At 56.0% G+C, this 276308-nt stretch overlaps 7 protein-coding genes and 2 long non-coding RNA genes across 13 annotated transcripts; 6 read left to right on the forward strand and 3 right to left on the reverse strand.

Moving 5' to 3' along the window:
* The first annotated feature begins 29313 nt into the window (after window positions 1-29313).
* On the forward strand, window positions 29314-71733 carry SDK2 (sidekick cell adhesion molecule 2). The gene is made up of 45 exons (XM_061455220.1): window positions 29314-29891; window positions 46416-46575; window positions 53717-53823; window positions 54934-55081; window positions 55816-55949; window positions 56758-56869; window positions 57003-57193; window positions 57342-57425; window positions 57500-57694; window positions 57851-57967; window positions 58064-58231; window positions 58760-58862; window positions 59039-59215; window positions 59302-59438; window positions 59594-59741; window positions 59817-59957; window positions 60037-60218; window positions 60307-60422; window positions 61205-61400; window positions 61605-61703; window positions 61866-62057; window positions 62135-62256; window positions 62324-62433; window positions 62524-62674; window positions 62771-63008; window positions 63083-63198; window positions 63282-63471; window positions 63617-63715; window positions 63978-64172; window positions 64253-64454; window positions 64907-65010; window positions 65098-65168; window positions 65258-65393; window positions 65980-66036; window positions 66285-66386; window positions 66515-66630; window positions 67084-67270; window positions 67738-67875; window positions 67952-68113; window positions 68234-68359; window positions 68654-68818; window positions 68907-69047; window positions 69737-69875; window positions 70200-70326; window positions 71303-71733. Exons 1-45 carry the CDS (start codon window positions 29813-29815, stop codon window positions 71654-71656), a joined length of 6534 nt encoding a protein of 2177 aa, XP_061311204.1. The 5' UTR covers window positions 29314-29812; the 3' UTR covers window positions 71657-71733.
* Window positions 71734-76829: 5096 nt separating this feature from the next.
* CDC42EP4 (CDC42 effector protein 4) lies at window positions 76830-83453 on the forward strand. The gene is made up of 2 exons (XM_061455221.1): window positions 76830-76942; window positions 81606-83453. Exons 1-2 carry the CDS (start codon window positions 76855-76857, stop codon window positions 82628-82630), a joined length of 1113 nt encoding a protein of 370 aa, XP_061311205.1. The 5' UTR covers window positions 76830-76854; the 3' UTR covers window positions 82631-83453.
* Window positions 83454-86971: 3518 nt separating this feature from the next.
* Window positions 86972-88153, forward strand: LOC133270227 (uncharacterized). Its single transcript, XR_009743691.1, has 4 exons — window positions 86972-87011; window positions 87293-87335; window positions 87436-87622; window positions 87762-88153. It is a non-coding gene; the product is annotated as an uncharacterized LOC133270227 (long non-coding RNA).
* Window positions 88154-88270: 117 nt separating this feature from the next.
* Window positions 88271-90794, reverse strand: MTNAP1 (mitochondrial nucleoid associated protein 1). The gene is made up of 4 exons (XM_061455222.1): window positions 90212-90794; window positions 89807-89914; window positions 89493-89609; window positions 88271-89055 (listed from the first exon to the last, which is right to left on the reverse strand). The coding sequence occupies exons 1-4, from the start codon at window positions 90474-90476 to the stop codon at window positions 89027-89029; spliced, it is 519 nt and encodes a 172-aa protein (XP_061311206.1). The 5' UTR covers window positions 90477-90794; the 3' UTR covers window positions 88271-89026.
* A 772-nt stretch (window positions 90795-91566) lies between these two features.
* VCF1 (VCP nuclear cofactor family member 1) lies at window positions 91567-99267 on the forward strand. Of its 4 annotated transcripts, none has more exons than XM_061455223.1 (4): window positions 91567-91633; window positions 93064-93160; window positions 96974-97036; window positions 98613-99267. In XM_061455223.1, the coding sequence occupies exons 1-4, from the start codon at window positions 91593-91595 to the stop codon at window positions 98853-98855; spliced, it is 444 nt and encodes a 147-aa protein (XP_061311207.1). In that variant the 5' UTR covers window positions 91567-91592; the 3' UTR covers window positions 98856-99267. The 4 variants fall into 4 exon arrangements, with proteins under 4 accessions (XP_061311207.1, XP_061311208.1, XP_061311210.1 ...); XM_061455224.1 differs by lacking the exon at window positions 96974-97036 and adding an exon at window positions 96664-96705 and having other exon boundaries at window positions 91574-91633; XM_061455225.1 differs by lacking the exon at window positions 91567-91633 and adding an exon at window positions 92120-92618.
* Window positions 99268-99846: 579 nt separating this feature from the next.
* COG1 (component of oligomeric golgi complex 1) lies at window positions 99847-107286 on the reverse strand. The gene is made up of 14 exons (XM_061455228.1): window positions 107004-107286; window positions 106684-106928; window positions 106233-106414; window positions 105789-105959; window positions 105557-105710; window positions 104557-104767; window positions 103644-104429; window positions 103226-103372; window positions 102771-102932; window positions 102407-102534; window positions 101880-101988; window positions 101393-101502; window positions 101224-101299; window positions 99847-100008 (listed from the first exon to the last, which is right to left on the reverse strand). Exons 1-14 carry the CDS (start codon window positions 107262-107264, stop codon window positions 99868-99870), a joined length of 2883 nt encoding a protein of 960 aa, XP_061311212.1. The 5' UTR covers window positions 107265-107286; the 3' UTR covers window positions 99847-99867.
* LOC133270230 (uncharacterized) lies at window positions 99879-101132 on the forward strand. The gene is made up of 2 exons (XR_009743692.1): window positions 99879-99988; window positions 100083-101132. It is a non-coding gene; the product is annotated as an uncharacterized LOC133270230 (long non-coding RNA).
* Window positions 107287-112238: 4952 nt separating the features above from the next.
* On the reverse strand, window positions 112239-115229 carry SSTR2 (somatostatin receptor 2). 2 transcript variants are annotated; one of them, XM_061455229.1, is made up of 2 exons: window positions 115157-115229; window positions 112239-114766 (listed from the first exon to the last, which is right to left on the reverse strand). In XM_061455229.1, exon 2 carries the CDS (start codon window positions 114682-114684, stop codon window positions 113569-113571), a length of 1116 nt encoding a protein of 371 aa, XP_061311213.1. In that variant the 5' UTR covers window positions 114685-114766; window positions 115157-115229; the 3' UTR covers window positions 112239-113568. The 2 variants fall into 2 exon arrangements, with proteins under 2 accessions (XP_061311213.1, XP_061311214.1); XM_061455230.1 differs by having other exon boundaries at window positions 112239-114745; window positions 115157-115220.
* Window positions 115230-120313: 5084 nt separating this feature from the next.
* Window positions 120314-196531, forward strand: SLC39A11 (solute carrier family 39 member 11). Its single transcript, XM_061455231.1, has 10 exons — window positions 120314-120340; window positions 121371-121484; window positions 122374-122412; window positions 126871-127029; window positions 142370-142493; window positions 163863-164033; window positions 178939-179008; window positions 193289-193387; window positions 194445-194603; window positions 194907-196531. Exons 2-10 carry the CDS (start codon window positions 121377-121379, stop codon window positions 194983-194985), a joined length of 1008 nt encoding a protein of 335 aa, XP_061311215.1. The 5' UTR covers window positions 120314-120340; window positions 121371-121376; the 3' UTR covers window positions 194986-196531.
* The last annotated feature ends 79777 nt before the right edge of the window (window positions 196532-276308 follow it).

Below are 276308 nucleotides of genomic sequence, written 5' to 3' on the forward strand. Positions count from 1 at the left end.
TCAGGGAGCAGGGGGAGCCTGGGGTGTGTGGGGGTCTGTGTGTGCGCCCTGAGCATCCCCCATCTCCCACAGCCCCCCCAGGAATGCTTTGGTATCGCCTCCGCCATCAGTTAAACACACCTCAAAGGGAAGATGCGAGCGTGTCTCTGGAGGAGCAGAGCACAGCCAGGGAAGGGACGGAAGGAGAACAAGGAACCCTTTAATGTGGCTCTAGAAAGGGAGTTAAAACCTCCTCGTTTGTTCTGGGGAGGCAATTTACCCTGTCCTCCTCAACTCCAGTTTGCTTTAAATGCTTTGGCATCGCGGGGGCACCTTTGGAGAGAGGAGAGCTGGGACTCGCTGCTTGCTGCTGCCTCTGGCGTGTCCCTGCTTCTCCCAGCATCTTCTGGTACACCCCAGCTTCTCCCAGCATCTCCCAGCATGCGCTGGCATGGTCCCTGCTTCTCCAAGCATCTTCTACATTCCAGCATTTCCCAGCATCTCCAGGCACATCCCAGCATCTCCCAGGGGTACCAGCGTGATTCCAGCAGCTCAGTGATGCCCTAGCAGGGCTCTGGGCTCCCAGAGGTCCCGGTTCCAAGCTGAGGTGCCAGGTGACTTCTTTGCTGATGGCCGATGAGCCGTCGGTGCCATCCTCAGCCCCCTGCCCCGTGCATGCGGCCGATCCCAAACCAGCAGCTCCGGGATCTCTCCAGGGGTTGCCCTCAAAGCTGGGTGAATTTTCGGCTGTTTTGGAGCTGAGCCACGAGCGCCAGGTTCGAGGCACTCGAATGTGCGATTTTCCATGCGGATCCTTTCCCAATTAACCCTCATCCCAAAGGACTGCCGGGAGCACTCCCAGGGTGCAAACTGGCAGGGGCTCGTGCCGAGTGGCACAAGTGGGTGTCCCCATCAAGCGTGGAGCTGGTCCAGGCTCCACAATGGAAAACCAGGATCTGGCAGCAGCACTCCCGCGAGGAGCAGGCAGGGAATGGATGACACTGTCTGGCTCCAAGCCCTCCTGCAGCGGGAAGGTCCCATCCACCCGTTACTGCTGGTCCCTTCCTCCTGGAGCATCATTATGGGAGGAAAACTGGGAGCCACAGTGGAAACTAAAGCAGGACGTGAGCTCTGGGCCCACCTGTGTCCCTTGGGAGCTGCAGTGGGTTCAAAGGGGAGCTCACAGAGGATAGGGGTGTCGGTGGGGTGATGGGGTGCGAGGGGGGAGCCCCACACATCAGCTGGGGGCTCCCTGGAGCGTTCTCAGCAGGGATCCTGGCTGTGCCTCCTGGAGCTGCCAAGGCCGTGCTGTAACCAGCCACACAACATTAGCTTCCCATCACAGACTGATGTGCTGGAAAACAGCGTATTCCCTTGGCAGCGGCGCGTTCCAGACGATGGGATGGTAGCAAGGGACGGGCAGGGACGGGCTCATGCTCTGCATGGCTCTGATCCCTCCAGCCCTGCTCTTATCTGGGAGGTGATGCTGTGGTTGCAAGCTGCATCCCTGTCCCCTGCCCCACGTGTGGCCAACCCAAGGAGACGTGTGGGAACGCCCCACAGGTCTCCTCCCTATCTCTGCCCAAGGGACCCATGTCTGGGCCACATCCCTGTGTGGCCACCAGCCATGTCCCTCCATCAGGAGGGCACCGCATCCCCAGCTTGCAAGAGCATCGTGTGCAGGCACTGCCACCGAGACAGGCGCTCTGGAGGAAGGGTCTGCACGGGAGGAGTATTTTTAGCTTTCTCATTAACTGAGTGCTTTCAAATTAGCCTTCTATTAACCTCAAAGTAAAATGAAAGCGTTGGAAAGAAAGCGTGGGGGGATTTTATTCCCCTCTTCCCTTTCAGGTCTGAAGTCTCCTGCAGAATATCAAGGTTTTCGTGATTAACGTCACATTTGCCTTGAAGCTCTAATGAAGAGCAGTTGTGTAATGTTTAACTTCTGGGAATAGCAGGGAGGGTGTCAGCCACGACTGAGGCAGCTCGGCCTGTGCGGGACCCTGCCGGGCTCCTGCTGCTCTGCTGCTGCTGCCCGTGACGTGCGCTGGTGGGGTTTGGGGATGAAGGTGGCTGGTCTGGGGATGGAGAGTCCCGTCTGGCTGCTCACAGGCAGCACAGAGGTGGTCAGACCCCGTTCAGCTCTGTGCTATTATCCCATGGGTCCCTGGGTGGGATGGAGCTGGAGAGGGGATGGAAGTAGAAGGGGGATGCAGATGAAAAGGGGATGGAGATGCAGGAAGGAAAGAGACAGAGGAGGGATAGAGATGGAGGATGCATGGAGATGGAGGAAAAGAGGAACAAGACTGAGGAGGGATGGAGACAGAGGGAGAATGGAGATGGAGAAGGGATGAGGATGAAGGAAAGATGAGCAGAGCCTGGGGCAGAGCTAGCATCATGTGCATCCTCTGCTGGTCCTCTCTGTGTCCTGCCACATATGGGGCTGCTCCGAGCCCAAGGAACGGTCCCCAGCCCCAAGACCTGCTATGATCCACCCCAGCAGAGGCAGCATGGGAGGTGGGAGAGCAGAAACCCACAGCACTGGGGTGCTACAGCTCCCACCCAGCCCCATGGGATGACCCAAACCATCCCTGTCCCCGCTGACAGGAGACACGTATGTGTGTGCAGAGAGTCCCTAAACAAACCCCGCACGCACACACACACACAAACACCCACCCAGGGCTGATTTCCATTAAGTGGAAAGCAGAAATAACAGGAACATCAAAGGGAAATTGGAAAGACAGAGGGAAAAAAAAACTGGGGCGGAGGAGCGGGAGTGGGAGAGACGGAGGAGAAGAAAGGGAAAGGAGGCGCAGCCAAGCCGGCGTCTGTCCTGCAAATTGGAAGTGCTGCTCGGAGGTGTCCACAGGCGACCTGCCAAATCAATTGATTTCATCTGTGGGCAGAGATGCCTCTTCTTTATTTCACACCAATTTGCACGGCCAGCGTTAGATAAAAACGGCAGAGAGGCAGGAAAGGGAGCGCGGGGGGGAGCAGGCGGCGGAAAGAGATGGAGAGGAAGGGAGAGGGGGCAGCGCCGCTGCTGGGACCTGCCCCTGCCGGCCCCTGCCGCGTCCTCCCCCGTACCCCTGGGGACCCATTCCCATCCCGCTCCCCATCTGGGACACAGGAACGAGGGGGAGCCCCCAGATCGCGGCAGGTCTCTAGAGGTGCCACCCTTGTGCCATCCCCTCCTTCCCCGGATGCGGCTCCATCCCTGCGCTGGCGAGCTGGAGACTCAGAGAAAAATACCCGCTGACATCAAGGTTATGTAGTCCTGGGCTGACAAGATGGATTATCTCCCGCAATCCATCACTTCCATGGCTCCTAGCGCAGTTTTCCTTTGGCTCTTTTGCTTCCCCGCTCTTTTTCCTCTCCTTTTCTGCTTTGTTTTTAATTTATCAGCAGACGTTCGGAGCAGCTCTAACAGGCTCCGAGAGCTGCTGCAGAGCACGGGAATGGTCTTCCTTTGGCTGGGGCTGCAGTCCCTCACACAGGCTGTAAACCTGTGACCTTGAGAGTTAACAGTAATAACCCTAATGAAATCCCACCGAACTTCCCACTCAGAGCAGGTGGGAAAGAGCTGGGATTTCCCTGGCAATTGAAGCCATGAACGAGCTCCCATGGGGACGCTGTGGTTGATGGGCGTTTGGGGTGGGGGCCACCGTCTCCTGCCCTGCTCCTGCTCAATGGCAAATCACTGCCACAGCAGCGCCGGTGCTCGGGGTGCCGGTGCCAGCCTCGGCACGGGGATGGGGGGGATTTGCCGTCAGCCTTTCGCTGGTGCGGCGTTTCCCTCGGGAAGTGTTTCATTTTGACGTTTCCCAAAGAAAAATCCCCTTCTTGTCACACGATGGCAGTTTTCCTTTCAAGCCAATACATCACAGCTCTAACAAAAGCCCCGTGACTGGGAGTCAAAACATTTCCCTTGCGCTGGGTTTGTGCCGAGACGCCCCTCGCTGCTGCTGCTTCACCCACCACGTTCCCCTTCTCCTCCCGTTTTCCTCTCCCCCTCCCTATGCCAGCCGGATGCTGACAGCACTGGGCAGATGCACAATTGGGTTTGGAATTGATGATCCTTATGGATCCCTTCTAACTTGAGATATATCCCATTTGCAGCCTCATCCCACGCTCAGGGACACGGCAAGGCCAGGCAGAGTGAATAAGGGGAAAGTCAACCTATTGCTTTAATATGGGAATTAAAGACCAGGGAGACCTCAGAGCAGCTCCAGTGCCTAAAGGGGCTCCAGGAAACCTGGAAAGGGGCTTGGGAAAGGGCCTGTAGGGACAGGCCAAGGGGAACGGCTTTAACCTGCCAGAGGGGAGACTGAGATGAGCTCTTGGGCAGAAGCTCTTCCCTGTGAGGGCAGTGTCACAGCAGCCCCGTGTCCCCTTAGGGCTGGCCAGGACCCAGCTTCGCTCCCCGCTGCTCCTCCTGCCACTGGAGCTATTAAAGATCTAACAAATCACTAAATTAAATAGTGCTTTTGCACATATTGAATGAGCCTCCCAGAGCAGGCCGGGAGGCGGCTGCAGTGCCCGTGATGGATGTGCCCGAGCTGCAGCAACGGAGGCTTTCAGGGCATCTCTGCTGAGATACTGTGCTGGGCCTGAGCATCCCTCCTGCCCGGCTCCCAGTGCATAGCCTGGACCATGGGGACCCCAGGAATGCCCCTCTTCGAGTTCTTCTGCTTCCCAGTGCAAGGGGTTTGCACCCGTGAGGGCTTTGCCGCTGGTTTTGGGGTACTGGGACCCATTCCCTTGTGGACCTGTGTCTCTGTCCATCCTCAGAACCACCCACAGCCCATTGCTGGGTGCCCATTGGTACCCACTGCTGGTGCTCCCCGTTACTCATTCCCTGCTCGCGCTGTGTCGTCAGGCAGTCGGTGGGATGCGGTTGCCATTGACCCCTGGGGCTGAAGCCGTCGTCTCGCTGGGCTGGCCCCGGTGTCACCCCGGCTCACGGCGCAGGGACCGGAGCACACGTCCCACCTCTGCTGGGACCTGGGCTTAATTAATCTTGTGTCGAGCAGAGAAGTGGAAACGGTCCCGGAGGAAGCGGCGAGATGATTGTGCTGGAGTGAGACAAAAGAGAGCAGTTAGGCTGTGACAGCTGATATTAAAATGACAACAACTCACTTCGCCCCCCCGTCAATGCATTATATTCCTTATAAATAATGGGTTACTCCAGGTTAACTGTCTGTTGCTGCATTCCAATTGTTGATATTTAATTAGCTCTAAAATTAAAGGGTTCTTTTATTGCCCTGCTGTTAGAACTGCTTTATTTCTAATTGATGGAGATTAAAGTGTCTCCTCGCCATCCCCGCTCCTCCCGCACACGGATGGGGACAGGTTTGGTGGCAGCTGGTGGCACCAGGAGGAGCAGAGCCCCGGCTGTGGTGTGGTGCCAGCGAGGGGCTGTCCCCCCAGGGGTCTACACTGGGTCATGGGCACATCCCCTTCCACATCACCTCCGTGGAGACCTGGAGAGCATCCCGGTGCTGGATCCTTCCTATGCACTGAGCATCCCTTTTCCTGGCTGCCGGTACATGTGAGTCCTGATGGGCAGGCAGTGGGCAGGGCCTGGCACGAATCAGGTTATCTCCATGATAACCCACCCCATTGCCTGCATTGAAAATCACCCGAAAAAGCTCACCCTGGAGCTGCTTCTCATGTCTCAATAAAGGCGGAAATTAAGACCCATCTCATCAGCCTGAGATGAAATTTAACAGCCCGAGGTGGGCACCAGGCGCTGTTAAACCCCTTCACCATCTTGCTCCAGGCTTAAATGGCTCTTTAAAAACCTAATGCATAATTTAACCGGAGCAATTTAAAGCAGACACCACCAGGGATGCTGGGTAGGCACGGAGCGGCCTGGGGCTCAGGGGTGCCTGTGGGAAACCTTCACCCCATCGCTATGGGGAGATGCTTGCAGCTCCCTCAGCATCCCACCTCTCCCTCTGCCAAACCCTGCCTCCAAAGGGAACAGTTTGCTCCATGGCACATGGCGAGCGGGATGTGGTTGTGGGGTCAGCAGCCAGCCCCATAGCCACCAATGGGGCACGACTGGATCCGAGCTGGGGGTCACTGGTCCTGCAGCTGCCTCCGCCCTGGTACACAGGAGCAATTTCACGGTGCCTCTTTCATGTCAGAGCAACACCAAAGCACTTGGGAGAGTTAATAATAGAACAGCAGCGAACGAAACAATGAATAATGGAGAAGGGTAATAGAAATAATAAATAATATATTTACAAACTCCAGTCCTGCCCCAGCCCGCTCCCAGGGATGGGGCTCGCACACCCCATGGCTGTGGGCATGGCCAGCGCTGCTCTGTACCTCAGGGCCAACCTTTACCAGAGGGTGCCAAGCCGCACAGCATCCCCTCGGGAATGGCACGGGGGTGTGATCGGGCAGCAGCTCCCAAACACCAGGAATGCTGCTCTTGAATGGGGCTTGCACGATGGAAAGCCTCTTGCTGAGCCGTCTTTTCATGTTCCCTGGCTCCTAAACAACTCGCTCTCACTTGACTGTAATCCCAAAGCGCTTTAATGGTGGTTTATTTTCAAAGCAATCCATGGAATAACAAGGGCTGCTTCTCCTCACCCTGGAGAGCTGGCACGGGCTCAGCACATGGAGGATGCAGGGAGGCGGTGAGGTGATGGGGGGGTCCCCTCACCCATCCCATGGTAGTGGGCAGATGTGATTACCAGGACCCCATCTGCTCCCATGCTCCGGCTGCCAGCTGCTGCCAGACCGGTGCCGGGGCAGGAGCTCTGGTTTGCCAGGACACGGGTTATGGCTCTTGCATGGGGACCCTAATGAACACCCAGGGCTGCGCCGGGGTCCGGCGGTCACCATGGCAGAGCATCCCCGGGGGCTGACAGGGACCAGGGGCCGCTGTCCCCGTGCAGGGCACGCAGGTGGCAGGCGGCAGCGGGGTCAGCCCCTGCGCGGTGATGGATGGGGCTCGGTTGGTGGCATCCCCAGGCTGATTTATCACTGGCTGCCGTGGGTCTGTGGGATTGAAGTCAAGGTGAAAGCCAGAGGGGCTCAGTGGAAGTGTCTGGGAGCAGGTGCCTGGCTCTGACATAGACCCCACAGAATGACACACACTGTACCCCGAAATATAGGGGTTCATTTCAAGAAGGCTCCCAGCATTAGAACAGCCTGAGTCCTTGGGGTCTGGCCAAGGGCTTCGATCCCCGCACATATCCCCCTGGTCCCCGCTGGCGTGGGTTCTGCCTGCTCCAAGCGAGGCCCCTGCCTGTGCTGGTCCCCATATGCTGCGCTCTGCACTGTGTCATTAATACATCTGTCACAGGGCAACCTGCAGGCGAGATAATATTGATGTAGCCATTAGAGTGCAGGGAGAACAAGGCAAAACGCTGCTGCTGCATGTGGGATGTCAGTGACACCCGCACCAGGATCATGCCCACTCCGTGCTGCTCCACTGGGTACCACAGTCGTGTGCTTCCCTGCATCACCCCACGGGACCGATGCACGGTGCCACCATCACCATCTTCCACCCCAAAACCATCTCCCTGCTGGGGGGGCACCGCCTCTGCTGCCGGCTCCTGCGCTACCTGGGAGAGGAGGGAAAAACACTGGGAGCCCTTAAAATAACACACAACTGTTTAAGGATGTGAGATCCGTACTAAATCTCAGGGAAAAGGAGCAATTATCCTGTCAGAGCAGGTGATATAATTTTGGAGAGCGAGTTCCGCAGCTGTGATGGTTTTTTCCCCCCACCGTTTCTCCCCTGGAGGGATTTAGTGGCCAATTATCCATTGGGAAGCGGGAAGGTGCCCGCTGCCGCCTCTGCGCCGGGTGCCCCAGGGATGCAGGGAGCTGCTGCCCCACCACGGCTCTGCTTTTCCAGCCCTTTAGCACCAAACGGCAGCTTTGCTGCCTGCAAACCTCTGAGCGGGACCTGCAGCATCGCTGGGTGCTGTGGAGGGGACACGGAGCTGGTGTTCCTCGGGGGCACGTGCTCGGGATCAGCTTTTCCCTTGGGGCAGGAGTGGTTTGGCTGCCTCCTGTAAGCTCCCTATGGATGCTGGGTGCACAGTCCTGCTCCCAGTCCCCTTCTCCCCGGGGAGAACATGATGCTGTGCCAGGGAGGAGGCCCCTGGAAGGACCCAGGGCACCCAGCCACTGCCCGGTGAGCATTTGGGGTGATGCCGGGGCTCAGTGTCCCTCTGGGAGCACCCGAGGGGACCCCAAAAGTGACTTCTCACCCCAGGGGCTAGCTGGTGCTGGCACTGCTGTGGCTGCTGCTGTGGATGCTGGCATTGCTGTGGGTGCTGGCACTGGTGCTGGTGTGAGTGCTGCTATGGGTGCTGGCACTGCCGTGGGCGCTGCTGTGGATGCTGGCATTGCTGTGGGTGCTGGCACTGGTGCTGGTGTGAGTGCTGCTATGGGTGCTGGTACCGCTGTGGGTGCTGCTGTGGATGCTGGCACTGCTGTGGGTGCTGCTGTAGGGGCTGGTGCTGCTGGGGCTGCTGCTGCTGGTGTGGGTGCTGCTGTGGATGCTGATGCTGCTATGGGCGCTGGTGTTGCTGTGGCTGCTGATGCTGCTGTGGGTGCTGCTGTGGGTGCTGCTGTGGATGCTGCTGCTGCTGTGGCTGCTGCTGTGGATGCGGCTGTGGATGCTGCTGTGGATGCTGCTGCTGCTGTGGGTGCTGCTGTGGATGCTGATGCTGCTGTGGGTGCTGCTGTGGATGCGGCTGTGGATGCTGATGCTGCTGTGGCTGCTGTTGTGGCTGCTGCTGTGGCTGCTGTTATGGGTGCTGCTGTGGCTGCTGCTATGGGTGCTGGTGTGGGTGCTGGCTGGCAGCAGGGTGCTCAGGGTTAACGCTTCCCCTCTCGGGCTGCTGGGAACATAATTAAGTGCTAACTTGTCATTTTTTTTTAATGAAGTACCGGAGCTGGAGGTTTCTAATCGCTAATGAGCCAGAATAATGATTAGTTGTGTTTTAATGAGGGCGATGAGCACGGAGCGGGAGGGAGCGCCCGGCCCTGCTTTGGCCTCGTTTTTCTGCCATGGCTGCGTGGAGTGTCCAACAACCTGGATTGTCCCATCCCAGCGGTGGTGGTGGCTCTGCCACCTCTGTGCTCGTCCTTCGGAGCAGGGCTGTGATTCCATGCGAATCCATGCGAGTGCCACGGTCCCTGGCCAGGCACCAGCTTTCACCAGTGGGAATATGGGGTGCTGAGGACGTCTCTGCAACGGCCACCTCTTGCCGGCACATTGGCATCACTTGGGAGCCCTGTGCAACTGGGAATCCCAAGGATGAGCCCCTGCACTCCATGGTGTCCCTGTGATCCTTCTGGCATTCCCACCTGCCTCTGGCCAAGCTCTCCCCTGCCTGGGGACACCGGGATGCTGTGTGAGCTTGTCACCCCCTGCCACATCTTAGTGCTGGTGGGTGCTGTCTGCACACAGCCTCATCCCATCCCGTATGTATGGCATCAGAGGGCGAAAATCAGATGACTAATTAGGTAATTGCAGGTGATTATCTTTAATTAGAGAATGGAAAGTGTGAAGCAGGGGGATGGGGAAGGTGGAGGCTGCCAGGCTCCGGGAGATGCTGAGCTGGAGCCCTGGGATCATGCAGACTCATGGCAGCCTTGGCTCCCTCCAGAGCATCCCCAGCTCGAGGGCTGAGCGAAGCCGATGGCGTTGCTTCCTCTGGGCTCCATGTGCCATGTGCCTGGTGACGGAGCACACCCCATGGCAAGGCCGGTGATGCCATCAGCTCCATCTGAACATCACCCCGTCACCCACCTCACTGAGCAGAAGCCGCAGGAGAACCACCCCCCCCCCCCGGCCCCAGCTCCAGACAGGCCCATTAACCACCGTACTCTGTTATTTCTCAAAGGTGTCATTAAATCTAATTGTCAATTACTAAGTGGCAATGGGGAACAAGCACAAACGGCGGTGCCCACCCCCCGCTTTCCTTCACCCCCCCACTCCAGGGCCGGGACCCCTCAATCCCCCAGGAAACAGCGTTGGCGTCTCTTCACGCTGCTCTGGTTTCTGCTACTTCACAGGAGCTGAAATCTGACCTTTTTTAATATACAGGGCTGCGATTTCGGAGCCGGGAGCAGCTCTGGGAGGAAAAGGTGGGAGCGAGTGAGATGGTGGGGGGGGGGGAAGCATCGCAGCCTCCCGGCAGGAGGCTGGGGATGAGCTGGTGGCAGGGATGCTCGGGGAGGACCAGTGGGATGCAGGAGCCTGGCCTGGGTTGAAGGACAGGAGGCAGAGACGGGGAGCTGCCTGTTTAAAGCCAGATGCAAGCTGTCACCTGCTCGGGCCGAGCGGGGCTGCCTGGCAATTGCAGCCCAGGTCCTGATAATTGCACTTTCTTTTCTTCCTTTCTCTCCCTTTTCCCCCGCTGAGCTGCAATAATTGGGTGCTGTCGCCCGAGCTCATCCGCTGCTGGCTCCCTGAAAGGAGCTCTGCAATTAGCCAGCGGCACTGTAATAAAGCCTCTAATATCCACTTTCATGGCTCACACTGCAGTTGTTCAGCCCAGTTCCCATCTCCATCCCACCACATCCCCATCCCCATCCCCATTGCCACCCGCATCACCAGTCCCATCCCCATCCCTTCCCCATCCCCATTCTTACCTCCACCCCATCCTCATCTCCATCCTCCATCCCATCCTCATCCTATCCCATCCCTATCCCCATTCCATTTCCTTCCCCAGCCCCATTCTATCCCCATCCCTTTCCACATCCCTCCTCCCCTCCCCATCCCATCCCACCGCATCCCACCCATGGGATGCAGCAGCTCCAGCCCTTGCCCATCCTCACCGTTCCCTCATCTCAATCAGAGCCCAGCACTGGCCGTGCCCAAGCACCACGGTGCTGAGGCCCTGGGTCTGATCCTGACCCACTTTCCCGAGCAGCAAAGTCCCCGGCAGCGTTTGAAAGCGGCTCCCGCTGGGGAGCCCTGCCCGGGGCCGGCGTTCCCTGACAAACGCTCACAATAAGGTAATTATGGGCGAAATAATCCATGTGTCAGTGCTGGAGAGGGCTTTTCAGTGGGAGCAGGGGAGCCCCGCGCCCTGCGCTGCCCGTACGCGGTAATTAAAAGCGTGAGGAGCTCCCCAGCTCATGCCCCGTGCATTATTTATGAGCATCTCAGGGCTGGTGACTTACGGGCCCTCCTGCTCCCCCCCTGCCTTGCGTTTCCCTTGGTTCTCTCCCTCGGAGGTGCCGTGTGGCAGTGAACCCTGCTGGGGTCTGCTGCTGGCCGTGGCCAGGACTGTGCTGATGGGAGAGGGGTGGGTGAAGCGGACCCCATCGCTGCCGGCACCTCCTCAGCAGCATCATCTGGGGCGCCCCCATCCCGGGGTGCTGCAGGTCCCATCTGAAAGCCAGGGCTGCCCTAGGTGCTCCTGCATCCCTGGGAGATACAAGATAGATAGATGGGGTGGAAATGGGGATGGGGATAGTGATGGCATAGGGATGGAGGGAGATGGGGGTGCAGATGGGGATGGAGATGAGGATGGGGTTGGGGTTGGAGATTGGGATGGGCATGGCTAGAATGAGATGGGAATGGGGATGTTGTGGCGTGGGGATTGGACCTTTCCTCCTCTCCATCCCACAGGACCACTAATCGAGGGTGAGATCACAGCCTCTCACCCCAGTGAGCTCCAGCGCGAAGAGGTACTGGCCCTGGTTCTCCCTTTGCAGGCAGCTGATGACCGAGGAGCCCTAGGGCATGGAAGAGGAGTTGGACATCAGTGTATAAATCATCATCTCTCTTTATAGACAGTTTTAACCTTCCTGGCTTCTGCCTGGGGATTTATTAGCAGCTTCATTTCCTGCAGCAGTAACTCACCACGCTGCCAGGGCAGGCTGTGGGTCACCTCTGCACTCTTGAGCTGATCCTTGGCACCCCAACAGTGCTGGGGCAGCTCCTCACCCCCGTACCTGGGTGCCCCTGAGATCCCATCCTGCAGCATTGCCATGAACAGCCAGATCTCCTGCCTGCAGATTGGGATGGGGGCTGTGGACCCTGCCTGCATCACTGTTGGGACAGGGACAGAGACAGGGATGGGGACGAGGGTTGCTGGTGATGAAACTCCCATCCCCAAGGCCCTGTGTTCCCACACCCCGCTCAGACCTGACAGCCGAGGGATCTTCATTCCCCAAAGGATTTTCTTAATTAGGAGACTTCATCACTTGCTATCACACACACGCACCCACTCGGCAGCAGCTCTTCAGAGGCTCTGCCCACCCACCCTGCTGCAGTGCCAGCTGGCACAGGGGCATTGTGGTGGCACTGAGGAGGGAACAGGGACCCTGCTCCCCCACGCCTGAGCCCGGGTCAGGAAGGATGTGGCATGCTCCTGCCCCCCAAAATCCACTTCCCTGCTGGTGTCTGTGCTCAGACGATCAGGAGCTTTAGTGATGGGCTCTAGAACCCTGCCTGAGAGGGGAGTGTGCCTTCCCCTGCTTCCCCCTGCCCTGTCCCTCCTGTCCCTAGCAGGGACATTCCCACCTGGTGACCTTGTGCTGGGTCCTCCCTGTCACCTCCGGCTGGGTTTTACCCGTTCATCAGTTGGGTTTGATCCCGGTGCTGCCCATGGGGCCAGGGCTGGTTGGCTGGGGGTGAATGAGGCTGATGCTGGCAGCGTCTGGATGCGCTGCAGAGGCAAGACATGGTTCAGCCACTGCCCCTGCGTGCATCCTTCTCTGATGGGCTTCAAACCATGCAGGGCGCCAGGAGCTGGCTGTGGCGTGGTAGGGGCGATGCAGGGAAGGTCAGTGAGGATGCCCACTGGTACTGGATGAGCATTGTGTGTACCCACCATGACTGCGCCCTACCTTCCATAACTGTGCCATAACCACATATATCTGCGCCATATCCTCTGCACCATACCTGCCATACCTGTGCCATAACCACATATATCTGTGCCAAATCCTCTGCACCTTACCTGCCATACTTGCTGTTCACACCGTACCTGCTGTATCTGTACTGTACCTGCACTCTACCCACTGTTCCTGCACCATAACCACCATTCCTGCACCGTATCTGCCGTTCCTGCACTGTACCTGCACCATACCCACCATACCTGTGCCGCACGTGCCATATCCATGCTGTATCTACCATACCTGTTGTACCTGCACTGCACTTGCCGTACCTGTGCCACACGTGCCATATCCATGCTGTATCTACCATACCTGTTGTACCCGCACTGCACTTGCCATACCTGTGCCGCACGTGCCATATCCATGCTGTATCTACCATACCTGTTGTACCCTCACTGCACTTGCCGTACCTGTGCCACACGTGCCATATCCATGCTGTATCTACCATACCTGTTGTACCCTCACTGCACTTGCCATACCTGTGCCGCACGTGCCATATCCATACTGTATCTACCATACCTGTTGTACCCTCACTGCACTTGCCATACCCGTGCCGCACGTGCCGTACCCGCACTGCTGCAGTGGCAGCACCCAGGCCCAAGGCGCATCCCCGCCGCCTGTTGAGCGCATTGCGATGGAGGAATTGATGCTGCCCCTTCATTTGTTAGCTGGTGTAATACCACCGAAACCACTTCCACAATATCCCAAACTAAATCATTTATTCCTGACAAAAATCCAATAAAGAGCTCAGTCCTTCTCCATAGGCAGATAAAGCCCAGATTAACGGGGCTGCCGAGATCAAAAAAGGAGGAAGAAAAAGGAGGAAATGCTGGGAAAATGAGCGCGGGCTGTAGAGGAGACTCCTTCCACCTTCTTGCTTTCCCAAGGCTGCTGCGGCTCAGGGTTTTATTACAAAAAGCCACCTAAGTATTACAGGCTAATCCGTAAATCCCAGCCTAGTAAAATATGTGATGGATTTTGTAAATTGTGCCCTTTACAAATCTGATTGAACTTTTTTTTCCCTGCTGGGTTCCTTTTCTTCTCCTTCCCCCTCCTTTCCCGGGGGATTTCTTTTCTCCTTGGGGACCGTGATGTCTTTTGGTGTCCATGTCCTGCTCCTTCTCCACGCTGACCCCTAAGACCCTGTTTCCAGGCATCTGATGGTGGGACTGACATGGCAGCAGGAGCAGTGGAGACATGGATGGGGATGGGGATGGAGATAAGGATACAGAAAAGGATGGGGATAGGAATGGAGATGGGGCTTGGGATGGGGATGAGAATGGGGGGGAGGAAAGGAATAAGGATGGGGATGGACATGGGGGTGAATATGAGAATGGGGATGGGGTTGGGAAAGGGGCTGAGATGGGAATGTGGAGCACACCTATACCCCAGGTTGGCTGCCTGTGTTATGAATTGCTCCTTTCCCCTGATGTTTAGGGCTTTCTGCCTTCCCTGGGCTGTCTCAGGGTGTTCTGGGGCTGGCTGGGAACAGAGGGGCCGCATGGGGATGTGTGCCATCACTGTGATGGGGCCACCCTGAGCCAATGGGGCCGGGATCCAGGGTGTGTGGGAGGCTGCTGGGGGTCAGACAGGGACCGGGTTGTCTTTGCTCCTCGGAGGCTGTGGAGGGACTTGGCTGCCCGGCCGGGCTGTAAATCCCGGTGTCAGACGTGGCACGGATCGGTCTGGAACCCCTCCATGGCCAACTGAGGAGCATCACCACCCTGCCCAGCGCCTGCCCGGACACCTCGGGGTGCCGGGGTCACCCCTGGGTCCAGGCCGGGCTGTGAAGCCTGGAAATGGGATTTCAACAGCAGCGCAGCCCAGGGACACATCCATCCCGTGCGCAGAATGGGATCAACTCGGGCGCGTCTTTCCTTTCTCCAACATTGTTTCCTGTTCTTTATTAAAGCAAGATGTTGCTGGCGAATCTCACCCTCCCTCCCCTGTTTTTCCATTCAGTGGTTCTGCGGAGGAACATCTGGCAGCAGCAAACGAATGGGCGATTCCTGCCTGTCGTGGAGGAGATGCTGCTCTGCCTGCAGTGGCGAGGGGTGGCTGGCAAACGCACCGTGGTGCCTGTCACCCGGTGACACGGGGTGACGTGGCCAGCAGAGAGGATGGGGACCCACTGGCAATGGCGTCCCACGCAGCAAACGGGGAGCTGGGAAGAGGAGAAGCATCTGCCACGTCTCTCATTTGACTTCATCCTTTGGTTTAAGGGTAACGCTGAGGCTGACGGAGAACTGGGATCGGATCCCAGCCTGGAGCCAGGATCCAGCCCACAGCACGAGGAGCTGAGTCTGGATCTCTGCTGGGGGCTCAGATCCTCCCGGGATAGTGGAGCAGAAGTGGGGCTTGGGGGGTGATGGGCACTGAAGCTCCAAGCCCCTGTGTCCAGCCTGGCCTTGAACACTGCCAGGGATGGGGCAGCCACAGCTTCTCTGGGCACCCTGTGCCACAGGGAAGAGCTGCTGCCTAAGAGCTCAGCTCAGTCTCCCCTCTAGCAGGTTAAAGCCATTCCCCTTGGCCTGTCCCTGCATCCCTTTGTGCAATGAGGGGTGCCTGAGCTCCCGCCAGTGCAGACTGTGAGAACATCGGTGCAAAGCCGTGCCTCAGTTTCCCCAGCACTAACCAGTGCTGTGATTGAGGCCGGGAGCCATCCAGCCCTTCCTGTCCTCCTACAGCCCACCCCAGTGATTGAACACGGGCGTTAAACATGTTTGGAGCCAGCACTGGTGGATGCTAAGCGGTAACCATGGCAACTGCCAGGTTTCTGTTTCCTTGCCCTTGCCAATCACCTTGAGATGCCACCACGTCCCGGCCACCAGCCGGGCACCCCATGGCTCCTGCGGTCCCACCATCAATCCCAGCACTGCAGAGGGACGCAGCGGTGGCAGTGGCTGCAGAGCTGTGCTGGGGATCCCCTTCCCACCGGACACATCCCAGGCTGTGAAAGGGCTCCTGGGAGTCCCCTCACCCCAGGACCAGGAGCCAGCACCCCCTGACACCACATCCCTGGTGCTGGAGCATCCCTGCCCGGCACCACCGGCGGAAGGAGCACAAAGCAACATCTGCAAGTGTTTAACCATGCCGCTGGCCTGGCCCTTCCCAAAATAGCTCTCCGGGATGGGCTCCCATGCCAGCACTGATGTAATGTGCTTTTCTTTCCCTCCCGTCTGCTCCTTCCCCGCTGGAGCCACCATTCACTTGTCAGGCACGCTCCGCACCGGGGGCTTTGCTGCCACAAGCCCGGCCTGTGCCGGCACAACCGCGGTGATGCTGAGTGATGGCTCGTGGTGCAGAGGCACTGGGTGGGTCCTGGCAATGCAATGCCATCGGTGCCTCCTCATGGAGCTGGGCTGAGCCCTTAATTCTCCATTAAATAAGTGGGGAAACTGGGGACATCGGGGCTGGTTTCTGCTGGCTGCCCTGGTGGGGTTGGTGTAAGTGGGGAGGGAGCAGCTTCCAAGTGGGATCCATTATCCCCATACACCTCCGCTGTTCTGGTAGCCCTATGGAGAAGGGATGCCCTGGCTGTAATCCATGGCAGGGCAGGGCTTGCTGGCGCAGGCACCACCACGGGACGCCCCTCCATGTCCCCATGCATCTCGCAGGGGCTGCAGATGCCTTTGCAGCGCAGGCTGCAGCCAGCCCTGGCCCCTCTCCATGCACAGGGGGTTAACTTGGCCATGGCCGTGCAAGCAGAGACGGGCCGGCGCTGAGCCAGGCGCAGGCAGGAGCTGGGGCCAGCTGGCTGCGGCCCCTCTCCTGGCTCCCGCTCCAGCACATGCCTCCGGAGCAGCGCGTCCGGCTCCATCCCTCTGCCGCCTCCCCGCCAGCACCGCAGGATCCCACTGCAGTGGTCCAGGGGTTCCCTCGGGTCCGGGACCACGGGGATGCCGGCATCAAGAAGCTCATGGAGGAAAGCAGCCTATCCCCGCTCTGTGTGCGGGCACGGCCCAGGGACCCGGCCGGGTCCATCCCAAGGACATTGCATCCATCCCATCTCAGCAACTTTTCAGTGCTGTCAACCGCTGCTGCTGCTCGGATATCCGTTGTCAGAGTGTGAGTGACCCTGGTGCCACCGGGGCCGTGGCACGGCAGAGCAAAGGGCAGGGGGCTGTGCTTGCCGGGTGGCTCGCAGCCTGTGCGCCGTGCTGCCAGCCCCAGCTGCTCCCGCTCCTGCCCGGCAATGAGGCTTCATTCCGAGATTTACTGCTGTCTCATGGAAAAGCGGCTGGAGTGGGAGGACGCCTCCTCGTACAGGCAGGGAGGAGCTGGGGGGGGCTCTCTCCTTCTCCCCGCTTCCCACTTCTGTGCCCCACAGCGACACAAGGGCCCCCCACATCCCCTTGGTCCCCTCAGGGATGTCTGGGCTGCGGTGATGCCCCTTGTCCCCTCCATCAGCCCATGCTCCGTGCTGCTCGGAGACGTGCAAGTTGTGTCCCCCGTCCTCCTCCCGTGCAGGAACAAACAGCACCACGTGCTCCAATAATTACTTCATTATGGGCTAATTACTGCAATTAGCCGAGCAGTGCTCCTGCAAGTGCCTGCTGGCCTGGGCTCGCCTGTCACGTCCCCTCCATCCCTGCAGCCCATGGAGGTGGCACCAAGCATGGCCTGGATGGAGCTGGGGATCCTCTGCTTAGCTTGGGGGGTTCAAGCTTGGCACCCTGGGGTGCTCAGCGCCTTGGGGATCCTGGGAGGAGCACAGGGCCGCACATGTGGGTTTGCTGGTCCCCCCCCCCAGAGCTCCTTCTGTCATCCCCATCCCTATCCCAATCCTCTGAGAGAGGCAGCCAGCAGTTAGCCATGGGATGGGCACGCGCTGATGCCCTGCAGCACCACATGGCTCTTGTCCTGCAGTGGGACTGGTGACATTCACCACCAAATTGGTGCTGGTCCCTGATGACCTTTTCCCATCCCCAATGACTCCCAGCACCTCGGCAGGAGCCCCTGCTGACCCATGGCTGTGCTGAGCGGGAGGTGCTGGTGTCTCCTGCCATTAACTCGTGTTTTATCTTTAATTCCTCCCCTGGGCATCACGAGAGATGAGAAACAGACACTCCATCCCCAGGGGACCCCGGAGCCACGGTGATGGGCGCATTCACCTCCTGCCTTTGGGCTGCTCTGCTCAGAGGGGAGCCCGGTGCGGGCAGACACAGGATGTGTCCCGTGGGGCTGGCATGTTGCTGGAGGGGGGGCAGGCTGAAGAGTGGCTGCTTTGGAGTCCCTTCACCTGCTGACGTGCACTGTCATGACAGAGCATGTAATGGGTCCCACTGGTTCTGCTCTGCTTACCCGGTGCGTGCTGCTGTGCTGGGATGCTGTCCCATAATGAGCTTATTGCTTTGCTTTGTCACAGGCTGCTCCGGACAGGAACATTCCCTACAGAAATGGGGCTCCCGCACCCTGCCGGCCCCTGGAGATGGGGTGCAGCGGGTACAGAGCCGACACATCCCCATCTGCCCCCCAACACAGGGAAGCGTGCGGTGAGTGGGGTGATGGGGGTCGCACAGAGACCCCCATCCTCCATTGCCACCTCGGTGCCACCCTGAGAGCCGGGAGCACTGGGGACACCCGTGTGCTGTGCTCCGCTGCCTGAGCCCTGAGCACGCCTATGGATAACTGAAGCAGGAGCAGAGCCCTGCCTCCCGGCTCCATGGCAAACGCGTCCCGAAGCCGGGGGGAAAAGGCAGCGATTTGTGGGATTCAATTATTCAGCAGCAGCTTGTTCCTGCTGTGCACCGGGGAGGCGGTGCCAGCGTGGGGAGGTGTGGGGTGTCCCGGGCTGCCCCGATGGGTAGAGCCCCCCTCCCAGGGGACAGGGATGTGCAGGGGGTGTGTGGGTGTGCGGAAGCTGGCGCATGGCTGGGAAGCGCGTTGGGATAAAGGGAAGGATTCATTCACACCTCGCTGGGCTGGCAGCGCCCTGCCAGGGAAGTGCAAATGGAATCAGCGGGAGCTCAGGCCCTGCAAAACCCCCTTGTCCTTGGCTGAACGCGGCGTGGGGCCTCATCCCGCTCCGCCGTGAGCCCTGGTGATGATGGAGTTTAATGTCACCTGCGTCAGGAGCAGACCTCATGGAGGTGGATGTGCATTCCAAATTGATTTCAGTCGGTCCCATGCCTCCAGCTCCCAGGGGTCTGTGTCCTCATGGCGTGGCCACAGTCACATCTGCACGGCACAGGGGACAAGGGCATCGCTGCTTGTCTTCACAGCCTCTGCTGGGTTCCTTTCTATGGGCAGCAGCACACTGGGGGTCAGAGGGGTTCCTCGCCTTGGGGGTCACAGTGGCTATGGGCACCTCCAGCTCCATCCATCCTGCACTGTAAGCAGCGCTGCCTCCCTTGGGGCTGTGCCACATCCTTGTCCATGGATGCCAGGGACGAGCCCAGCACCACGGCTCAGTGCACATCACCCTGCATGGCAGTGATGGGACCCGGCAGGGGACCAGGGCGCGTCAGTGTGAGCAGGCGCTGGCAGGGCTAGGGGATGCAGCAGCCAGCTCTCGGTGCTGCTCGCAGCGCTGCCCAGGGACTGCTTGCTCTTCGCTTGCATATGCTGTGAGCCGAGAAGCTTCATCCCCTCCAGCCTCCCTTGGCTGCAGGCTGGGGAAGAGGCTTAGGGGGATGCTCGGGCCTGGCACAGCCCATGGACCATCAATCCATCCGTCCGTCCATCCATCCATCCATCCATCCATCCATCCATCCATCCATCCCTCCTTTCCCGTGCAGGAGCAGACCCCAGCTGAGCGCTGGTAGGATGTTGGCATCATCCCCTTAAACACTTCATCAGGAAAGCAACTATGAGTGTGGCACAGGCACACTGAGCAGCGTCCACCACCACAGCTGGGTACCGCAGAGCATCCCTCCCTGGCCAGCCCCACTGTGAGAGCCACTGCCTGTCCCAGCTCGCAGAGGACCTTGCTGTGAGCTGGTTTGGGTCCCTCGTCCTAGAGCATCCTGTACCTCTCACGCAGCTCCCAGCGCCGCAGCCCTGCCAGCAGCCTGCTGCTCCCAGCAATTCCCAGCCCTCGGCCCTGATGGCAGCCAGAAGGAAGCAGCTGTTTGCCAGGGAGGCAGAGCCTGGCAGCGGGCAGCCATGCTGCAGCCTGTGCCAAGCCGCGCTGAACAAGCTCCTGCTAATCCACGTCACGGTGCCCGCTCTCAACAAGCACGATTAGCACCGGGGGGAGGGGAGAGGTTTTGGGGGCTCCTTTGCGGGTCCAAAGTGCCCCATGGATTAGGTGCCACCTTCCCCGGGGTCCCTGCAGAGCTGCGGCCAGGCAGTGGCTGTTTGGAGGGGAGAAGAATGACAGCATCAATCTGAGCGGCAGCGGGAGCAGAGCGGGTGATTTAGGTGAGTGGTCACCGCTGTAACTGATGATGAGCTGCGAGCTGAGGAGGGAGAGGTAAGAAGAGGACGCAGGCTGGTGTCTGTGTGCACAAACTACCTTATCCACAGAGGGGATCCGGCACCCTGGGATGTGATAAATCCCTCTTGCCACGGCCGTGCGCTTGGATGTGATGGTTTCTGAAGGAAGGCAGTGGCTCGGATGTGAGTTACTTGTTGGGGAGCAGCATCCCCAGAGTCTGGCTTGCACAGGGCCTCGGGGATGCTGAGGCAGTGTGGGACCCCAGGGATGCTGGGTTTCTCTCATGGACCATGACGGAGAGTATATCTACAGCCAAGGTTTGCAGGGGGCCGTCAGCTGCACCATGCCCTCCCCAACCCTTCCATGTTCTCTGGCTCATCTACAAACAAGGCTGCAGCCCAAGATGGGGAAGGAGGAGGAAGAGGAGGCACTGGAGCCGTGTGTTTCATCCCTGCACACCTCTTCCTGCGTGCCAGAGGGGAAGAGGGAATCATCTGTAATGGTTGATCTATGATGTGATGCAGCAGTCACCTTCTCCCAATGGTCCCATCTCCATCCCCCTGCCCCAGAGCTGCAGCTATAGGTCAGCAATACTCCATCTCCACTCCCCTCTCTCCTGATGCTTCCGATGCTGCTCCTCATCCTCTTAACCGGCTCCATGGCCAAGGATGATGCACGACAACGTGATGGAGAGGCTGTGGTGCTTCAGGGACAATTAATCACCAGCACAATTAAAAGCAACACAAAGCCTGTGGGCAGGCTGGGGGCTGCGTGCTGCCTCAGGGCCAAGGCCAGGGCATCTCTTACCCCCATCGCTTGGGGTTTGCATTTCAGTGCTGTGGATTTCCCAGCGTGTTTGTTTCAGCACACAAACCACCCTCCATCCCCAGGCCCTGATGCTTACATCTCCGAGCCCAGCAAATGATTTATGTAGGGATGATGTACGACCTGCTTGCTCATCTAAGTTTGTGGCTAATCCTGTAGCTGAGATGCCTCTGCGGAACGCGATGCTGGCTGGGAAGAGGGATGCTCCTTGCATCTCACTCTTGGGTGCCGGAGGGGGGTCTCTGATTTTATCCATTTAAATGCTTTTTCCCCAAAACAGCCTCAGAAACCAGTCCCCCATCACCCACCCCTCGCTCCTTCCATGGGTGAAGGCAGGTAAATGGATCCCTGGATCCTGGGGGCTTTTCTATCTGCAACACGTGCGTCCGGAGCCCCTCTGTGCCTGCGTGCACGTGTGTCGAGCTCTGCTGTCCACGTGGCTGCGCCTCAATCTGCCTGAGCGCGTACACTCGCTCTCACTGTATATATGGGTGTGCACAGCTTTATGACAACTGAAATGGAAAAGACAATTGGATGTCAAAACCTATCCGAGGAGCCCATTTATACCCACCGGTCTTTATGGGATTCCCACTGATTGATTCAGGCCCCATAAAACTTCCTGCGGCAGCTCACTCCCCTCCCGGCCGGCTCTGCCTCTGCTCAATAGGGATGTGATTGACTCCTCTGCCTGCAGCAGGATTGAATCCGCATCCCTGGATGCGCAGCTCCTTCCCAGCTCCCTGCTGGAGCTGCTCCCGATAAGGGATGCAGCGCATGTGCTGCCGTGCCATCCATCAAGCTGTCAGGGCACCAGGCGGGCTGGGGGCTGTGGATGGATCCCGATGGAGCTTTCCCTTCCCAGTCACTTTCTTCTCTCCTTGTAGAGATGAACTTGGTGCCCCATCCCTGGCACTGTTCAAGGCCAGGTTGGACGGGGCTTGGAGCAACCTGCTTGAGTGGAAAGCAAGGGGTTGGAGCCCATTGCACCGCACAGGTCCATGTGTGTCTGTGTTTCCAAGGCGGGGTGTCTGTCCTGCAGGAAGGAGATGGGATGACCTTCCCCATCATCCCCACTGGCACTTGTTGAGCGACTCATCCAGCAGCTTCCCCCCAGCGCTCTGCTCTCCATGGCTGAGCACACTGACCTTTCCCAGCGCTTCCCAGCTCGGCTCCCAGCCACTGCTCCTGATGGCTGCTTCCCCCTGCTCCAGTCCCCTCCCAGGCCTCTCCTCACGCAGCACCTATGAATATTTATACCACTGGGTGTGTGGTGAGAGCTTGGACACAATCAGGACATTGAATTCATTGCACGGGGACGGGCAGCGGGGGGCTGGAGGAGCGTTTCCAGCGCTGCGGTACCCATGACACCAGGGAGTGATGGTGGCAGAGGGTGACGGGCAGAGCCTGGTCCTCCCAGTCCTCCTGGTCCCTGGAGAGGATCAAGGGCACTTCCAGGACTTCCAAGATCTGGGCTGAAAAGGCATGGTGCAGCCTTCCTGCTATGCTGCTGGCTGTCAAGAGCAAGGCATGGAGGTTACCCACTACCGTGCATGGGAGCACGGTTGTGTTGCTGTTGCATTGCTGTTGTGTTGCTGTTGCATTGCTGTTGTGTTGCTGTTGCATTGCTGTACCACCACTGGACCACTTGCATCACATTACCCCCTCACTGCCCTCCCATTGGCACTGAGCATCCCTGCATCCCGCACAGCCTCAGGAGCACCCTGCTTTGTTAGGATGTCTCCCCACCAGCCATCCTCTGAGGCTGAGGGCCGCAGACATCCCTTATCCTGGTGGCTTTTCCTTGCTGCAGCAAAGCCCGGTCAAGGAGAGGACTCAGTGCAGGGGCTTGGCTGCTCCACATCACTCTGTGAATTGAGTCGGAAAGCCAAGGACTGCCCAATATATTGCTCTGCTCCTGGTACACCGTGTCCTGGTGACGTGGGAAGGGCAGGCACACGCCGGCTCCATCACAGCAGCGCAGGGCAACGTGTTCCCACCCCCTTTTATAAAAGGCAATGCTCCTGTAATAATGTAATAACCCGCTGTGCCTGTGTGGCTGAAAACTCATTTGTTTAATAGGCAGCAGTTTGGCTTTGTCATGTTCATTTAGTTTTTAATGACGCACAGTTGTGCCAATATTGATTTTAGCTTATAGGGACTCAAAAAATTTACTATCTGGAATTATCTGAAATGTAGCTGCTCTATCCGGCCGTCAGGAATTCAGGCCTCTTCCTGCCTCACTCCACGCTGGTGGTGACGGCACAACCCAGTTGCGATGAGCTGGTGCCCATCTCACCCATGGCATCACTGAGATGCTCACCCTGAGCTCCCCCAGCCTCTGGGCATGGGGAAACTGAGGCACAAGGGATGGGTCTCCCAGGTCACCCTTTGTAGCGAGGCTGGGGCCAGGTCTCTCTGCCTGTGCTCCGTGAGGGGGTTTGGTGTGGGATGAGAGGTGCTGGTGAGCAGCGCCGCAGCACAGACCTGCCCCATCGCCGCGCTCTCAATGGGCTCCGCTGATTTCTCATGAGTCAGCAGCTCTCGTGCTCGGCACGGGGCGACAACCGACAGCAAATCCCATCGGCGGCCCCTGCTTCAGCGCCAGAACGCGGCAGGAACCAGCTGGAATCCATTTCCCGAGCGCCTCCGTGCTCCCCGGCTCTCGCTGGGATAGCACGGGGGGATGCTCGGGATGCAGTGCCCCCGGCGCTGTCCCCATCGCGCTGGAGCTCCGGTGGGGAATGGAGCAGATCCAGCTGGAGCAGTGAACACAGAGGGGCCTGGGCAGGGTCCCTCCCGCTGGGGTTCCCCACGATCCCATTCCTAACCTGTTTTGCCCTCAAGCACGAACTAATTCACTTTGAGGTTTTGCTGCTGTTGATGGGATTGATTGAGGAGCTGCAATCGCATCTCCCTGAAATGCCCCTGGGGCTCTGTGGGAGCACAAGCAAGGGAGTGAATGGCTGATGTTTGCGGGGGGACAAGCCCTGGCAGCCCCACCAAGCCGTGTATCCCCCTCCCTTGGTCACCATTGGCACCCACTGCCCTTTGCCAGTCCAGCAGCCCTGCAGCATCCAGCTCTGCCAGGCCGTGCTCGGTGTTATTCATTATACAAGTCAGAAAATACATTATTTACTATTTCCCCTATTATTGCACATTATTTATCACCTAATCCTGCAGTGATGAAAAGCAGAGCAGCACCTGAAGCACCCTGGGATGGACAGCCCCTGCTGCGTGCCAGGATGGAGCAGAGACTGGGGCTGAGCACAGAGGGCACGGTGAGGTTGGGGTGTGTGGGGCCCATGGGGTGAGGACATGGGGGGCTGCCTCTTGCCACCCTGCTGATGGTCCTGGGGAGCAGCCAGACATTTGGGGGGCTTCCTATTATAAGACATTGGGGCCAACGTGTGATGCAGCTCAGTGGGCACACAAGGATGGAGCCAGCAGCCCCCTGCCTCTGTTCCAGCCCCAGCATGGATCCAGGGATGGGGTTTCCCCCTTCCCTCAGTAACAATGAGGAAAACAAGGTCTGGGGGCTGCAGTTGCTCCCTGCATACACCTGGGGAGGGGGGGGGTAACCTGCAGGTGAATTAAATCTGGTGGCTGAATGCAGAGGAGTTAAATGAGCCTGAGCAGGCAGAGCTGGGGGAAGGCAGTGGTTGGGGGTTTTGTGCCGGTGCTTTGTGATGCTGATGAGCTTGGGGGTGCACAGCCCTGTGCTGGAGCCATCTGGGAAGTAGCAGGAGCGAGCTGGCCCTTTCCATGAGGGATGAGCCCCAGGCAGTGCCCATTGGCAACAGGTAAATGGACTTTGGGGCTTTTCTTTGTGATCTTCTGCTTGCTGGCGCCCTGAGTAATGGGGTGTGAGCAGTGCCTGGGGCTGCAGCGGGCACACATAGACCTGTCTGTGCTTCAGTGTGGTGATTGCAAAGGTTGGGGTGCATAAGTAGATGCGATGTGCTCTAAAAGAGTGAGCTGGTGTCTTCCAAAGTCCTTTCTGGTCTGCAGTGCTCAGCCCTTCTCTGAGCATCGGATGCTGGGGTACGTGGGGAGCTGGGTGTCAGGAATGTGCTTGTTGCAGTTGTTCCGGCCAAGGGAAGTGGAGCTGGGGGGCTCCTGGCACCCCCAGCCTGGCCCTGGCTGCTGTGTGGGGTTCAGCAGCGAGTTCCTTTACAGCCTCAGCTCCTGGAAGCGTGTGATGAAGTGAGAGTCTTGGATCAGCCCTTAGCAAAGCTGGCTGCTCCCCAGCTGCTGCGCTGAGAAATGCTGGGGAAGGTGGCCTTTAAATGTTAAGAAATCACATTAAAGTGAGCCAGAACCTGCGCCTGAATTTTTAATCTGATTTAAAAGTCAGCCTTGAGGTCCGGGCTGGTGCTGCCGAGCTGATGCTTCCGTGCCGGTGGTCTTGGGCTGCAGAGCCAATGCTGAGCTCGCTGCCATGAAGCCCGCGGTTGCATCTTTACCCTGTCACATCACAGCAAACCCAGCCACCCCCAAGCCCCTTCCTGGGGGCTCCTGTTGGCTGCTCTCTCCGGCAGGAGAACAAGCAAGACTTGGCTTTGCAGGGAGGTGGGAGAGCTGCTGCGGGGCTCCCAGTCCTGTGGATGCAGCTTCGGGTTTGGTTTACATTTAGAGATGCTCCTGCTCTGGAATGCTGCATCCAGAAGCTGCTCTGGAGGGGGGGTTGTGGCAACCCTGGGAAGTTTCCGACCCTTCTCGGCTTGTTCCTAAACCGCTGCTCTCCAAAAGGAGCCAGATCCCGCTCGGCAATGGGACTGCTGTGACCGTTACTGGGAGATGCCATTGCTCTGCTCTCTGCCAGCTCCGAGCCCCTCAGCTCTGCAGCCCCAGCACTGAGCATGATCTCGTTCTGGGCTTGGAGAAAGATCCTAATTGGGCAGAGAAGCCTCAAGCAGCTGATGCTGGGAGAGTGCTCGGGGCTGGGAAGAGGAGCAGGAGGAGAGGGCTCTCTCCTGTTGCTATTCCTTTTCTCGCTATTATTTTTGAAGACCTCAAATATTTAAGATGCTTCTGTTCTGCGCTGGTTCGGAGGCTCCTTGCGCAGCATCCAAGGGCAGCGTGGAGCTGTTTGATGCCCTTCAAGGGGAGGCACCTTCAGTCCTGCTGGAAATGGAGCATTTGCCTGCTTGTGCCTCTGCCTGGGGCTGCAGAAGTGGCCTCAGGGCCCAGGGGTGTGCGATGGCTGCACCTCATCCCGCACCATGGCTCTGCTGGGGAGAAGGGACCTGTCCTAAACCCAGGTTTAAAGAGAGGAGTTAACATCGCTCATGGCCTGCAGCATTACCCTGAATTAACTCTTCCAGGAGAGCAGATTCTTCTGGAGAGATTAAAAAGCCACTTCCAATCTTCATTACAAACAGAAGTCCTGGGGAGCTGGGCTGCAGCCAGTCAATTATCCTCACCATCAGACGTGTGCAGTTCATTGCAAATCTGGATAGGTCCGGCTTCAGCTTCTGCTTATGGGAGCTTGTTATACCCCTGTCTGAGGCTGCGGAGCCTCTATTATCCAGTTCCTCTTCCTTGTGCCGGTGCTGACAGCCTGTGGTTACCTCTGTCTCCCCTCCCCTTTGATAGCAGAGAAGGCCCGGGCTCCTGGAGTTTGTCTCTCACAGGCAATGCTTCCAACCTTGCTTCTCCTTGCACTTCCCAGATCAGGGAGCTCGGAGGTGGCAGGATGCTCCCCATGGGATGCTGCTCTCGTGCTTAAAGCACAGCGATGCTAAGAGTCAGTGCCTCGTCCAAAGAAGATGAGGGATGCTGAGGCTGGATGAAGGAAGCTCTTGGCTGTTGTCCTGCAGCCTTTGGATAAGGCTGACGGTCCCTGAAGCGCCTGACATCCCAGCAGAGACTTTTCCATTTCAAACAAAGCCTTGATCTTTTTTTGGAGCTGGCCTTGGTTTCAGACAAGAGTTTTTAATTCGAGCCCAGCGCCGCGTTTTGGGTTTGACTTTGATGCGCCCTCTTCAAGCGGGAGGTAAAATCACAGCTTTCAACTCCGCAAATAGCCCCGAGGCGGGTTCCTGCTGCCTGCGGGGCCTGCGGTGGCGGTGCCAGGCCAACCCCTCATTAGCTGAGGTCTCCAGCAGCAGCCAGTGGATGGGCTGCTGCTGGGATCAGGGGTTTCCAGAGGAGCTCAAAACCCCCATGAGCACTTGGAGACCTGCACATCTTCACCCCCTCCAGAAGAGTCTTGGAGAGGCAAGAGTCGCACGACGTGGCTCTAAGCTGGTCCACGTGTCGTGATTCCCAGTGTAATTACAAGTGATGCTGCCCCAAATTGTGGCTTAGAAGTTGGGATTCTCAATAAGGATCAGGCCAAAACTCTTGGGCGATGGAGAGATGCCCTGCATGGGGGTGACCCAGCAGCACAGCCTCCCACCCAGGCATTGCTGGCATGTCCTCAGTGTCACCAGAGCCCCCTGCCCTCTGTGTTCCCTGTGCCAGCTCTCTGCTTTTCCACCCACTCCTGGAAAGAGCTGGGCTGTTGCCTGCTGGAACTTGCTCCTGCTTGGATGGATTTGGGCACATGAGCTGGTATGGAGCAGGCAGGGCTGTGCTGTTGGGGCTGGGAGGGAGGATGTGCTCTGGTGGGAGCACGGCTGCGAGATCAAAACTCAACCAGTCTGCCCGGGTGACTGTGGGGAGCCAGGTACCTGTGCAAGTGGGTAATAAATGGCTTGCACCTTGGCAAGATTAATTGCAATAACCATAAATCAGTGCAGGCACCAGGGGCAGACACGATTTATGGCCCCAGAGACAGGAATTCCTGTTCTTTATGGAACAAAGCCCTGATCCCGCAGGGGCCCTGGAGCCTGCTGAGCATTATCGTGGCTGCAGCACGTGTTGGTGCCTGGGGAGCAGGGTCGGAGCCCACCACAGCGGGGTGAAGCAGCCCCTCTCCCTGCTTGTTCCAGCCCACACTGGGGAACACCTCCTGGAGAGGCGAGGCAGGATTGCAGCCTCCCACAGCACATCGATCCCCGTCAGCTCGGTTGCGATGCCAGCCACGGAGCTGAGTAATGCTGGGGTGGGCAAGCTCTGGGTTATTGTTCGGTCTCTCTTCAAGGGGTCCATGGGAAATTTGGCAGTAGCTCTCCAAATAAGCAACGTGCACATGAGCATTGTCCCCCACCAAGGACTGCGCACGGTTTACACACGGGTGCCTCTAATACAGTGGAAATGCACACCGGGGCTGGGGCACTAACATGCACAGTGGTATCGATGCTGGTGGGGAGTGCTCCCTCCTCTCTGCCCTGATTTGACCTGGCAGTGCTGGGCCTGGCTTCAGGCTAATCTGCTCATGCTTTTATTTCACCCTGATCCTTGTAGGTGCCTTGGCTCAGCAGTATGTGTGCTCAGAGGCTGATCCAGCACTCAGGATAGCTATTTCCTTCTGTGCAGATGGTGTAGGTCCTTGGGTGTTAATGCTCAGTAGCAGCCGTGACTGAGCCACTCTCCCCTACAGTACAGCAAGGTACTGTAATAGCGTAAAACACAGACATCTTCAAAAGATGTGCATTTAAGGCCTGATCCTGTTGGGAGATTTGGGCTTGAGGAATTGCAGGATTGGGCCTGTGGGGTGCTATGTTATCTGGGAGGTGTTGCTGGCTCCTCTCTAGGGGTAGAACTTATATTTTTCGAGACCCCGAAAATACTTGCTTTGATGATCTTGTGTCGAGTTTGCTCATCGCCTCGGGGCCAGGCTGTGTCCCCTTCCCAAGGACCCGGTGATGATGCTCTGGGTGCTGTCAGAGGGGCTGGGACGTTGGGAGAGGAGAAAGCTGCGGGGAGGGGGAGCTGCTGCTCACACTACCGGGGAGGGGGGGACGGGGGGACACGACCCGACCCTCCCGCTCCGCACGAACCGGGGGTGGGGAGACGCGCCCGCCGCTCCCGCTCCCCCCGCACCTCCGTGCGCGCCCGGCCGCTGCCGCTGGGTAGCGCTCGGAGCCGCGCCGTCTCCCCGCCTCCCCGGCTCGGGCTGCCCCCGGCTCCGCCGAGCCCCGCCGCCGTCGCTCACTCCGCCGCCGCACCGGAGCAGCAGCAGCAGCAGCCGGGGCCGGAGCGCCGAGAGGGGTCGGCGCGGCGCCGCCAGGCCGCCCTCCGAGCATCGCCGGCGGCTCCGAGCGGGTCCCCGCGCCGCTGCCCAGCGCAGCCGCACTTTCCCCGGGGGGATCCGCTGGTGCCGGGGCGCAACGAGGGGAGACCTCCCCCAGCCCCCTCATCCGTCGGCCGGAGCCGCCGAGGCGGGGATGTCCCCAGACAGGAGCTGAGCGCTGGGGAGGGGCCGCCCCCCCCCGGACCCCAAACTTTTCGGCCCCTGCGGTTTGCTCGGCTCCGGGAGCAGCCGCGGTGCCCGCAGGGGCCGGGGGCTCGGAGCCCTGCGCTTCCCGGCCCCTTCCCTGACGCGGGGCGTAGCGCTCAGGGAGGAGCTCGGCCGCCGGCCCCGCTCCAGATCTGGGGGTCCCGGCTGCGCGCGTCCCCCAGGGACGTTGCACACGGTGGGGAGCTGCCTGCGGAGCCCCGCTGCGCCCCGCCTGGAGCCTTTCACCCCGCCGTGCTGCCCCCCGCCCCGGGCAGCTCTGCTGCGGGGGTCCCTGCGCCGGAGCCCGGAGGACGCCCCAGTGCCCGGCCCGCAGCGGGGCTGGAGCCGCCGCCGCCGCCGACCCCCCGGATTATAAAGTCGGGGAAGTTCCCCCCCCGCCCCGGCTCGGTGGAGCCATGGCCCGGCTCGGGAGCTGGGAGCTGCTGTGCTTCGTGGTGCTCGCCCTGCCCGGACCCCCGGGAGCCGGCGCCCAAGGTAAGGGGATACTGGGGGAAAGCGGGGGGGGGGGAATCCTCCAGCCCCGGCTTTGGGCGCTGGAGATGGAACGCGGAGGATTGCGGGGGTCCCAGCGCCGCTCCCGCCCTGCCGGGTCTGGGAATCTTTGTGCCAGCCGGCGGACGTGTGCGTGGAGTGGGGCAGCCCCCGAGCTCCTGCTGTTGTGGGGGGGCAGCATCCGTGGTGTTGGAGAAGCGCCCCCGGTGCCAAGCGCAGCCCCATGTCCGGGAGGGCTCGGCGGGGATGAGCAGCGCGGTTCTGCCTCCTCATCTCCTCCCCTGCCCCAAAACTGCCCCCGGACTGGAGATGGGGGCTGAATGCTGCTCGGAGCATGGGGTAGGACCGCCCTGGACCGCTTTCGGGAGGCTGAGCATCCCCGGGGGATGGCGAGGGGTGAAGGCACGCATCTCACCCCCTCCGGGAGAACCCCCGTTACACCGCAAGACGTGGGGTGCAAGTCTGGGGAGCTCCCGAGGAGCAGCTCTTGTCCTGGTGTTGTTCCCATCGACCTTCAGCTGCCTGCTCAGACGGGGCTGGGGCTGCAGGGGTCTGAGCCCTGAGCCCCCGGGGTGCCTGGGGGTCCCTGAGCACCCAACTGCCCTTTAGTGAGGCGGTACCGCCGGGCAGGGTGAGCCCTCGCTGCTCCCCACTCCGGGGCTCTGCCGCGGTTCAGCCTGGTTTTAGCTGCTCCTCTACCCGAGGGGGATGCAGAAACACTTTGTGGCCCTTTGGGGTGTAGCCGGGGTTCCAAGGTGCTGGGAGGACCCTGGGGTCCCGTCCCCTCCCCAGCAGCGAGGCTCCCCTTGGGGCTGCAGCGCGGCTGCCTCCATCCCTGCCGCTCGGACCAGGCGGATCCAGGCTGTGAAATGTGGGGGGCAGCGCCGGGGGTCCTCACCCACGACATTTCTTGCCCTTGTTTGAGGCAGCGAGCGGAGCCAGGAGTCCCCGTGCGCTCCCGTCCTCCCGCTCCCCCTGAGCCTCCCCCAGCACTGCTATAATTTCTCAGTAATTAAGTTCAGAACATAACATCTAAAGCGGCAGTACATTATCCGGGCAGGCCCTGTGTGGGGAGCTCTGAAGGTCTCTTTGATTGATTCACTCCCTTGCTGAGTTTCTCTTCTCCCGGCTGGCGGGTCCTCTGTGGTCCGTTTGTTCCCTGCCGGCGGGACGGGCTCCTGCTGGGGACCAATCTCCTTGCCCTTCTCTATGGGGCGGATGCCGTGGGGCTGTGCGCGCTGCAGCCCTTTGGAGAGGTGGCGATGGGGTTTTGCTCCGCTCTCCTGGCGCAGGAGCCCGGCTTTGCCGCGTGTGTCACGTCCTCGCTGGCGGTGTGACATTGCTCGGTGCCCGTCACCGTGGCGGGTGGCAGCCACGGGCACAGGGAGCGTTGCCAAAGCCTGGCACGTGCCCGCCTTCCCTGCCCGCATTCAGGGTCACCTCCCTGAGGTGCTGCTGGAGCGCTGGGATGAGGCAGACGGAGCAGGCAGGATGCTCGGGTTCGGGCTCAGCCCCATTGCTGTGGGGCAGGCAGGGCAGCCCCGCATGGGCATCCCTGCAGGGCTGGCGGCGGGCGGACGCAGGCAGCGCTTTGTGCCGGTGGGATCGATTCAGGCAGCCAAAGAAAATGGGATCGATAGGGAAGGGGAGGAGGAGGAGATGGCGGGAGACCTCTGCGGCCTGGGCACAGGATGAGACACTTTAATACCTGCAGTTGGTAAAACAAAGGCCTCTGGTCGCCTGGGAATGAGGGGATGGAGGTTTAATTACAGCCCGTCTGCGCTGTGTAATTATTAATTACCCCCGGCAAAAAATAACTTATTGATTAGGGGCCTGGCGCTAATTGCTCGGAGCCAAACGCGGGGCTCATCAGTGAGCGGGAGCTGTGTCGCAGTGCGACCTATGCCAGTGCCACGGACCCCACCACTGGGGTCCCAGCCCCCTTTCTCCCCGCTTCTGGCAGGCTTTGTGCCCTCCGGGGATGTGGTTCTCACCCCCTCGGTGTTAGGGGCGCAGCCTGGGAGCCCCCTATGCTGTCACAGCACCTCTAATGGGATTGAGGAGCCTGTAGCCAGTCCCAGGAGGGATTTGGGAGGCTTAAGGTTCCAGGAGGGATTTGGGGCAGGGGCCTGAGATGGGCAGCTTCCACCAAAGAGGCTTATTAGAGGCTGGAGCGGGGGAGTGCCAGCATCTCCTGGTACCCACATTGTGTACGGAGGGAGCTGAGCCCCTGCCCGCTCCCAAGGATGGGATGCCGGTGTCAGGCTCATGCCAGGCTGTCATTGAAGGATGCTGGCAGTGCCCTCTGTGCCGGCGGCAGCAGGGAAGGGCAGAGCATGGGTTTCTCCTGGCTGGCCCCCCTCTTCCCCACAAGCGCAGCCATCACGTTAGGCCTGGTGCAAAGCTCCGGCTCAGGAAGCAAAGTGGCTTTTAGGGGAGAGGAAGGGAAGATTAAAATTTGATGCTGCTTTGGAAGCCATTAGTGACCAGGCTCAGCCGTGCGATGTTGATGACTTGATAACCACCAGGGGAGGGGGATCCAGTCCGTGTCCCCCTGCCCCATCGCTGTGCCGGTCCCCAAAGGTTTGGGGTGCCAGGGATCCAAGCCACGGCAGTGCTTGTGTATGGCACCGTGCCCATGGGCTGGGAGCTGGCTCCATGGGGCAGAGCAGACAGGATGAGGGGTGCCAGGAGGGGCTATGGGCTCCTACCCACCTCCGCTGCCCAGAGTGCTGGCCAGGGGGGCAATGTCAAATGATGCCCATCCTTTAGTGATGGGGAATGGGCTGCGGTGGCATTTCTGCTCATGGCAGCAAATGAAGGAGCTGAAGGAGAGGAAAAGGAGGAGGCAGGTTTGAGAACCTGGGGAAACACTGATAATTAAAGCTGGGAGGAGGAGGGGTGCATCGCTGCGTGATGAGGGGTGACCCTGCCTTTACCTTGGCAGGACATCATGGACCATGTCCTTGTTGCCAGCCGGTGCCTGGAGCTGATCCCCCGTGTGGCTGGTTCCTGCCTGGGGACGAGCTCCGGGCACAGCACACATTACTGTAGGCCCTACACAAAGTGGCTGGAGGTGCATTGTTAGTGGGTTGTGTGTCGCAGGGTGACAAATGGCCAGTGCCAGGCCAGTGATAAATCTGGTGCTGTCAGAGGTGATGTGATCGTGCTAATGAAGGAAGGGCGAGCGGAGTCCCTGGGCTGTGCCAGGGCGGGTAGCTGTGGGGCTGCGCTGGTGCCATGCATCCCTTGTTCCCTTGGGTCTTCCAAAGCTCCCGCAGGGATCCAGTGCCATATGGGGCTGGGATGGCTCAGGTGTAGGTGCTGGGAGCTAAGGGGTGTCCTGGGAGCTGCTTCAAATGCAGGGAGCCTTGCATGGAGCTGCTGGAGAGGATGCAGGACCGGGGTGAGAGATGTGGTGGTGACACTGGGACATACCCCATTCTCATTGCTTCTACTGTGCTTTGGGGTTCCCCCCCCTCTGCATCCCCATGGAGGTGGGTCTGGACTCGGGGTGTGTTCCTGCCATCCTGTTCCAGCAGGCAGGAATGTGCTGGCAGCAGCTCCCTGCCTTGCTGGTCCCCCTTGGCATCCCTCACACCCCGGGCACGCTGGCAATGCTGCCGGCATGGGCACTGCCCCAAGCACCCCTCTGTGGGGCTGGGCACCGGCTGTCGAGGTTGTGTCCCCTTGGCTCCCAGAGATGCTTTTTGGGGGATTCCATCCCCTTGGCTTCCAGGGATGCCTTAGGGGGATTCCATCCCCTTGTTCTCAGGGATGCTTTAGGGGGATTCCATCCCCTTGTTCTCAGGGATGCTTTAGGGGGATTCCATCCCCTTGGCTCCCAAAGATCTTTGAGGGGTCCATCCCCTGGTTCCCAGGGACGCTTTGGGGGTGCATCCCACACTCTGCTCCCCGTGATTCCTCATCTTCCCATCATCTCCTCTGCCTGACGCCGACCACCTGCCTGTGCTGGGGGGAGGCAGCGGCCCCCCCTTGCCCCAGCCCTGCAGGGTGCAGGAATGCCTGGCCTGGAAAGCCATACCGGGCTCGGGTTGCCTGGGAACTGGGAAACCTGATCCCTGGGAACGGGGCGGAGGGCAGGGGACATTCCTGGGCTGCAGCTGGTCCCCAGCCCCCTTTGTCTCCCCTCAGCCCTCGGCCCCCTCAGCAATGGGGTCTTGGGGTGCAGGGGGCTCTGGGCCTCATGCAAGGAGCATCCCTGGGGACGCTGTGACCGGCAGCTGCTGCCCGCTCTGCGCTGTCACCTCCCTGCATGGATCAGTGTCACCTCGTGGGCTGGAGAAGGCCTTGGGCACTGGGACCAGCTGCCACGGATGCCAGCAGCTGGGCATCCCGTCCGGCATTAGGGACCAGGGATGGCACGGTGGCAATTCCAGGAATGCTGGGTCCCCCCATGCCGAACCCACCCTCCCTCCTACCAACATCCCTTGTCCCCATCATCCACCTCAGTGGCAGCTCCTCAGCATTCCAAGAACTCTCCCTTTTATCCATAGGAAGCCAAGGGGGAAACTGAGGCACGGGCGGAGGTGGCAGTGGGTGCAGTGGGACGGGGACCATGGCACGGTTCTGGTTGCATCCTGCTGCCATAGGGCAGCTCTATCGGCTCCTATCCATCGCTGCCGGCCCCCCGGATGTGCCGAGGCCCCTGGTGAAGGGGAACCTTGATGGCTTTGACCATTAGCAGCAAGGAGCCGCGGAGCTAATTTTAGCTGCAATCATTAATTGCTTTTGCACCGCTGGGTGAGGCGACAGCCTCGAGTCCTCGCCGGTAACCTTGAGCCCTGCTGGCTGCCCGCAGCGGCAGCGCCGGGGCCAGGGTGGGTTTATCCATGGGAATGCTGGGCTCTGGAGGGCTTTACCCAGGATACCGGGGTCTGTGCGTGAGGCCGGCAGGGACTGGGGTGCCTGGAAGGGTTCTGCTACCCCTGGCTTGCAAGGAGGGGTGTCCCTTGTGCCCCCAAGGCCCGCGTCCGCAGGGCTGGGGTGCATTTGCCAGGATGCTGGAGGAGCTTGGCCCTCTGTCCCTATTCCATGGGGCCATCTCTTCCCAGCACTTCCCGGTTCACTGACTGTGAGCCGCAGCTGGGTGAGGACATGGAGCTGAATCTAGGGCATGGACTGGGCATTAACTGGGGTTTTATTGGGTCATTTCTGCTCCTTATCGCTGCCAGGAGCCTGTGTCTCCCCATGGGGAGCAATCGAGTGCGGGGCTGTGCAAGCAGCTGAACCCAGGGCTCAGCGTGGTGGGATGCGCAGTGCTTCCTCTCCTCCTCTTCCTCCTTCTGGGTTTGGAGCACAAAGTCAGGCTGAGAGCGTGGGGGAAGTTTGCATGGATCCAGCATCCCTATTTCCAAGCATCCCACGATGGTCCGGCTGGAGATGTGCCGGGGAGGGAGCTGGATGCGGACATGCTGCCGGATCCTGGCCCGACGTGGCGCCGGGATAGATGGATGGATGGAGGGGGCTGGGGCGCGGCGGACACAATAGCTCTGGTTTCAGCAACCCGCCTCCTGCATGCCTGAAAAACAGCTGATGGCCATGAAGGGGGATGAAATGGGATTAGCTGCTGTTTCCAATGGGAGCGTGTCCTGCTGAGCCGGACAATGCGCCCGCTGTGCCCCTGCTTCATGCCTTGGCCCTGGCTCCCTGGGTCTGTCAGGTCCCCGGTGCTTCAGGTTTGGGTGCACAGGCTCCTCAGGGTGCTTGCAGGAGGCTGGAGACCATGGGGCAGGATGGGGACTTCTCACCCCACAACAGCATCGAATGGGTCCCAGGGGACCTCGCACATCCCATACTGGGGTGGCAGCAGTTTGGGGCTGTGCTGGGTGCCCGGTTTGAAGCAACACATCTGAACCAGAGGTGTGAGGAGCTCTGTGGGGTGGGTGCCGGGGTTTGGGGCACGATGGAGCCCATCACCGTGCGTCAGGGCGGGCCCCACGTGCGGCCCCAGCTGCAGCGCTGCGGCTCCAGTGAGCTGGAGTGAGCGGATGTTGGTTTTGATAATGAGTTCTCGATGCATTCACAAACTAATAAAATCAGCTCATTAGGGTGGGATGGTTAATTCAGAGCTCTGCCCTTGGGAGAAGCCTCCGCGCCGGGAAGCGCCCTGCCTGTGCGCATGGGGTACGTGGGGAGGAAGGTGATGGGTGCCTTCATCTCGCCGCGTCCCTTGCTTGCAGGGTGGGATGCAGGGTTGGAAGGGCAGCGGCAGGGAGCTGAGCTGTGCAGTGGAGGGTGGAAACAAGGCATGTGCTGGGAGCAGGGCAATGAGCTGCGGAGCGCTTCACCTGCGGCGCTGGCGGAGTCGCGCTCGCTTGGCTTCTCCCCATCAGCTTCACATCAGGCTGGGCAGCAGCGCTGGCTTTCCCGCTGGAATCGCTGGCCCGGAGTCACGGCGGCGGCTGGAAAAGCCCCTCTGGCTGGGACAGCCACAAGTGTGGAAACAAGCAGTGATGAGTTCGCTTCCTTGCCCTGGAAAATCAGTGCATGGCTTGGGGGGGGGGGGGGGATTGGCAGGCTGTGAGTTATTCCTGTCCCCCATCTGCAAAACGGAGTGTCTGGGAAGGAAAAGCTTTGGAAAAGCCTATTTCCAAGGAAAACTCATGTTCGCCGTCATGCTGCAGCTATTTATGTTCCAAGTGAGCAATGCAATGACTAATTAATCCTTAGGAAAGAGGATGTCTGGGCTCCTCCCCAGTACATCAGTGGGTGCGCGGTGCCTACAGGCTCGGGAGGATGGGGGGAAACCAGCGCTGCCGTCCCGCTGGGCACGGGGCCGGGGGGACCTGGCAAAGGGTTTTCCATCCCGCGGGGCTGGAGCCTCCGTTGCGTCAGCGCCATGGGAAAGGCTCAGTGGGGTTTGTCTGTGGTTTCTGCCTCCTGTTTTTCTTTCCCCACTGCCTTGCTGAGATTCCTGCGGCGAGGATGGAAAGCGGCTGCTTGTGTGTGTGTGTGTGTGTGTCTGTATGTGCTGAGCATCCTGTGAGGGTGGAGGATGCAGAAGGGACGGATGCCCCTTGCAGAACTGACACCCCAGGCCCTGTTGAGGCTCCCTTAGAGCAGGTCTGGTTCTGGCTTTGCTTTCCCACCCCTCCTCAGCCTCAGTGGCCACAGTAGTCCAGGGCTGTGATTTCCTCCCAGGAACACCTGGAGGATACACTCAATGTGCTCCACGGGGCTAAATCCAGCCCAGAACCGTGTTGTGCCACATTGGGCTCATGTGGCATCCATCCCACCCAGCACTGTGGTGACACTGGATGGGGGTCCCGGGCTGTGGGGGACCCTCACTTTGCTTGGCTGCTGGCATGGAGCCTGTTGTTGCCAAATCCTCATGTAGAAGCTCCATTCCTGGCTGCAAAGCCTTTGGGAATGGGACTGGGAAAGGCCCTTCCACCCCTCCAAGGCTCTGGGGAAGGGGATGTGCGTTCCTCCTCTCTCCTGCCTGGAATGCTGGTGGCTGTGGTGGGTCTGGAGACGGTGTCTGTGCCTCCATCCCCTCCTCACTGTTTTGGAGTCTCCTGGGGAAGTCAGCAGCAGGATCTGGCCCCTCTAATGGTGTTGTGTCACTCGCTGGGTGCCCATGACTCACAGCAGTGACCCAGATAACGGCAGAGCTGTGGAATCGAGGGGTCAGGAGGATTTGTGGCATCATCACAAGGAGTTTGCTGGGGAAGGAGTTTTGCCTGGAGCCTGTTAAACATTCCCAGCTTGGGATAGGGCTGTGCCCTGCATGAGGACGTGCTCAGCATCACGGGGCTGGACTGGGAGGGCTCCTGTCCCCCCCCAGGGAGCATCCCTGCATGGCTCCTTTGCTGTGGGTCCCTTGCAGCTCCGTGCTGGGGTCTGTGCCTTCAGGACCAGCTTTGGGGATGCTTATGGGCCGCATGGTCCTTCAGAGCACAAAGCTCTGCCTGTTGCCCATGGGCTGGGAGCACAGAACGCTGCTCTGTGTGTGTGTGTGTGTCTGCGCCCGTGCCGGGCTTCCCGGGATGGGAATGTTGTTCTTTCCAGGCAGGATGTGCGCGGCGCTGGGTGTGCAGGGCAGGCAGGGACGCGCAGGCACACAGCCCTGCTCTGTTCACAGCCGCCCGGCTCAATGAGACGCTGTTCCCTGGCCAGGGCTGGGGCCTCTCCCTTGGCTCCGGGACCATCTCAAGCTGTACCTGGCCCATGGCAGCACCGTGGTGCACCCAGGATAGGTCCCCAGTGCTGCAAGGGCTGAGGGCTGAGGTCCTTGAGGTGTGGGTGATGCTGGCACTGCTCTGGCTTTGGTGCACTGGGGCATTCCCCAGGTTCGGGATGCTCTGATGGCTGGGGACATGAGTGATGTTTAGTGAAGGGATTCAGGATGTGACCATGATGGGAAGTGGGATCATCTCTGCTGGGAAAAGGGAGGTCCTGAGCATGCACCATGATGCTGAGCTCCATATCCCTGTTGCACCCCCCTTGTCCTGGGGGAGCCGTGCTCATCCTTACATGTGCCCCATCCCTGGGGGGGGGTTCAGCCGGGCCTGGCGAGGCCCCCGGCTCAGCCAACAGCCCACTGAGCCCTGGGAGAGCCCCCGCTGCTGAAGAGGAGCTTGTTATGGAGCCATCCTGCTTTTAATTAACAAATTAAAATCCTAGTTAACAATCCAGCCCCAGGGCTGTTGGAGGCTGGGAGAAGCCGGAGCGTTTGTTATGGAAACAGCAGTTAATTAACAAATAAATAACTGGGGGCCTGGAGACAGATGTGGGAGGAGGAAGGGGAGATGGCAGCGCGGTCCCACTGGCGGGAAGCAGTGCTGGAGAAAGGTGTCCATCCATCCCTCCCTCCATCCCTCCCTCCATCCCTCCCTCCCTCCCTCCCTCCCTCCCTCCCTCCCTCCCTCCCTCCCTCCCTCCCTCCATCCCTCCCTCCCTCCCTCCCTCCATCCCTCCCTCCCTCCCTCCCTCCATCCCTCCCTCCATCCATCCCTCCCTCCATCCATCCATCCCTCCATCCATCCATCCCTCCCTCCATCCATCCATCCCTCCATCCATCCCTCCCTCCCTCCATCCATCCCTCCATCTGCCTGTCCTGCGGGCTGCCATGGCCCTGGTGGGGTAGTGATAATCCTGATGGGTGCAGGGGGCTGTGCCATAGATCTGGCCATGTGTTGTGCTAGATGCACCTTGGTTTTGGGGCTCCTGGGCTCTGCCTATCACTGCTGGCTCCGGAAATCACACCCACTGCCTGTTCCTAGACCCCGAGGCTGGGAAGCACCGAGATGGATGAAGTGTGACACTGACAAAGCTGCTATGCAGTCTGCAGGTGACACCAATGCTGCGCTGGGGACCGGGTGGGGAAGGTGAGGGGCATCAACTGCTGGATCCCCTGCGTCCTGTGATTGCTGCTGTCCCCATTGGAGTCTCTTTTACCCTGGGCTGGGTCTGTGCAGGGGATTTAGGTGCTGTGACCATGGCTGTGGTCAGTTTGTATTAACCACAGGGCTGTCACAGAGAGCCCCGAGCTGGTGCTGCTGCGGTGGGGATTGCCTATGGTGGGGCCGTGCAGGGGTTTGGGGTCACCGTGCTGCTCCCCAGTGCAGTGTCCCCCCATCACTGCCAGCACTGAGGGCAGGGGTGGCTGCAGGGACAAACACAGGGACATGACCCCTGCAGGGGTCTGGAGGGGTGAGGAGGTGGCAGAGCCCCCGTCCCTCCCGCAGCTTCCCCTTCCCAAAGGCTCCCCTTGAGAAGCCAGCGCTGCCGGCATCACACGGGCAAGAGCCGGGCTCTGCTGAGCAGCTCCTCCAGCGCCGCATCCCGCTCAGCCTCCCCCCTACTCCGGTGAACGCACCCCTGCAATCCGATTAGGGCAAGTAGGGAACCCCACATCGCCTACGAGGGAGGCCGCTCCTCCTCCAGAGCCGTGCCGGGTCCAGCCTGGCTCCGGCTCCCCTCCTGTGCCAGATCCCTCCATCGCCCGCATTAGGATGTCCCCTCCAGGCACCCTAACGTGGGTGATGTGCTCCCTTGCTGGGAGCTGGCCCCATGTCCCAAGGGCTCCCCATCCACCACAATGACCTTTTTCCTGTGCAAGGGAATCGCTAAAGCAATGGCACAGAGATGCTGATGGAGATAAGGTGCCCGGTTCCACCTTGTGTCTGTAGCTGGGCAGGAGCTGTTGTCTGAGCTGAAGGACCGGGGTGCCCTTGTCTGGCTGCTCATGCCCCTTCTCCGTGGCAGAGCTGCAGCTCCTCATGCTGTGAGCAGTCTGTGGGCTCAGCGTGAGGCATCGGAGCAGAGAAGAATGCGTCTCAGCAGCAAGGTCGTGCAGGGTATGTGCTGGTGGCAGATGCTGGAGGGAGCCTCTCGCTGCTCCATCCTGCTCCTGCTTTCCCTCTCCAAGGGCTGCACTGGTGCCCAGTTCAAGAATGGACGGAGGGATGCAGCCTCTGTGAGATGCTCCTGCACCCTCCGAGTGCAGCCCTGCTCCAACCTGCTGATGGCTCGGGGCTGCGGCCCCTCTTCAGTGCAACAAAGCTGATTTTATTCCTGTGATCTCAGTGGGAGTGGGGCCGAGCGAGGGAGGCTCTTCAGGCTGCTCTGCCTCCCTTAAAACCCCTCTTAGCTCTGCTCTGCGATTGCTTTACGAGAAGCAGCTGCTTTTCGGCATCGCTTCTTGCTGCAGCTCCCATCATCTCCCCACTGCTCAGGGCTTGGGCTGTGGTGCTGCTGGAGGGATGGAGCTGAAGCCCCTCGTGCCTTTCTTGGACTATTTTGGAAGGCAAGAAAATCACAGCTAACACAGGGCTTTTCCAAGCAGCAAAGGAGAGGGCTTCAATTATCAGCCCCAGTGTGGAGAAGCAGCATCTCTGGGGCACTGTTTTTGGGCCCCCCTCTGTCCCAGCTCACGTTTGCTGCCTGGGAACACCATGGGAATGGGGAACTGCTGCAGTTAGGGCTGAAGGGGATGTTTTGGGTCGAGGTCTGCTGCAGCCCGGTCAGGCTCTTGGGGATTAAGCAAGGCTGTAACCAGACAAATGGGGATGTGCTTTGGGGTGGAATTGCCCTGGATATGTGGGTCCTCATCATCATCCTGGTGCGGCTCCTGCCCTTGGGAAAGGGCACTGCTCGGGGTGGGTGGGAAGGCACTGTGTGGATGGAAAGAAGGAAAACTTGGTGGGACAGGGATGGGGAGCCAGGCTGGGGCCCACGCTACAGGGACCAGAGGGAGGATGCTCTCCAGAGTGCACCATGAGCTTACCGGTCCAATAGCATCCCTTTCAGCTGCTCCCCCGCCCCGAGCTGTGCCATGGCCTGCTGCCTCCCCATGGCAAGAGCATTTCCCCCATTGCTCTCACATCCTTGTGCCACCGGCGAGCACCGAACCCCCCGGCTCAGGCTGTGCCCTCTGCATAATGCAGGAGGCGAGAGCCCTCCGTGGGGGCTGCAGATAAACGTGGTAAATGGCTGAGAAATGGAGCGTGCCTGTTAGGAGCCACCTCGGCCGTTGTCAGCGCCGGTTCCTCTGCTGCCCATAGCCCCGGCTGCTGCCGGCCCGGCACCCGCACCGGCACCCGTGTGGATGGGAGCAGGAGCCCATCGGAGCATTGGAAATTGCATTTCACGGCCGGGCGGGCTGGGATACCAACCCCAGCGCCGGGCGCTCCGAGAGGAGATAAGATTTGATTAAGGAGCCCGCTATTAATTTATGGCGAGTACACTCTGGATAGTGGAGAGGTTGCTTTTAATTAATAGCCAGGAGGAGAGTTTGAAAGCTCTCTTGGTCTCAGTGGGGGGAGAAGGGGAGGGAGGGGAAAGGCAGGGGAGGAAGGGAACAAAGTAAGTTGTGAGGATTAATGGACACAGCTGCAATTATAAGTCTTGTTCTTAGTGGAATGAAAAATAACTGCATCAGAAGATGCGCCATGGGGGGGGGGGGGGTGTGCAGGGAGGCCTGGCTGAGCCACAGGGCTGAGATGGGCAGGATGGTGCTGGGTGCCTTTGGAACTGCTCTGTGTGCCCGTGAGGGGGGCACCCCATAGCCACCAGGCCAGCTTTGGGGGGGGGGAGTGGGGGTACAAGGAATGGCTGGGATGTCCCTGTACTCCTGGGCCTGCCCTTTCCACTGGGATCAGGACCGAGGGCTGATGCTGGGATGGATATTGATGGGTTCAGTGATATGGATGGGCTGGGGAGGATGGAGCCATCCTGCCCCACTGCTGGTGCTGTGTGAGCCCCAGAGGCTGCAGTGTGTGGCTGGGGCTGGAGCTCCCCTGCCTGCCCCTTCCCCATAGCACTGCCTGCTCAGGTGTTAGGAGGGTGAATGGGGCTCGCTAAGGATGCTCGCCCCATCTCATCCCTGTGCCTTGTCACCCCCAGACACCCGGTCCCCACTCGGCAGCACGCTGTGCTCCGCAGCTCCCAGGGAGCATTCAGGGTTTCAATCCGGTGTTTGCTGTTTGTTAAGGGGATGAAGCCTCGTCTCAGGGATGCTGATGGCTCTGGCACTGAGCACTGCTAATCCCCAGCTCCGGCGGGGACCGTGGTGGGGACACCAGGAGCACCGGGAGCCGTGGCCTCGGTGCCCGCCCGGTGACTTTACCAACAGCCACTGAAATATTGATGCCTCCCAACCACACGCTTGCATCCGGCCAGCAGGAAACGTAACTTAGCCAAGGGATGGCTCCTGGGGCAGCAGCGCAGACCCTGCCCAGGTCCGTGGCCATGGGGGCCACCCAGCCAAGGTGGCCATGGAGGGGCCAGGGGTTGTCCCCAGGGCCAGGATCTCTCATTGCACCCCCCGTGGCTGTGACCCCACTGGGTTGCTCGGGGACATCTCGATCCCCCATAGGTGCTGTGGTGATTGTTAACCCCTGCCATGCCAGGACAGGTCCCCGGGATGGGCAGCGGGTGCCGGGGAACGGCGCCGCGAGCCTGTTACACAGATGGATAATAAAACCGGGGGAAAATTACCCTCTTATTGAAACGTGTTTTCGGAATCAAACAATTATTCTGGTAATTGAAAAAATGTGTCCTTAAATTAAATGCACTGGCTCCTATTAAAATTTTAGTGGATTTCTTCTCTTATTCTTCCCCCCCCCCCCCCCCCACCTCCCCTCCCTCCCTGCCTGCGCTGGCGGCTCCAGGCTGGTAATTATAGCGCGGGTTTCGCTTTCTCTTTATTGTTTTTTAATCTCCTCGTGCTGCGCGGCGCCCGCGATCGTCTGATGCAGCAGAGATTTCACTTCATCGCCCCACGCTGGGGGGGGCCAGGGCGCTCAGTGGGGAGGGGAGCGGTGGATGTCAGCCCCTGTCCATAAGGGGCATAGAACCATGGAATGGTTTGGGTTGGAAGAGAGCTTAAAGCTCCTCCAGCTCCAAGCCCTGCCACGGGCAGGGACCCCTTCCATAGAGCAGCTTGCTCCAAGCCCCTGTGTCCAACCTGGCCTTGAACACTGCCGGGGATGGGGCAGCCACAGCTTCTCTGGGCACCCTGTGCCAGCGCCTCAGCACCCTCACAGGGAAGAGCTTCTGCCTAAGAAGTCTCCCCTCTGGCAGGTTAAAGCCATTCCCCTTGGCCTGTCCCTGCAGGCCCTTGTCCAAAGCCCTTCTCCAGCCTTCCTGGAGCCCCTTCAGGTGCTGGAAGACTTTTATAAGAACCTGGGTGTCCCATGAGCTGCTGGTCCCTTGTGGGCGGCTGGGGGGACCCGTCTCATGCCCCATCCCCACCTTCTCTTTGCTCACTGGGGTTTGCTGAGCACAAGGAAGGGGGGTCTCACCCTCCTTCTCCCCACCAGCAGCTGCACGGAGCACCCTGCCCTGGGCAGGCATTCCAGGATTCCTCTGGGCTTAAACCGTCCCGTCCCTTCCCATCAAGAGGGATTTGAAGCCTGGAGAGGGGGGCTTAGCTCCTGGCTCGCCCATTACGCCCAGGCATTAGGATCCATTACTGCTCTTTAGGCACAGCCAGGGCCCCTGCTCTAAATCCACATCCCCTCCCCTCACTAATGCTCCGGGCTCAGACCCAGCTCTATGTAAATAAAGTGCAGGGACAAAGATTGTGATCCCATTAGGCAGGATTAGTGCCTTGTGAGGGCCTGGCATTAAAATGTCACCGGTGGTGGAGGGAGAGAGCCGGGGTCATCCCCGTTCCCGTCCCCCGTCCCTAGTGCCAGCTTTTGGCATCCTATGGCTCCCATCCATCCCTGCCTGCAGCTCAGCTCCGGGTGCCGGCAGGATGGGGAGGGAGTGGTTTGGTGGCACCTATTCCATGGAGGGGGCTGTGCCGGGCTGGCCTGGCCTGGCATGGCATGGCATGGCACAGCACCCGACCCATGGCCTCGGGAGCTCAGCACCATCCCGTGCCAGCGGCAGATGTGCGGATGTTCCCGGGGCCGCCCCTCGCTGCTGCCTTTGCGAAGTGATGAATTCCTGCACCAACTAATTAGCCTCTAATGAGCCAGTGGAGAGTAAACAGGCACAGCAGATGGGGGAGAGGAGGAATTAGCAGTAATGACCCTTGGGTTGTGTGGGGGGAAGCGGTGTCACACAAGGGGAGAGCTCCCACTGCCCCCAGGACCTGTGGGATCGTGGCCTCTGTCCGTGCTGGCTCTGCAGTGGGCAGTGAGGTGATGGGCGATGAGGTGATGGGCACCCCTGCGCACCCTGGATTCGCTGGAGCCATGCCCCATGTTGCTACCGGGATGATGGCACGGAAAAGTCCCCCTGGCATACTGGGAGCAGAGCTGAGATGCTGCATGGCATCAAATAGAGGGAAACTGAGGCACGGAAGGCTGGAGCTCGGTGCCACCTTCACCCTCGCAAGGGACACCCGGTGCACCCGAGACCCTCTGCCCTACCTGGGGTGGTTTTGGCTTTCCCAAGGGATTGGAGGAGCCGGTTGTGGGGGGACGGAGGAGGCTGCAATGCTCTTCACGATCAATGGTGGAATTAGGAGCTGCCTCTCCTGCTCGGTGCCGTTCTTCACCCCTTAATGCAGAACAGATGGCTCGGGTGCTTCAAAGCGAGATGAGCCTGAGCTGCTTACAGCCAAATTAGGATGCGTGCAAACGGCCTGCGGCCCGGGGGAAGGTGCTCCAGGAGCATCCTGCATCCCAAATCCATCCCAAACGCATCCCAAATGCATCCCTAAGCGCTCGGAGCTGGGATCAGTGGGGGGAAGCCACTGGAGCACTTGTCCCAGGATGCTGAGCCCTGTGGTTTGTGGTGGGGCTCACGCAGAGGTGACCATCACCAGAGCCTGGGCATCAGCCTGGTTTTGCTGCATGGATGCATTGCCTGCATCTCGCCCTGCCTGGTCCATGCCTCATCTACTGGTTTCATGCCTGTGTTCAGCCTTGGAGCTGACGTTCGGCTTTGCCATGGCCTCAACTGGGTGCTGCAATAATCCCACATCTCCAGGCTGGCGTGGGTGAAGCTCTGGCATTGCAGGTCAAGCTCCTGCCACGGCGTGGTAGGGACACGTGTCCACACGTGTAGAGGTTGACACACAGCATGCACGGGCACTGAGCCCCTTGACTGCATTGAGAGGTGCCTCAGTGCCCCAGGCCAGCCTAGATCCAGTGCAGGGGCAATGGGATCAGGGCTGCCTGCACCAGCCAGTGCTACTGAAGGTCAGAGAGGAGCATTCATTTAAGGAGCTCTCTGCTGCTCCTTCCCTGCCTCATGACTCGCCTGGCATTTACCATCCCCATGCCCACCCTGGGGACACGCAGCAGGGTGGATGTGAATCAAACGGGCATCTCCACATGGATGCAGCAATTGGCACCCCAGGGTGGGCAATAGGAGAGGACAGGGACCCGCAGGGCAGCTCTGGTGCTGTCTCTGAGCCCCTGTGGCAGTGGGACACCAGCACAGGCTGAGCCCATGGGCACTGCTTTGCTGGGAGCTCAGGGTGTGGAGAGCTGCGGCAGGAATTCAGCTCGCACACAAGAGAGCAAAGCCCTGCCCCAAAGAAAAAACCCAAAGCCGTGATTGAAAGCACACTTGAAAGCTGCTGGGGAATATGAATGTGTCTTTGAAGTAAAAGGGCTTCCATTTGTTAAGCAGAAAATGGAGCTGTGTGTTTCGATTTATAGTTTTACTTAGCAAATAAAACAGGAGAGGAGTAAGTGTTTATGTGCCGCTCCGCTCCCAGCCCCTCCACCCTCTTCACCCCCCAAGTTAAAAGCTCAGTGCTTCTGAAGCACTACAAAGGCAGTCGGGAATAAAGCAAAGCAAGCGGCTTAGATAAACCCTAGATGGGCTTAAGCCCTGGTCGACAGGCTTGGGAAATGGCTCAGGGCAGGCAAATGGCCAGTGGGGAGGCCTGGCAGGGACAGAGGGATGGGGATGGGGCCACCAGCATCCCCTGCCTGCGTGCCCGTGTGCTGCTGGGTTCTGGTTATGATGAAGTGAATGGGGCTGGCAGGTTGTGGGGTTGGCGGGTTGTGGGGCTGGCAGGTTGTGGGTCCTCACCCATGTCTCTCACCCCTCTCCCTCCTCTCTCTGCAGACGATGTCTCCCCATACTTTAAGACGGAGCCGGTGCGGAGCCAGGTCCATCTGGAGGGGAACCGCCTGGTCCTGACCTGCATGGCCGAGGGCAGTTGGCCCCTCGAGTTCAAGTGGCTGCACAACAGCCAGGAGCTGACCAAGTTCTCCTTGGAGTACCGGTGAGTCCCATCACAGCCTGAGCATCCGGGACCCATCCTGCCCGGTGCACCGCTCCCTGCTGGGGGACACTTTGGGCATCACCGGTCCCCCCTGCGAGGGGATGCTGTGCTGGGGATACAGCCGTTAGCATTGCCAGGAGCTGCCTCCTCTGTTTGGAGAGCAAACAAGTGGATTTAAGCAGGTCAACATCGGGGAGGAGGCGTTTGAACAAGGGGATTAACACCGGGCTGCAGCTCACTGCTGGCTCCTGGCTCCCCGAGCTCACTCCAGCCCAGGGATGGAGCAGGAAAGGGCAGCACAGGAGATCACCCTGGTCTGGGACATCCAGCCCCATGTGGTGACTGATCCTGATGGCCCCACATCACAGCCTGCTTGGAGCTTGCTTCTAAGTGAAGCCGGGTACCTCTGGTCATCTCCTGTGCCTGTGTGTGTCATCCTCTGTTTTAATCAATAATTCAGCCCGAGACAAGCAGTTCCCCATTTAAAGGCATTGAATCCAAAGGCTTCGTGTTGCTGTAGCAACGCTGGGCTGCTCCGGGATGCCGGGAATGCAGACAATGTGGCTGGTGATATTCCCTCCCCATCACCCTGCGCCGTGCTGGGTGCTGGGTGCCCTCCCCAGCGCGGTGCTGTGCTGGGTGCTGCAGCATCCTTGGGGACCATGGGGCTGTTCCTCACTCAGCCGTGGTGGCTGCAGCTCTGCAGGGTCTCCAGGCTTGGTGCTGGGTGCCCCATGGCACGGGTCCCTTGTCCCTAACCCCAACGTTGAAGATCAGAGACCTGTTGAGCCCCACAGTTCCCACAGCTCACGCCTGTCAGGAGCCGCGTTGGCTGCAGTGGGAACAATGCAATGTGTCAGCTCTTGAAGGGGGTTGTGGGGACAGTGGTGACATTGGGGGGACACAGAGCCCATGCAGGGCCTCCCACAGGCAGCTGCACAGTGCTGGGGCTGAGCCACACACTCCAAGCAGGATTAGGGTGTCAGGACCCTGACCCTGGGCTCTGCCCCACCTTGGAGCAGGTTGGGGTGCTTGGGGGGCCCCTCCAAACACAGAACTGGTTTGGACCCCCCAGAACTGGGGACTCCTGGGTCTGCTCCGTGCCTCGGTTTACCCTTCTGTAGGAAAGGTGCCTGCTCAGGGATGCACAGCAGCCCTGGAGCCCCGCATCCCCGCATCCCTGCATCCCCGCATCCCGGCGCCAAGGTGACTCCCTGCCCAACGAGCCCCCGGCCCCCGCCTCCCGCTCCCGCATCCAGCCAGAAAGGATTAAGGATGGAAACGAGCAAACAAACAAACACATGAGGAGAACCCAAACAAACCCAGGCGCAGCTAATGAAGCAAACAGCCTGGATGCAAATCGCTGCCTGCCTTCAACCCGTCCTCGCCGTACCGAGGACACAACCTGCCAGCAGCAGCTCCCCTCTGCCTGTCCCCGCGTCTCCGCAGGGATTTCGTGTGTCGAGATGAGGGTTGGGACGTCGGGCTCGGGATTGAGGGTGAAGCACCGAAGTGAGTGATGCTGGGCAGGAGTGGAATTTGAATAGAGCTGTCGGTGGCGCGGAGCCAGCCCGCTCACGCACGGGGAGGAGTAATTAAAACTTAACGGGTTTAGAAGCGGAGTAATCCTGGGAGAGGGGAGGGATGCTGCCGATGGACGGAGAGGCTCAGGGATGCGGCTGGCCGCGCAGGGGCCGGGGATGGCTGCGGCTGCGGCTGCATCAGTAGTGTGGGTGAGCCCATATCGGGGATGGATTGTACCCCCCGGCATCTCCCCATGCCAGGGGCAGGAGGGACCTCCCCTGTATCCTTGCTGCGCCCATGACAGGATGCATTGTCCTTTGCAGCAGGGCCCTGTGCTGCAGGGGGAACGTGTCCCAGCCTTAGAGTCACAGAATCACGGATAGAATCAACCAGGTTGGAAATGACCTTTAAGATCAAGTCCAACCCAGGGCTGCCGCGATCACTCTCATCTACATGTTCTGTGGCATCAAGCGTGCAAAGCATTTCCACCCTCAGCATCCTCACTGCTCCTCCCCACATCTCTCCCATAGCCGGGAATCCCCCCGGCACCACCAGCTGCTCTCACCCTTGTGCATTGCACCCCTTTTCTAGGGGCTGCGGCTCCCCATGAGCCACCCCGGTTCCTCCCGGTCCGATGGCCCTGGAGCTCGTGGTGTGTTTTAAGGGAAGGAGCCACTCTCCCAGTTTGGCAGCGCGTTTCCATGGTGACCAGCCTTCCCTTCCCTTCCCGCAGCCGCCAGCTTGCCACCGAGCGACTTGTTGGCGTGTGGTGACGGGCAGGTGGGGAACGGGAATGGGAATGGGAACGGGAATGAGCTCAGCAGGTCCCTGGCCCCCAGCCAGTGCAGAGCATCCCTGAGGACTGCAGAGGGAGGAATGCATGAGAGCCATTGGAGCATCCCTGGGGATCGAGTGTGATCAGGGACCGCAGAGGGATCAGGGACCAGACCGGCTCTGTGTGTGCTTTCCCCTGGGAGCATCCCTGGGGACCATGGGGGATTAGGGACCAGCCTTCACTCACTTGCTGCCTGCCGCTGGCATGGGGTGCATGGAGACAGCTCTCCCATGGGACCCCTGCTTCCTCCCACACTCGGGGACCCCACAGCTAAACCCCATCCCCTCCTCTGCCTGTTGTGACCTTTGTTAGGGTGATGGCAGGGTTTTGGGGGGTGGAAACGTGCTGCACGCTGCATTCCCATGCCCGGGCACTGCGTTCCCCAGGGCCTGCTCCAATTTTCCCTGTGCTCTCCAGGGCCTGCTCCGGTTTTCCCTGCATAATCTCTCGGGCGCGCTCTCCAGAGCCTGACTTCTCCTCGTACGAGGAGTCATAACATGCAAATCAGGCAGCTTGATGCCTTTAATGAAATCCTCGGAAGGAAAGTGCTTCTCTGGTGGATTGAGGATATTTATTTCTCATACAAGAAATTTAACATGCAGATTAGTTGGGTCTGGTAATTCATCACATGAGATTGTCCTATTAAGGGTTGCATCGAGTCCTGCTGCCTGGAGAAATTACCTTGCACATAGATTACCTCTGGACAGACACCCATCCGTAGAGATGCATCTCCCGTGCACTAAATCAGCCTCTTGCCTCTCCCCACGTCCCTCCACAGCTGGTGCAGGAGCTATTAAAGGGTCCCGCGCCTCTTCCAAGAGCCCAAATCCCCTTTTCCGGGAGCTCAGAGCCTGGGAAAGTGTAATTACATCCCTGACACTGGCTGCCTTTGCTGCTGCAGTGCTCCCTGTGTCCCCTCCCAGCTAAACAGGGTTTGCAGGATGGAGCTTCCTGGTGCTCCTTTGGGTTCCTCCGGTGCCATGCAGCCCCATGGCCAGATCTGGGGCTGTTTTGTCTTCCCCCTCCCTCCTTCATGGGATGTTTTGGGATGTGTGTACCCCAGGGATGCTGCACACACAGCATCCCACCAAGCCTTTACGGCCTTTGGAGGACCCCAGTTGTTTGATGCCTGTACTTTGCCCCCAAATTATGTCCAATAGAGCCATGACCCTCTCAAAAACACAGACCTGGGGGAAAAGGGGGGAGGCACATCCCTGCCCCAGCTGGACCAGCTCTTCACCAGCCCAGCTGCGGAGCACAGCCCTTCCCTGGGGAGCTGATTGCCATCCAATGGGATCCTTAATGGGAGCTGATAAAGCAGAGGGGCTGCAATGGGAGCTCAGTTGTGAGCTGCTGCTTGTGCCTTCAGGTTTGGCATTGCCAAAGCTCCCAGGAGTGCCAGTGAGGCAACACCAAACTGGTAATGGGCAGCATGGGGTGGGCTTTGGTGGTGATGGTTATGCTGTGGAGGTTCCTGCCTTGCTCTGTGCCTTGTCTGGCTTTGAGGGTGGCAGAAACAATAGTGCAGAGCAGCAGTGCCCATGAGCAACGTGGATTGGGGCTGGCAGGACAGGGGAAGGTGATGGAGGGGATCTCTGTGCTGGGACCTTGTGCAGGCTCAAGCAGCCATGGGAAGGGGACCAGCAGAAGGTTCTCAGACCCAGAGTTACCACCTGAGCTGGTGAGGGCCATGCTGGAGCCTTCCAGATGCTTCACGTGGCTTGAGGCTTGTGCCCCTGCTCTGCAGGCAGGTGGCAGATTAATCCATGGACGTTAATTATTAACTGGTTCCTTGTTCTGACCCGGCCAAGGGCGGCAGTGACCGAGCTCCCATTCCCTCTGGGAAGCAGCGGGGCTCCGGCTCTGGCCACGGCCACGTGTGTCACAATGGAGCCCTTTCCAATCGGGAGCTAATTGAGATCCAATAACGCAGTTAACGGGGGCTGATGGAATAGCAGGGCGGGTGTTTAAAAGCATATTGAGCGGCAGCCGGGCGGGTGGAGGTGCCGGGGCGCGCTGCTCGGATGCTGGGAGTCGTTAAACCTTTGCTAAATGTGTTTTAATGCTCACTTGGCATTTCATTATCACACGGCGACTATTCAGATGCATGTCCCCTCTGGAATTAATTAGTCGTTATACGGGATATTAATCAGAGGGGACCGTGGCAATGTGCTGCCATCCAAAATCCCATCCAGCTGTTGCTGTTACTGGGCGGCTTTGGAAGAGCCACGCGGATTCCTGCACTCGTCTGCCTTTCCCATCTGATGGATCAAATCCTTTGGCTGATGCTTTTCCCGGCCCCTCTCCACCCCCTCAATCTAATAATAATTCGGCACCGTCAGCCCCATGCTTCTCGGCAGCCCTGCAATAACAGAGCCAAAGGGGTTGGGGCCTCATGGCCCCAACCAGCCCCACCACCACGAGGCAGCGCATCCAGCCCGGTGATGCCAATACCTTGCCGGGGTTGTGTGGCAAAGGGGGGTTATGGTTGATGGCGGCGCTGTGCCCTGTCCTGCCCCACCGATGGGATGGATGGGAAGTCGTCGTTGCCAATGTGCGGCTCACCCATCTGTCACGATCCGATGCCAAAGCCTTCCAACTGCTTCTGCAAACCCACCGCTCCCCTGGCACAGGGCTTGTGGCTCCGGATCCCCCCCTCCTGACCCCGGGGCCGTGCTGGTCTCCATCAGTGCCGCCTCTTGCAGCAGGGGTCATTCCTCGCTTCCGAAGTGCTTTTCCCTGCAGACGGTGCCCTGTCAACCTCTGTCTTCACAAACCAGCCCCTGGAACAGCCGAGTCAGCAGCAAGGGCTGCACTGGGAGCACGGCCAGACCTCTGTCCTGGCTGGAGCACTGTGACTGCGGCCCCTGGGCTGGTGCTGGGTGAAGAGACCTGGCTGGGGCCGTGCTGAGGACTGGATGCAGGGAAGGAGCTGTTTGCTTGGCACAGTGGGGCCAGGGGAGCAGCGTGGCCGTGGCTTGCTCAGACGCGGGGGCTTCACCCCTCCTCCTGCCCGCAGCACAGGGGTGAAATCGGTTACCCCCCCCCAGCCCTTCCTGATGGGGGAAGGAAATCAAAGCAAAGTGGTCTCGGATAAAAGCCTCTGTGGAAGCCGAGAACAAAGTCCCTGCTCGTGCCTGGTTAATGACTGCGGGCCAGGCTGCGCCCGGTAATTGATTTCCTTTCTTCGGGCTATTTTCAGCCGCTTTAGGTGTGTGCAGGAGCTCGGCTCCTTAATAGCTCCTCCAGCTCCGGTGGAGCAGGCGCTGTGAGCTGGATCCGCGGGGGGGTGAAGGCTGCCGGTGCCCATGGAGGTGTCCTGGCTCCCGGGGCGCGGGGACAAGGTGGGGCTGTGCCTCGGTGGGTGCTCCATGCATGGGCCCTAAGGATGAGGGTGGTTTGGGTCCTATAGGGCAGCTTGTGGGCTGGGATGGGGGGGTTGGGACCAGCCCCCTCCCAGGATGAGGGTTTGGAGGGGATGCGGAGGGGGTCCCTGTGCTGCTGAGCCGGCATTGAGCACCAGCGTCCGTCTGTCCATCCGTGTGCGTGTGTGTGTTTAGGAGTCACGGTGTGTGATTTATTCACGAGGACACCACAAGGAGAGCGGGCCCATTATTCCTGGTGTCTGCATCCGTGCCTGACAGCTCCCTGGAATTGAAATCTCTTACTTAAAGCCTCTGGGGATCATTTTTAAATATCAGCCGTGACACTCAAGGGCTCGCTCCCAAATGGCATCCTCCCTTCTCCCACGGGGATGGGTGAACCCGGAATGCCGTGTACGTGGATGTGTGTTGGCAGTGGCTCTGATGCCAGCCCTGCTGTGATCACCCCAGCTCGGTGGTGCCTCTGGGTGAGGTGGGAGCCTCGAGTCTCCAGCACCATCTCCATGCAGGGAGGTGGGCACAAGGTCCCGTTGTGCTTCCCTTGCACAGGGGACACGCTCCTTGTGTCCTCCCAAAGTTTCATTTATGCTCAGTTATCGAAAGAACAAAGCTCTGTCGAAGCAGCCCGCGGCGTGTTTTAATGCAAGATTAGATTTGGGTGAGGGAGGGTTGAGCTTGCTTATTTATTGCCTTTCTGCTTTGTCTTTGAGCACTCCCCATCAGGGAAGGTGATGCCGCAGCACCCACCCATCCCCGTGAGAGGTTCACCCATCTGTGAGGCCAGCGGGGTCCAGCCTGGTTTAGGGGTGATGGAGCAGGCACCCCTGCATCCCTCCTGGGGTGGGGATGGTTCAGGGAGCTCTGGTGGCTCTGGGTCCAGTGTGGGGACCAGGGTGATGCTGGGGAATTGAGACATGGTTGTTCCCTTTATCTGCTTATCGGCTGCTGGCGCTTGGTGGCTGATAAGAGCCGGCGCTGGTGGTGATAAGGCAGCTCAGCCTCTGCTCACTGCGTGCGGGTCCCAGGCGGAGGGGCACCAGCACACCCTGGTGTGTCTCTGCCACTCAGCACCGAGGCTCAGTGCGAGTCCCGGGTCCTCGTGTCCCCAGCAGCCACCTCCGCTTCTGACAGCTCAAAGCCGCTTGTCCAGAGCCTCCCACTCGCAGCCATGAGTCACTGATGGCCACCAGCTCACGGTGTGTGTGTGATGCAGCAAAAGCACCTCCTACGTGCACGGCCACCAGTCACTGTGGGCCAGCAAGGGACGCGGTGCTGTTCCCCAGCATGGACGTGGTGTGTGTGTGTGTGTGTGCACATACGTGCATGGAAATGGGGCTTTGTGTAGGACCTGCAGCCTGGATGTCCCCAGCACCGCTGAGGTGGCTCCTGTCTCCCGCAGGTACGTGATCACATCACTGGACCGCACTCATGCCGGCTTCTACCGCTGCATCGTCCGCAACCGGATGGGAGCCCTGCTGCAGCGCCAGACCGAGGTGCAGGTGGCATGTAAGTGACAGTCCCATGCGGGGACACCCGGCTGCAGGGCAGCTCTGGTGTTAGTGCAGCCCATGGCCAGCGCATGGGATCAGGAGCATCCGGGGATGATGCCAGCAGGGATGGGGATGATGCTGCCTCTGCTGCTCCTGCTGCGTGGTCGCTGCAGTGGTTGGGGGGCACCCCGCCGGCAATGCGGGCTGGGAAACCCGCAGCACCACGTCTGAGCAAGCAGTTTTGGCTCCCTGGAGGGGAGAAGCACTTGATGGTGTGAAGCAGCCCCGCTCCTCCCGGCTGCTCTGTGAGCAAACACCGTTTATAATCGTTACTGAAGGCGAACAGGAGCGTGAGGCTGGCGGCTGCATCCGGCAGTGCAGGAGCAGGGGTGGGTGGCTCAGTCCTGGATGCTCCTTCCATGGCTCCACATGGATCCTGGGGACAAATGGACCTGAGCAGGTTGCGCCAGGCTTTGGGGTCTGCCCTGGGGGGTGATGCAAAGGCACCACGGGGAGGTTAAGCAGGATACTGAGATGATGAGGGCCGTGATGCTGGCTCTGTACCTTGGGGACTTGCCCCTTTCTGTCCCTCCTTCCGTCTGCTCTGGGATACCCCCAGTCCCAACCCCTTCAATACCTTCCTCAGGAGCAATGAGAAATCAGGAAGCTAATGAGAAATTAATAAGGCAGCTGTGCTAACAACTGATGATAATGGCAAAGTCGTTAAAAAAAAGATTCTTTACATGTTTTTAATTACAGCAATTAGGGAAGTCAATAAAAATCCCTTGCCCCCCCCCCCTCTCCATGCCCCCTGCTTCACTCTGCTTTCGGTGTGCTTCCAGCCTGCAGTGTCAGGGCAGGATGGAGGCGGCAGGTTCCCGATCCAAGGTCATGCCAGGATGATCCCGGTGCTGGGACATGGGTTGTGCAGGGGCAGCCCATGGGGTCTGAGCTACCCACCCCGTCCCATAGCATGTACCAGCCAAGGAGGGGAGCAGAGAGCAGACCCCAGCACAGCCCCTCTTCATCCCCTGGTGGAACCCATCCCCGTGGCCTCCAGCCGGACCCTGCTGAGTTCCTGGGTGCGCTTCCAGCCCCTGAGCCGTTTCTCCCACCCCTTCTGCAGACATGGGAAGCTTCGAGGACCGCGAGACGCAGCAGAGTGTGTCACACGGGGAGGCGGCCGTCATCCGCGCGCCCCACATCGCCAGCTTCCCCCAGCCCCAGGTCACCTGGTTCCGTGACGGCCGCAAGATCTCCCCCAGCAGCCGCATGTGAGTACCCCTGGTACCCCCCTGCATCCTTGCAGCATCCCCCCAGCATCCCCCTGCACCCCTCCAGCATCCCCCCTGCATCCTCCCCTGCATCCCAGGGGGCTACGTTTCCCTTGGCTGCCCTTGTCCTTGCAATAGGGCTGTTTAACAGATGCCTCGAGCGCATCGTGCTAACACCCACAGACATTCGGCGACTAATGGCTCCGTTTGTCACGGGGGAAACGAATTTAGTACAGAAATGAAAATAAGAGGGAGGAAGGTGGGTGAACGGTGGGCATTAGGGATGGAGCTGGGCACAGCACACATGTCCCTAAGGAGCTGCATCAGGCCCCGGTGCTGTCGGAGCTGCAAACCCGGTGCTGGCAGATGCAGCGTGCAGGAATTGAATTTGTAACCCGCATTATGCAGGAATTGAACTGGTCTCCTTTCTATTTGCAAGGCAGGATTGAAGAGATAAAACTCCTTTATCTCATATTTAATGGTAGAAAAAAATATATTCCCCAAACCATTTTATGTTTCCTGCAGATTAGATCGTTCCATTAAGAGAAGGTCCTATTAATCTGCATTGTCCGATGTGCTCTGCTGGGTGTGTGTGTGGGGGACGTGGGGCTCAGCGTGGTCCTGGGAAGCTGAACCCCTCTTGGTGCTGGTGGGAGGGAAGCTGAGGGTTGTGCCCATCCCATGTGGGTGCTGCGGGGTGCATTGGTATCCCCGTTTTGCCCCCATCCCCACAGAGCCATCACGCTGGAGAACACCCTCGTCATCCTCTCCACGGTGGCCCCGGACGCGGGACGTTACTACGTGCAGGCGGTGAACGACAAGAACGGGGACAACAAGACGAGCCAGCCCATCACGCTGAGCGTGGCCAGTGAGTGCTGGGGGCCGTGCCCCCCTCTGGCCCCGCTCTCCCCACTTTAATTTGCAGTAAATCTCATCGGAGGCCCCGGCTTTGCTGACTGCACACTTCAGCGGCATCACAATTTATTTAGGAGGTTCGGGCTCTGCTGCAGGCGCCGATTGTGTCTTGGGCAGAGCCTCCCGCTCCATCCCGGCTGCGGGATGGGATGGTGCAGTGCATCCCCATGGGACACGCTGCCCTGCTCCTGCTCATGTTCCCCTCGCAGCACACGGTGCTCCCATCAGCTCAACACCCTCATGGTCGAGCCCTCTGGCCCATTTGGGTGAGGGTCCCCAGCCCCTCTTCAGATGGTGACAGCCCAATGGGGAAGATGCCCCAGAGTGGCATCAATCCTGGTACTCCCATCCCGCTGCCCCATGGAGGGTTTTTTTCCCCTCTCCATAGAGGACTCTCCCCATTTCCCCTCCCCTTCTGCCCCATTAATCTGTTTTCCTGTACCTTGGCGCCCTGGGGGGCCATAAACAACCTGAGCCCATGTTTATGGATTCAGCCGTATCAGCAGCTTTCAAGCCCATCGCGTTTTTACAGCGCCTACATGAGGGTTTTTTATTGTTGCAATCATTTTGCTTTATATACTCCCCTTCTCCCTCCTCCCTGGCACACAGGCTGGGGCTGGGCTGGTGCTGTGGGAGGAGAGGGCGATGAAGGCACCCTGACGCCAAGGTGATGGGTGCCCCATTGGCCTCGCTGGGTGCTCGGGCACCCCAGGGGTGAGCAGAGGGTGCTGATGCTCTTTCCTCTCTCTTCCTTCTCCCAGATGTGGGTGGCCCAGCTGATCCCATCGCACCCACCATCATTGTCCCACCCAGGAACACCAGCGTGGTGGCTGGCACCTCGGAGGTGACCATGGAGTGCGTGGCCAACGCCAGGCGAGTAACAGGATGGGGATGGGGATCTCCCAGGGCTGGGTACCCCCAGCTCCCTTCCCACCACGGCTCCTGCAGGATGGAGTGATGTGGGGGGGCTCCATGGGGGTTATGGCTGGTTCTTGACCTGCTCCAGGCCGCTGATGAAGCTGCACATCATCTGGAAGAAGGATGGGGTGCCCCTCTCCAGCGGCATCAGCGACTACAGCCGCCGGCTCACCATCCTCAGCCCCGCGCTCAGCGACAGCGGCTACTACGAGTGCGAGGCCGTGCTGCGCAGCAGCAGCGTGCCCGCCGTGGCCGAGGGAGCCTTCCTCTCCGTCATGGGTAAGGACCCGGCCGTGGGCAGCCCAAGCCACGCGTGCAATGAGTTGAGGGCGGTCTCAGCCCTTGGGGCTGAGGCGGGAGTCACTGGGGGTGTTTTGAGCCCGGCTGCAGCACAAACCCTTCCCCGTTGCTGGGTTTCCCTTTGCAGAGCCGCCGCAGTTCATCAAGGAGCCCGAGAGGCACATCACAGCCGAGATGGAGAAGGTGGTGGCCATTCCCTGCCAAGCCAAAGGTGAGCTGCTCCCTCCCCAGCCGCTTGCCCCATGCCACCACGTCCCCGTGCCTGACGTGACCCTGTCCTTGCAGGCGTGCCCCCCCCGGAGATGGCCTGGTACAAGGATGCTGCCCTCATCCGCCTGGAGAAGCTGTCCCGTTTCCAGCTCCTGGCGGACGGCAGCCTGCAGATCAGCGGGCTGCTCCCCGACGACACCGGCATGTTCCAGTGCTTCGCCCGCAACGCGGCCGGCGAGGTGCAGACCACCACGTACCTGGCCGTGACCAGTAGGTGACAGCCCCCCCCCCTCTCCACCCGGACCCCCTGGCTGGGCTCGGGGACCCCAGGGAAACCAGGCTGAGATGCTCCAGGAGTGGGTCAGCTCCTGGATGAGCACCAGGAAAGGCTTCAGGATGGGTTGTGCATCTCTCTGCCCCCCTCAGGCATCGCCCCCAACATCACCAGGGGTCCCCAGGACAGCACAGTCATTGATGGCATGTCCGTGATCCTCAACTGCGAGACCTCTGGGGCTCCACGTCCGGCCATCACGTGGCAGAAAGGTAAAAGGGGATGGGGATGCAGGGAAGCCTGCATCCGAGCCCTGCCCCGTGCCTGCCCGGGGCCCTGCTGGAGCTGACGGGCTCCCTGTGCCGCAGGGGAGCGGGTCCTGGCCAGTGGCTCGGTGCAGCTCCCGCGCTTCACGCTGCTGGAGTCGGGCAGCCTGCTCGTGAGCCCCGCGCACCTCGCCGACGCCGGCACCTACGTGTGCCTGGCCACCAACTCCCGCGGCGTGGACGAGGCCTCCGCTGACCTGGTGGTGTGGGGTAAGGGACCCGCCATGGACCTGCCTCACCCCGCTCTGCGCGCACAGGGCGGGATGGACACAGCTCCATGGGCAACTGGGCAAGGTCCAAGGCAGGTTGGACACAGGGGCTTGGAGCAAGGTGCTCTATGGAAGGGGTCCCTGCCCGTGGCAGGGGTTGGAGCTGGAGGAGCTTTAAGGTCCCTTCAACCCAAACCAGGCTGAGGTTCTGTATATTGGGGAAAATTTCTTCAGGAAAAGCATAGTCAAGCATTAGAACAGGCTTCCCAGGGAAGTGATGGAGTCGCCATTCCTAGAAGCGTTCACAAACCATGTAGACAAAGCCCTTAGTGACATGGTTTGGTGGTGGATTTGGTAGTAATGATCTTAAAGGTGTTTTCCAATCTGGTCGATTCCATGCTGGATGGGGAGGTACAGAGGTCTGCAGGGATGGGCTCTAGCAGGTGGCTGGTTGATTGCCTGGATGCACACATCCTTACTGATGCCAAACCTCCGAGCAGTGCTGGTGGCTCATTCTATCCCCCCACAGCAAGGACTCGTATCACCGACCCGCCGCAGGACCAGAGTGTCATCAAGGGGACCAAGGCTGTCATGAGCTGTGGGGTCACCCACGACCCCAGCGTGGATGTGAGGTGCGTGTGATGGGGATGGGAGGGTTGGGGGGCCCAGGCACCCCTAGGCTGCAGGCGGGTGGTGGGTGCCATCTCCATCCCTGTGCTGGTGATCCTGCAGTGCCACCTGGTGCCCTGTGCATGGTGCTGGTCCCCCCCGGTCCCCAACACCCCTGGTGTCCCCCCTTCCGGCACAGGTACCTCTGGGAGAAGGACGGGGCACCGCTGAGCACGGAGAGCGGCCCCAGGGTGCGCCTGGACGAGATGGGCACCCTCCACATCTCCCAGACCTGGTCGGGCGACATCGGCACTTACACGTGCAAGGTGGTGTCAGCCGGGGGCAACGACTCACGCAGCGCCCACCTCCGTGTCCGGTGAGACCCCCCCCTCGTCCCCTCAGCATCCCACACCCCAGTCTATGCCCCCTCCATCACCACCCCATCCCTCACCCCCTGTCCAGGCAGCTCCCCCACGCCCCCGAGAGCCCTGTGGCCATGCTCAGCCCCCTGGAGAAACGAGCCATCAACCTCACCTGGGCCAAGCCCTTCGATGGCAACAGCCCCCTGCTCCGCTACATCGTGGAGGTCTCTGAGAACAGTAAGAGGCTGCTCCCACCTCCCTGGCTAGGCTGGCACCGGGCGAAGCCTGAGCTCCAGCATCACCTGGGGATGGCGGGCAAGGGATGCTGCGTGGAGCTTGGGGACCCCAGCATCCTGCATCCTTCACCCTGCTTCCCCTTTCCCACCCCACAGATGCCCCCTGGACCGTGCTGCTGGCCAGTGTGGACCCCGAGGTGACATCGGTGGCCGTGCGGGGCTTGGTCCCCGCTCGCTCCTATCAATTCCGCCTCTGTGCTGTGAATGATGTGGGCAGGGGCCAGTTCAGCAAGGACACAGAGAGGTGAGTGGTGCCTGGGGGTCTTGGGGGGTGGGGGGCTGGTGCAATGGGTGCTCACCCCTGGCTTGACCCCCATAGGGTGTCCCTGCCCGAGGAGCCCCCCTCTGCACCCCCCCAGAATGTCATTGCCAGCGGCCGCACCAACCAGTCCATCATGATCCAGTGGCAGCCACCCCCTGAGAGCCACCAGAACGGTGTCCTCAAGGGCTACATCATCCGGTGAGGGGTGGCATCCCATCCCTGGCATCCCAAGGTGCTGGTGGGGACACGGGCAGCTCTGACAGCCCCTGGTCCCCAGGTACTGCCTGGCCGGGCTGCCCGTGGGCTACCAGTTCAAGAACATCACCAACGCCGAGGTCAACAACCTGCTCCTGGAGGACCTCATCATCTGGACCAACTACGAGATCGAGGTGGCGGCGTACAACAGCGCCGGCCTGGGGGTCTACAGCATGAAGGTGACCGAGTGGACGCTGCAGGGAGGTAGGCAGGGCCTCGGCGTTCACCCCGTCGGCAGCGGGATGTGCCATGGGGGTGATGGACGCTGCGAACCCTGCCTCCATCCCGGCAGTGCCCACGGTGCCCCCGGGGAACGTGCAGACCGAGGCCACCAACTCCACCACCATCCGCTTCACCTGGAACCCCCCCAGCCCCCAGTTCATCAACGGCATCAACCAGGGGTACAAGGTGAGGGGTGATTCCTGAGGGTATCCCTAAAACCAGGGAGGGTTGGGAATTCCCCTTCCAGCCTTCACAAACTGGCTCAGCTCCTCCTTAACCCCCCTGACTTCAATTGGTTCCAGCCTGACAGTTAAAATAGTATTTACTGATGATATTTAACACTTGCTTGGGCTCAGAGGCTCCCCTGCTCTTTAATTAATTCCAAATTTGCAATTAATTCAAATTTACATTAATGAAATTGAATTAAAAACATTAAACTTGTTTCTTAATCCACTCAAAAGAAGTTCAGGAATTTAATTGCCGCTGGATGCGATAACCGGAGCAAGGCAGATATTTAACATTCTTATTAAATGCCACTTAGTATTTTTGATTAGTATTTTTTAGGGCCTAATTAGTATTTAATTAAGTAGCTATAGGCTATCTCGCACAATGGCAATTAAATGCCCAAACATCCCTCCTAAACACAGGCGATTACACTGTGTTATCAATGGGAGTTAATCACAGCACACGCTCCGCATCGGCTCGGAGGGGTAAACACGCACCATTAACAGCATCAAGTGTTCCCTGCACCCTTAATTGATATTTAATCAACTCTGAGTAAATAAGAGGAGGCCAGAGATGCGCAGAGGATGGTGTTTGTGGTGCTGATGTGTGTGGTGGGGATGCTGGTACCTGGCATCATCGTCCCAGCTGGCGGTACCCGGCATCATCGTCCCAGCTGGCGGTACCGGCATCATCGTCCCAACTGGTGGTACCTGCATCATCGTCCCAATTCCCTCTTCCTGCAGCTCATCGCCTGGGAGCCGGAGCACGAGGAGGAGGCGACGGTGGTGACGGTGCGGCCCAACTTCCAGGACAGCATCCATGTGGGATACGTGTCGGGGCTGCGGAAGTTTGCCGAGTACTTCACCTCGGTGCTGTGCTTCACCACGCCAGGGGATGGCCCGCGCAGCCCCCCCCAGCTGGTGCGCACCCACGAGGACGGTACGGGGAGGCTCCGTGTGCCCATGGGATGCATCTGGGGAGGGGGGGACGTAGCCTCACTGGGGATGCCCATGGGGGTGTGGAATGGGATGCTGTTGAGTCCCAGGAAGCCCTGTTCAAGGGGAGAAGGGGAGTCCCCTCCATGCGTGCTCCTTGTGGGTGTCCTGTGGGTGCTGTGTGCTGAGCCTGGGTGTCTTTGGGCAGTGCCTGGGCCCGTGGGACATCTCAGCTTCAGCGACATCCTGGACACATCCCTGAAGGTCAGCTGGCAGGAGCCACTGGAGAAGAACGGCATCCTGACAGGTAAGGGAGCATCAGCGGGAACCCAGCTCCTGCGTCGGTCCCCTTCCTCCTCCACAGCATCATCCCCTGGTCCCCTTCCCACCCTGTAGCATCTCGCCCTGGTCCCACTCAGCTCCGTGGGGTGGGCAGTGATGGGGGCTGACAGCACAAGGTGCATTCCAGGCTACCGGATCTCCTGGGAGGAATACAACCGCACCAACACGCGGGTGACCCATTACCTGCCCAACGTCACCCTGGAGTACCGCGTCACCGGCCTCACCGCCCTCACCACCTACACCATCGAGGTGGCTGCCATGACCTCCAAGGGCCAGGGCCAGCTCTCCTCCTCCACCATCTCCTCAGGGGTGCCTCCAGGTGAGTGTGGCACCGCAGGGATGCCAATGGGCCGGGGGCAAGTGGCCGGTGCCACCCACCCTGCCCTGTCCCTGCAGAGCTCCCCGGTGCCCCCACCAACCTGGGCATCTCCAACATCGGGCCCCGCTCCGTCACCCTCCAGTTTCGCCCAGGCTACGATGGCAAAACCTCCATCTCCCGCTGGCAGGTGGAGGCACAGGTATGGGGCAGCTCAAGGGGGGATAATGGGGCTTTGGGGGGCAGCTCACCCCATTCCCATCCCATAGGCAGGCCAGAGCGGTGAGGCTGAAGAGTGGGGGCTCGTCCACCAGCTGGCAAATGAGCCCGATGCCCGCTCCATGGAGGTGCCCAACCTGAAGCCCTACACCTACTACAGGCGAGTGGCCAGGGCGATGCTGCGGTGTCCTCCCAAGGGACCGGAGCCCCCTTTGTCCCCTTCCATGACCCCCCCTTTCTCCTTCCTCAGTTTCCGCATGCGGCAGGTGAACATTGTGGGCACCAGCCCCCCCAGCCTGCCCTCCCGGAGGATCCAGACCCTGCAGGCTCCCCCGGACATGGCACCCGCCAACGTCACCCTGAGGACAGCCAGCGAGACCAGCCTGTGGCTGCGCTGGATGGTGAGGGGGGACCATGGCTCATGTCCATGGGCGAGGGGCTCATAGGGGCTGTGGGACACCGTGACTGATGGGGCCATCTCTGCCGGATGGCTCCAGCCTCTCCTGGAGCAGGAGTACAACGGGAATCCCGACTCGGTGGGCTACAGGATCCGGTACACGCGCTTGGACGGGAGAGGGCAGCCAGCGTTGCACATCATCCATGACCGTGTGGAGCGGGAATACACCATTGAGGACCTGGAGGAGTGGACCGAGTACCGGGTACAGGTCCAAGCGTTCAATGCCATTGGATCGGGGCCATGGAGCCATGCGGTGGTTGGACGCACCCGGGAGTCAGGTACCACTGCCCACCCCGTGGCACCGGGCACCCACCCCAGTTAGATCTACCACTGACTTTTACCACCTCTGCAGTGCCCTCCTCTGGCCCCAGCAACGTGTCCGTGGTGGCCACCTCCTCCAGCAGCATGCTGGTCCGATGGAGCGACATCCCTGAGGCAGATTGCAATGGCCACATCCTCGGCTACAAGGTGAGCTGCTACCGTTGTGCCACCTCCAGGCAGTGATGCCAGCTCCATCCCGGCGCTGGCTGTGTCACACGGGTCTGTTGCAGGTGATGTACAAGGAGAAGGACTCGGATGCACGTGCCCGGTTCTGGCTGGCAGAGGGCAATGCCTCCCGCAGTGCCCAGCTGACCGGGCTGGGCAAGTACAGGCTGTATGAGATCCGTGTGCTGGCCTTCACCAGGATCGGTGATGGAGCCCCGAGCCGGCCCCCCGTCCTTGAGCGGACACTGGATGATGGTGGGTGGCAGCATCGTGGTGGGCAGAGACCCCCAAAGGGGGTGCTGGGGTGCCTAAGACCTTCCCATCCCATTCCTGGTGTGATCCCCCTATTCCTCTCTACTCACTTGTGCGCTCCCTGGTGAACCCCATCTCTCTCCTCCAGTGCCCGGGCCCCCCGTGGGGATCCTCTTCCCCGAAGTGAGGACCACCTTGGTGCGGCTCATCTGGCAGCCTCCTACGGAGCCCAACGGCATCATCCTGGGTAGGTGGGGAGCCATGCGGTTGCGCCGCGCTGGGATGGGGTGCCAGGGATCCGCGTGGGGAGGCAGAGCCCAGCTCCCTGTCATCCCCGGAGCATCGCAGACCCCAGGGCTGGTGTTTGCATGTGAGCTGCCCGGCGCAGGGAGCCGAACCCCTCACTGCTGGGCAGCGCATGGGCAGGGATGGAGGAGGGAGCCGTGCACGGGGGGACCCCAGGTCGGTGTCCCCTCCACCAGCCCCCCCGTGCCGCTCCCTCCCCGCAGCGTACCAGGTCTCCCATAGCCTCAACACCACCGCGGCCAGCGCTGCCGCCGTGGAGGTGCTGGAGCCCAGCGCCCGGCAGTACACGGCCACCGGCCTCCAGCCCGAGGCCACCTACTTGTTCCGCATCGCGGCGCAGACCCGCAAGGGCTGGGGTGAGGCGGCCGAAGCCCTCGTGGTGACCACGGAGAAGAGAGGTAAGGGGGCAGGGGGGTCCAGCCTATGGGGCTGTGCCCACAGGGTGCCCGCAGCGCCTCCAGCCCCTCGCCTCCCGCAGCCCGGCCGCAGCCCCCCGGGAAGCCGCTGGCGCAGCAGGAGGAGGTGCGTGCCCGCAGCGTGCTGCTGTCCTGGCAGCCGGGCAGCGACGGGCTCTCCCCTGTCCGGTTCTACACGGTGCAGAGCCGCGAGCTGCCCGACGGCGACTGGGCTCTGCACCCTGCCCCTGCCAGCCGCAACGCCACCGCCTTCGTCGTGGATAGGTGAGATGGGGGTGATGGAGGGTGATGGGGGGTGATGGGGAAATAGGGATGATGGGGAGGTGGGGGTGATGGGGAAATAGGGATGATAGAGGGTGATGGGGGATGATGGAGGGTGATGGGGAGGAGGAGTTGGGGGTGATGGAGGGTGATGAGGAGGTGGGGGTGATGAAGGGTGATGAGGAGGTGGGGGTGATGAAGGGTGATGGGGAGGTGGGGGAGATGGAGGGTGATGGGGAGGTGGGGGAGATGGAGGGTGATGGGGAGGTGGGGGAGATGGAGGGTGATGGGGAGGTGGGGGAGATGGAGGGTGATGGGGAGGTGGGGGAGATGGAGGGTGATGGGGAGGTGGTGTCTCTGGGTGATCTGAAGGCCCTTTCCAACCCAAACCCTTCTGTGATCCTATGAAGGGTGGTTTATGGGGGTCGCCCACTGGCTTCACTGTCCCCACACAGGCTGAAGCCCTTCACCTCCTACAAGTTCCGTGTGAAGGCAACAAATGACATCGGGGACAGCGAGTACAGCGAGGAGTCGGAGTCGCTCACCACTCTGCAGGCGGGTCAGCACCTCCTGGGACAGGGCGAGAGGGGGTTCCCCCCTTTCCCTGGGCATCCCTGGAGCCTCATCACCCACTTCTCCCGCACAGCCCCCGAGGAAGCCCCCACCATCCTCTCTGTCACCCCGCACACCACCACATCCGTGCTCATCCGCTGGCAGGTACTGCCCTGTCCCCTCTGCCCTGCGCGGGGCCACAGGACGGGCCACCGGCCCCATGGGAGCAGCCCCTCATTGTCCTCCCCACTCAGCCCCCGGCCGAGGACAAGATCAACGGGATCCTGCTGGGTTTCCGCCTGCGGTACCGCGAGCTGGTGCCCGACAGCCTGCGCGGAGGCTCCCTGCGTGGTATCGGCAGCCCCGGCGCCACATGGGCACAGCTCACCCGTGAGTGCTGCTGGCCCCAGAGGGCCTGGGGATGCGGGGCTGGGGGTGACCCAGTGGTGGCGGGTGCAGGATGGAGCATCCTGTGCTCCGTGGTCTCTCCTGGGTACCAGCCTGGAGATGTCGGGCTGGGTAGCACCTGCTCTATGCCCCCAGGTCTGTGGTCACCGATGTGCCTGTCTAATGTCAGCAGCTCAGTCCTGCTGTGCTCAGCTCCAAGTCCCTGTAGTGCAGGTGTCCATGTGTCCACCTAACATGGGTGTGATGTCCTGTTGTGTGTGTCGGGGTGCGCTGCTGTCCTCAGACCCCAACGGGAACAGGGTCTGCTCCACGGGCAGCAGGGACATGAGTGACAAGGGCACCATGTCCCCTCCATCGCTCTCCATTGCTCCCCATGGAGACCTTGATGCCCAGACCCAGCTTGTGCCGCTCAGGGGCTCCTTGGTGCTGTGACAGCCCTGTTGGCACCTGAGGGTGCCAGCGCGATGTCAGGGGTGGGCAGCCATGCAGGGGTGGGTGCTCGGAGGTGGGATCCCACCCGTGCCATGGCACTAATTGGTTGCTGCTCTCCCTGCCCCATGGCTCCCAGCCGTCTACGCCGTGCACAACCTCAGCGAGGTGTCCCTCACCCAGTACGAGCTGGACAGTAAGTCACTGCTCCCCCTGCCCCTCCGTGCCGTCCCCTGCATGCTCCCCACTGCCACCCTCTGTGTGTGCGTCCCCTCTGCCTGCCTGAGCTGCAGAGTGAGCCCAGGAACACCTCTGCCTTCCTCTCGTGCTGTTCCTTGGAGACACCCCCTTTCTACCCAGCAATGGGAGGAGCTGCTCGGTCTCCTGGGGGTCTCAGGACCTCCCCACAGCAGCGGGGACCCCGCTCACCCCTTTCCCCCACAGACCTGAGCAAGCACCGGCGCTACGAGATCCGCATGAGCGTGTACAACGCGGTGGGCGAGGGCCCCCCCAGTCCCCCCCAGGAGGTGTTTGTGGGTGAAGCGGGTGAGTACCCAGTGGGTGCCCCATGCTCCCGCGTGTGTGCCAGGCCAAGGGATGCCCCCAGCATCAAGGAGGGGCTTTCTCGTCCCCGGGCCTGCAGGGATGTGACTCTGTCCCCTCCCTCGGCACAGTGCCTACCGCTGCACCGCGGAACGTGGCGGTGCAGGCGGCCACGGCCACGCAGCTGGATGTGACCTGGGAGCCGCCACCCGTGGAGAGCCAGAACGGGGACATCCAAGGGTACAAGGTACCGCCGCTGAGCTGGGACCGGGGGGGGGGGGGGGGGTGGATCCTGGGGGATGCTGGGTGTCATCGGTGGGTGCTGAGCTCCCCTGAGTGATGCTGTGAGTGTGGGTGAATCTGGGCCGGTTTTGGGTGCTCGGGGAGATGCTGCGCGTCCTGTTGGCAGTGCGGGGAGACATCGGGAGCCCCATGCCGGTGCCAGGCGGTCGCAGGGCGGCAGGTGGCGCCCTCGGTCCTGGGATGCAGCCGGGATGCTCAGCTCCATCCTTTAGGAGCCTCCACTGGAGCAGCTTCTCCAAGCCCCTGTGTCCAACCTGGCCTTGAGCACTGCCAGGGATGGGGCAGCCACAGCTTCTCTGGGCACCCTGTGCCAGCGCCTCAGCACCCTCACGGTGCGGGGAGGGTGAGAGGGGGCTGGATCCCTGCATCCCCCCGCTCCCCTCCTCCCTCCTGGCAGATCCACTTCTGGGAGGCGCAGCGCCAGAACGGGAGCGAGCGGGTGAAGACGCTTTTCCTGCCGGAGCGCGGCGTGAAGCTGAAGAACCTGACGGGGTTCACCTCGTACTGGGTCAGCGTGGCCGCCTTCAACGCCGCGGGAGACGGGCCCCGCAGCGCCCCGGTGAAGGGGCGCACGCAGCAGGCAGGTGGGGCCCGCGGCACGGCTCCCCCCGGCCCCTCGCGGTCACACCAGCACCTTCCTACCCCTTATCTCCATGGGGAGGCGTCTCCGTGGGTCCAGCTTCTAGGGGTGCTCAGTTGATGCCTTCATCCCGGCTCCTGCTCCCAAGCAGACATCAGATACCCCAGAGGGTTTGTGCACTGGGGACACATGGAGAGGAAAGTCTCGGCTGAGATTTGAGAAGGATGAAGGTCTCAGAAGGACAGCCAAGCAGACTCATCCCCTGAGCCATGCATGGTAGCCTGGCAGGGTCTTTGACTCCATCCCCACCACAATGCAGGGGAGAGGCATTGGGGTGGGGTGAGATGGTTTATCACCATCACCAACAAATGTCCCAGCCCCATTAAGGTGGAGACAGGGAAAGGGGCTGGATTCATGCTGGGAATGTCCAGCGGAAGCACTGAGCTGGCCCCATCCACTCTCCTCCTATAGCCCCCAGCGCCCCAGGATCCATCCGGTTCAGTGAGCTGACCACCACATCGGTGAACGTGTCCTGGGAGCCACCGCCGCTGCCCAACGGCATCCTTGAGGGCTACCGGCTGGTCTATGAGCCCTGCATGCCCGTGGATGGTGAGGGCATGGCCGGGGTGCCAGGGGGAGCCGGGTGGGCTCTGGGAAGGACCCGGCTCAGCCTCCATCCCTGCAGGCATCAGTAAGATCGTGACGGTGGACGTGAAGGGGAACAGCCCTCTGTGGATGAAGGTGAAGGACCTGGCCGAGGGCGTCACGTACCAGTTCCGAATCCGGGCCAAAACCTTTGCCTATGGGCCAGATGTTGAAGCAAACATCACCACGGGGCCTGGGGAAGGTATGGGGGGGATGCTGTGTTGGGGTAAGGGAGGGGATGCAATGGGGACCAGCCCCACTGGGGCTGGCTTGGTGTGTGCAGTTTGTACCCGCGTGCCTCCAGCTCTGCTCTGGTCCCCAGGTGCCCCTGGTCCCCCTGGCGAGCCCTTCATCTCCCGTTATGGCTCAGCTATCACCATCCACTGGTCCAGCGGGGACCCCGGCCAAGGGCCCATCACCAGATACGTCATCGAAGCCCGTCCTTCAGGTACTGCAGCTCTGCTCTGCTTTCTGTCCCCACCTTGGATGGGTTCAGGGGAAAGGGAAACTGAGGTAGGGAGCGCTGAGCTCTCCCAGGCCACGCAACAGGATGGGTTGGAATTAGGACATGGACGTCTGGGGAGTCAGCTGTGTGCTGGTCCATGAGGACCATGCTGCTGGGGCTGATGGAAAGGAGCTGGTGAGCGGTGGAGCAGCACTCATTGATGCTGCTGCTCTTATGGGTACAGAGGTCCTGCTGCTCCCCCAGCCTCACCTCTCCTAAGCTCCCTCTCTCTTCCAGACGAGGGGCTCTGGGACATCCTCATCAAAGACATCCCCAAGGAGGTGACCTCCTACACCTTCAGCATGGACATCCTCAAGCAGGGGGTCAGCTACGACTTCCGTGTCATCGCTGTGAACGACTACGGCTACGGGATCCCCAGCACACCTTCCCCCTCCGTGTCAGGTAGCCAGTGGCCAGTATGGGGGTGACCCCATCCATTTCCCCCCCCCCAAGTGCTCATCCTCCTCTGATCCTCCCTGCTGTGCCCCAGCCCAGAAAACCAACCCGTTCTACGAGGAGTGGTGGTTCCTGGTGGTCATCGCCCTCGTGGGGCTCATCTTCATCCTCCTGCTTGTCTTCGTGCTCATCATCCGCGGGCAGAGCAAGAAGTACTCCAAGAAGTCAGACTCAGGTTGAGCACTGGAGGGTGGTGAATGGGACCCTCAAGGGGGGCAGAGCTCTGACCCAAGGCCAGGTTGGGCACAGGGGCTTGGAGCATCTTGCTTTAGTGGAAGGCGTCCCTGCCCGTGGCAGGGGTTGGAACTGGATGAGCTTTAAGGTCCCATCCAACACAAACCATACTGTGTTTCTGTGACCCCATCGAAGCCTCCCCGCCTGCCTTTGGGGTGAGTGGGACAGTGGGATCCTGCCTCAGGGCTCAGCTCCTCCTATGACATCCGATAAAGATGCTTTGGGCTTCCTGGAGGGAGCTGGGAGCTCCAGATGAAATAGTGGCTTGTCCTGCTGCGGCTCCGGAGGCAGGGCAGCCTCCAGTGCGGGCTCGCCAGAGGTCACTGGGATTACTCAAACACGGCTCTGTTTTCTTAGCTGTCAAGGCTCAAATTGTGGGGAAAATCCAGACCTCCCATTAAGCAAACAGAGCCGGGAGCTGGAGGCGATGGGGCCGGTCGGGCAAGAGCCAAAGCAGGCTCAGCACGGCCGCAGCGCTGGCACGAGGCTGATGCTTGGCTGTGGTCTGTCCCCACCGGAGCTGGCACAACCCTACCAGGGCCATTCCAGGTCCAGGTGTGTCCCCACACACACACACACACACACACTCTGGGGAGGGTTCTGGGGGAGCCTGAGCATCCTTTTCCTCAGGGAACAGCTCCAAGGCGACGGCCCTGAACCATGGTGAGATGGTGAGCCTGGATGAGGGCAGCTTCCCAGCCCTGGAGCTCAACAACCGGCGCCTCTCCATCAAGAATTCCTTCTGCCGCAAGAACGGCATCTACACCCGGTAGGAACCCGCTGGGCAGGGGGGACCTTTCATCCCTGCTCCATTGTGGGGTGGCAATGGGGCTGGGGAGGGCTGGCGTCCCACAGGATTGACCTCATTCTGCCCAATGCCATTTGCTGAAGCCCCTGCACCAGCCTGCTGTGCCAGGATGCGGAGCAGCCTGAAAAGCTGGGAATCCCTAAGAGCCCACGGACAGGCTCTTTGGAGGGCCTGGACGTGGCTTTAAGGATGCTCCCCGAGCCTGTCCCGTGGATTGGCTGGGCTCATCCCTGTGTGGCAGAGCCCCAAGCGGGGACCTGCACTGAGCATCCCTCTGCTCCCAAGGTCCCCACCACGGCCCAGCCCCGGCAGCCTCCACTACTCGGATGAGGATGTGACCAAGTACAATGACCTGATCCCTGCCGAGAGCAGCAGCCTGACCGAGAAACCCTCTGAGGTGTCCGACTCTCAGGTGCCCACCCAGGAGATGGGGATGTGGGACACAGGGACACAAGGAAAGGATGGACAGTGCTGGGAGCCCTCCCTGAGCACCAACCCCGCTCTCTGCCCACCACCACGCACATCCTGCTGTGCGCTTGGGAAAGGCAATGCTGGTCCTGCTCTCCTGCGTTTTTAGGGAGCAGCATCCCCTGCGGCTTCGTGACGCGGAGCCAAGGCAAAGCTGGCACAGCCCCTGGCTTGTGCGCTGGGGACGTGGCACCGTGGGGTGCACCCAGGGCTGCTGAGGACAGGGGATGGGAAGGCAGCGGGGTTGGGACCCGTCCTGCTGCCCGGTTACTGGTGGCAACCCTGGAAAATGGCATTTTGTCTCATCCTGGAGCCAGGGGCATCTGTGGCCATGGGCAGCTCCCACGGGGACCACGGGAGCATCACCCCGCATGGATGCTGGCTGCTGAGTCCCAAGACCAGGCTGAACCCAAGGGCCACTCCTTGGGGTGCTGTCCCCAAGCATGGGGGTGCCCAGCCCCAGCGGTTCCCCCCTCGCTGCCTGCCCTGGCCGTGGCTTTGCAGATGCCGGCCCCGCTCCCCGCTGCCGGCTCGGGGCTCGAGTGGCTCTTTGAGGAGCTGTGAAGAGCGGCGGGAGCTGGCGCTGGCCCGGGGCAGCTTCCCCACGGCCCTCAATGGGCCCTTTGTGCGCATGGAGGAGGCTGAATCCAATTACAGCCAGCGGGAAGGCAGCGCCTCCCCAAAACACCTCCCGCCTCCGGGAGGGGGGGGGGGAGCACGGCCCCAGGGACCCCCCGAGGGGCCCCATTGCCCTTTTGTGTGCGCTCTGTTTAGCTTTAGAAAGCAGCAGAAACAACCCCAGCGGTGCCGCAGCCCCGCAAGGCTTTTGGGATGCGCTCCCCAGCATCCCTCAAGGAGCCGGTTTGGGGGGGGGGGTGATGCCCCTCACTCTGCGCTCATTCTCTTATCCCCTTCTTTAGGGCAGTGACAGCGAGTACGAGGTGGACCCCGGCCACCAGAAAGCTCACTCCTTTGTGAACCACTACATCAGCGACCCCACGTACTACAACTCGTGGCGCCGGCAGCAGAAGGGCATCTCTCGGGCGCAGGCTTACAGCTACACCGAGAGCGACTCCGGCGAGCCCGACCCCGCCGCCCTGCCCAACAGCACCTCCACGCAGCAGGGCAGCCTCTTCCGGCCCAAAGCCAGCAGGACTCCCACCCCCCAGACCCCCGGTAACCCCCCCAGCCAGCCCGGGACCCTGTACCGCCCGCCCAGCAGCCTGGCCCCCGGCTCCAGAGCTCCCATCGCCGGGTTTTCTTCTTTCGTTTGATGTTGAAACAGAAGCGGAACACGGGAGAGAGGAAAATATATCTAAAAAAAAAAGGGAAAAAATAAAGGAAAAGCCCCCGAAATTAAGGAATAAAGCAGCGAGGAGGAGGAAGAGGCCGAAGGGCTTGGGGCCATGGGGGATGTTTGCTTCCCTGCGGAGCCGAACCCAGCTCTTCGTCTGTGTTATGGATTGCTCAGCCAAGGAGGGCTGGGAATGTTCGCAGGATCGCACCGGACTTCGCCCTCGGGACCTGCAGTGCTGGGGTCCCTATGGGGTGCTGGGGATCTCACCGTGCCAAACTCTGGCCCCTCCGTTTGTGGTCCCCCCAGGACGTGGGGACAAGCGGGGGTGACACAGAGACCCCAACTCAAAGCCTCTGGATATGGAACCCCAACCCAGGACCCCCCAGCCTTTGGTAAAAGGGGCACCCACATGCGAGGAACCCAGGGGACAACCGATTCCTCCTTCCCTTGGTGCCCAGGACTTGAACCCCAGGAGCCCCCTGCCGGGGTGCACATGGTGCTGATGCCCCCCCCTGATTTTGCACCCTGGATGAGGCTCAGATGGGGCGATGCAGCAGCCAGACCCCCCCCCTCCTCTGCATTGCTGGTGGTTTGGGGTCTCTTTCAATGGGGTTTTGTTCAAGGGAGCACAAGGGACATGCGATGGGTGGTGATGCCCAGGGGGGGTCTGGGGCTGTTTTGGTGCATAGCAAACCCTCTCAGTGCCTACTGCTGAGCCGAGGGAGATGCAAATAAACAGCCTGAGGATCAGCGGCTCTCACTTCTCTGTCACCCTGCTGGCATGTGTCTGTCCTGCTCTCCTACCTGGGCTTGTGTCAGCCCTACGGCACCATGGAAGGAGCCAGGCAGAGGTGCGGGGCCAGGATGTGGCTCAGAATGGCACGGGGAGCAGTGATGGATGTATCCCTGCAGGTTTCCATCCCACTGGGGTCTGTAGCTGGAGGGGAAAGGGTGACCCAATGGTGGGATGGGGAAGGAGGGAGGTGGATGGATGCACCGGGTGCTTTTGGCATCACCAGCACTGGAGGCTTCTCCTGGGGTGGTTTCCACCCTCGCTGCCTGCTCTGCCCTTCAGGTCTGGCAGGAAAATCCGGGTGATGGGGTTGGGTTCCATCACCCGTCACCCCTCCAGCAGCAAACAGTGTGGGGATGGAGGGGAGGGGGATGTGGAGCTAAGGGAGGGGGGCTCAGCCTCGTGCCAGCTCTGGCTTCCTTGCTTGGGGGCTAGAGGACCAGGGGCTTGAGCCCCTTGTAGGCACATGCCTGGACCCTCACCCTGGTGTGAGCAAGGGTCTGGGCAGAAATGAGGGATGCTGGTGTCATCACTGCCAACAAGCTACTGTCCCCATGGCACATGGTGGTGGCCATGGAGCCACATCCGGTGGGTGACTCATCTGACCTACTTGGAAGCTGGTGCTATAGGGTGCACAGCACCCAGGGGTGCCCGTCCACAATCTGGGCAGCAAAGGGAGCCCCAGCCACCCCACTTGGGTGGAGGTGTTTGCAAGGGAACAGAGCATAGGCAAACCCTGCCCTTTGTTTGCAGCCTGGCTCCAGCCCCAGGCATCCTGATCGGTGCAAGAGAGACCTTCCTGCCACGGGCTGGGACATGGGGCAGAGCAGGTCTGGGGAGTTGAGTGGCACAGGCGAGCTCCCCATGTGAGGGATGCTCCTTGTGCAAGAGATAATCCCCATGCAAGGGATGCTTGAGGTGCCCGTGTGGGGCCTGCATGTGCTCCCCAGCAGCCAGGGCAGAGCAGAACCCAAGCCCTGCTGCCTACCCCAGCCCAGTTCATCTCCAGCTATGAGGAGGAGAAGCCAGAGGGTGCAGCAGCATCCGCAGCAGGTTTGGAGCTGGCACTGGGCCGGGTGATGAAGCCACCAGTGTGGCTGTGGCCGGAGCACCGGGGCCCTGCGGCAGTGATGGTGGCAAACACAGAAGGAGCACTTTCTATTGTGGGTTCCCACAGCGCAAGGATGCAGCACCCGAGGAAGTGGCACATCCCACATCCCACATCCAACCGTGGCTCTGCTCCGCGAGGAGCCTCCCTGGCTTGGTCCAGGAGCCAGCCAGGGCACAAAGCCCAGTGTGGGCACAGCAGAGATGGGCTGAGTGCCACTGACACCACTGGGAGCTCTTGTTCACTTGCGCTGCCTCAGTTTCCCCACGGCACAGATACAACCGGCCTGGCTGGGCTTGCGGGGGAAGATGCTGTGCTCCCTGCCAAGCACAGCCACCTCTTTCCCCACTCTGCTGCCACAACCAGCTCTTCCCTAAAGTCCCTCCAGGCAGCACTGTGCTGCCTGCACCCTGCCTGCGCTGCCAGGTCTCTGTGCAGGGCGAGCTGTCGGCAGCAATCAGTCCCTGAGGACCGAATTGGCCTTGACACATCCCCTGACTGCTGCTCGGCGGAGCCCTGCGGTTCAGCCAAGGGCAGAGCTCCGCTTGCTTATCAGGACTGGGCGAGCCAAGCGGGACAGAGCGGAGAAGCTGCATCCCAGACCTTGCCCTGTGGATGGGCAGCCCTGGAGCGGTACCCGCTCGCTGCCCCTGCTGTGATGGGGAGATGTGTGCCGGGGATGAGGGTGGTGACCTCTGGGCTGAATCCCATGAGTTATCGTGATGTATCCCGGCTGCAGCCTGTTGGTGTTGGAGGAGCCAGGTACTAACAGTTTGTTTGCCAGGTTAGGATTGGATCAAGCGTGGAGTAAAGAGAATACACTCGGTGTGGGCAGTGGAGGAGCAGCAGCCCGGCAGCCTGGGCTCTCCTTTCCCTCCAATTCCCCCCGAGCACAGCCGAGTGTCCCCACCTTTCCCTTGCCATGGGGACAGGAACAGCCCCTCCTGCCGTGACTGGGACTCAGTGCATCCTCAGAGCCCCACATGCCCCAGGCCTTGCCACCTCCCATGCCGTGCCAAGGCTGCAGGGCTCCCGGAGGCAGGATGAATCCTTCTGGGACAGCAGGAAGAGGAGAGTGATGGAGAAGGTGGATCCAGGTCTCTACACCCTTTCCTGCACGTGTGGGTGCCCGCTATGACCAAAGGGGTCCCTGTGCCAAAGCTGTGCCAGGGCAGGTGCTTTCCATGGGCGCTGCTGATGCCCCAGCACAAGCCAGGGTGGCTGCAGCAGGGCCAGGTGATGGGTTCCCAGGCAGATAATGGGTTGTGTGAGCCTGTTCCCTGGCCAGGGGAGCGTCCCTGCTGGGAATTGCAGCCATCTGCACCACAAGCCTGCCCACAGCAGGCTCCAACCTGTGCACGGCTCGTCCTGGCACCCATGGGTGCTGAGCGGGTGATGCCCCTCAGTAAGCCGGGTAACCGCTCCTCCCTGGGAGAACAGCATGGAAAGGGGGCTCTGGGGAAGCATCAAGCTCTCTCTGCAGCATCTCCAAGGCGGTGTTGGCAGACAAAGCTGGCAGCGCTGAGGCAGGAGGAGGGGATGGGGCTGCCGGGAAACTCGGGCGCTTCTCCCTGCTCTGCCTCTCAAAGCGCTTTTCAAGGCCGTTCTTTCTTCTCTGCTTTCAAAAGCCGCTGAGAAGCAGTAAAAGGAACCGGTGACGGGTTCAGGGAGGGGGGCAGCGATGCAAGCACCCACTCCTGAGCCCCCCAGCACCCAAACCCTGCTGCTGGCTCCAGCCCTGGGGCTCTGCATGGCCTGAGGCTGCAGACGAGAGGAGAGGGAAGGGGCCCTGTCCCTCTGAGGCAGTTTCTCAAGCTGAGTGGGTGCTGCTCTTCCCAGCCGGAGTCAGGGCAGCCCATGGGAGCCTTCCCCCACCTCCCGCTGATGTTAATCCCTCCTGACCGGGCTGTCTCAGCCAGCTCCGTGCTCCCATGACAGCGTCAGGTGAGGCGAGCAGCGCTGTGATTAACGGGTGAGCAGAGCTGCTGCTGGGGGCTCAGGCAGACCCTCCTCCTCCTCACCTGCCAACAAACCCCTGTTGCACCCAGCGGTGGCTCCCAGGGGACCCTCCTCAGCTGTGAGCACGGGGCTCTGCCTCTTGCCTCGGTATGCCCATATGGAAAACAAGGAAGATCAAATTTGCCAAACAAACCGGCTATGGAAATGGAACTGCTGCGAGACAAGGAAGCAGCGCGGCCTGGAAAGGCGACGGCAGGCACTGGTGTGGTGGTGCTGGACACCGGGCTGCGGGCTGAGGTTGTGCCCTGGGTGGTTCGGCCACGGTGCCAACAACAGCTCCTCCACAGTGCCAGGAGCAGCAGCTCCATGGTTATGCCGTGAGCAGCCTCCTGCCCTTCCCATGGAGGGAAGCGTCTGCTCTGGGTGAGCCATCGAAGCATCCAGCTGCTGCTAAAACCAAGGCCCCTGAGCTGGTGCTGGGGAATGGAGCTCCTTGCACCACTGCCAGGAGACATCTTCGGGCCCTGCAGCACTGTGTCCCAGCCTCCGAACCCCCAGGGTGGCACGGCCGGGGGACCCCAGGGCCCCATTCGCCACCCCCCTGCCCCAGCCCGGCTCCCTCGAAGAGCTGGCAGACGCTCCAGAATACACGAGAAACGCCGCATTAGGCAGATTCGGGATAATCTTGTCTCTCCCGCCCCTTTTCTCCCACAAAGGTCTCCATTTAATCCCCGAGAGCAGCTCTGAAGCCCTGCACTCTCCCTTTCAGCGCATCGCAGGGCACGGGGGGAGCACAGGGAGCCCCAGCATCACCTCCTGGCCACACATCACCCAATGGAGCCTCGGCCTGGGGGAGCCCCTGGCCCCTCGACGGGGTTGGAGCAGCGGGGCTGGGTGGGGACAGAGCTGGGGGGCTGAGGAGTGTGGGGTCACGGTCACAGCTGCGACAGGGACATCAATGCTGCCCTGGGGCTGCGCCCGCCACCTCCCGCAGATCAGGTCGGCTCTTAATTCCCCTTAATTAAATAGAACCGGACACCCCCTGCTTCTGCCCATCCTCCCTTCTCCCTGGGGTGCTGCCAGCCCCTTGCTCTGCCCTCGGGGACCCCACTCAGGACCCCCCCAAAGGGAATGGACCCGGGACCCCCCCATCGCTGGCCCAGGAGGGGCTGCAGACCCCACTCGGGGTCTCCATTCATGACACGGGCTGGGACAAGAAACACCCCCCCACCGCCCCACTCGGGTTTGAATGGAGGGTATGGGACTGCCCAGTGACGTGGCGCCGCGCCATTGGCCCGGGCGGGGCGATGACATCATGCCCGCCGCCGCGGTTTGGGGGGGGCAGTTTCGTTCCGGCTCGGCTCGGCTCGGCCATGGACCGGCAGCGGGCCCCGGTCGCGCAGGTACGGGGGGGATGAGGTTCAGCCCGGTGCGGGTCGGTACGGTACCGTACGATGCGATACAATACAATACAATACGGTACGGCTCGGCTCGGTACGGGAGGAGGCAGCCGGGCCCCGGCTCGGCTATTGTCCAGCGGCGGGCGGGGTCCCCGGGGCTGCCCCAAACCCCACTCCGGTACCGTTCTGCGGGCGGCGGTGCTCCCGTTACCCCCTTCCCCGCCCGTCCGTGGGGCCGGTCCGTCGGGCGAAGGAGTTAACCGGATGCGGCTCCGTGTTTGCCCAGCGTGGGGCACCGGGCGGCTCACCCCGCCCCGGCGGCAGCGATCGCGCCTCGTTCCGTCCGGTCCCACCGGCGGGTTGCGGTGTCCGGAGCCGGCCGTGGCCGCGGCCGGGGCGGTGGCTGCCCGCGGCCCTTCTCGGAAAGGTTGATCCGCCCCGCGCTGGAGCGGGTCCAGGGGCACCCCGGGGCTGGGCACCGCGGGTGCTGAGTCAGGGCCGCCCGAAATCCCCTCCCCGGTTCATCATCCCGCTGCCCGGGAGCGGGGCTTCCAGCCGGGCTCCCCGCCCTGCGCTCCATCCCTGCTGTTCCCGTGGCTGCTCCCACAGCAGACGCTGGCTCCCAAACCCACCCCGGTGCTGCGGGAGCCGGTGGGGCGCGGGACTCGCCCTGGGTTGACCCCGGCGGTGGCTGCGTTCAGTATAGATGTTTCCGAGTGCCGAATCTATGGATTGGGAAGGGAGCTGGGATCGTTAATGGTCTGCGGGAGAAATTGAGGCATAGAGCGAAGGGAACACGAGTCTCTGCGCCTCGGGACAGGGCTTGCTGCCTAGCTGGGCACCCAGTAAACAAGTCTGTTTAGCACACAGCTCCCCCGGATACCATGGAGAGAATCCAGCTGAGACTTAACACCGGGGAGCTTCAGTGGGTTTGGCTCCAGGGGGCTGGAAGAGCAGCGCTGGCCTCAATCCCCATCCCCGGGACCGGCCACCCAACGCCATCCCATGGGCTAACCCAGCCGTGGGGCTCCATCCCCACCGGGCAGACCCGCGCTGCTGCCGGCCCCGTTGTGCTGACCGCGGCGGTCTCTCCCTTTGTTCCCTGGTTTTGTGGTGAGCGCAGCACAGACGCCGTGGTTGTGCCCCCCCCCTCCTCGCCCCGAGCTGGGCGCTGCGGGGTGCCGGGCCCTGCCCGCAGGTCGGGTGCGTGGCCGGGCTGTGGGACATGCGCCTGTTTACTTCCCGTCCATCGCAGCGAAAACCGCAGGAATCTGGAGGTCGGGAGGTTCTGTTTAGCCCCTGTATCCTGCCGGAGCCCGGCCAGCCCCTGTTGTTGTGAGAGATGGAGCCAGGGCCAGCGAGGAGATAACCTTTCCCCTCGGCAAGGGTCCCCTCCTCGTCCTGCAGAGCCGCCGGCTGGTTCGTGGCCCCGTCGCAGGAGGATTTATGGTCCTGTGCGTGTTCTGGCGTGTCCTGCCAAGAGTTCTGTGCTGAACTCTGGCTAGCTCCTCGTTGTTGGCAGCTCCTTGGGGAGCGCTGCTCTCCTTCTGGCACCGGTGCGCCGGTGCTGGGGTGCTGAGTTCCCAGCTTGGCGGCGAGCGGTGTGCCGGCAGCCCTGGCCAGAGCCGAGCTTCTCCTCCCACCCTGGTGAGCCGTCTGCTGGCCTTGGCTTTGAGGCTCGCCGCCGGCTCACTTTCCACTTCCAGAGGTGCTGCCGGGGCTGCTCCGTGCATCCCAGGGCTGAACTTCACCAGCGCCCCAATGCCAGGGACAGGACCAGACCTGTCACCGCGCCGGGAGGAGGCTGTCACCGGGGCGCCCGGGCTGCCCGCGCCAACAGCACCGCCTGCCCCCGGGTCCTGGGAAGAGTCGCTGGGGAGCTCCATGTGAGGGTGTGACAAGGGGCTGGTCCCCTCCCGGAGCCGGCGGTGGCAGGGTGTGATCCGTGCCCTGTCTGCCAGGCAGCAACATCAAAGGGCCACATGAGCCAGATCCGGATCCCCGACCGGTCCAGCGCAGCCCCTGCCCCAGCGCCCAGCAGGGTGGGGAGAGCATCCTCTGATCTCTGGGCTGGAGGGTGCTGCCTGGGGTGCTGTGCACGGCAGAGCTCGTTTGGAGCCGGCCGGGCTGGCTGGGATGCTTTCCCTCTCCCAGCCTGTGAGCGGGATGAGCCGGGGGCAGGATGTGTGGGAGCGCGGCTGGACCCACGTATCCCCCCTTGTGTGCACTCATTCACGGGGGTCCTTCTTTAAGCTGCTTGTGCCTCAGTGGGTGCCTGGTGCTGAGCAGGGTGAGAGGGGGAGGATGTAGGGGTCTTGTGGGAAGCCTGAACCATGAGGGCTCACAGCCCCAGGGCTGTCCCACCCTCCACACTGGCTGCAGGATCCGCTGTCCTGCAAGAAGGGTGAAATCATGCCCATGGGGACCTGAAGCTCTCGCTCCTTGGAGCCTGTGGTTCCAAAGGGCTGAAATGTGGGAAGAAGCGCATGTTCTGTCAATACACTTCATCCCTCTTGTCCTCAAGCCAGACTTGCAGGTCTCATTCCTCCCCTTTCCCGAAGTCCTGCAGGGACTTGGCTGTGCTCTGGGCTCCCTCCAGGATGGCAGCGCTGCCAGCCTGCCTGCCTGCGCAGTCTCTCGGGTTACAGAGCTGCTTTCCCTGGTAGGTAGCTTGAGAGGCAGCAGCAGCGAGGCTGCCCTGGCCTGGTTTCCTTTGTGAAAGCACCACAGTGGGAATGTCACAGGATCCGCTCTCCCTGAGGAAGAGGAGGAGAACAGAGCTCTGTGTCCAGCTCCCCTGGGCAGGACGGGGCTGGCAGCCAGGCAGCAGCATCCCATTGCTCCGCCATCACCTCTTGGGGTGAGTGGGGAGCAGAGAGTTGAGGGATGGGGGAGACTTTGCCCACTACAAAAAGGCTTCGTGGGCAGGAGCATCAAGGGGGGCCTTGGCGGCTGGTTTGGAGCTGTGAGGGTGATGGAGAGCTGCTGGCCGGGGAGGCTGCTGCAGCGCCCTGGGGATGCTCCAACCTCCCGCTGGCCCCCAAGCCAAGGCTTGCGAAGTATCTCGCAAATGCTGGAGTTGGCCTCGAAATCCAAATAGGAGGGCAGGACAGTCCCCAGATGGCCTAAATCAGCAGCACGGTTGCCTGGCCCAGCCGGGGAGCTCGCCGGGAGTGTTTGTTTTATGTAAAACCAAAGGCTGCAGGAATGCCGGCCTGGAAGCAGATCGGCAAGGGGAGAGCGGCTGTGCCGTGCACACGGGTGAGATCCTGGCTCTTGCTTTGAGGGTGTGGAGAAGGCAGAGTGGTTGTGTTTGTTCCCACAACTGCTAAGGATGAACTGGATGCTCCCCACGTTCCGCAGGCCAACCCTGGCTGGCTCTGTGCGGAAGTGCTGCATGGAAAGGCGAGGCACTGGGACTTTGCCCCCATGTATGGGGTCAGAGTCCCTCCTTCTGCAGCCTGCATGAGCTCCTGCTGCTTTAGGGGGGGGCAGACGGATGTCACAGGGCAGGTTTGGGGTGGGATGTGGGGCAGAAACCCTCCCCTAGCTGTGCCAGGAGCTCGGGGCGGATGCTGTGGTCCCCTGCAGTGTCCAGTGAGCAGGTACAGGAGCGGGTGGTGCTGTGATCGCTGCCCTGCAAAGCCACTCAGCTGCACCGTGGGGCTGGATGGGCAATGCTGGGGATGGGGTCCCCCCCCAAGGCTCACACCGAGCACTGACATCAGCCCCTTCCCCGTGCGTGCCACGGGGCCGCGGTGTCGCCGGCGGTGCCCGAAGGGAGGAAGCGTGTGGCTGAGCCCTTCCTCCCCATCAGCCTCCCCCGGCACCACCTGGGGCTGCCCGGCGCCAGGGATGCGGTGACGTAGTCCCTGTCCCCTTCTGTGCGGGCAGGACCACTGGTGACACTGAGGTGGCCGTGGGAAGGAGAAACAAGGCTCTTCCCACATCCTGCTCAGCCACCGTCATCTCTGCTGCCACCCCTGAGTCACAGCGGGGACAGTGAGGTGGCCGGGGTACGGCCACAGCATGGAGGGGTTTGGGGTGCTCAAAGGCTGTGTCCCCATATCCCCATCCTGCCCGGTGTGAATGGTACCCGTGGGGTGCCTGCCCGTCCCCATCCTGGCCCCCCCCAGCACGCTGCTTGCCTGGCGGTGCCTCCCAGGGGCTCTACGCCCTCCTCACACACTTCCTGCCGTCTGTTTCCAATTCCTCCTGGCGTTTGCTCCTCCCTGCTTGCTTCCAATTAAAAAAAGGGGGAAAAAATATCCCAGGCATCTTCTCAGCGCGCGGCTCCCGGAGGCTCCGGTGAGCTGGGGCTGTGCGGGAGGGGATGGTGGGTGCCTGCGGTGCCCCACATCCCTTTTGGTGCCTATTCATGTGGGGCAGAGGGTTGGGGATCATCCTGCAACATCCCTGCGCCCAGGTCTTTCTCTTGTGACCCTTCCTGTCTGCTCCACCGATCGGGTTTGGGACCCACTCGATCAGAGGGTGTGGGGAGCTGGGGGTGTCTGAGGACACGTCCCCGTGAATGATTCCACATATGGATGCTATTCCCAGGGGAGCAGAGCGGATGTCATGCACGGGGTCATGGGACTGGTGCCGGCAGGGCTGTACCCATTCATGTCCTCCAAGCCTGACCATGCCCCTCTCTGCTGTCCCTTAGGAGTGACCCCTTGTGAGGCCGGCGGGATCCCAAGCGCAGCGCATCCCTGTGAGCACCGCCCGGCTCCGTCTCGGCCGCCCCGGCGCAGCCCCCGTCCCACCGCGGCGATGCCGATCCTCAAGCAACTCGTGTCCAACTCTGCCCACTCCAAGCGGCGCTCCCGGGCGGACCTGACGGCCGAGATGATCAGCGCGCCGCTGGGCGACTTCCGCCACACCATGCACGTGGGGAGGGCAGGGGACGCCTTTGGGGACACCTCCTTCCTCACCAGCAAGGCTGGGGAGCCGGGGATGGAGCCGGGCGAGGAGCCGGGAGCCTCCAAGCCCAGCCTCCTGTCCCGCCGCTTCCGCAGCAGCAAGCGCTCGCAGTCGGTGACGCGAGGGGACCGCCGGGACATGCTGGGCTCGCTGCGGGACTCGGCGCTCTTCGTCAAGAACGCGGTGTCCCTGCCCCAGCTCAACGAGAAGGACGTGGACCGGAGCGCGGGGCAGCTCCCCAAGAGCCTCTCCTCCAGCCCCGTCAAGAAGCTGCCCGAGGAGGGGAGTCCCGAAGAGCAGCAGCGTCCAAACGGGGCGGCCGCGGGGCCGCTGAGCCCCGGCTTGGACGAGCGCGACTTCGGGGACATCACGGAGCTGCCCGTGGTGGTGGCCAAGAGCGGGGCGGGCATGAAGCACGCCGAGTCCATCATGTCCTTCCACATCGACCTGGGGCCCTCCATGCTCGGCGACGTCCTGAGCATCATGGATAAGGAGCAGTGGGAGCAGGATGAAGACCCTGAGGCGGAGGAGAGCCGCGAGGAGGAGGAGGATGAGGAGGATGCCGCCACCCTGCCTGGCTCCCCGGCAGCATTCCCAATGAGCCAGAGCCCGTCCCGCGGCGTTCGCTGCCCCCCCAGGGACAGCAGTTCAGGGCCAGAGGAGCGCAGCCCCGTCCCTGTGCCCCTGAGCCAGCGGGGGGGGCCCCCAAAACGCCCCGACAAGGAGTTCTCATTCGCTGATGAAGATGATGATGAGATCAGAGTATAAGAGGCGGGCGCTGAGGGCTTTGGTTCTCATCCGCGGTGGTTGGACACGGGGCTGAGTGTCCCCGGGTGGCACTGGGGGGACTTGACTCATGCCTCCTTCCCTCTCCCCATCCCAGCAGGACAGTGCTCAGCTCCTGGGAATGGGGACACCGACACCCCCGGGGAGCTGCGGCACGTCCTGGGAGGGGAAAGCAGACTCTGTTTCAGTTCTTTCTGTTGGACTTTGGATATTAGCTTTTCTTCTGCCCCCTCTTGCCCATGTAAAGCAATATAGGGCCGGCCAAGGCGAGGCTTCCGAGTTTTAGCCCCTTTAGTAATATATTTTTTTCCACCGTACCGTTTTTACTGCTCTCTGATTTGTACTTTTCCTTACTCTCGCTTTTGGTTTTAATGGAGGGGAGGTTTCCCATGAGGAAGGACTTGGCTCGGGAGCTCAGATGAGGCTCCGACTCCCTGGGCTTCCGGGGGACTTCCGACAGACCAAGAGCCTCCAGCCCTGTGCTGTGATGGGGGCTCGCTCCACATCCCTCCGATGGATGGATGGATGGATGGAAGGAAGGATGGATCCATCCCGGATGCTTGACACTACAAATGGGGGGATGCTCCTGGCCATCCCTGCCTCCGACTGCTCCCAGGGATGCTGATGGGAGTGTGGGTCTGTCCCCTGTGAGCCAGGCTGAGCCCTGAGGTGTCTGTGCTGGGCAGCCCCTGTTGTGGCATTGCTCTGCCCGGGCAGTGCTGACACGGGCCTGGTGCAGGTGCTTCAAGAGCAGGTTTTATACCATGTATGTACAAATGCAAAGAATAAAAGGAACCGGTAGTGACTGCAGTGCCCTGAGTTCCTGGGGGGTGGTGGTGGGGGGGATATGTTGGACCCTGCTGCATGCAGGGACCTGGCTTTGTGCTGTCACCGTCCCCAGCCCCTGTCCTGCTGCTCCCACCATCCCTGCCTGGATCCTGCCTGGCAGATTGCCCCTGGCCAGTGCTGTGGCCCCTACAGAGGCCATGCTTTATCTGCCCTGTGGTGGGAGGAAGCGGGTGAGCTCCCACTGACCGGATCTGGCTCTGGGCTGGGACCCTCCGGCCAGGCTGGATCCTGCCAAGGGATGGCTCTGCCAAGATGCTGCTCTGCTCCTGCAGCCCCATTCCCTGCCAGCCAGGGAGCGATGGCTGAGCAGGACCGGCTGTCCTGGCTACTCCCATCCCATGGCTCTGCCCCTGCGGCAAGCAGGATTCCCTCACTAGAGGCGGGTGGGGAGGATGGATCCTGCCCTGGATGCTCCAGTGCTCCCGGTGGGCTCTCCCCTGGTGAGGCCGGTGGGAGCGGGTGAGTGCTGTGCCGCAGTGGGGACACAATAGGGTCCTGTGCGTGTGCCAGGGCCGATGCAATGCCCCGTGGTGTGGGACATTGGGCTATTGTCTGGGATGGGAGAACAACAGCAGCTGCTCTGAGCTCACCGGGCTGCCTCTGCCCCGGTCACTGCAGCACAGCCCCAGTGTCCTGTGCCAGCATCCCCTGCCCTGAGCTGATGGTGCTGGTCCCTGCATCTGCGAGGCCACCAGGCTGCTGGGGAGGGGGGGACCTGGCTCTGGTCCCTTACTGATGCTCTCATGCAAAGCAATGGGGCAGGGTAGGTCACTGGGGTTTGAACCCCGTGCTCCCTGGTGGTGCAGGGAGGGGAGAGGCCCTCGGGTGACCCAGCACCGGCCGCCTGCGACTGTCACTTGGCAATGGTGATCTCTGTGACAACTGTCAGCTCCAGCCTCCCGCTCGGCAGCACCGCGCTGCCGCGAGCCGACGGGGCAGAAAGAGCCCTCTGTGGGATTGAGGTTACCCCAGGAATGGGCTCCTCCCTGCAAGGGTGCTGAGGCGCTGGCACAGGGTGCCCAGAGAAGCTGTGGCTGCCCCATCCCTGGCAGTGTTCAAGGCCAGGTTGGACACAGGGGTTTGGAGCAAGCTGCTCTATGGAAGGGGTCCCTGCCCGTGGCAGGGGTTGGAGCTGGAGGAGCTTTAAGGTCCCTTCCATCCCAAACCACTCTGATTCTATGCCACAGCCGCACTCAATGGGAACAATGCCATGGGTCCTGGGTCCTGGTTACAGTGCCAGCAGCACCCGCAGCCTCCCCAGCCCCTCCATCCGACAGCACAGGGTGGACACCTCAGCACGGGACCCGGGGCGTGCGTGAGCCGTGGCTGCTCGGTGCGGGTCGGTGCACAGGCCCCCCGGCAGCGCTGCTCCAGTGCATTTATAGCTACTGACAGAATGGGAGCAGGTCTCCATCCCCGATGTGTCAGGCCGTGGCACTCCGGGCGTGTGTCAGGATGCTCATGGCTGTGGGATGGAGAAGGGACGGAGCATTAGGTTAAACCTGGGGGCTGCGGGGTCCTTTCTGGCTGGCACCAAGAAGCGGTGCAGCACCATGGTCATGCCCAGCACGTGCTGCTGCAGCCTGGCAATGGGGACCGAAGGTGACCTGTTTGTCCCTAGGGTACAGATGGTGATGTGGGGCTGCCCTGCAGGCACTGGAGAGTGGCCCTGGGGACAGTGCTGCTGTGCACCCAGCGATGCTCAGACACAGGATCCATCTTTCACTGTGCATTCGGTTCCAGCACTGGGGCCGTGCCTGGCTCTGCTGGATGCCGAGCAGCATTCCCGGTGGGAGGGGGTTAACGCAGCCCCTGGTGCTCCTGGGGAGATGCGGAGCAGCTGCTCTGCCCCGGCGCTGGGGCTGGAGGAGAAGCAGATGTCGGTGCGGAGGCAATTACAGGGATGCGCTGGGGCCGGGGCTGAGCTCCCTGCACCACCAATCCCGGTGCAAATTGACATCAGATGTGGGCAGCTTCTCCCTCTAAAGCAGCGCCCGGGGCTGCGGCAGGGGTTGCGTTTGCTCTGGCTTGGGGAGGAGGAGGGGTTCTCAGTGCTGCTGGGGCCCCGGCTGGCTGCAGTGACTTGCAGAGTGTGGTGATAGCCCTGGGATATCGATCCTTTCTTTGGGTAGCCTCAGTACCAGCCCCTCTGCAGGCCTGGGGGTGCCCCTTGCCAGAGCAGGGGTGATGCAGGAGCTGGTGGCTGGTGTGGAGCAGCAGCGAGGAGCTCAGCCCCTGCCCTTCCCGGGTATGGACAGTAAGTCTGGGACAGGGCCCTGCAGCATCCTTGGGGGGTGTTGGGGTTCTCCTCCTTGCTGCTTGTCCTGCTGGGGCTCCTGCCGAGGCCAGGCTCGCTCTGGGCATTGCTTCCTTAGGGATGCATCCAGCACAGTGCTGAGGGGGCTGAGATGCTCCTGCCCTTGATGGCACTAGCACTGAGGCTGGTGGGTGAAGCTCTCCCTGCTCTGCTTTCCCTACAGAGCTGGGGGCAGCCATCTGCACCTTCTTCCACCAAGGGCTGTGCACCAAGGGTGAGTGCTGGGGAGGGATGGGACCAGCATCACCCTGCAAGACCCTGGGGACACCAGGATGGGCCCCTTTTCCCTCCAGCCCATGCCCATGGCAGGTTTCTCCATGGCCTTACAACCAGTGCGTTGGCAGGGTTTGCCCCAAATGCTAGCACTGCTCAGAGCCCATCATCCTCCCAGCCCTTGGGATGGGTGCTCCCACCCCTTTGGCACTGGGGAGGGCTTGAGCCCCTCCAGGGCAACCAGACCTTGTCAGTTCCTTGTGGACCAAGCCCTGTGCACCCAGTGGGTGCTGCACATCCCCTCCCCATGGGAAAGCTCCTCCTGGGATGCACCAAGCTGGGAGGCGCAGGATGGGGGATCCGGGGTGCAGGCAGGGCGGCCGCAATGGGTGCTGTGGGGCACAGGGAGGTGTGACAGTGGGTGCATGGGGTGGCCTGGTGTGTGCTGCCCCTTCCAGCCCGCCGGTGGGGTGAGGACCCTGGTGTGAGGGCTCTGCACCAAGGGCAGAGGCTGCGGCTTCCTGCCCGAGTGCGACCAGAGCAGGATGCCCGAGTGCTGTTTCTGCTCCACGTTCAGTAGGTGCAGGAGCCTCTCCCACCTCCAGCACCCGAGTCCCGCAGGCCTGGCCTCCAGCAAGCGCTTGATGCCACCTCCTGTCTGCTGGGAGAAATGCCCCAAAGCCTGGGTGCTCCTGGGGCATCCCGGTTCCTCCCCACCCCGCAGCCCATCCCGGAGTGATTTCCATTGCATTCGGTTGAGGGTTGTCCTGCTCTTTGCTCCTGCAGGTGAGTGCAGCAACAAGGACTGCCCCTTCCTGCATGCTGATTGCCCCTGATATGACCGTGGCTTCTGCAGGCAGGGTGAGCTCCTAGGATGGGTGCTGGGGGCTGCCTATGTCCCCTACTTACCTAAATAGGATCCTCTCCTTTGCATGGCAGGTCCCTGGGCTTCTGCCCAGAAGGACCCAACTGCACATTCATGCAGTAAGTACTGTGCAGGCTGGGGGGAAAAACCCACCCGTGTGGGGCTGCAGAGGTGGCCGTGGTCCCTGCAGTGTCTGGGTCAAGGACAATGGTGTTTTGGGTCTTTATCTGAACTAACGGAGCCGCTCTGGTCTCTCCCCGTGTCCATCCTGAGCTGGTGACTGCATGGTTTACAGCGGGTGGGCAGGGGATACTCCAGTCCCTATGGGAAGCCACAGAGGAATGTGGGGGTACCACTTACTATGTCCCAAGGAGTAACTGCCTGCTCTATCCCTCTGCAGCCTCAAGGCTGGGCTGATGATGAGCAGCACAGACCCATCCAAGGTGATGCAGAGATGTCCTTTTCTCCTGTACCTCTGCCCATCAGGGTGATGCAGAGCTGCCTCTGCCCCACAAGCTCCTACAACTGCCCCATTCCCTCCAGGGAGCTGGCTGTCCTTGGGGGCTGGTACAGCTGGACCTGACTCCCAGCAAGGAGACTGGACACAAGGATGAGCTGCCCATGGAACCCCCTCTACCAGGCACTGGAGCTACCCAGCACCCAGCCATGGGACACCAATAGCTGCTCCCCGGGCACACAGACCCTGCCTGAACAAGGCACTGGCTTAAAGGTGAGTGGTGTTGGGACTGGGAGCAATGGTTCACCTTGGAGGAAGGGTGAAGGGAAAGGATGTGAGAATGTACACGTGGTAACGGGGCACTGGACTGATCCAGCACAAACCTGGTGCCTGCCTCTCCCTGTCATCCCAGTGCAGGCAGAAAGGTCACAGCTCCAGTAACTGTGGGAAGACACAGCTGGAAATCCTGCTGGGGAAGTGACTCGAGTGCTTCAGCATGGACATGGAAGGATACAGCAGAGCAGGATGGAGCCAGCGAGGCAGCTGCTGGACTAGAAAAGCCAGTTTGGCTTGGTTTTGCCCAGCACCAGCTCCCACAAGCAGCAGAGAAATCACAGCTTCCTTAATGCAACTAAACCTGGGCCCTTCACAGCTGCCCCATGCCCTCCTGCACAGGCAGCCACAGGTTTGATGGGAGTGGGGCCCTGGCAGATGGGGGTGTGGGGATGCCAACCCCTGGGAAGGGGGCAAAAGCACCACGTTTGAGAACACACAGGAGCAAGCAGGCAAGGCAAAGCCACACAAGCTTTTATTGCTGCTGAGAGGGAGGGAGTTAGTGGTGAACCCCCCCGACACAGCTGACACAACTGCCCCACTCTGAATAAAGAGGTTGGATCTTTCTCACTTGGCTTTTGTTTTAAGCCCTTCATGCCTGTAGCATGAGCAACCCTTTCCCAGACATGTTTGGCAATGGCAGGCTACAACCAGCACTGTGCTAACTGTGCTCATCAGTCTGATGCAGGCACGGGTTTGCCCTTTGGGCACAACAGCTCATCCAATGGAATTTTTTCCTTCCCTTCCTCCAGAAATAGGGCGCTGTGGTCCGAGTGCTGCTGCTCTCATGGCTTCACCTCGGAGCCTGGCAGTTGCACCAGTGCTGTGCTGACAGTGAAGCAGGGCTGGGGGGTCGATGTGGAAGGAAAGAACCCCCTTTCTCCTGTTAAACCCCATCAAGGTAAGTAAAAGATGGGCTCTGACTTAAAGGGAACAGTTACTCTGGCCACAGCCCATCACAAACCTTACATCACCCTGACTACAACGTACAGGTCCATTAATCTATAGCAGCAGTGCAGGAATTGTCCTGTGCCTGGTGTCCCAAAGCAAGATTTAGGCTTCTGCAGACTACAGGAGCTCTGCTGCACCCTGACTGCCCAGGGTGGCTCTGCTGCTTTCTTCTTTCAGTACTAAAAGCTGCCTGAGCCTCAGAGCAGTGACTGCAGGCTGTCAGCGTCCTCCCTCTGCCTACAAGGAGGTAACTGAAAAGCAGCCCCTCTGCAATAGAAGAACCCAACTCTGACCTCTGCTGATTTGAGTCCCTGCTGGGACACTGGTTCTGAGCTCTTCTGCTGGCTGCCAGCAGAGATTCCTGATCATTCCTTGGGTGCTGTTCCAGCTGCTTCAGTGGTATTTACGCCAGCGATAACGCTCTGGAAACACAAGAAAGGGGGAACACGAGAGGACAGCGTCAGCACAGTGCTCTGGGACTGCAGGAGTGCAAGTCCTGTAGGGGAAACTACGAACACAGCCCAGTGAATCCCTCCTCAGTTATGAGTAAAACCAGGGAATGGGTGTTTAAGTGTTGGAGCACCCCTTCTGCTATGTGCAGGGTTTAAAAGTGCTCCTGATGGTTCCTGGAGCTGTCCAGGGAGAAGCTGTGAATCAGGAACTGGTTTCACCACCTTTATTAGCTAATTCCTCTGCCCACCTAAGCCAGGTCAGGATATTGCTCTCTGAGCTCTGATATTAATCTTAACTGTGAAGTAATTATTTCAGAGCCTGAATTAACATGAATGGCAAATACTTTTCTGCTGCTGCAAAAGTGAGAAGTCCTGAAACAAGACTGGTACCAAGAAAGGAATCTTACTGATGTGCTGATAGTTCCAGGCATAGCTGAGGAGGCAGTACCCAGCCAGCAGCATGGAGACTCCGGCTGGTCCACCCTTCTTCACGTTGATGTATTTGTTGTAGTAGCTGTTCCAGGCTGTTGGAACAGAAATGTGAGGGTCAGATCACGTGCAGGTCTTATGAGTTCACTGGTTTCCACATCACTTCCCAAAGCCAAATGGTTGGGTTTGGTTATTTACTTCTATAAAGATCCATCCAGGCTCTGCTCACTTGGACCAGGCTGTAGTGGCTAAATGGGATAGCTCTGCCCCAGGGGCAGGAATTCAGCCTCACCTCTCTGTGCTCCTCCAAGCAGCGCCCGAGGGGAGAAGTCTCTGGTGGTCACCCACAGGGGCAGCTCCCCCAGCCTCACGTCCATCAGCCGCCTTTCCAGGAGTGGACCTGTGCAAGGAGAGTGGTCAGAGGCAGGGAATGAGGGACTCGGGAAGGGAGAAGGAATCATCTCTCCCACAAAGGGAGCTGGCTTCACCAGCACAAGCATGCAAAAGCCTGACTCAAACTGAATACAAGTGGAACCCTTTGGGTTTGCAGGCTGCAGGGCTGGACACCTGAACCTCCACAGACCATTCCTGGATCCCTTTCCAGATAAGCCCAGTGTTTCCCACCCCTCCTCTCCCAGTCACATCAGCCAGTTGAGCCTGGCAGTGCAGGGAATCAGCAGCAGAGGCTTATTGTTACCTTGCTGCCCCTCGGAGAAACTGCCCATTGGTGTCTTCATTGTGATCCCCACATCCTCATGGAAAGGCTTCCCTGGAAAAATCCTCAGCCCATCATAATTAGGATGTAAGTCTGGAAACCACTCCAAGCCCAGGGCCCCTGCCTGCGTGCTCCTGCCAGGAGCCCGGGGCAAGCAGATGGGATGGCTTTGGGAAGCGCGGAGCACGGGCTGGTGCAGGGCCAGCTCAGCATCCCTCCTTGCGCTCAGGATGGGCTCAGACACCATCTGCTGTGCGCTCTCACTAAGCTCCTGTGTGCTGCTTAGGTAAGTTTTGGATGTCCCTTCGCTCTGACCTCCGGCAGCTTCCGTCACGGACAGATGGAGGTTCTTGCTGTGCAGAGCAGGACCAGGGGCTTTGTGCCCCACAGCAGCCTCCGGGTGCCCCCGCTTCTCTTCCACCCCGCTTTTGCCCGTTCCCGCCTGCAGCACAGGGTCACCGGCGCCGCTGCTGCCGCTGGCCCCGGGGGCAGCTCCAAGTACGGGCGGTTCCGTTGCCTTTAAGCTGCCCTTTCCCCGCTCTGAGCTCGCAGGCTCCTTCCCCGCAGCTCCAGGCCCCTCCGTCTGCGTCCTCCGAGCACCGGTCACTGCCTCCCGCGGGCCGCAGGGGGCTCCCCTACCGCCGGCCCCGCTCTTGCCCCGCACCAGGCGGGCGCGGTGCTTCTCGATCACGATTTCCGCGCCGTTCCTCAGCGCTCGGGGCACGTCCTTCACCTCCTCAGGGGGCAAATCCAGCGCCCTGGCCACCTCCCGCACCGCGCCGGGGACGGGCCCTCCGCAACGCTCTGCCGCCGCCTTCTTCTTCCCCTTGCCGGGCAGCCCCTTCCCTTCACCGGGGCTCGGCGGGCTCTTGCCGCTCTTAGCGGCTCGGTCCGTGCTGCCGGCGGGGCCGGGGACCCTGCTCGGCGCGGCCTTGCAGTGCGGGAGGTGTGAGCGGAGCCGCTTGAAGGGCTTGCGGCAGTGCGGGCAGCACTCCTGCCCCGGCGGGGCCTCGGACATGGCGGCGGTGCCCCCCCAGCCCCGTTACCGGGGGTCCCGGCCCCGTTCAGGCGCCGCCGCCGCCACCCCCGCGGGGTCCTGGTCCGCGCTCCGCGCGCAAGCTGTGACGCTACCGGGGGGGGGCGTGGCCGCGGCCCGGGGAGGGCACTGCGCATGCGCAGGAGGCGGCGAACGCCGGAAGCGGCGGTTGGAGCCGGGCGGGGGACGCCTCGCCTCAGCGGTGGGCGGCGGGCAGGGACCAGGCCGGGGCCAGGCCGCACCGAGCGGGGACCGAGCCGCCCCCCGACATTCCCGTCCCGTCCCGTTCCTCATCGCACAGCCCAGCACAGCCCGGCCCGGTCCGCCATGAGCTGCCGGCAGCCGAGCGAGCGGGGAGCGCGGCAGAGGTGAGGCGGGGAAGCGCGGCCTGCGGGGGGCTGTGGCCCGTGCTGCCCCTGCGGTGCATTGAGCAAGGGGGGAGCTGCGAAGGGGATGGGGGGAGAGGAGGGGAGCGGCCTCCTGCGCTGCAGCAGGGGCTGAACGGGAGCTGGGATGTGGTGGTGAATGCTGAAGGGGGAAGCCGCGGGTCGGGGTTGGCTGCGCCTGGGAGGTCAGAGAGAATGCGGAGGGTATGGGGGGGCCCTCGAGGTGTGTGTTGGTGGGGAAGGGGAGGAGGTAGGTCCTGTCTGGGTGGGGGAGAAGCAGGAGGGACTGTGGAGCACGTAGGAGCTGGGCCCCCTGTGGCAGTGCTGGCCGAGGGGGATGGAGGTGTGAAGAGAAGGAGGGATCTGGAGGCGATGCAAGGGGGGAAGGTCTCTTCCTAGGAGAGGGAGAGACCGATGGGTGGGCAGCGGCTGAGGGGGCTGTGGGCACCCAGGGCTGGGGAGTGAGGAGGCAGCTCCTGCTCTGTAGGCGTGGAGCAAACACTGACAGCTGAGTCTGCTGCGGGAGCTTGTCTGTAAGAGAAGATGTGGTTATAAATACCTCACTTGAGGCTGTTTTGATTCATTTGAGTGTGTATTCAATTTTGGGCACTGAAACTGCTCTATCTTATATTTTGGTTAGTGCCCAGCGTGCCGAGGTCCTGGTTGACGTGATGTTTGTAGAGTGGGAAGCATCATCTGATATTAGTACTGAAATACTGTGGGCAGTGAGGGACGTTGCTTTGCAGGATTCTGGGTCACTGTTTTGAATCAGCTGCCGTGAAGCAGCAATGATGTTATGGGAGGATGGCAAATCCATGGGCTGTGAGGAAGGATTTGTCTTCTCTGAGGTGCTTTCTGACAAAGCTTCCTTTCCACATGGAAAACTGTTGCAACTTGACTTCAGATGCTGTTAGAACAGAGAGACTTAACTCACCCCAGGCACTAACTGCAGGCTCATGCAAGCAAGGTGAATGTAATTGGGTGTTCATGGACAGCGTGGTCACTGCTGCTCTTCCAGGTGCTGTTCTCAGCCTGTCAGATGTCATTCAGAGTCTCAGGCTTATTTTTAGATGTGACTGAGTATTGAGAGCAGTTGCAAGGCTGAGGGTTGTCAAATGGGTTTATTTAGGAAGCTGCTCAGCACTGGGTTTAGTGGCAGGTGTGAGTCCTGATAGAAACATCAGCCTGGCTGCTTTGAGAGAAGCATGATCATTTCTTCTCTGTTCTGGAGACAGCAGCTAAGAAGAGACTGTGTCCACAGCACGTCAGAGGTTTAGATACAGCATCAATTTATCAGGTTTTACCCTTAGTTTTGAGTTGCCTTTAGAGAACAAAGCAGAAGGTTTATAAATAAGCTGCTAATGCCTTTTTTTTTTTTTTTTTTTTCTCCTTTCCCCCTGCACATTCTTCAGGAAGAGGAGGCGGAATGGCAGTGAAGATGATGGTCACATTCCCCAGACAAAGCGTAGTACCAGGAGTACTGTCCTTCAGGACTCTTGGGACACTGAGGTGAGAGCCTTCTCGGGCAAAGTCAGTTCCCTTTGATGATGAAGTTAAATAACAGGTGGAATAGTCTGTGAAATTGTATTCATGGAGAATGTGAGCTCATGAGGCTCAACTCTGTTACTGACTTCAGAGGCTGAAATCTGTGAAGCGTGGTTTGGAAATCAGCGTTTTCTAGGGAATCTGGTTACCTGGGGCCTGAATATCACTGTTACTGTGTTTCAGACACTGATTCATAGCACCCAAGTGAAGATACAAGAAAAGCATTTGCTGCCACTTCTGGTTTTGCTCTCTGAAATGAGGTGTGATGTCTCCAGCACCAAGGAGGTGGCTGGGGTGGATGACTGTGTGTGGTTACTTGGCCTGGCCATCTACTCTTACAGCTATGCAGTTACACACAGGAACGTGATTATTTGTGGTACAAGGTCAAAAAGCATCCAAGTCGTGCTGGTTGCAGTAATTCTTATCTGATGGTTAAAAAATGCTCTGCTGGAGCTCAGCAGTTCAAGCAGGACTTGATTGTTCACAGCTAAACCATTCAAACTGTTGGGTTTCTGCTTGTGTTTGCTGTGATCCTTTGCTGGAGGTGGGATAAATTGTCTCTTTTTCTCTCGCTGCTCTCATGTCAGGTGTTCTGGGATGGTGCATTTGCTATTTATGAGATTTCTTTTTATATAAAATGCTGATTTCCAAACTGCTGCCAGATTCCCTGAGTTGGTGTCTGTATTAATCATCCGAAACTTCACTGTGTGCATTTCTCATTAGCAACGTGGTTCTGTTGCAAAATGCTTATGAAGGAGAGTGTGAGGCAGAGGCTCCCTCCTGCTTTGTGTTAACACAATTGATTTCTTGCAAGGCTTTTGAAACATCCTTGTAGATTTTTGCACAGCCTTTTCACTGCAGATTGCCTGTAACGAGTCATCATGAACTGTTGCACTTACATTGAACTATTAACTATACTATGCACAAAATAGTGTATGTATAATGGAAATAGCTATATGCCTTTGAGCAACATATCTTTTATCATACACCTTTACAAGCAGTTCATGGGACAGTCACTGGCACTGTATGGAAAATGCTCCAAGAGCTGAGATATTCATCAGGAAGGAATTTGTTGTGCTGAAAACTGTTCCTGGTTCCTGTATTGTTGTTTAGACAGCGGTAGAACTTGCTGGGATGAGGTCGTTTTTGCTTCTCGGGTATAACGGGTAGAACCATCCATAGCTGCTTTGCCATCTGACACTGACTCACTTGTCCAACAGGTTAAACTCCCCTCCGTGTGTAGAGTAGTTAATGGCTTTGTGGCGGGAGGAGGAAGAATTTAGTGTGGAACAAGGGATTGGAGTAGGAGTAATGAAATTAAGACAATCAGGAAAAGCCTTTCATGGTGAGTGGCAGAAGCACCTTTGCTTGTCATGTAAACACTTGGCGTTTGACTGGGCAAAGCCATTGAAATGCAGAACTGTCAATAAATAGCCTTGTAGTAGCCCCGCAGGAATGGGTGACCTTAACTGTGTCCTGAACGGCTGCTTTGTTTGGGTGTCTGCAGCATACAGCATGGGCATGGCCCGTCTGCCCCACCACCCCAAGGTCAGTGCCCAGGCTAACACCAGGCTCCTGCTTCCTGCATGCACTTGCCTTGTGGAAGTCTGTTTTTAACACATTAAACCCCCATGTGCAGGCAAGGAGAAGCTCTATTGACATTGAACACAGGTTTCAGTGTGCCCTCTCTCCAGGGAGCAAAACTCACAGTGTTGCTGCTGATGAATAGAGCTTGTTTTATTTTGGCTTGTTTTCTTGCACCCTAGGATCAGCACATTGAGCATGCCCAGACATTCAAGGCAGGAGATTAAATCAGGTTTAGTTGAATGTCTCTTAAAGGACTTCCTGTGCCAAATAGAAGCATTCATGTGCTTACAGCGCACAAGTGCTTCCGATTGATGGCACTTTGGAATTCTAGGCCATTTGTAATACTTTTATTCAGTTGCCTGATACTTTGCCATTAGGAAAGACAGCTCTTTGTGATTAAAAATCATCACAGGCTTTGGGATATTGAGCTAGGAGGGAACGTGTGTGTAACTTCAAAGGGAAGAGCAGATAAGTGCTTTTCATCTGAGGGCATACCCACACCTGCTATTGCGAAACATGAGCTGAAGTACCGATTCCTTTTGCCTCCCTTGGGTTGGAAATTCACTGTTTTACAGTGTGGTTTACTGAGAACATAAAGCTCAGTATGAAAGGAGGCAATGTGATACTGGAACTGCACTTGGATTTTGTCAGGACCTCTTCCCATTTTATTTTTACTGACAGCAGTATGTATAGGATGAAGGGAGGTATTTTTCTTCATGGCAGTTCAAACGGGCTGTTGTGTGGTGTTATCCCTCAGTCCCTCCCTTTGAGCCCTGGGTCTCACATGAGCTGGGTTCAATGCAAAAGGACATGGCTGGTTTGTCCCACTAGACTCTCACCCAGGGGAGATGGGATCCTTCACTCTGCCTTTTACAGGAGGGAGATTGAGGTTCTCTTCCATCTCGATCAATACTGCTCTTGGCCCATTGCGGTAATGAAGTGCATCTCCTGCAACAAACCACCCCTGAGTGACAGCCACCCCGAGGATAATAGCAAACCTCCGCTCTGCAGCTGGCACATGATGAAACACTGCACTAGAACTCGAGCAGACGTTAAACATTAGCGAGGCAGAGCCTTTGCCACCGCATTTTGCTTCCTGCTCAGCCTGTCCCTTTTACCAGGAGGTCAGCTCTGCTGTGGTCCCTGCTGCTTGGGTATACATGCAACAAAAGCCCTTCTTCCTTGCTGGGTGGAAGTCAGGTCAGGCAGTTGTAGTGGATCCTCTGAGGGGCTGCCACGGGAGAACCCAGGGAATCACCACTGCAAAGCCCTTTGCTCTGATTTTCCCTGGGAAGGAAGGGAGTCTGCAGTGTTCTGGGTAACTCCCTTCCTGCATAACTGCTGTAAAACCTGATTTCTTGTGGTTCCTCTTTGTTGTGCTGACCCATGACAGGATTCCCCAGTGCTCAGCACCACCGCTGTGTTACGGGTGGAGGTTGCTGACGCACAGCAGCGCCACTGCTCCCACGTCACAGGATTTGTCTCCTCCGCCGCTCCACGGTGTGACACGGTTGAGGTCTTGAATTCAAACTGAAGCCAGATAACGCCTCTGTTAAACTCATCTTGAACGATCTGGAGGGCAGCAGGGTCTCAATGAGGGTTAAAGTTCCTGTCACAGTGAGATGCTTCGTCACAGATCACGTTAATAGATTTAACAGGACTTTTGTTTGGAAGTGATTTAAAACTCCCCTAGCTCCTCAGTGTGATGTTAAGAGGTGCTCACGAGTCAGGTAAACCTCAAAGATGCCCTTTTGATACTTGAAGTACTTATAAACATTCATTGGGCTCCTTTCCTTTGCCCTTTTGCTTTGTTTCATTGTGTAGATGCCTGTCATTGCTGACATGATGACTATAAGGATTCTTTTTTTGTCTAATTGTAGTCCAAATGCGTTACAGAATGTGCACCACAGCCTGGGGAAATGGTAGGTCCCTGACATGGTTTGGGCAATAAATGGGCTTCACTGTGCTAGTGAACTTTTGCATTAGAGAAATGGAAATAAAGAGGGTCTGACAAAGCAGATCTGTCAACAGCCTTAGGTGCAGGAAGCACGTCCCAGGACACAGTTTCGGCTTTAAAAAGATGATGCATAAAATAATCATCGCTAACTGCTCTAAAATGTTTGTTGAGATGTGAAACTTCAGCAGTCAGTAATACCAGGTTCTCATTTCGATTTTTACCTTGATTTGCAGAAGGTGGCTGTAACGAAAAACAGTAAGGAACAGAGACTAAAAGGCAACAAAGTGTCCTGTGCGGTGGGTTTCTCTCCAAGGCTGCTGTGGCTTGTCCAGCGTAACAGCATTGCATTCAGTACCTGTGCTTCTATGCAAAACGGGATGGTGTAGCAAGCACCATGTCCTGCCTCCTCTCTGTCCTTCTGGGGTTCTCTCCCTCTCTAGTGTTAGCAGGGTTAGGAAGAGGAGCTGCTGCTTCCTCAGGGATGACTTCACCCATGTGTTGCTGTCATCTCCTTGCTGAAGCAAGCCTGGGTGCCGTTGTCTTGCTTGCTGCGCTGCCACAGAACTGAAGCATTTTTGGTGCTTAACAAAACAAAGACATTTAGAAGGTTGGATTGTCATGTGGAATCAGTGCCCTGGGGTTTCCAGTGGCACTGAGGTGTGGTCCACCCCAAATCCTCATTCACTGCCTTCCTAGGCCGTTATCACTGCTCATTGAAGGACTGTTTGCACCGTCCTTCAGATACATTCACAGTGAGGCCTCCTGGATGTGGTGCTGACTCTTAAATGACTAGACTTCTTCAAATTGGTCTTCTGCTGTGGCCACCGAGCTTTGACTTCTGTGGTTTTAGTTTAATACTTAAAATATGGGGGGGGGTTATTTAGCTGCTGTCACTTCTGCTGGCTGCTTTTATGAATTTACTTCTCCTGGGATGGTGGTGTAGCCATTCTCTCCTTCTTAAGCACCTAAATATTTCCAGTGTTGTCTTGAACAGCCTATCGCACAGTAATGAAACATTTCAGCTGTAACTAATGGAACCTTTCATTAGCAGCCCTTAAAACAGTGTAAGCCAAAGAGTTTTATGTCTTTGAAACGCTGAAAATGATGGTTAGGGCTCTTCCAGTCATTACCATGAAGTCTAATGCTGGCAAATGAGCCCTGTCCTCTCTGTGAGCTAAATCATGACTTTTCTGCATGTGGAAGTTTTTGATGCTCTTCTGCTGTCCTATCAAGTAAATCATGGAAGACTACTGGGACTACACTGCTGTCCCAGTGCTCAACTGGGAAAAGCTGTGTGTATGTCAAGGTGTTCAAAGACTTAAAATGGGAATTGTGCTGCTTTTAACAACCTCTTGCTTTGGATGCTTCAGATCTCATTTTAGAAAGATTGACTTGTAGGAGACTGCTTTGCATGGTGCTTACCTAAAGTGTCTGCTAGAAGAGAAGAGCACAGCTCTCCCTTGCCCTGTCTGCCTTCACTGCCACCTGCAGCTCAGCAGGAATGTGCTTTATTTCCCAGTTCTCGGATGAACTCAGCAAACTTCACTAGTGCTAACATGGGTCGTGGGGGCAGAGCTGGTGGGTTTAACACTGAAAGATGAAATCCAATGCACCAGAGGTCAGCAAACCTCCAGGTGAAAGTTTGCTCATCCCTTCAGCTCTGCAGAGCTTTCCAGGGGTTGGCGGTATCGGAAGCGATGAATGCCAAGAAAGCACTTGGTGGATTTATGTCACTCCATCAGGCTGAATGTGAGCCTGAAATATGAAAGGGAGGGACTTACTGTAAAGATGATTTGCTTATCTAAGGTGTCTCCTGTTACAGACAGGAGAGAAAACAGTGTGATTTTGCCATTAACCTTCTCTTTGTCTCAGTCTTCCAGCAGTGATAGCGGCAGCAGCAGCAGCAGCTGTAGTAGCAGTAGCATCAACAGCCCTGACAGAGCGTGCAGTGCAGAAACCAGCCTAAACCCCGTCATTGCGGGATCCAGCCCTGTCTCCTCTCAGTCCTTCCATGAGCAGTCTGCACTAAGCCAAGGTCCTTACTTCCACATCAACCAGATCCTGAAGGAGGCACACTTTCACAGCCTACAGAGCCGGGGACGCCTTCCCACATGATGAACCAGCAGCTCCCTGCCTTCTGTGAAGGGACAGCACTGTGTAGATTTGATATTTCAACTCAAAAGTTTGTTTAACATGGAATTGCACAAAATGCCTGTTGCCTTTTCAGTCTATATTTGAAATAACAGGTTAACAGGGAATTGTTTACTTGTGGTTTGCTGCACTATTGCAATGCAAAAGGGGCTTTTAAGCAATTTTTATAGGATTCATTTTTGGGGTGGTTTTAAAGTACTTGTCAGGAGGAGACTTGAGGAATCCACATTTGTGTTATAGGATTGCAAAATGTCCAATTCCAATCGACTGCCTAATCTGTTTGTTAGCAGTTTATTGCTTTGTGTAAAGTTCTTTCCAGCGTTCATCTTCAGTTTTATAAGTCTTTTTTAATTTCAATAAACTAGTAAAAAATTTATTTGGCAACATAATTCCTTTGAGCATTGAGAGTCACCGAGACAGGGAGAATAGGTGCTACCACTGGAATCCCTTAGGACTGCTCCAGTGGCAAACTTCCCACCTAGCTCAGTGCAGGGTGAGCTTTATCTGGATGGAGCTTTACTGCTGCAGTACTGAAATGTGAAACTAGAAGCAGGGTTTAGAAGCAGGAAGGTTCAGGCAGCTGGAGCTGCAGTGCCAGGCGCCCGCTGGGTTCATACTGGAGCAGACTGGTGGTACCTGATGGCAAGAGGAGTCTGATGTTGCTCCAGTGCCAGTTTCTAGCTGTGAAATGTTTTGTTTTCTGTTAGTGTGTAGGTTGTTTTGGGTTTTTTTTTTCTTTAATTTGATTTTAAGGCTAGCAACTTCTAAGGAACAAGAGGGGAAAAAGTAGCTGCAGCCAGAGGGCACGGACATCCCTGACCCGCGCCTGGTTCACGTGGCGCACTGTGACCTGGCTAAGGACAGACAACACTCCTCTTCCGACCGCACCAGCAGAGGTGACCCCGGTCCCTGCCGAGGGGGGAGAACGACCTCAGTGAAGACAGACACACAGCCAGATGTTTCAGTTTTTACTGGGTCACTTGGTCATGCCAGAAAGCCAGCCCAGCTTGAAGAGAGAAGGTGCTGCTGTGTCTTCCTCCTCGGTTACAAGCTGCCTGAACAAAGAGCCAGGGCGCGACGCCTCGTCTTCTGCTCTTGTGAGTACAGGAGGTGGAACCTGTTAGTTCATATAACAAAACCATCTGTAACTATTAGAGCATACCTCTGAATTCTCCCTGCCCTCAACTACAGCCACTGCAAGGAGGCGTAGGCTACAGAACAGCTCTTCCCAGGCAACGGGAGCTTGAACCACAACCGAAGCAGCGCCACTCCAGGCGGTGAGTGACAGACTGTTCTGAGCAGCAGCAGCACAGCGTCTGGCTGTTGTTAGCAGCAGGTGACTCTTTTGATGTCATTCAAAGCAGACTTTAACCTCTCCAGAACCATTTGAGCATAAAAGAAGGAGCAAGCATCTGTCAGGTGTTGACAGAAGTGTGGCTAGCACTGAACACACATGTGCCACCACAGCAGGCGAGGGGAGTGGTAGGAGCGAGCCACACACCACTGCACACTTCTACTCCAGCTGAGGTGTAAGAGGTAAACAATACCCTTAGTGTGAAGCTTTGGGCTTTCAAACAGCCCTCATACTATGTCTGGTCTGGCCTCAGACCACGAGTAATGGAGAACAAGAGTTGCAGAGTAAACTGCATCAGCATCTCAGGTAACACTCAGACCTTTTCTGTCCCCATTGAAGGGACATAACCACAGATGGATTATTGTGTTAATAATAGCTAAAGGAAAGAGATTACTAATTACTGCTTCCTGTAGCAGTGAGGTATTCCTTGGCTCTCAAGCCTCAGCACAGAGAACTCCATCTAAGTGGATGTTTTAAATGTAGCAACATAAGTTGTCTACTTCTAAAACTCAGAAACAGGACAACACAAAGCCTTTGCAAGAGAAGCAAACCACTCTGCTCACACAGGCTTCAATACCCAAGCCAGGCTTCGTCAGGAGTTAGAGGTCCGCATCCTACTGGAAAGGAGTTCAGATAATTAGCTTGTATCCTTCAAGAGTTCTTGCAGCCATCTTTAAATGAATTGTCTTCTATGCAATGACCTCAGAATGCCTCATCCCTGCGTTTTTATGGTGGTTATTGCTTATGTTTTACCACAGAGCAGAGAGCCCCCAGAATCCAGGGGCCATCAGTTGGTTTGTTGAGGGTCAAGGGGAAACCCATCCTGTGCTGTGTTGCTGCAATGGTTCTCTGGTTTTACCGAAAATAAAGATGAGGTTAAACATGAACTGCTTGGCTGCTTTGTTCTTTCCCCACAAGCCCTAGTGTTGGCGGCAGAATGAGTACTGCCAGGAAGTTAGTACAGCCCCATTCACTGACCTGAACTCTGTCTGTGCTCCTAGAAGCAGACTTGGTCTTCCGCGAGCTCGACATACTCAGCGGCAGAAGTCCAAATCTTGCAAGAGATGGAAGACAAAAATGTGGCCAGTCAGAGGGAGGCAGCGATTCCAGGCATTCTGCTTCCCCAAAGAACACAGGAATGCCTCACCTGATCTGGCTGGATGCTAACGGCAAGATGTTGTGTTGCTCCTGGGAGCTGAGCGTGCCGCTCCTGCTCGTGTACTGGTTCTCCGTCCCGGTCAGCAAGCCGAAGAGAACCTAGGAGGCACGAAGGGGCTGTCTGCATTTGGGAGCAGCTGAGTACACTGGTGAGCACGCTGCTTGGATCGGGTTTAAGTTTGAACACAGTGTCTCCCTTCCCCCTCTAACTCTTGCTTTTAATTGGCACTGCTTTTTATCACGGTAGGTTAGTTTTAGGCCTGTTTCAGCACTACTTAACCCGATTAGAGCTGCACAGGCTCCAGTGAAGCCCATTAGGTAAAGTTCAGCCAACTCCTCTTATCTTCAGCTGGCATTAAATACTCTTCCCGTTTCTGCCTAAGTGCCTGCAGTTATCTTTAGGCATTAAGCAGTTTATGAAGCTGCCCTTCAGAACATGTTTTGCTTCCTGCTCCCTCCCTGTGCCTTGAACTCACGGAGGTTCGCTGAACCAGGCGATTCAGGTTGCTGTTCAAGTGTGGAGTGAAAACATCCAAGTCAAACGGATCTATGTGTCCCTCCAGGAAGTCTATCACCTTCTCCATCCTAGGAGCAGAGCAGAGGAGCCCTATCGGGGTTTACATCCCAGCACCGGTTGCCAAGGCCAACAGAGCGGTTTCACAATGAGGTGACAGCAAAAACGGGAATTACTCAGCAGAACAGCTGAAGTTTCCAGCTATTCCACAACCTACAACGTCTGCTGCTCAGAGGAACCTCCTCCCTGTGGTACATCCCAGAGAGAGATGCCTCAGTTCTCAAGACTGGAACATACACAGAGTTTTAACTCTATAGACACGCTGTGTATGGGAGGCCACCATCTCCGAGCACTCGGCTCCAGAATTCCCCCCCACCTCCTATATTTTGAGGATGAGCATCCTCCTGGGACTGATAAAGCTGCTGGTTTAAACCATTTTAGGACCTCAGAAGCTCCTGCTGGTATCTGAACCCCACAACTGCATCGCACCTGGAGTCGTGCTTGATCCTGCTGGGTTTTGTTTCCTCACTCTTCGCTGTCAAGATGATGCTCAGGTACCGCAGGTCATAGAGTAGCTGCAGAGCTCTGTTCTGGGTCATGGGGAAGGTGCCTGCTTTCTGCAAACAGGGAACAAGGTTCTTCACTCACCCAGAAGGTGTCAAAGGACTGCTTCAGGGAAATGCTTAGAAACACCAGCATCGAGCACCATCCAACCTAACAACCGTTCTGAGCAGTCTGGCGTCTGATCCCCTACTGCCTCATTTCTGGGGCAGGCAGGGGAAGACTGTTCTCACCCTTTCCAATGCTCACAGGCAGACACTTTCCATGCTGAGGGATCATCCTGCTCACGTACCTTCTCCTGCTTCTCCTCCATAAGCTTTTCATAGGCAGCAAGCACTTGTGCCATGCAGCCCCTCAGCAGCTCCTGCAAGGTGACTTTGGGAAGAGTGTGGCCACCGACCCGGTTCACCTCTTGGCACAGGCTGAAGAGGAGGCACTGCACGCACCAGGAAGGCTGTGGAGGAAAACCCTGTTAGTTTAATATGGTCTGTAAGCTACGTTAGCTTTAGCAGCTTCCTACTTCTGTGTATAAACCAGGCCTAAGTCCTTCAGTTCAGCTTTACAGCATCTGGGCCAATGTTCTTCATCCTTAGGAGGTACCTCAAAGAGCAAGTAAAAGCACTGGGGAGCATTTTGCTGTGCTCATAATACCAAGCAAACTCCACAGCAGGCCAAAGTGCTGGCTCTGGAGGCTTCTCCTCCCAGCAGGCTGTTTCTGTGTGTTTACCACGGGGATGCACCTCGTACCTGCATGGGCAGGCGGATCTTGGACGTTACGGTGGTTCCAGACTCGGTCTCCTCCTGAATTTCAGTTTCATCCCAGCTGGTGGCTGTGGCCAGGACAGAGCCAGCCGTGTCCAGCAGCAACGTGCGGGTAAAGCACTCGACCAGCCCCTAACAGCACAAAAAACAAAGCACACAGTCAGAGGACAGGCAGCCTGTTCCTGCCTGCAGAGAGGTTGATCTCCCACAGCCCCCCTTGCCTCCCAAAGTCAGTTGTACAGAGACCATCCCACTAGATGCCACCTCCTCTCCCCATGTGCAGCATGGAAGCAGCACAGTGAGCTCTCAGCAGCCAGCTAAGGAGCAGCAGCGCTGACCACAGGGAGCTGAGTGAGTACAACCCATGCAGGAAGCAGTGGTGAGGGGAGAAACAGCTCCTTACTTTGGTGACAGCCGAGCTCCAGATCCGGTAAGCAAAGAGGCTCTGCTGCAGGAGCTCTGCCTTCACCCCCTGCCACTTGGTCTGCACGGGGCTCACTTCCTGGGCTTTCCCCTTCCCCAGCTTCTTGGTGGAGCGGGTTTCCTTCAGCACCATCTCCGAGCTGCCCGACCGGCCCAGGACACACTGCTTCAGGTGAGGGCAGAGCTCGCTCAGGGACTGGCAGAGCCTGGCCATGAAGAGGACAGCATTGAGTCTGGCATCACTGGCAGCATCTGCCTGCCCCCCCAGCAGGCTCTGCGTGCTCTGGAGCTCTTCACGCACACAGCCCAGTACATGGTGGATGCAGGCGACGCAGCGGTCACGGAGCAGCCCCTCCACTGTGCCGGCATCAGCGTAGCGGTCAAAGGCAGAGCGCGGCTGCACGGCGGGAGCAGCCTCCTTGGCCGAGGGGTCCACGGGGAGGTAGGAGAGGAGATCATCCAGCCTGGCCTTCAGCTTGGAGTCCAGAGCCGAGCAGAAGCTCTGCACGCACGGCGTCAGCGCCTGCGCCTTCATGGCCAAGCCGCTCTTGGCGAAGGGGCCGCGGTTTGCCACGCTGACCCAGGCGGCGTCGCAGGGCAGGTCGCTGGAGCTCTCTGACCACAGGAACAGGGCCACGTTGTGTTCAAACTGGATGTGCTTGCTCGGGGCAGAGGTGCTGGGGTGGACTTCAAGTTCCTGCAAGGCGACGGTGAGAAGCTGTCCGGAGCTGCTAGAGATGGAGTCAAACGCTTCTTTGGTCAGTGCCTGGAACAGAAACCCAAAAGCACTTTTACAACGTGCCTCCTGCTGCTTATAGCACTTAAACCACACGCTAACACCAGCGGTGAACAAGGGGGAGCACACAGCAAGGCTCCCCTGAACTGCCACCCACCTCCAGCCTGTCCAGGAAGAGCTGCTGCAGCAGATCCTCCCAGAGGGAAGCAGGCTTGTCCAGGAGGCGATGGCAGAGCGCGTCCCAGTTGTGGCTCACGGGCTCGCTCGTGAGCAGCTCCCACACGGCATCGCGAATCCCTGCGAGGCCTTTCATGCTCTTCACGTACACCAGCAGGTTGCTGACCCCAGCCCTGATGTCCTCACTGCACCTGAAGGACACGTTTGGCTTCACTGACTTGCTCTGGCACCGCCCCAGGGAAGGCAGGAGGGAACATGGGCTCCTTAACCTGAAGAGGCTTTGCCTGTAGTATTACTTATGGGGCTCAGGGTGCCTCCGGGGGAGGCAGCTGCACCCCAGATCCCAGGAACACACAAACTGGGAGCATGGTGCCCCAGGAACCCTGGCAGCAGGGAGGGCTGGTGGGGCTCTGGGAAGCATTGCAGGGGACACATCCCATGGCCAGCAAACACATGGGGAGGGGGGCTGCAGCTGGGGCAGGGACCAGCTGGCTCCATCAGATAATGACACAGGACTAACGAGGCTGCTAATGAGGCTCTAAGGGGCAGGCAGGGCTGTAGGTGGAGGGCAAGGCATGCTGGGGTGGAGCTGGCAGCCCTATAAAGGGTGGCTGGTTCCCTCCTCCAGTCTAGGGAAAGGCAGTGAGGAGAAAGGAGGTGCTGGATCAAGAGCCAAGTGAGCCAGGTAAGAGATTTCCTTCTCATTTACTCTGTGCTTGCTTGCTGGTGGCTATAGCAGAAGTAAAGCAGCTCTAGACACATCTCTTTGTGCGGCCCAGGTGGTTTGTTATGTTGGTGCTACAGCACTGGCTGTTAGGATGGGGCTGTGCTGCCTCTGGCTGTTAAACTGCAGGGAAAAAGGCAGGCTGGGCAAGCAGCCTGCCTGGAATGAAGGAGGATGTAAATGAGCTTGGGTTTGCTTTGTGCTGTGCTGTGTGGTGCCTGGGAGAGCCCTGCAAGGTGGGTGTTGTTGCACTCACATGGTGATCCACTTCTGCAGCGTCTCTCTGAGGTGCTCCTGGCTGATGGGATGGGCCAGGGTCCGCAGGGCCGGCTGGAATTCCACCACGGACTCCGGGAGGTACCGGAACCAGCTGCTCAGCTTCAGCTCCTCCTCCAGAACCCCTCCTTTTCCTGCAAGCAGACAGGGAAGGCATCAGCCCAGCACGGGGGTAACCTCCTGCCTGCAAACAGAGCTGCCTGTGCCCTCACCTGCTGGTTGCTGGCCTGTGGCGCTCTCCAGGGTGGAGAAGAGCAAACCACAGGGCAGGGCTGGATCCGGCAGCATCCCTTCAGGCACGGTGTAGAAGAGAGCATGGGCCTGGTACAGGGTCGTGGTTAACAGCTCCATCAGCGAGCACACCTGAGCTTTTATACCTGCGCCTGCAGAGCAATGCCTTTCAGCTGAGGCAGCCCCTCCACAGAGCCCTGTGCTTACAGTGAGACCTTCAGGGAAGGGCTGGAGGGCAAAAGACTCATTCCTTTAGAGGTGAGCTTAGCCTGAGGCCCTCAGCACTGTTAATTTGCTTGGCATTTGGTGCTGGACCACTGTCAGCCCCACCACCACAGTGCCATGCCATGGCTACTGTAGTGAGCTTCCCAGGGCTAACCCACCTGCTACTGCTGGGGAAAGAGAGGAGGCGAAGGGGTACTCACCGTGGTGGGGCTGGTTGAGGAGCTGCTGGATGGCCAGCTTCCTGGCCAGGAGGAAGTCAGCGAGGGCCTGGCGTGGTGAGCTGTCCTCCAGCAGCATGATGGCACACAGGGCTTCGGCCACCGCCTGGTCCGACACCGTGCGGCTCTTCAGCAGGGCCTTGCTCTCCTGCAGGATGGTGGATCTGGAAGGGAAAGAGGTGCACAGTGAACGCTCAGGGGCTGGAGCGAGAGGTTCGAGTGCGGTTATGGGGCTGGGAGAGGTCTGAGAGCCCCATGTTCTGGGGTCATGGCATGGTTTGGGTTGGAAGGGAGCGCATCCAGCTCCAAGCCCTGCCACGGGCAGGGACCCCTTCCATAGAGCAGCTTGCTCCAAGTGTCCATCGTGGCCTTGAGCACTGCCAGGGACGGGGCACCCCTTGGGCGATCCCTCCAGCATCCCCCCGGAGCCCACCTGAGGTGGCTGGCGGCAGCCACCTGCCGCAGCAGGATGGGGAAGCGAGCAAGGACGGGGCTGCTGCGGGCCCGGGGCGCATCGAGCTGGAGCTGGCGGCGGAGGTGGGCTCCGAGCAGATGGAGCCGGGCCGCGGGCAGGTACCGGCCGCCCTCCACTGCCCCCCAGACCTTCTCGGGCACGTCCAGCAGCAGCTTCAGCTGCGCCGCCGCCCGGTAGAAGCTCTCCTGCGCCGGCGGCCGAGCCTGCAGGAGGAACGAGAGGTCAAAGGGGGAAGCTCCGAGCCCGCCCCACCGCGCCCCTCGCCGCCATCCCCTCACCGGAGCCGCGGGGCCGGGCCGGGCCTCGCCGCCGCCTCGCTGCAGGCCCCGCACGGCGCCCAGGAGGCGCTCGGCGCTGAGGCGCATCTCGGCGATGGTGTCGGCCGCCTCGATGAGGTCTCGGTACCGCTCGCCCACCATCTGCCGCAGCTCCTCCCGCTTCTGCTCGATGTCGGCGCGGAGCCGCCGCTCCACCGCCCGCAGCTCGGCCGCCGTGTGCGCCTCGAACAGCGCCTCGGCCTCCGCGCCCCGAGCCGCCATGGCCGCGCCGCCCGGAACCGGGCTGACGTGGGCGGCGCCATCTTGGGGACGGGAAAGGGGCGGGGCGCCGCCATCGTTGGGCAGGGCAGAGCCGCGCCGTTGCCGTGGCGACCCGGGGCCGGGGGAAGCGCGGATTCCATCGGGATTCATGGCGCGGATCCCGCCCTAGCGCCCGGTTACCGGGAACGGGCCGGTCCCGGAGCCTCCCGCCGGGGCCTCTGCGCCCGCAGCGGGCGGGCAGCGCTAGAGGGAGGCAGCGGGGCTGGACCGAGCATCGCGCCCCCGCCCGGCGGGACCTCGCCGGGGTCTGTGCCTGACAGAGCCGCGGCTTGGCTTGGAGGGAGCTCGGAGCGCCTCCAGCTCCAACCCTGCCACGGGCAGGGACCCCTTCCATAGAGCAGCTTGCTCCAAGCCCCTGTGTCCAACCTGGCCTTGAGCACTGCCAGGGATGGGGCAGCCACAGCTTCTCTGGGCACCCTGTGCCAGCGCCTCAGCGCCCTCCCAGGGAAGAGCTTCTGCCTAAGAGCTCATCTCAGTCTCCCCTTGGGCAGGTTAAAGCCATTCCCCTTGGCCTGGCCCCTTGTCCAAAGCCCCTCTCCAGGTTTCCTGCAGCCCCTTTATGCTCCGAGGTCTCTCGGAGCCCCCCCGCATCACCTGGCGTGTTTCAGGCTGTGGAGGCAGAGGGAAATCACAGCGCTCTGGGTTTTCTTTGCTGAATCTCCCCCGCGCTGTTGCTGCCTTCCTCCCATCAGCGTTGATGTTTCCTGGCAGAAACCAGAGCCCCTCCATGTGCGGGTCCTGCTGTGGTCCCATAGAGCGATACAGACCCAGCCAGGAGAGCTCCCCGCAGCGCAGGCACCGGCTCAGCACCTCGTGCTGCCTCAGCTGCAGCACAGCACAGCATCCAGTGCACTGTTTCCCTGCCTTGGTCCTGCAGGAAGCTCCTGCCCCGCTACCTCCGCTGCCCCAACGAGGCGGATGTGGGGGGCAGAGCTGCCGGGCAGCACCCCGCTCCCTGCGGGATGCGGTGGAACCAGGTTGGGAGGGGTTGTATTCACATCCCATAAACCCCTGTTGACTGCGTTGTAAATTTAGGGGGGGAACAGGAAGATGTTTTGGAATGAGGGGGTCGTGGCGTGGAAGCTGTTGATGGCAAAGCCTGTCGGAGCCAAGCTTCAGTTCTCCCCATCAGTGTTCCCCTCCTGCAAGCACCCCCGTGTGTGCGAGTCCCTCCCGCTGCTGATTTCACCACCACATTCAACCTGCAGCGCTTTACCTGCCCTTGATCTCATCACAACCAGCCCCAAGGGCAGGAGAAGCTTCCTTCTCCCACCCGGTTGTTCAGAGCTGCTGCAGCCCCTTGCCTCAGAGAGCTGCTTGTGGTCGTGCTTCAGCTGTGCCCATCCAGGATAGGGGTGATGCTGGCACAGATGTGCCTGTAGCTCGGTGCCCTGAGTTTATGCTGCCCAGGGAATGATCCTGTGGGGCTTTGGGGGTAATCACAGCTCTCTTGCTGCATGGACCCCACAAAGCAGAGACCACCCCGTGGGTGCTGCTCTCCATGGGGCGATGGATGTGGGGAAGAAGCGGTCCTCCCTTGTTGTCCTTTAGTGCAGCTCCAGGTTTGGTGCCTCTTCCTCCCCCAGGGCAGTGCCCAAGCCTGGGTTCTACCCCACTGCTCCCCCCGGCCCTCCCACACACACACACAGAGCCAGAAGCTGTAGGAAAACCGGTTTATTTCCCCCGCAGCCTGTCCCCAGCTCCCTCCCTGTGGCACAAACCGTGGCTCGGTTCCACACCGGGACGCAGCCGCTGCGGAGGGAAGCAAGACGGGAAGCAGAGACCCCCCGGTGTGTACAGCAGACCCACACACACAACACGGAGCACAGCGACAGGCACGGAGAGGGGGGGGCTATGTACAGGGGATGCAGCACGGGGCTGCGGCTGAGCTGGCTCGGCAGGGAAGGGCTCCTGTGCTTAGGACAGGGTAAACCTCACCTTCCCTTGCCTTGCACAAGCCGCCTGTTGAGGTGAAAGACCAGAGGAGCGGGGGCAGCCGAGTGTCTGTACAACGTCAGGGTAACAAAGCCGTGTGCTGGCACGGCCGGTATATACAGGTATGTACAAGAGCCCCCCCTCCGCTCCTCCTGGCCGGGTGGGGTGGGGTGGCTGCAGTGCCCACGCTTCGCATCCCTCCTTGTCCCCTGGTCAGGATGTGGCTTGAAGCAGGTTCCAAATCTCAGCCCTCTTGTCCTGGCTTTTTTTTTTTTGCATGGAGAGAGCAGGAGAGGGCTGAACTCCAGCAGGATACATGGGAGTGAGGCTGGGGGGAGGCAGAAGCTGGCAGGGGAAGGCAGAGGTATCCTTGCGTTGGGAAGCAGCAGCTCTGGTTTCAGACTGGGAAGCAGGAAGGTTGGTTTGTGGATCTGTGACCTTTGTTTGTGCCTTGGTGGTGACTGATTCCTGCTTTGAGCAGCCCTGGGCAAGGCGTGCAGCCCCAGCACAGGGGATGGAGGCTCCCTGAGCAGTTTGGGGTCAGCTTGTTCACAGCAAGGGCTGAAAGAACCCCCCCGAAATGGGAGAAGTCAGTCCCTGCTCTAAAGCAGCGTCACGGATCCAGAGCTCTCGTTGCAGGGGATGGAGCTGGCAGGGGCTGCACCGCTGCCTGTTCAGTGCAGTCAGTGCAGGTCTGGGAGGGAAGGAACCTCCCCATGGAGTCTCCATCAAAGAGAAGGCTCTTCCCGTCAGGATAAAGGCTTGGGAACCCCTCCAGAGAACGGCAGCGCGGTTCATTAGGAGGTCATTGGTGTAAAGAACTCCAGCGTGGCTTTAGTGCTGATGTGAGGAGCTGAGAGATGCAACAGGGAGGCTCCGAGTCCAAACCCTGCCCAGCAGAGCGGGGTTCGGTTATTGAGCAGCGGGGGGGCGGGCACGCTTGGAAGCTTTGCCTGGGGTGATGCTCAGCCCAGCCACAGCACCAGGCTTCACATCTCTGAGGGCTGAGGAAGAGGAGACAGCGAGGATGGCTCCATGCAGGGCAAGCCAGGGGGGCTTGTAGAGCCCCTTGGCTTTGCTCTTTGGGGCTCTTTGCCTGTCCCGTGTTGGGGCTAGGAAGGGGAATTGGCTCCTCATGAGCTATGGGGAGACCAGGCAGGTGCCGGCTCTGGCAGACCCATAGCAACCCCCGCCCGGTGACAGCCCCATCGCACCCGCAGCAAAGCGGCGGCCCCGGGTCCGTGCTCCCTGCGCGCTCCGAGCCGTGCTCCGGGCGCTGGAACGAGCCTGGGCTGCCCGGGGCCGGTGCGTGCGTGTGTGCGGGGCGGCAGCGGAGCCGCTCCAGCGCCCGCCGGCTCAGCGCGGTCACTGCGAGCGCCCCGAGGAGCGGAGCCAAGCTGAGGTCAAGTTCCCACTGAGATCAAGCGGCTGCGAAGGCAAACTCTGTCACTCGCCCGCAGCGGCAGCGGGGCTGCTCTTTATTAGTCAGCAAGGAGCCAGCAGCGGGGCTCGTTCGCCTGGGTTTGCTGCGAGCGCTGCGCTCCCGCTGCTCGCTCCTTCTCCTGCCCTTCCCCTGGGGTGAGCTGGGGCAAGGTGGCCGTGGGGGGGCTCTGGCAGCCCCCCCCCCCAAAGCCACCTCGTGCTCCTTCCCTGCAGCATCCCACCTCGGTGGCCTGTGGGATGTCGGTGGCAGCCCCTGTGCTCCTCGCTCCTTCACCTGCACCCCTTTATCCCCAGCACAAGAGATCCCCTGGGTGCGGTGGGGGAATGGGGTATTTCTGATCTCAGTCCCCTTGCAGAGCTCTGAGCTGCCAGAAATGTCATTGTCTGGGGGTTCTGCCAGGACAGAGCTGATCCAGGCACACGCTGTGCTGGGCAGGGTCCTTCCCAGGGCTGGGAAGCCAGGCTTTCCGTATTCTCCTCATTAAAGCAGCACAGAGAGGAGATGCTCCTGCTGGAGACTCCCTCTGCCATCAGTTGGGGCGGTGGTGACAGAGCTTGCATAGGGCAAAGCTGGCCATTGCAGGTGAGTGCTGGGGGTGTGAGCATCAGCTCCCATGAGGGGCAGGGGGCTCGGTGATCCCTTCCCATCACCTCCCTGTTTTCCACACAGATCCCTCCTTCCCCACCCACCAAACATGAAATACCCACAGCCCGGCTGACGCATTGCTGCAGCTCCAACACGGAAACCTCATCCTAGCAGAGGGCTCTGGCTGCACCAGGCCTGTCCATCACCATCCAGTACCTCACTGTAGTGCAATGTGCTGCTCGTGGTTTAATCCTGCAGCACCAGCAGGGCAGCTCCTGCTGCCTCAGAGCCCGGCTTTGGCTTTCCCTCCCTTAGCACAGGCAGCGAGCAACAGCAGGTGCCCGCTCAGGGCTGAGCCCAAGCAGTGCCTCTGGGTGCTCGGATGCAGACACCCTTCCTCAGAGGAGCACTAAAGAGTTAAAAGCAAATCAATGCTGACACCGCTCTGCTTTGCCCTGCAGAAAGTCCCTGAGCCATGTCCCTGGTGTCCCTTGTGCCGGGGAGCAGGCACTGGGCCTGGCACTGAGCTCTTCTGGGGGGCACAGCAGGATGAGTGATGCCCTGGGCTGGGACTTGCTGCAGGAGCCAGGTAGAGCCATGGAAAATCATCTCCCAGAGCTGATGCTCTCAGAGCATCACCTGGGGGTGGTGCAAGGTGGCACCCCAAAGTGGGCAGCACCTCGTGGGCAATGCTCATCCTTGTAGTGTGGGGTGAAGGCTCTGTGCCTGCTGGCCATGGGGCTGCTGTGGGGGCTCCAGGGAATGATGGGAAAGAGGGGGGGTGAGTGAGACCAGGCTGATTCCCTCACCTAAACCCTGTGTTCCCATGGCTCGGCTCTGGAGCAGGAGCCTGTGAACAGAGCCTGGCCTCTGGCACAGGATCCAGCTCTTGTCCTGCTCCCCTGGGCTTTCCCTCTGCTCCTGCTGCGCTGGACAAGGAGGGCGGCTTTGCACTGAGCTGGAGGGGAGGGCAGGGACAGAGCCGAGTGCTCCAGGATGGTCTCGAGAAGCTGAATGCAGTGGGAGCTCGGCCAGACCCCTTACCCCTCATGCTGTGTGCTGCACCCTGTGTCCCCCCCTTTTCCCACACTGTGATACAGGAGAGGGATGGGGGTCTGCACACGTGCTGCTCTGCTCATGTCATGCCTCAGTGCTGGAAGCTCTGTCCTCTTCCCTGCCCTGTCCCTTCTGCTCAGGCAAGGGTCAGGACCAAGTCCCCAGCATCCCCCCAACCTCCTGTCCCCATCCTCTCCATCTCCCCTTCCTCCAGCGTGACTTGCCTGGCAGGAGCAGGGCAGCCGCTCACCACATTCCGAGTGTCCGGCAGCCCCAGGGATCCTCAGAGCCGTGGCTGGGGCAGGACAAGCCCAGATCTCACCCAAAGCCCTTGCCAGGGTGCTCCAAACCCCTGGTGCGCCGCTTCCAAGGATTCCCCAGCAGGGACCGGTGCAGGTGATGGTGCCAGCGTGCTCATCCAGTGGGAAGAGCGGAGCTCGGCTGCCGGTGTGGGGCTGATGCTGCCGCGGAGGGAGAAGGGGGAATTCCTCCATCCGAAGAGAAAACCTGCGGGCAGGTGACGTCAGGGCAGGAGAGGGAAGGGATTCTCCTGCAGCAGGGATGGAGGATGCAGGGTAGGAGCGTGGTGGGACCAGGGGGGCTGCCGGGGTGGCAGAGCTGCTTCTCATAGGGCAGCCCCCTCTGTGCTGCTCTGTCACCGCCGGGCAGGGCGGCTGTTGCAGACGACGCAGTCAAACAGCAGCAGGGACCTGCAGGGGAGGCCATGGAGGAACTTAGAAGCCGGGTAAACCACAACCCCAAATATCCTTGTCTCCCGGAGGAGGGTGGCTCTCCGGGGAGCTCCCATCAGGTCTTTGCTATAAGACACTGTCGGCACGCACCCGTGGCCTCGGCTGCTCCTGAGGTCACCCCGCTGCGTGTGTGTGTGTCCACACGTGAGCACCCGTTCTGGGGCAGAGCACCCAGAGCCAACCGGCCCCGGGGGTACCACCGGGGGAGCCAGCGGAGCCCCATGGTGGCACTTTGGTGTTGAAACGCTGCAGCGCTACAAGGGGTCTTTGTTTCCCTGGTGAGGCAGCTCCTCTCGAACCGTTTCCTTCCCCAACCAGCAGCAGCTCAGGAGGAGCCCCAGTGGGGAGCCCCGATGGTCATCGGTGCGTGCTGCCATCCCTAAACTGGAGCTGCTGCCCTGACTCCGTACGTGCCGCCGCCCTGCTGCAGCGGGCGAGAGCAGAGCGAAGGAAGGACCACGCCGCTGCCCCCTCAGATGCTGGTCTGCAGGTCACCGTTGAGCAGGGTCCTCTGGGTTTCCGTGGTCTCGTTGAGCCTGGATTTGTCCTGCTTGCTGTCGCTGCGGTCCGCCTCGTCCATGCCGCTGACCTTCACCAGGCAGAGGACGTTCTGGAAGCTCTTCTTGAAGTTGTCGGACAAGAAGGCGTAAAGGATGGGGTTGGCGCAGCTGTTGGCGTAACTGAGGACCACCACGAAGTCAAACATGCCCTTGAGGACAGGCGTGGGCACGATCAGCACGGAGACGGAGGAGACGTTGAAGATGTAGAAGGGGAGCCAGCAGAAGATGAAGACGGCGACCACGATGGACACCATCCTGGTCACCTTCTTCTCGGACTTTTTCCTCTTGGACGAGCCCACTCTGATGCCCGAGGACTTGACTTTGATAATGATGAACAAGTAGCAAAGGCAGATAATGGTGAGAGGCACCAGGAAGCCCAGGATGAAGGCGTAGATGATGAAGCCTGTGTACCAGGCACCCGACTCTCCTGGCCAGATGATGGTGCAGCTACTCCTGCCGTGGTTATGCTGCACGCCAGCGTAAATCATGATGGGCATGATCACCAAGAGGGAGATGCCCCAAACGGCCATGTTGATCATTTTGGCTGTCCTGGGCCGCCTCCACTTGGCAGATTTAATGGGATGGACGACAGCCAGGTACCGGTCAATGCTCATAACCGTCAAGCAGAAGATACTGGTGAACTGGTTGATCCCATCCACTGTCATGACAATTCTGCAGAGGGCTTTGCCAAAGGGCCAGTGCACCAGGGCCACCTGCATGGCCAGGAAGGGCAGCCCGAGCATGAAGAGCTCGTCCGCGATGGCCAGGTTGAGGATGTAGATGTTGGTGATGGTCTTCATCTTGGCATAACGAAGGATGACGTATATCACCAGCGTGTTGCCGCACAGCCCGATGATGCAGACCACGAAGTAGATGAAGGTGAGGATGGCGTTGCTGGTCAGGTCGAAGTGGTGCCCTGTGGCGTTCTGCGACGTGTTGGTGGGCGCCTCCACCGAGAAGTTGTCAAAAGGGGAAGATGGGGAGAACCAGAAGGCGGTGGCATTGGGCAGCTCGTATTCCAGCTCCATGGCTCTGCTGGTCCCTGGGTGCTGCCTGTTCAGAGGAGCCGGGATGTCATCGTCCCTCGCTCTGGGGACAGATGAGAAGATTCTAGAAATGGGAGAATAAAGCGAAATGAAGGGATTCTGGGGGGGGGGGATTTGCCCGTCCTGCAGCGAGCCCGGTGGTGGCAGAGCTGCTCCCTGCAGGGGCTCCCCCCGCACCGCCTCTCCCGAGCTCGGGACCGCCGCGCTCTGCCCTGGACACGCCGCAGCTCCTCCTGGCTCCGGTGGCACCGGGACTCCCCGCATCCAACCCTGAGTCCCCGCCGGGTGCTACCGATGCCCGCAGCACCGGGTGCTGGAGGAAACCTCGCCCCGTGCCTCGCCCTTCAGCGGGGCGCCGGCCCCGACGGGGCTCCCCGGGCGGCTCCGCTCTTCCCCCCGCCCCATCCCGCTGCTCCCCGAGGGGCACCGGCGCGGTGCTGCCCCCGCCGCTCACCTGCGCCCGCCGCCGCGCCCCGGCGGGGACCGGCACCGGCAGCGCCCGCAGCTCCGCTCCGAACCGCTCCGTTCGGCTCCGCCGCTGGACCCAGCACCGGCTGCTGCGCTCCGCCCCGCACGGGGCGGCTCTGCGGGGCCGGGGCGGGGACAGCCCTGCCCGCACTGCCTGTACTGCCCGCACTGCCAGCCCTGCTTGCCCTGCCTCTGCTGCCCACCCTCCTCTGCCCTCCATGCACTGCCCGCCCTGCTCTGCCCTTTTCTGCCCACTCTGGGTGTAGGGATCCTGATCCCCCCAAAGCGTGGCAGGACCTGCCCGGTTCCATGGGGCTTCCGGCAGAAATCGCATCCCTCGGCTCTCTCCTCCTTCTCCCACGACCTTGGCTTTGTCACCTGGCTCCGGCTGCGGAAGCAACATCTTGGTCCCAGGGATGGTGCAAAGGGCTCAGCTTCTCCTGATGTCCCCAGGGCCACCACAAGGGAGGGACGGGGCAGGGTGATGGCAGCGTGATGGCCACGCTGTGACCATGGAGCCGGAGAGCCCCAAGAGGTGTCTGAGAGTCCCAATGTCTCCCAGGAAGCTGGGAGCTCCTTGGCCCGGGGATTTTGCACCTTGCCACCAAATCAAGGCAGAGCAGGTCCTTGCTGGCTTGGCACAGCCCTTGGAGAGGTGGGAAGGTGATGCTGTGATTGCTACAGCTTTGGGGTCTCTGGGGACTTGCACAATAAGGGTGGCTTCTGCCCCAGCCTCTGCAGTTAGCCAGTGACGACGACTGGAGGAGGAAGGCCAAACCCCAGAGGTGTGGGGGAGATAACCCCTGTTCTGGTTTGTTTGAGAGCTTGAAAGCAATTAAATAATAGCTGTTCCTCTCCTCCCCTTTCCATCACTTATCAAAGAGACAATAGAGAGCAGGAAATTAAGTGACTTGGAACAAAGAGCCCAGAGCGAGGGGACCGATTGTGGTAAGAGGGGCTGGGAGGTTCTCACTTGCACTTGGTCATCCACTTCCCAAGGTGGACCTGAAGGCACCGGCTCCTGGAGCATGCGGGAGGATCATTGTGAGCCCCATAAATAGCCAGGAGGCTGCAGAAAGCTGCTTCTGGTAGTTAATATCCCAGTAAAGGTGTGTGAGGAGGGAGAATGGGGAAGGAGGTGGTTTGGGAGGAGGGAGTGCAGCACGCTCGCAGCCCCTCTGAGCTTTTCCCTGTTGTTTTATCCTCTCCCTGTGCTTCCTGTGCCCAGCAGGGATGTCCTAACGGTGCCCTGCCCTCAAAGCCACATTGGCAGTGGGAAGGGGAGCGCAAATCCTCCTTGTGCTCATTTCCAGTGCTGCCTCCTTGAATTTCTCCCCTGAACAGATGATGCTGCCACATCCCCCCCTTGAGTCCCTGTGGGTCAGGATGCTGCGGTCCTCCTCACCCCGGCACCTTGAGCAGCCCCAGTCCATACTGGTTTCTCCCAGTGTGGTGCTGAGCATCACATCTTCAGCCACCCTCTGCCCTTCACCTCCATAGGAAGCCAGTGTTGGATGCAGGGGCTGGGAGCTGTGTGGGCTTTAGCTCCTTGGCTAAACACAGATCTAATCTTCATTATAAACCCGCACACCTGGCGAGCCGATGTGCTGAGGGCTGATCCTTGCTGATATCCACCTAGCGAGGAGCGCAGCCGTGCTGCGGAATGGGAGAGCCTGAGCCTTTGGAAGCTTTTCCTTTCATTCTGCTTCGATTTGGGGTTGAATTCAAGCCTGATCCCTACCTCTGGGTGGTCCCTGCTTCGCAGAGACATTGTACCCCAGCAGCTGGTTTGGTGCTGGCAGATAAACTCCTCTTTGTCCTTTAGCCTGGGAAGCATCCAGTGCTGAAAAGCCATTTACTGGCAGGGCTGGAGGAGAAGCGCACAGCCTCTTCCCACACGGCTTCGGGGGCCGACAGAGCCCATGGGAGAGGGGCATGGGGATTACGTGACCACAGAGCCCTTTTTGAAGCCCTTCCAAGTTTGCTGCCATCCATTCCCAGCTGTTCTGCAAGATTCCCTATGGAAAAGAGCGTTTTCGACCCCTGTCCTGGAAATGTGTTGTAAGGAGCCGGGGCTTTGGTTGCCAACAGAGGGGTAGGGTGAGCCGGCCTTTCTCCCTGATACGTGCATGGGAGGCAGCGAGAGCTCTGGAATAGTGCAGGAATAAGGCTCTGTTGGATTAGTGGGTCTGCTGAAGGGGAGCTGGGAAGCACTTACGGGTTCCAAGTGGATGCCAGTACAGGCAGAGATGACCACGGTGTTTCCCGGGTGTGTTTTAGGTGGCATTGCCCTTTCCCTGTCCTTTCCTTTGTCCTTTCCCTGTCCTTTCCTTTGTCCTTTCCCTGTCCTTTCCCTGTCCTTTCCCTTGTCCTTTCCTTTGTCCTTTCCCTGTCCTTTCCCTTGTCCTTTCCCTGTCCTTTCCCTGCCCATCTCCAGCCCAGCAGCCAGGAGCAGGGCTGGTGGCTCTGCTGACGCCCTGGCTCCGTGTCAGGGCTGCCTGGGATTCGGGAGGCTTTGCTTTGCTTTCTGCTGATTATCCAGACAAACAAGCTTGGACCAGCTCCTCGTGCCCCCAGGCAGGGCACAACCAAGCTGGTTGCTGCCAGATCTAATCTGGCAGCGTCTGCAGCAGTGATTGATGAGGAGGGAGAGGATGATGGATGGGGAGGGAGAGGTGAGGGTGACCGGCGGCATCCCGCATGCCCCGCAGCATCCAGCCCCCATGGGATGCAGCGCCAGTGGGTTGGAGGCATTCCCAGAGGAGCATCGCACCATCCACACACAGCCCCTTGCTGAGGGCTGCCTCCTGCTCCCACCAGACCTCCCAGCAGATGCTGCTTCCTCCTATTCCTGCCTCTCCCATCCATTCCCTGCCCTATTTCCCTCTGTAATCAGTCACTGATCTCTCTGAGGGCACCAGGACTGGGCTGTGATGGGAGCCGCGCATTCCCCATGGATCACATCACTGAAGCCCTGGTGCTAATGAGCCTTTGGCAACCATGGGCTGAAATCTCTGCTCCTGCCGGTCCTCTCCCCACTGTGTCCAGCTTGTTGGAGGGTCCCGAGCCTTCAATGGGGACTCAGCAGCACCCTGCTCTTGGCAGCCGGGCTCTGCACCAGCTTCTCCTGTCAGGATCAGTGCCAGCGCACACCAATCGCCTGTGATCGTGTCCCTGTGCCCTCCTGTTGGAAGCAGCTCGGTGCTGGCAGGACTCTGCTCTCCCCCAGAGCTGCACCGGCTCCATCCTGTCCCCCTTGGGGAGCCCGAAGCTGCCACTGGGCTGTGACTAAGAGGTGACATTAGCCTGGCATGGAGCTGCTCCCGCACCCTGTCTTCTGGCACGTCTCTGGATGCCCGCGTTCCCTGTGCACTGCAGCCGCCTTGGTGCACGTCCAGGCTGGCTCCGGCCTGGCACGGATGGGTTTGGGTTGGGAAAGAGCCTGGCCATGAGCCCAGCCTGGGCAAAGGGGATGCAGAGGTACCCCATTCGCAATGCCTGGTGAGAAGCACGTCTGGGGCATCTCCAAACGCATCTCAGCCTGAGGTGCCCTGGTGCTGGGTTGTGCCTCTCTGCCACGGCTTCCCCAGACATCACTAAGGAGTTTTTACTGCAAAAATCCAAAGGGATTTGCATCCTGGCTGCCTGTGGCGACGGTGCTGCCGCTTGCAGCGTCCCACATACATCAATGAGATTGCACAGGAACTTGTGCCCCTTTTGTGGTTTAAAATGCATTTTAGGACTCCAGGTAATGCATGGTTACTACTGTGGGACTCATCCTTCCTGGTGCTGCTCTGGGCAGGGGTCCTGCAGGAGCTGCCAGCCCTCCCTGGTACTGCCTTTGCCTGTGTGCACTGGGATGCAGAGGGATGGGAAACTGCACAGCGTGGGGATGGGGCTGGGGTGCAGAGGCCAGGCAGGACCTTGTGGGTCTGTTATCATTGGGGAGGTGACCCAGAGGTGTCCCTGCACACAGGGATGACACTGGGGAAGGGGAACGTGAGTTGATTCTGCTGCTGCTGCTGCACAGAGCCATGCGCTGCCACATTGGCCCCATTGCCTGGAGCTGCCCACACATCCCTAGGCAGGAACATCCCCATCAGCCTCCCCCGGACCATGGCAGGCTCCTGTTTCAGCAGTGTCCCCGTGCTCCATCACAGCTACCCAGGGAACCCCGGAGCTCTGTTTGCTCTGTCCCTGCATCCCTCCCAGCTGGTACCTCACGCTGCATCTGCTCCTTGTGGGAGCTAATGAAGGATGAGGCAATTACAGGGGGAGATTGATTAAATCCTAAATCACGGAGGTTTCAAATGGCCTTGACCTTTCCCAGCTGTGGCAGGGGAGGCTGATCAAAGGCTGTTAGAAGATAAACACTCTAATAAAGACGGGTTATGTTGCAAAAGAGCTGGATGTGTCCTTCTGCCACCCCCTGAGCCTTCTGCTGTGGCACAAGCTGGAGGCACCAGCGAGCCCGGCCTGGCTCCTGCTGCTCAGGCTCAGCTAATGGGGAGGAGTCAGTGCTGGAGCTTCTCCAGCTCCATGTGGTGCAGGGGCTTGGCCACCGTGTCCCTTGTGATGATGCTTTGGGGGACCTCAATGAGTGGGAGAGGACGGGGGCGCTGCATGCACCCTCCAAAGGCTGACGGGGCTGGCTGCCGGCACTGATGGATATGGGAGCTGTTTGCTCCTGCTGGGTGTTGCAGGCTGCTCATTAATGTGCAGCGGCCGGTCTCTAATGAGCGCTGCTAATTGCGCTGCACGGGCACAGCCCCCCGCGGGATAGCGCTAACAAACTGCACGGAGGTGCCAGCCTACCCCAGTCCAGAGACCGGGATTTGAGCAGCCCAGCCCTGGGGTCACCGTGCAGCGGGGGGAGCCGAGCCGTGACCGGCGGTGACAGTGACAACAGTGATGACAGCAGTGATAGCAGTGACAGCAGTGACAACAGTGATAGCAGTGACAACAGTGGTAGCAGTGACAACGACAGCTCCGTGCCGCGCCCGCCCGCGCCGCCCGCCCGCCTCACTTTCCCGCGGCCTCTCCCTCCAGAAACACAAGAACCGCGGGCGGCCCTCCTTCGCCGCGCTCCCATTGGCCGAGGCCGCGGTGGTGGGCGGGGCGGCGGCGGCGACACGTGTGCGGCACCAGGAAGCGGTGGCGGCGGCGGCCGGTGAGCGGGGCCGGGGGCTCCGGGGGCTCCGGGGGCTCCGGGGGCTCCGGGCGCTCCGGGCGCTCCGGGCGCTCCGGGCGCTCCGGGCCCGGCTTTGGCAGCCGGAGGGTCCTTGGGGTGCCGGCACTGGGAGCCCCGCGGCAGGGCCCGGTCGGGTGCTGGGGTCCCGGAGCCCGGGGGGGGGGGGGGCGCGGGCGCGGGCTGTGCGGGGCTTTGTGGGCTCGGGGTCTAGACCCGGGTTGCTGGGGGGGTCCTGACCCAGGCACCCACCCCAAAGGGTTTAGCAGCAGCCCTGGGGTAAGGCCGGGGCTGGGGAGGGCCTTAGGAGGAGGAGGAAGGAAGCACCGGTGTGTGTGTTCCTTATGTACCTCTATAGGTGTATGAATGCGGGGGTGTTTTGGTTCGCTGGCGCGTGAATCCGTGTGGGTTTAGGTATCTGTGCCTGTTCCTGCACACGCGTGTGGTTCCTCAGCAGCGCAGCTCCCGGCCTGTTCCCAGAGCACAATGTGCCCAATGACCCCCCCCCCCGAGCTGGGTTTTTGAGGGCTCGTTCCCACGTTTCCTTGGTCCTGGGGCTCAGCAGTGTTGGGAGCTGGGTCTCACAGGGGTATTTGCCTTCAGTGCCAGGAAACCTGGTTTTGGGCGCAAATAAGTGCCCTCCAGTAGCGGGGTGAATGGCCTGGGGATGCAGGATGCATCCTCCCCTTGCTCCGTGAGGTTTGAGCACTGTTTGTGCTTTTCTTTGCGCTCTGATGCTGCTCAGGGAGCTGAGCCCAAAATCAGCCTGGGGTTCTGCACCAGATGGGATGTGATGCATCCCAGCCATCCCTCCTTGGGCCCTCCTGCTCCTCTGAGCTCAGATTAAGCCTTAAGGGAAAAAGAGAAGCTTGGAGAGGCATTGGGATGGTTAAGCTCACTCTGCCCCCTTTGCTGAGGAGGGGTTTGGGGCTCCCACATTAACCAGGGTGGGTATGGGGATTATTCTCTCTTTACACACCAAGTGCTTCTCCTGACCGTGTTGTCCCCACAGGTCAGCATGATCCCGGGGCACGGGCCGGTGCTGCAGGCGGTGCTGGGCACGTTCCTCACGTGGGGGCTGACGGCGGCCGGCTCCGCGCTGGTGTTCGTGTTCTCCAGTGGGCAGGTGGGTGCTGGGCACATCCGTGGGGTCCAGGTGAGGGCTGCCCCGTGGCCATGGGTGGGTTTGGCTGCCCCGTCCCAAGTGTGAGCTGCTCAGCATTGGGCCTGGGGGGCAGCAGCAGAAGAATCCAGCTCGTTTCCATCCTGTTTATCCACACAGAAGAGAAGGCAATCAAATTCCTGACCCCAGGCAGTGGTATGTGCAGTACCACGGCTCCCAGCGCTGGGGAGACAGGGCAGAACCGCAGGCAGGGCTCCGTGTTTGGAGTAGCAGGTTTCCCTTCTGGAACCTGCTTTTTGCTGCCGCATCCCCAGCTCGGGATTCGGGTCAGAACAAGCAAAGCGCTGATCTTTAACTCGTGTTGTGTTCCAAAATTAGAGGCCCCTCTTGCTCCCGTCTTCAAAGTTGCCCGCATGGATTTATTATTTATGCCCTTCTCTTGTGATGATTTATTCAGGAGCCTGTGCGCAGTGAGGCTCCCTTTGCAGGCACACGTTGGTTTCCTTCCTAGGGGAGGGCATGGGCTTAAGAGGGAAGACTGCCCTGGGAGCGGAGCGGGCAGGATAGGTGCTGGGTTGCTGGGAGAGGAACGGCTTTGTTTATAGCAGCCTCTTCTTAGAGGCCTCAAAGTCTTCAAGGTGGGGAAATGCAATGGGGGAGTGCCTGGTTTAGCTTTAGAATGATTATGGGATGGGCCGAGGGAGCTGGGATGCGCTGTGGGCTCTTGGTGCTAGTGGGGTTCCGTCGCCCTAGCACAGTGGGCTCCTTTGCATGAGGAGCACGGTTTTTGCCCCAAAGCACAGGCATCACTTGGGTTGCAGGAATGGGGAGAAGGACGTTATCCCACTGCTTCTGCTGGGAGTCAATGGTGTGTTTTGTGCTTGGTTTCCAGAGGCGGATCCTGGATGGGAGCTTAGGCTTCGCCGCGGGGGTAAGTACAGCATCCTTCTGCTGCTTGTCTCTGTTCTCCTGAGGACACCTCCACAGCCCGGCCATGCTCCGTTTGGTTGCCTGCTCATGTTAGTGTCTCCTGGATAATGGCCTGAGGTGCAGGTGGGGCAGGAGGAGCGCGGTGCAGCTGTGGTTGCCTCATGTCTCAGTGCCCCCTTTGTGAGCAGGGGGGTGGCACGAGGAGGGCCGTGAGGATGCTGAGCTGCCCACCCTGGATTTGGGGCTCTGGACTTAAACTCTTCTCATTGTCTTGGTGGTCTGAAGTGCCACGGTGGGTGACAGGAAACACCACGAAGCTCAGTTTGCTCCCTGCCGAGCTTCCCTGCTATGTGCCTGCGCCTGCTGCTGGTGTGAATAATTGAACTCATCTGTTGTAACGCTGGGGCCATCATTTATAGATGAATCTCTGGCTCTGGAGCTTTCCTCTGTGGTCGTTTCCGGAGCTGTTTTGCTGTGGAAGGCACAACCTTGTCCCTGCCAAGCCAACTTGGAGCCACTTTGTGGTGCTGGGGACAGCGTGGGGCTGGCTCGGTGCTGGCAGGGCGCAGCGTGATGCTGGCCTTGCCGTGGCTGCTGTGTCACCCTGCCAGGAGCTGTCAGTGCTGCGTGGCAGAGGTGTGGCTCAGCCGGGGAAGCAGAACTCCTGCAAACATTCCCTTTTCCCTCAGCTCCTTCCGATGTGCTGGGCTGGGAGCGGGAGAGGGGAATTGTTGTCCAGGGATGCTGCGGGGTCTGGAGGGGGGCGTCAGCGCTGGCAGGTCCTGTTGAAGAAGGTGCTGCCACCCACGAGCTGCAGTTTGTGAAGGTTTCCAGGTCGTGGTTATGGGCCTGAGCTGCTGCAGCTGGTGCTGGATGGGGCGAGGTGTTTGTGCCACACAGGGTCACTGCAGCACAGCCAGGACCAGCTTTTCTGGAGGAAGATGTCAGAGATCCAGTGTTCAAGGCCAGGTTGGATACAGGGGCTTGGAGCAAGCTGCTCTATGGAAGGGGTCCCTGCCTGTGGTAGGGTTGGAGCTGGATGGGCTTTAAGGTCCCTTCCAACCCAAACCATTCCATGTGTACGTTTGGCAGTTGTACGGGGTCCATGGAGAAGCTGGAAGAGGAACCACGTCCTGACCCAGCCCTTTGGCAGGAAGGACTGTAGCTGACTCTTAGGTTTAGGTGGGATGTGATGCTGGAATGAAGCTGGTTGTGTGTCTGTGGCTGGCTGTGCCTGGAGAGGGAACCCAGGCAGGCTGTGGAGTCCTGCCTGGCTGGCATAAAGGGGCTGTTCCGGCCTCATCCAGGCTGGTGCTGCAGACACAGTGTTGGGGGCTCTCTGCTGGCTCCATGAAGGACAAAAAGCAGGATGTGGGGCAGCCAGGTTTGAATCCTGTTTGTGTGGTTTTCTTCCTCCTCTGTAAGAGCATCTCTTCAGGCAGCAGCGCTGCTCTGCTCATGGGCTGCTGCTCTTGCTGTAAGGGATTTGTGTTTGAGACACGGTGGCTTTGATGCAGATCTCTTGCAGATACAGATGGGCTGTTTCTCAGGGCACTGGGGCAGAGACAGGAAGCGCTGAGCTTCCTCTTTATCTCTGCTCTCCAGCCTGGGCTGCTGGGTTTAATTGAACTTCCCTTGCTCTCTGAGAGGCGGCAAACCCGCAGGGCTGTGCGTTCAGAGCAGGTATTGCTGCTGCCTTTGCTGTTTGGTGCTTAGCTCAGGATCCCTGATGCTCCTCTGGGCTCCAGGGGACATGGACATCCTCTCCAGGCCCAGGATCACTGATGAAACAGTCCTCTTTGCTGTTGTCTGATGTGTCATATGTGTCCTGTTGTGTCTGATGTGTCAAAGGGGACCAGTGTGGCTGGTCACTGTGTGATGGAGGAGCTCGGCTTCCTCCAGCCCAGTACCAGTGCTTGGGTCTCTGCGCATTTAGCTCCTCTCTGCCTCAGTTCCCCCTCTGGAAATCAGGGATAATAGAGGCCTTTGTATGTGAAAGCCTCCGAGGTGATGTGTTTCCATAGAGACAAGGCTTTGCTTGCTTGGGCATCTGATGTGAAATCCTGGCTTTTCTCTTAAATCTTGATATTCTTAACTAAGACCTTTATGTTGTAGATGCTCTCCGTTATCTCGGTGTTATCCCCGCGGTGCTGTGCTCTCAGACATCATAAACGCTTGCAGTGCTCCCTCCCTGCAGCCTCTCCTGCCTATTCCTGTCTCTTAGCTTGATTTCTCCTGTCCCACGTGAAGCAGCGAATGGTGAGGACGTGCTCTTTAAACCGCACCAGGCACGTCTCCTATTGAATATTCCCTTTCAGTGCTGCTTTAAACAGCATCAGTAATTTACACAGGTCTGCTGAGGCTGCTCCCTGTTCTCGGAGCCTTACAATCATTTAGGTTAGAGCAGACCTTTAAGGTCATTGAATCCAACTGTAATGAAGTCAGGCTAAAAAGCTTGGCAGGGAAAACGTCCTGCCGGGCTCTCACCTTCCCATTTTCCCTCCCCTCCTGCCCAGGGAAAGCCTTTCCCTTGTAAGCACCTGGGGTTGCCTGCCTGTTAATGTGGCTGCTTCCCTTGGAGCCACTGCTCTCATCTGGGTGGCCATGCAGGAGTGTGATGAGATGTGGCTGCCTGCAGCAGATGAGGGCTTTAACTCAGTGGTGTGATGCCAGGCTTGGATCAGTGCAGGCCCCCTGCCTTTGCCCTTGGGTCCAGCAGGACCAGCGGTTGCAGATGAGGATCATTGTCCTCTTTCTCCTGTGTTTGCAGGGAAAAAGCTCCTGTGCAGCTCTGAAGCTGTGGGGCTCGAGGCAGTTGGGGTTTGAGCCTCTGCTTGTGCTGATGTATCCCAGGGAAGGGTCTGGGCTCCGCACAGCCCGGGGATGCTGTAGATCCATGGCTGCCTTCTGCGTGCTTCCTCCTCCCCTCTCAGCCACAGCTTTGTCAGGGGCAGGTGGGTTTATGGCATTGTTGCATCTTGGCTGGGGAGCATGAAGTCTCCTTCTAGAAATGCCCAAATCCACACTGGCAGGAGCTGTGTGTCCCGGAGCTGGTGGGATGTGGGTCCCCTGCTCCCTGTTTTAGAGGGGCTGGTGTGAGGGGGAGGCTTTGTGCAGGAAGTGTTTCATTGATCTGAGCCATCCCAGGCAGGATTTTCCCCTTTTATTCCTGCCTTGGTGACCAGTTTGCTCAGGGAGGTCGGTGGCGTTTGGGTTCCTCTCTCCCTGGCTGGGGACTTTATACAGGTTTGAAATAGATGGCGATTTCTTTGTTACTTAAATCAGGCAGAAATCCTCACCCTGTTTAGTTCAGGAGCATCTCCTGATATAAGGGATGCTGCTGAGCCAGAGGGGGATCTCATGGACTCTCTAAAACTGCCAAACACACACATGGAATGGTTTGGGTTGGGAGGGATCTTAAAGCTCCTCCAGGTCCAGTGGTGGGCAGGAGCACCCTTGGGCAGGACTTTGGCTGCTCCCGGGCAAGCTCATGTCCCTAAACCCACACGGGGACATCATCACTTCTGCTTGCTTCCAGCTCCCCCACCGAGTGGGGACAAGGGCTTTCTCTGCAGGAAAGGCTGTAGGAATCAGTGTCTTCCCCCCCCTCCAAGCAATTGAAGGTGGTTGTGAAGCCCCACAGCTCCTTCCCTCAGCTGCTGAGGTTGGGGTGACTTCAGGCACTGTCATCACCTTCCCCCAGGGCCTGTGCACAGCAGAGCTGGTGGGAGCTCCGCTCCTGCCTTCGGGGGTGATGGGATCTGGAGGCTGAGCCGTGTCATGCCTCTGTGTTCCATAGGGAACTGATATCTTAAGGAAGATGACAACATAATTCTGCAAAGCCTTTCCCTGTTGCTTGTGTTTCCATGTTGGGGTGTGTGGTTGTTTTTTAAAGGAGGTGGCATTTGAAATCAAGTTTGACAGCCGTGGTTAGGGCTGACATGACAGCCTGCTTTCTTCTTACTCACAGAGAGCTGAGATCTGCACAGTCCCTCAGGGACTGGTGTCTCCAGCAATAGGCATCTAGCTCCTTCATTAGAAGCGAGTTAAAATGTAATGGTTTCTTACGTACTTCTGTGGGTGAGCACTCGTGCTGGGGGAGCAGGTGGAGCAGCATCTCTCCTGAGCATCCTGCAAGCGGGGCTTTGGGGTTGCTGCCTGCAGAGGTGGGGTCATGATGAAGGGCTGCTGTGGCTGTGCCAGTTCCATAGGAAGTCACCCTAAAGAGCTCATGTCAGTTGTTTGCTGCCTTGCACTTCCGAGCCAAGGGAAGCACTCATGGGGAAACGCTTCTCCATCCTGTGGTGGTTGTTCCATTGGGAAGCAGGTTCTGATGGCTCTGCAATGGGTGGGTGGGTGTGAAGCGCAGGGGTTTCCCTGGCTGGAGGGTGGGCATCTGGGGTCAGACCCTTGTGGCACTGGGGTCTCCATGGTTCTCAGTGGTCCCCTTGTCTCCCAGGTCATGCTGGCTGCTTCCTACTGGTCCCTCCTGGCCCCAGCTATCGACATGGCCGAGGAGTCCGGCAGCTTCGGAGCCTTCGCCTTCTTCCCGGTGGCCCTGGGCTTTGCTCTGGGAGCAGCTTTCGTGTACTTGGCCGACCTGCTCATCCCGGCTCTGGTAAGTGGGGTCACGGAACCCCAGCCTGGGTTGGGATGGAAGGGACCTTAAAGCTCCTCCAGCTCCAACCCCTGCCACGGGCAGGGACCCCTTCCATAGAGCAGCTTGCTCCAAGCCCCTGTGTCCTTGAACAGTGCCAGGGATGGGGCAGCCACAGCTTCTCTGGGCGCCCTGTGCCAGCGCCTCAGCATCCTCACAGCGAGGATGCTCCTGGGCTCCTCCTTCAGCTTTAATAAACCCGTGTGTGCTGGGCGGCTCTGCCGATGCTGCTGCAGCTTCAGGCTCTCTGCACTCTTGTTTTTTCTCCCCTTCATGCCACTGCTTTTGTTCTTTTCTCCGGCAGCGCTTTGCAAACAGCTCAGGTGTGACCTTCTGCTTCAGCCCAGGGGTTTAATTTGCAGAGCTGCCAACCCTTTAAGCACTTCCGAATGGAATGAGCCATCCTGGTGCTGAAGAGTGTTATTGCAAAACCAAATAAATCCGGAGCTGTTGGGCTTTTACAGCTGGAAACACAAGCGTGGCTTCGTCAGGGTGTTTCCAACAACTTCCAAAGAGCTTTTTAAACTCTATTTGTTTGAGTGGAAGGGGAGATTATTTGTGGCTCTGAGTAAGGAGCGTGAGGCTTCCCGCTTAGCCGGTATCCAGAAGAGCCTGTGGCATCAGCTTTCCCTGCTCCCTCGCTTTTTGAGCCTCTTGGAACAGGTCCTGAACCCTTTGCAGGATGCAGTGAGGGGCCAGGAGCTGCTCTCCGGCTGCCAGAGCCCTTGGAAGCTGATTGCCATCAAACCCTGCTTTTTCCTATTGCTCTCGGTTGCCTGTCTCTTGCCTGCATTGGCCGTTGCAGTGATTGCCCTTGTCAGAAGGAGCTGGATGGGGCTCAAGATGTATTTGATCAGCTGCCTGAAGCTGCTGTTTCCCAACAGGGTAAACAGTTGTACCACAAACCCCGCTTCTTCCTGGTGGCTGCTGTTCTTCTCTGCTATGCTTTAAAATGAGAGCTTGTGGAAGGGGAAGATTCTTGCACTGCCCAGAGCAGGATGGGCTGGTGGCAAGGGTGGAATGGAAAAGGGGGTGTCCCTGTGCGGGGCTATGGGCAGGACCCACCTTGTCAGAGCTTGTGCAAATGCAAAATGCCCCTCGGGTAACTCAGGCCTCCTGCACTGCCTGCCCAGAGGCAGCGGTGACAGCTCCTGGGCTGGTCAGATGCTCTGCAGCGGGCAGGGGATGGGACTTCGGGGATGCTTTAGGGTACCCAGAGACTTGGTGAAATTATGAGGGATGATGTGGAAGGAGCACAGGTAGAGGTTAAAGCTGAATGTGTTGAAATGAAGAATCAGTGTCTGGTCAGTCTGGAGCCATCCTTGGGGCTGTGCTGGCAGGGGAATTTGGCTCAGGATGCATCTCCCTTCACTTGGAGCCCAGACATCTCTCTCGGGAGCTGTTCAGACAAAGGTTAAACCATTGCACTTCACTTCCAACAAGTGTCACTTTCTAAACCAGTTAAAATCTGAGTTGGCTGGTGTGGGTGTTTTTTTCCCTGCACTTTAAGTCAGGCAGGGAAGGGATGCTGGTGAGAGCATGGGGCTCACTGTCCCTGCAGGGCAGGACGAGGGATCCCTTTTTAGCCTATTGCTCTTTATGCAGAGAGCTCTCGCTGTACCTGGCACTCCTCCAGAATCAGTTTGCTGGATAACAGCAGGTAGTAAAAGCTTTTAATGAGTCCTTATCACTCCAGCCCTGCTCCCTGGGGAGGAAGAAAGGTTTTGCTCCTGCTGCAGCCCCAACAGGAGCTCTGGTGGTACCCAAGTGTGGGCTCAATGGCAGAGCTGGGGCCAGCAGGAGGGTTAAACCTCTGAGAGAAACTGGTTTAATGATGCCCAACAGCTGTAGTCATGGAATTCCTTAGGAAAGTCAAATCCAATCTATTGCATCTTTGTCCTTTGCCATTTCCCTCTGTGAACCCTTGAATGTGTTATCCTTTAGCTGAGCTTATGGAGGAGGAGATGCTGGTGGTGGAGGACAACAAACTACAATGGGAGGGCTTGGAGGGTGAGACCGTTGCAGGAACAGACCTCAAGGGCTCTAAATAAGAGGCTCACCCTTATTTTGGCAACAGTCTATTTGTGTGTGTTGAGCCAAAGCGTGTGCTCACCAGCAGGACCGGGTTCAGTGCTGGGGACGTGGCAGCAGAGCTGGTTCTGCAGCAGGATGGTGGAGTTTCTGGCATATCTTAAACCACTGAGGAACAGCCCATTTGCCTCTTCCCAGCCTGGCCCTGGTGAGGCCCCAGCAGGTTTCTCTCTTCCTTTGCTCTCATTTAACCTTACTGCTGTGCTTTAAACAAGAGCTTGGCTTCCGACTGGTATTGAGGCAGTTGCTGCATGGAGAGGGGCAGGGGATGGGGAGGGTGAAGGAGATGCTATTGCCTTTACTAAAAAGGGTTGGGGCTGAGGGTCTCTGATGCCAAGGCCCAAAGCCTCGGAGGGAGGGTTTACTTGACAGTACTGCTCAGCACAGGAGGTCCCTGCTCACTGAGTAGCTATTTTGGGTCTACTGGAACGCATAAGAATGCTGAGATTAAGTATTATTATTCTCATCCTTCAAATCTGTCTTGCAGCTCTGCTGACTTGGCTGGGGTTTGCTCAGTCTCAGGTTTTATTGGGCTTCCAGGATGGGTTTCCTGCTCTGTTCTCCTTCTTCCCAGAGGAATCCCACAGGAGTCCAGAGGATGCATCCAGCCCTGACTCTGGCTTTCAGGCAGTCCCTGGCTGCTTTTCCTCCTCAGTTTCCCCATGGGTCTGTGTTGCTTTTGTCTTTAAGCTGTTGGATCCCAGCGGTGCTGCTGCTGGAGCTCCCATGGGTATTCCAGTGGAGCCTGGGGTGGGATGCTGGGTCTGGGCCCAGGGGGTTGCTTGTGTTGAAGCTGCCTTTTCCACATCAGTGCCCTTAAGTTCTCCTCTGGGCAAGTGGGAATTCACAGACGTGATGCGGGTGGATTGGAGATGAGGCATAGGCAAGGGAGAGGAGAAAACAAGCTGGCCGTGGTGCGAGGTGATAAACCCCTTGTGGGCTGCACATCAGCTCGGCTCTACCTGCCATAACATAGGCACTTATTAAGCGTGTTATTCCTTCCACTCCCAGCTGCATGACGTCCCCTCAGCTCTGATCATTACACTAAATAGGATAATGAGGTTTAATCAGCTCCATCTCCTCTACCTCCAGGCTTCATTTTGCTCGGAAACATCTGTCCGTGCACTGACAGCAGCTCTGTCACTCCCAGTGTGGTGGGTGCAGGTCTGCAGCCAGAGCCAAGCTCGATCCAGGACCTGGGTGGATGCTGTGGGGCTCGGGGTCTCCCTTGAAGAGCTGCTGGGTGGTCGAGGGGAAGGGAGAGGAGGGAGGATGCTGCAGGAGCACCGGGAGTTAATGTATAATCCGGGGAGAGAGCCGATGGGCCATTACTCAGCTCTAACGAGGAGCCTGCCAATACTTCTCGTGTAAAAGATGGTCAGGGATGTGGAAAAGGTGGTTGGGGATGGAAGGATGGGGAGGCAGGGCTGTAATTCCGCCCTGGAAATACCATCTCAATTGGATGTGGTTTTTCCCTTGTCACTTAGACACAGGGTCTGTTGTTTTTTCCCCCCTGAGTACAAGGTAAATCAATAAAGCTGCATGTGATGGGTGAGCCATACCTGAGATTAAAAACAAACAGCAACTAAAGTGCCCTTTAAAAGCCTTTTGCCTGGGTTGGTGTGTGCTCTGTGGGGCCCCTTGTGCTGCAGGCAGGACCAGCATGGCCAAAACCCCTGCCTGGGGGCTGGGGCTTGTGTTTCGTACCCGTTTTGAGACACTTTGGGGCTGTTTGTAGCTGTTTAATGGTTTTCGGGAGCAGGCTGCAGATCTTCCTGTGGGATGGAGGAGTGGGGTGGGTGTGGATGCTCATAGTAGGAGGCTGGATCCCATTAACCCCCTCTAAACGTGACTGTGTTGTGCTCCTTCCCTTTCCTATTTTTGCTATGTGAGGTTTTTGGAATATCCTCTGGGACAGGGCACTTGGTCCAGCAAATTTGAAGCTATTTTTGGCAGGTCCCCTCGGGAAGACTTTGGGAACTCGATAAACAGACATCCGAGGGTTCCTCTCAGTTCATAATGCTGGTGTTTGGTTCACCGTGTGCCTCCAGGATGCCTATTTTGCTTTCTAAATCCATGCAAGTCACTTACTGGGGGAAAGCTGAGGGGGATGCTGCACGAGGGGGAGCAGGGACCATCGCACCCGCTGCGGGCCTGGATGCAGATTTAAAGCTGCAGTTTCATTCTCAGGGCTCAACCACAGCTGGGTTAGACCATGGGAAGCATCCTTTTAGTGGGGGGTTCGTTAGGCAGTGGTTCCTGGCGTGTTCTGGGTGCACTGGTGTAATGAAGCAGGGCAGTCGCCAGTGCCGTGGGTGCAGTTTGAGGATGCTGGTGATGCTCCCGCTCTGTGCTTCCAGCTGGGGAAGATGGAGAGCTTTTAATACTTCCCTCCCTCCTGGTTTGCATGGAGCTGGATGTGACGGGTTAATTATTTCACGAGGCAGTAAAAATGTGCTGGGTCTTGTCGCTGGTGTTAATTTATAATCGGAATAAAGGTTCCTCTTATGCAATTTGCTAATCCCTCCGGGACGTGCCCGTCACAAGTTCCCATTCTTAATGTGCTTCTTCCTGTTCATCTGTGACTCCTAGGAAGTTAATTAGCTGCACATCCTCGTTGCCATCCTACATGGAGGCTTTGGGGGTTCCAGTGTTAACCAAGGGTTCTGCCCGTGTGTGGGGCTGGTGCAGTTCCTGGTGTAATGCGTTTGTGAGTGGGACTGAAGCAGTGTCCAAAGCAGCCCAGGGACCAGCTGGGTCTTGGGCTACATCATCTTGGTGAAATGACCAAGTAAAGGAGGTGGGTTTGGTGGTTTGGGGCATGTGAAATGACTCTGCCTGTTTCTGTGCCTTTGCCTCGTGGGGGGGGATGAGGCTGGATGGACCAGAGGGATTTGGTTGGTCCGGGCTTGCGTGAGCTGCAGCTCGACTCGTGCATGCCTGGTTTGCTCGGGTTTCCTTTCCTTAGGGGGAAAATAACCCTTCTGTTTGTTTTCTTTTGTGGCATTCTGGCCCTTTCCCACTGGCTCTGGAAGGAAGGAAGGATCCGGCTTGACTGGGGAAGGGAAGCGTTTGTGGGAGCCTCATAAGGGAACGTAGCAAAGCCTGCTATTGGGAAAGGTCCTTCCCTTCCAGCTCTACAGGAATAGGAGTACCTGGGCATGGGTTTGTTAATTCATCAGGTAGAGCCAACCCAGCTCTGCATCCATGCAGGACTGATGCCTGGGACCGGCTCCCCTCTGTCCTGTCCCAGGGCAGGTTTTCCAACACGATCCCTGGTGCTGGCCACAAAACCCACCCATGGGGTCCTCTGGAAGTCTCTTGTTAGAGTCCTACTTCTCCAGGTCAGCACCCAGGAGCCCCTAAAGGTTTCATGATGATCTGTTTGCCCAAACCCCTTCCCTTCCCTGCCCCATGCAGTGGTTCCAGTGACTGAAATCCAGTTGTTGCTACACAGGGTGAAATGATTTGCAAAAAGCAAGGCACAAAGTTGTAATTACACTAATTTGGAGAGCAGCATTTTGTTGTATTAATGGAGGTAAAGGATTATTTACTTCCAGAGTGTAATTTGTCAGCTGCTCTTCATTATCATTTGCTCTCATTATGCATTAAGCATTTCAAAAAGCATTTGAAGCCCCAAAGCCAGAGCTGAAGAGCAGAGATGCCCTGAATCCAGGTAGGGGTTGAACTCCCTTCCCACCCTTGTTAGGTGTATGGGGACAGTCACCAACAGCAAATGAGGCCTGGGGTGGTTTGTGGCTCTGCAGGGTTGCACTGGGAACAAGGAGGTGGAAAACTCCCTTTGTAAAGCAGCAGGGACAGATAAAACGTGGCTGAATTCCTCATTCAGGGAGCTCCTGCACTGGATAAGTGTTTCTCCACCGTTCCCTTCTCTGTTACATACCTGTGCCCACCATAAAGGACCTTGCTCCTTCCTGCTCACCTCGAGTGGGTATTACGGGCTGATGAGGCTGGTAATGTAACATGGGGCTGCTCTTACCTCCGTGGCTCAGCCTTTGCTGATGGAATTTCAATTACTCTGAGGCTTGGCTCAGAATTGTTAAAGATGAATTTCCCGAAAGGAAGAACCTGCTGGAATGCCAAAGCCCCCTGTACCTGCTGAAAGAGCCTGGCTGTCACCACGGGGAGGGATGCAGTGCGTTGAGGGGTTCTGCTGGGTCCTGGACAGTGTCTGAGCCTTTTGCTGAGCACCCTTTCTGTTAGGTTAAGCTTTAGGTCTGGAATAAGCAGGCCTAAAGAGCACGCTCCCAGGGGAGAGCAAGGTGTGGGTGCTGCTGACCCACTGCTCGTAGCTGTGCATCACTGAGTGCCAGGGCTGGTTCGGTGCGTGTGCTCCGATCTCAAAACCTGCCTTTGAATTCTCTCACAGCATAACCCCAAATTAATGCCTCCGCTGTGGAAGGTAAACCTGCCATTAAAGTGACAGAGAAGCAGCGAGTGAAGTGGCAGTTGGAAGAGGAAGGCTGCTTGCATGGAGATCATGGGAAGATACAAACGCAGAGCTGTATAACTGCAGCACAAAGCCAGCTTGCTCTCAGGGTAAACTCTGACTCACCCAGACTGACTTGACACTGCTGTCTGCTGAGAGGATGTGCTGTAAAGAGTCGGGTCTGTGCCTCTTGTGTGTGCCTGTCCCCAGAGAGGGCACCCGCAAGCCCCCTTGGCACCAGTGGTTGCAGGAGGATGGGTAGGTCGCTCCTTGTGATGCTCAGTGGTCGCCTTTCCATGCAGACAGCTCTCGGAGGTGCTGTGGATGGTGTCAAGCAGACCATTGATCTTAATCCAGTGGAACACTGCCTCTGGCAACCTACAGGAAAGGAGCATAGGACTGAGGGAAAACCAGGCTGGTTTGGTCCTTGCTGCTCAGCCTGGATGAGGCTCCTCTGCTGGGGTTTGGACCCAGTGGGTGTCTCTGTTGGCACCCGCTCGATGCTGTGGGGTGGTTTGTCTGTGTCCTCTGGCAGGGTAAAGCCATTCCCCTTGTCCCAAGCCCCTCTCCAGGTTTCCTGGAGCCCCTTTAGGCACTGGAGCTGCTCTGAGGTCCCCCCTTAAGGAGCCTTCTCTTCTCCAGGCTGACCCAGCCTGGCTCCAGAGCAGAGCTGCTCCAGCCCTCGCAGCATCCCCATGGCCTCCCCTGGCCTCGCTCCAAACCCGTGGTGTTTTCCTGTCTCCCCCCATCATGCTCCAGTTGTCAGTGAGGTGCTGGAAGTGATGTGACTGTAATCTGCTGTCTGCAGGCTTTGGAGCTAATGCGAACTGATCAAGTGGCTGGGTGAGTCTCTTCTCTGTGTTTCAGGGTGTTTGCAGGCTTGGGAAGGCAGCTTGCTCTTGGCTTACACCTTGCACGTGTTGGTTTTAGGCCTCTCAAGACCTTAAAACCAAGGTACACATAGAAATGAGTGCTATGAGGGTTGATTTTGGAGCTCGTTTCCTGGGTTTTAGCTTGTCTTGGTTGGAGTTCAGTGCCCAAAGGAGTTGCCTGTGACAGGCAAGGACGAGCCCTGCCTTAGGGCTGCTTGGGGGGGAACCAGCCCAAAATTCAGCAGTGCCCATGGGACAGTCCCGAGGTTCTTGTTAGTGGTGATGAGGAAGTGCCTTGTCCCCTATTGCTCCTCTCTTCAGTAAGGAATTAACAAATTGTTTGCAGTAGCTGAAGAGAATCAGTGGCTCCTCCTGTGCGTTTATTGGGCTGAGCTTCAGGAAGGTGGTTGATGCTCCCTTGCCTCTGCCACGGCTCCTGCAGACAAGCAGAGGAGTCAGTGCCTCTCTTGGTGCTGTTTTGGTCATTATGGGGTGTGCAAGATGTGGGGAAAAGGAGCAGAAAGCGAGGAAGTGTCCTTGGGAATGAGCTGGCTGTGGCTGGATACCTGGCTGTGATGCTAGGGGGATGCAGGGAGAAGGGGCTGCACCCCAGCACCGCTTCTCCATCCCTTTGCCTGGGGCTTGTGCACATCCACATTGCTAATTGTGGGTCTGAAGGAAGTTGTGTGTTACCATAATGTCATTAGGCAGCACTGGCGTGGCGTGGCTCTTCATTTGAGGGGTGATGGATCGCTAGCTGGGCCTTCTGCATCCCACCAGCCCTCCGGGGGCTCCCAACATCCCACCCTGCCGCAGCAGCCACCCGCTTTGCTCTCCCTTTTGCCATAAATTCAGTCTGCACTGATAGCAAATCATTACTGAGGGGTATATTGTGTAAAAATGAGCTGTTAATTGAAGTTTTGTTTGCTTTTTCTCTTACCCTTGCAAAAAGCCTTGCATAATAAAAGGGCTGTAAAAATACATGTTGCCACGCTACAAATATACAAGGTGAGAAGGGGGCAGGGAGAGAGAAAAGAGGCAAAGCTGGTCTCCATTAGACTTTAATAAGCATGTGGAGAAAAAGCTCTTGTTAATCCCATCCGAGGTTTAGAGGTTTATTGCTCACAATTAAACTCTCATATTGTAGTGCTGACTTGATGCCACAAACCTCTCTGCAGTGTCCTGCTGAGCAAGCTGCTGGCATCTGGGTGGTGGTGATGTGTGTCCTGAGGGAAATATCCCTGGGGGAAATAATGGAGTCAAGGAATGGTTTGGGTTGGAAGGGACCTTAAAGCTTATTGGGATCCAACCCCCTGCCATGGGCAGGGACACCTTCCACTAGAGCAGGGTGCTCCAAGCCCCATCCAGCCTGGCCTTGAACACTGCCAGGGATGGGACAGCCACAGCTTCTCTGGGCACCCTGTGCAGGCGCCTCAGCACCCTTAGGATATCCCTTATACACCCTATAGGATCTGGCTGTGGCTGTAACAGCCAAGTTTCCTCCCAGCAAAGAGCTGGAAGTGGATGCACATCCTGACTGCTTTTGGTGGTCCATTCACAAACAGATTTAGTGGCTGTGTTTCGAGCTTTGTCTGAGCTTCCCGACGACCGGCACCTGCAGGCAGGAGGCTGGTGCCACGAAGCCCGTGTCCTGCTGGTGCAGAGGTGGGTTCTGCTCGTCTAACAGCTTGGGTTTTTTGCTATGTCCTGTGGCAAAAGCAGCAAGCGCATTCCTGTGCCCTTGTTTGTGCCGTGGCAAAGGTTAGGACAGCAGCCTCCTCTGTGCCGTGGAAACCAGCGCGCTTGCGAAACATCCCCTTTGGTAACGAACCCTCTGATTCCCTGGGAATCACTCGTGCATTCCCTCCTCCCGGGCAGTGCTCCCCAGCCCCGTGCTATCGGAGCTGCCGCCTTCCCAGAGCCGATGCCAGCGACATTCCTGCTGTGTTTTCCCTCCCTCCTGGAAAGGCCGAAGCCCCAAGTGTGCCAAGGAGAGAAATCCGTATGTTTGTTTTTAATAGGAATGTTGCTTTGGCCAAAAAGCTGGATTGGCCGTTGCCCATCTCCCCCTGGAGCTCCTCTTGGTGGGGTATGTGGTAGTATGGGTCAGCTCCCTGGCAGTGATGCTCGTGGGGTCTTGGCCCTGCTGTGTTCCAGCTTTGAGCGGGTACCGCCACATCCCTGGATGAGAAGGGCTGCGGGATGCTTTCCTCTTGTTGCCATTGGGGGGCCAAATCTGGTTTATGTGGGGATTTGGGGTGGGGTTTGATAAATTTCCCTCCCTTGGGTGGTGGTTCTGGATGTGCTTTGGTGCTGCTGCTTGTGGCACTACCAAGTGTCTCCCATCCGCTGCTGTCAGATGAGGCAGCTCCCATGGGAGCCTCTGGTGCTGGGATTGCTCCAGGGTCACCCCATGGGACACCCATTCTGTCCCCATGCCCCTGGTGGTACGAAGGGGGGTGACTTGCTCCTCGTGCCCCCGCAGCCTGTCTGCAGAGGCTGGTGATTAAAGCTGCTGTTTGCAGTTGTCAGGAATTGTGAGTTATCAAAGTGGCTGGTAATTAGCAGTGAATAAAATGTACTCGCAGCAATATTACATTAGTTACAGATAAAGCGATACCAGCCTGCCTTAATACTCACTGAAGCTTCCCTGTGCAGTTATCAGGGCAGGCTCTGGTGCCACGGGATGAGAAGGGTCTCCCAGCCTGATGTGCTCTGCGCACAGGATGCTGCCGGAGCAGGTTTGCCATGAAAACGCTGCAGTTTGGGGTCTCTGCATGAACCTTTCCTTCCCCGTTCCCGCAGCAGCGCTGCCATAGCTATGAGCATCCTGCCTGCTGCAGGCAGGGCTGCGTGTGGGGCAGGAGGGAGGATGTGGGGCTGGAGCAGCCAGATGGAAGATGCTCAATGTGGGAAGCAGGAAGCCCTCGGGCTTCCCCCCTGTAGCTCTTGGAAGATGTTGGTGTTCCCAGTGCAGGCGGGGAGGGCTGTGGTGCTGGTGTGATGCAGGATCAAGCCTTTGGAGTGTGTTCCTCCTTGGGAAACTGAGTTCCATGAGGATGCTGTTGCATTAAGTGTCTGCTGCATCGATCATTTGCCTCTGCTTAGAGTTGTTCTGCTCCTGCCTGGGGCTGAGCAAGCTGGTGCTGCTGGAATTCCAGTCGAGGAGCAATTCCTATCCAGCCCCCTCACTTCAATCCCAACCCGACGCCTCTGGAGCTGTTGATGTCGTGGTGGGACAAGGATGTATTTGGGATCTGGCTGATGGGATGGGGGCTTGGTTTATGTTCACAGACCCCAGGAGCTGCTGATGTCCACCAGCAGTACCGTGCTCATCTTTTCCGTTTGTGGGGTTGGGGTTACTCTGGCAGCTGGAGCTGTTGTGGTCCAGGCAGTGCTGGGTGTCCCCAGCTTTATTCCCAATTTATAGGGATGCCTTTTGTTGGATCAAAGGGGTCTGGGTGCTGCTGGTGAGACCCAGTTGTGGACTGGGCTTGGGGCTAAAACAAGGGAGATTTGCTGTGTCCCAGAGCTGTGCATCAGATGCTACTCATCATAAATATGACTGTACCCACTTCAGTGGTGAGAAGAGCTCATTTTTATTGTGTGGAGTATTTAAGGTTGCACTTGAGCTGTTGATCTTAGTGTTTTGAGTGGGGAGATGTCTGTGATCATGGCTTTGAGAGGAGCTGCCATTCAAGTCCTGCTGAATCCTTCCCTTAACCCATCAATATGTGCCAGGTCAATATTGACCAAAATCGTGCTGGTTTTATCCCAGAAGAGCCTGGGAGATGCATTGGTTTAGAATCCCAACCTGGGTTGGGTTGGGTTGGAAGGGACCTTAAAGCTCCTCCAGCTCCAACCCCTGCCATGGGCAGGGACACCTTCCACTAGAGAGCTTGCTCCAAGCTGACACTGCCAGGGATGGGGCAGTTCTCAGGGATGCTGTGCTGGGAGCATGGTGGGATGCTCTGTGGCATCCTGGATTCTTGCAGCACCCCTCACTGTGGCCTTTAAACCCCATCCCGGTCACATCCTCACCTGCCCAGCTCTGTGCTCCAGGGACTTTGGGAGCTGAGGTCTAAAGAGATGACACCAAAGGGTACCGAGGGAGCATGGGGTGCCTCACCATCACTTGCTCCTTCCTCAGCTCTGAGGGGGTTACAAACAAGTGCTGCAGGCACGGGGATATAGAACCAGCACGGAGCTTCGCTTGGGAGCATCCAGCCTTTGATATATTGCTTCACATAACCAAATACCAGCCTGCTGCTTTACATGCAAGCGGGCTCTCTGATAACAGTGCTTTCTAAGGGAGCTCCCTTCCTATGTCACATTTGGAACATAAACCTGGTTTTCTGCTTCAGAAGAGCCGGGGACTCGCTGCTTTGTTGCTGCCCAGCCTTTGCCTCCATCCCCAGAGACCCTGGGCTCTGTAGATGTGCAGAAGCAGTGGAGCTGATGCACAGCTCCCCGGGGTATAGGGGGGCTGCAGAGACCCGCTGGGTCCATCCCTGTGGGCTGGGGACCTGTAGCATCTCCCCTTCCCCTCCCTGCCCTCCGCACCCTGCTCTTTGTCTCACTGCTTTCTGGTGTCTGATCTGTTATCACTGTGTCTCCTTCAGTAAGTGTGAAATGGGAGCCGCTGGGCACCATCCGAGCACAACTTGTTATTGCCTCTTATTGTCTCCGTGTTAGCTCCTGGACAAGTTAGGAACATTTGCCATTTCTTTTTTAATAAGGTAGTTGGATTTATTCCATTCCTCTTCCCTGTCGAGGTGCTTTCTGCCGTTAATTGATGCATTATGGTCTTTGTTTCCTTTGGCTATGTGGAGCCTGATTGCTGGGTTAGAGCCAGTATGATATTGCATGGGTAGAGCAGCATCACCAGCCATCCCAGACAAGCAGCACCTCCAGATTTGGTACCAAGTGATCTACCCAAAGCCAGACCAGCAGCTTTTGTCACCTCTATTAATTAACTTATTCCCCTTCCCTGGTCAGGTGGGGAAGAACAGATTGTTTCTCAAAGGCCTCACTCACTCTTCATTTCTTTCTTAGCAACTTGTGCGAGGGGCAGGATGCAACCCCAAAGCCTTGCTTCACCCGAAACCAAGCAGCTGTCTGACCCCTTTGCCCTGCAATACCGGGGTGCTACTGTCGATACCGGGGTGCTACTGTCGATACCAGGGTGCTACTGTCAATACCAGGGTGATGGCCACATTGCTTGGACAGGGACGTGTTTCCACACGGATTAGCTCGGGACTGCTGCAGCTTTTGGGTAGCAAAAGCAGGATCAGGCTCTCTGCAGAGATTTCCTCTGTTTCCTTGTCTGTTTTCACACACGGGGCTGTGACAATCTAATGACCTTTCCCTTGTAGCTCCGCGAGCGGAGGCGAGTGCAGTGGGGACTCCCGCATCCCAGAATAGGTTTCCTCCCAGATCTTCCCGTCCGAGCCTCTCATTGCAGCTCGCTTTTTGAAGCCCCTGTGGTTATTTCAGTTAATGCTAATTACTGGCATGAACTAATTAACGTGGGTTGACTTTCCTCTTCTCTTCCTAATGCTTCTTTAACCCACTGCCACATTCCAATTAGGGGCCTCATGCAGCGGCTGGGCTGGAATGAGTCAGAGCAATCACAGTTGGATTGAAGCGTGTGCTTTACTGAAGGTCACCAATATTTCCCCATATTCCTGGTGGTGTATATCCCTGCCTGCAACAGGAGGTGACCTGACCTTACATTAAGCATCTGAAATGTCTTCAAGTTTGCCTCTGTTTCACTGCAAGCAGATTTGTGGGTACTGCATCCATAGGTACTGGATGTGCTGGGAATGGTGGCACAAGCAAACAGCCACGGGAGGCTCCTCATCAGGGCTGCAGACCTCAAGGGAAGTGGCCTTGACCTCTTCAGGGACCTTGCTTGTTTGCATCTATGGAGATGGCAACGGAGAGTGGATGCTGAATGGAATGTTACCTGCCTGCTCCTGCTTGTACAAGGGATTTCTTTCCCCTTTGGTTGAGTTATTGTAACTTCCAGAGTCCTGCGGGCTCTGGCTGTGCTCTGGGCTTGCTTCCCTGCCTGACAAGACCCATTTGAGTCTTTGGGCTGGGGAAAAGCTGTAGGTCTGGTGGTGATAAAGCCTGCAAAGCTGCTGTTGCAGTGATTGTAGCTCCTTTAACAAGGGCCATGGGGAAGGAGCCTTCTGCTCCATGAAACCTGGTGTTTCCCATCTCTGAGGTGAGAGCGATGGCAAGCAGGAGGCAGCCAGCTGCGAGAGCAGGGCTGGAGAGCCCCATGCAATGCCTGCAAATCAGTTTCCATTCTCGGTCTCTTCCTGCTTTATTAAAGCCAGGTCGCGATGCTGAAGTTCCCCTCTTTGCTCTCTGTGTCATCCAGCTTTTGCTGGAAAACACTGGTATTTCTGCCTGCTCCTCCAGCTGCTGCTGGGGATGGAAGGTGCGGAGCTGCTGGTGTCTGCTATGAGCTGGCACAGTGGGGCCGTGTGGGTCTCCCCCCTCCCAGAGGGGTTTGAACCAAGCACCTCACCCGTGCACCTTGTAATTGCTGGGTGAAGGGAGGTGAAAGCACCTGATTAAACTGCAATAGAGAGCAGATAGCAAATATGTGATGAGTATTAATAGTACCGGTCAGCCTATATTATGCAAATGAGGGGAGAGTAGAAGATTTAGTTATTCATCTTTAACCTTTACTTTTGTTTAATGTGACCTTACCCATCAAGTCTCTCATTACTGTCTCTGCCTGTTCCATGTATGTTCATTTATTCTGCTGCCATCAGTCCACCAGCTAAGCCTGTGTTCCTGTGCAGCCTGGACATCCTTCCCTGGGGATGCTCACAAGGGATGGGTCCCAGTCCTATGAGGACACAGGGACTCGAGGACCTGCTCCCTATGTTTTGGCCAGGTTGTACAGCCACCTCCATGGACACACTTCCTTCTCTTAGCTGTGTGGTTATGTCTCTATTTCCTACCAGTTTTATAGCTCTCTCTGGGTGGGATGGAGCAGCCTTGGGGTGTCCGCAAGGACATTCGACCTTCCTCTGCGTGTCCAGCACCACGGGGAAAAGGCCATGGTATCTGCCAGGCTTTCTTTGGCTGATGCAGATAAAGTCTCTGGCACATCCTTGTGTTGTGACTGGTTTTCACGAGCCACATCCAGGTTGGCAGGAATCACTCATGGGTACAATGCGGTCTGTTTGCCACAGGGTGTCTGCTTGAATTCCCTGCAGACTTCATGCAGAGCAGGATGCTGTTGGTTTTGGCTGTCCTTCTTTGCTTTCTGGAGCCTATAAATGGTGTAGAAATAGGTTCCAAGCGAGCCTGAAGTTTCATCAGGCCGTCTGGATGAGTCCCACTGCACTCACACTGGGTGGTTATGAACGTGGTGTCTCAGCTGATGCTCAGATGGGTTCAGTTTTGAACAAACCTTTTCCCTGGAGACCTCCATCCAAGCTGAAGTAACAGGTACCCTGCTGCAAACTCAACTTTGGCAGAGGTCAGCCCAGCAGCTCAACCCTCCGAGCTGCTTGTGAATGTCTCTCCTTGCCCGCTGGTCTCCTTCGTGTTGACTTTGGAGTTGCGTTCATGGAATTGCATTTCTTGTTGTTAATGTACGTGAATTTTGGCTTTCTCTCTTTAGCCCTGTACTTCTTGGCTCCTCCTAACCCTGTTCTTGATGCTTCTGCTGGAGATGAACATTGAGCTAACAATTTGGATAGAAAGAGGGGACCCCAAAGCCCCCTCTCCGTGCAGCTGTGGCACGTGCCCTGATTGGCTTCCCAGTACACGGATGCCAGAGCAGTTCCTGAGGATGGTGCTGGGAGAAGGTTGATGGGGATACGTGGGGAAACCCTTGACCTTCTCTCTTGCCTTGCAGGGTTTCAGCGGGCCTCCACACGCAGCGTTTGCCATGAGCTTCGACCAGCGAGTGATGAAGGAAAAGTATGAGCATGAACCTGCCCATCAGCCGCCCTACGAGAGCGAGTTGTCCATCCGGATAGGTAGAGCTGGGCTCCATCCAGGCAAGCATCCTGTCATATACCAGCTGCAGAGTGTACGGGGGAAACACCCCGGTTACGCTGGCACCTAGGCTGTCACGTATGTGATTGAAATGAGATTGGGTCTGACATGTGCATGCAGAGCGCACCTTCTCTTCCCTCTCTGGATCTCTCTGCTGGCTCCGATTCCAAGAATCATTACTTCTGTTTCTCCTTCAGTTCTCAAAACCACTTGCACGTCTGTCTGTGCCCATGAATTATTGATAATTAGCTATCTCATCCACTGGGGAAATGAAATCATCAGCTTAGCTGGAGAGAAGTGGATTTCCAGCGTGGGTGCAGCTAGTGCTAGCCCCCTGCCCTCGCCAAATTACACCGCGTTGAAGGTGCCCCATGGCAGTGACCCTTGGTGGCCCTCCCTAATTACAGGCTGGGGCTGGCATTCGTGCTGTCACTCCTTGGTTTGGAGGTTAATGGAATTGCAGCTGCTGAAGTGTGGAAGAAATTGTCTCGTTGGCAGCCATTCCATCCTTTAAAGAAGGAACTTCTGAGTCAAAGTCATGGAACCTCATCTGGCTCCCCCGGCCCCTGGGCGTGTATGTGGGACGGTGGTGGCCATCCTGCCTGCGTGAGGATACATCCTCTGAGGCACCACAACCTTCTTTTCCTCTTGTTTAACAGCAGCTTTTCAGCTGACAGATGTAATTGAGTGAATTAATCCTATTGCTTTATCTTGGTTGGAAAGTGAAATAGTGGTTTATGGTATTTTGAGTGCAGCTGGGAGCAGATCAAGATGAAGAACTGATCCTTCTTTTTGCTGCCCTCTTAAATCAGGCTGTAATTTAACCACGTTGCTTAATTGCACGTCTCGTGAAGTGTTCCAAATTCCTGGGATTTTTCAGGATTTTAAATACCAGCTTGGATTTTTCCAATGGGATGGAAGAAAGTTTTGTGCTGGACTCAGTGGGCTTTGCATCCTTGGAGTCTTTGAGCTCCTGGGGCAAGTGCAAGCTCAAAGGCTGCTCCAGCCCTGCAGGCTCTAAGGCTGTTGTAAGGTTTGTGGTGGTTTTGTAAGGTGGAAACTTTCCGTCCCAGGTACAGTTCAATTTTGTTCTTCAAGATCAAGCTCAGAAGCAGGCAGCCCTGCACTTGTCAGGGACGTCAGCTGCTGGGCTTTCTGTTTTCATCTGCTCTTAGCTGCAGACAATAACAGTGCAAATGGTTTTGAGAATAGGGAATCTCCATCAGACTTGGTTGTTTTCCCTCTCTCTGGGGCAGTGCTATTAAGGATCCACAATACAGAGATTCTTTTATTGCCTCTTGCTATCGTTTTGTTGCTCACTGCAAATGAACTGGGTGCTTTCACAAAGCCACCTCAAAGCCTTCCAAGCGAGCAGCTTGCCCCAGCGCTGGGGCTGCTTGGCTGTGCTCTGGGGACCGCTCTGGGAGCAAAACGGGTGTTTGCAAAGTCTAACGGGTGGGAAGTGGAGTGTTGCAGACTTAATCACAGCTGAATCATTGACCCTTCCCTCGCATCTCGAGGTTTTAAAACCACTAAAGCTGGGAAAAGAAAGATCCCTCCCAGAGCGCGCCGCTGCCTCGGCTTGCATTGTCTGGGGATGGTGGCGAGGAGCTGGGATGGAGATGGCTGGGGGTGGGAAAGCGTGCAGCTCTCCAGGGCCCTGTGTGTCTGAGGTGCAAGCACTGGGTTAACGTGGCTATAGGAGAGGCTGGGAGCAGAAATGATGAGGTGTTCACGTGTGTGGTGGGATCCACGTAGCCGCGCTAAGCAAGGGAGGAGATTCCTTTTAGACCTGTGGCAAAGGAGATGGGGGGCATGCAGTAGTAGCTGGCTGCCTCGCGTAAGGCACGTGTATCCATGTGAAATGGAGCATGGGTGGATTTGGTATGAATTGCAGTGAAAAGGCTGTGTCTAGACTTGGTATTTGACAAGTGGGATAATCACTAGGCTTTAATTACTACAAACGAAAGAGAATCCAGCCTTGTCTCTAGTACGTCTGAGTAGGAAAGGGATGTAAGCTGTATTTCTCTGCCTCCCTTGGAGCAGGTTGGGATAAAGCTAAGGAGGGTTTGTTCATCCCTCTGGGTGCAGGTGAAGCCCTTTCTCATGCTATGGAGGGAGCTGGTGGGCTCTCCTGCTCCCTAAACCTCCCCACTGCAGCCCATGGCTCGGAGCAGCTCATCCTCCTGGAGCCTGAGGCACTAAACCCAGGGGAAACGGCTTTGTCAGGGTCACCGCAGGCTGCGGGACTGGGAGGCCAGGTTTGACCCCTTAGATCATAGCTACGTGCGTGGTGTTCTCGGGTAGTTCTCAGAAAGGATTTACATTCAACATCCCACCTTGAAACCTGAGCTGTGACTCACGCTCCCAGGAGCTGTGTATTGAACAGCGAGGCATGTTGATTCTTTATCGGGTCCTGGTGCCAAGTGATTCACGTCGCTCCAAATCAGATCATGGAGCGGAGTGGGAGGGCAGTGATATTCCCCAGCAGCCTCCTCCACTCTCTTTAACATCCTCACCCCTCTACTGCAGGTGGGAGATCTTGTGTTCAAGGAGATGCTTTCTAGGTGTGCCGGGGCAGAGGGGCTCACAGCAACGTGGCTGTAAAGTACCAAGTATCATTTTGGTACCCAGCTGGGAGCATCCTCGATGGTCAGCACAGTTCTGGTCTTGGGGAGTTAAAAGCAATAGAATCTGAGCTGGCTGCTGACCCAAAGAGCACATAAATGTCTATTGAAGTACCTGGTTAACCAGCAGCATCTCTGCTCGCTCGTTGTCCATGCCAGACACACGGATGTCTGTGCCGAGGGGATGCGATCAGCTTCTGACATCGTGCTGCCGATGCTCTTAACTCCCTAACTTTGTTAGAGGGAATCGGGGCTCGCTTTAATGACTTGATTGACTTTTGGTGGGCTGTGATTTAGGAAGTGGTACCCTGGCATTCCTGCGTGGATGTTCTGTCAGTAAATCCAGATGGATTTACTAATTGGAAAGAGGCGTTTGAAGTAGTGTCCTTTTAAGAAAGGAAATTTCATTTCTTTTGTTAAGCGAGCCCTGGGGTTTGGGGGCACTGTAGAGAAAGCTCGTTGTATTCAATTAGTACTTTTTCCCTTCAATTTGAGCTGCTTCATCAAATCGGTTGCGGAGGTTTTAGGCAGTGTTTTGGCTGGGTAAGCCCTGGAGCAGGAGGTGGTGGGCTGGGGACTCCTGCAGCACTCCCCAGGACCTGCTGGGCCCATCTCAGCAGCACCACCCAGGCTCTGCTCTATTTTTCTCCCTCCTTCCAGAGGCTGTCATAATATTTTCCCCCATTTTTGCTTTATGTTCCCCTTCCAAGGCAGTTACCGTGCACCAGGGCTGCTGGAGCAGACTGCACGCAGGGAGAAGCAGACCCTGCTCACGTAGCATCTCTTTCATCGGCGCCCAGGCAGTTCAAGTCCTGTAGTAAACCCCTGATGAAAGGGAGAAAGGGAGCTGGGGAGATAAGAAGAAGCCAAACCCCTTAGGGACTGGTACAAAGAGAGGCTGTGAGCTGGGCTGTAGGACTGGTACTGATGCTGCGTATGGTTTGCTTCCGTCTCTGGTTGTGTTCCTGCAGCCAGGAAATTCACTTTTTGCCCTGTTACTGCTGGTATATTGGCTGCTTCCAGAAAGTCCAGCTTTGTCCCAGCTTTTCAGGCTGCCCTGATCCGTGTCCGTCCCACTGTGCCAAAGAAAAAGCTCCGTAGGAATGGCCGGCTCCCATCATAAGAGCATGAGTGGTTTGCTGATGCTTGCCCTATGGATTTTCTCCTTGTTCCCTCCTTCCCTGGGCAGAAGCAGATGTTGTGAAGGAGGGATGATGCATAAAACCTCTCCAGCCATGAAACCCATCATGATTCATGAGGGTAGTTCATCTGGAGCCTTGCGTGTGCATCCAGAAGGTTCATTAAGTCATTGCACCTCCTGTAACAAGAGGCTGCTTCTGCAAAATGGGATGTTCATCAGGTTCAGATGGTTCCAGCTGTATTTGTTATAACATTGACACGTTCACAACATGCTTGGTCCAGAAAACTGCTGCTTTCAAAAGACACCAATTCATTTTGAGTTATAATAGCCAGCCTCAATGATGAACACCTCTGGCAATGTCTGTCTTGATTTAAAACATCCTAATGCCCCTTTCTGGAGTGTTTCAAATGGTTATTGACCATCTTGTCAGGCTGGGTTCTGTGCTTGGGTTTTATAGTCACAACTAAATGGGGATTTATATACACAGAGCTTCAGGAATAATAAAACTGGAGCACATAATCCCTCATCAGCTGATGAAATCCCTTGTTCATAGGTAGGGCTGTACCCCCCTTATTCTGATCACAGCTTTACTCCTTGGAGGAGCCATTTTGACTTTACAGGGCTCAATGGAGCCCGGTGGTTTGTTCTGCTTTGCTCTTGGTTGGGGTTGTCACTGGGAGTAGATGTTTCTTTCTTCTGCTTTCCAAGAGTTATCCTGGTTATCTTTGCAGGACTCTGCTGCACTCCTACACTTACTTACACGGCCTGCAGTAAATAACCCACCCAGTTCAGCAGGTTCCAATGGGTATAAGTCATGAAGATTTCATACTCTGACCAGCCTGATCCCTCAGGAAATGTCAGCCTGACCCACCAGGAGAGAGCCCTGCCTTAGTGTGACCCACGCCGTGTCAGTGCTGACCTTCTCCATCTCCCAAGGCTCTCGAGATGGGGATCTGTGTGTTGCGTGTCCCGTCTGTTTTCCATTGCTCATTTCCACCTTGCTGGGGGAGCAGAGCCTCTTTTCACACGTTGTGGTGCTTACATGATTGCTAATAGGGAGGAGGAGGAGGAGAACCGGGCTGCAGCAGCACCAGCAAAACAACTTCCGAGTGCCTTGGCTGGGTTTGATTTCAAGGTTCTCTTGAGTTAGCAGTGGGTCTACAAAGAGTTCAGCTGCCCTTTGAAGAGGAGGAGAGCTCCTGAGTTGGAGTTGGGAGTAACTTTCAAAGCAGGGTTGTCAGACCCTTCAAAGAGAAGCCTTGAGCTGGAAGGATGACAGTGGTGGAGGGCGCTTGGGGAATGGCCCCTTGGACTGAGCCTGCCACATTTGGTTCCTTTGTCCTTTGCTTTGTTCTCAGTTGAACAGTGCTATGACGAGTGTGAGAGCTGCTGCTTTATCTGCCTGCAGAGACAGGAGCTGCCTCCACACTTGCTGCTTTCACGACCACTTGGACAGGGAGACATGGTCCCCTCTGCAGATGACATCTCAAATGTGCTCTTGGCATCTCGGTCTGCTTCCTGCAAGTGTTCTCTTTCATGGCTTCTCATTAACGGGTCTGTCTTTCCTGGGCTTCATCCAGCGGGTCCTCCTGAATGAAACACCAGAAGGGCTTAGCCACAGGCTTCTCTCTTGAATTCTGTTGAGCTGTTAGAGCTCCAGAGGAGTCACAGCCTCATTCCCATCACTGTCGTTTCAAGATGTCCCTTCAGGGGGACCTGTGGGTGGCATTTCAGCTTTCCAAGGGAGCTGGTGTGGGTGGAAGAGGCCAGCAGCTTGCTGTGGGTTTGGTGTACACCAGTGGTGGTGGCGTTGTTGGAGGATCAAGTTGTGCCCTGCAGGCACTGCGGTGGAGGATGCGCTCTGCAGCAATGCCCCGTGCTGGAAGAGCTTTGGTCTTTGAGGTGGCTTTTCCTGTAAGCCTCTTAATCCTGCCTGAATCAACACAGGCACAGATTTAACAGCATGAGGATGTGGTTTTCCTGCTCTGCTGTTTGCTGTAGGGTCTGCTCGGGTCTCTTGCCTATAAAGATGAAGTTAGCAAGCAAAGAAGGCTGGGTGGGTGTAAGGTTCCTCATCTGAAGTGCTTGGTGGCAGATGAGCAGTGTCTTCATGCCTGCTGGTGCAGGAGGACCAGCTCTTGGGGGGACTTCTCAGCATCACCCATGGATGCTGGGGAGCAGGGATGCAGGTAGCATCATTGGTACATGCACCGGCTGCTCCGCTCTGTGCTCCTTTTATTTCAGGGTAATTTGTTAATCTATGATGAGGCTTATTAAAGCCTGTTGAGTGACGTGCTGGTTGGGACCCACGCTCTGAAATCAGGTCTATCAGTAAGCGGGGAAGCTGCCGGGAGGCTTTCGGTGCTGCCTGGGCCATTAATCAGGGGAGTCATTTCCCCAATTGAGCTTCGTTAACTCGGTGCAATATTATCAAGGAGCTTTAATTTCCTGGCTACACCTGACAAGCTGTTAAGTCTTTTTAATTCTGCAGCTGTATAAAACGGGCTCCTCAGGGGCTCATTTCCAGCCTCAGCCTGCGGATGCACTGCTGGGCTCGGTGCCATGGGGCAGGGGTCACGCCAGTGTGTGCACACGTGTGTGCAAGGGGAGTTAGTCCTCTAGAAGTAACTTTCCTGACACAGCGAGGTAATAGAGCATTAAAACATCTGCTTTAACAGAGCATCTCCGGGGACCTGCGTTGCATCAAACCCATGGCTTGGTGTGCTTGTCCTGTGGCTTGGGGACTGGCTGGAGGCTTGAAATCCTGTCTGAGCCCAGCTCCAGGCTGGAAGGGGGTTAGCACGAGTGAAACTTGGGAGAAACACCACCCTGATGCAGCTGCGTTCAGCAAAGCCTTAAATTCCAAGGTTTATTAAACTGAACTAACAATCAGTATCATTGCCTCTCGGGTGGAGGTTGTTCTGGCCTCATTCAATAAGCACAGTAATTCATTTATTTCCTAGCTGTGGTTCTTTAGTTGAATGGGGATGGGAATCAGTTTTAGTCACCCTGAGGATGTTTTGGAGGAGTGAAATGAAAATCTGGAGCTCTAGCAGTCACTCTGCATTACGACAGCAGTATTAGGTGAGGAGCAATGCCAGGGCACGTAGCATGAAGCGAAGGAAGGCCGTCACCATTGCTTTGAAGGAAAGGGAATAAACTCCATTAAAAGATAAAACCAGGGCTATTCCCCACATTCAAACTGAAACAAGTGTTTTAAGGATAATGAAGTGTGTAAAAAGCTGTAGCCCAGCTGTGTCTTTGGGCATCGACCGTGGCTTCAAGAGTGGAAAGGTGTTTGTGATGGATGGGCCAGGGCTTGGAGAGTCCCCAGATGGAGCTGGGGAGGGCAATGAAGTTATCCTCAGCTCCAGTGTGTCTGTTCAGAGCAGCTTGACCATGTTATGGAGACAGATTGGGATCTATTCAGGTAGCAGCCTGGCCGCTTTGGGGTTTTTAACTGGTGCCTGGTGGTGCTTGGGGCGTGCTGGGAGCATCCCAACTCTGCTTCTGCTTTGAGCCACCTCTGAGCAAGCACAAACCTCCTCAGCAAAGCTGCAGCTATTCTCTGGGTGCAGAGGGGGGCACGGGGGGAGCACCATAAACTGCATTTTATCCCCTAAACCATGAAGCTCTTGTGCAGAGTTTTCTGTCTTTGCACCAATGGTTCCGGAGCTGCTCAGAGGTGGCAGAAGTTCGGCAGCACCCGCTGTTCGGGTGCTCAAAGGCATTTGTGATGCTCAGCCTGTGCTCTGGAAAGCTGGGTGAATGAAGGCTTTGGTCATGTGTGTGATTCGGAGGTGGTGGGTTTGGGGCTGGAGCTCTTGGTGAGGTTTCCTGCACCGCTGCTGCTGGAGGAGGCTTTTTTTCCTTCTGAAGGCAGCAGGTTCTCTCCCTAAGCACTGCTCGGATGTGATTTGTGCTTTTGATTTCTTTCCCATCTGATTTCAATTGCAACACGTTTTTGTTCCAGTTTGCTGTGTTCTGAGACACGTTCATGTCCGGGCCTCTCTTTTATCCTTTTCCACATGGTATATGGCACAGGATGATGGAATATGCCTTTTCACTAAAAATCGATGTTTTACATTCTACCTCCCACCAGGAAGCTTTCCCAGATACTCGTATTGATTGTGCAGATAAAAGCCCTCTTTACACTCTAATTGCTCTTTAAATCGGTGGGGCGGGTGGGTTTACACTCTAGTTGCTTCTTAAACCAGTGTGGTGGTGGGTGCTGGGGGGATGCCATGGGATGGAGCTGGTCCCTGAGCAAAGATGATGAGAAACACACCAAGCAGTGGTCATCGGAAGGGCATGGGTAATGCTTTGAAAGAATCTCTGCTGTTGGCCGGGTTACCTGGAACCGGGAGGTGCTGTGGTGCAGCATCACCTCCTGGGTGGCGCCAGCACTAATGGTACTTTCCATGGTGTTTTCAGTGCATGCCAACAGGCTCCTGAGGGGACAGCTTGGCAGCAGGGATACAGTGCGATGGGAAATGGCAAACAGCTGGTGATGCTCCACAGCACCTTCCCGGGGTCCCTGTACCTGGAAGTGGCACTGGGCCGGTGGGTGCCTGCTCTGTCCCAATCCCTGGGGATACAGGAGGATGGATCCTGCCCACAGCCGTGTGGGATGGTGGTGTTGAGCCGTAGAGTGTCTGATGCAGGAAGGAATTAGGTCTTCCCATCCGTGACTCAGGGGCACCGGGATCTGCCCCATCGCTCCCAACACTGGTGACTGTGGGTTCAAGCTGCTGCCTGGGGAACAGTGCTGGGGCCCCCCAGGCCAGGCTGTCTGCAGAGGTGGTGCCCAGGGTTGGAGCAGGAGATGCTGTGTGGCAACAGAGGGATTTTACATACTGGAAGGAGAAAGCTCTGCGAGGGGCAGAGGTAATGAGGGCTGCGCTCCTGCAGCTCCTGCCTCACTCCGAGTCCCTGCTGCCTAATAAGACAGAAGCTGTGATTGAAGCTTTGTCAGTGCCTGGAGTTTTCCAATGGCTCTATTTAATATGAACTTTTCAGGATTTAAAGAGAGGGAGCTCCTGCTGGTGCTGTTCCCAAGAAGGGAACATGAACTGCAGAACACCCCCCCCTTCATCTGCCTGCCTCCTTGAACGGGAGAACAGCTTTGAAGCAGCTGCATCCCCTGCCTCCAATCTGCCTGCTGCTGCCTGCTGCATCCCAAATCCACCCAGCGATGCCCAGGGGACTTGGTTGAAATGTGCTTTGTGACTGGGATGCAGGGAGGGGGATGCGAGCATGGGAGATGTGGGAGACCCTCACACAGGCCCGGGCTTGTCCACACACCAGTGATCCCAGTCTGTGTGGCTGCCGGGAGAGCTGCTGGATAAATAACCCCAATTAGGGAATATCTTTCTGCCTTTCACACAGGCACCACTGAAGTGAAATGACTTTTGGTTTCAAGCTGTGCCCGTGTAATGGGTTAGCTGCTTAGACATCCTGTCCATCACATAACGTCCCTCTCGGTGGGCTGTTGTAAATGAGGCTTTATTTCATCCCAATCCAGAGGCGAACAGCGTTCAGCCTGGCTGGGTGGGTTATTGTTGGGCTCGTGGTTGTTTTTCCCTTGCCTTGCTACTCAGCACAGAAATAGGCTGCTCCTGGCTCTGGAGTCGGATCCAGGGAAGCAGTGAAGAGGTGCTGTCCTCCCATTTGGAGGCTGCATAGGGAGTTACTTCATCTGGCTTTGGATGCAGAATAACTGCAGCGTATGAGCAGAGAGCTCAGATTGTGCTTTTCCTCCCTTATTTTCCTCGTAGGCGGTGGAAGCAGGAGGGTTGGTGGGACTGGAACAGCCCCAGCACCCAGAGCAGGAGCCAAGCCTGGCAGCTGCCTGCGAGGGAGGTGTGATGGGAGCGTGCTCCCCCAGCATCCCCATTGCCTGGGATGGGCTGGGGTGGGGGGGGACCAAAGGCAGCGGGGCAGGACCCACTGCTGGGTGTGAACCATTGCAGCTGAGGCAGCAGCCGGGTTTGGTACTTGGCATCTTGGGTGCTCCACAAACAAGGCCTTTGTTTTTCCTTTCTAAAGACCTGGCGCTGCCTCATCTGTATTTGTTATAAGCTTAAACTAAGTCTCTATTTTCTAAACTGGGTTATCTGCGAGTCCTAAAGCTCAAGCATATTCACTGCCATCTGTGTGTCTCTACCTAGCAGCAGAGTGCTTGCCCCAGGCCCTACTTTTGCCCTCCCGGTGCGAGCTGAGCGGGTGATGCCCCCCGTGGTACATGCTGCTCAATGAGAACCCTGGCCTCAGGGGCATCTGGAGAGAGGAAGCAAAGCTGAGATTGATTCTCTTCAAAGCCCCGAGATGTATCTGTGGCAGCAGATGGTGCGAACCGCCTTAAAGTCAGTATGAAATAGCACTGAATTCCCAATTACATAGAATGAAAGCAGTGCTTGCTTATTTATTTGTTTTCCTACCGGTCGTGGCTGTCCTCTTTGTACAGGGGGCTCTGGCCATGGCGTGGTGCTTGCTTGCGAGCAGGTGATGGGATTTCACAGCATCCATAAGCAATGTTCAGCTTTAAAATAAGCAATAAAGTGTTTGTTAGGCTTTTTCCACCCAGGAGTCCTTCTCCAGTGCGCAGATGGGGCTGTGCCCTGGTATCGCATCCCAGGGAGTGCAGTTAGTAGAGTAACTCTGGGGGGTTTTTGAAGTTGTGTGTTGTTTTCCAAGGGGAGCTCGGCAGCATTCCCAAAGCCTGGAGAATGGCTGATTGAGATGAGCTCTTAGGCAGCAGCTCTTCCCTGGGAGGGTGCTGAGGCGCTGGCACAGGGTGCCCAGAGAAGCTGTGGCTGCCCCATCCCTGGCAGTGTTCAAGGCCAGGTTGGACACAGGGGCTTGGAGCATCCTCCTCTAGTGGAAGGGGTCCCTGCCTGTGGAAGGAGCCTCATTGCTGGGTGCGAGAGCCCTGTGAAGCATCCATCACTTCCTGCATTTGGTCAGGGTTTTGCTGGTTTGCTTCTGGGGTTGGTCCTTGGGGAAAGCAGGAGTGGCCCCAGGACAGTGCCTCTGTTTTAGACATCGGAGTCCCGCTGTGTGCGGGTCGGAAATGCCTTCAGCTGAAAGCAGGAGTTTGTGGGAGGCTCAGTGCTGCGGCTCTCCATTGAAAAGGCGGATAAGGGATGTGTAAAATAATCCTTTCTTGGAATACTAGCAGAAAAGGTAAGAAATGGGTGTTTTTTCCATGTATGTGTGTGCTGAATTCCCGCGGGAGGAGAGCTTAGCGCCGTTCTGCGGCTGAGTCATCCCACCCTGGGCTGAGAGAGATCGATTGGCTTCGGATTCAAGGGAGAAAAAAGGAGCCCAGCTCCTTGACATTGATTCTTGAGAGGTATTTGCTGCCTTCCCCCTGATCCAGGTCTTTGCCCAGCCAAGGGCAGCCTGCAGCACACAGGCTCCTGTGGATCTCCTAAATGTTGAGGGCCAGGAGCATCCTCTCTGCTGCATCCCCAGTGGCTGCAGTGAGGAGCAGCGTGTTTCTGCTCAAGACGTGAGTTTTCATTCCTGAGACAATCATCCCAGATCCATAAATTGGAATTTGTTGAAGGAAAAAAGCCCAGACCCTTGTTGCTGCTGAGGATGAACCCTCCCTTTCGCAAAGTAATGCTGCAGGTTGAGCCCTGGGTTTGCTTTTCTGGTTTTACCCCAAAGACTACCCAAAATAGGAGAATTGAAGTGTTTAGTAGTAGGCTACAAAGTGCTGTCAGACAGAAGGAAAAGCCTGGGATCCTTTCCTTAACGTGGGAAGGCATCTCCTGCTCTTCTGTCCGTTTCCTTCCCTTGCTGCAGCAGCCGCGTTTGAAACCTGCTTTGTTTGCACAGGCACTGCTGTAGGGGTGGAATTAGTTTCTGTGGATCGAGGGGGTAGTTTGTGTGTGCGATACCATCGGGATATCACGCGCCGGAACAGCGAGCGTGGGATGATGGATTGTGCTCCTGGAAGCAGCCTGATGGTGTGGCTTTGCCAGGAGAGCAGGCAGGAATCCAATCTGCTTGTCCCTTTGGGGGGGAGCTGGGATTGATTTTGTACATTGGAGGGTTGAGAACAAAAGAGCACTTTTATTTTCCTCTGAAAGCCATTATTTATTCATTTTACTTTTCAGACTGTGGAAATAGCCCCTTTTCCCTTGTGTTGGGTCTGCCCGTCCGTGGCAGTGACCGATCCAGTGGGATCGCTGCCTTTCCCTCCCTCCGGGCTGTGTCTCGTGGGCGATAAGGATGGGAATCCCAGATGAGTCCCTATTCCAGAGCACATGTGAGGCTGCTGAACAGCAGATTCAGCCTGGGACTGGGAAACTCTCTCTAGGAACTGGCTTGTGAGGAGCTGGTGTGTGCTGGGGAGGCATCGCCGGCTGCGGGTCACTGGTGGGAAGGGCAGGATCTGGTGCATGGCCCATTACAGAGGCTGCAGCTGGGCTCTGCACCCCCAGGTTTAGGTACTGCTTGGGAATTTCTCCTCACTATATCTGTGGAAGGGGATTAGAACTGGATGAGCTCTAAGGTCCCTTTCAACCCAAACCATCCCATGATCCTGTGATATGCAGGTGTGTGCCAAGTGAGGATGATGCCAGAGCACCCCTGGCCCGGAGGCAGGGTTGGTTGGTTGCAGATGTGGTCCTGATGCGCTGGGATGTTGGTGGGACCTTGCAGTGACAGCGCTGAGCCCGTGGTCACGACCTCTGCACTGGGCTGCCTTGGGGCTGTGGGCCCCATCCTTCCAGTGCAGGAGAGCTGCCTGGTCCCTTAATAGCTCCTCATCAAAATCCGTTTTCTTTCTGAGGTTGTAATGAGATTGTGGTCTGATCTTGTTCTTCCTTCCGAGATTCGCTGCCTCTCCTCTCACTCAGATCAGGAGCTGTCGCCTGCCAAGGATCCGAGAGCCGAACATAGCTCAACCCTCTGAAATGAAATGATTAAATTAACTCGGATGTGTAAGATTCCAGCAGAAAATGATTCAGCAACGCACTTCATCTACTGGGAGCTCTGTAAGGAGATCTTGGAAGTTGGTGTGAATTGGTGTGCTTAAGAGGACCTGGTGCATGTAATTACGCTGAGCATCGCACTGTCGCTCTCACCCAAGAAATTAATCTTTAAACATGGCAGACGTGAAGCAGGGAGGGTTCTGGCATTCCTGCTGCCAGGAAGCAGTCTGTGCCGCTCGAGGAGCAGCACCTTGGCCTTGTGGTTACTGCGGCTTCCCACCGTGTGCCTGGCTTGTGTCCTGTCACCTCTGTCGCGGTCGTCGTCCTCCTCATCCTCATGGAAGCGGCTGCCCTGGCATTGATGTTGCTGCCATCAGGGAGCTGGGTGTTTGAGGATGAATCCCTGTGGCTCTGGAGGAATAGGGTGCTGGGTTAATGGATCCAGATGAGATTTCCAGAGGGTTGGTTTGTCTGGGCCAACTCTGGCCAACACATGCTGTTCCTTCCCTTCATCTCATTCCTCCAGCGCTTTTCCCTTCACATGAAGAGCTGCGTTAAGGATTCGTTTTCCCATACAAAAGTGCCCCCAGATGCACGCTGGCAGCTCTTTGTAATGATGAGAGCTTTCCCAGGGAAATGTCCTGTTACATTCCTGGTGAATCCCAGGAATTACCTGGTTTCTTGGGCTGCTGGGGTTAGACGATGGCACGCGGAGGGCTGGAGCAGTGATTTCATGTGGTACTCGATGGATCACTGGAGCAGCAGGGGAGAAGTTCGTGAATTAGGATCAAGGTTTGGGGGGACAACGGTGATGCTTGAAAGTGGGGGAGGCTGAGAAGGGAGCCAAGTGATGCAGGATCAGCAAGGATGCTCTGGGGCAATTGCTGGGGGCGTCACAAGGAGGTACCTTGGGTCCCAAGGGAGCAGCGGGGGAGTGCTGAAGATGTGCTGGGTCTCTTTTCAGGCCAGGTTGTTACTGGTGTGCTGTTTGAGCTGGGCTTTGGGCATCAGGCTCCACTCGCTTGGTAGCTGATGCTCTCTTTGGGGACGCACGGGTCAGCCTGGCCCGCTCCAGCGTCCTCCTGGCTCCAAACTTGAGACAGATCCCAGCAATAATCGCGTGTCTGAGAGCAAGTGGTAGTCAGTCATGCTGAATTAAACAACCTTTTATGAAAGCTCCTGTGCACGCTCGGATAAATGAAGGCGCCTAATAGACAGTGAGTCATGACACTCTATTTATCTTCCTTGCTGAAAGCCTGAGCAGATGCAGGGACCTCTTGTATCTGCCAGAAACGTTGGAAACCGAATTTGTTACGTACGGGGGGCTGTGGGGTGAGCTCGTGCCCACAGGCTGGGGCTGCAGTCACCATAGCGTGCAAAGGGGTGGCACGGGTGTCCTGCTTCCCTCCCTGCCACCAGCACCCAGGGGTGGGATCAGTGGCACTGGGCTGTGTGGGGCACCCGGAGCCTCGCCAGTGCTCTTCGAGCAGTAAATAAATTGCTATTTTTAAAAGTAAATCCTTATTTTGACCATAGTTGGGCAAGTCCAAGGAGCTCTTTTTCGGCAGCTTTGTTCTGTGTGTGTGCAGACATTCCAGCAGCTGGATTCCCCCCACTTTGGGGACTCATTCCTTTAAAAAAAGAACCTTTTCCCTTGGTGGTTTTATTTCCAGCTCCGACGTGATCTGTGCTGTCAGAGCTGATCAGAGCTGACGAGTGCAACCCGGGATTCCTGCCTGCTTCCCTTTGCCCAGCTCGGAGCCTGCGGCACTCGCTGCCTCTCCCCGTACCTGTCTGTGGAGGGGATAACAGTTATCCCACCAGAGGTGCTGTGCTTAATTACCTACAGTAATTAAACCTCTTATGGAGGTGGTGGGTAAGAGCAGCGTGCCTGCATGGCAGCAGGGAGCAGATGCTCGCTAGCACCCATCTGCTTTTTAGCATCCCTCGATGCCCTTTTGTGCTCTCTGGAATTCCTGCCACAGTGGCAAAAGGAGGGATGTGGAGGAGTTTAGGACCAGGCCGGGTTGGATGGGGCTTGGAGCAAGCTGCTCTAGTGGAAGGTGGCCCTGCCCGTGGCAGGGGTTGGAGCTGGATGAGCTTTAAGCTCCCATCTCTATGTGTGCAAGGAATAACTTTGGTTGCTTGTCTGCACTATGGGTTGGGCACTCAGGGGATTAGTGGTTTCAGACTCCAATGGTGCCAGTAATCCTTGAAACGAGCCTTTCAAGAACGGAGAATATGAAGAGAGATAACGGTGGTGTCCTCAGAAGGCAGAGCTGTTGCTGTACTGCATTACAATGCATGGTTGCTGCCAGGAGTGTGCATGTATCTGGCTCCACTTCCTGAGGGCTGTTGATTTTGATGCAGTTTTACTTCTAGGGCTTCCTTATGGTCAAAAAATGATGGAAAATGAGAGGCTGGAGAGAAGGGAATGGCGTGTGAAGGGGTGAGCTGGGAAATGGTGCTGCCTGCCCTACTGCAGCCTTCACATGAAGGAGGGATGCTCATCACCGAGAGTGGTCCTCCCTCTGCCCAGGTCCCTGACTGATGGCACTGACTGAGCAGCGATGCCTGTGGTGTTCCAGCAAGAGGTGGGGTCCAGAATGGAATTTGCAGACCAGAAGTGCTGCTGGGACCTGTGTGCTGATAGGGATGAAGCCCAGCTGCCACGGAGCGGTTGTTACATCTGCTCAGAGCTAATGGAGCATTGAGGGTTTATGGAGGTGAGCGGAGCAGGGAATGGGCTTGGGTTTGTAGAGTGAAGATGTTCGTAGCATCACGCTTGCAGTGGAGGAGAGCCTTTCTGTCAGGGGCTGGGTTTGACAATTGAGCCTTGGGGAACCTTAGACGTATTTTGAGTAACTTTGATTTATCTCAGGCACGAGGGGGGACAATTTAACATGCAATTATGTTCTGTACCTCGGGACAGGATGGCAGTGACTTGAGTTATTGTTTTCTTTAGCAAATCCTTCCTTCATTCCCTACCCCATCCCCAGCTAAAGGCTCACACCCGGCTTGCTCAGCCTTTTCTTGAGCAGCTATAACGCATAAAGCACGTTTCCAGCTGCACGCAAGCAGGTGCTGGCAGTGAGGAGTGTGCTGAGTGGTGTGGGGCTCCGAGGAGCCCAAGGGAACTTGGCAGCAGCTCTGCTGGAGCCGGGCCGGCCGCTGGCTCTGTGTGTGGCTGCTGCTTCCCTGCTCCATCCCGATGCTCCGCTGTTCCCTGTGGGTGCAGTTATAATGGATATCATAGGAGCAGGTGAGAGATAGAGACATTGCTGAGTGGGGGCTTTAGAAATAAGAGTATTTGATGCTTTCCTTCCTTTGCCTTGTTCCCGTGTGCATCAACACCAAACAGTATTACAAATAGCCGGCGAGCAGCAGTTCATCATGGATTTTAACAAGTGTTTTGTGCATCCATCTCTGCCTCCCTTCTCCCACACTTTCGAGACGGGAGCTGACAAAGGTTTACAGATGAGGGTGCTAATTCATCCCTTGTCAGTTTAAGCTGAAGGAAAGAATGATGGAGCCCGTAGTAAGGGATTTGTGTTGCTCTGAGAGCCCGGAGGTCCCTCCCTCAGCTGCTTTCAGCTCCATGCCCCTCCTCAGTGAGGCAAAGTCTTGTTGCACGAATTTGATGGGGAAATCAGTGGGGAAAAGATGAAGGAGGGTTTTTGGAGCTTGATTTTTCAAGCATCTGAAGGGAGGATCCAAATTGCCATGAGTGTGTTTGCTCTGGAATGGGGAAAGAAGGAGATGCTGGGGTGCTGCTTGGGAGAAAGTGTGCTCACCACAGGGTACCAGCTCCTACAGTATGCTGAAACTCACCGGTGCCATGGGACTGGGCTGGAGGCGGAGGATTGGAGCCAAATCGAGCCTAAAGTGGCTCTTAGGCCACCTAAAAGGGGTTGCACGGGCTCCTCACACACTTCTCCAACAGGGATTTGAAGAGCCCCAGCCCTGATCAGCAGCCTGGTTGAGCACATTTAATTTCAAGCATTTGAGAGCTGTTGGAGGAGAGGCAGGGCTAAAGCCAGGCCTAAGTGGAGAGAAGGAGACGGGCTCTAAAGCAGATGTGAAAAGCTAGAGAGCTCCATAGGCTTTGGTTTGAATGTGGGAGCTGAAGCAGTGCAGTCATGAGGGTTTCTTTGAGCCCAGGGTAAATAGCATCTTCGTCTGTTTGTGTAGCGCTTGCGAGCGCAGTAAAGCTGAGCTCACGGCTAATGCAAACAGTTTTCATTAAGAAATAATCAGAAATAAAAAGCCATTTCACATGCTGATAAGGAGCCAGTTGGTTTTTATATTTCACCAGCAGTTTAAGCCATACTCAAAGCCATTTATCTTTTTCCAGGGCTGGCTGCAGAGGATATGAAAAATGCAGCAGGCTGCACATATGTAATTAAACTTTTGGCAGAATCTTTGCCCTGCAGCTTTGCTAAGAAATCCAATAATGATAAATGGAGTAGAATGTATGGAGCATGTTCTGTGAACAAGACTTAAAATAATGTATGTGGTGCAGATAATTATTTGCCACATAATTGTCTTGGCAGCCTTCTCGCGAGCACCCTCGTCTGATTGTGTCAGCTATTCTTTAAGAGCCCCCTCCCTTGTTCTCCTCTTATCACCACTCCAATTTGCTATTGAGGCTTTCCTGACTTCCAGCCAAATCCGTGTTTTGCTGTAATTATTGTTTTGTTCCCCTTAGCCTGGGTGAGAGGCAGCGTTTCAGGCTGGGAGCGCTCTGGGTGCTGTGCTTTGTGTGACAGCCGCACGCATCCCCTCCCGTGCCGTGTCCGGTGCTGTGCCGGGATCACCCCTCCACTGTAATTATCCCTCTTTTCCCTGGTTTTTTAATCGTTTCCAGCACCAATTGGCAGTAAACCCCATTGCTTGACCCGTGTGCGCTCTGTAGGCTCGCTGTTAGATGTGGCACTACTGGGAAAATGATGCTGGGGTTGTCTCCCTCCGTTTGGTCTTGCTGCCTTTATCCTCTGCTAATGCACTGATAATGTGTAGGAGAGGCAATTTGGTGTTCAGATTGCCCAGGCACACCACCCGCAGCACTTCCCTGGTAAAAGCTGCATCTATCCTCTTTATTTCCCACATTTGCAGAGGGCTGTGGCATCTCCCCATCCTTTGTCACCGCTGTCCTTGAAGGTGCTTCAGATCTGCTTGTAGAGTGTCGAATGTGCATCAACAGTTTTGTCAGGAGTAGGAAGCAGACTACTTGTAGGTAAAATATAGTAATAATTAACAAAAAAGGGATCTAATAGAAGTGGTAGGAGTGTGTTGGGGCTGGGTGATACCTTTGTGGGTGGCAGGCTCGTGTTAAGCAATGGAAGTGGTCTGAGCATTGCCTTTTGTTCATGAGAGCCGTGAGATGGATCTTTCCTGGTAATCTGATGATGGGGAGAGGGGGGTAATTTTCATCAGAATGGGGAAAGCTGAAGCTTCCCCTGTTACAGACGTGAGACGAGCGTTGGCCATTGAATCCCTTGCTGTGCTTCTTCACAGAGGATGCTTATGAGCATGGGGGGAGTGTGGATGCACCTGGCTGATGCTCTCAGATATCTGATATCTGCAGGCATGGGTGGCCCCAAAGTGCAGCTGGGCCCCTCTGTGGTGGTTGCAGCTCCTTTCTGGGGCTTTCTCCCATGCTGGTGGCTGTGCATTCAATAGAGCAGGCTTTTTCTCAGCCAAAATTCACCTGCAGGCAGGAGCTGGGGGAGCTGAGATCGAAACCTGGAGCAGGGAGCTGGGAAGGATTTGCTTTGATGGTTAAACACCAGCAAAAGCCTCGCTGTGCCTTGCTGCAGGAGTCCTGGGGTACGGTGCAGACCCAGAGCGAACCCCTCAAACCCAGGGACAAGGGAAATGAGAAGAAAGTACAGCTGGGATGAGGCATGAAAAGCCCAGTGAACCATCAGCTCAAAGCACTGGTGGTTAACGTGCAATGAGTGCATTGCGAGTGGTTTGGATGGCTGGGTTGAGCTGGAGCTGGAGCAGCTCTCCCCTTCCTGAAGGCTCCGTGTGTGTCCCGAGGGGACCGTGAGCATGGTGCCACCACATGGTCCCCTCCCTGCCACAATCCCTGTGATCCCCTGGGAATGGGGCCTGAGCAATAGCCTAAAGGGAGATAGATGGGAGCATCACGGGGGTGGCACAAGTGAACGTCTCTGCGAGCAGAGCAGATGTCGAGGCAGAGTTGTTTTGTTCAGAGCCAGAAAGTCAGGTTTTTGGAAAGGCTGCTGCCATTTGGTCGATCAGTTCTGTCAGTGCCAAGCGGAAAGCGGCTTGGGAGGGGTTGGGTTCTTGGGCTCATTCTGCCTAAACCGTGGGGATACAACTGAGACATCCGGGTTCCCTTTTTACAAGGGCACGTAGTGACAGGGCAAGGGGGAATGGCTTTAAATTGGCAGAGTGAATTCAGATTAGACAGGAGGAAGAAATTGTTCACTGTGGGGTTGGTGAGAATTAAACAGTGATGGAGCACCCTGCCTGGTGTCAGTGCCACTGTTCTCAGCTGGTGCTGCGAGTGATGAGAGCGCGGTGGAGGTGCTGCTGCACTGTCAGCAGCAGCTTTTCTGGCCTGATGGAAGAAAAACCAAATCCCTGATCTCACATCCTGCGTTCCCCCGAAGCCTGCAAAGTGCAGAGCTTCCCCAGACCCCCCAAACCCCCACTTCCAGCACCCATCCTGCATTTGTGCCTCGCATAAACCACTTCAAGAGTTTACGCTTGCGTTGCAATCACTCCTGCTTCTATGGAACACTTGTTGCTCTCTATAAAGGGAGAAGCGCTGGTGTTTTGTCACTTGAATGTAAGTGCTCTTCTCAAAATGGTTTACATGGTGTTTTTCCTCCTCCCTGGGAAGCCCTCAATGGCAGAGGGGGATTCCTGCACCTTTCTGCATCCTCACATCACCCTGCGGTGATGGGGCTGCGGCAGCACTGGGTGCAGCCCTGTGGGTCAGCATCAGCTGAGGAAAACTCTGTTTGGGGGACCAGGGGGTGCGTGCCAAGCAATTAAAGTACCGCAGTGGTCTGGCAGAAGGAGGGGATGTCATCTGTAAGTGGCTTTAGCCTTGGCTGCCCCTTTGCCAGCCAAACCACGCCAGCGTTCCTGCAGTGAATTGGACAAGCTGCTCCGCTGCATCTAATTGCCCTTGCTGTTGCTTAAAACCATATTTATCTTTGGCCCCATGGGCTGGGAGGGAGCTCTGCCATCAAATGTGACTGCGTGCTATTGACTGGGCTGGGATTCGGGGACAAAGTGGCTGGCTCCATATGGCTAATGACACTGTTTAGCAGTGCAGCATCTTGCTGTGCGGTGGAAAGCACGAGCGTTGTGATTTGCAGCCCTGGTGACACTGTCCAGGGATGCTCCTGTGCATGGGAGGTGGCAGGAGGTGCCTGCTCCCACTGCTCTCAAGTGGGGTTTTAGTCTTTGAGCTGCTCTTTTGCTACCAAACACTATTAAATTGGTGTGTGTGTGTCGTCTGCATTGCTGAGGACCGTTTTAGGATGCCTTTGGGTGTCCGTGTTTGTGTTGCAGATGGCCAGATGCACTGCTGCTTTCCCAAGGTGACCTCCTGTGTCAATTTGCATGAGCCCTCTTATCCCAAGGTTCTTAATTGGTGCTGAAACACATGCTGTGTGGTGTGTGATGTGATGGCCAGGTACCATCCTGCCTCCAAATAGCAGGGGAAGCAATTGGAATTCCATCAGAACAGCTTTGGATGGCTCCTTACACTGTGTCTGTGAACAAAACCAGGGAGAGCGTGGCTCAAGGGACAGCAGGGAGAATTCTGTAAATCCAAGGGGAGAGAATTATATTGTCTAAATGTCAAGTCTTTAATACTGAGCCATAGCTGTGCGGGGTGGAGGAATCTGTGCTCCTCGTCTTGGCATCCCTTCACCTTTTCATGCTGGAGGTCTCAGTGTGCGTGGGCTTTATTATGGTGCTGCCTGGTGCTGGTTCACAGCCCTAATTGGGCCTGAGGTTGTAGTGGCATGGTTTTAGATAACTGATTGCAGTGAAGCTGATGGTAATGGTCCTGCTGGGAGCAGAGGTCTGGGAGAGCCTGGAGTTACCTGGTGATGTCTTAGCAAATGGCAGTGGCAAATCTTTTGGTGGCAGAACAGTCACTAAATACAGCTCAATGCACTTGTTTTGTGACTGGGGTGAGTGTTAATGGGGCTTTCCTGTACCGGTGATGGCAATGGAACTGCAGACCTGCAAAGTTTGGGGGGGGGGGGGGGGGGGAGCAATGGACTTTCCATGGGTCCCTGCTGCTCATCATCCTCACCAGCCATCATCCCCAGTGCTTGTCCCCACCACACTGGGACTTTGAAGGGGTGGGTGATGCTGGGGAGCCATTTGGGTCCCCAGGGGAGGAAGAGGAGGCAGAAGATGAGCTTGTGCTTTGACTCAGAGACTCCCTAGCCCATGGACTCTGCAGTTTGCCTGGGGGGAAACCTCTACCCTGGAACATAGGGAGCGACACATGCACCTTCAGCCCTGCTCTGGTCAGTGTTAGTCCTTCTCCCTGCTCTTTCCCTCTGGGAGGGGAGGCGGGAGGTGCCCCGCTCTGTCCCCCTCTCTTCTCACCTGTCTGTCTTTCTGTCCCTGCAGACAAAGGTGAGAACGGGGAGCCCTACCAGAGGAGGAAGGGTGCAGGGGCCACCCTGCCGGACCCCCCCCCAGCGTTCCCTGTGGCCAGGGATGGGGTCCCCACGGCCAGCAGCAGCAGCTGGAGGCGGATTATGCTCATGATCCTCGCTATCACCATCCACAACATCCCAGGTAGGTCCTGCCCCTCCGGCCCTGCTCACGGGCAGCCCCTTCCCGAGGCCATCCCAGGAGGGTCACACACGGCTGCTGCCACCTTCTCTCCCTTCTTCTGTCCCTTGCTGCTCGCAGATGGGTGCGAGATCCCCACATGGGTGCCTGGTGCCTTGTGATGCGATCTCTCGCATCAGGTCTTGCTCTTTGGTACGGCTGAACCGTGTCAGGTCTTGGCAGCCAAACCCCTCGCGGAGAGAGGGATTGGGAGGGACCTGGAACATCTGCAGCCTCGCTCGCTGTTGCCAGCCTGTCGTGGGGACACGCTAAAAGGGGAAGGGTTTTGCACTAAGGGAGCAGTAATTGGATTTCATCCTTCAAACGCAGTGTCAGGGAGCCAGGTGCTGTGTGCACCTCGGTGCCTTGGGCTCTTGTCTGAGGATTCCCGTCATTCAGCAAGGAAACAGAGGAGGTTCTGTAGAGGAGTGAACCAAGTGTCACCTGTAGCAATAGGTTAATGGGAACATGGCCCTGGCTGCTGCGGAGGCGTTGCTCTAACCTTTCGTTGCTTGTCCAAGAGCACAAAGCCTCCCTTGGACAGTTACAGAGGCTCAGGAATTCTCTCTTGCGTCTTAAAGGTCACAATATTAAAGCTTAATAACAAGAGAGGAGCATGACTGTGGCCTGCAGAAGGTCTGTGCTCAGCCCCTGTCCTGGGGCTTGGCTCAGCTCAGTGGGGTCTCTGGCTCACCATGGCGGTGTCCGACCCTGCCAAGCCCTGTCCCACATTCCTTCTCCTGCTCTATTCTACCTGGTGCTTGCCCTTCCAGCAGTCCTTAGCGATGCTGTGGGTGTCAATGCCTGTTTGTGCTCTGTGGGGCCACTCACCGATGGCAAAACCCTGTGCCAACATCCTCCTTTCAGTGGGGCTTTGCCCCAAGTCATCCAGATGTTTTCACATCAGAGAAGTTGGGACTTGAGCCTGCATCTGCCGTTGTGTTCCCCAGAGCCCTGGCTGCAGGTCATGGGATGCCAGCACTGATTTCACCCTAATAAATAATTCAGATTGTGATTAAACCACAGCCTGCCCTGCTCATTAAGGGGCTCTGGTCTGTGTTGCATGAAGCAGATGCTGGTCCAGCTCTCGGTGAGCAGCAGGACAGGCTTTCCCTGAAGTCCTTCTGCTTTCCCAAGAGCGCCAGCAGCGCTGCTCGGATCTGCTGCGGCCCCTGCCTGCAGCTCGGGGTTTGGAAACACTGTAATGCTCTACCTCAATTAGCAGCCCTGCAGCACGAGGCTGACACTGTAATTAGTGCGGGCTCCTGCAGAGTAATGACACCTCGGGGAGCGCGTGGGGCGGCAGCGCCTGTGCTGGGGAGATGCACAGGGATGCTCCGTGCCTCTGTGCGATGCTCTGCTTGCCGCAGCAAGGAGGATGCAGCCCATGGGTGGCTGCTTCTGTCCGCGCTCACCTCGCTGGATCCGGGGTCTGCCCAGGGGCTGTGATGGGCAGGAGGTGGTTTTGCTCCTCTGAATCCTGTGCTGTGGCACATCTGAGCCCAGACTCTGCCTGAAGTCCCTTTGTCTGGTGGTTAAAACTTCGGACAAGGGCCTGTAGGGACAGGCCAAGGGGAATGGCTTTAACCTGCCCAAGGGGAGACTGAGATGAGCTCTTAGGCAGAAGCTCTTCCCTGGGAGGGTGCTGAGGTGCTGGCACAGGGTGCCCAGAGAAGCTGTGGCTGCCCCATCCCTGGCAGTGCTCAAGGCCAGGTTGGACACAGGGGCTTGGAGCAAGCTGCTCTATGGAAGGGGTCCCTGCCCGTGGCAGGGGTTGGAGCTGGAGAAGCTTTAAGCTCCCTTCAACCCAAACCAGGCTGGGATTCTATGACTCTAAAATCTTCAACAGGACCAGGTCCATCCCTGTTCTCCTCTCTCACTGGTGTGGGGATTGGTCTTCTTCTATTGCCAGCAGACAACAGTTTTCTTTACACTGAGTCCCATTTTGGGATGAGCACACTTCAGCCTTGGCAATGCATCTCTCTTCAGGCAACCATGCTGGAAGGCAGTTAATGTGCGGGTGACATAGTGGCATGTAAAGACAAGCCTCTTGCATTCAGCTGTATTTAGTGGGCTCTGCTGGCAAGCCAGAGGTTGGTTCGTTTGTTCCAGGGCCGGGAATGGCAATGGAAGGAATAAATTGATGATGACAGGAGATGCCAAACCACAGACTATTGCTGGTAATTAATATTCATATATGCTGGGTTTAGCGAAACATTAATTATGCATTTAATCAAGCCCTGTTGATTCTGCTTTATCTTTGTACCTCGGGTGGTTGTTATGCTGAAGACTTCAGATTAATTAAAATGTTACTGGTGTATCACAAATAACAATTAGCGAGGTGCGAGTGGAGCCGCCTTTCTCTTTGTGCTTGTTGAGAAGGGAGGAGGAGAGCCCGGTGGGATGGAGCTCCTGGGGCAGCCCCTGGCTCCATGGGGAGCTTCTGGTGGGGTCTGCTTTGCTCTGAGCCCAGCCGTGGTGGTCTCCAGGCTGCGTGAGACCGGGGGTTCCTCTGGTGGGGAGATGCTGCAGGAGCCCTGAGTGCTTGTGCTGCTCTAGGTGAGATGGAGAACAGGACCAAGGTCATGTTCTGCAACAGTCTTTGTGCCTTGGGGCTCTTATTGGCATCGTGGTGCTCACAGGGGTGTTGTGGGGTCTGTGCTTCCCTGAGGAGCACGATGCTGCATCCCTGGTCACCCCGAGGAGCATCCCCACTGATGTACCCCCTTCTGCTCTTGCTCCTGGGGAGGCAACGGAGCTGATCCCCGTTGTCACAGGCACAAGGTGATGCTTCCAGCCCCCCTGATGTTGCCAAGGAAGCCTGATGTTGCCAAGGAATACCACATGCCATAAACATCCCCAGGAGCTGTACACAGAGCTGGAGCCATCCCCTCTGCTCCAGCCCTTTCCTTCCTGCAGGAGCAAATCTCGCTTGTCTGTTTTCAGTTCTATCACCCTGTGTTTGTCCCTGCTTCAGTTTCTGCAGTGTTTCTGCCTCAAGTGCCACCATTCAGTGGAGGTGTCTGGGATGTGACATGTCAGTGGTGCTGCAGCATGCACAGAGCACTGCCATCCCCTGCTCACCCCCAAAGCTCACGTGGCTTCACCTGAGGCTTCATCTTCAGTTCCCATGGCCAGAAACAAGCTGGAGTCTATTTTCTTTTAATAAGAAAGAACAAAGCAAGGAGCAGAACAGTGTGTGTGAGCTAAATACAGAACAAATTCAGCCTTGGTGGCAAAGGTGCTGGTGAGGAGGGAGGGATGGTGGGATATTGCTGTGGGCAGGAGGGAAGAATGTACATGGAGAAACTTACAGGTGGTGACATCTATGGGGAGGATGAATGCGTGTCCTGGATCGGGGGGAAAGTCCCTGCATCCTTAGGTGACGGCATCTAAATTCATCCCCTTTGGGACCATGCTTGGAGATGGCAGCAAGAGGCAGCTGGCTGCACTGGGGTTTGACACTGGCACTGTGCTTTGGTGTGTTACAGTGTTTTGGGGACCCTCCTTCTTCTTAGAAGAGGTTTAGCCCCAAAACTTGTAGGTCACATTCTGGCCAATGCTGTGGGGGAAAGGTATAGCCCAGTGCAAAGGAGAGGGTGCAGGGTTTACAGCCCTGCCACCCTGCTTATGTCCCCCATCATCGAGGCACGACCAGGTCCTTACAGCAGCAGTTCCTCGTGTTGCTGATTGACTTCAGCACGTCCTGCGCGTCCCTGCAGCAGCTCTGCGGCACTTCTCCATCCCTAAGGAGGGAGCAGAGTCTGGCAGCCAGTGCTGCTGCTGCTGCTTTGTTCCATCCCCAGGAAGCGGGGGTAGAAGGGAAGTCTGCACCAAAGGATGGTAAATGTCACATTGATTTGAAGCACGCTTGTTTGCAGCTTCGCCTGCGAAGGAGAATGGTTCAGTTGAGTGCCCTTAGCCTGGATAGCGTGAGACCTGCCTGCTGCCCTCTGCACCCTGGGGTTGAGGATGGCCCCAGGAGGGGGCTCTGCCTGCCTGGGGATGGGGGCTGCCTGGATGCTGCTTTTCTTTATGGCTTCTTACAGCTCTGCCCAGTTTTAATGTCCGCTTGTGTCTCCAGTTTTATGACTGTCTGGGGGAGAGGACCAGACGGTGAGGTTTGGCTCTGGTTGTCGGCTGATGGGCGTTTTTGGGCAGGCACCTAATGCTGGAAATAGGAGCTGCATCCCTGAGCTCCATCACTGCACACCATTGATGGGGATCCAGCCAGGTGGACAAAGCTTGTGGGGATCCCAGCATTGTCCCCTGCTGTGGACATCTCCAGTGGTGGACAGGGATTTAGTCCAATCCCAGCTCTTTGGCTGGCCTGTCAAAACCAGCTCCATGCATTGAGGGCTGTGGGTGCATGATGTAGGTGTGCAGTGTGCTGCTTGGTTGTCAACTGGTGGAGCTGTGTCTAAAGCAAAAGGATATCTTCCCACCAGTGAGAAAGGGAGCTTCCCGGTAAGGTGTGTACCTGAACTGTGGGGTGGTTTGACATCTCCCAAGCCAGGTCCAGGTTCGGTGTGATCCACCAGTGGGTGTGAGATGGGATGCTGCAGAATGCAGCTCTTTAAGCCTTAAACAAAGTTCAGACAGAGCTTGTCCATCAGACCCAAACCTAAGCTGGTGTCTTCTGTGGTGGAGCTGGTCCTCAGATGATGGTGAACTTGAGGATGTTGAGGAGGAGGGGATGCAGAGAGAGGTTTGTGGATGGCTGGAGCAGCACAGCAGTTGCACGCTGTGCTGCCAGATGGGTGTTCCTTGGGAGGGGGTGATTTCCAGGCTGGTTCCTTTGTCATTAGCAAAACCTGATTGAATTAATTCTCCTGGGCCAGGCGCTCCCGTGCACTCAGCCTCCCGAGAGATAGCTGGGGCTGCGAGTGCGATATTGCATCTCTATTATAAAGCAAAGTGATTATTTCTATGAATATTCTCAGAGCCCCATTAAAGGCTGGTAACATTCACTTTGAATGATGGGCTTTTTATATTGATCTGCTGAAACTGAGACTATTTCACCACTGCTGACTTTAATAAGCGCTTGGCACCCACTGGGGCTCAGCAGAGCGTGAGAATGGGAGCTGTTTAGCTGCGCTGATTAATCTGTGTGATGCCTCCCTCTGAAATTACAGCAGACCTCCTTCCACCATCCCTTCTGCGGGTTGCTCTGCTTGTGATGGCTGCTCTCGGGCACTCTTGGAGCACCTCTGGTTTCCAGGAGGTGTTATTTTGAGTAAGAGAAAGGAGATTTCGCTGCACCTTGTGTTTGAGACAAGAGGGTGAAAAAGAAGACGTGGATGAAGGTTGAGCAGGTTGTGCAGTGATTTGATGGAGCTGAAGAGCTGCAGAGGGTCGAGGGGAGCAGAGGGACCGGCTCAGCCTGCGCTCACAGCTCGGGAGGATGCGGAGACGCGTGTTTGAGCAGTCATGAGTTTCTCACAGCACTTTCTGCTCCGGGGAGAAGAACCAGCCTGGGCCGTGGCTTCGTGGGGCTGCTGCCCAGCGCATCTCCGGTTTGCTTTCCAGAGGGACCCTTGGGCATGGATGCGTCAGGGATCGCGTGGCTGTTGTTTGCGATGGTGCCGTGCTGTGATGGCCCTGTGAAGCGGCAGAGGAGAAAGGTCAGCTCGGATGCAGCCCATGGAAAGCAGAGCTGGGGGCTCATCGGGGGGTTTCACACAGCGGTGACTCATGTGGGACCCGGAGCAGCCGCATGTGCTTGGGGAAAGGTGGCTTTAACCTTTCATTCAGCCTCCCATTAACTGTCACCTTATCAGCACGTATTTTGACATTTTCACCTATTAAGCCCCTCAATGGATTGAAATCACTTGCTCAAAGTTGTTAAGCTCTTGTGCTGAGGGGTGGGAAGTGTGGGGAGGCAGCAGGGTGATGCTGCCAGGAGGAGGATGCAGGCAGCAGCTTCAGCCGCAGGTGATGCTCTCAGCCACAGGTGATGCTCTCAGCCACCCAAGGAGAGATGCCACCAGCAAAAACCTCATCCTGTGAATGTAGAAAGTAAAGAGAAATCCTCCCATGGTCACAACCGGGCTCTCCTGGGTGCCTGGGCATGCCGTGCATCGCCATTTCCCCGTCCTCTGTGCATCCAAGGCCTGGAAAGCAGGATCATTACCTGGTGTGCAAGATGCCAGTGCACATAGAGTGGAGGTGTACGTCAATGGGAGAAGTGCCCTGGCTCTGGGCTGCTCGTGGCTCCATGGCCACCAGCTCGGCTCCCTTGGATCTTCCCTTTGCTCCTCCTGGGCAGACAGGTCTTTGAGGTGCCCTGTGCGTGAATAACAGCCTGATGTAAGTGTAATTCCACATGTTACGTGGGCACGGTGGGAAGTTTCCCTCTGCAGCCCATTACACTGGCACTGTTAAAGGAGAGGGGGGAACACGGGCAGGGGGATGAAAGCTGCGGGGTCTGTGATACCCCACTGACAGCAGCTCGTATTTCAAAAACTAATATGTGCCCAGACACCTGTGAAAGCCAGCGGGGAGCTGATAATGTTCATTTATCTCTGAGGCATCGTTTCCAGTTGGGGATGGGTTGTTTTATAAGTGGTAACAGCCGCCGAGGTGACAAAAGCCAATTAAAGACAGTATTTTCACCAGCTGGAATGAAAGCCTGCTGAAATATGCATGTGGAGCCTGCTTGTCCTTCTTATCCCCACCAGATCTCCCAGGTCTGTGGTGAGCAGTGGCCTGAGAAATCATCTTGTGCTGGAAACGAAACATTAAATACTTGGGATGGGTTCGGGTTGTGTGGGGTGGGGAAGAGCCTGTTTCCAGCATGGGTCGGTCCCTCCTTTGAGGGTTGCTCTGGTTGGTTAATTTGGGAGAGTTTTCTTCTTCCAGAGAAGGGTTCCTGTGATGGAGCAGCTTTGGGATGCTGGGCAGTTACTCTGATTCTTTAAACTGGGTACCTCTGGTGTAAGCAGTGGCCCTGTGCTGCCCCATCAGCTCCTTTTTGGCCGCTGCAGCTTGATGGGTTGCAATGATTCGTTCCACGTCGTGCTTTGGGGGAAAGTGGAACAGGACGGGATGGAGATGGTCTGGCTCCTGCAGGTTAAACCAGGAGGTGGCGTTAGGGGAATTGCCTTGTGCTACCCAAATTCCGCTTTGTTTAATGGACACAAATCCTTGAGCGAGGCTTCTCTTGGGCTCGTTGCTCCCTGTATCCCTTGCCGTGAGCTGCCCAGAGTCACCTTGTGACGTACCCTAAAAGGTTTGCTCTGAGCAATGTGGGCTCTTCGGTGCCCTCGTTTCAATCCCAAGCAAACCCCTTCAGCTCTCTGATTGCTGAGTGCAAGTACCCAGTTCTGGAGGCTGCTTTCAGTCAAAGCTCCTATGAAATTCCTTGGAAACCCCCAGGATAAGGCATTTGGGGGCTTAAAATCCCCTTTTAATGTTATTTTAAGTCCATGGCATCACACGCAGCAGTATGGTTTGCCTTGCTTTGTGTCCATCCTGCTGTTAAGCATGGGTGAGCTGGGCATTTGGGGCTGTTTGCTTTTGCAGGGGATGGCCACGTGGACCCTGTCATCATCTCTGTTTGTCATCAGCTCTTGCACAACCTTGATGGGACCCATCTGTGAATCCCTGGGCTGCGCTGCACCGTTACTTCCCTCTCTCTGGGAATCAGAGCCGTGCAGTTGAGCTGTGTGGGCATGCTGGAGGCTTTTGAGGTGTTTCACCTCTGTCAGCTTCATGTGTGCACGTCATGGGCCTCAACCACTGCTGAGTCGGTGCTTTAGTAAGTAATGCCGCTAATGGGTAGGTTCCAGAGGAGTTTATAGGGCTCTGCCTGCAGCAGGAGAGAGGAACTGAGCTGATGTGCGATGCTGAAGCAGCTCTGGGGTGGCTTCACTGTAATTCCCTACCCAAAAAGGCAATTTCCCACTGTTTTCCAGCTGCCTGGCTTTGCTGTGCTTCCCTGCTGCTGCCGTCCACACAAACCTTGATTGGATTTTCCCAACACACCTTTATTTCCCCCATAAATATAGGATTACCCAAGTTAGGCACCACAGAGCATCCCTCAGGACCGGCTGTGCCGGAGCACGCAGCTCTGTGTGATTTGTCCAGCCATGCTCACACCTTTGTTTGCTCCTTCTAGGATGTTACAGTGCAGGAAAGCACCAAAACAGGTTCATTTCTCCCATTCCTTATTCCACAGCAGCATTTTGGAGGGTTGGGATCAATGGGGCTTCACAGCTCTGCCTGTTCACTGCCTGCATCTGCCCGTGGCTGCAAGTAGTGGTGAGAATAATGATTGCCCAGGACTGCTTTGTCTGAGCAGATCAATCCAGCTGGTGCCTTGGGTTTTGTTCTCTCTGTCCTGTCACTGTCTGTTGGCAGGGTCAGGATGTGAGCGCTGTGGATCCGCAGGGAGAAGGGACCCGGCCACTTCCCCATCCCAACATACGCTCCTCAAACAAAAGCTCTTGCTCATCGGGAGCCCAGGGGAGGAGAGGGAATGAGTGAATAATTCATACCACAAATAATAAGACATGCTGCTATACAATGGAAATTAATAATTTAGATTCTCTCTTTGTGTTCTGGTGAAAGGATTTTGGGTTAGGGTAATGATTAGGAGTGCTCTGGCCTCCTTAGCTGCTGCTTCTGCATCAAACAAGTGGAAATCACTGCTGCTCCCTGGATCCCCCTTCCCATGCCCCTTTAGAGGACAAGGATTACTCCCTGCTGGTGAGACCCCTCTGCAGTGCTGTGTCCAGCTCTGGGGCAAGCCTGCATCCCACCCGGGTGAGCTGAAGTCAAGCTCCAGCGAGCAGCAGTCTGTTACCATCAGCTGTGGCACGCTTTGATTCCATGAAGTCAGGCAGCAGCCGTGATGGGTGCCATCAGCGTGGAACCAGGAGGGGCATGGGCAGAGCAGTTTGTAGCCTGGGAATGGAAAACCTTACACGTGCTGATGGGTGTGTAAAAGGCACCTTTGTTCTTACTGCTTTGAGGGAATTGGGGAGCCGGGGATGTGGGGTTTTGGGGGGGTTGGCATCACCGTGCTCTTGCACTAATGCTTTTTGCTGGAAGTCTTAGGAAGCGGGGATGGTGCTGCTGGCATTCAGAGGAGCTTCCTGGGCTGAAGCAGGAGGTAAATGGTGTCCTGGCACTCCTGCACTGCGCAGGGAGGTGGAAATCTGGCCAAGCAGCTTCTTATGGGCAAGTTGTGCCAGGATCTGGAAGAGCTTTTTGCTTGGAAGAGCTGTGGTTACGGATGTGGAAGCGAAACCCGATGTGGAGAATGGTAGGTCAAGAGTAAAGGCACTCACACTGCCATGCCAGGACCTCTGGTCTTGTGCCAGGGCTGCCTGGGGGCCTCTGAGAGGGGGGAAAAGCTGCTTCCCAGCACCAGAGCCAGTGGGATGTACTGCTCTGTGTGTGTGTGTGGATGACGGCCAAGCAGGGCTGCCTCTGGAGCCACGGTGGGCTTTGTGTTTCCACTGCTTTAGGCTTGTTTTAGTTAAAATAGCAAAAAAAAAAAAGCCTTTCTAAAATGACTTTAACCTCCAGAAACATGGGAATTGCTGAAATCTGATAATCTCTGCACTTCCTGGTGCAGTAATGGCAAAATGATGTTACCTGGAGGGAGCTGGAATTCAGTCCTGGGGGAAAACGAGTTTGAATAGTGGCGACAGGGACATGCTTAAGCTCTCCTAGAAGCACAAACCTCATTATAGCAAGATTAATTTCCCACCAGGAGCTTAACAGTTCTTCCAAGAGCAGGATGAATAATTGATGACACGTTGGCATCCGTAGTAGCTTCCTAAAGGAAGCGTGTTCGTGTGCTGACCCAGGAGAATTAGCTTCAGAACTCCTCGCTGGAGGAGATCGTGTCACTCCTGGCTCTGTGGATGCTGCTGCCAGGCTTGGTGTGCTGGGGAGGGATGCGGGGTCCCAGCCTTGCTGCTGACTGTGGGTCGGGGGGTGTTAAACACTGGGGTACATCCAGCTTTTGGGATTACGGAGGAGAGGGTTGATGAGCCTGGCAGTGTTTGCTTTGCTTAATCAGGGGATGCTTTTGCCACGAACCCCGTGAGTGTGGCTCTGGTCCATGTCCATGTTGGCACCCGCGGTCCTGTGTTGTGGCAGGGATGCGGTAGCTCATGCAAAGGGAGTTCTCAGCAGTTGCACGTGAGACAGGGCTCTTTCCTTTGCTCACAAAGGCATTTACTGCTCTTCGGTCCATAATTCTTTCCATTTCTCTCAAAGCCCTGCAGGCACAAACCTCTGCTGAGCCGCGCTCCCCTCGTCTGCCCCACAGATCCCACGGCCTGGCCAGCAGAGCTGTGGGATTTCTGCTCTAGGTAGAAGCTATTTACAAACCTGCTTTTCCCCTACTCTTTGCCCTCCCTCCAAGGCCAGGATTTTGCCTCTGCTCACGCTGTGGGATGTGTGAGTTACTCTTGTTTCATTATCCTGGTGGATTCTCCTCCTGCCCGGCTGGGCTGTGTGGCATCCCCACAGCAGTTTCCTGCAGGGGTATTTTGTAGGCAAAGACCCCCATGGGTGGGCTGTGCTGCTGCATCCTCGCAGAGAGCAGGAAGCATGGGATAAACTAAAGGGCAATGAACAGATCTGTGCCTGATGCTGCTCCACAGGAGCAGGGTCAGCTCTGCCTGTGGCATCCTGGTACCACATTTGTACATGAGGTGAGACTCGGAGGGCATTACTGCCTGGAAAAAGGCTCTGGGATGCTGCAACGTCACTGAAGTCCTGCCTATGTGCTGGCAAGCTGATATGGGAGAAAAGGGGGGTTGGTCAGTGGATTCTTCTTTTCTAACGTTCCTGTAGGCTGTTATTCAAGGCCAGGTTGGACACAGGGGCTTGGAGCAAGCTGCTCTACTGCTCTAGTGGAAGGGGTCCCTGCCCGTGGCAGGGGTTGGAGCTGGATGAGCTTTAAGGTCTTTTCCAACCTTAAACCAGTCTGGGATTCTATAGTATTGTCCTCTATCCACTGCCTATGTTCTTGCTTTTTGTGCTGTGTAACAGTAACTTCATAACTGGGGTTAATTTGCTCGCCTCTAATTTATCAGGGCCCTGTGAGCGATGCTTCCAATTTACTGCTTTGGCTCTCTGAGGAGTTTCAAGGGCTTTTCTTTTCAGTTGCTGTTGTGAACATGCCTCCTGAGGATCCCACGTGGCTTCCCGTGGTGGCTGGGAAGCTCATTTCATGCTCGGAACTAGAGCTGGCAATGGCAGGATCTTGAGGAGCCCCACAAACCCACACCCTGGGTTTTCCTGGCTGCTGGTTGAGATGCAGGGCTGGGATCCCTGCCTGGCTGCTTACACTGCCCTCAGTGGGGTTTAAAATCGCAGCTTGCTTGATTTGCTTTCACTGCTTTAGATCAGGTCTGTGTTTCAGATGTAGTATGTAAGGGCACTTATGGGTATCATGCTTTTTGCCCTCGCCACCACGATCGGCAGGCAGCTTAACCTATCCCTAGCTATTATTAACGGGAGTCTCTGTAGTGATGCTCCAGCATGGTTATTGCTTTTCAGTTGGAGGTTTCGAAGCTTTTCCTTTCTCTTCCTCAGAAAAGAAGAAGAGGAAGCACATCTTTGCAATGAGCACTGCTGACCGAGCTGATCCTTAAGTTAGCATAGGCTTAGTCTGATCCCTGGGTAACGCCTTATCAGGATAAAGTGTCTTGAATGGTAAAGCCAAGGAAGCCCAAGAGAGGCAGAATCCCTCTGTTTAGGCTAAATAGACTCATTTCCTTGGCAGTGGCTGAGGTTGGTGATATTCTTCTTCCTTTGTTGTGCAACTCTGCACAAGGATGCTGAATGAGCATCTCAGCCTGGTGCTGTCACCGTGGGGGCCCTCCAGCTAACCAGGGTGCATGGGGCCTCTGGCTCTTCCCACTCCATCACTGCTTGCAGGAGGGGCTGACAACTGAGATCCTGGGAAAACCCCTGTCTTGACATGGAGATGTTTCCTATGGGACATGCACGGCTTCTTTCCACCCTCTGTCCCATCCCAAGCTGTGGGGCTTTTGCCTTGTCCTCTGCAGAGGGGTGGCCCATGGGAGATCCTTCAGTTGATGAGGGCTGCCCAGGACTGTGCTCCTCTGCTCACAGCGATGCTGAGAACCAGAAATCACACTGGGCTCTTTGTTTCAAGCTGATGCCTGAGCCTTCAGCAGGTAAGAGCTGCTCTCCCGTTCCCATTGTCGGTGACCTGGTGTCTTAGTCATCCATTTGCAGAGCCTTCAGCGCAGCGTATCCGTAAGTGGTTGACATAGAAACATTAACCTTTCTCTTTCTGTGTCTTTTCCTACCTGAAGAAGCCACTCGAGCTATTTATAATTTGAGGGTGATGTGCACAATACATGGGAGAGGAGCTGCAACCGGAGGGCTGAGCAGGCAGTGAGCTTTGAGCATGGGCAAGCCGGCAGCAAGCTCTTTCTGCTTGTTTTCCATGTAAAGCTTTGTGTATCTGCTTCCTTACCTGCACAGCAGAGTCAGTTGGAGGTTTGACATCTTTGCAAGAGGCTGAACGTGTGTCGCTGAAGCAGTGAGGTGCTTCTGTGGTCTTGTCTGAAAGAAATACTTGGAGTGCATCACACGGTATCTGATACATCGAGTTAGAGGCTTCCTGAGCATTGGTAGTGAGCGTGGGGTGTGCTGGGATGGTCCCTGCTTTCTGGACCACATGTGACATCAGATACTTGGTGGTGAGTTCCCATCGGATGCTCTGGGCTTAGCAACCCATTGGCCAGTTCATGTTTGTCCATCCTGCCCCAGCTCTTGTGTCCTCTGGGGGGATGAGGGGACCTGGCCAAGCCAATGGCCAGGGGCTGCTGTGTCACCTTCCCTCTGCACTGGGGAGCATCTCCCACCGTGCTGCAGCTTCCACCCTGGGCTGCTTCTCCCTCTCCAAGCAAGCAGTTCTCTACACGCCATCTGTTGATTTTCATTTCCCATGGTTTGTTTCCACGTAGCTGTGATTTGCACTCTCATTAATTGTGCTGCTGAGGTTCTTATTCCATGAGGCTTGTTTTGCAGCGGGGAAATCGTTGTGGTTTTTCCCCTCTGTCAAAGCTATTTTTGTGATTCACACAAACAAGCGCTTTTGTCCTTTGAATGTTGCTTCCATTGAGTCACAGACTGAATTACAAGGGCACCTTCCACTCCAAGCCCCATCCAGTCTGGCTTCCCTGGGCAAGCTCTTCCCTGTGAGGGTGCTGAGGCGTTGGCACAGGGTGCCCAGAGAAGCTGTGGCTGCCCCATCCCTGGCAGTGTTCAAGGCCAGGTTCCCCCAAATCTGGTATTTTAGGGACAATTGGGAGTCTCCTTACCCCAGAACCCTGCACTCAGGGATTGCTGCTGTTGTTTTCCCTGTCTCCATCCCATGCCTTGGCACAAGCTGTGGATCCAGGCTCTGAGGAGCTGCCGAGTGTTTCAGTTCTCCCCGCTCCGCCTGGACTCAAGGATGCAAATGCTGTGATTAGCAGAGTTAGTGCTGCTTTTTATGGTGTGTTTCCAAGGCAACGGGAAATTCAGAAGACCAGAACCACACACATGGTCCTCTTCTTCCCAGACCTCATCCTCCAGGGCGCAGGTAAACACCCTCAGTGACATCTCCAACCTGCTTGAATGCTCATCTCAATAGTCCCCACTGTCCCCTCCCGTGGCTGCCAGCAGCTGGAGCGGGTAATTGCCTCCTTCCAAGGCTGTAAAACTCAGGCAGCTCCACAAACAGGTTTAGCTTTTGTTCTTTAAATGTTCTTTCCTTCCTTGCTGATCCCCCCCCGAGGCTGCCAAAACAAAACGGGGGATTTTGAAGAGTGGAAAACCAAGCAGCAGTGGTTTGATGCCTGCTAAAAATGAGGTATTTCTGATTCCTGGGAGGGTTGAGGGAGCTGTGCCCGTGGTGGGAAGGGAAGTTCGAGAGAGGGACAGAGGGGAGTGGGAAGGATGAAGCATGATGGAGGAGGCAGTGGTGGGTCGTGGGTCTCCCGCCCCCGCTGCCCTCCTGGGAATGCTCCTTGGCTGGTTTCTTTGGGATTTGGGGTGAGCTAGAATCTGAAATCATCCCCACGGTGGGAGATCCCTCATGGAGGTTGGGTTCCCTTCTGCCTCGGAGACTGTTTGGTGTAGTGCTGGGATTTGGGCCCGGGGAGGTGGCATTGCTGGGAGCCTGGTCCTGGCTTAGCAGTGCTTCTGAGGACGTCATGGGAGAAGTTGGTGTTTGGTTCCTCTGCAGTTCCAGCTGCGGCACCAGTCCCATCTGCGGCACCAGTCCCATCTGTGCCTTGCAGAGGCGCCGCGAAGCAGGGATATTTGATGACCTTGAGTATTATTTAACAGACTTTGGTGTTTTGCACTGCATTGCTCCTTATTAAAAGCCTTTCAGCTGACGAGGGTTGTCACCTTGTCCCCTCCTGTGCACTCATAGAACCACAAACTGGTTTGGGTTGAAGGAACCTTAAAGCTCATCCAGCTCCAACCCCTGCCACGGGCAGGGGCACCTTCCACTGGAGCAGCTTGCTCCAAGCCCCTGTGTCCAATCCTGGCCTACAGGAATGTTAGAAAAGAGGAATCCAGTGCCTCAGCACCTTCACAGCGAAGAGCTTCTGCCTAAGAGCTCATCTCAATCCACCAAATACAGAAATCTCTGCATTGACTTCCTATGAAACTCCTGGTTGGGTTCACAGAGGGGAAGCTCCCTGGGCAGGCTCTGCTTTAAGGTCCAGTTAAACACACTTAGATTATGGCAATGACCAGGCCTGGAGTCCTGTGTTCCTGCTCACACCGCTCTGTGCTCCATTGATGCGCAGGAGGAGGGGTGATCTCAGGGCTGTGGTAGGGTTTGACCTCACTGATTTCTTCCTTCTTGTTTCAGAGGGTCTGGCGGTGGGAGTTGGATTTGGGGCTATTGGAAAATCTGCATCTGCGACCTTCCAAAGTGCCAGGTAAGATCCTGCTGCCCCGCATCGCTGCTCCTCAACATCCCTGCTGCCCCGCATCCCTGCTGCCCCGCGTCCCTGCTGCCCCGCGTCCCTGCTGCCCCGCATCCCTGCTGCCCCGCATCCCTGCTGCCCCACATCGCTGCTCCTCAACATCCCTGCTGCCCCGCAACATCCCTGCTGCCCCGCATCCCTGCTGCCCCACATCGCTGCTCCTCAACATCCCTGCTGCCCTGCATCCCGGCTCCCCGGCATCCCTGCTGCCCCGCATCCCTGCTCCCCGCATCCCTGCTCCCTGGCATCCCTGCTGCCCCGCATCCCTGCTCCCCTGCATCCCTGCTCCTCAACATCCCTGCTGCCCCGCATCCCTGCTGCCCCGCATCCCTGCTGCCCCGCATCCCTGCTCCTGGCATCCTTGCCCCAGCCAGCATTGTCCCCGTGCTACAAGGCAAACCCTTTTGTGCTTCTCTCAGGACTGCTGGGAGCACACGGGGGTGGTTCAGCTCCTCCAAACTGCCTGGGGTCAGGGTTTGGGCTTTGGGTACATTTTCACCCCAACTGGGAGCAAACCCCGGGTGTACGGAGTCAGTGGCTGCCCCTGGCAGAGCTGAGACTGGGCATTGCTAAAGAAATGGGGGAAAGGAGGAATCTGGTGGGAAGTGGGAGCTGGAGGAGCTGCCGGGGCTCCGGGAGAGCTGCTGGCACCTCTTGGTGGCTGGTTCACAAACGGCATCTCCTGGCCAGGCTCCTCCGTGCTCTGTTACCAGACCCTTTCCTTTCTGTTTGACACCCCAGCCTCTTAGCACACCGTGTTCTCTTCACCCTTCCTTTACCAGCCCCACGCTGCGGTCTGCGTGGCTGAGGACATGCAGTGTGTTTGGTCAGTGAACAACCTGCCCAGCCCTTACGGTTTATGGATGGAAACGCTGTTTTATCTTGGCTACCTTGTTCCTGCCACAGGATCTGTGGGTCCCTGGGCTGGTTTTGGAGCCCTCCAGGCTCCCTTGACCAGGCAGGAGCCGTGCTTCTGGGAACCCTGCAAGGACACAAGCAAAGCCTTCTCTCTTTGATGCCCTGTTACATCCCTGGCTGATGGGGGACCCAACCGGACAGCACCGGGTGCGCTGCCCCAGGCACTTTGATTGCAGCAGGTACCATCCAGCTCTGTGGGGAGGCCAGCAGGATGCACCAGCTCCAAACACGGAGTTTCTCTAACCTTTTAGAATAAAAGGCTCTTCATAAAGTCTGCAGAGGCTCTGGAGATGCTTGAACAAAAGGAGTTGTTTTCATCAGCTGCTCGGTCGAAGCTAAAAAGCCAGAAGCAGCTGGTTCTTTCTCTGTATTTACAACAGCATTAATCAAGTTAGATGAAAGGTGGAGTCTGCACCATGAACATACCAATGCAAATGTAGTCAGCTGCAAAAGGAGACAAAATAACTTGGTTGCCATCAATCTGGCTGTCACTGTCAGCTGCGGGCAGCCCCTGAATCACTCCGTGTAGCTGCTTTGCCATGAAGCCATTTGGGAAGTGTCCAAGAGTAAAATACTAGGCGGCTGATTTGTGTTATGGAGGCTTAAAAACCAGTGGGATTATACTTGTTGTGCGCCAATGTGAGGAACAGAACCACCTCTTCTGACACAGCTGAAGGGGAAATCGCTCCTTGGCCAGCCTCTTTGGGGCCACGACAGCCGCGATCCCCCTTGTGTCCATTCCTTTGACCCAGGGTTGTAATGAAGGAGCTGTGTTCACCTCGGTTCACCTCCTCCATCCTGCTCCTGCTCCCCCCTGGGTGTGAGTAACCGCGTTAGCACTGAGCTGTGCCGGCTCTGGAAGGCTCATTCCTTCCAACCTCGGATCATGCAGAAGCGGCTGTGAGCGCTCTGGTGCATGCGAGCAGGATGCCTGGGGATGTTTGCAGCGGCTGGGAGATGTTACCAGGCTTAGCTGGGATGTGCCACGCTCATCAGAGGACCTGACCACTGACTTGTGGCTTGCCCAAGGAGCTGCTGCCTGGTTCCGTTGCTCTCAGAGGGGTGAAATCTCGGCAGGAGCCTGAATCCATTGCAGCCTTGGTGAGACCTGATCGTGATGTGTCCTGAAGGGCTGTTTGCATCGAGTTATAGAATCAGAGAATCCCAGCCTGGTTGTGTTGAAAGGGACCTTAAAGCTCCTCCAGCTCCAACCCCTGCCATGGGCAGGGACCCCTTCCATAGAGCAGCTTGCTCCAAGCCCCTGTGTCCAACCTGGCCTTGAGCACTGCCAGGGATGGGGCAGCCACAGCTTCTCTGGGCACCCTGTGCCAGCGCCTCAGCACCCTCACAGGGAAAACCCTCTTCCTAATGTCGAATCCAAATCTCTCCTCTTTCATGGAAGTGCTTTGGGGTTTGGTTAAAAACCAAAACCAGGATGATGAGGAAGCAGGTTGGGATCCTCACCTTTTAAACACCCGGTGCTTTGCATGTACTGACATCGCCTCTGCCATCCCCTGACTTTCTGGCCTTTGGGAAGGTCCTGCCCCTTACCTCTGGCTTGCAGGATCCATCCCTCTGGGTTCCCCCGTCCATTCATCTCCCCGGATGCTCTCGGTGCTGCCTGCCAGTCTCCTGCCCGTGCTCGTCCGTGTTTCTTTGCTGCCACCGGGTGTGCAGGCTCCGTTCCTGCTATCTGGCTCCTCTGTTCTCCTCCCCACCAATGCCAGCGCTCACGCTGGGACTCAGCCCCTCGCCTTGTGGGTTGGTTCATGGATGGGTTTGCAGTGGGGAGGGAACCCACTTCATTTGGCTGATCAGGGGATGCGAGTGAAGTGCGGTCCTGTGCCCAAGCGAGTTGAGATCTCGGCTCTTGGCTTTTGTGTGCAGGTGGGGTCGTGCTCCTTTGGCTGGGTGGCACACTCAAGCCTTTTTGGGGAAGGTGCTGTGGGGTTTATGGTGGTTTAGATGGGGTTTAGGATGACCTAATGTCTGCTTTGGGGGTGTTTCCCACGAGGGCTGAGCCCCTGCTCATCCTCGCTCCGGAGCATCCCTCCTCGCTCCGGAGCATCCCTGCCTGCTGCAAACCTGATTCATCTGCTTGGTTCCTTGCAAGGATGAAAGCATTGGGAAGCCCCGCAGGCTGGAAATAGTGGCTCAGGACGATGCTGTTGTGGTGACGGGAGTGAGACCCGGGGTGAGCGTGTGCCCGGGGTGCAGGAGCAGCGCCTGTACAGAGGAGCAGTGCTTGGTGCAGTCAGCCCAGCGAGGGGAAGGTTCCCTCCCTCCAGATGTGAGCAGGGAGGCAGGAGCTGCTCCTGGCTGCCTTCCAGGCAGGAAGGTAAAGAGAAGGGCAGCCATGCCTTAAAAAAGCTGTTTTGCCTCCCCCTCTTTGCACGCTGTAAGGTGGGGGGAGGAAACCCTCTCCACCTTGTGTGGCTGATTTAACAGGAACCAGATGGGCTGCTGAGACCAGGACAGGCTCAATGTGTGCTGCTCTGGGCGTGCAGGCTGGGCTGGCCAATGCTGGTGTGCTTTGTCCATGGCTTCCCCAGGGCTGGGTGTAGGAACAGACCCTTCCATGTGCCCTTTCCTCTCCCCTCTCCTGCTCCTCTGCTCTCCCCATCCATCTCACGGCCCTTTGCAGTTCAGTTCAGGCTTCCTCCCTGCCATGGGGCACAGCATTTCAACAGTGCTTGTGTTTCCAGGGCCTGGGTAAGCAGAGTGCTTTCAGTTTGACAGATGGAGCGTTTAATTTATAAATTGAATTCTAAATGTATAATGGCAGGAAAGAAATATCTGCAAGTCTCGGGCTGGAGACAGAGCAAAGCACAGAGGGACTCTTTCGGCACTCTTCCTCCCCAGAAGTGTATTGTGCATTGTTATTCTCAAACCCATCCCAGTTGGAGGGGTAGAAAACTCATGTTCATGCTGCTGGCCAGGGAAGCGGAGGTGTCCGGGATGATCCGCAGGCTCTGGATTTGCAGTCCGACACTTACAAAGCAAGAGTCATCCTTAGTCAGGTCCTCATCCCCATCCTCTTCATTCCCGGTTGCTGCTCCTCTCCTGTCTGACGCTAGGTGGTAACATCCATGTTCCTATCAGCCTCTTCTCGGTGGATATGGGGCTGGTGCATGGTCTTGCACAGCTGGAGGACAGACCCTGGAGCTGATGGGACTCCCAAATGTGGCTTTTTCCGTGGCAAAGGGCTGCTCATTCCAATGGGAGAGAATGTTTAATGAGTGAAACCAATATCGAGTTAAATGCCATGAAGTACTTTGAGCAGATGACATACATACATATATATATATGTATATGTATATATGGGTTGTCCAGGGAGGTTGTGAATGCTCCATCCCTGGCAGTGTTCAAGGCCAGGTTGGACAGAGCCTTGGGTGAGATGGTTTAGTGTGAGGTGTCCCTGCCCATGGCAGGGGGTTGGAACTGGATGATCTTAATGTCCTTTCCAACCCTAACTACTCTATGATTCTATGATTATATATATATATTTCTATGATTATATATATATATATATATGGCTAAAAGTCATGGGTGGTCTGGGCACCAGGTTCTCATAGGATACCATGGACGCAAATAATTTAGAGAGGTTAAAAGGGATGTAGGCAAATTAGGATGAAGCTGAGCTCGTGTAGGAGTGAGAGCCCGCAGGGTGTCAGCTGCTGCCTCTGGTTTAAAGCAGGGGCATCTGGGGAGGCTTGTTCGTGGCAGCTTTCCCTGTTCTCGGGGTTCCTGTGGATCCCCTTCAGCAGTCCCTTCTGCAAGGTGCAGGTCAGGCCTTGTCCGGGGTCTGATCCCTGGTCACCGTGGATGTAAGGAAGGGGAAGAGTGCAGGGTTTTGTGGGTACGGTGTCTGACTGAGGCTTGCCCTTCCCCATCACGGACTCTGGACTGATGGACCATTGCATCTCCTACCACATCCCACCTGCCTGGTTAGCTCCTGAATGAAAGCTCCTATTTAGGGCAGCTGGGGAGTGGGTTGTGCTTGTGGAAGCGATGTAAACAGATATATTTTATCCCCCTCCCCTCTCCCTGCTCTGATGATGATGGTGATGTTTCCTCCACTGCAGCACAATGCTTCCCATTCATCAGCCCTGTTGCTGGGAATGCTGGCCTTGTTTTGATCTGTTGTGCCCACAGATTGTTTCCTGTCCAGCTTTGGTAAAACAGACAGAAAAGAGGCTTCGAGTTGACAGGCAGACTTTGACTATGGCTTGGAAAATATTATTTCATGGGACAGCCTGTGCCTCCCACGCTGTGTCTCTCAGGCTGGGAAAGGGAAAATAGGCTTGATTAATGTAGGGAGATTGAAACCAGGCAAAAACTTTATACTGTGTTCCCTCCGAATGAATGGAGATCATTGTGGCCTGAGAGACAGCAGAAGACACGCTGGGTGTTTCTCTCGTCCGCAATCTCTGCCTCTTGCTTCTGAATGGATCCACAGTGGAGCTGAGGGAGATCAAAACGTGGGGTTGAATCCCAAGTTCTTTATCACATCAAGGCTGTGCACAGAAACACCCAATGGAAAAAGCACTTCTGGATGGGAGGCAAGGTGGGGCTGCTCGGGGATTTCCATGTTTCCCAGGATCCCAAACGCTGCTCCTGGCCAGGTGCAGAACAAAGCCCAGTGTGCTGCTGGCTCCACAACCACACAGTTGGAAGGTGCTTATTAAACAGCTTCTAATTAGCTCTCCTGAAGGTAGATGTACATTAATGATGAGTGGGGTAGGTTTCTGGAGGGCTTTTCTTTTGTGAATGGTGGGGCTCTTCTTGGCCATCAGGAGAAGGAAGCTGGGAAGCAAGGTGAGCTTGAAGCGCTTCCCCTATGGAGATGTTTGCAGGGCTGTGCAATATCAGGCAGCGAATCCCCCTCCCGAGGCCTTTGCAGCATCTCTGTCGCCTTGGATGGAGCTCCCCAGTGCCTGTTTGAAGCCTCAGCTGATGCTGCAGGTCTGGTTTGTTGTGCTTGGTGTGTGGCATAGGTGAGATCTCACCCAGCAGACACGGTGCAGGGCTGAAGGGACGATGGCCGTGTCCTGTGGAGCGGTGTAACCTCCCTTCCTTATCCTACTAAACAAACCTACACCACCGACAGACAGAAGGCAGGCTGACCACGGTGCCTCCGCTTCCTCCTGCTCCCACAAAACTCATTACTGCTCCAATAACGAACTCAGCATGACACCAAACACAGCAGCGGGTGCATCCTCACCCAGAGCAGCTTCACAGCTACCGATGGCTCCGTCATCCTGCATGGCCGTGTGTGCAGGAGGGGCAAAGCAAAGCGTGGTGAGGAAGCTGTGTGGCCTGCAGTGGTTTTATTGAGCTGCCTTCAAAGCTGCCACGTGTTTTCCTCACTAGGAAAACATTTGTGCTCCTGCAGTGCCTGGGTAGTCTGTTGTCCTGCAGCCAGACCTGCTTCCCATCCTGGTGCGGCGCTGGAGAGTTAATCTGGGGTTTTATGGTGCTTTGCTGCTCGGTACCTGATGCAGGGAGATGCAGGCAGAGAGCAGAGACCTTGTTTTCCAGGGGCAGAGCACAACAGTTTTCCTGGTCCTTAAGAAACGTGGTGGCTTGGTTTGGTCACAGCGATCTGGGTTGCTGAGACTGGGTTCAGGGTGAATTTAAATCAGTGGGGGAGACTTCCCTGATGTAAATCGGGTCTCTGGATCCCAGCAAGGACCCTTGCTTGCCTGTAGCACCGCGGGTCCCCTGGGTGATGGATGGGTGGTGGGATGCTTGTGTCCCACCATCGAGCAGATGCAGGGGGAGCCGTGCCAAGCCCCCTGGCAAAGGGAACCCGTTTCAGATCAGGCAAGGTTCCAGCCGTAGCTCTTGGCAGCAAACCACGTCTTGAATTGGTTTACCTTGGCCTCGTGATGCTGGTCCTGCCTCCTGCCAGGATGGGGAGGTCAGGGTGGTCCATTCCCCCCCCCCCCCCCATCCCTGTGCTCTGGTGAGGGGAAAATGCTTTTTGGAGGATGCTTTGCTTGCTCTTTGAGTCTCACAAACGGGTGCTTGGCTGGTTGGGGCTGGTTTTCCATTGCAGGGCTGTGTTTCTGGGGGCAGCTGCTCTTTCTGAGGCTGCCAGAGGTAGCCGCTTTTGGCTGGTGATGCTGCTGGAGCACGTTGGTGCTGGCAGTTTGGTGGCAACACTTCATAACTTGAGCATTGCTTGTCCAAAATGGATGGGTTGAAAGCCCACGTCAGCCTGGCCTCTGCTGCACCCCAGCTCCAGGGGGTGGATGGGTGCTGCAGCCTGGGTTTATTGCCCCAGGCTGGAGGAGGAGAAGACCTCCCATGTCAGCAGGGAGGTCTTCAAAGCCTGGCTGGGAGCCGGGCTGCTGGCTGTGAATCCCTCACTGGCTGTTTGCAGTGATTTACATCACTGTATAGCTTCCCCTCCTCTTCTCTCCCACTTCTTCCTTATCCCTTGCTCAAGTGTCTGGACCGAGGAGGGTTTTGGGTTTGATTTATACTACTAAGGAGAGAGAGCCAGCCTCCCAAACAGCATCTGGCTCTGTGGAAAGTCTGTGTAGTGGTTGCTTCCTTCTCTTTACGGTGGTCACTGCATCTGTCGGTACAACCTGAAGGACAGGGAACGCCAAGAGCAGCTCCCACATGGAGCCCTTTGGCTTCTCACCTGCCTGAGAGGGAGACCCACCTCCTTCCCTGGGTGTGCTGTTGGCCAGCTGGATGGTTTCTGGCTAAGCTATGGCTGGGTGCTGCAGTGGTCCAGCACCCTGTGGTGGCCCTATGTTGGCAAGCTTTGATCTGCAAAATGCACCCGTTCAGTTCCTGTTCACCTTAAAATAAGAGAAAGAAGGCAAAGAAAAAAGAGCGGAGACAGAAAAAGCCATTATCCCTGTTTATCTCATCAAGATAGTGCCAAACAAAGCTCACTTTGAACACCAGCTTGGTCTTTGTGGCCCTGGTGGCCTGTTCCTCTCTTTAGCAGGTTTAAAAATAAACCCTCCGAGGAGGGGAAGCAATTTGAATGAAGACATTGTTAGTGTACACGGAGCAATAATAGGGCCTTTTATAGCTACAGCTGTTAGTAAATTGTTTAGTTCCAGGTTTTCAGGCTGCATAAAGGAGCCGCTCCGGTGCTTTCACGCTCTCCCTCAGCGTGTTTGAACAGCGATGCTGCAGGAGAGGGAAGGGGAGAAACTATTTTGGGGCTTTCAATTTTGCTCTTGGCTAATGATCCCCATCAGGACACAAACGTGGATAGGAGGGAATTGTTTGTGAGCCCTTCGATGGGCACAAATGGGGTGCTGAGCTCCACCAGGATGCCACTGCAGGGAGCTGGGGGAGGATGAGTGAAATACAGACATATATTTATCTATAGCTATAGCTGGGCTTTGATTCCCTTCAAGTTCTTTTCACCCCCTAGCAGGGAGGAAGAATAGTGTCTTTATTAACTACACTCATCCTTCCTCCATTAAAAGCTCAAGGCTTTTGTTTCCTGTAAGTAATGGGGTTGTGTGTGCGGAAGAACAAGGCAAAAAAGTCCCTAAGAAATACCCCCCTAATCCATTCCCCTGCCCCAGCACGTTATTTGCACTGAGATTTCCATGGCATGTGAAATCGTCTGTGGGAAACGGGCTTGTGATTTGAAGGTTCATAGAGAAAAGGAGAGGGTTTGTGTGAGGCTGTAAACATTAATTGGCAGGTATTATTGGGAATTCTTATAGGTGGGCCATAATCCCAGCCCTGCTTTTAGACCACCCACTTTCTGTTGTGATTATATTTAAATATATATGTATTTTAATAACCTTTATGAGGTTCTGTATCTCCCTCCAGCTCCAGCTCTACCCGAGATCAATGCGGCCACATCGTTAAATCCCGCTTTGTTTAAGGGTGTGCCTATAGGAATATGTACAAGTTGAAATGATCTGCAGCCCGATGGGCTTTAAAATCGAGTTAATGAGGTCTCACATGAGGGTTGTCTTCAGGTGTTTAAAAATGGTGCTTCTGATTTGGAGGGTTTTAACCAAAACCTGCTGGTGACGGTTGGAGTTGGATGGCATCTGTGGGTGGTGGTTGGACGGGGCTTGGAGCAAGCTGCTCTAGTGGAAGGTGTCCCAGCCCATAGCAGGGGATTGGAACTCAATGAGCTTTGAGGTCTCTTCCAACCCAAACCAGTCTGTGACTCTATGAGTCTAAGATCCTGCTTTATGTTAGGTGCTATGAGAGCAAGCAGCAGGACAAGTGCAATTCCTCCTGGATTGCATCTCCTGCAGAGGGGGTTTTGCTGGGAGCTGGGTCGTATCTCCTTGTTTTGCAGATACCAGCCTGAGCTGGGGAAGGCTTGGCCAGCACTGGCCAGATCCTGTGCTCACAGGTCCCATTGGCATTCTTACTGTGGGAGCAGGAGCCAGCACCAAGGCTCCCTGAGCCTTTCCTGCTGCACCGTGGGGTCGAAGCATGGAGAAAGGGTGAAGAGAGCAGGAGCGTGTGGAGCTCATGAAACGTGTCTTTGTGCTTCCCTGATCGGGGGAGATGTGAACTTTTACCCTGTGCGTGAGGCTGACTCATAAATCAAACCCTTACATAAATAACCAAGAAGATAAGAATAAAGATTTTAAACTCCCAGAGGAATAAATAGTCCCTGGATGATGGGACCCTCCAGGCGATCGGGGGCTGGATACGTGCCTGCCCTCATGGAACAACCACCCGTGGTTCCCATCATGTATTGGTGTTGAGGGGTTGAACTTGCTCTTGCCGCAGCCACTGGCATCAGGGCATGGCCCAAGGGGGTGTCCGAGCTCATGTCCTTCTGGCTGAGCCCCCCCCCGGCTTTGCTGGGATGGGGAGGAGATACCCCAGCCCTATGGGACATCCAAGCCTGGTTCTCAGTGTGGCAAACCTCACTTGCGCTGCGGCTCTTGTGGGGTGTTCTGCAGCACCTCTTCTATGGATTTGTGTTGGGAATGCTGGAGAATTCCTTGCTCCTCAGCTCAAGTTCACGTCCCGGTCGCTGCAGTCAGAGGGGAGAGCAGGTTTTATGACTTTGAACTTGGTTTGTGTGCCTTTGGGATAAATTAAGGGTAAAAATTCCTGAGATTGTAAGTGTTCCCTGTGCGGATGCAGAGCGGTGTGTGCTTGAGGCTGGCGGGGGGCCAGGCCAGCAGATGTGACACAGAGCAGGCAGCAGAGCGCTTAGAGCCCAGTGGTTGAGTGGGAAGAGGGAGAGAAGAGGTATGGAAGTGGCTACTGAGGAGCAGAGCTGCAGGGCAGATGCTTACCTTAGGATGTGACTAGCACATATGGCTTGAGCAGGGACCCAACAGGAGCTTCCCCGCTCCCAGAGGCTGGCTGGGGCACACACTGCATCCCCTGACTGATGGGGACACGCATTGTTCCACGTGTTTCTGCATCCCCATGGGCAACGGGGCTGGTGGCTGCACCCCAGAGGAAGAAGCATAGTAGGTTTATATCCATTTCTTTTTTCCTTATGGGATTTGAGAGGTTGAGATGAAAGTTACTGCGTTATCCAAGGGCAAATCTGCTTGAGTAGCATCCTCCACCTGCTTTTGCAGGAGCAATCTGCTCTAGTGGAAGGTGTCCTTGCCTATGGCAGGGGGCTGGAACTGAATGAGCTTTAAGACCTCTTCCAACTCAAACCATGGTGTAGGCTTTAAAATACCTAAAGCAACGACTCGCCAGGAGCCGGGGATGGACCAGGCTGCTCCTCGGGGTGAGACCGTGGTCCATTGGCATCGGGGCCGGTGGAGGGGATGCTGCCAGCCCTCTTGTCCCTGCAGCTCCCATCGCGTGAGAGCCTCGGGAGTCTCCGGGCCCTCGGAGCGGTGCTGAACAGGTCGGGCAGGTACGGGGAAAGGCTGCGGGCCCCGTGCTCACCGCTTCCCACCTGCGGGCCCTGATCAAACACCTCGGCGGGCGCCCGAGTGGGAGCCGTGATGTAATCTCGGGAACCCCAAACAATCGGCCCTTTCATGGCAGGGCGATAACAATCAAAACAGTATGTAAGGGCCTGCCATGCAAGAATACACATGCACATTATACACTGGAGGGAATTGAAAGCCGTCGTGAAAAGGGGCTTGTTAAGAATATGTAGCCTGCTTTCATAATCAGTTTGTAAAAGAATAGGCCCTTGAAAACAAGGGTTTAGGCTTATAGAAGGCTTTCTGTGCCTTGACCTTGCAAATATGCAGAGATGCCAACTTGGGTTTGAAAGTGAACTTGGAGTCCCGCAGCGTGGTGCCATAGCGGTTGGCAGGAGAGCCGGGGGTAGGAGGTCCGGCCCCAGTGTGTTCCTGGGAGATGGAGGAGTTTTTGTCCCCGGTGGGGTTCCACCAGGATACAGGGTTTTACCTGCTCCTCTTTAAAACTGCAGCACTGGGCCCTGCTGCAAAGGGGATCAGTCAATGCGAGGGCAGCCCCATCCCAGCATCGCTGGCACCCTGCAGAGCATGCATGAAGGTGGTGTGTGTGCTAGGGGCCTTTCTGTTCCCAGGTTGTGGAGGATACAGCTGTTACCACTGCTGGTTTGCAGATGGGGAAGCTGAGGCAGAGAGCTGGGGAAGGTAACACGTCTAATGCGTGTTGGCTCCTTGTTCCTTGATGCTTCCAAGGACACTTGAGTCCTTATGCCCAAGTGGAGGAGATGCCCAATGACGTTCCTGTGTTGGCCAGGGTGGCAGAGCTGCATCCCCAGGCAAAGTCTGGTGTGGTTTTTCCTGCACTGCCCTTTCTTTAGCCCAGTTCATGTTTATAGGTTGGGGATGAGCCATAGGGTATCATTCTTACCTGCAAAATGTCTTGTAGCTGGGGTGGCCCATCAGACAGCATGGGATCTGCTTCTAACACCTCCCTAGCAGTTATTCCCCACCTTCCCCCTTTAGAGACCCTGATGCCTCTAAACATTCATCCTGAGGGCCGTCCCTCTGCCTCCCTCCCTGTTGTCACCTCCTCGGTATCCCGTATCTCGCCGTGGTCACCCGGAGGTTCGGCTCCCCTGGGCCGGGCAGTTCCAGTCTGTCTCTGTGCATCTGGTTTACAATGTGTTTCTTTGCAGTCGGGGGAAGCCTTCCAAGAATCCCCACCTATTTCCGTAATAAGGCCGCCTTTGTTTCCCTCGTACACAATGCAGCTTTGATTCGGTCGCTTTCTCACCAGCCCCGTTGCCGTCGGCTCCACACGGGAGCTGCGGACAAGGTGTGAGGTGAAGGGGGAGAGGAACGGCCCTTGGGATGGTTTTGTTCCACGCTTGGGGCATCACAGGGAAATTTCCCCTGCCTCCAGCTCCTGGATGTCTCCCGAGATGCTGCTCTAGGCAGTAGAAGTGGAGGTACCCTTCGTGCAGTGACCCGAGGCAAAGCAAATAGGAAGGCTTACGTGTTCCTGGCCTGCATGTTGTCGTGGAGTTATCCTCATCCTGATGGGATTAGTGTCCTGGGAAAGGCTCAAAAGGCCCCGAAGTCCAAGAAATGTTCAGGCAGAGCTGCAGTGGGAGGGAGGGTTGAGTGGTCCTAGGGATGGGGGAGCATGGTCTGGGTGAGCAGAAGACCTTTGTGGGGGCAGGGAGGGTACTGGAGGCCAGGAGATGAGATGGGGACCTTCTCAGCATGATGCTGAGCCTGGAAGGGCCTTTCTGCCCATGGATATCCCAAGGGAGGAGTGAAAAAACGGGATGCGCTGCATGGGGCAGGCACTGGGTCTCCAGTGGCCCTTGCTTCTTGCCATGCCGCATGCGAAGCTTTGTGTGCTTGTGCCTGACTCCAGCACCCACCCAGCATGATGCCCGCACCTTTTTCTTGGGGAAACAGGTTAAAATCCTGACGTGGAGGGGGCACACATCGCTGCCTCCCTGCTGAGAGCTGGGGCAAGTGGGTGACCTGGCCCCATGGGTCCTGTTTGATGCTGAGCATCCCCATTATGCACTCTCGTTCCCCTTCCTCCTGTCCCTCGGGGCTTGCTGCAGGGCAAGGGGTCAGAGTGGGATTCCCTCCTCCCGGTGGGACCGGGGCAAGGAGGGGCTCCCAGCCTCCCTGTACAGACCCTCCATTCACACCTCCCTCTCCCACCCCATTAATTTGTTGTGGTCGGGGCCAGTAATAGCTGCTTTGTGCGGAGGCGAGGGAAGGAGGAACAGAGCCCCGTGCGCAGACAGCGGCTCCAGTGTTTTCTCAAAGGGATGGTTTTCCCCCTCCGTCCTCTCTCCCGCTTTGCCTTGAATAATGTTTTTGATTGTAATGGCCTGTCCTGGTTAGGGAAAGCCGCAGCCTCTCCCCCTTCCCCTCCCCTCCTCTGTAAACCCTGGTAGAAGTTTAAACAACCCAAGAGAGGTTTTTCTCACCGGTCTTATTTTACTAATAGGAAACAAGTGTTTGAAGCAGCAAAGGCGGCTTTCAGCTGCTGGCAAAGGAGGAACTGACCTTGCAGAGAGGTGCTGGGGTGCCAGTCGGAGCTGTGGGCTGGGGCAGGTCATAGCCCAGCACCTCACGGCTGCAGCTTTGACACCCCCAGTGTCCCAGACACACCGACGTAGGATGGGAGAAATGCTTCAACTATGGAACAGGTTCTTATTTGCTCTCATGATGCTGCTCAGCCTCAGGGGCACATGGCATAAAACCTGACCCTATTTGGTGATTGTGACGGTTTTGTTCCTTTGGTGAAGGAGAAAATTCCATATCCCAATTTCCTGGTTTTCAACAAAAATCCAGAACTCCAGCTGAGCTGGAAGGGACCTGGAGCAGAGGGGAAGGAGACCTTAGAGCAGTCTTCCAATAGCTAAAGGGGTCTATAGGAATTCTGGAGAGGGGCTTTTGACAAGGGCCTGTGAGGACACGAGAAGGGGGAATGGCTTTAACCTGACTCAGGCTCCCCATGGCTGTAAGGCTATGGCTGAGGATGGTGCTGGTGAGAGCAGGGCAGGTGATGGGAGAGGGACCGGCCACCTCTGGGACTGAAAAGCCCTAAACCCACGAGCCTGGGGCTGCTCCACACACCCGGGTCCAGGGATGCCGCTGCTCCTGGGAAGCCTCAGGCTGGAAATACCTCATGGATTCTCCCAGGACAAGTCTCTTCTCCTCCATCTGGTCTCTGTTGCTCCCAGGGCTGGTGCTGAAGCTGATGAAAGGCTGTGGAGCTATTTGAAGATGAAGTTTGCTGTGTTCATGTTAAATATTAGCATGGCTACCCCAGGGCTAGGTGTGCTTCCATTCAAAAGCAGATCTCTAATAATGTCTTTTTTAATCCAGCTCCCTGCAGCTTACCCCAGGCTGTGCTTTTCACCTAATGTATATGTGTATTTGTGCTTTTGTGTGTGGGTAGGAACTTGGCGATCGGGATTGGGATTCAGAACTTCCCGGAGGGCCTGGCTGTCAGCCTGCCTTTGCGTGGTGCTGGATTTTCCACATGGAAAGCATTCTGGTAAGCTGAGCTCCTCTTCACCCATGAAGAGCTCTCCACCAGCAGCTCCTGATGAGCCTATAGATTTCTTTCCGTATCCATCTGCGTTGCTCCATCATTAAGCTGCCCTTGGGATGGGCTTGCTCCAGACCTGCTAGGTCCCACTTTGGCATCGCAAGAGCTGCTGCTGGGAATGCTGCTGGTTTCCAGCTTTGAGGGGCATGGTGAGTGCTACCCTGCTCCCTCTGCAGTGCCTAAGCTCAGCTCTGAGCCCCCAGCTCCTGGGGGATGCATTGGTGATCACCCCATCCCGCTTCATCTGCCCACAGAGTGCCTGTGGTGAGCTCCCAGATCCTGCACTGAAGAGTTTTTGGGGGTTTCTTGTATGATTTTGTTTCATTTTTCTCTCACTTCACTCCGGGCTGGATTTCAAGCCCACTCTTTGGCTTTCCTTTTCCCTTTTCCCAAGGTGGAAAAGCCAAGGGCATGAACCCTGCAAGCACTCAGCCCATGCACGTGTGCTCGGCCGGGTGATGGATGAGGAGGGCTTGGAAACGGCTCCCACCAAAGCTTTGTTTTCTTTTCCTTCCACCCACCTCCAGTGCAGCCGGTGCTGGGGCTTGCACCGGGATTGCTGCTGCTGGGAAGGGAGTTCCCGTGGCCCGGGTTGTTAAAACACTCCTAGGGGGAAAGAAAACTGAGGGGGAAGAGCGCAGTTTCATCCTGGTTGAGGCTGTGGGCAGATGGCCAGTCTGGGACTGAGTGATGCTGGTTGGAAGTGTTTCCTCCCTGACCCATCTCTGCTTGTGAGCTGGATCCCCAAATCCCTCAGAGCTTTTCAATGGAAGGAACTGGATTATACCTTAATTCCCTTCCTGGAAAAATCAGCTAGATTAGGTCAAATCACCTTCATTGCCCGTTTAAAACAGTCCATGTGGCTTGGCGTGGCGTGGCTGGGTGGTGACCTCCTCCTGGACATGGTAGCATTAGGGAAGACCATGGGGATAGGGAGCTGCAGAGCCCATGGAGGGCTGTGCCATCTTGCCCCTGGTTGCTTTTTAGTCTCTGTCCTTTGCAGGTATGGGCAGCTGAGCGGGATGGTGGAGCCCTTGGCTGGCATCTTCGGTGCCTTTGCCGTGGTGGTGGCAGAGCCTCTCCTCCCCTACGCCTTGGGCTTTGCCGCCGGAGCAATGGTCTATGTGGTGATGGATGATATCATCCCCGAGGCACAGACCAGGTGAGACCCCCTTGGTGACTGGGACTGAACCCCCATGGCAAGGGTTGGAACTGGGCGAGCTTTAAGATCCCTTCCAACACAAACCATTCCATGGTTTCATGATTATCCCTGGCAGTGTTCAAGGCCAGGTTGGAAGAAGCCTTGGGTGAGATGCTTTAGTGTGAGGTGTCCCTGCCCATGGCAGGGGGGTTGGAACTGCATGATCTTAAGGTCCTTTCCAACCCTAACTATTCTATGATTCCCTCATCCGAAAAGTCATTCCCGGCTCCTAGGAGCTCACACCTTCCCCTTTTCTCTCTTCAGTGGCAACGGGAAGCTGGCATCCTGGACCTCGATACTGGGATTTGTGGTGATGATGTCCCTGGATGTTGGGCTTGGATAGGACAGCGCTCCAATCCCCAGGAGAAGACTTCAGAGCCATTTGTGCAGCGGCGTTTGGAACTGGACACACGATTCCCTCTGGACTTCTTTTGTATATATTTTTTTGGATCTGGCTTGGTGTTGATTTCCTATAATTTTATATCTCTTCCTCCCCTCCAATGTCATGTCAATGGTTTTCAAAGCACAAGTACGGCTGGTTCCTCGCAGATCCTGGTTTCCTTTTGCCACCAGATGTTCTTGTCCTCTTGGGAAGGTTGTCGGATGACGCGTTGGCTGGGCTGCAGGTCACCCTGTCCTTCCCTTCCACACTGGGCCGGCTGCTCCGAGTCAGGTTGCTCTGGGTTTCGATCATCTGTGTTCTGTAGAAGAGAAGAGATTCGCTGTCGTGTGTTTAAGCTGGTCTGTGGGTCAGAACAAGGCATTTGAGTGGAGCGCGTTCCTTAGAATCCCTTTAATTTGAAAGGCAGGTGAAGGCGTTAGGGTACATAGAGCACTCTGTGGGATCGAGGTCTCCTGTATCCTGAGGGTGCTTGGGAATGTTTTAGGGTATTTGATTTGATGGATGCGAATAGTCCAGGCAAATAAATCAGAATTTTCTTGGGATGTCTCTGAAAGGGAAATGTCATTTTTGCTTCAATTTCTCTCCTGTCTGGGGCATTGAGCCAATGAATTGTGTCTCTGGGAAAAAAACAAACGGGAAAGGGGAATTGTGTTTTCTAGCATGTACTCTTTGAAAGGCAAGGTGTGGTCATCCCTGTCGTTGTCCAAGTGCTGCCTGACCAGTGCACAGCAGGATACGTTTCCATGTGGGCCTGTGACTGTGTCTGGCCTTATCAAGCGATGGCTGGTTTGTGGTTCGTGGTTCCAATGGTCCATAAGTTCCCCAAAGCCAATGCAGCGTTTTCCTGGCCTGTTACTCCACAGAAGAGCTTGGAGCCGAATCAGGAGTGTGCCGGGAGCTCTCGTCTTCCTGAGCAACACCAGGATGAAATAATTCATCAGGGGCAATTAATGATCCTCCCTGAAGAGCCAGAAACACGCAGTGTGTGTAGTGCCTCTTCCCCCTCTGCTTTCCAAGCATCTTCTGTTGAATGGTGATTCCCAGGCAGGATCAGTCCCGTCCAGGCTCAGTGCCTGGAGCACGCTTGAGGGATGAGCATGAGTTAGAAGGATGCTGGAAACCAAACCTCCTTCTTTGCAAAGGATGCTTCTATCTCCAGTCAAAGCGGGTTCATTCAACCCTGAAGCAGGAATAACTGGATCACCTGGATGCTGCTGGCATCTCAGTCCCCCCACAGCCATGGGGCTCTCGGCGGGGGTCACAGATCACCCTTTGGTCCTGCTGGAGAAGCTGCTGGAAGGGCAGCCAAAGGGAACAGGCACGAATAAACTAAGCTTGAGCCATGCATCTTTGGTTCTCCTTTTTGTTTTGGGTTGGATTTCATTTGTACTTCATTTGTGTGTCACTCTGGATGATACAAAACTACTGTTTGCCAACGGATTTGACCTTTTAACTGTGATTGGTTTCAATAAATGGGAAATTCAGAGTTTGCACTGATTTATTTTAAGGCCATAAACCCCTCCCTTTGCTTCTCCTCCCTCTGCTCTGCTACATTTAATTTCTCCAGCTTAATTCCTGCCTTGTCAAAGGTCCTGCCTCTCAACCAGGAAAGCAGCATCTTTGTACAGCTTTTAGCCTTCTGTTTTCAGCCCAAAGCCTTCACCTGAGACTTAGAAACCTCAGGGGTGCCCATGGGTCAGAATGGCTCACAGACTGTTGGTGCAATTTTCTCATTGGATTTTTGGCATGTGGTAGTAAGTTGGTACCCAAACCCCCACATTATACATTTAAAGGCAGCCTTCTAATGGGATTGCTGGGAGATAATGTCATGTAAAGCATTTAATCCTGCTTGGATGTAGCCAGCCGAGGTAATTATGTGCATTGGCCCCTTAGGAAGCGAGTGGGAAGGGCGATGCAGAAAGCACGTATGAAAATCCTCCGTTGCTGTTTGTACCCTGGAGGTGGATGAAATTATAGATGTGCTCCTTGGTATGATTGAAAAGCTGGCTGGGGGCCAGGCCTGAAATTACCCATGGAAACACCGGCTGTCAATGGGAAGGGGGAGCTCCTGTTGCCTTTGATCCAAACTCCACCTTCGCATTGCTGTTAAGTGAAATGGGGAGAACCCCCCAGCCCGCAGCACCCAAGGGCTTACCCTCGTGGTGAGCACACAGGGAGGGGTTTTCTGGCTTTCCATCCTTCTGATGGGTGGCACTTGGCCTTTGGAGGGGCACTGCAATGGGTTGAAATGTCCTTTGAGGCCCTGGCAAGTGTAGCATTAAGTTGTTAGCATCAATGCTGGTGATTTCTCTCCCCTTACTCATTCTTCAGTCAAATTCACAAGCTTTTGATTCTTGGGGTTTATCTTAAAAGGGAAAAAACCTCACACTGGTGAAGGACAACTTAAACTGTGACTGCTCTTCATCTAAAAGCCTCAGACCCCAAAGGGTAAAGAGCAAGATCTGTTTCTAAACAGCACATATACGTGCTCTTGCAATGGGGTTTAAAATTAACCCAAAGCCCCACTGTGGCCTGTGTGCTGGTGCTTCTGGGGCTGGTTTGGGGTTTGGAGATGGTGACCGAGGGTTTCACTGGGAAAGGGGAAAATCCCCCAACTCTTCTCAGCCCTGAGCTGGCTGCTTTTGGCAATGGGTGAAGCTTGGAAGTGTGTGTGAGCACGCGTGCCCTGGGCATGGAGCTGGTGCTTGGAGAGCTGCAGCATCGCCCTGTGAAGAAGCCCAGCAAAGCAGCACTGGGTGTATTTCATCACAGAATCCCAGCCTGGTTTGTGTTGGAAGGGACCTTAAAGCTCCTCCAGCTCCAACCCCTGCCACGGGCAGGGACCCCTTCCATAGAGCAGCTTGCTCCAAGCCCCTGTGTCCAACCTGGCCTTGAGCACTGCCAGGGATGGGGCAGCCCCAGGGAAGAACTTCCTAATGCCCCATCTCAGTCTCCCCTCTGGCAGGTTAAAGCCATTCCCCTTGGCCTGTCCCTACAGGCCCTTGGCCAAAGCCCCTCTCCAGGTTTCCTGCAGCCCTTTTAGGTATTGGAAGCTGCTTTTCTTGTGCTTTTGTTTTAATTTCAGATGCTGAACACCGAGATGCTGTCCTGTGGATGGCCATGGGCTCAGTGCCCAGCTGGCCCGTTAGCAGCTGATGAGCAGACAGTGGAGGAGTCCATGGGGAAACTCCTCTTCAACCAGCATCAGGTTGTACTTATGCCTAAGTGGTGAATGGAGAGGCTGTGGATAGCTTGGGTGAGTGGCACCGTACGTGTGTTTGCCGGAGGATTAGGGCTTTGGAGAGGAGGTTATTTGTGGCTATGAGTATGTAAGAGAAAGCATTGAGCTTCTCCCTTTGGGGATGCAGCTGATCCATCCCACCCGGACCTGCAGTTCAAGGAGAAAGCACCATTCCCTTTCCTTCAGGTAAATCCCACCTCACTCCACGCAGTGCCAAGCAGCACGTGGCCGGCACACAGGCTGGCGCCATGGCACAAATGATGCCGCCTTTGTTGCTGCTCTTCCCTCCCCGGCAGCTCCTTCTCCCTGCCCAGCTCAGCTCGCTCCCGGTGGGTCCATGGCTACGGCTGTGCAGCCGCGGCAGGGGAACCTCTCCTTTGCCCCCGCACGGCTGTGACCTGGCTCACGTCGTGCCGTGACTCAGGGAGCAGGAATGGACGGGTGGGTCCCGGCGGGTGCCGGGGCACTCACCGGGGCGCAGGGGAAGGCAGCTGCGGTTTGCAAGGGCTGGGCAGGGACAGGCAAAGCCCGAGCGAGGGCTTTGCACGCAACCGAACAATCACCCCATTATCAGGGCCCGCGGCGCCAAACAAAACACGGCTCCAAACCTCACTCGGGCTTGCGAGATGCGCGCCCCGGGTAGATCGCAGCACCTGAGTCATTGCTTATAAAGGGATGGATTTCACCTCCCGCCCCTCCCCTTAGGAAAGAAACAATCCGAACCCGAAGACAAAACGACTCCTATTCTTTGTCCGCGGGCTTTGTTGTACTTGGCAACGGGGCTGCAATTAAAACCCAGCCGCTCTCGTGCGCGCACGCAGGCAGCAGGCTCCGAGCGAGCGAACGGCTCCTCTGCTACCAAGGGCTCGCTCAGGCACCCCAAACCCACCACGCTGGCCCTGGCCGAGCCACGTTTGCCTTCATCAGTCCCACCGGGGATGCTCCAACCTCAGGAGCAAGCCTGGTTATGGGGGACAGGAGGGAAGAAAGGGGATTTCGGCTCAGGGTGCCCTTTTCCTAAGGCAGATGTTATGGGGTCGTTTTGTTTCTAGAAGAGATTTAATGCCAGTCTCTTTTTAGGCGTACATTGGGCTCCCTAAGTGCCTGTGTTTAGTATTGCATGGTCATAGACCTAAAAAGTAGTGTGTGTTGGAAAGGACCTTAAAGCTCCTCCAGCTCCAACCCCTGCCACGGGCAGGGACCCCTTCCATAGAGCAGCTTGCTCCAAGCCCCTGTGTCCAACCTGGCCTTGAGCACTGCCAGGGATGGGGCAGCCACAGCTTCTCTGGGCCTCCTGGTTACCTTTCTCCTGGTTGCTTTACTTAAACGTCCTTTGAGCTGACTGTGGCAGGGTGGTGACTGCAGAAAGGTTCCTCTGTGCCAGCTCAGAGGGACGGTTTCTATGTGATTCCTTATGTGTTGTGTGAGTGGGACGGGTCAACGTGAGGGCAAGGTGATGTGTCCTTGTTCCAGGAAGGACTCCGCTGCAAATTCCTCCATCCAGGGTGCTGTTCCTAATGGGAAAAGAGGGAAAACTTCACACTGCGAGCTCTGCATATTGCACAGCAACAATCTTAGCACCACTTGTCTTGTTTTAAGGCTTCTACAGTGTGGAGAGCTGCCGCTAGTGTGAGAACAGAGTGAAAATAACTCATCCTTGATTGAGGTTTCTGGGAAATGTTCCTGTGCTTTATAATCCTGGGGGGGTTCTTGAGAGCAGGAAACGGAGCCTGAAGGTTGATTTTAATGTAATCTGACAAAATGCTGATGATAACCAAAAGGCTTTCGTGTCCAGAGCTGGTTTGCATGGGGAGCTGCCTAAACCTCCCTCTCGCTGTTGCCTTCTCGTGTTCTTACAGGAACAAGGAAAGCAGACCCGGCACACGCTTGCTCCCATCTCGCCTCCTACAATCCTTCTGCTGTGCCTGGAGCAGCGAACAGAAACCCCAAATGAAAACAGGAGGGAAGAGAATGGCCTGGCTCGGCTTTCCTTTTACTGCAGCATAACTTCCCTGCCATAAAACTGCCAGCGAGAGCCAAGGGAAGATTAGGTCATGGGGAAAAACGCTGGTTGGGAAACAATGGAGGGAGGTGCTGGTAACGGATGGGGTGTGGGACTCCCCGTCGCCCTGGGCTTCTCCCAGGGATCCCATCTCCATTGGGATCCCATCTCCTCTGGGATCCCATCTCCTCTGGGATCCCATCTCTGTCGGCCCCCAGCCCCAGCTCTTGCACAGAACAGTCAAACACCACCAGCACTCCCAACCCTTTCTATTTCCCAAGGTTACAACAGTGAGGGTGGGAACACCCCAGTTTTGCCATCCCGGTGTTCCGACCCCGGGTTGGCAGCAGGGGCAGGCAGGAGGGTGGATGTAGAGCACGAAGCAGCATCTCACACCATGCTTTGGTTTGCCCTTTCCTTTCCAGGCTATATCTTGTCCTGGTGGATGGACAAGTTCCATCCAAAGGCTGGTCCTTTCCCCCGAATCCAGTTGCTGGTGTGTCCCTGGAAGTCAGAGACCCCCGGGACCTGGGTGGAGATGTCTTAAGCGCGTGTTTCACTGAACCCCTTCGTTCTGGGTGGTGGCTGCATGTGGAGAAAAACCTTTTGGAGACCAGGGAAACAAATCCAGACAACAAGGGGGGCCCCGGGGCCTCCCAAGTCATTAAATGAAGCTGTTTAGAACTGAGGCCCAGGTGACTGGGTGTGAAAGCCCCCAAGGCCTCTGTAATTGCTGTGTAAAGGCAGCACTGGTGGGTGGAAAGGAGACAAAGAGATTTGGGGGGATTATTCCTCCCTCCTGCTCAGGTCTCAGCAGCTCCAGCCCCATTTGGCTTCATGGGTTGCTGGGGGCCTTGGCCACGCTGGCACCAGGAGCACGGGTTGGGATGCTGGATGGGATGCTGGGGTCCAGAGAGGGGCTGTCCTCACCCTGTCCACTGCGCAGGGTGGATGGAGACGTCCCCATCCCTCCCTAGTGAGCCTCATCTCTTAAATGGACCTTAGCTGAGGTGTTCTGTCGCCTCTGAGCCCTTCCCTTCCTCTTGCTGCTTCCCCAGGCTCAAAAGAGGCCCAGAAGTAAAAGGAACTTTGTTTGCCTTGTGCAAATCTTCTTCCCCTCTGCTTTGCTGAAGGTGAGCAGAGTCCAGCTCCCCACCAAAGCACCAGTGCGGTGTGCCTGAACCTCTCAGAGCTCCCAGAGGGAATCAAGGAAGCGCTGCCTTGCCTTTCAGCCGAGGAAAGACGTGAAATTATCCTCAGCTCAGCCGCCTCTTGATGTCTGGCTCACACAAGATGACAAGCTGATAAAGTGGAGCATTGCAGTCTCCCTCAGGATGCTGGGGAGGGAGCGGGAGCCTCCGCCAGGCACAGGGACCCCAGGCTCCAGCTTTCCCAAGCCCTGTGCAGCAAGGGCTGGACGTTCATTTCTGAAGGACATCAACCTTTCAGGTTCTTTTTGTTACTATTTGATCAGTTATTCTGAAAATACCAGTGGGAAACATCACAGCTGGGAGCCAGGAGGGGATGGTGTCTGGAGAGAAGGCTTCAGGGACCCCTTAGAGCAGCTCCAGTGCCTAACGGGGCTCAGGGAACCTGGAGAGGGGCTTGGGACAAGGGCCTGTAGGGACAAGGCAAGGGGAATGGCTTGAACCTGCCGGAGGGGAGACTGAGATGAGACATTAGGAAGTTCTCCCCTGTGGCTGCCCCATCCCTGGCAGTGCTCAAGGCCAGGTTGGACACAGGGGCTTGGAGCACCCTGCTCTAGTGGAAGGGGTCCCCTTGGCTCTTGTCTCCCCTTGGCAAAGGTTTAAGGGGGGTCTGCAGGGCTTTGGGCTGCTGCTCTGCAGCGAGTGACCCGCACAGTGTGGAGAACGCTGGCGAGAGCAGTGGGAGCTCTGCGGTTCCTCCTCCGGTGGCTTCTCTCTCCTCTTTTTCCCTTCCCTCCCCCTTTCCTTGAAGCTCTCCGAAACAAGTGCCGGTTTATGGCCGATAATTCAGGGCTGCACAAAGGCTGCCTTGTGCCGGAGCTCCAGATGTTTAACATCTCACAGAGCCCCTCATCACAAGGTACCTGTTTCACGGAGCACCAGCTGACCTGCATGGCGGGGAGCTGCTTCCAGCCCTCTCCTTCCCTTTCACAGGCTGCAGCCAGCAGAGCCCAGCCCTTGGGACAGCACTTGGATACCTGGTACAGCGAAGGTGACCTGGAGTCACGGTGCTGCCAGAGAGTCATTGTCTGATCCCTTCTGCAGTGGCTCAGCCTCTGATGGCTCTGTTGGAGGATGCCTATGGGTAGGAATATCTGCTTCCCGCTGGAGGCCCCTGCTTATGGGAAATGGGCATCTCCGTGATGGGAGATGCTGCCTCAGAGGAAGCAGTACGTGCTGTGAGGGTCTCCTGGGAGGACAGCTGGAAGAGCTGGCTCGTAGTGGGTGTTTTGCTGGCCCTGTGGACAGAGGTGTGAGGTCTATGTTGTCCCCAGGCGATAGTGATGGTCATCGGAGTGTCCAGCCTCACGTGGACAGGGCAGAATCCATCCACCGTTTGGCTGGGGGATGCATCTCATGTACTAAGATCCAGCATGAGAAGAAGGGATCACTGTGAAGGTGGAAGTGGAAACCTGGGTGTACCTGAGTGATGGGGTGGCAGGAGGGACCTCCCCATCCGCATTGCCTGCCGGAGGGATGCTTTGCTGTGGCACACTGGAGCAGCCACCGGCTCTGCTGGCAGCCAGAGGCCTCGGGAGCAGAGTGACCCACTGCAAAGTGCTCCCCAGCCAAAGCAGCCCCTCATTCTCATGCACAACATGCGAGGGGGAGGGAATGAATCCCTCCATTGCGGAGCAGAGCCGGGCAACTTGTCCGCAATGAAGTAATCCTCCCCCGGCACCCCGAGCATATAAAGCACTGCAGAACACAAGTGCCTCTCTGTCCCCACTCTTTCTTCTCTTTCCCTTTAATAATCTCACTCTTTTGTCCCCATACGTTTACTCCCCATGTCATTGTCCCCTCAAGCTCCGGTAGCTGCCCTTCCCCGGACCCTCTGCATTGGCGGTGCCCATGGTGCCACCTGGGTTTTTCCACTCTGTTTTCCAGGACACCTGATGTATTTATTTGCTTTCCTTCTTTCCCCCCCTCCCTTGCCTCTGGTTTAGGGTCTATTAAGCTTGCTCCTTCTTCCCCTGCCCTGGGAGCCCCGGTTAATGAGTAACCATAGTGTGCTTGGAGGCAGCTGTCTCAGACAAACTGACGGAGACTTTTTTGGAGCTGCATAAGGGAACGTTTGTTCTGCAGCTTCTCAATAGATCCTTGTGCAGGAGGCAAGAAGTGTGGGGAGAGAAAGAAAGAGACACTAAATCACTGGGCTCCTTGAAAATCTCGCTGCGTGTGTGTGTGTTTTTATGCCTTTGCTATAATGGATTCTAGATGAGTCACCTTTTCAAGTTTAAATAATGAATTTATCTTCCCAGCGGAGCACACAATGTACTGCTTAACAGTGTTTTGGCTTTAAAGGTCTTTTTAAGTAACTTAAGCATAAAACACACAGCCTATATGTACACTGGCGTGGGGTTAGCATCACAGGAACGTGAGTTTTCTTTGTCCTAATCCCAGCATAATGCAGATCTTGATTTTATGGTTCGTAACTTTACCTGTTCCCTTCCTTTGCTTTCATTACATGGGGTCTTTGGGGGTTTATCAGCTATTTGCCATTGGGGTGAAGGCTGGTTTGTCTTCCCCGCACTGCCTGGCTGAGGGGCTGGGAGGGAGATGGTGCCATGGAGGAGAGCAGCAGGTCCTGAGCCCCAGAGCTCCTGCCTGACCTTGGCAATGGCATTTAAACCTCTCTTCCCTGCTTTGCTTTTGTCACTGTGCAAATAGGTGACGGATGTGCCTCTTCTCATACTTGCAATGGCTTTTCCCTTCCTACTGAGCTGGGGAGCTTAGGAAGGGCAGGTGGGATGCTGTGGGCAGGCAGAAAGTCATGGGAGCAGGGTATGGTTGTCTCAAAATGTCTGTTCCCCTCGTGGGGTGTGATGCTGAGATGGGCTCAAGGGGCTTTGCAGGAGCAGCTGTGGATGTGTGAGGGTGCATGGCCTGGGAGAATGAGGATTCAACGTAGGAATTTCTACTTGGATGGGGAATGAGCTGGGGATCCCTGTGCTGGGGAAGGCGCAGTTTGCCCTCACCAGCCCTTTGTGCTATTACCCAGTGGTAAATGCAATGGTCCTGTCCTGGCTTTCCTCTGGGACTGACCTGCTGCTGACACCCAATTTTGTGGTCCCCATGTGTTTTGATGGGGCCATTCCCTCCGTTCCCTCTTCCCTGTTTGGGCTCTAAGCCTGCAGCTGCTGGGACCCTTAGCTCTGAACTGGGATGGGTTTGCTTTTGGGACAGCTTTGCTCCAGCTCCATCCAAGGACATTTCCCACCGCTCCCACAGCCCATCCTTCCCAGGGACCCGCTCGTGGTCCAGGCTGCTATCCAGTGCTGGGATAACTCTGGAAACCTGAACCACGGATTTAACTCCTCTTTTACAAAACATCAGGGTTTTTCTTTCCAATTTTGGGGTCAAGTTTTGGGTAAAGATTTAGGGTGCTTGTGTTTCACCTGGAACGCAGCTCCCGGGAGCAATGGTTCTTTATTGGCTCCCGCAGACACTTGGCACTCTCAGCACATGAAATAAAAAGCTTTTTTGTTTCCATACTTCCATATATTTATGTATATTTAACGGGTATGGGGAGGGTATTTGAAGGTCAGAGGACTTCCAGAGGTTACGGTGCTGGCCGGGCCCTGGGAACAGCCGTCCTGTGGGAACTCATTCCCAGCTCACCCTTCCCAAATCCCTGCTTTCTTTTGCCAATGCTGGTGCCCATCACAAAACACCTTTCCCCCCCCCTTCCTTTTTTTTTTGGTAAGAATCAACAGCAAAGTCCACAGTGAACTTTATAGAGGTGCCATTTGCTTTATAGAGGTGCCATTCGCTTTATAGAGGTGCCATTCACAAAGTGGTGTGGTAAAAGTAACAGGACCCCGGGCTGTGAACCCAAGCAGGCTACCGAGGAGGTGTTTGTACTAACACTGCTTTTACAAGCAGAAGCAGTTTTCCTGGCTCCACGCTCCCAGAACAGGCTGATGCTGCTGCAGGTTAGAGCAGATGGGCCCTGCTCGCCTCGTGGTGCTTTATCCCTGTTGGGATAAAGGATGCTTCCAGCTGCTCTGAGCGGATCTGCTGGGAAACCACTGATTTTCCATGACTTGGAAACATCTGGTTGACATTCTTACACCATAATTCTCTTATTACCTGATCCTCACGCACTTTATCTTGCTTTATGGGCAATTCTGCCCACACCAGCACCACCATCACTCCAGCACACGGGCTATTCCCCTCATTAAAACTGTGTTTTCTCCCTCTGGCTCAGGTCTCCCCTCCCCATCCCAGCAGTGGCTGAGGAATGCGAGCCAGGAATGCTGTCCTCTGCAAGGAGCAGGGGAAGGGGGGGTGGCTATCACTTAAAAACAATGTCTTTGTATTTCCAGCCCGCTGCAGTCACGCAAGGCCTTGCCTGGGTGTGCTCAGCCCTGCGCCTGCTCACCCGCTGCCTCACCTGGCACCGGCACCGCAGCGTTCAGCATCTTCCACAGCCTTTTACCATCACGTCATCCTCTTGCACAACCGGGGCTGGGAGAGCATCCCATAAATCAGTGCCAGGCGCCTCTGTGAATGAGGAGCGCACCTTTCCTTTCCAGTTCATCCCTCGGTGGCTGGCTGGGGGCCTCTGTGCACATCACCAGCACCCAGGGACTTTGCATGGTCCTTTGCACTGGGCAGATGTGACTGGCAAAAGCCTGTGGAGCTGTGGCAGAGCCTTGCAGCACTTTGGGGGATGATGTGTGACAGCACCGTGTCCTGTGGGCTTGTGGTTCTGAAGGGAACGCCACTGGGAGAGGGAGCAGAGCTTCTTAATGGTGTTACAAACATGATTATTTGTCTTCTTCTTCTCCACGTGGAAGAGCGTGGAGTCTCTCTCTTCTCTGCGCTTCCATCATTCTACCGAGCAACGAGAAAAGGGAGAAACCCAGCAGCCAAATCCTGTGCTGGAACCAAACCAGCGGAGCTCTCAGAGCAGGGAGTCAGGACTTTCCTGCCACTTCCCACCAGCACAGGACCATCAGGCGGGCAGTGATGCACCTCTCAGGCGCAGAAGCTGCAGAGACTTGCAGCGGTGCAGCCGGGATGGCACAAGCAGCCGCTATGGGATGGTGAATCCTGTGGGAGCAGCACCTGGATCCCTGCTCCTGCGCATGGACATCGCCCTGCCAGCCAAGGGATTGGGATGGCACAGGATGGGGTAGCTCAGGGCACAAGGGGCTGCAGTAGAGCCCCATAGCACCACGTTTTCCCATCCCTGCTCTTCGCTGCGAGTCGCGTTCTGGTGCTTGCCAAACAGGTTTTCATTTCCAGGCCATGGGGATGAGAACGCAGCTCAACCCCCTCCTCCACAGCGCTAAAATATGGTGTTTTTTTCCCTGTTTAATATACCATAAACCATGACCTTTTCCCTCCTTCCCAAGGCAGCCAACACAAGCACAACAATGTGATTCGTGCAGCCTTGCACTTGTGGTTTCTTCAAGAAATTCATCTGGTCCCTGAGCAATTAGGGGAAGGGAAGCGTTTCCACTCCGGCTTTGGGCCCTGAACTCCTGCCAGGAGGGACTTTTTCCCTTCCCCTTCGCTCTCCCTCTCTCTCCCCAGCCTCCCTTGCTCGCTTGTCCTAGAAAACCTCCGTGGTTTCCTTCCAGCTGCTCTCCTGAGAGTATGAGGATAAATCCCAGCCCAGGGCAGGTGGGATGATGCTGGATACGGCCCCCTGCTCCCGTGCAAGTGATGGGTTGGGACATTTCCCACCGGGAGCTGAGCCTCGTGTCCTGCCGGCTGAGGGGTGCACCCCTCATTGCCGAGCACCTTCAGCACACTGCCCCAAATTTGACTGTCCCGGTTCTGCCTGTGAGAGCAGTGGGCACAGTGGTGCTGGCCCTGCCATCCCCCCTGCCTCCTGGTGTTCCCTTTGGGGCATTTCCCCATTCCAAACCCTTGGACGGAGTCAAACGTTCGCAGAGCAGCAGGGTAAGGAGGGGGACAAGGTCCTGCGCAGTGAGGACATTGGGGTGACTTTGCCAGGACCGAGCGTGCTTGCAAGAACGAGCCTTAAATTATCCCCTAAGTCAACAGCCCAGTTAATTGCTCATTCATTCCACAGATGGGTTAATAATTAAGTTAAATTAATAATTGGGACAATAATTAAACTAAACAATAACCAATACAGGGGACAATTGAAGCGATCGCTCTCCGTGCTAAGCATTCCCTGGGGTTATTCATTGACCCGGCACTTCGGCGTGGGACCGGCTCCTGGAATCCCGGGAACCGCGGGGCTTTTCCAAGCGGAACCGCCGGCTCTTCCCCACCACGGCGGGGAGGAGCATCCCCGCCCGGAGCCCGCTGCCCTCCCGCGGGCCGACAACGGAGGGAGGGACGGGCGGAGGACGGGAGGCGGCTCCCGGCCCGGGGGGGAGGAACTACAAGTCCCGTGAAGCCGCGCCGCCCTCCCGCGGGGATATATAAGGGGGGAATGGCCCGGCCCCGCAGTCGGAGCATCCCTGCCCGCTGAGGCGCCGGTCCCGGCCCGCGGCCACCTGCGCGCCCGCTCCGGCACTGGTACCCGGCTCCGCGCCGGTGGATATGGAGGATGCGGATGATGGGGCCGCTCCCGGAGCCCTGAGGATGCGGGGGGAAACGCCGTTGCCCACCGGAGGTAAGTGCCCGCTCGGACCAAGGAGGGACCGGTTCGGGGCATCCCCGCCGGACACTCGGTCCTGCCGCGGTCCCGTTCCTCTCTGCTCGGTATGGCGGGGCACCAAGCGGGCTGCGGGTCCCCCCGGTGTCGGCTCCGTGTGTTGGTTCCTTTTGCCTTTGTGTCCTGTCGGGTCCTGGATGTTTCCCTCCCGGGCTGGGGGCTCCCACGCCGGGATGCTCCTTGTTCGGGCAGAGGGCGAGAGCCTGGTCCCGGCTGGTGCTAGGAGGAAGGGTTCCTCTTTTTCTCTAAAGAAAACCGTGTGGAAGTGAGGTTTTCTGGTGTCTTATTCTTGGCTTTATTTTATTGGGGGTGGCACATGCACACCAGGACTTTTTCCTTCTCCTTCCATTGGAAAATCTCCTTGGAAAGGCTCATAGTGGCTGTGGTGCACCCGGGGCAGGTGCCCAGATGAGGTGATGCTGAGGATGGGCCCTGGGAGCTGCAGCCCCTTCCCCTTCCTGACTGGATCTGAGGGTCTCCCACCCTAAGGTGCTCTCTGGCATGAGCTTGGGATCAAGGAATACTTGATCGGGGTTGGTGATGCAAAGTATCTGTGATGTACAAGAGCACTTTTGTGTGGATTCTGGAAAAATATGAATGACTCCCTTATTTTGCTTGCTACAACAAAAAGACCACACCAGTCTAGACCTGCAACCAGCAACACACACAGAAATGAGTGCTGTCTGCTCCCAAGGACCCAGAGAACACCAGTGCTCCCAGTGTGTGAGCTGCTGGTCCCTATGGAGGGCGAGGGATGCTTGTTTGGGGAAAGGATGTTTGAGGTTACTTTGATATAAACAAGAGAAGCTTTTATTGCCCAGACATTGTTAGTGTTGCTCTTTGCTGGCTTGGAATGTGTTTCCTCTGAAGGGTTTGGAGACCGGAGGAATTGCGGAGCTCTTGCTAATTGAGACATCTTTTTACAATCACAGGCACAGCTGGTGGGATGGAAGAGGGGGGAGAGGGCTGGGATGTGACTCAGGCCTGGGGAAGAAGCTGCATCTGGGTCTGCCTGGCGCTGTGAAGGGGAGACTCCAGCTTGGAAGCTGGGGCAGGGAACCCAAGGAAGCCTTTTTGCTCTGCTGGCAGGCAGGTGATGCTTCTGGGACAACAGCTTTCTCATTCCCCTGTAAAATTAGGGATGGGTGGCAAAAACTGTTCCCAGGTTCAGCTCAATCCCTCCCCCAGGTTTGGGGTCTCACATGTCTGCTGAGTTTGAGCCCCCTGACAGAGACCTCATGGGGCAGAAGGGTGTTGCAATAATCCTGTGCTCTCCTTTCTCAAAGGCTTTGCTGCGAGAAGAACCAGAGCTGCTTGGACTTGCTCTTTCTACAAAGCAGCTTCCTTATTGCTTTCCCTGTTCAGGTGTCTCAAAACGAAAGGTAGTCTGAGATGTGGCATCCCTCAAGCTTCTTTTGATGTGTTGGCGATAACCTTTCATAGGGGGCTGTCGAATGGCAGTGGCTTTCTGGTGCAAAGAGGGTCCCTAAGTGAAGTGTGAATGCGCTTTGCAAGCGCAATGTATGTGAAGAGAAATACAACCCTTGTCTTGCAATGGCAGGAGGAGGTAACCTCGCTCTGAGGGCTGGGAGTGTTCCATTCACAGTGCCCCCAAGCCATAGAGCAGAAGCTCTGGCAGGGTGAGATGGGGGCTGTGGTGGCAGTGGTCACTGGTGGTTGCTCTGCAGGGCTCAGGTGCTGTGTGTTGAACAGATTCGCTTACAGTGGCTGGAGATGCTGGTACTGCAGGAGCTTCTCCTGCCCAGTGCTCTGGGAGCAGTAAATCAGTGCCATGGGGGAAATGACCCACATGGTCTTAACCCCACAGCTCTTGGACTTGGCCCTAAAGCAGACCGGGACAGTTGTTGGCCACAGCCACTTGCAATGGGCATCGTGAGCTGTTTGAGGACCAGCTATAAATTAAACTATGTATTGCAGGGTTTCAGTAGGCTCTAAACCACACTCGGGTGCTATCTCACCTGCACTTGCCTGCTCGGTGTGTTGCAGGGTGCAGAGAGGACTTGGGGGATGTTGGGACCTGGCTCTTTCCTAAGTGAAGGCTTCTGCCTGCAATGAAGCAGGGCTGTGAAACCTGTATGCCCTGGGCTCTTCTGAGGGCTGGATTTTGGTGTGATTTTGGTGTGCGTTCCTCCCATGCTTGGTTTTAAACGTATGTGATACAGTGGCATCGCTTCTCCTTAGTGCTGGGTGGTTTTTAGTAGCAACCGGCCCAAATCTTGCCTGTTTTGGACTCAAACTCCTCTGTCTGGGGGTTCTTCTGTAGAAGAAATGGTGAGAGGGCCTTAAAGTTTAGGAGCTGAAATGTTTGGGGCACACCAGCTCCCTGTGGCTCTGGCAGACAATGGGGGGATAATGCCAGGAGCACAAAGCAGCTTGCTGGGGGGTTTCTGGTTTGTTTGAACTTTGAGCAGAGGAGCAGAGCAACAAAAGAGAAGGCAAGGAGAGCACAGAGCTCTGCCAGTTGCCAAGGCTGGCCAGAAAGCTATAACTGCCTTACAAAGGGTGGCCTTGTTCAGGATGGCTTATTTCATCAGAAAGATGTATTTGAAACAAAAACGAAGGGGCAAATGCTAGCGTAAAGCCTCCCATGTCAGTATAAATACTGCCTGAAAACACTTTCATTACCTCCTATAACTCCCTAATAAATACCGTTCCTTTTTGATGAAAGCTCTTAACACAGGATTAGGGTTTACAGTGCGTTGCCTTATTAGTCCCTGGAGACAGAGCCCATGCGCTGCGGGTTCGTGTCCTGCTCTGCAGCCTGGTTGCAGAGCTTCAGGGCTTCCCCCTTCCTTATTGTGGGGGTTTTCCCCCCTGTGGGCAGCATCTGAATCCCAGGCAGTGCTTTCCTGTGGGCAGACTGGGATAGGTGTGGCTGGGATGGTTCTGGCTTCTGCTTCATCCTTAAGGCTCTCCTCCCAAGCTGAGCTGAGGTGGGAAGGCCTTGGTGGTGCTGCACCCATGCTTGAGGAAGGTGGCATTTTCCCTTCCATTGGCTGGCTCTTTCTGCCAAGCCACAGATGGGGTTTGAGGGCTGAAAGCTAAGCCTTCAAATGTGTTTGATCCCTGGGTGGTTGGGCAGTGTTCCTGCAATGAGAAAACCCAATGGAAAAGCCCAGAATGGGTTTCATATCAGGAGCAAATGTTACTTAAGCAGGCTCTTTTTGAAGCTTGCTCCTTGGGTGTTAGTCTTGGTCCTTCTCCCTAGGAGGGGGTCAGAGCTGGCATCTGTTGGGGATGGCTGCAGCAACACCTTCCGTAGTCTGGAGGAGGAAATGAGCAGCTGTGGCCCTGCTCTAAGCTCAGCCTAAGACAGCAACATGACTCGGTCACAAGGGCAAAAAGGTCTTCTCATGGTGTGTATAGGAGCTTCAAGACTGGCTTTGAAGTCCTGCCATGGTCTGCTTGCACGTGTCCTGTGCTGGGCCTGATGGATGCAGGATGCTTGGGGACCTCAGTGTCGCATCCTCTCCAGTCTGGGATGAATGGGGGCTTCCCTCCTGCCATCTGAGTGTACTTCAGCTCCTGCTGGTGGTCCTTTGAGCTGTGCTTCCAGGCCAGTGCGTTTCAGGAGTGGCTTCTGACTTCAGGAAGCTTTTCCTAACTTAGGAACCACATTTGTGGTGTGTGGGCTCCGTGCTGGCAGTCAGGGGGGTGCAGATCCTTTAGGATGTGTAGGTTGGATGAGGGGGGTGCTCCTGTGTCAGGTGCCCGTCTTTGCTCTCAGCAGGTGAGCTCACACTGCTGTGTGCCCAGGTAGGCTGTATGGCTGATGGAGGGGCAGGAACCTGCTGCTAGCACCTGGGATGCCAGTGACACCAAGAGGCAGTCTGAGTACTCCTGTAGCTGGTGGCCAAATGCTGATCTCTGATGCAAATGGCTTGGAAGTCAGCTCTGGGAGTTAAAGGTGACAGGAGCTTCTCTATGCTGCTGAAACCATGGATAACGGGACCCACTGACTGCTATGGTGGGGCTCTGCATGGACTCCATTGTCAGCTAGAGCTCTGCTATGGACTTGATGTTGCACATGTCGACCCAGCATCTCCTTGGCAAGTTGGAGGTGAAGAGGAAATGAGGGAGCCTGGTGGTGTCCTTGGTGAGACACCTGCACACCTCTGAGGAGGCAACGTGATGGATGAGTAGGGCTCGGTTTTGGGGTGGGAAATTAGGATCTGGGTGATGGTTGCTGCTGTTTGAGATGCCAGAAATGCTGCAGTGCAGCCCTTGGTACAGGAGTGTTCTGCTTGGTTGTGCTTTGAAGGAGGCTTGGTTACCAGGGGACATGAGGGTAGCAAGGGCTGGTATCAGTCACTCTGGATAGTGGTTGGGTTCTATGTTGGTGCTGTGCCTTCAGCTCCTCTTCCTGGGCTGTGTAAGATGATTTGTCTGCATAAAACTATGCTTTTGGGGAGGAAGAGCTGCTCACCCACAGCTGGTCCCTCTCCATCCATGCGAGCGGTGGCCAGGCTATGTGTTAGCCATGGAAGTGTCTGTCTGCATGGCTGTGGTGCAGGAGCGCATCGCTGGGGTCCACACCTGTATCGCTGGCAGGATGCTGGCATCCTGCTCCACTGGTCCAGCACATTTGAGTCAAACATTGCTCCTGGGAGATTCCCTTCTCTGCAGCTCATTGCTTCTGAAGCAGGAGGACCCGGAGGCAGCAGAGCCCCCGGTCCTGGGGAAAAGGTGCCTCATGTACCTGTCTGTGGAGGGAGGACGTCTGCTTGCACCTCCCTCACCCGGTTTCCCTTTGCTGCTGACCATCATCCTACCTCTTCTGTTTGTCCCATAGCAATGTGTCAGACCTTCCCAGCCCCGGACTGGGAGGGGGAGGGAGGGCTTCCCAGCCCAGCAGACTGGATGGGAAATAATGATCCCCTTTTTATAGCTTCTTCAATTGTTCCCGAAAATCCTTTTTAAAAGGAGGAAAGTTCCTTCCTTCCTTTCAGCTCCTGGTATCTTTAAGAATTCACTCTATTGTGAGCCCAGGACAGAGACCCTTCTATGAGGCTGCATAGGAGCTCTTCAGAGGCCCCCTCCCCACACCCCCTCCCACCCCATCCCAACAAGCCCCCATTCTCCTCTGAAGAGGGTCCCTCTGTCTAACACCAAGTAACTCTTAAGGGTAGCATTTATCCCCGGGCACTCAGCTCACAAAGAGTGCTGGAGTGTCAAATAAACTCACTGCAGCCTGCAAAGAGAAGAGGAAGAAAATACAAAACCCCCTTTATTTCCACCCCTGCAGGGAAACAAATACGGACTTTGTGCTGGTGAGCAGCAGCGCCCTAACGAAGCGGGGCAGTGCGTGTACTAATGGATCCCTAATAAACCTCAGTGCGCGCACATGTGATGGGCTGTGCGGGGACCTGGCAGAGCAGCAGGAAATCAGAACCCCTCTGAGCAAGTCCTGGTCCTCCGCTGTGCCCCGTGCTTCCTAGGCACTGCTGACCCTGATGCGTGTCCGTGATTTGCTTTTGGAGAGGGAGATACCGGTTCTGTCCTGGGTCTTCTGCTAAGGCTGCCCCCAAAGGTAAGGGGTAACAGAGGGGGTTATCCCTTTGAGCATCCTGCGCTTGGGCACGTCTTCAGCAGGTCCTTCAAGCTCTGACTACACCTTTGGGAAGGGCTCGGCACAGCTGAGCGATGCTGAAGGCACCCATTTCATCAGGAAGCTGTTGCTGGAGGGGAATTCAGCTCCTTGCCCTGGACACGGCTATAGGAGCTGGTGCTTTGCTGCTATCAGAGGGAATCATCACCTTTCTGTGAGCTTTGTAGCTGTTTGCTGTATTTGCCACTGTCGCTGTGCGGAGGAGATGTGCTGCCCCGAGAAGAAATCATTGCCTTGTTCCCCTGGATGGATTTAAGCTGTTATCCTGTGTCCGAGAGCAGCGTGACGGGTACTGACCTAACTGGGACTGTAACAGCTGAGCAAGGAACACCAGTGCTGCCTGCTCCCCAGGGACCTGTGCACCAGCATGGCCAGAGAACCTCTGCTCTGCAGTAGCAAGAACAGCCCTCTGTAGTCCTTCATTGTGGCCCAATCCTGGCTTCTTAATGCTGATTTGGGGAATAGCTTGCAGCTGCACTACATGGGATGTGCTCTGATGCCCTCAGGTGTTCCTGAAGCTGCAGCAGACCTGGAGGACAAGAGATGCTGCTCTTCCCTTGTCCTCGCACTTCTCTACAGGATGTGGTAGTGCATCCTTACCTAAAGGGGCAGATGCCACCAGCCACAATAGCTGTTGGACTGTCCTTGTCACTAGGAGCAAGAGGACGGGAGTCTGTCCATGTGCAGGCTTGGGACTTCTCCCCTTCCACCAAGCAAACAGTCCTGAGCCATGAGGATTTGTCTCTGGATGGTTTCTCGCTGCTGGGATCTCTGAGGCCCTCGTGGAGTGTGGGATTTGGATGCTCCCTTCTGTCTGTAGCTGGGAATGCCATGGCCGGGAGGCTGCAGCCATCTGCTCCTCAGGACCTGGTGGATTACTTCTCTTGGCACCATCCTGCTGTGTGGTTTGTACTAATCTGGTGGAACCGGCTTCGTTACATGAGCCCTCCCAATTGACAGCTGTGGAAAGGCAGCAGCAGTTACAGTTCTCTCTTTCTGGGTTACTCTGAGCATCGTGGCTCTGGAGGAGGAAGGAATCCACACACGTGCAGGACAAATCCTGCTGGTTTTAGGTGAGTCAAGAACATGCCCTTCCCTTCCTTTAGTTAACAAAGGGCCTTCCTGTGGGACTGGACTTGAGGAGAAAAGGCTGAATCCAGTGACCTGCTGCCCTGGGGGAACAGGAGAGGACACAGGTTTATTTCTGAGCTGAACTGGCTTTCCCCTCCTCTTTTAATCAAAGCACTAACTTTTTAGTACCATTTCAGCCTGAAATCCCTGTTAAGTGTTCTCCCTGGAGTTATGCTGCTGAGTAATAGACAAAGGAGTTAAAGCAAGGCAGCCTCAAACAAGTTTCCCTTTCTTACCCCAGCAAGGGAGAACCCCTCTGGCTTTCCGCACTTTAAAGCGAGTTAAAGCAAGCGAGGAGCCTGCTGCTGGTTTGGATTACTGGGAACAGTGTGTGGCTTGTCTCGAGGGGACCGCAGGGATCCAGTGCTTGGGTGGCTTTTGGTGCCAAGGCTGGTTTGGGAATTTGCGTTTACTTTCTGCATCTTCAGCTTCTTCTGGGAGATGCCCCATGAAGAGATGCCCTCGCTGGGGCTCGCTCGCTCTCTGTATGTGCAGTTAAGTGATGCTCTCGGCCCCGGGTCCCTGGTGCCCATGTTGGAGGAGGGTTTAGGCCGGGAGCATCCATTGGGAGCGCTCCTGGACGCACGCTGACACCTGCCGGCCGTGGCGGGCACGGACCGGGCAGCACCGGCAGCACCAGGCGGGGCCAGCAGGGGGCAGGCGAGGGCAGGCAGCGGCGGCACCTCGGACCTTGGGCGCAGCGAGGTCCGGGACCTGGAAGAGCCGCAGCTTGTGTGTCCCAACGGGAAAAGGGTCCCAAATCCTGCTCCCCCCTCCACGGGGGGAACCCCTTGGAACGGCAGGAAAGAGGAGAAGGGGATTTGGGGGCTGCTGCTGCGGTATCCCAGAGGGTTCTCGGTATGCTTAGGCTAAATCTGTGCTCTGGAGCCGGGCTGGGAGAGCTGGGCTGGTTCAGCCTGGAGAGGAGAAGGCTCCGGGAGACCTTAGAGCAGCTCCGGTGCCTAAAGGGGCTACAAGGAAGCTGGAGAGGGGCTTTGGATAAGGGCCTGTAGGGACAGGCCAAGGGGAATGGCTTTAAGCTGCCCGAGGGGAGACTGAGGTGGGGCATTAGGAAGTTCTTCCCTGTGGCTCCCCCATCCCTGGCAGCGCTCAAGGCCAGGCTGGAGACAGGGGCTTGGAGCAAGCTGCTCTATGGAAGGGGTCCCTGTTGTGGCAGGGGTTGGAGCTGGCGGAGCTTTAAGGTCCCTTCAGCATAAACCACTCTGATTTGGTGACAGCCCATTGCAGGCATTTTGGCAGTGGAAGAGAAGAGAAGGTGGCCGCAGGGAGCACGCTGTGGTCAGCACAAGGGGGTGGCAGAACAGATGTGTTTTGTTACCCAGTGGATTCCTAAGGTGAATCACTGCCCACAGGGTGATGCTGAGAGGAAGCGTGAACAGCGTGTGCCTGTTCCTGATACTCACTGTGCTTTGTCGGGGGGACAAACCCTCCCTGTGTTCCTTTGCTCTGGATATCTCCTTCCCACGGCCTTGGGCGCTGCCGGGGAGGTTTGCTTCAGATACCACGCGGTCGCTTCCCCCAAAAGTCAGCGAGCCGAGGGCTGTTCGTGCTGCTGCCGGCCAACGGCACCAGTCCTGGGAAAGGGCTGAGGCTGCTCCTGAGCTGCGCTGTCCTTGTTCCCCTCTGTTCTCGGAGCTGATAAAGGTGGGAAGAGGACGTGGGGAAGGCCAGGCAGTGATCGGCTTCCTGGGGAGCAGAAGCCGCCGGGGCCGAGCCGCGCATCACCAGCAGCTGAAGCGGGATGCGGCGGCGGTGGTGGTGGTGGGGAATGGAATTGCTATGGGGAAAGGGGGGCAGCCCCTGCCCGGGGAGCCGGGAGCAAAGCTGCCCGAGCCGCGGCCGCTGGATGGCAGCGGAGCTCCGTGTCCGTCCCCGTCCCGCTCCGTGCGGGTCCCCTCCGCCCGGCTCTGCCCATGGGTGTCATGGAATTCCAGCTTGGGAAGGACCTCAAGGATCAGCCTTTCCAGGCACAGCACGGCTTAGACTGGGTGTCCCAGCAGCCTGTCCGGCTGGAGGCGGCTCAGGGCACTCGCTGGTGCTTTGAGATCTGGATTGAACCCCTTAGCAGTCATTCTCTGTGGCGGTGGGCACACAAATGGGCCACTCAAGGGCTGTGTCTCTTCAAGCTTTTGGGGCGACCAGCGGTTCCTAAATGCAAGGGGTGCTCGTGCAGGTACATACCCAGAAGCACCAGCCAAGACCAGGATGTTAAGGCAGTAAGGGATGGGGAGGGAGGAGACTGGGGGCTACAAACATGGTACCTGTGCACTTCAGCTGTTAGGCTTTAGTTAAAGTTGAGCAGTGAGTGTGACCTGGAGCTGTGTGTGGGAAGGGCAGGGCTGGTCCTGAGGGCACCTCATGTGGTGGCTCTGGGGCCATATGTGGGGCATTGCCTTGGGAATGGGCTCAGGAGGGCTCTGGAGAGCAGGAGGCTGATCGATGCTGTGGGGTGTGATGCAGAGGCATCTCCTGTCCCTGCTTGTCCCTGGCCTGCTCTGAGCAGGCCACTCACATGGCATCCCTGGAGCTGTGGGGCTGACACAGGGAGGGCTCAACATGCTCCTTTCCCCAGAGAAAAGGTGATGAGCTCCTGCTCTGCCTTTCCCTTTCTCCTCGTCATTCCCTCCTTTCTCCCACTTCCCTGGATAAGAGGCATTGGGAGCATTGTCTGGCTCCGCTCCCACACCGCTCTGTCTGGAAGTGGGTGAATTATTGCTGGACAAACCGGTGTTGTTTGGCTCCCTTGAAAAGCACTTCCAGAGCAGCTACAGCCTCCTTGGTCAGCACCATTCACGTTGAAGGCTTTCCCTTCCTCCTTGAGAGCTGGAGCCCATTGCAAATTCCACCAGTGCCACCAGCACAGAGCCGGCTTTCCACGGTGAATGCATTTGGGTTCTGCACCTGGAAGCCTGGAGCTTTTGGGAAGCTCTTTGCCACCAGCGTCACGGTTTGCCTGTGGCTCTGTCCTGCTGTGCTGGAGGAGGTCCTCGGGCTCTCCCGAGCTGGCTGCTCCCTTGGCCCAGCAGAGATGCTTTAAAGGCCTCTGACAGCTGATGCCTTGGGGACAGGCTCACCCGCTCTGTTCTCACGCCGCTGAGGGCTCCAGCACACCCCTGCCTCTGGGTGCTGCGTGAGCCTGAGGTGTGGGTCTGGCCTGGGACCTGCTTTTTCTCACGCCAGGACCCGTCCTTCCAACTGCTCCGCGCTCCTTCCATGCGTGTTTTGTGCCTTCCGCTTGCTGCTGTAAACCACAGCGAGCCTGGTCTGATCTGCCAAGGTGCATGTTCGAGCCCTCCCGACGTGGCTGGTGTTAAAACCAAATGAAATGTTTATACAGGGACTTGCTTTGTATTGAATGAGCTGCAAGCTGAACCTGCACGTTAATGAGCATCCTGCAGTCCTGCAATAGGCTCTGGGGCAACAACACAAGAGGGATGTGGAGCGGCTTGAGTGAGTCCAGAGGGGACCACAGAGATGCTGGAGCAGCTCTGCTCTGGAGCCAGGCTCAGAGCTGGGCTTGCTCAGCTTGGAGAAGAGAAGGCTCCTTAAGGGGAGACCTTAGAGCAGCTCCAGTGCCTAAAGGGGATACAGGAAACCTGGAGAGGGGCTTTGGACAAAGGCCTGTAGGGACAGGCCAAGGGGAATGGCTTTAACCTGAGAGAGGGGAGGCTGAGATGAGCTCTTAGGCAGAAGTTCCAGCCCGTCTGGGATTCTACGATCCATGGCCTCGTGCTGCACCAGCCCCGACTCCCAGCCTTGTGCGTATCGGTTGTGAGGCAAAATACTTGTTGTTAACAACTTTATCTGAGCTTCCCATGTGTGGATTTTTACGTTGCAAGGGAGGTTCTGAGCTTGTACGTGTGCCCGCAGCCGGCGGCTGCGCTGCAAGGCCGTCCTGTGCGCCGGGATTCCAGGCCTCTGGAATGCTCTTTTCATTGATATTTTCTGTGCACAAAAATGCCTGCTTTGTATCGCTGCCCCTTTCCCTCCCCACGCAGGAGGGGAGGGAGGAAAAAAAACCCCGACTCCAGTGTTTTCTGCTCACAAAAGGCTGAGGGTGAATCCAGAGCAGGCGAAATCTCCAGGGCTTTCGGCAGAGAAATTAAATCACTGGAGTTCTCTTTTCTTCCCAAGAACAAACAGGAGCGGTTACCACTTCCTCTCGCTCATAAACAAAACCAGCCCGATGTCTCCAGGAGAAACCCTGCCAAGAGACTTTCCTTCCTAATTGTCTGGGTCTCTTTCAGCTCCGATTAGTATTCGGGAGCGCCTGGCACACAAGCGGGAAGCTTCAGGAGCAGGCTGTAGATCTTGCTCCGAGCAGATCCTACCCTCGTCTCTCATCCCTTGCCCTCCTTGTCTGCCCCACTCGCCCTCTGCCTCCCTCCTTCTTCCTTCATCCTTCCCAGGGTTTAGTGGTGGTGTCTTTTGGGCATCAAATCCTGGTGCTTGGGCTCTAAAGGTCTTTTATGGACCTGCTCTTCTGCTGTTCCTTTGCTTCCAGGCTTTTCTCTGCTCTTGGGCCGGAGTTTTGGCTGGAGCAGCTCTGGGGGATTCGCTTTTCCCTGCAGGAAAGGGCAGGTTGGAATCGGGACTGAACTTGGTGAATGCTATAAAAGATTAAAGGCTGCAACTGCCCCGGTGTGGGGATGGGGTCTGAGATGGGGTTTGCTCCCGTCCGTACACATTGACATCTCTATCTGACCAGCACCCTCTTAACTTTTGTCACCAGTAAAACTCCTTTCTATGGCAGGATGGGAACCTCCATTGGAGGTCCCCAGCAGGGAGTCCTGGATGGCTGCTTGCTCTGTCATGGGACAGGGATTCATTTGGGGCTGTCCCAGGGGAAGCAGGGAAAAGCAGCTTGGGTTCCTGTACCTCTGCCATTCTTCCCTATGAGGCCAGCCTGGGGCCGTGCCTGCTGCCGCTGCTCCTGCCCAGGGCCATGAGCTGCTTTCCCCAGTTATCCCGTTGTGCAGAGAAGAGCTTTCCCACATCCCTCCCCTGTGGCTGGGTTTTAATGTGTAACGTTGTCCCGAGTTCTGCTCTTGCATCATGTGCTGGAGATTAGGCAATCGGGGGCGATAATAAATATTGCTGAATGAGTGGGTGCGGGCAGGAGGGAGGGAGAGGAGTGATTTAAAGGGCAAGGAAAACTGCGTGCTCCCTGGGGGCAATGCTCTTTTTGCAAGGACGAGTCAAGCTTTTATGTCCCCTTTTTTGTAGGAGGCACCTGTGTGATAAAATGGATCCTTTTGAGTACGTGGTTGGAAATCGCAGAATCCTAGGATCAACTAGACTGGAAAAGACCTTTAAGGTCATCAAGTCCAACCGTTACCCAAGGACTGCCGAGTCCACCACTAAACCATGTCACTAAGGGCCTCATCTGCGTGGATTTTGAGTTTAATGCTCTTCTGGAACTGTGATGAGCATGGATGTGACGGACACCCCCTGAGCATCCCACCTGCCCTGCAAGTGGTGGTCCAAAATCTGCTTCCAGCGGCCCCCAGCCCTGGCAGGGCAGGAGCTGTGCTGATGGGAAGCTGGAGGTGCAGGGTCCCCGTTACCCATGTGCTGGAAACCAGTTTGTTGAGTGTCTGCTGCTCGCTCCCTGCCCCTGGGAACAGGCGGCCTTGACTCCATGACTCAGCCTGAGTTTCTTCATCGTGCGAGCAGCCACAGTGCCCTGCGCTGTTCTCACGTTCCCCCTGCCACGGGCTCCAGGCACCTGTAAAGCCCTGGCACGCTGGGGCTGGTGAGCCCAGGGGAAGCGGTGTTTGCTTTGCTTTCGTTTTCAAGAGGGGAAGCTGAGGCTCTGAAGGATGAAGTAACTCATCTGGAGTCATGGAGGGAATCATGGCAAAGCACAGAGCGCGTGGACACCCCGCCTGTGGTCCCGGTGTGATGGTTTTGCTCCTCGCAGCCTGCCCTGGGTTGTATTGAGGATGGGGAGGCAGAGCAGTGACCCTGTCTGGCTGCTCCTGCTTTGTGCAAGGCATGCAGGTATCTCTGGATGCAGCTTTCCTCTTTCCACGAATCCCATAGCTGCTGGGGCAGGGGATACCCAAAGGAAAGGCACTGCTGGAGCTGTGTGTGTGGAGCAGTTCCTTGTGGAGCTCTGTTTGTTACGAGGCTCTTATCACTGCAGCGTCTGAGCAGCTCCGAGGCAGCGTTAGCACTATTCCTCTGGGGCAGGAAGATATTATCCCCTTTTTACAGAAGGGAAGGGCAGCTAATGCAGCGCAGAAGGATTAGGGCTGGGATTTTCTAAAGCCTCCTGGTTAAGAAGACTGGGACTTGCGAGTCACTGAAGTTACTCAAGAGCCCATGTGTAAAACCTCTGGCTGGAGCAGAATGCTGAACGTGGGTCTATGGTGGCTCAGTGCATCCGAGCTCTTCAGCAGCAGCCATAAGGCACCACAGTGACCACAAACCCTTTAAGACTTTTTTGGAGCACAGCTTTATTCCTGGTGATCTTTCCATCAGTTTCCTTTTTTTTTTTCCTTTCCTGGTGTTTGCCCCATGACTGAGCTGGGATGGGGTGGGAAAGGCTGGGCAGGAGCAGGGGGGATGCTGTGGGATGGGGTGACAGGCAAATCCTTCCATACAAAGTTCAGGGAAGTATATGACTGAGTGGGGAGCAGGTTCTGCTTGTGAGTGATACAGCCCATCAGGGAGCAGCTCTGATGCTCACTGTGTTTGGGGCAGCTTTGGGTACCAGCATCCTCACCTGTGTGTGGCTGGTGCTGCTTCTCTGTCGTGGCCATTGCACTCCGGCTCAATTCTTCTCGCTCAAGGCTTGCTTTCTGCGGGTGCTACTTCTGTGTCCTCATGCATTTTTCCGTGTGGAAATACGACTTTGTACTTGCAGGATTGATGTACGCTCTTTTTTTTACAGCTGGTTTGTGTTTGGCTGCCCCATTGAATGGAGGCACCAGTGCTGTGAGTGCAACTTTATCATAAAGTAAACCTGACATTAGTTTTTAGCATGGGATTTTTTTCCAGCTGGGCTATGGGAATAGCTGGCCATGGAGCCAGGCACCCTGGGCATGGGCAATGCTTCCTTTTGGTCCTGGGAAGTGCTTTGCTTTGGGAGGATGGAAATAATCCAACTTGTTTCTGTGGTGGGAGGGTTTGGCATCTTCTTTTGTAGTCTTTTTGGGACTGGGTGAGAAGAACCAGCTGTTGCTGGCAGGAGCAGAGCTGGATATCTGGCAAAGAACTCCCCGTTATCCAGTTAAACCCCCAGAGGGGCAGGGGCAGAGTAGGCTGCAGACAGGAGGGCGAGAGGCCGGTGCTGCCAATGCCGAGCAGAAGCTCCCCATGTTCCTGCCGGCGCATCCCGGTCCAGCGCTCGGTTGAGCTGTCTGCCGAGGAGCTGTGCTCTGCTTTGATGTTTTCTGGCATCCCTTCCAGCGCTTGGTGGAGTGAGCTCTGTGCTGACCTCCCTGCTTGGCCGGGACTTCGCCGGATGCTCATAAAACCTGCGTCCTCCTGCTCCTGAAACGTGTTCCAAGAGGCTTTGGCTGCTTGTGGGAGGTGTGAGTGTTTGCAGGGCAGCCGGGCGCAGGGGCTGGAGGGTGGCTCCCCACCCTCCCTATGGAGCCCTCACTGTGCTCCCCAGCTTCACTCCTGCCCTGTGCTTGTTTGCAGAAGGGAGCTCAGCTGTATGCTGGATCCCTGGAGCTGTTTTGGTAAGGCACCCGTCAGGCGACTCCTTATTCTTCATGAAATGTGTTGAAGTATGCCAAGAGCATCCCTGCTAGGATGCTGGTGGAGGGAGACTCTGTAGGTCTCCATGCCATCCCAAGGCCAGGGCTGCTGGGAAGGAGCTGGGGGACCTCAGATGTGCTGTTCATGGAGCGGTGACGCTGGGAACCATGGAACCACAGCCTGGTTTGGGTTGGAAGGGACCTTAAAGCTCATCCAGCTCCAACCCCCTGCCACAAGCAAGGACACCTCTTGGGTAACATGGTCTAGTGTGAGGAGACCCTACCCATGGCAGGAGGTTGGATCTGGATGATCTTAAGGTCCTTTCCAACCCAACTCATTCTATGATTCTATGACGTGCTTCTGCTTTGCTCCAGCCGTGGTGGCTCCCCTGCCACAGGGAGTCCTTGCTCCTGACAAGCAGAGCTAACAGAGGATTAATGGTTAATCAGTTGTTCATGGCGAGTTATAAACAACCTGTCTGGCTCTTTAACACCTTCTGCTGATGTGCTCGTTGCCCTTCATAACACATTCCTGTCTGATGCAGTCTTGTAACCTCTATTAATCACTTGTCAGCTCCTGCTGCCAAAGGCAGCTCTGATGGTGCGCAGCAGCCCGTGGACCTCGCCTGCTGTGCCAGGGCTTCCAAGCTCCTCAGGGACACAGCGAGGGCCGGCGGGGGGCCCAATAGGGCTCATGTTGAACAGGGAGGCTCCACAGTGGTCAGTGCGGTGTCTGCTGTGCTCTGCTCTTCCCTGGGAGCTGGGGATGGAGGAGTTGCTAGGAGACTTTAGGGTGCCAACAAACACCCCAAAGAGCAGGTCCCTCCAGAGAAGGGCTTTTGGATTGGCCCCACCGGGATATGGATCCAGCACTGAAAGTTTCTGGATCCATCAAGTTGACGTGGAAGCAGACCCTCAGCTCCTGGCCTCATGCAGCGCAGCAGTCCTGGTCCTGGTGCTTGGGATGCACCATGCACCCGCGCTGCCGGGAAGCTCGCCTGCACTGCTGGGGTGTTACCTGTCTGTTAACCTGTCAGCGGGCTTTGCAGCTCCGTTTAATCTCCGGCTGTGGAATTCCCCCTCCGGTTTCTGCCTCCCCCTTGCTGCCCCCTTCCCACGATCAGGGGAATTAAACATTGTCTGAGCCCCGTCGCTTCATGGCCCGGTTGTTTGCCAACGGGAGATAACGCAGTGTTTGCTCACAGGGCACCGAGGACATGGGCAGCTCATGCCCAGACAGGGAAGTCCCTGTGCCGTGGGGTGATGCCTGTGTGTGACATCTGCCTGCAGTGCCAGAGCTCTTCCCATGGGGCACCTGCAGCCAGGGCTTGAAAAGGATGGGTCTGGAGCAACCTCTGCCCTTTAGATAGTGCAGCCTGATGGGGTCAGTCCATTGGTATTTATGCTGCTGTGCCTTCAGAACCTTTGGTCAAAGGAAAGGTCTAGAAACAAAAAGAGGTTCAATTTCTTGCATTTTTGTATTTCTCACTTTCTAAGTTTATATTTCCCACTTGACATTTTTTCCCTTGCTTGTTTGAAGCTGCTGTTTGAATTTCATTTGTATTTTTTGTGCTGAAGAGTGAGGCTATAGGTAGGTGCTCACCCAAGTCTAGGACAGGATAGTGGCCAAGCACTGGTGTCCCCACTGTCCCCCTGCCCGTGGTGGGCTGGGATTGGAGCCAGCAGTTGGCTCTGGATGGAGGAAGCAGAGACCAAATGTTCATCATGGTCAGGGTGTCCCGGGTTGTGCTGCATGTCCTAGAGCTGTGTGCTGGGGTTGGAGCAGGGGAGTCCGAAGATTCCCTGTGTACTGAATGTGTGCTTCCTTCCAAGGCTGGTCTCTCCCGTTGTATGCATGCTGTGCAGTGAAGGCTGATGGTTTCTCATCCCATATGAAGTGGTCCCACAGCCAGAGCATGGGCTGGGCTCTGCCTATTCCGTGGGGAACATGGATTGGAGACATGGGAAGGGTTCTTCCTTTGTGAACTAGTGATGGGGCTACGGCTTCTAAGCGAACAGGCGAGTCAGGTTTTAAATCCCAGGAGCTCTGAACAGGGTCTGCCCAGGAGGTGGAGTTTCCCTTGCTTTGGGATCCTCTGGGATGACGAGCCATATATCAGTGTTGGGTTTAATACTTAAGGCTGTCTGTGAAAGCCAACTTTCTTAAGCCAGAAACCAAGTCCTCTAGTGGAAAGCTCACAAAGAAGAAAACTCCCAAATGATGCTTTCTGGATGCTCTTTAATTTTAGGGATTAGGAGTCCGATTCCTGCCTTTCTCCAAGGTTACCAAGAGCGCGGTTATAGATCGGAAGCGCTGCAGCACCGAGCGCCGCTGCCAGAGCCCTCCCAGCCTGGATGCTGCTTGGCTGCAGATGTCCTTGCTTCACCTCTCCACAGTCGAGGGGAAAAAACGCTTACACTTGGCTAGAGAAGGCAGTGTAAACAGTGAAACACTGAGCCCGTGCCCTGTGAAACCCATCACGTAGCCGGGCCCCCCAGCCTGGCCCTGCTCCGCCTGGGCTCCGAAAGGCTCAATGCAAGGAGCCGGGCTGGCTGGCCCGGGACTTTGTTCCAATGCAGACCTGGCTCTTGGCTGGTGTCTGACCCGGCCCCAGCCCTTGGGATGGATCCTGAGAGCTGGATGTGCTGTGGAGGGGTTTGCCCCAGGCTGGAGCCATCCTGCTTGGCTGCTGCTGGATGCTGCAGGCAGTGCTGGATGGGCTCTGTACCCTCTGTCCTTAGTGAGACCACCCATCTGTCCCCAGCTCTTTGTTTCTTTCTGTTAAAGCCTGATTCTGTGGTGCGTTATTATTATATCCTGTGATGCCAGAGCTGTGCCTATGGGGCTTTTCTCTGTGCCTCTGAGCAAGTTTTCTCTCCACTTTATGAAGGAGCCATGCAGTAGATGGAGTGATGCATGGACCCTGTGCAGCCCGAATGCAGCTGCAAGGAATTCGGGGGTTAACCAGACCTCATCCTCCCCTGTTAAGATAAGCCCATAGTTATGCGTATTGTGTTTCGGAGCCTGGGTAGTGGGGCTTTGCTCTCGCAGCACTGCTCCTGGTAAGATGAATGCCCTGAGCAAGCAAGGGAAACAGCTTCATGGGTGCTGGGGGATGGAAGTCTGGTGGGTGCAGGAGAACCATCTGGACCAGTTTGTCCCCTGGCATCCCATCGCTGCAGGCAGGAGCGTCACCAAGGGTTCCTCTGTTTTCCACAGCCCTCCTGAGCTCTTTGGTACCTGCAAAGGGCTCCAGCAGCCTCCCCAGCTCCTCCTGCCCCTACACTTGGGCTGCACTTGCTGACTGTATGGGCTCCCTTTTGTCTTTCCCTCCTGAAGCTTGTGCTGCCTCTCGAGCCGGCTCAAAGCCTCTCCTTCAGGGAGGCTCAATAGACACTAGAGATGAGAGGAGGAATTTAACGTGGTGGGTGTTTGGCCAGCACCCTGGAAGCTGCTCCATGACCGGGCTGCCAAAGACTCCGAGCTCAGAAGTTGCTGGGGGGTGAAGAAGGAGAAAGAAGGGCTTTTAACCTCCAAGAGTCAGCAGGAGGCTGTGCCTTGGGGATGCAGGATGCAGCCAGACCCCGAGGCTGGTCCCCAGCGGTGCTCAGGGGTGATGGAGGCATCGTTGTTCCTATGCTTGGGGACATGAGGGCAGGGGCCAGCCTGGTCTGAGCTCTCCTACCTGAAGTGCCTTGGGCAGGTCTGGGTCTCAGAGAATGAAGGCGTTAACCCCCTTTGCACTTAGGATGAGGTCTCTGTGCTGGCACATTTGAAGGTGATGGGGACCATGCCTGTTGTAGGTACCAGATCCACTGGTGCTTATGGGAATTCATATTAAACCAGTTTCATATTGGCCTCATGTGGTGCTTCCTCCTCTCACTCTGGCTTTCAGAGATTTTGGGAACGTGGGTAAGCACTGAGCCAAGCGCTGCAGTGATGGCCATTTCTGGAATTTCATGCTTAGTAAAGGTTTGGAAATATTTAGGGTTTTTTTTTTGTCTTAAAATCTGAGATCCTGGTGTTGGGTGATTGCAATGTCACGTTTTGTGTCTTCAGTAACTTTATAGCTCTTCTCTTTGAAAACACAACCCTGGAGTTTCAGAAGTTGGAAGACAAAATCCCATGATCTATCTTTCTTTAAACCCATCTCATGAGTTTCAGGGAGTGCTGAGCTCGAGGAGTGATAGAATTGCAGTGCGCTGGGGCTGGTGGTACCCTATAGTGCCTGGGGAAGCTGCTGTCGATGCTGGGTTATCCTGGAGATAACTCATTAAGATTAGCTTAAATAAGAGCTGCTTTGCCTGAAGCTGGCAGCGCATGAACTTCCCTTTCCTACACCACAAGCTCCACAGTTGGTTGGAAGGACTTTAGAAGGATGCTTCTGAGCAGTGTTCTGGTGCCAGGGGCAGAACCCGTGCCTTGCTCAGGCTGTTCAATGCACCAGCTTGCAGCAGGCAGGCGAGGAGCAGAGGTGCTGCCTGTGTTGGGATGAGGTGATGCGTCCCATCAGAGGTGTCCATAACCTCTTGGCCATCCCAAGCAGGATCTGTTGCGGCTCCTGGGTTGCTCCAGACAAATCCAGGCCTTTCTCCCCACCTCTTTAACCACTTTTAGTGGTGTTTTTAGGCCGTAGATTCTGTCTGGGGCTGGTTTAGAGGATTAAGGTCCCCAGGAGCGTGTTCTGCTGCGCTATGAGAGGGCAGCGAGCTCATTCCGGGGGCCAGAGAGCTCTTGGGTTCGCTGTCGCCCTGGGCCGCGTGAGCAGCCCGGCTGGCCCTGGATGATTGAATTAGTTTCTAGGAGAACAAATCCCGGATTAGCGGAGCCGTTTGCCATAGCTGAAAGCAGAGCCCTGCTAATTAGGTTTATGTAAGGGGCTCGGCTGGCGTTCCGTAACCGGCACGGGGGGGAGCTGCGCTGGGGGATTGGGAAGCTGCGGTCCCCGGTGCCCGCTGGGGCTGCTGAAGGCTGGACTTAACTTCTGCACGTTGAAAAGGAATCAATAAAGTAGCATTGATCGCAGCAGCGCCGAGAAACATGAGCTGTGTGATGGACGTATGGCTGCTCTCTGCCCATTGCTGAGCCTGGCCGTGTCTGTGGCCTCTTGTCTCGTATCACAGACACCTTTTCCTCTGGTCCATGGCAAAACAGAGGCTGCTGCTGCTGCCTGGCAGTGCTGGCCCTGCTCAGCATCACTGAGCAACCACTGCCTGTATCCCCGGCATAGGTGTCTGTGCACCAGAGAGGTGAAGCAGTGTCTGGAGGGGGTATCCTGTTGCTGGCTCCTCCTTTCCCAGGGTTAATGTAGGTGGCCATGGCACTGCCAGGGCCCCAGATGGGGGCACATTCCTGCAGGAGATGCTTTGTTTCCCAGTCTCTTGGTGCTGGTCCAGTTTCCCAGCTGGGTAGGCACTGTGCAGCATCTGGATGGCCCCAGCCAGCCCCCTCCCTCCCTCTGAGCAAACCCTAGTGAAAAACTGCCCGATGAACCTCAGTAAAAATTAATGGAGTAGTCAAAGGCTAATCCACCCCAGGGAAATGCAGAGTAAATCCCTGCCGCAATGGGAGACTTTCCTTCCAGCTGTGAGCAAATCCAGAGTTTCCCTTTGCCTCCCTGGCTGCTGTTCCCCCTCCTCTGCTGGCAGTGGTGATGGTGGGTGGCACGAAGGGCCATCACTGGCATCGTGGTGACAGGGGGAAGTGGCTGGCCCTGTGACAGCTTGGTGCGATCTACAGCAAGAGGCTGAGCTGCTGCTCCTGCAGGTAGATGGGATGGAGATTGTGATGGACTGTGGCTGAGCTCATGGGCCTGGTGATGCTACAAGAGACCTCTCCTCTCTCAGTGGATGCTTACATGGGGAATGCTGCTGATGGTGGTTGGTGTTAGTGGCATGCACCATTCCTACTGCAGTGTAGAGCATCAGTGATGGCTTGGGGTGCTCTGAACCAAGGCGTCCTCAAGGGATGGGTTGGTGAGGCTGATGGCGCCAGTGCTGTGATGGAAGGGGCAGGGGAGGTCTCCACAGCCCTAAACCCTTCACTGAAGGATGGTGATGACTTGTCCTCCATTTCTGATGGCATTTAGTTCTTTGTGGCCAGCTCTAAGTCCAGCTGACAGCATAGGGTCACAGGCAGGGACTGCTCAGCTCTAGCACCCCATGTAATATTGCATAGTAGAGATCTGGCATCCCATGGTGAGCTGATCCCCATGGGCAGGTGATGTCCTGGGAGCACACTTGGGCTGTTGCCCATCACGCAGCCTTTCCGTGCTCCTTGCTTCTCTGCTTTATCCCTGGGTGTCCATCCCACCACCAATAGTGCTGCGGAGCTTTGATCTGCTCCGAGTGATTAAATTCGTATCGTCCAGACTGACAGCTTAATACACCTCAGCGAGGCTGTGCTAAATTAGTTGTGTCTGTCCTGCCAAAGCTGCAGAAATGCTTTCTGACAGCTACAGGCACTTGATACTTTGCTTTTTCCCTTCAGCATACTGTAAGGGTTGCCTCTGCTCTCTTTGGGGCATCCTGCCTTGAGTTTCATATAAACTGCTCCACCGCTGCTGGAGTCACGTTCTGTCTGATGGAGGGACGGTGTCTGCATGGGAGCAGGCTCAGTGCTTCCATGTGAAAACACCCTGCCATCATCTCTTGAGATTCAGATTTATACATGTCCTAGGTTGGGCTGAGTTTATGGTGTGTGGAAATGATGGGCTGGCTGAGTTGGACCCCGTCGGTCCAAACTCCCTGCAGCCAGAGGCATCCTTAGCATTAGCACTTGGCTGGGCTTGTGCTGAGGCGCTGGCACAGGATGCCCAGAGAAGCTGTGGCTGCCCCATCCCTGGCAGTGTTCAAGGCCAGGTTGGACACAGGGGCTTGGAGCAAGCTGCTCTATGGAAGGGGTCCCTGCCCATGGCAGGGGTTGGAGCTGGAGGCGCTTTAAGCTCCCTTCCAACCCTAATAATTCTATAATTCCATGATATATATGACCTGTATATTTATAATTCATATATATATGTATGGGTTATAAAAGATGCATTTCCCAGCTCATCCCTGCATCCCTAGTTGCAAGGAGGTCACTGCTTCTTCCTTCCAGGTGAAGCTCAGGGTCATGTAACTCCAGTGGTAGCTCCCAGGATGGCCAAGCCAAGGGTCAGGGATTAGCATCAGTCAGCAGAGGCCATCCGGCATCTGAGCCCACGGGCATGGGTAGGAGAGGGGGTGTCCATGGCAGGGCAAGTCCCTTCTGGTGTTGGCAGAGGTAACCAAATGCCTCAGGTTTTGGGGATTCCCTGGAGGAGATGATGCTTTTCATCTCCCTGTGGATGCTCCAGGCCTGGCTTCCTCCATCAGGGAGCTGCAGCCATTGCAGGGTGAAACATGGCACTTTGCTAGCTCCAGAGCCCAGCAATTACAATGCCTTTGATGAGGCTCTGCTGGCAGCACTTCTGTTCCACAGTGTTACTGTACCGAGTTTCTCCCAGGACTGGGACAGCTTCTCCCTTCCTCTTACGAAACCAGACTGTACTTTGGATTCTCACATGCACGGTGGCAAACTGGGGCTATGAGACAAGGGGCATCCCCTTGGGGAAGGGGCTCCTGTGGCTTGGATCAGAGAGGGAAATAAGGCTCGAGATCCGCTTTTAACTTACCCCTTTCAGCCAACTGGGAGAAAGTGTTCTCCTTGCCAAAAGCTTAAAGAAGGAGAAAAACCACCCTTCATAATTGCCACATTTAGAGGAAGGAATTCTAAATAAAAAGTTAATCTCCCCAAGGATTAGCAGAGCATGCGGCGTCTTGTCAGATGTGGAAGCGAAGCTGAGGCCTTAATGTTTTAAGACAAGAGAGATGTTTCTGTTTGAGCCCGTCTTCTCCATGTGCTGGCCAAGTGACCCACGCCAGGCTGGAAGGGGCTGAGGTCCCTCGCCCACCCGAGGAGGATGAGTTGTGGCTCTTGGGCTGTGCATGGCTATGGTGAGAGTCAGCCTTGTGGGCGCTCTGCCTCCTCCAGCTCCATGTAAATAACTCGCTTTGGCAGAGAATGCCTCATACAACAGCATGCAGAGATTGGGATGCTGCTCCTTGCGCCAGCATCTTCTATCTCCTTGAGTCAAGGATGCTCCAGCATCCTCTCAGCCCCAGGAAAAGAAGGGCTTAATGCCTCCACTGCAGGCTGGAAGAGGTGGCTGCTGCCTCTTTGGCAGCTCTGCTGTGAGGACACCCGTACGGTTTGGCTTTCGCAGGCGCTGAGCACATGGAGCTATTAGTCGCTGTTAATTGCGGTAGGAGGTTTGGGAGTTGAGCGCATTTGGCGCCTGGATGTGGATGCATGGAATTAAAAGCTGCTGTTTCCCAGTGTGGGAGCCCTGGTGAACCTCCCCTGTTTCCCAGGCTGGCAGGGATGCTTTCCAGCACAGGAATGAGGGAGCTGCCACGGGTGTCCCTGTGCCCTGAAAAAGAGCAGCAGATCATCAGTTTGGTTCCTTCCCTCCCTGTATTTGCAGGCTATTTGTTTGTAGATTATCTGCCCTATCTTTGTTTCACTGCTGATAAACCCTGGGGTTAGCGACTGAAACACAGGTGGAAATCAGATGTGGTTAACTTGGAGATATCCCATCCATGCAGGAGGTCAGGTCTACCCACAGGCAGGCATGCCGGGTGCTGGGGAGGCTGCAGTGAGCTCAGAAAGCAGTTTCCCTTTGCTGTCCCTGCATCCGTGCAGCTTGCCCAGCATCACTGGGAGTCAGCAATGCCCTGGCTGCTCGCTGAGCTCTGGGTTGTGTAATGTTTTCCCTGTTCTGGGAGAGCCTGTGTGAGATGAAGCTCTTCATTGTGGCTGCTGACATGGGAACACCACAGCAGGACTCAGTGGAGAGCGTTCATTTCTGCCTCTTAGCCCATGTTTCCTATTGCTTGCCACCCCTCCAGCACTGCATGCTGGATGGGACAGTCAACCCTTCCTTATTACTTTATACTTTATTATAAATTGATTACTATAGGTTAATGCATCAGCTAAAAACACTGGACGAGGTTGGTGTGTGCTGGACGGTTGGGTTGATGCTCAAACACCAAGAGCCATGCCAGGGGGCGCAGGGAGGACCCCAATGAAGATGCTTTGGCTGTTGGTCATTTACACCTGAGTCCTCCTCAGTGGGGGACAGGCTCTGCGCCTGCAAGAGGTTAAAACTTTGCCCCTGTGTTTACTTTAGTTGGCTGCCACGCTGCATAATAACCTGTCAGCACTTCAGGTGGGGATTTATTTGTGCATTAAAAATGGCCTAGGGCGGGCGGATGCAGACACTCTGCAGCATGCTGGAAAATGTGCCTCCAGCGTAAAAACAGCCTCTCCAAATATTTCACCCTTTTAATAAGTGCATTTAATTAAAGTCATATAACTTTTTTTATTATTATTAAAAAGGAGGGAGGGGAGAAAGGGGGGGGGGGAGCAGTGGGGCCTGCTGAGGCTGCAAGCAAAGGCTGGAATACAAAGAGGGGGTTTAAACGTGCGTATTTAATGGAAAAGCCATCAACAACATGTTGTGTTTCTCTTTATTTCCCAGCCTTGCTTTTGATTGGGGATAGAAAGCTGAAGGGAGCTGCTGGATTTCCAGACTGCCTTTTCTCTCCTGCTCTCCATCCACTTCCCTCCTCTTGAAATTGTGCAGAATTACCAAGTTTTCCAACCCAAGTTGCCAAGTGATGTTGCTCTTGGATAGGCTCGCGATTTGCTTTCTCTTTGCTTGTTTAACCTTCTCTTTCTTTGAGTTGGATCCGGGTGAATCTTTAAGCCACTGCTTTTATGGCAAGCACCTTGAGGTCCCTGCAAACCTGTTTTCCAGTCCCTGTGGAGGAGGAGGAATAGAAGGAGCTTTGAGAAGGGGCGGTGTGGTGGATGGTGTTTTGAGATCCTTGGGTGGGAGGATGCTTATCTGTATGAGGCTGTGTGTTAATCCCTGGTTGGGCTTGAAGGATCAAGGGGTGCATGGGGGGGAACCTGGTGTACACCAACCCTGGGGGATGGAGCCATAGAGCCACCGTGGAACGCAGTGAGCCCACCCCAAGCCAAGGTCCTGTTTGTTTTCTGTTGCTCTTAACCAGGAGATTAAGCTGAGCTTAATCCTTCACACAAGAGCACTGCTCGCTGCCAGTGATGCCCATGTGTCAGCCGCCCTTTAATGTCACGGCCGGCATCTGTGGTTGTGTCAGGGGTTGGGGGGGGGGGAATTTCAAAGCTCTGCTGAGTTAAATCCAATTTGATCAAATTCCATATGGGAATGTGTTGAGAGATGGCCATTACACAAAGCGCCTTTATCCCAGCGCAGATGGCATCAGTAAGAGATGTGTCTCAGAGCGGCACAGCCAAGGGGAGGACAAAGCTTCTGACTTCTCTCTGCTGGAGGCACACGATGCCCTGAGATGCAGTTGGGTAGTACCAGTTTCTAAGGATGATTCTCCATTGTTTCCCAGAGCTGAGGAGCGGTGCTAAGGGCAGGAGAGGAAAGGGACCACTTCTCATAGGAAAACTTGGTGATGCTCTTGAAATACATTGCTGTTCCACCTGCAAGTGTAGGGCAATCACAGTGTTCTCCAGTGCTGCTGCATCATTAGGAGGGGGTTGAAGCCATGCAGATGGATGCTGCTGTGGTCCTCCCCTCCCAGAGCACACAGGAGGGACTTCTTGTGCCTGCCAAGTCTGAGACAGAATAACAGTCCCTCCAGCCGAGATCCATGGAAGGATTTGGGCCCTTTGCAGCTCACTGATTTCCTTGGGAGCTCAAGTGCTGAAGGAGGAGCTAAGAGCCATTCTGCTTTGGGGGATACAGCTCATGGGTGCGAGGTGGCTGTTGGCAGGTGTAAGGAGGGCTCTCTTCTGAAGATGCTGCATGCCCTGTCCATGCTAATGATGAATTTTCGCTTATGGGAGTAATCCAGCAGATATTAGATGGATGCAGGGCTAAGCGAGTGCTTCCTGGGCTGTCAGAGCACCATGTGGAGGAGCTGCAGCATAGTTGAGGGCTCTCATCTCTCTGGATGGAATGGGGCCTGGGTGAAACAGCCTGGAAGAGGGGGAAGTGATGCTTTTTGCCTTCCCTTTACAATGGGATAGACACAGGCATGTGTTCCTTTGCAGCTGGAGCCGGGTCCTGGCTGGTGACTGTTTGGATTTAGGAGCCATGGAGAATACTAGATGTCTTTCTCCTGTAGGTTGGCTGCTGCTGCAGGGCCAGCCTCAATGACATTCCCTGGGGCCGCGAGGAGCTCGGTGCTCCCAGCCAAGCAGGTTTCATGGCTAGGGTCGAGGCTTTTGGAGGAGGACATCAAATAGGGCTGCAATGGGGCAGGAGCGTGCAACCGCTTTCTGGCCCTCAGGCAGTCACCAGATCTCATCGCAACCCTAAATCCAGGTCATGTGAAGCTTTGTTTTCCTTTTCCTCTCCTACCTGCAGTCTGCTCCATTCATTTCTGTTTCAAACGAATGCACCCGCTATAAAGGAGGCTTGCATTCCTCTCTGTAATGTCAGGCAAGCACGGCCTGGCTGCAGCTCCTCAGTTCAGCTGAGTTTCTCTTGCCTTTAGTTCCCTGTCCCCTGACATCCTAATTGGAGCTCCTGCATGGTCTTGGGGGTGGGACATGGGTGCCTTTGGTGTGGTGCATTGGCAGAAGGAGTTGATTTGCCATTGGGGTGCTGCAGGCAGCCGATGTGAGCCCTGCCGAGCCACTCCTTTGGGCTGCCTGCTCCATTTTGTTTTCTTTCTGGCAAAGGGAACAGATTTCCTTTGCGTGGAGCTGAATTAATTCAGCCTCTCCACAAAGCGTCCCTTTTGTCTTCCTCTCTCCAGCTCATTCCATGCATGGCCTCTCCTGAGCCGCAGCAGGGGCATAGGGCTGCACATCCCTTTGCCTCCCTCTTACCTCTCCGTTCCCCTTAATTTACCCTGCAGCAGCCAAATAAGCTCTGGAATAAGAAGGTTCCTTCTTCACAGCTTGGGAACCAAGCCCAGCTTTCTGTGCCCATCCCTGGTGCTGGTCCATGGGATGGGATGAGCATGGAGAGCCTCTGGGCAGCCCCGATGCTCCTCTGCAGTGCGTGGTTCATCCCTGCTGATGGGTGATGGAACCAAACAAGTGTGAAACTGTGAAACCAGAGTTGGGAAGGAGCTTGGAGGCGTTTTACATGTGCCCCGTGCTGGTCTGGTTGCTGTACTTGTGTCAGCCTCGGTGGGTTCATTCAGCTTCCCCAAAGAGGCTGTAGGCACCATCCATGCTCTCCATCCCACTGTTGCTGTAGCTCAGGCTGTGTCCTGCCCTGTGGGTTGTTTCCCTCCTCTTTATAGCAGCTTTTTGGATGTTTGATGCTCATGAACTCATCTCCTTCATCCCACTCCTCTCCAGGGCAGTTGGGCAGAGGGCACCGGTGCCTGTCCATGCAGGTACGGGCAGCAACGATGCGGCTGCTCCAACCCTTGCCATTTGGGGAGGAGATCTTGTGAGCAAAGGTGCTTGCGGGGTCTGGCCATGCCTAATAATTACAGGGTCTGTTTGCTCCCTTGGCAGCCTCGGCTGCTGCAATGGGAGCGTGGGGCTGCAGGGGATGTTCTACAGGACTCGGCACAGTTTATGGGACTTCTTAAATTTCACCCAAGCCTTTTTCTTCCCCTTCTTGCCTCTTCCCCCCCCCCCCCCTTTTTCTCCCCCTTCTTTGCTGTGAAACCGAATTTCAACTCGGAGCCACCAAAAACACTCCTGCCTTTTAAACCTCAGCCTTGCTCCGGCGCTAAAACAAACACAGGGAACTGCTGCTCGCATGAAACGGTGCCCAGCTGCTCTGTAAAGAGAACAGAAAAGGTGGCCTCTGAGGGTTTTAGGTGCCTTCAAGGTAGGAGAGTGTCTGCAGGGGGACATGCGGGACATCCCAGCAGCAGGGATGGTGAGCCCGTGTGTACCCGCAGATGTTTGCCTTGCTCACCCCATGGTTGATGCAGCTCACCGAATTTGGGGAGTTTGGGTTTTTTTAATGATTTTAATATGTTTTGGCACACCAGCAGCTTTGAGCCCCATTCACGTCAGCTCCAGGTTATGGTCTTGGTGCCAGTGTGCACCCTTTACATGCCAGGGCTGCGGTGAGCTGCTGCCAGCCCCGGTGCACTGTGCCAGCGGCAATGAGCTATGGGGAGGTGATGTCTCACGTCTGCATTGCACTGTGGAGGGGGCAATAAATCCATGTTTTGGCTTATGGAAGAGATGGGGATATTCCTGCAGTCTGCAGCATCTCAAATGGGTGTTTCCTTCCTAATGTACCTCCAAAGATTCCTGCCCAGAGCTTCTCATTGCCCTCTAATTCTGGGGAGGGAGGGATGTGTTGTTCGGTGTTGACAAAGTGGATGTGGCCTTGGAATATAGATCTGGTGTGGAAGAGAAGGGAGCCTCTGTCATCTGGGCTGCTCCTGCTGGAGATGGTCTTGTATGTGCATGGCCAGAGCGGGATCTCAGTGGGAATCCCCCATCGTGGTGATGTGGGGACGGCAGGCAAGCTGGGAAGATGCAGCAACCAAGGAAAGGCAAAGGATGTGGAGAGCTTCAATGGTGTGCATGGGCCAGGACGCCAGGAACAGGAGATGGCAAACAGGCTTGGGATGGAGTTTTCGCTGGGTGTAAATCACTTGGGAGTGGGGGTTTGGGATCTGCCTCCCGCATCATCCCGCACACCAGCCTGCTGCTGCTGAAAGGGTTTACTGTTCAGCCTGCAGGTGCCAGGTAAGCTCTGCTCCTCCATAAAACCAGGCAGGTGCTAGGAAAACACAGCCCTGCCACGTCCATCTGCTCCTAGCAAAGGGAGGGTGAGTGCTGATGGGGTGGGCAGAGCTGTTCCTTCTCCTTTGCCCCAGCCAGGCCCCCTTCCCATCAGTGCTGCCACAGGGAGCTTTTCCCCCCGGAGCAGGATAGGAGGGCAGGAACCATTGCTTCCCAGTCAGAGGAGAGTGTTTCCCACACTTCTCCTAGTGTGGAAGGTGTCCCTGCCTGTGGCAGGGGTTGGAACTGGATGAGCTCTAAGGTCCCTTCCAACCCAAACCATTCTATGTGTGGCCACGCACGCTGTGAGCATCCCCAGCATGCGGGGGATCCTCTCCAGATGTTGCACTGTGTTTTATGAGGAGTGATAGCTTCAGCTTAGCCCATCTATTTATTTACCCAAGGGTACTGGCTGGGGACAAACCACCTTGGCTCCTGGGGCAGCTGGCCTCATGCTCTGACGGACTCACTGCTTTTTTCCCCCCCTTGGTGAGCAGGAAGGGGCTTGGCGCAGGGTACGGGGGGTACCGGGCTGTGAGCACTGCACCGGTGAGATGGGAGCAGGTTTGGACACGCAGATGTGTGGTTGGGCGAGGGAGGCGTGCAGATGTTCCTGGAATTCCCAAGCCGGATACAAAGCAGTGAACAGGATGCGTCGGGTGGGAGCTTGCCAAGAGCTTGACATAAGGAGAAGGATCGTCTTCTGCCCTTCCGATGGCTGCGTGGGGCTGGGAGAGCCCCTCGAGCATCCCTGCCTGTTGGAGGATGCGCCCTGAGCCCTCAGCACCGCTCACAGGCATCGCACGGGGCTCATTCTGCTCTCCAGACCTCTGCTCTCCTGTTTATGCGCAGCTTCTCTTGGTTTCCATGCTGGTTTTCCAGGAAAATAAGCTGTGCTCATGCAAACTAAGTCAATCTTAGGGAGACCTTTTAACAGTCCTAAGGGACTAATAATAAATCATTAGGGTGACTTTATAATAGCTCGGGGTGACCTTGTAACAGACTTCCAGTACCTAAAGGGGCTGACAGGAAAGCTGGAGAGGGGCTTTTGACAAGGGCCTGTAGTTGTTATTGACAGTTGTCAACGTTCCATGATTCTGTTGGGTTGTCTTACTGCGGAGCCTCATCTTTGCTATGGTTCCTAAATCACCCTGCTGTGGGGAAGCAGAGTGCATGGATGCATGTGTCTTTCTGCGTGTGATTTCGATGGTTTCTGCTTGGGGTATCTGTGTTGTCGAGGTGTGTGGCTGATTTCAGCCAGTCAGCTGGGTCCCTGGAGGTGATGCTCTGGCTCCGTGTCATCCCTGCTCATGTGGGGCCAGGAGCAAATGAATTAGCAGGCATATATGGAAAGCAAAGTGAAACAAGATGGAAATCCAGGATACTGCAAGAACTTGCTCTGCTTCCCTCCTGGGTGTTGCATTCATGGGCCACTGTGCAAGCCCCGTGTGTGGGTACGGGGCTTCAGAAACGAGTTCAGCCACAGCCTGTGCTTGGGAGAGTTTTCCTTAGTACCTCAGGGATCAGGGTCCAGGTCCCTGCCAGGAATTCAACATCTGCACAGTTGATACTTGGCAGGAAACCTTAACATTCATGCGTGTTCCCTGAAGTGAGGAGAGAAAGCGTCTGGATCTGCAGCTCCATCCCCAGGCTGGGAGGGAGCAAGGCTGAGGTTCATTGGCCTGAGAGACATGGGATGGGATGGGGTGCTGGGCTGATTTGGCTTTCAGGTGTCCTCCTGCCTCGTGGGCTGGAGTTTCTTCTGCATTTCATGCTGTGACCAATGTATTTCAGTGCCTGAAGGTGGCAACTTTTGCTGGACATCACCAGCTCATGTAACCTGCTGTAGGGACTAATGGCAACGGCATCCCGACCTCCTAGTGCAGATATGCCATGCGGGATGGCTGGGGACCCCCAGGGTGGCACGGGATGCCAGGATCCTGGCAGGCTCTCCCCTTCCCAGCAGCTGCAGCATCTTTAAGACCCCCCGTGCTCCGGCCATGAGGCTGTCGGCCAAAACAGGCTCCTGGGTGTTGCAAACCAGATGTTTAAAACCACAAAGCTGTCCCCTCTGCCCAGCGCAGGAACTGCTCCTTCCCAGAGCATCAGGTCCCGAGACTTCACATGGGAAGAGCAGCTTGGTCCGTTGTTATCGTGGCCTTAAAAACGCCTCTGGCTCCAGCACAGCTGCTCCACGTCCTGCTGCAAGAGGTGGTTTTGCTCCTCGAGCCCACGCGGGACTCCCCGGGGTGGGTTTTCTGCTGCTGGAGATGGCCGGGGTGATAAATCCTGCCTGAAACAGAGACGGAGCAGAACCGGTTGGACAGAAAGCGGAGGGGGAGCAGGGGGCACTGGGTGTGTGCCGAGCCCGCGCTGCTCTTGGGTGAGCTCTGGTGCAGTCAGTGTGAATCGGGGAACGTTATTATTGCTGTTGGGATTGAGACTGTTTGCTTCAGGAGAGCTCTCCTGTGGAACGAGGGTAAAGCAAGAACATCTCCCTGGCAGCTCTCTCCATGGGGATGAGTGTGGGTGAGCAGCACAGGGCTGAGCTGGTGGCCCTGCAGCCCCAGGCAGCCTTTCTGGGTCTAGGGGATGCTCTGCTGTCGATCACCTCCTTCTGCCTCAGTTTCCCCATTTGTGTGCCGTGGGCATTGGTGCTGCTGCTTCATAAAGCAGTGAGAGGAGATGCAGGTTTATCCCTTCCCCGAGTGAAAACATGGGGAATTCAGCGACAGTGAAGGAAGGTGCAAAGCTAAAGCACCCAAACCAGACTGAACTGGGTGTTTTGGAAGGAAGCAAACCCATAGGAGAGAGAAGGATTTTTGTCGTATCACCTCTTACAGCATGAGCACTGCTGGGCTGGTATTGGGTTATTTCTGACACACCACAGCACAGCTTGCTCTCACCTGCATGTTCTCCAGATCCAAAGGTGTTGAGGGCAAAACTCCATCCTGAGGGGTGCTCTCTACTCATGGGGTACAGACAGGAGCAGACTCTTCTCGCTGCCATGGAGCTGGACGTTGCTGCAGGGTTTCCATGCTCCTCCTGCCACTCACGTGAGCAGAGCTGCAGGCCAGGGTGACCCACGTGCCAGGATAAATAGAAGTGAATGACTTGCAGGGTCTGCTGATGACTTTTCCAGCAGTAACTAAGTGGGACGCAGTAAAAACCCGAGGGCTTCGGTCACTTCTGGCCTGCACAGCAGTTTCCATTCATCGCCCTCATCCTGGCTGGTGGGACCCCCCTCACCGACCTGGTGCAGGGACATCTCAGCACGTCGGTGGTGGTTGTTTATTATCATTGTAGCTGTAGGGGACACAACGGCTTTCATTGCCCCACGTCCATCCCTCCGGGAGCCTGTGGATGTGGGTAGCTCAGTCCCAAATGGGATGAGAAAACACACAGGAGCTTCTTGGTCCATGAAGCCACAGCTCCCTGAACGGGGACCCGGCTGTCCCCAGGGCATCCTGCCTGCTGTGGGGTATCCGAAGGGCTTGGTCCATCCCTCCTTTCCTGGAGAGGTGGGAGTGAAGGGACACTGCTGTCTTTGTCTCCTTGGACTTGAGAGGTGTGAGCAGGGAACTCACAAATCCTCTTCCCCTTGACCGAACCGCAGGGAACTCATGGGCTCGTGACTTGGATGCAGCACCGGGGCTTGTGGGTTTTCCTTTCCCTCTCGCTGCTTTTCCAGCCTCTGTCTATGCTGCGGGGCTCGTATTTTGGGTAAACCCCAAGAACACTGAGTTTGCTTTGAGCACTGTCCCCCGGGCTGGACCCGGCCAGGGAAGGATGGTGGTGGGGAGGGAACTGTGCCTGCCCTGTTCCCAGCGCTTGTTTGAAGGTTTCTGTGGTCTGCATGAAGGCTGCCCACAAGGGCCCAAGGATGTTTAGGGGTGAGATCATCTGGCTGCTTATTTAGGGACCACCAGCGAGGTGCTGAGCACCTCAAGGATGGGGCTGGGGGCATCTTTTGATATGGCAAAAGGCAAATATTGAGGAACCCTTTAGGGTGGGGAGCTGGGCCGGGCATTTCTAGGGTGCTGGTAGCCAATGCAGATGTGCTTCAGTGGGGTGGCACATGAAAGGTGTGCAGTGGTCATTAAATGGGGGACCTGGAACCCTTGGCTGGCTTTGGGAGGCCACCAGAGCCCTGTGGGGTGTTTGGTGTTTGGACAGAGCAGCACGTATTCCTCCCGCTCCTCCTGCTCCCTTCATCTTTAAATACCACCCCCCAGATTTCAAGGAAAACATAAATGGACTTAAAATGGCATCATTTTGTGGTGCTTCAGGACTATTTATACTTTTATTGCTCCCAGGATTTTTATATAGTCGCCTTTTTCATGCACACATCAGTGTGTGTGTAACTAACCCAGGCATCGTCTTCAGAAAGCAATTTTAGAGCTGGATTTAGGGCAGTGGCAGGCGGTGCTTGGGATCCCAAATGCTATCAGGCTCTTCGCTGCGCTCTCTCTGCCAGCTTGGGATTGATCTTGAGCTTTTCACCCTGTTCGGAGCTAACCCATGCTCCTGTTTTCCAGGCTGGGGGCTCTAACGGTGGTTGGGAGAGCTCTCTCCTGGAAGTCCACAGTGTCCAGGGTTGAGAATGTGTGTTTCTCAATAGTGAAATAAGTGAAAAGTCCGGAAAGCCGGAGCATGGAGTGGCTTGAAGCAGGTTTTGAGGACAGAAGGTGGGTTTGGTATTGCCCAGCCTGGTTCTTTCCGTAGCTCTGGGGCTGAGCCTGGCTGCTCCGATTGCTGCTGGCAGCTTCACCTCTGCCATTCCCTGTGGAAAATGAACCAAATCTCTCGACTTCCGATTGAAACATAGGATGTGAGATAAGCGTTAACTGGAAGGCTCCTGTTGCCAAATAGCCTGGAGACCATTTCCTTCCTCCTCCTCCCAGCAAGACCATCCAGGTGTTAACAGCTCACAGGGATGCTGTACTCTGCACGTTCTGGTCTGACATGAGGTTTTCACCCTCATCACAATAATAACTACCTCAAACAATGAGCAAACCACTGGCTTGTATCAAGTGTCTTCTAGCAGCTTCCATACCTCCTCCTTGTGGTGTGATGGGGGCAGCTGACGTTTCTGGATACTGTAGGGGGAAAAAGAAAGAAAACAGTGGGTTCTCTGAGGCCAAACCTTCTTGGGAGGGTTGATTCTGAAGCATGGCCCTTGCTGGATCAGCAGCTTGAGCCACACTGATGTTTGGATGCTCCTCTTCTACCTGCATCCTTATAGCTGTGCTGGTGGTTCATGGTAGAGGGGACCCAGTGTGAGCTCCAGTGTTCGCCTTCCATACGGATGCACTCAGACCCAGTGGCTCTTCTGGTGGGTACTTCTTCACTCCCAGCTACAAACCATCCCTTGTAGCTTTACTGCAAAGCTGATGACAATTCCCTGATGGCAATTCACGTGCATGGGGAGGGGAGGGGGATGCAGGGCTGCTGCAGGGTGAGCCTGGCTGTTGCTGTTTAACATCTATGGTCTAAGTGCAAATGGAGCAGGTCCCAGCTATGGTGTGTTTGTCTTGGAGATTAAATCTGGAGTGCCTCTGGTCTGCAGTGCCGGGAAGAGAGGGCTGAGGAGGGAGGGGACCCAGCCCCGCGGGGGCACACACCTTTTAACCCTCCAGAAGCTGCTGGTTGGCTCTAAAGGAAGGGCTGGAGGGCAAAGTGCAGGTAAAGGGAGAAAGGGTGGGAAGCACAGGTCTTGGAAATGGCTCTGAAAAGCTTGGCACAGTCTGGGTTGCACCTGCTTGGGAAGTGTCTTGTGAGGGAATCTTTCCTCGCTCCTTCTGCGAGATGAGCGGTTACTGTGGGGACTGGTGATGCTGAAACCAAGTGTGTTCATTTGGTGAGCACGGGGCTGGTGTGCCTGAAACCTCAGACCTGGATATCCCATTGCCTGTGCCTCTTTCTGCAGTTCTTTCTGTGCCCATCCATGTGGCTGGGTCCCACTCTGCCTCTTCCCCTGCATCCCAGCCCTACGCTGAATGCCCAGCATCACTTGTATCTTCTCCAACAGGAGCAAGCAGCTTATTCTGCATGTTTTGGGTGGCTGAGAGCTTCTCAGGCTGCAGCACACCATCCTCCTCCTCCAACCAAGCATTATGCCTTTAAGGCTGATGCATGGGGCAGGCAGGAGGGAGGGAAAGCATTGCCCCATCTCTCCCCCCTCCCTGGGATCCGTTGCAGTAACGTTCCCAAACACTTCATCTCCTGTACAGTGCGTACTACAAGTGCTCCTGCAGTGCTCAGGGCTGTTTTTGCAGTGCTGTTTATATAAGAGATCCTGCATGGTGCCTACATGCTTCTGGCACTTACAAACCCAGGTAGGCTGTGTTTATCCTGGGGATTGGCCCCAGTTGCAGTCAGCTGGGGCTCAGCCAGCAGCATCACTAGGCTGAGATATATATATATATATATATATATATATATTATTTAAAGAAGCCTTGGTTGTTGAGAGGCCAAACCTGCTCGCTCTGCTGATGAAAAGCATGGCTTTGAGCAGCTTCACCCAGTCTGAACTGGTGGTACCCAGTCTGAACTGGCGGAGCGGTGCCAGCAGGAGTTGAGGGATGCAAGAGAGCGGGTTCAGCATCGCCACCATCAGTGAGATGCTTCAAGGGGCCTGGAATGGCTGGAGCTGGTGGGTTTCCCCCTTGTCACAGGGGCTGATGAAGGGTAGATTTCCAGTTTTCCCCTTTACTTTTGTTGCTTCAGGTCTTTGCAATGTGGGGTTTTTGTTTGGCCAGTGGGGTGGGGATCTGTCTCCCAGGTGACTGCCAGGTCCATGTCTGGATTTTGGGACAATTTACAGGAGAGAGACCATAGAGCTGGCAAAAGGCTGGAAAACCACAGGGCTGCTCTCCCTATGAGTCATTTCATTGAGTCCTTCCCTGGCCTCAGCAGCCCAACATGGGTTATCTGGGTTGCACGTGGCCCTCCATCAGCAAAGGAGGTGTTTTCACCCATCTTCCCTGGCCACATATCCAAACGCTTCCAGCTCCTCTGAGCACCCTCCCAGCTGCTGGGTCAACCTCTCTTCCAGCTCCTGCATCCACCCTGGGAGGGCAAACCCAGCAGGCTCGGGGCTTGGCATTTGGCCGGCTCCGCTCCTCCCAACCCTCGGCTGGGCAGAGCCCTCTTATTTGATCTAAAAGGAAAAATTTAATTAAACGAGATGCAGATCTCATCCGCTGGGAATTCTCCTTGTGGGCACCGTGCCCTGGATCGTGCCCAAGGCACCAAAGGGAGCCAGGGGAGGAGGAGGAGGGCGGTGGGAAGAAGGCTCGGCAGTGCCAGGCTCCTCTCACCTTCCTGGGCTGCACATCGCAGGACCCCTCCATCCATCCTCAGTGCGTGCAGCCTTCCCGCAGGAAACACCCTGGCTCCGGTGGGGAGAGCCTATTAAAAGGGAATAAACCGCTCAATAAATCAAGGCACCTGAAAACGAGAGCAGGGGTTTGGGGGGGGGGGGGGGTGCTGCCGGCTTTCCCCCTCTTTCTCAGTTAAAACAAACACAGCTCAAAGCGCAGCAGGGGCTGCTGCGGGCGCTGCGGTGCCTGAGCTCCGCGGCTGGGGTGGGCGCTGAACGCAGGCACCGGCTGCGTGCGCTTAACCCAGCCCTGTAAATCACAGCTGTGATGTGGGGAAGCGTTGAAAAGGGATCAGCTTGGGAAGGGAGAGGGCTGGGGGTGCCCCACGATTGCCTTGACAGCCCGGTTGGTGGGGTTTGGGACAGAGCACCAGGATGCTGTTCGAGGGTGGCAGCACTGCCCTGCTTGGGTTTATTACTGGGTTGGAAAATTGCTGTCTTTTGGCTTTCCCCTCCCTGCTTTGCCCCAGGGCACATTATGCTCATGCTGTGAGGGTGCTGAGGCGCTGGCACAGGGTGCTCAGAGAAGCTGTGGCTGCCCCATCCCTGGCAGTGTTCAAGGCCAGGTTGGACACAGGGGCTTGGAGCAAGCTGCTCTATGGAAGGGGTCCCTGCCCGTGGCAAGGGTTGGAGCTGGAGGAGCTTTAAGGTCCCTTCCAATCAAAATCATTCCAAGGTCATTCTGCAAGTGAAACTTAACCATGCGCAGCTACATTTGGGTCTATCTAGGCTTGGCATATCCCAAGGACACCATCTCACGTTTTCCATGGATAGTCCCAAGTGGTAACATCCATCTGCTGAGACACAACATGGGACTTCTGCACTGCCACTGCATTCCCCAGGAGCGAATCCCAGTGGGAAGGGGAGGAAGCAGCACCATAGGGGTGACCTCGGCAGAGGGCATGCAAAGATGTACTCTCAGCCCAGCGTTTCCTAGAACAAGTGAGGAATTTGTTGAAGCTGTTCCTGGCTGGGGTTAGCTCAAACTTCACTTGATGCAAGAATATAGAAATGTAGGTCAGGAAAAAAAGCAGCCAAGTGAAAAGCTCCTTGTTCCTTCTCCAACCGGCCCCGTGGTGCCATCCCGGGGCAAAGGGCTCGGGAAGGACTGGATGTGCTGCTCACCTGGAACATGTCTCAAACCTCAGGGTTTTACAGGGTGAAGCAGCAGCTCCCATGTGGCTGTGGATGGAGGACATTGGCAGTGGCACCGCAGTGGGGCTTCTGTTGCCAGGGCACGTTCAGCCCGCCCCGGCTTGCCCTCAGCCACAGGGCAGACACGGATTTGGTACAACTTCCACGTCTTTCCCAGTTATTCCCAGTACTTGCTATGCAGTTTAAAGCACAGGCAGCAGCAGAGCACTAAACACCCACTCCCATCACTGGGACAAAATCAGTTTTCAACATAGTTGTAATCCCAGACTGGTTTGGGTTGGAAGGGACCTTAAAGCTCCTCCAGCTCCAACCCTGCCACGGGCAGGGACCCCTTCCATAGAGCAGCTTGCTCCAAGCCCCTGTGTCCAACCTGGCCTTGAACACTGCCAGGGATGGGGCAGCCACAGCTTCTCTGGGCACCCTGTGCCAGCGCCTCAGCACCCTCACAGGGAAGAGCTTCTGCCTAAGAGCTCATCTCAGTCTCCCCTCTGGCAGGTTAAAGCCATTCCCCCATCACCCAGAAGGGACAAACCACCCAACTTCACTCCTTTGCGAAGACCACAGTTCGGGTGAGGGCAGCCACTGAAGCTTCCCACCCTGCCTCAGCAATGAGCCCTAATCCTGGCCTGGGGGCCCATCTCACTGCAGGTGAGAGGTAATTTTACCTCTTGATTCGGTGCTGAGGTCCATTGTGGGAATTAACAGTGTTTTGCTGTGCTAATTTACCACCACAGGTTGTGTAATTATCTTTTTATAGGGATGGGTGTGTTCCGGGCTCTCCTGCTGTGCCCAGAGCCAGCTCTGCCTGTGTCTGCCTGCGAGAGATGTTCTGGCGTTCCCAGCTTCTGCTCCGGGTTCCCTCTGTGATTCCAGGCAATTACCTGGGGATTGTTTTCTGTTACAGATCCCCATCCGTAGCACAGGGGTGCTGGGGTGCGATGGAGCTGGGGATGCTGTGGATGTGGTACCGCGGGAGGAGGAGTGGTGATGGGTCAGTGTTGGGAGGCTCCTATGGGAAGGCATCTGGATTTGAGGGGTGTGGAAGTGTCTTCAGAGCTGCCTTAAGGTGGCGAAAGGTTAACCTGGCTCTGTGAGAGGGGTTTGTATTGGTTCTAGGAGTGAAAGCTGAGCTTAGCCTAGGGTTTTGGGGAAGGGGATCGCTGGAGCTGTCTCCCATTGAGGACCATATGGAGAGGCCCTGCAAACAAAATTGCTCTTCCATGGCTGATGGAGCCAAATGGCAAAGGAGCTGCTGTGTAGTCATGGTGCCGGTGGGTGATGGGATGTGGCTTGTCCCATTGGAGTCCCAGTTCCCCTCTTTAGGAGCAGCAGCCCCCGGCATGCTGGGCTGTGGATGCTGCTGGTGACAGCACTCGGAAGAGGAGGTTCCTGCATTCGGGAAGTGTCGGCTGGATCATGCCAGGGCAAGTTTTGCTGCTCTTGGATGAGTCCCCACCAGCGTTGCTGGTTCAAGCCAATAGTTTCCATTGCACTGGGAAAGCGATGCTGGTGGTGATGAGTGATATCGGTTCCTTTGCACTAAGAACATAAAGAGCATGAGGCTGTGATATGAACCTGATGGCACAGGAGGGCTGATGGCTGTGTAGGGGAGGCAAGGGAGCATCCTCCCTCTGCTCAGCTTGCCCTGGGTGGCTGTGGACCTGGTCACCCTGCATAGATGGCATTTCATATCCTCATCCCCTCATACAAAAAGAAGGGGGAGAAGGGGAGCACAGGGAATTAATCAGCTTAGGGTCAGAACAGGAAAAAACATTGGTAATCCCCAGGGATAGAAATCAGCTCAAAGCTGCAAAATAAATGTGCAGCCGGATGGGTTTTCCTCCTTTCCTCTCCACTGGGGCCGGTCTCAGAGGGCAGGAGTGGTGGAAGGGAGGTGGAAGCCCTTGTATCTGCACTGGAGATGCTCTGTGGTCAGTCAGGATGCGGTCTTTGTGCCTGGAGCATCCCCTTCCCTGGGGATGTCCAGGGTTTGTTCTCTCTGTTGGTGCAGAGGGGGAAAAGCTCTCCAGCTCCTTTGGAAGAGCCCAGGGATCAGGTGGATCATGAGGGGCTCCTGCTGATGGCAGAAACCACAGGGAGCTGCTTGGCTCTTCCTCACCCGCAGTGGGGGACTGCTGCAGTTATGGTAGGAGAAGCAAGAGTGCTGGGACTTGATCAGAGCTCATGCTCAGAGAGCATGGTTCTGCTGCTCGGGCCCATCGATCAGTCTGTCAGAGCGTTATCACCTTGGGGATGCTTTTAATAAAGAAACCAGAGCTGTCATTGAGTGCCAGAGCCTGCCCGAAACCTGCCTGCAGCCTCTCCCAGGAGCCCCTGCTGTCCAACCCTGACATCCTGCTGTGCTGATCGCCTTGGTGCAAAAATGAAGGCGAATGGGACTTTCTTCATTCCTTCCCCTGCCTGTCAGTCGGTGTGACACATGGCTTTGAAGAGAGAGTGGCCTTTTCTTGTGGGGAAGGAGGGGAGAAAATGGCTAGAAAGAGCCGGAGGAGGAGGGAGCCTGGTCCCACACGCAGAACAGGTTGGAGTACGCAAGCAGGGAGAAAGTTGTCAGAGGTGTTTCTGTTGGGGGGTAAAAGTCCTATTTTTAGCCTCATTCTAGGGTAAGTGCCTGTGTTAAGGGCTCAGGGGGTTGATCAGGGCTGGTATTTGAGGAGGGACCCTGTGTTTGTGTCTTGGCCTGCAGAGGATGCTCTGTTGTGAGTACATCCTGGAGTGAGCTGCTGCGTCTCCCCTGGACCCTCATCCTCTGGGATGCAGCTGGGGTGTGTTGGCAAGCACGGTTCCCTTGCATTGACAGGCTGAGAGAGCTGGGCTGGTTCAGCCTGGAGAAGAGAAGGCTCCTTAAGGGGAGACCTGAGAGCAGCTCCACTGCCTAAAGGGGGTCCAGAAAACCTGAAGAGGGGCTTGGGACAAGGGCCTGTAGGGACAGGACAGGGGGGAATGGCTTTAACCTGCCAGAGGGGAGACTGAGATGAGGCTGCTGCGATGCTGTGATCAGACACGGGTCCCTCTCTGCAAATTCTACCTGCTGCATCTCAACCTCACCAGTTTCTCTGGGCTGTTGCATCTTGGAGTGAGCTCTCCCTTTACTTGGGTTAAATATCCAGGACTGGGGGGGGGGTATCTCATAGACTCTGACCCCTCAATGGTGCCGCCCTGAGCATCCCCACTCCCCAGTGGGTCTTGGTGAGTGCCCGGCCATGGGGCTGGTTAGAGGGCTGCTCTCTGCGTGACTCACAGCGGTTTGCACGGTGGCAGGTCGGTGACTCAGGCAGCTCGTGGTGGAGCTGACAGCACCTGTCTGGGCCAGGGTTATTTATTAACACATTACCAGCAAGGGCGGCATGGGAACACAGCGCTTGCTTCGCTTCCTCTAGCTGCAGGAGCTTTAATGACATCTTCGGAGGCTCTCTGGGAATTTGGCAAGGCTTTTTGCAGTGCAGGCTTCGGTTAGTAAACGGAGATAATCTCTTTGGACTGAAACTCTGGGAATTAGGCTGGCTCTGGCAGCAGAGCCTGGTGGTTTAAGGAGAAGGCTCATTTGCTTTGCAGCGCTGTTGAAGGGCTGTGGTTGCACCGAGCCCGGGGGCTCCGTTTTAGCCGGTTTAAAGCCACAGTGAATGCCAGAGGTGCTGCTCCAAAGCCATGCCTGAGGAGGCTGGGCACGGAGATGGGGAGAAGCAGTTTGCTGGCGAGCATGAGGCTGGGAAGTGCTGGGGGCAGGCTGGGCTCCCCCTTCCCACCCCACCACTTTTTCCACTGGATCGTTCAGCTTTTTATGGGAATGATCCCTCCTGAGTGGGGTTTTCCCACAGCCTCGGATGCTGCAACCTCATCAGTTCACTCACAGCGTGGGGACAGTGCGGGATGGGGTCGCATGGGCTGGCCACTGCTGGGCTCCTTCCCTCCACCACCTGAGGGTCTCCATAGGACCCCTGGCTGGGCTTTGATGCCTGTGCTGAAACGTGGCCAACTCAGCCCTATGGCATGGTGCTTGTGGGTTATCACCACAGCAGCCCATCAACCCGCATGGGGGTGAGCTTCGCCGTGTCAGAGGTGCCTCGTGGTCCACGGCAGCTTCCACTGGAGCTGGAGACAGCCGTTTCATATGGGGGATGCTGGATGTCCTGTCACATTCCACACCAGGATGTGGCATGTCTCGCAGCCAGTGGAGAGCAGGAATGAGCTGTGGAGACCCCATGGGAGATGGGACATGTGCGAGCAGGCAGAGAGTGATGGATGGGTGCTCTTGGCAGCATGGGGATCACAGCCAGCCCTGGGGAGCTGCTTGCATGGGGGGGGGTTCCCTATGCAGCTCTGTCTGTGCCCTGCTCAGGAGGACACCATGCGTTGGCAGGCAGCAGCTGTGACTCAATGGGTCTGTTTCATCTCTCTCAGATCTCTTGCCCTTTTTTTTCCCTCTTTAATCCACTTGCCTCATTGACTTTATTTTACAATCCAGTGCTGGGTTCACTGAAGAGCACTTTGGTCATTAAGCACGTTGGGGCATGTGAGTAAACCTGCATCTCCAAACTGTAAACCCCTTTAAAGCCAGTATCAAAGGGGAGGGTTGCGAAGGGCACAGCATGACCCTGTGTGTCCCTCCAGCTGCCCCTCACCTCCGTTCACCACCACCTCCTCATTTTGGAGGTTTGGAAGGGATAAACCCAACCAGGGTGAGCAGGTCTGAAGCCCCATCTCTTTGCATGTCCTTTAAGGTGTCCAGGTCCCCATTTCCCACTGCAGAGCTGGACTTTTCCCTTCCCTTTGCAGGGGTCTTGGGGCGGGGTGGGTGTGCAGGGACAGAGCAATGTGATGCTCACACAGCTGTGCTGGGACCGGTTCTAGCTCTTTAGCTGCATTTTTCTCAATCCAGCCCTTCGGAGGGGAAGCGTTTGGATAGGAAATGTGGAATTGGGGCATGTCTGAGCAGGGCGAGGGGTCTGAGGGAGGGACACTGGGGAGAGGCAGCAGCAGCAGGGAGGTATGAGCACTGAGCGAGCCATAGCGTGAGCGCTGCCAGAATCGTTTCCCTGCCTCTTGGTTTCCTTTCCTGTTTGGCTTTGCTGCCCACACAGTTTGTGCTCAAGCTGTCTGCAGACGCGATGCTCCCACCCTCCGCAGCCAAAAGTCCTGTTTCTACTCCTGCTCTTTGCTCCTTGCAAGTGTGTGTTGGGGGGGGACGGGGCAGGAGGCAGATCCCCATCTCCAAATGCATAATTCCCACTGCAAACCCAGCGCTTCCTCCTCTGTTTGCTCTGGATGGATGCGCTTTCCTTCCCTGGTGCTGCTGAGTGTGGAGGCAGCTTGTGCCCTTATTCTGCCTCCCCCCTGCTCTCCCGGGACCTTGCGGTGAGCTCATGTTGAGGAGAACAACAGCAGCGTGGGGGCTGGTGGCCAGGAGGCACCGGTGGCCTCAGGGCTCGCAGTGTGTGGCCTGGCTGTGCTGCTGCTCATCCTCTTGCAGCCGCAGTGGTCCAGGGCGCCGGGAAGCAGATGATGCTTCACTGGGGAGTGTGGGGTCTGTGGGAGGCAGTGGCCTGGGAAAACATAAACTGCACCTGAGATGTTATTCTCTGTGTAGGTTTAGTGCTGGGGGGGGATGTGCAGGTAGTGGGGAGGAAGGAAGTTTGTCCTGAGTGGGGTTTGTTCAGGTCACAAGGGTCCAGGGATGATGGACCTTCATCGGGAGCATCTCTGGTTCAAAACAAAGCGCTCTGTTTTATGGTGTAGGGTTAAAGCGGGGCACCCACACGGCATTGAACCTGCCTGGGCTCCATTTCCCCACCTGAAGGGCGACGCTGAACCTAATCCATGCACGAAGGACATGATAATGTCCCCAGTGCAGGCAGGAGGACATCCTGCAGCAGCCGCCCCGGCTGGATGTGCTGTCTCCATCCCCAGAGCTCCCATCCTTGCAGCTCCTGCCGTGCTCCGGCTCCATCCCAGCCTGCGCAAGGACTGCCCTGGCCAAAAAGGCTCCATCGGGGTGGATCCCATCAGGAAGCGCCTTTGATCTCCGGGCGCTAACACGTCCTCAGATGTGCCGCAGGGCTGACGGCCCTCCTCCCGCGCCGGGAAGGGCAGATAACGCATCAGAGCCCGCGCCCACACCGCGGTATCGCGCCTTTATGGCCCTTTGATTGCTACCAGCCGTGCAGCGCACTAAGGGGACTTCAAAAGCAGCGCTCTGGACCTGCAACGCCCTGAGCAAAGAGAGCCGAGCCGGGCTCTCTGCGCACGCAGGGACCTGTGTGGCTGCGCCCGTTGACAAAGCTTTATGTCCTATCGCATCCGAGAGCAGCAGCAGGAGGTAGGTTTTGGCAGATGAGTGGAGAGGTGAAGTTGGATGCAGTAGGGTTGGACCCTCTGGATCTCCTTGGTGGGCGCTGCAGGCCGCTGGGGTACCACATTGATGTGGTTGCTCCTTGCAGTGTCCCACATGCTGCTGTGGAGCCCGGGCATTAGGGTTTAGTGCCTTGCAAACCCCAGTGATGCTCATGATGCAGGGAGATGCTCAGAGCTGGAGGGAGGGTTTGCATCCGCTCTCAGCGTGTTCACCAGCAGCATGGGAGTTAATGGGGAAAGAGGAGGAAAAGGGCTGGGACCTCCTCCACTCCCCCCCTGCTTTCCCCTTGGCTGCTGCCCTTTCATTGAGGCTCTGTATTGGCCTCCGGAGGATGGAGCTGGGTAACACCACAACATAAACAGAACATCTGGAAGCTCTTAAAGGGTTTTATTTTTTAACACATTTACAAGGGCTGGGGACACTTGCACACCACGTTTGGCAAACCTGGAGACAACGCTGAGCTCTTTCTTCCCCAGAATTCCCAAAGCTGGCTGTCAGGCTTTCCCTGGGGAAGGGGCATGGGAGCTGGTTTATTCCTCCGCACCGTGCTGCTGAGCGTGTGATATCTTGGCCAGGAGGTGCCAAGCTGGCTTGCATATTCCTTGTGAAGTCCAAAGCAAACAGATGATAAGTGTTGCAGGATAAATGAGCATAAACCTCTACCCTGCTTTCCGTGTGCCCCTAGTTAATGCTGGAGCAGGACGGGGCGTCAGGCAGGGCTTGCTCTGGAGAAAAGCTGTTTAATGATCCTATGGAGTGAGCAGGGCGAGAATCAAAGAGGTGAGCAAATGATTAATCACCCCAAGTGGGCCAAGAGCCTGTCTGAGCCAGAGGGGAGCTGGTTGTGCCGTGCTTAACTGTGCAGTTTGGATCCTCCTGTGCATTGCAGCTGATTTCAGAGCTTGTAAGTAGGGAGCCCATGGACAGAGAGGGATAAATGAGATCCATTCTCACTGCGCTTTCCTCTCCCTGCATCCTTCCCAAAATCTGTGGCAGATTAGGAAAAGGAGCCACTTTCTGCTGGGGATGGGCATGGTGTGGCTGCAGCATCCCTGGAAGGGAGGGCAGGCGAGCTGCCTGTGCTGCCTGTACCACCTCTTCCGTGCTAGCACTGTGCTCATCCCTCATCCCAGCTCAGTGCTGGGATGTTTTATCAGTGGCTTCCACCTCCCTTGGACCGTGTAAGGCAGCCCATGTACACACAAGCAGAGGAGCTGCTTTCCCTTCCTCTGCTTTCCCAGATGCTGTTGTTTTGTCTGCCGCATGGAAATGGCCAGTTAATTTTCTTCCATCAGCCCCTGGCTATGTCTCATCCACCCTCACAGTATCCCGCGCCCCGGTCTGGTGTCTCCTGATCCTGTGGGAGCTGCTTTTGAGCTCTCTGGAGTGATGTGATGTGAGTAATGCTGGATTTCCCCTGGCTGTTGTCAGCACATCCTTCACTCTCACTGTGTGAACGGCAGTGCCGGCAGAGAGAGTTTCTGTGGATAAAGAGCTGTTCCCAACCTGCTTGGACATGGACTCTGCAGCCACAATGGGTCCCTCACAGCCCTCAGAGCCAGGGCTTGGGAAGGGCTTCAGCCTCCAAAGCGTGGGGCCCTTGGTGATGCCAAGTGTGGGGTGAGCTTGACGGCATCAGTGCAGATTGTGCTCTAAGGGGGGATGCTGGGGTTGCTGGTGCATCTTCTCTTTTACACGTTGCTCCAAGCATTTAGTTTGGTGACAAAGAAAAATCACAGTTTGCTGGATCACCGTGATGAACATTGTGTGTTTCCTTTGCAGGGTCCAAGGTGAAGGCTCAGGGTGCAGTGATCTGAGAGGAGACAGCCAAGATGCTACAGCACTGATTGTGACCGCAGAACCCAGGAACACCCTCCTGAGGATGGGTGCTTCAGCTGCAAGCATGGAGACAGGGGCAGCAGGGACCAGCAGCTCGCCCTGAGCTCACCAAGGAGTGATGGAGCACCCGGGACTGTGGTGAGCTCCTTCATCCAGGACCCACCACCAAAACCAGCTGCCCCTGGACTCACTGGGCTCCCCGTTCCCTGGAGCTGACCTAGCTCCTGACTCCCATGCAGAGCCAAAAGGACTTTAACAGCTACTCTCCTCTGGGATTTGGAAATCATTCTTCCAGCTGGGAAGTGCTGGCAATGGATGGTGAAGTGCTCTTGGGTCAAACAGTGGCTGGATGCTTTCCTCTGAGGACGACCAAGTGCTTACCCAGGTCCAAAGAACCAAGTGTGGATTTTTTCTCTTCTTTTACCCCTCTGCTCTTCTTTTTGATGCCTTTCAGCTCTTTGTGAGGATGCCTGGACCCAGCCTGCAGCACGTGGCATTCACAAAGCGCTGATGCCTGCGGTGGGAACTGGAGGGGTGAAAGCCTTTTGGAAGAGCCACGGGGCAGAAGCCGAGTTGATCGCAGTGCATGGGGTTTAAATCTGTTTGGCAGAGCCTCATCTTGTGCCACGGGTGTTGGGTGGCCTCGGGGAGGCTCCTTCTGCTGCAGCCAGCCAAACACCCTCAGCCCTGGCCCATCCCGTGTGGAGAGAGCAGGGAAAACATCAAGACGGGGGAAAATGTCACCCTCAAACAATTAAACTCCTCAATAAAAGCCATTGCCTCTGTGAGTGCTCGCTGTTCTTTTCCGTTTGCCTTGGCTCAGCCACACTTACATCATGGCCCTATCTCGGGGCTGCCGAGGGATGCGTTTGAGTGCACAGGAAACCAGTGCTCTGGCAGACTTCTCTGCCCCAACAGAGTCAGGCCAAGAGTTTAATGCCTTTGCTTTGCACTGAAGTTCTCCCCTGTCCTTTCCCCCTTCCCTGCCTGCATCCCTTACCCTTCGCTGCCCCATAGCACGGTGGGGTGAGCTGCCCCTTGCTTGCCTCCTGCTCCACAAGCGACTGAATGCCCATTCATTCTGCTTAAATCATGGTGTTTCCCATCCCTGCACTGTGTGATGGGAAGGTGCTGTGTGGAAATACACCATAAAGCAGATATTTATGGAATGGAAATACCCTTTTATTATTCTTTAAAAAAAAGAATTAGACCACTATCTAGGGAAAAGGCGTCCTTTCAGTTAAAAAGCACAGTAGCCTCGTGCACATGGGTCCAGTAGAACTGTGCTTGGTGTGCAGGCGGTGACCCAATGTCAAGCTTGCTGGGGTAACCGGTGGGATGTCTGCCTTTGTTTCTCTTCATGGTGAGTTCCTCCACTGGGGCAAATTTGTCCTTTAAACCCCATTGCTCAGCTCAGAAGCACCCTGGAGAGGTTAAGAACCATGGTGTGCTCTGGGACAAAGCTGGGAGAGAAGAGCAGAGCCCAGAAATCACAGAATCAGAGTGCTTTGGGTGGAAGGGACCTTAAAGCTCATCCAGTTCCACCCCCTGCCACAGGCAGGGACACCTTCCACTGGAGCAGCTTGCTCGGAGCCCTTCACAAGCAAACCAGCACAGGATGAGCTTGGTGTCAATGGGTGCCCCAAGCTTCCCCAGGCTCTCTCCCTGGTGGTTTCTCCTCCCTGTCTGAGCTGTGCTGAAGCTGGGGCCATGCCCCAGACAGCAGCAGTGCGTAGGAACAGTCCTCAGGCAAATTGCAGGCTTCCCACCCATGAGTCAAACCTGGATTTTCGGGCTGTGGGACCCATTGTGCGTGCCTGCTGGGGAGCTGCAGAGCACCTCTCCTGCCGAACCCAGGCTGTGGCTATGGGCAGACACCTCAAGTGATGGTCCTGTGGCTACCGCCACAAGGAGCATGGGATAAGTGATGCTGGCTGCCGTGTACAGTGCTCCCTGCACCAAACTCTGCTTTCGGCTCGCTGTGCCCACCACTGCGATGTCCATATAGGAAAGCTGAGTTGGAAGGAGGTTGAATTGCCACAGGGAAGGCAGAAAGGCTTTGTGTCACCCAGCCCTGCCAACCCAGCGCACACTGGTGATGCCACGGCCAACGTTCGTGCTGTGGCATCCCTTTTCCAAACAATTCCCTACCTGGGAGCCGCTCCTCCATTAATCCCAGCATGTGCGGACCTGCTGATGGGTGCTGGTGCTGCAGACCCTGCTCCAGGGATGGAGGGAGGAAGCTCAGTGCTCGGCTATGGCCCTTTTGGAGTTCATAACTAATATTTGCTCCCAAGGCCGGTTGCCTTTAGAGTTGCTCTGTAGATCCAGCTTGTTTAGAGCCTGTGAGCAAACAGAAAGCCGGGCCGTTAAAAAGGGGAAGGGTGTGGGAGCTGTGCTGCTATTTACCTGTGGGACCGGGAGGAAAACCTGCCTGTCATTCTCCCTAATAAAGACAAACTGGAAGCACGGATAAACTGATGGGGATTTATTAGTTTGCTTTTCCAAACGCAAATATTAAGACTGGTTGGTTCGGCCCAAGGGCTGCCTTTTGCCTTTTGTGTGTGCTGCAGCGTCTGGCGCCTTTGGGTGCTGATAAAGGCGTGCTCTGGGCTCAGCCTTTATGCTCAAGGAGTTTCTTTTGAGCTCCTTCTGTCTTCCCTTTGCTCAGGCCTGATTCTGCAGGGGCTGAGTGCCAGGCAGGGATGCAGGGCATAGCGCTGGATGGGTTTGTTGTGCTCTGGACCCCCCAGCACTCACCTGCAGCATCTCACTGTAAGGGGTAACACACATCCCTGCCCTATTGATTATGGCTCCTTTACCCCTGCACTGAAAACAGCTGATCCAGCTTGGTTTGTACCTGCAGCCATGCATGTTCAGCTTTGAAGAGACCCTTTTGGCTACCCCAGTGCCAAATTACTGCTTCTTTTTGGGGTATTGAGGCCAGCAGCAATACCACTGGGGACAAATGGATGTGAGCGCTGGCCTGGGAAAGCTGGATTTGTTTTTCCTTGGGTTCCTAATACAGGGATCCTGTTCCATAGAGGCTCAGCGGGCAGAAATCCCCTTGCTTGCTGTCATCCTCATCCTTGGGGAAAAAGAGGGGAGCAGAGTCCAGCTGGGATGGGGACGGCTTGAGGAGAGCAGGCAGTAAATTTTGTTTGCTTCAGGTTGAATGGACACAAAGTTAGAAGCCAGGAGCCATTGCAAAGAGGAGGAGGAGCCGGGGGGAGCACAAGCCCAACCCAGCTTTCCCCCCACTTGCAGTTTTCCATGCTCATCCCTATTGCTGCCCGGTTTCATCTGCTGCTGCATCAGCTGCTGTGTATTTACAGGCAGCCAGAGATGCTCATGGAGATGTTATTTCTCCTCCGGGGCTTGTCAACCCCATCTGCTGGAGCTGCCTGCCAGCTCAGGGGGAATTTCCAGGCCCTGCTTGTGTCCCAGCACCAGTGATGGGTGGATTTGGAGCTGTGTGTGTGCTTCATTCCCATGTTTGCTTTGACAGCTCAGCGGTGCTGGGCTGCGGTGCAGGTGTGTGCAGGATGCAGCACACTGGGATGCTGCAGCATCACTCTGAGCAGAGCAAACACCATCATGGCTGGGGGCAGGTGGTTGGGCTTTCTTGGAGATGCAGTTTTTCCTGTTTCTTGATTTTTTTCACACTTTCTTACTTGTTTCCCCCTAAAATAGTGAAACACTCACAAAACATCCCAAATCTGCACAACAGGGGCTGGAAACAACAGTTTTCGTTTCGCACATGATTCTCTGAGTGTGTTTGTGTGTGTCAGACATGGACCCATTGCTTGAGCAGTTCATCTGGGGAGCTCAGAACTCCTTTGCAAACAGGGGACCAAGGATGGAGCCCCTTGGCATCCTTCAGATGCTGGTCCTGAGCATGGCAGGGAGGTGACTCAGGGCTCTTCCTTCATGGAGGTCCTTGTTATAAATTAGGACCACAACGGATCATAATCCAATTGAAATTTTATTAATTATAGCAAGTAGAATATGAGCAAAGACAGCGCTGGACGACAGGGGAGTCTGCGCTCCGACAACTGCCGCACTGAACAGTTCTAACAGTCCCTTTTTATCAGTCCTCCAGTTCCGCATTCGTATCTTCAACGGAGTACTCTGCGCATCCCCCAGTTGCTTGAGGCTGAAGGCTTGAAGTCCTCCTCGGTTACCTTTAGATATCCTTTTCCATATATGGTCTTCAACTTGCTGTGCAATAATTTTTAGAATTATTTTGCAAAAGCCCTTAGTAAGCGTCTTGCGGTTTGTAAGTAATTTTGGTGTCAATTTATGCAAGTAAAGCACTTAAGCAAAGCAATAGTTGCCCCCACCCATATGTCTGCCAGTTTTTTTAGAACATCTTGCAGATATTTCCTCAAAACTTGCAGATATTTCCTCAAAACTTGCAGATGTTTCCTCAAAACTTGCGCAAGCGGTGTCTGGTTTAATCTGCACAAGCGACCACGGTTATCTTTTCTTTTTGTTGTCTAATCTTTACATCAGGCTCAGCATAAATCTTAATAAACAATACCATAGTCCCTAGTTTTTCACAATCCCCCCTTTTTCTTTTTATCCTATTATTGTTTATTAGATGTTACTTTCATTTTCATTCTCAGTACTGTAAGCTAATTTGTTCCCACACTCCCAACACTTATCATAACATTCACAAGGTAATACCTCGCAGTTACATTCATAGCATTTTCGTGGCATAGTACATTCACAGTATTCTTCCTCTTCATTGATAGATACCTTCTTATACTTTGTTTCGAATTTTGTAGTTAGAATAAGCAATTTGGCTATGTCAAGCCTTTCCTTAATAAAATGTAAAATATAACGCAATATACAAGGTCCAAATACAAGTCCTAAGATTAGCATAATAAGCGGTCCTGCTAAAGTAGATAACAAAGTGGTTAGCCAGGGTGAAACATTAAACCAGTTCTCATACCATGACCTGCCCGTCTCACGATCTTTTTTACGTTGATCTAACCTTTTCCGGAGTTCAGACATGGTGTCCTGGACTACTCCCGTATGGTCAGCAAAAGAACAACATTCTTCATTGAGAGCTACACATAACCCTCCCTCCTTTAAGAACAACAGATCTAATCCTCTTCTATTTTGCAGTACTACTTCTGATAAAGACTTTACTGAAGTGGCTAAATTTTGGATAGATTGTTCTATTTTTGCTAAATCCTCATCTACAGCCATCTGTAAACTTTGTAATTCCTTACCTTTTACTAGGGAGGCTATGCCTGTGCCTGCTCCAACTCCGCCCGCTATCAGCAGTGTAGCTAAGGTTACCATTGTAATTGGCTCTCGTTTTTGTCTATTCAGGTCTCCTTCAAAATGGTGTAACACCTCCTCAGAGGTGTGATAGATCAGACGAGGAACAATAATCACCTGTACGCAAAACTGAGATTTATCAAACACCTTTAGGGATAGGCAAGGCGTTACTCCGATGTCTGAACAAACCCATTTAGCTCCTGGTGTCGGGATAGCCCATTTGTCATTTTTATTCTTGTGTTTCTCTATAGTGTGTTTTTCTATAGTGACTGTTTGGTTGCACAAAGGCTGATACTTTTTGGGCACTGTACCTATACATTTTCCTTGGCCTGTTACTAATTGAATAGTAATGCCTTGCGTATGGTTTCTCTGGTCATCCCATGGGCATTCTTGTGGGTTTGAACCACTAGACCATTGAATCTTCCCTACTTTCCCAATTGCCTCAAAATATGGTGGTCCAACATTGTAACATAACCAGCATTCCTTAGTTAGATCTGGTTTGCTTTCATTAAGGGCACGATAAGAGGCTTGCATTAAATCCCATAAAGGGTCTTTGAATTTTGACTTTCCTGAATCCCTAACTACAGAAGACTCAGTCACCGCGTCTGTTACAGATAGGGAGTTAACACTTGTGGAGACAAACTTTTCCTTAGGAAAAGTGGGTGGATTCAATACTTTATTCGGCCCAACAGGGAGTGGATCATGTGGTATTTTAACTTTTCTTATGAGAAAGTGCCCTCCCCTGTCTTTGGGAATTCCTGCATAGATACGTATTCCCCATGTTCGTCCTATTAACCACTTGTCATCTTGGGGATTTAATACTTGAAATTTGATGTAGGTACAGATTTCCCTGTCACGTGAAGATACATATTCGTCACGTAGACCTGTAAGATCTACACCTATGCCTTCAGGTACACATCCGTTAGGAGTCCAGGTTGCTTTTAGATATTTATCAGGAGTATTTACTGACCAGCCTGAGGCTATTGTCTCACATCCCCAATACCCACAATAGTAATGTCCGGGATAATTACAGTAAGTTGGTCCAGAGGCCGGGCATATATAAAATGGAGGCCCCTTTTCACAAGGTATTGGTATTAATTCACAAAGTTCCACTATGAATTCAGGTGGCCCTGGGTCGCTAAAAGTGGCTATTGTTCTCGTTCCTTCCCAAGATACTAGTTCCCACTTAAATGGTTCATGTGGGTTTTCCCCTTTTGCCTGGGTTATTATCAATATCAAGACTAATGGTATACCAGGAAAAAGGGTGTTTGTCAATTTTGCCAATTTAAATATATTCTTACCAGTCCTGGGGAAGTTCGGCCATGGCTGCTTCTGCATCCCATTTTTCTGGTTCTTTTCTCCACGGTTTGTTTCTCTTCTGCCTCGCCCGTCGACTCGGTTGCTTCGAGCCACGGGGTGTACCATCTTCTCGGCAGCAAGGGAATTCTTCAGGAGAATAGCTGTTTCGGGCTTTTTGCCTGCTTACATAGGCTTCCCACTTTACAGCCTTAATTAATGGGGCCAAGCAAGACACGGTTAGTACTTCCCTCCGGCACTGGACAGCCACGATTTCAGTCACAAAAGGGACTGGTTGATTTGAGTGGTAACAATAATATTGGGGGTGTATTCCCTTAGTAAAAATATCCCACCATTGGGGGAATCCTTTTACAATTTCTCGTCTTTGTTCAAATTGTTTTAATTTCCAATCGGTTAATGATCTTTCAAATTTATAGCACTGTTCACAGACTCCGTTCGGAGGGTACCCCTCATAACAGTGCACCCACCATTTGTCCTGGCATACCTTGCATTTAAAACATACAAATGGATAACAATCACACTGTGGGTTGCTACACCTTAATCGTAGGTTTTGTATATAATTGTTCCTTATTCCCGTGGGGTCTCTATAGTCTATATCAGGTTGCATGGGTATTTAACAATTCTTACGACCGCACTTGGTATGTTTCCACAGGTAATACACTATTAAAGACATTATAACAGCAATTGCAAAACAAATCACACACTTAACTCCAAAGGGTAAAGCTTTAAAATAATCAAACCAAGTCTCTATCATAACTTTATCTTCTTAATATTATCTTGGTATCACCTGGTGCACTGATTACTTTCCAGTGGGGTTTCGTCACTGGGCCTTTAATGCGACTGGCATGAGTCCATCCGCGCTCAGCAGTCCGGACAGCTGTTTCTGTTGTAAGTAAAACAAGATAGGGTCCCTCCCAGTTAGGTTTTAGGGTTTCTTCTTTCCACGTTTTAACCAATACCCAATCTCCAGGTTCAAGATTGTGAATTTTTAAGTCCAACGGCGGTCGTTGTACAATCAGTCCCCGTTCCCAAAGCTTATTACGGTGTTCTGCTAATTGTAAAATATAGTCATTAATCGCACGGTCTCGAATTAAAATATTTGTCTGTGGGCTTTCAATTCTATAGGGCATTCCATACACCATTTCAAATGCTGATATTCCCACATCTGCTCGGGGTCGAGTTCTGAGAATCAATAGAGCCATGGGTAGGCACTTAATCCATGATAATTTGGTTTCTATCATTAATTTAGTTAGGATAGTTTTGATTTCCCCATTCATCCTTTCAACTTTTCCCGAACTCTGTGGATGCCATGGTGTATGGTATTCCCACTTAATACCCAAGCTTTCTGTTAGATCTCTAACAATTTTTGACACAAAGTGTGTTCCTCTGTCCGAGTCGATTACTTCAGGTACTCCATATCGAGGTATAATGTGTTCAAGTAACACTTTAGTAACTTGGTTAGCAGTAGCCCTGGAGGTAGGAAAAGCCTCAACATAATGTGTTAAATGATCCACCATAACTAATAAATATTTATAACGCCCTGCCCTAGGTAGTTCAGTAAAATCTACTTGTATGTGTGAGAAAGGTCTGTATGCTGGGGAACGTCCTCCAAGAGGTCTTTGTCTCATGTTGTTTCGATTAACCTTTTGACAGGTCTCGCAGGCTGCCATAACTGTCTTTGCTATATTATATACGCCTATACAGGCAAACTGTTGATTGAAATGATCAACTAACGCCTGTGTTCCCCAGTGTGTTTTACTGTGTATTTTTGAAAATATTTCGAGTGCTATGCCTTTCGGCAAGACTTCTCTCCCATCTGGCAATATGTACTTCCCATCTTGTTCCTTAGCTCCCATTTGTTCTAGTTTTTCCTTTTCTGCAGACTCAAAACTCAAATTCTTATTAACAGGTACTTGTTGCATAGTCAAAATCATACTATAATTGCCTGCCACTCGTTTTGCTTCTGTATCAGCTGCATTATTTCCCCTAACTTGATAACTTGTACCTCGCTGGTGTCCCTTTATATGTACAACTGCTATTTTATTTGGCATTTTCAATGCCCCCAGAACTCTCCGAATTAATTCCGGGTGTATTAGTTCTTTTCCCTGTGAGTTAACAAAACCTCTTTCCTCCCATATTTTTCCAAAAGTGTGCACTACTCCGAACGCATAGCGTGAGTCTGTATATATAGTTCCATCCTTTCCTTTTAGTGACACTAATGCTTTCCACAATGCATACAGCTCACAGGCTTGAGCCGACCAGCTAGCACTCAGGGGGCCTGATTCTATTGTCCTAAATTCCCCTTTTTCCAACTTAACAATGGCATATCCAGATAATCGTTTACCTGTCACTATTCGTGATGACCCGTCTATAAATAATACTTCTCCACATTGTAGTTCTTCTTCTTCTAAATCTGGCCTAATGCGTGTCTGTTGTTCAATTGTTTGAAAACAATTGTGCAATAATTCATTACCTTCTCCTGGGTACAAAAATTCAGCGGGGTTAACTGCTCCAATAGTTTTCAAAGATAATTTAGGGGACTCTATAAGTATTCCCTCATATTTTAATAATCGGCTATCTGTAAGCCATTTTTCTGCTTTTTGTTGTAACACTCCCCGGATGTTATGAGGCGCATATAAGACAACCTCTCCATTAAAGGTAATGCGATTTGTTTCCTCAAGTAATAAGGCAGCAGCAACAATGATTTGTAAACAACTTGGCCAACCCCTGCTCACAGGATCCAACAGCTTTGATAGATATGCCACCGGTTTCTTTTGTCCGGCCCATTCCTGAGTTAATACTCCGAATGCCGTACCTTCATGTATGTTAACAAATAAATGGAATGGCCGCTTTAAATCTGGTAAGCTTAAAACCGGTGCTTGGCTTAGTTCCCTTTTGAGATTGGCAAACTGCTCTTGATCTTGTGGGGTCCATTTGGGTAGTTTGTCTTTAGACAGTTGTTCATATAAGAATTTAACTTTAAAGCTGTAGTTCTCTATCCACTGCCTACAATACCCAAATAGCCCTAATGCCTGCCTAATTTGCCTCTTAGTGACAGGCATAGGTAATTCCAGAATTCCTTTAATGCGTTCTGGATCCAATATCTTCTTGCCATTAAACAAATAATGTCCCAAATACTTCACCTTTTCCTCCACAAATTGTAACTTTTCCTGTGATACCTGTAGTCCTTTTTGTGCAAGAAAGTTTAGGAGTCGAATGCTTTCTTTTCTTACATCCTCCTTATTATTCCCTGCTATGAGTAGATCATCTACATATTGTAACAACACGTTTCCCATTTGGACCTGGTATTCCTTTAAGAGCTCTTCCAGGGCTTGTCCAAACAAATTAGGGGACTCCGTAAACCCTTGAGGAAGCACGGTCCATCTCAATTGTTGTCTACGGCCTGTCTCTATGTCCTCCCATTCAAAAGCAAAATAATCACGACATTCCTCTGCCAGTGGACAGGCCCAAAAAGCATCCTTTAAATCAATTACACTATACCAGGAATTATGGGGTCCTAGTTTACTTAACAATGTGTATGGGTTTGCTACTACAGGGAACCGGGTAATAGTTCTTTTGTTTATTTCTCTTAAATCATGTACGAGCCGATACTTCCCATTTGGTTTCTTTACAGGCAGAATGGGAGTATTAAAGGGTGACATACAAGGCTCTAAGACTCCTTTTGCCAACAATCGATCGATTTCTGGTTTTAATCCTCTCCGTCCTTCTAGGGAGATGGGATATTGTTTCACCCTCACAGGTATGTGGGGTTCGGAAATCTGGATCTTAATTGGTGGGATTTCCAGTCTACTTATTGTATCCGGAGAGTACCAGACATCGGGGTTAATTTGTTTTTGATCATCCACGGTCAAAGGATAAGTAGACACTGTTAGTTCATTATTTTTTACTTTAATTTCTAATTGCAATTCAACAATTAAATCTCGTCCTAACAGATTAAATTCTGCTTCAGGGACGAGCAAGAGTTCACCTATTCCAAATTTATTTTCAGTTTCGAATACTACATTTTTGATTTTGCTTACTTTAAAGGGTTCTCCTTTCGCCCCAATTACTTGTACTTTTTCAGGGGAAACTTTACATCCCTCAGGTATTTGCTTAATAGTTGATTTTTCAGCCCCAGTGTCTACTAAAAAGGTGAACTCTTGTTTATGGGGACCTATTCTTAATTTTATCAAGGGCTCATGATGACTCCGGTCCCCTAAGATATAGAGCCCCTGACTCCCCTATTCTGTTTTCAACATTTCCTCATCCCTGATCCTTTGTCTGCAATTCTTCTTTATATGTCCCTTCTTTCCACAGTAAAAACAATATCTCTGTTCCTTCTCTACTACTACGTTCCCTTGTTTCGTTCCAGCAGATCTGTGTTCACCAGTTCGCCCTTTGCGATCCTCTCTGACCACTGCTACCATCATTTTTACTTGTCGCTTGCTGCTCTCTTCTTCCCGCCTTACATAAACTTTCTGAGCTTCTCTCAGTAATTCATCCAGCCCTCTATTCTGCCAGTCTTCTAACTTTTCAATCTTCTTTCTGATATCTTCCCATGATTTTGCCACAAACTGAGTTTTGAGGAGCACTTGCCCTAAAGGGTCGTCTGGATTTACCCCAGAGTACAGCTGAAGGGCTTTCCTCAGTCGTTCTAGCCACTCAGTAGGGCTTTCATCTTTCTTTTGCATTTCATTAAATGCTTTATTGATATTCTGGCCACGGGGTACTGCTTCTCTAATTCCCTGAATTACTATAGTTCTCAGATCCTGCATATGAGTTCTGTGTACCGGATCTTGATTATCCCAATTAGGTCTTTGGAGTGGCCATTTAATATCTGCTTGGGGTCCCTGGACATGTTGAGCATCCCACAGTCTCATTCCTGCTCGTCTGATCATATCTCTTTCCTCAGTAGTAAATAATTGACCAAGGATAGATTGCATCTCATCCCAAGTATAAAGGTTTGGTCCCAAAAATTGATCTAATCTTTCTGCCACTCCGAGTGGGTCCTCAATTAAGTTTCCCATCTCGGTTCTTTTAAAATCTCGTAGGTCAGCCGAATTTAAAGGTACGGAAATATATCCGATCACAGGTTGAGGTCCCCCCATGGGTATTTCCCTTAGAGGGTACATCTGAGCTGCCCCTTTTTGACTTCTAGTTACGCGTCTAGGAGGAGGGGGAGACTCTTGTTCCGACTCTGGTGGGGGAGTGGATGCTCTGGGGGCCTCTGGAGGGGCTGTGGGAGCAGGAGGAGGAATATAAGGAGGGGGGGTCAGAAGGGTTTCATCCAATTCTTCCTTCTTTTTCTTTAATTTAGTTTTCAGTTCATTCAATGTATAAAGTCTAGTTCCTGGTTTTTCCAGCCAGACTTCTGCATATTGACTCTCCTCTGGGTTAAGGGTTTTTTTACTATTAACCCAGAGGTTTAATAGCTGTCTTACCCAATCTTCTTCTGACCCATAGACTGGCCAAAAGACATTTTTAAAAATCTTCTTCCCTCCCCATATCTTAGTACAATATTCTATCATCTTCTGCTTATCTTTCCCTTGGGTTCCAGGGAAATATCTCCAATTATCTAAGATATATGCCAGAGGGGTATTCTTAGGTACAGTAGGTACCCTTCCCATGGGAGCCGAAGGCTTGCTGCCCTTCGCCCCCATCTTCTGGAATATCCACAAACACACACTCAGTCACTCCCCTTGTTCCTGGCCCAGTCCCTCGCGGGAGATGGAAAACGCAGTACTTAAGGGTCCACACTCGCTTGGTTCAGTATATCGAACCTCTCATTTGTTATATTCCAGGAAACCCAATCCCGCCCGAACGGCAAACCCACGAAAAATTTCGCAATATACTTACGCGTCCTGCGTCTTCGTCCGGACTCCTGTGCACAGAATTTTATGGGATTTTACCGGTTTCTCCTTTGCTCATTATTCTAGAATTTAGGTTCGTCGGTAAGGTTGGGGTGAGCTGTTGGTCGCGGGGCCGCGAAATGTCGCGGGGCGCCTCCCCGGAGGACCAAAGCCCACCGTTCCTTATCCGAGTCACGGCACCATGAAATTGTTATAAATTAGGACCACAACGGATCATAATCCAATTGAAATTTTATTAATTATAGCAAGTAGAATATGAGCAAAGACAGCGCTGGACGACAGGGGAGTCTGCGCTCCGACAACTGCCGCACTGAACAGTTCTAACAGTCCCTTTTTATCAGTCCTCCAGTTCCGCATTCGTATCTTCAACGGAGTACTCTGCGCATCCCCCAGTTGCTTGAGGCTGAAGGCTTGAAGTCCTCCTCGGTTACCTTTAGATATCCTTTTCCATATATGGTCTTCAACTTGCTGTGCAATAATTTTTAGAATTATTTTGCAAAAGCCCTTAGTAAGCGTCTTGCGGTTTGTAAGTAATTTTGGTGTCAATTTATGCAAGTAAAGCACTTAAGCAAAGCAATAGTTGCCCCCACCCATATGTCTGCCAGTTTTTTTAGAACATCTTGCAGATATTTCCTCAAAACTTGCAGATATTTCCTCAAAACTTGCAGATGTTTCCTCAAAACTTGCGCAAGCGGTGTCTGGTTTAATCTGCACAAGCGACCACGGTTATCTTTTCTTTTTGTTGTCTAATCTTTACATCAGGCTCAGCATAAATCTTAATAAACAATACCATAGTCCCTAGTTTTTCACATCCTGGACCAGTGATGCTCCATGATGATGCACTGTCTAGGAGAACCTCCAGTGCTCCTCCCTTGGGTACCTTAAAGCACTTAAACTTCTCAGCTGTTCAGCTAGGACCCAGCACCACCTCTGCTCCTCTCACAGCTACAGCATGGCTGATGTGGAGCTGCACAGAAGCCATTTGAATGCTGCTTTTGGGCCACCGCTGTGGCTGGGCTGGGTTATTGCTCCATGGAAGTCCTTCACCACATCCACTTGCAGGTGGTTTCTGCAGCTGTAAGGATCCTGTTAATGAGCAGTTCTGTGAGTTTAGTTTGTTTGGGTTCTTTGGCTTGATGCTGATGTTTTGTCTGATTGTTTTGGGGCTTTGTGTTGTTTTGGTTGGGCTTGGTTTGTTGTTTTTTTTTTTTTAATGAAGAAATAGAAGAGGCTGGGAGTGCTCACCCCAGTCCTGCTGTAATTCACAGAATCCCAGCCTGGTTTGTGTCGAAGGGACCTTAAAGCTCCTCCAGCTCCAACCCCTGCCACGGACAGGGACCCCTTCCATAGAGCAGCTTGCTCCAAGCCCCTGTATCCAACGTGGCCTTGAGCACTGCCAGGGATGGGGCAGCCACAGCTTCTCTGGGCACCCTGTGCCAGCGCCTCAGCACCCTCCCAGGGAAGAGCTTCTGCCTAAGAGCTCAGCTCAGTCTCCCCTCTGGCAGGTTCAAGCCATTCCCCTTGGCCTGACCCTAGAGCTCCTTGCCCAAAGCCCTTCTCTGTCCCCAAGAGTCTCCCGCTCTGATGGGCTGCACCTTCAGCAAACCCCCCCCGAGCTCTTTGAGAGGATTTCGCTTCTCAGCCACTTCCCCATCATTCACCCTCTACAAGCCTATTGGAGGCCTCTGCCCCAGCGATGCCCTTGTAGGGCAGGAAGGGAGGAAGGGGATGTCCGTTCGAATGAGTGGGGAGGAGACACGCGGCTCGTGGGGAAGGGGCTGCCCCTGAGCATCTGTTGCTGGTGAGTTGTTTTAGCCTCTTTTTTTATGTTTTTTCCTCCTGAGATGCTAATTTTCGCCATTAGTTTAGCTGCAAGCAGGAGGGGAAAGCGTTGGGCTTTGTCCCCTTGCTGGTGCAAACCAGGGGTACCCATCACTGAAAGTCCCCCAAAGTCTCTCCATGCTCCTCTCCTTGGAGGAAAAGCTAAAAGAGCTGGGATGGGCACACGTGCCCCTTGCACATGTAAAGGCTCCAGAAGTGTGGTTTAGCTGATAACTGACTTGGGTTTAGGTAAAAAAAAAGGGATGTTACATGACTGGCGCATGGGGCTTTTCCTGAGCCATAAGAAAGGCTCTGGCTTTGTGTTTGTGAGGATTTTGGGGTGATTTTCCGTTTAACTCTTACTTTGGTGTGGGGTTTGTCTCTCCGTTGTTTTTAAGCTCTTTGGGTTTGCTGGGAATGCTGTGGGGAGGTGCAAAAGCTCGTTAAGGCTGGAGGCTCCCTGTTGCTTGCGCTTGCTTAACACCGTGTGCATTAGGTACCTCCGGAGCTCTTTGCAGCCATGCAATGCAAACGATAGCGTTTGATAACAGCATTACTGAGAAATAAGCATCTTTGTGATCACCACACGAGCTCGAAACCCTTTGCAAGGGCCGTTTATGCAGCGGCAGCTTCCCCCTCTGCAAGAAGCTCTCGATGCTCTTGCCCAGCTTCCCTCGCTTAATCTCACCTGCAGCAGTCCCACAGCAACCACCAGCACCTGAGGGCAATTTGCATCCCCTCCAACGGCTTTCAGGGTCTTTAGCAGCTTCTCGAAGCCCATCCAGGTGTCCCTCATTAGGGGGATCAGTTAGAAGCTCCCTGCAGAGCCGGAGCCCTGTTGGTGTGATGGGGCTTTGCAGGAGCAGCGGCTCCATGCGGTCCTCCCTGGGCTGCAGGAGGTAGGTGAGGTTGAGTTTGAGCTTCTCCTGGTTTTTGGATGTTGTTTTGGGCTCCTCAACTGGACCGAGGTCTCTGTAAGCTGCAGACGAACGGGGATGGGGGTTGCGTGCCTGGGCTGTCGCGTCGGTGTGATGTTGCCAAGGGATTTAGTATGAGAAGAGGGGTGAACCCGGGGATGGAGTAGGGATTATTGGTTTTCCCTTCTTCAGACAACACAGCTGAGCAAATCCAAGCCTGCTGCCTGCTCATTAAGGGGCTATCTTTTGTCTTTTCCTGGAAAAAATCCTTTCCAGGAATCCCAAGACTTTCTAAGTAGGGCCAAGCTTAGGAAAAGGAGGAAAATGTGCTCCTTTCCTATTGCATTAGGTACTTTTAAGCTGTTTCTTCAGTTATTTCTCCTCCTTGCTTGTCTATGTGAGCTTCCCTCTTTCCCACCTTCTGTACAGACACTCCCTGGGGAGGTCTGGTGTCCTGTGTAACCTATGTATGGTGTGAAGCTGGACCTGCACCATCCTATGGGTGCCCTGGCTGATGTGTGTGTTCCTGGTGTACAGCTCTGCTGGGAAGGCCAGGAGCAAAGGGAGGTGAATATTCCTCCTCTGGTATCCACCATGGCCAAGGACTTATCCTGGCTTATCCTGTGAGCTCCCTGTTGGTTTGGGTGGGGAATAGGAATGTGTTTTGCATGGTTTCCACATGCTGTGCATCCCAAGAAACCTCTCTATGGAAGCAGCAGCAGCCTTGGGGTGCCTCCAGACTCAATCCTGTGGGAATGCTGATTAGCCCAAAGGCTGCTTGGTAGCAAGTGCTCAAAGCTAAGCTGGTTTTCCCCTCTAAGCCTTCATGTTTCTCCTTCAAGGAGAGGGAATTCTGCTGCTGGAGGCATCTGTCTCCTCCTAGTAGAGAGGTTTTGTGGTGCACAGGAGCCAAACCTTCCTGTTGTGAGCAGGATGCAGCAGCTAAGGCAGCTTTTACTGTGCTGGGGGGGGGGACGACCAGCCATGCTCCTGTGATGCTTAGTGCCATGAACTGGGTGCTTGTAATAGCAAAACCCTTCCCAGAACATGGTCTGATGTTCTCCCCCCTTCTCCTGCTTTACATTCATGTGCCAGCCATGTCTCACCCTAATTAAAACCAGCCGAGAGGACTGGCCCGGGCCGTGGCTCTGGGGGCTGTAAAGCTCTAGGACAGGTTTATGGAGCGCAATTAAAAGGAAGGTAAAAAAAAAATTGTTAAGAAATTAAACACTAATTACTTTTCTTTTTGCCAGCTGAACTGTTCTGGCAGTGGGGGTGCAAGCGGGAGGCAAGGACCTGGGTTGGTTGGGTCTCTGCTGCTGTAAATCAACCTGATCAACTGCTCCCTTGCCTTATAGCCGCGTAACTCACCTGCTGCCCATTAGCAGAAATCACGTTTTTTCACTTAATGCAGGCTTAAGATGCCTGATAGTGGAGCCTGGTGGGGAGGGGGAGGCAAAGGCAGGGCCTGGCTGGAGGCAGCGAGGTGGAAATATCTTTTTAAAAGGTGGGAGCCCATTTCAGTGTTTTCCATACAAAATGTGATGTTATCATCTGGGCGCTGCGGAGCTCTAAGAGCTGGAAGCTGGTGGCAGGTCCAAGGTGGCCTGAGGGATGAGATGGGGAATCCCAACTTGGGATGCGTGCAGGCAGGATGGCGAGTTCCCAACTGCAGGGAAACTCCTTTGGGATGAATGTCAGGTATTCCCTTAAACTCCTGCCTCAATTCCCCTTTGTGCGGTAGAGATCTGCGCAGCGTTGGCTGGATGAAGAAGGTCCTCATGGGGTTGTGGTGTGAAAGCTCGTAAGTGCTCCAGGGAAGGTGAAATTACCCCGTTGTTCCCATGCAACAAGTAATGGGAATGGGTGGCTTGCATAATAGGTGGCATAATTTGCCTTGGATGGTGAAGTAAACTGCTGTTTCCTCTCCCTGTGTCTAGTCTTGCTCGCTGAGCGTTTTCTTTCTTGAGTGGAAAAGGAAAACGGCCTGTGAAGTGTTTGGAAAGGGATGAGGAAAGGCAGGGCTTGGCTCCTTTTATACCTACATCCACCCTGCGCCTTGAAATAGAAGAATAGACAAAGCCCTCCCAGACTGGAAAGCAGCGGTTGGAATGGGATGAGGAGGTATCCCTGTGGATACCTGCATGCTGGAAATGCAGCTTCAGCTCCCTGGGTTCATGGCTTTGCAGGAGCTGATGCTTCCTGGATGCTCTGGTAGAGGGCAGGGCATTGATGGTCCCTTCCATTTTTCCCTGCACTGAGGCAGGATTTACTCCCAGGACTTCCCCATGGTCTCATCCTGCAATGCCAACAATTCACCCATCTGCTGCAAAAAAGGGCTCCCGGTTCTGCCAACAAGCCCCTGCAGGTTCTCCTGTTGGGAAAACCAGACTCATTTATTAATATACTTAATGTTAATTGCTGTAATTTGAAGGCTGGCTTCCCACTCCCGGGGACGTGGGTGTGTGCCTCCGGTGTGGAAATGCATGGAGGAATGTTTCCTGGTGGTGAGGGGAGGATGCTCCTGTGGTTATGGTGGTGATGACCGGTTTGTATTGTGGGTTTGGGCTCGCATGGTGAGAGAACAATGAGAAAAACAAACTTATCTCCTTGTTGGAGGCTAAAAATCCAGCCAAATGCATATTTAAATGGTAATTGGTGCAATTCCTCCCCCCCACCTCCTCAGGCAGCTCAGAGCACGCTTTATTCTTCCTCCCTGCTCTGTTTCCTGCCCTCAGACTCCAAAAGGAGCTTTGGTGGCTGCCTGGAAGAGTTTGAGCTGGGGAGAGCCCCATTGCCTGCAGGAGGGCAGCGATGTCCTCTCATCATCAGTGCCAAAGGAGCTGGAGGTGTGGGGCTGAGATAAGCCTTGAGGCTCTGAGTCTGGTCTGCTCTTGGGCTTTGCCAGCACACTTGTGTTGGTGAGGAGCAGAGGGAAAGAGGAGGCTTGGCTCTTGGTTCTGATCAGGGCTGGGCTTTTCTGACCCATCAATGAGGTTACGGGGTAGGGAAGATGCTTATGCTTCTGGTCTGTCTCTCGCTGTTGGGCCCTGCTCTGCCCACATTTAGGGGCTTGTAGCAAGAAAAGAAGTCCAAAGCTCTGCTGGAGATGAATTGGGCAGCAGGACCCTGGCTCTGTGAGGTCCTGGAGGAGTCCTGGCTTTGTGTTTCTCATCCCAGGATAGAAAAAGAGCACCCTGTCTTTATGTTCACCCGGTGATGCCAGCAGAAAGCTCATGGCCTCTGTTCTGCAACAGCAACAAAGTGAGGTCCTTCTGTGTGCACAGGGTGGTTGGGGCTGCGAGTGGGAAGTAGCTCCTTAGCCAGGGCCGTGTGTGCCCGTGTCCTCACGAGCCGGATCCGCTCCAGCTCTCCCTGCCCTGTACCAAGGTTTGCTTTGGAAAAGGAGCGCTGGTGGTTTCTGGAACGTGATCCATCTAACCCGCCATCAGAAAACAACAAACCCAAACCTGCAATTGCCTTTTGGTCTTGAGCAATTTGAGCTGGGTGTGAACTGGCCACGAAGGCTCGAATAGCTCCGTGTGGAGACGGGAACGCTGCTGTCTGGGGTGGGAGTAGTGGATGGTTTATGTGAGCCACGACCAAGCCCCCACCTTGCTTTGCATCCCAGTCTGCATCACCCTGTATCCCAAAGCGAAGGCACTGATGCTCTGCTGGCAACCAGACCCTGACTTGGCCGTAGCCAGCACTGCGTGTGTTGGGAGGTGACACGAATGCTGCACCCAGCTGGGTGTTAGCTCCCGTGGAGGGTTATTAGAAGGGGAGAATTAAGCACTGTATTTCCTGGTTTCTCTCCTTTCCATGGGCTGCCCTTCCCCCTGCCCAGCCCCGTGCAGCCGTTGGAATTCCCTTTGGGAAAGGGGAGAGGGTGAGAGCAGAGGGGTAAATCTGATTTAATTACAGTGACACAACCTGCATGGCCTCGGAGGCTTGGGGAGGGGGGGTTAATCTGATTTGGAGAGGGGAGGCAGTGCAGCGGGTGCCGCTGGCATCAGGCCTGTGCACATGATGGGCTTAGGGCAGAGCCAGGCGCCGGCTGTCCCGGCCTCAGGCAGCGGGTGCTGGGTCCTGGGATGGGGTAGGGATGGAGCCTCGGTGCATCCTCGGGCAGTGTGTCATAGCTGTCACCCAGCCTCCTCCCTCTTGAGTGTCATGGGGTCATAGAATGGTTTGGGTTGGAGGGTCTGCAGGCTGCCCATGGTAATGTACCCGGTGTGGAGTCCCAGCTTCCCATGTAAAGTAGGATGCTCTGGTCCGGCAGAGAGAATAAGGGATCCCAAGGATGCAGTAATTCATTGCAACCTTCTTATCAGTGCCTTGTGGTGACCTGCTGATGAAGGCTAGCCTGTATCTTCCCAAATTGGGTTTTGCCTCCTGCTAGTACGTGAGAGCATGCCTCTTGGTGGCAGGGTGTCTGGGGTTAATGGTCCCCTGACCATGCTGCATTCCCCCAACCCCAGTATTCCCACAGCTTTATTCCAACCTCTCTGCAGCTCCTGGGGCTGTGGGGAGGATGGGAGCAGCAGGATCCTGGTGGAAATGTCACCTCCCAGCCTGAGGCTTTGGCAAGGGGAGAACAAACCCAGCCAGGGGTGGAGGAGAGGCCAAGGCTGGATCCTGCAAAGCCTGGCAAGGAAGGCTTTGGATAAGGGCAGGAGCACGTGGGAGGGGACTGTAAATGCCACAGAAGGATCTGGTGGAAGGTGATGCTTGACAGCCCTGGAGCCCCGTCTCCGCTCGCCCCATGAGGTGCTGGCAGACGCAGCGCATTCTTCACCAGGCGCTGTTTGCTTGGCCACTGATGTGTTTTGCTACCGATGCATGTTTCCCATAGAATCCCTCAATTTAGGTACTTTTCCCCTCCCCATGCAACCCCGCTCCTTTCCCGGAGGGGCTCAGGTGTGCAGCACGGAGCAGTGGCGCTGGTGCTGTTCTGGGAACGGAGGGAATGCCTCTAACCTGATTTGCCTGGCTCTTTGTGGTCCTCGGCCTCTGCTGCTCAGGTTGCTCAGGACCAGTGACAGGATTTGTGTTGGAAGCAAGTCTGTGGAGGGATGTGCAGGATGGAGTGCGGAGGGTCATGGTCTGCATGGTGGCTGTGCCTGCTCTGCAGTTGTCTTGTCCTCCTGTGCAATGATGTTCTGCCATGCAGTGTCTTTCCTACAACTCCTGGATCCTTATGGAGCAACCTCTTTTCTCCTGTGAGAAATGTCCATCTCTTGCATCCCTATTCCCCCCCCCCAGCATGTGGCTTTTCTCTCAGCTTTTGCCTTTGTTTTCCATGTGCTGCTGTCACTTCCCACACTGTCACCCTTTGGGGACAGGCTGAGCATGCAACAGGGCTCTTCTGGGCAGCCCTTGGTCTGGATCCCCATGTGCTTGAGCAGTCTCCCCTAGCACGGCTTAAGGAGTGCTGCTGGGCTTGGGTATGTGCAAATCCCAGACCAGGAACTCCAAACCACGATGCCTTAAAGAAGAAACCCGACTAACCCAGTACTGTATTTTGAGGTTCTCTTTGCTTAACTTCTGGGGTTTAAGGTTAAATTTGAGCTGCTTTGTGTTCTGTGCAGTCGGGAGGTCTGGGGGCTGTTCTGCTGAAGGAATAAGTCAAATATCCACCTATTTGGGAGTCCTGCAGCAGTTTGAGCAGTGCTAGGGTGCAGGAAGTGTTATTGAGTCTTAGAATCATAGAATAGTTAGGGTTGGAAAGGACCTCAAGATCAGCCAGTTCCAACCCCCCTGCCATGGGCAGGGACACCTCACACTAAACCATCTCACCCAAGGCTTCATCCAACCTGGCCTTGAACACTGCCAGGGATGGAGCATTCACAACCTCCCTGGGTAACCCATTCCAGTGCCTCAGCACCCTAACAGGAAAGAATTTCCTCCTTAGATCCAATCTAAACTTCCCCTGTTTGTTTCAACCCATTGCCCCTTGTCTTATCACTACAATCCCTAATGTCCATCCCCAGCATCCCTATAGGCCCCCTGTCACTTTAGCCAGTGGTTCCAGGGAAGGAAAAGCGAGAGACCATCCCATTGTGTTTTTGAGTTGAGCCACATCTAGTTTGGAAACTGCTGCAGTGGAGGTAGTGCCATGACCCAGTGCACACCTGACTTTGCAAACCAACAAATCTTGCATTTCTGCTTTAAAAACATTTGTTTTAATGTCTTCCTGATGGGTAGCTCCCGTATCCCACCCTTCCCCTTGAGTGCCAGGAGGTGGGAAGCATCCTCCCCTCTTGGTGGGCTGGTAGCTGGTGTTGGAGCATCCCTGGGGGAGCAGGTTGGGTCTGGAAAGCTGCTCTGTGCCGGTGCCTGGGGAGACATAGGAGGGACCTAACCCAGTTTCAAGCAAGGTGTTTTTGCTGACACAGCCACCACGGGCTTTAATTGTGGATTATTAAGAACTGCTTTTATTTTCCAAAGCTGGCCCCTTGTTACAGTGCAAGTCCCCAAACCCTTTTCCCTACAAAAGGGGGGTTTGTGCCTCTTACCTTTCGGCAGCCTGCGCTTTAATTTCAGCTTGCTGTGTAATCTAGAGGCGGGGGGAGCTTTCAGAGCCTCTCACTCAATAACTCAGCCCAGCCTACAGCACTAGTGAGGTATTTTACACTCCACCAAGGCAGATAATTAATCATTCCTGAAGAATGAAGAAATGTTTCTGGACTTTTCCCCTCCTTCATAAAACAAAACAGGGATTTTGGAAACTTTGTGCCCCTCTCATGGGGTTTGGGATGAGAAGGGTGAAGGTTGGATGGCTCTTTGGGGGAAGCAATAGTGGGGTGCTGTGGGATGGGTGCTTCTTGGTGTCTGAGGTGTGTGCAGGAGATGAAGGTGCTGCAGAGCCCCAGGTCTCTAATGGCTGATGGAGGAGCCCAGAACTGCTTGGCTTCCTTTATTGCTGTGTTGATGCTGATGGTCTTGGTGGCTTCCTACCTGGCTGCTCAGGGAGCATCTCTTTGACCTGCAGGTGTTTTCCTTATGGTTCTGTGATTAATTACATACTTTTTTGCAGTCATTATATTAAGCAAAGGTGACTGAAACCCAACCAGCCTGAAAAGAGCCTTAAACACGATGCAGTGTGTCTTGGAGCTCACTTCAATACTGTAAGGTGATGGCACTGCCCTTGCTGAGTCGCTCTCAGCATCCCAATGCTGATGCAGAGGAACTTGGAGGCAGGAGTATGTGGGCAATAAGAAAAATCCCCCCTGGAAAAGCTGCCTGCCAGCAGCTTGTGTCTCCAGCATCCCCATCCACCCGGGTGCTGGGAACACACATCAGCTCTGCTGCAAGCCAGCCAGCCCTTTGTTCCTGCGTCTTCTTGAGATGCTATTGTGGTTTACTTAATTAAAAACACAGAGCATTATTGTGGGAATGACAAGGAATTAAAGAGATTAAATCTGGGAAAAGACCTATCTGGCCGTCTCATCCAGCCCAGCTCTGCTGTTCTGAGGTATCCTTCTGCCATGCAGTTTGAGGTGCCTCAGGTGATGTTTGCATTCTGCTCCCCAAGGTCTATTAGAGAGCAGGCTGGTTTCATGCTGCTTGCTTGCTCTCCCAGCTGTGTTTCCACCCAGCACTGGCTTTACCAAGAAGCACTGATGCAGGGGGCTCAGCTCCTCCTTGCACTTTCCACTCTGAGGGCGTTTCAGTCTCTTCAGTATCGTGGGCTGATTGGGATGCTTTTGGGAAAACCTGCCTCTTCCTCCTCTATGTGTCAGTATGGGAAAGTGAACTTCCTAGTGCCAGGGGTGCTGGAAACGGGAGATCAGCCCTTCCTGGGAGAGAAGCATGTAAATAATTTGATGTCCCACTGTAAACTAGGGACAGATCAAGTCAAGTCGCCATAAAATCTGTGAGGAGGAGGATGGGGGTTTTGGAGAGTGATGAAG

Source organism: Pezoporus flaviventris, unplaced genomic scaffold (assembly GCF_033815535.1).
Source record: "Pezoporus flaviventris isolate CSIRO_AGI_PZ_B2104156 unplaced genomic scaffold, CSIRO_AGI_Pfla_v1 ptg000020l, whole genome shotgun sequence".
In the NCBI taxonomy this organism is placed as follows: domain Eukaryota; kingdom Metazoa; phylum Chordata; class Aves; order Psittaciformes; family Psittacidae; genus Pezoporus; species Pezoporus flaviventris.

Excerpts from the sequence above, each read along its gene's own strand:
- SDK2 (XM_061455220.1), top strand. The coding sequence starts at position 29,813 with ATGGCCCGGCTCGGGAGCTGGGAGCTGCTGTGCTTCGTGGTGCTCGCC. Across the intron at positions 59,216-59,301 it reads AGCGCCCACCTCCGTGTCCG|GCAGCTCCCCCACGCCCCCG; the intron begins GTGAGACCCCCC and ends CCCCCTGTCCAG. Across the intron at positions 68,360-68,653 it reads CATCGAAGCCCGTCCTTCAG|ACGAGGGGCTCTGGGACATC; the intron begins GTACTGCAGCTC and ends TCTCTCTTCCAG.
- CDC42EP4 (XM_061455221.1), top strand. The coding sequence starts at position 76,855 with ATGCCCGCCGCCGCGGTTTGGGGGGGGCAGTTTCGTTCCGGCTCGGCT. Across the intron at positions 76,943-81,605 it reads AGCGGGCCCCGGTCGCGCAG|GAGTGACCCCTTGTGAGGCC; the intron begins GTACGGGGGGGA and ends GCTGTCCCTTAG.
- MTNAP1 (XM_061455222.1), bottom strand. The coding sequence starts at position 90,476 with ATGGTGTCTGAGCCCATCCTGAGCGCAAGGAGGGATGCTGAGCTGGCC. Across the intron at positions 89,915-90,211 it reads TTTCTCCGAGGGGCAGCAAG|GTCCACTCCTGGAAAGGCGG; the intron begins GTAACAATAAGC and ends CTCCTTGCACAG. Across the intron at positions 89,056-89,492 it reads CTGGAACTATCAGCACATCA|AGCGTTATCGCTGGCGTAAA; the intron begins GTAAGATTCCTT and ends TTGTGTTTCCAG.
- VCF1 (XM_061455223.1), top strand. The coding sequence starts at position 91,593 with ATGAGCTGCCGGCAGCCGAGCGAGCGGGGAGCGCGGCAGAG. Across the intron at positions 91,634-93,063 it reads GAGCGGGGAGCGCGGCAGAG|GAAGAGGAGGCGGAATGGCA; the intron begins GTGAGGCGGGGA and ends CACATTCTTCAG. Across the intron at positions 93,161-96,973 it reads AGGACTCTTGGGACACTGAG|AAGGTGGCTGTAACGAAAAA; the intron begins GTGAGAGCCTTC and ends CTTGATTTGCAG.
- COG1 (XM_061455228.1), bottom strand. The coding sequence starts at position 107,264 with ATGGCGGCTCGGGGCGCGGAGGCCGAGGCGCTGTTCGAGGCGCACACG. Across the intron at positions 106,929-107,003 it reads GGCCCGGCCCCGCGGCTCCG|GCTCGGCCGCCGGCGCAGGA; the intron begins GTGAGGGGATGG and ends TTCCTCCTGCAG. Across the intron at positions 105,960-106,232 it reads CCTCAACCAGCCCCACCACG|GCGCAGGTATAAAAGCTCAG; the intron begins GTGAGTACCCCT and ends ATTGCTCTGCAG.
- SSTR2 (XM_061455229.1), bottom strand. The coding sequence starts at position 114,684 with ATGGAGCTGGAATACGAGCTGCCCAATGCCACCGCCTTCTGGTTCTCC.
- SLC39A11 (XM_061455231.1), top strand. The coding sequence starts at position 121,377 with ATGATCCCGGGGCACGGGCCGGTGCTGCAGGCGGTGCTGGGCACGTTC. Across the intron at positions 142,494-163,862 it reads CGAGTTGTCCATCCGGATAG|ACAAAGGTGAGAACGGGGAG; the intron begins GTAGAGCTGGGC and ends CTGTCCCTGCAG. Across the intron at positions 193,388-194,444 it reads TCCACATGGAAAGCATTCTG|GTATGGGCAGCTGAGCGGGA; the intron begins GTAAGCTGAGCT and ends TGTCCTTTGCAG.